The sequence below is a fragment of the Capricornis sumatraensis genome, chromosome 23 (genome assembly GCF_032405125.1).
Source record: "Capricornis sumatraensis isolate serow.1 chromosome 23, serow.2, whole genome shotgun sequence".
In the NCBI taxonomy this organism is placed as follows: domain Eukaryota; kingdom Metazoa; phylum Chordata; class Mammalia; order Artiodactyla; family Bovidae; genus Capricornis; species Capricornis sumatraensis.
In genome coordinates, this window is record NC_091091.1 from 30,901,174 (window position 1) to 31,189,531 (window position 288,358).

General features: G+C 44.1%; 2 protein-coding genes across 5 annotated transcripts; one reads left to right on the forward strand and one right to left on the reverse strand.

Annotated features, from left to right (window-relative positions):
* Positions 1-3,379: 3,379 nt before the first annotated feature.
* Positions 3,380-96,225, forward strand: MXI1 (MAX interactor 1, dimerization protein). 3 transcript variants are annotated; one of them, XM_068961352.1, is made up of 6 exons: positions 3,380-3,641; positions 21,259-21,391; positions 48,005-48,034; positions 87,455-87,569; positions 88,185-88,356; positions 93,988-96,225. In XM_068961352.1, the coding sequence occupies exons 1-6, from the start codon at positions 3,380-3,382 to the stop codon at positions 94,149-94,151; spliced, it is 876 nt and encodes a 291-aa protein (XP_068817453.1). In that variant the 3' UTR covers positions 94,152-96,225. The 3 variants fall into 3 exon arrangements, with proteins under 3 accessions (XP_068817453.1, XP_068817455.1, XP_068817454.1); XM_068961353.1 differs by lacking the exon at positions 3,380-3,641 and adding an exon at positions 19,819-19,891; XM_068961354.1 differs by lacking the exon at positions 48,005-48,034 and having other exon boundaries at positions 3,518-3,641.
* A 5,808-nt stretch (positions 96,226-102,033) lies between these two features.
* On the reverse strand, positions 102,034-113,192 carry SMNDC1 (survival motor neuron domain containing 1). Of its 2 annotated transcripts, XM_068961536.1 has the most exons (6): positions 113,061-113,192; positions 111,800-111,919; positions 106,670-106,812; positions 105,887-106,048; positions 103,652-103,805; positions 102,034-103,219 (listed from the first exon to the last, which is right to left on the reverse strand). In XM_068961536.1, the coding sequence occupies exons 2-6, from the start codon at positions 111,917-111,919 to the stop codon at positions 103,082-103,084; spliced, it is 717 nt and encodes a 238-aa protein (XP_068817637.1). In that variant the 5' UTR covers positions 113,061-113,192; the 3' UTR covers positions 102,034-103,081. The 2 variants fall into 2 exon arrangements, with proteins under 2 accessions (XP_068817637.1, XP_068817639.1); XM_068961538.1 differs by lacking the exons at positions 111,800-111,919; positions 113,061-113,192 and adding an exon at positions 108,916-108,976.
* Between the last annotated feature and the right edge of the window lie 175,166 nt (positions 113,193-288,358).

Here is a 288,358-nt window from a genome sequence, read left to right on the forward strand (position 1 = left end):
TTTTCTTTAACATAGTTCACATGTTCCTACAGGCTGATTGCCTTCTCATTCCCTCCCTGTTCTCTGCAGATATTCTCAGCAAGTTTCCAAAGAGGCCTGTTTATTTATGGATCAAGGCTCCAGAGAGGGACCTCCCTGGTGGTCCAGTGGTTAAGAATCTGCCTTCCAATGCAGAGGATGCAAGTTCGATCCCTGGTTGGGGAGCTAAGATCCCATATGCCATGGGGCAACTAAGCGCATGCGCTGCAACTAGAGAGGAGCCTGCGTGCCACAGCTACTGAGCCTGCACACTCTGGACCCCGTGCGCCACAATTAGGCCAGTGCTCTGCAATGAAGACTCGGCGCAGACGAAAACAAAAAGGCCCAAGAGAAAGAAAAAGGGTATGAACAGCTCCTCCTAGGAAGCAAAGGTAGTCAGGAATAGCACTGAGCTTGTGAGCCAGCTCAGTCTGCCCTGTGATATAACTTCTGAAACACCCCTTTTTACGTTTGGAGCCAACTTTCTTAGAGAAATCTATTGATTGGGGAATGGTTAGGGAGGAGGGATGCTCACATGATTTAACACTTGATGGGCTCTGAAAAAAATAAGGAAGAGCCTTTGAGCTTTAGCACATTCATCGTTCCAAAGACACATTACCAAAATGAATGTATGCAACTCTACTGTATGTGAGACTCTGGGGCACAATAGCCTAGATTCTGTGAAACAAAAAGGCATTTCTCCTGCCTCCACTGTGTCTCTTGTGGTGCCATTGTCTGACGCTAAGAACTCACATAATAACAAAAAACAATGCCCCTATGATGGGAGGGAAGACTTGATTTGGCACCAGCAGTGGTGTTTTCCATGGGAATGATGGTGGGGGCTGTGGCTGACTGTGGGAATAGTGCAAATCAGCACTTTTTTGTAGATTTTCTTCAAGCCATTGTTTATTTTGGCTTTGGTCAGATCCGTGGCCCAGCTTGAAGATTCCCACTGGGCTTTCTGAAGCTCACAGACCTATGAGAGATGAAACAGGGATAAATAAATAATGACAAAACACTCTACCCCTGCCCTGGCACTCATGTGTGGGGTGTGCCTATCTTGCTGGGTGTGTATACATGCAGATTGCAGTACAGTATATGTACACATTTGGCCCACACCTCCAAGAGGGAATCAGAAACCAAGGTTTTCTCTGGGCTTAGAAAGTTCTTTGTCTCACTTTCACCAGGGGCAAGGGAGATCAATTTTTGCAAAATGGCATTGGATAAAACTTGTTTATACTTCCTAAAGTCCTTAGATGTTTATAGATTTTAAAATATGAGTAACTCAGATTGTGGTTCCAACAGAACAAAAAGTAAATAGCTGTTGTGAAGATGGAAAAAAAGTGAAGTGAAACTGTTAGTTGCTCAGTCACGTCCAACTCTTCGTGACCCCATGGACTGTAGCCTGCCAGGCTCCTCTGTCCATGGAATTCTCCAGCCAAGAATACTGGAATGAGTTTCCGTTTCCTTCTCCAGGGAATCTTCCCAACCCAGGGATCGAACCCAGGTCTCCTGCACTGCAGGCAGATTCCTTACCAGGGAATGAGCCACCAGTGAAGGTGAACTTTTATCTCACACCTTTTAGGAGCTTCTTCTTTACCCTAGCTAAAGGATGCAGAGATCAATCAAGATGGAAAATGAGCAGGGAATATGTGTAGTATGATTATATTATGGTCCAAAATGTGAATATATCGGCTTTAAAATGCCAAATACTGATTCAGCAGCAGGTTATTGAAGTCTAAAAATACACAAGACTTCAATGAGGGTGCATGAATTTATTTTACATACATATATAGTGTTTTTTACAAAGAAACACACTTTCTCTCCTTTTTTCCAAAAGTTTCCGTTTCCAGGAAAAGTCTTCCTAACAAGTGTGTGTGAAGCTGTCTCTAAGCAGAGTGGCTGGGTTGCACAACTCCAGGGGGCAGCATTCACTGTGTCTTCTGTATAAATGGTTTCCCTGGAGGAAACCTCCAGGAGACCTTGCAAGGCAATAATATTTAGATAGGCTTATTGCACAGATGTTTTTCAACAAAGTGCAGAAGAGTCTTGTTTCCTATAACTTATTTCTCCTTTTAGCTGCCAAGTAGGGGACTCAGGTTCTTATCTGGGTCTGTATTGGAAGAAAAAGATCATACTATGAGCGTGCTGACTGCAGATATAATTTAATCAACTCATGAATCTTATCAGAGGTTTCATGGATGGGGAAACAGGCTGAGAGAGGTTAGGGGACTTGCCCAGGCACACTCACAGTCCAGTCTGTGTGCAGCAGAGCTGGGGCTTGAATGCCTCTCTATGGCATTCCCCAAGGGCCCTGACTGCCACCACACTTCCCAGGCCTGGAAAGCATCCATGGTTCCTGCAGACCCTGAATGGTCTGCACTGCCAATGGAACAGTGTCACCTAGGGTAGGGGTCTTCAGAACCAAAAGGTGGAATTCAGCCACGGTAGGGGTGGGAAGTTCCTGGGCTGCCATGTCCGCCTTTCTGCCAAATAAAATAAAAGAGAGCCAGGTGTGGAGGCTCCCTACTGTGAGCTTTGCACAGCTGGACTAAGGCTGGGAAGAGGAGTGTGGGGAGAGACGCTTCCATCTCCTCCCCCTTCCTGGAAAATAACTCTGCATTTGAAGGGAGAAAGAAAGAGTGAGTAAATTTGTAACTGGGATTTGGTGGCCTGGGGATTTCATTTGGCCCTGTGAAGGCAGATGCCTGTGCCTCTGTGTGTGTGCGTGTGCGTGTACGTGTGTGTGTGTAGGAGTGTGTCTATTGAGGGGAGAGAACTTGAGGTAACGTGTATGATTTTTTTGGACTGGACTTTTATTTTTTAAGTCATAGCAGCTACCGTTGGAATATAGTATGTGGTGCCAGGCATTGGTATTATTTTCACGTGAAGTAAAAGAACAACAGTTTAATAGTTTGTTTTTCTGTGGGTACGCTCAGAGCCCTCGAGTATTTTTTCCATTTGGGTTTAAATACTACGCTCTACAATGTGATAAGATTGGGGAGAGGCGGGGTAGCATGCCAGGACTGGCAGGGGGCGGTCCCTGCCTCGCTTGTCTCCGCCTTTCATTTTGACCAGTCCGATGGCGACAGGCTCGCACTAGGACCCAGGCGCCAGAGCGCCTCCGTCTGTCCTGTAGGTTCATTCAATCTCCCATACACACAGACCCACAGCAAGACCGACACACACTCACACACACTCAAACACACAACAGCACGCAGCGAGGCTCGGGAAGTCAGGTCGCCTTCTCGCCTCGGCGCCTTCTTCGCTCCAGCCAGCCGGCTTTCCCCCGGGGCCCGGAGCTTGGCCGGGCCGCGCAGCCCCGAAAGAGGACGAGCTCGGCGGACCCCGCGGTCCCTCCATGGGCAAACGCGGGCGGCCGCGCAAGGAGGCGCGCTGCGAGGGCGCGGGGCTGGCCCCCGCCGCGCCCCCGGCCGTGACCGCGCCCCAGCCCCCGGCCCAGCCGGAGGAGCCCGCGGGGGCCAAGCTCAGGTGCCCCTTCTCGGACATATTCAACACCAGCGAGAACTCGATGGAGAAGCACATCAACACTTTTCTGCAGAACGTGCAGATTCTGCTCGAGGCCGCCAGCTACCTGGAGCAGATCGAGAAAGAAAACAAAAGTAAGTTTGGGGGCCCTGTCTCCTCTTCGGCCCCGGGCTCTTTCTTCCTTGCCCACTTGGGCGACCCCTGACGCCTGCTTAGCCCCCCTCTCCCCAACACACTCACATCTAGCCCTCGGCAGTAAAGCCGATGACACCGGAGAAAGGACACGCACGCACAAAGCTGCTAAAGATGTAACAAAGACGAGCAGGGGGTAGGCGGGGGGGTGGGGGGTGCTGTCGGTGCGTCAGTCTGTCCGTCTCCGGGAGGGTGGGAGAACCGCTGGGCCGAGGAGCGGGGGAGTGTTGTTTGCTGACAACTGAGCCGAGAGCTCATCTCTTCGAGGTCGCGTTTCTTACTTTTTTTTTTTTTTTTTCCTCTCTCTCCTTTTTTTTTTTTCCCCCGGAGCCTTCTCGGGCAGACAAGTGTTGTTTTTCCGTCGCTCGTTCCTGGGTGGGGTGGGGATTACAAGACGAAAGTTGGAAACTGTAGGCAGAGCTCGGCGGTTCCAGAAAGAAAACACATAGACACACGACAACGATAACAACAAGCGAACAGCCCTCCACAGCGTGGGCTCCGGCTGGCTCGGCTCTGCTTCTTCCTCCTGTCTACTTTGCCTTTTCCTCTCTTCTCGCTGCAAGGCTGGGCTCAGGCCATCTCGTCCACGGAGACAGTGCCCCTGCGCCTCTGCTGCCCTAGGTGCCCCTGCCCCCGACTTCCCCCCCCTCCCCAAAGAAACAGGCCGGCAAAACCAAGCACCGCCAGCAGCTCGCCCGGGACCCGCGGTGCTGCGCCCGGGAAACTTGGCGAGGGGGACTCAGCGAGAAGGAAACTTTGGGATCTCGCAGGAAACAATAGTTGTGGAAGAAGGTGTGGGCTGTTATGTGCTGTTTCTTTATTTTCCGGGATACGGCTCCCGAGTGAGCGCGCTGGGCGAGGAAGGCAGATGCCTTCCTGGTGGCTTTCTACTGCTCCCCCAACCCCCACCCGATTCAGGTGGAGAGAGATGGTTGAGGGCGCGGGGGGGGGGGGGGCTGGGAGCCCCACCCCGGCCTGGCCTCCTTTTTTGTATTTGTTTGTTTCATTTTTGCCTGAGTCCCCCAATCCTCCCCACGCCGTCGCCTCAGCGCCCTAACGGGGGCACGCGAGTGCGGCGTCTCCAGCACGGTTCTCACAAATAATAGCTGCTAGGAGGAAGGGGCCGAGGCGGACAGGCCACAGACTAGAGAAAAGCTAGCTGTTTAATCTGTCCGAGCAAGTAGGAAGATCAATGAGATGAGAGAAAAAAAGGGGGGGGGGTGGGTGCTGAGAGAAAGAAAGGGAGAAAAATGGTCCGACTGCAACGTGTCAAGTCTTGCAACCTACCCCCCCCAAACACAACAACAACCCTCAAACACAAAAACACCCTAGCTGACCGACACCCCAGGCCTTCGGGGTTAAAGTAACCGCGTGATGGCAGCGAAATCGTGCAGTAGCTTAAGGCAAAAACAAGGATTTGTGTTGGGAGGTTGGTGGTGCGTTCTTTTCTTTTCTTCTGTCCCTGTTTTCTCGGGGTGCCTGGGTTACGAGAAAGGCGCATCGCCGGCGGTTGCAGCTGAATCAGTTTGCGATTATTCCGGGTGTGGGGTGGGGGGCAGTATGCCTTCGCCTGTAGGGTCAGAGCTGGTGGGGAGGTGGGTGAAGACATGGTTTTGTTTGGTGTGTTTGCTTTTGTTGGAGGGGGAGGGGCGTGATTTCTTACTCTAACCACCCTCCCCCCCGCCCGGGTCCCCCATTCCCCCGAGTCTGTCCCGTGGCGCCGGCTTTGGCGGGGGGGTGCACCCAAAAAGGGCACCTTGGCAGTGAGTGGCAAACCTGGTTTGCCCCCGCCCGGTCCCCTCTACAGAGGGGTGTACGAGAAGCTGCTGGAGCTTCCTCCGCGTCCCGCGCCCCCCGCCCCTCGCACTCGCAGACAATCGGAGACCTCTGTTCCCCACCTCGCCGCCCCCACCCTCGCTCCCCGACCGCCTCGGCCGCCGCCACCTCCTTGTTTACCCGGTGCCGGGGCTCCGGCGTGGCCACCAGTCACGTAAGCAAAGGGCCGGGCGCGCTGGGCCGGACTGCCCCGCACGGGGCGGGCCAGAGGTAGTGGAGCCGGGCTCCGGGGACCGTGCAAGCCAAGGGCTTCCTCCCGGTCCCCTTACCGAGGCGTCCGCGCTGCCACCCCCCGAGAGGGGCTCGGGAACCTGGGCGCCCTCAACTTCGTGTGCATAATCAGCCCCTCGGCCCGGTTGCCCTCCTCCTCCGGCCGGCTCCCCACTGGAGTATTTTTAGCTCTCTTGCCTCTTTTCGCAGCCGCTGTTTGGCTCAGCATGACGTGATGCCAGCGGCCCCCAGATTTCCCCGAGAGTGGGGACCCTGTTCTAGGCCCTAGCCCCCTCCCCACGAGCTCACGCAGGCGAGGGGGACCTGCAGCAAACTATGGGGCGACCGTCCACAGGGCCTTCTATTATCTCCTTTGCAAACTGGAGCGGCCCGCGGGGGCCACTTTATTTTCCCCACTCTCGCCTCCGCTCCGGCCCGGGTCTAGGTCTCCCCGTACGGAAAACAACGGGCCCTACATCTGCCTCATTTAATCGGGGGTGCTTCTTCGCGCTGGCGGCGCTCGCGGTTGTTTTCTGCTCGATGCACACAATGCCCGCGCGTCACGGCGGTCCGCGTGTGCACAGCAATAACGCGAGTGTGGGGGCGGGTCGTGCGTGCGCCGGGCTCGGGCACTGAGGGTTCCTCCGCGCGCGCGGGGCTTGTTTTGCTTCAGAGCCCCGAAACGCTTACATCATTCAGTCGTTAGGGGAGGGAGGGGAATCTAGGCGTTCCGATAGGATTCCAACATTTCTCAGGTCCCTCCCTGGTTTTTGGAAGGAAGCAAGGACCCTAGCTGTTTATTTTTATGATGGTGGCGGGACTCAAGGTTTGTTTGTTGGGTTTGTTTCTGGTTTTAGGTCACTACTGCAAACGACAATACTGGCCGGCTCAGGTGCACAACCTCCTCGCTTTCATTTCAGACAGTTCTTCTGTAATCACTTGATCTCAGTTTCTCCGCCTCCACCACTTCCCCCTCCCAGCGAGAGACACATGGTTTCCACATGGAGACAAACTTCTTTCCTCTGACTGGACTTGACCTAGCAGCATCTCTCAGCCAATCAGCAGCCTCAGCTTCCCCTGACGTCATGCGTTGCTGAGGCCAGAGACTGGGGGGTGGAGCCTGGAGGCAAGCCAGAAAATCTCTGGGAGCTGTAGTGTGGCCAGCTGGTTCAATCCCTCCTTAAAGGGACGCTCTTCACCCCGAGAAGGGTATTGAACCTCAGTTCTCCATTTCGGGTTCTGTGAGACATTCTCGAAATGCACCGATAGGCCCTGGTCACGAGTTCACACGTTCCGCTTTTACTGTGTGCAAAAAAGTACTTACTTGGCAGGAGCTTGCCTTATTTTCCATTGTCACCAGAACTGCTTTTCATTGCCTCGTTGAGGTTTCCGTACTAGGAGAGCTCACCAAGTGTGTCCACAGTGGTGAGTTATTCTCAGTATATATGATGAGTTTTCTTGGGGTGTTCAAATTGAGTCACTCAGCACTGACTGCTCTGTGCGAGGCAAGGATTCCGTAGAAGATGCAAGTACATTCTCCCAAACTTCCAACTTCCTCCCTAAGAACCTCAAATTAAAAGCCTCCAGAAATATTAATTATGGATACTGTGACCCTGTTATCACAAATTCAGAAATTATATGTAAATAACCTGACATAGGGTCCAGTGAAGGGGTAGCAATTTAGGACTGACCAGTTGAAAAAAAATTTACTTCCTGTTTTGGAAAAGGTGGAAAACGAAAGAGAAAAAGAAATTAATTCACAAAGGGGTGTTCTGTGCAAAGAAGTTGTTGAGCAGGCAAGCGGAATCTACAGGACACAAGAGGGCTTCCCAGTGTCTAGGGAAGGTGGCTTGGGGGCAATGCTTAAGATAGAAAAGAATGATTAAATGGGAGTAGAAGCCTTGGGTGGCTCTCTGGAGTGCATTACCTGGGTTGGAAGGTGAGGTGCTTTCCTAGGGGCATGGACAGGCCAAAGAACAGCCTCTGCCTGCTGACAGAGTAAGCTGTGGCTGTATGGTGTCATTTGGCCCCACCCTGCCTTCCCAACTTAATCTCCTCTACTCCCGTCCAGCAGGTCCACCAGCAAGCAGCCTTTACAGTCATCCCTCTGTGCTTGACTCAGACTTTTTCCTCTGTCTAGCATGCCCTCATTCTCTTACTCTCCTGGGATTATCTGTCTCTAACCTAGCTTCAAAGCCGAGGTCAGATCCCACCTCTTCCAGGAAGCCTCCCCTGGATATTTCTCAAGTCAGGGAATGAATGAGAGAATGAAAGCTTTACAGTCACCCAGAGCAGGGCCCAAGTTACTGCTTCACTGCTTACTGGCTGTGTGGCCTTGGGCACAAGTTGCCTAACCTGAGGTTTCATTTCTTTTTTTGTCAAATGAGGATAACCATAGCATCAGCCTCCTGCCACTGCTGAACAACTAACTGAGGCACTTCATTTAAAGTACCTGGAATATAGTAGGTGCTCAATATGTAGTCACTTCTCTGAGCTTTGATAATCAGCAATGCTCTACTTGCTTGCTGTACATTAGCTTTATCCTCACAGGGAGATGATTAGCATCTTAAGGGAAAAGATCACTCAACAGTATTTCAGTATATGTCACCACTGCATAACACTGGACATACACAAGACAATTAATATACATCCCTTGATTGCTTGGATTGTCATTTACTGGCTATGACACAGTGATCAGTTTTGAAGGCAGAAAGGACACATGATAGACTTTCTGAAGACTTGGGAGTTGGAAATAACTGATCTCTTCCAAGGAGGGAAGATGTCTCCCATAATCAATGCAGACTGCTCCTGGCTTTAAAGATCAGGGCCTATACAGAGACGGTAGGTCAGGCCCGGAGAGCTGAAACTGCATCAGCTGTGACCCTGCAGATGGATCAGTTATTTGTTGATAGAGCAAATTATGCTAAAAGTGAGGGCTTTGATAGCAACTAGTGTTTATGTAGATCACATTTCTGCATGGCAAGCATCTTACGATTCATTCATTCATTCATTCCCCAAATTATGTATTGAGCATTTACGATGTGCAATTGCTTTTTTCCCCCCTGAAAACTCTGTAAGTTGATTTATGATGGGAGTGGAGTGAGGTATTTGTTTTTGGTGAAGTTGTATAAAGAGCATTCTTAACTTAGCTTCTGTTTCCTCTATATTCTAAATTATGCTCCCCAGATTCAACTCTTCTTGATCTCTGCCCATTGCTAAATGCCAGAAGTGGACTTTTGGGGATACTGTTGTAGCTTTCAGAGTCCCAGAGCTCCCAGGGACTGGGTACCCTGTGGAGGGGACCCAGGAAAAGCATCTGGACCTTATGAAGTTAGAGAAGCTGAATTGAGTCATTCATGGTTTGGTGGGGGAAAAGAAGCTGTATCAGATCCAAGACAGAACAAGAGCTGCTCACCTACCTGCCCTCTTTGACCAAAACACTCTCCTATTTGGCACACTTAGAAATGGAGATTTTCATCTGAGAATGGCTGGCAAAATCTGGAGATAGAACTGAAGGAAGTGAAGAGGGTGTCAGCATTGCAGCCGCAGCAACTAATCACACTGCGTGATACCAACACTGGCAACCATTTACTGAGCACTGACTATACTTGGTAAAACATGGGGCTAAAGACGTGTTATCTCCTCCCAAACTTCACAACCACCACATAGCATGTGTACTTTAATTGCTCCCATTTTACAGAGAGGGTAACTGAGTAACTTGCCCAAAGATCACATAATAGTGGTGGAGTTGAGTTTTGAACCGAGGCCTCTGATTGGACTGAGCCTGCAGTTTTATATAACCATATATGCGTGTATGCATTTTCCAGTCAAGGAATGAAGTCCAGAGAGGTGAAATGACTGGCTTGAGGTCGCCCAACAACCGGAAGCAGAGCGGGTGTTTGTAACACCTTGTTGATTGTCTAAGGTCTTCCTACACACACCCTGCTTAGAAAAGGTTTAGAAACGAAGCTGGAGACAGAAGAGCCAACCAGAGAGGGTTTTGTTTTGTTTTTTTTTCTTTTTTGTCTTCGTTTTTCAGAGTTGTTCAACTCTCCTGGCCCTAACTCAAGTTTAGGCTCCTAGGAAACACCACCCCCTTCGCGCTGCTCTTCCAAGTCTGTCCTCTGGACATATTAGAGGACTTGGGGCTGTTGCTATGGTACTGGGGCCAACAGCAGGTTCATCAAAAGCTGAGTCTTTTGCCTTTTTAAAAAAAAGCCTGGCCCTGCAGAAACGAATTGGCCACAAAGATTTGCATCAGTCATTGTGGCTTGTTCTGTTTTAGATCCCCCTGCCTCCCCACCCCACCCCCTCTTCCCTACCACCACCACTTTCTATAAATACAGTTGGATAAATATTGATTTAAACTGGGTTTCTGGAGGAGAAGCACATGGTTGCACTGGGCTGGTCCTCACTTAGATACCACCAGTATGCCAGGCATGACACACCTAACCCCTGACGGCTCTGGCTTCCAGATGACCCCTTTTGGGAAGGTGAGTTATGGTTTCGTGACTTTTGAGTTAAAAAAGAGAGAGAGACAGAAAAAGAAGTATAAAAGGCAATAACCCAGCAAAAAATGGGAGTCTTCCTGCAGAATGAAGGAAGCCATTTTCAGCGGGCAGAAATGAGGGGAGGTTTATGGTAGCCTGGCCTTCTGAACCAGTAGTTCTCTTCCCTTTCCCATTCTTCCTTCCATTCCCTTTCAGTTGTGTTTTTGAAGGAGGCAAGGTGGTAAGACAGAACATCAATGCCAGAAAAAGCCCCAGAGGTCACAGAGCTTCCATCATCCTCACTATACAGATGTGGAAGCTGAGGCCCAGAAAAGGACAGTGGCTTGCCCAAGACGACACACCAGAGGCAGAACCAAGTCCTGCCTGATGTGAGAATGGGTCCCAGGCAGAGCCCCAAACTGGGCTTTTGTTTTACAGGTCAGGTGCTCATAAAGTCAGCAATTCTCAACCCTGGTTTACTGATCGCAGGGTGTGTCCGGTTATTGCAAAGGTCATTGCAACATTCTCAATAGTCTTTCAAAATGAAGATAATTTGAATTCACCATTTAGAAAAAATATTTTCTTATACATCTATGGTAGGAGTGGGTGGAACCCAAAGGTGATGACAGTGATTGGACGGCTCTCCAGCCTTAACTGAGGAGGAGGCATTCAGGTCTTCCCAGAGGGGCCTCCCTCTGGGGGTGGAGGGTGGAGTTCTGGCTCCACTGGCGAGAAAAAGCTTTGATTCCAACGGGAGCAACACCTGCTCTCTGACTGTTGTGCTAAACTAAAGGGAAGTCATTTTCTCTGATACTGTTGTCCCTGAGTGGCCTGGCTGGAGGTGTTAAAACTGTCAGCAGCTGACTTGATCTCTCTGGCCAAAACGAATGGGCATTTGCCACCACCCATCTGAGCTGGAGGTTCCTTCTTTGCTTCCTCATCTTGGCAGAATGCTCTGCTGGGCCCCTCGCTTGTGAAATATTTTGAAAGTTCAGGTGACCCTCATTTTGAGCAATACATCTCCAGGAAATATATGTAAATAGGATCTCTCTCTCTCTCTCTCTTTTTTAAATTTAGGTTAGTGACCCTCTCTTTTAAAAGGCCCGCATGGCAAATAATTTTATAAAATGTGAAATTATGGTGCATGCCCGGAATTCTCCCTAAATGTGTTCTGTGAGTCTGTTCATCCATCCATTCATCAAGCTGGTATTTAAGGTGTACACACTGCTTTATGTCAGGCTTTGTGCTAGGGCCCAGAGATACAGTCCCTGCCATCGTGGACTTAAACTCTATTCCAGTGCCAGATTTTAGAAGTTTCACTTGTCTTAAAGTAAACCTCAACGATGTGGATTGCATCTGACTTGGGCTTTGTGTCTTTGGTTCTAGCCATCATTACAGATAGAACAAAAATTTATACTGGGCTTCAAAAAAAAAGAGAATAGTCCCTCTCCTCCCTCCATGTACCCTGCCATCCCCCAGCCTGATGTTTAAAATCCTTTGCGTTTTGTGTTTATCCTTATAATTTTTACAGATCTGACTCTCCCCCATGCCCTTTTTTAAGCTGCCCAAGCCTAGGAAATCAAGTACTGGGTAAGCAACCTTTTAAAAAAAACAGCCCATTCTTAGTTCCTTACAGATTGGGGCACTCTGCACTTGGAGGATTGTCCATACCAATGTTTCTACCATGCCTGCTGTCCCATCGAACATGCCTTTGGCCTCATCTCTCTAATATCCAACTACAGTGTCTGCTGAGGAAATTTAAACAGCAAAATTAGAAAGATAAACACAGTGTCCTGAGGGAGAGAAAGATTGGGACGTTTAAAGCTAATAAAAGGGGATTTGGATTACCTGTTATTTGAGATATTTTACTCTGTATTTTTATTGCCATTAGCAAGTATACTTGAATAAAGATGATTTGGGACCGTTTTAATACCACTGTATTAAAATGGAGGGCATGCCCAGGGCCGCTCTGTTTCTGATCAAGAGTGGCAAGTGTGAGCCTTTGTTTTTATTTCTACAGGGGCCCAGAACTACTGTACAATCCTGTGTTATCTCCTTCTTACTTCAACCATACCTGACCATCTCTACTATATTTCTTGACTCCCAAGATTCTGAGTGCCTTGCATACAACTTTATTTGCTTTTTTCCACCAGCTGTAAAGTTTAGCTCAATACAACACGTAATTTCTAACACCTGTGAGGAGCTTGGTGCTTCCAAAGTGCAATGTGTATGATCTCCAGGTCGAGTTCTATATTCCAGTGCAAGTGACAGACAAATAGAAATCAATAAATAATACTTGCCTGTTTCCTGGGAGTCTGATATCCTGTCCCCCAGGGTGGGGGCGGGTTGCTGCTGACAAGTGTATTGTTGTCTCTGTTTTCCAAAGGAACAGTGATAATGGTGCCTTTTTAATGAGCAGTTACTATGCACTAGCACAATGCTAAGTGCTTTATATTAAATCCTGACATTCATGTAATAGGAGGGTGCTATCATTATCCTCATTTTACAGATGAGGAAAGCCTTAGCCTTAGCAAGGCAAGCTAACTTTCCCAAGGCTACCTGCTAACAAAAAGTGGGGCTGAGACTCAAAACCAGCTTCTTCCTAGGAGACTTCAGGGCTCTTAGAGAAGTGTCAGAGAGCAAGAGGCAAGACATGGAAAGTGGAATGTTTGAAGATGAGGCTGAGGGTCCCCTTGGGGAAGCCTCCCTGGAGTGACTCCCTTTACTTCCCATGCATCCTAGAACAGAGAGAGGACAGCCAGAGCCTCTGGGGTTCTTCAGGCATCGACACCAAAGCAGACAGGGCCCTTGTTCTGCAAGGCACTGGCTGAGGGTGTTCTGCTTGCCCTTGCAGTACCACCTGGCCTAGCACCCCCTGGGGAACTCACCCAACCAGTAGGGCTCCTGAGGCTCTGCATGCTCGGGTGTTGGGGTGTGAATCCACACCCTGTCAGACTCTACTAGGTTTCCCAAAGGCGCCTGAGCTTGTAGGGAAACTGGTCTGGCCCGTGCCTGGCAAGTGTGAGCCACACAGATGAGCTTTAGGCCCTGGCTGCCACCTTACTAGCGAGGGCCAGCTGGTTCTGGTCGAACGGCGTTGGTCCAACCTCTTCCTCTCCTCCGTCGAGATCTAGGAAGCCAGGGTGATCGTAAATAGCACTGGGTTCATATCATTTACTTGGTTAAAGCCCTTCAATAGTTTCCTTCCTGTCTCACTGAGAATAAAATCCCAAATCCCTGCATGCCCATCACCCCTACAGTTTGCAATGAGTGTGGTCTGAAGATGGATAGCTTCGGTGTCTCCTAGGACCTTGTCAGAAATGGGTCTCCCAGGTCCCACCCCAGAACTGCTGAACCCAAAACTCCATTTTAGCATGATTCTCAGGTGACCTATGTGCTTATGAAAGTCTGAGGAGCTGGCCAAACACCCTTGTGATTGCCCTGATCCCTCCATCCACCTAAACCATCCTCCCCCTCATTTATTATTTATCCCTTATTTCTACTTATCACAATTTACAATGCTTTTACTTGCTTTATCATCGGTCTGTCAGGCTAGAATGCAAGCACTTTGAGGACAGAGAGCACAAGTAGTTTTATCCTTTGTTCTCTTTGGCATCTAGGTTAGTGTGCAGCAGGTAACAGAGGCTTAAGAAATATTTGTTGAACAAACGATGAGTTCTCTGCCTTTAACCCTCTGATCTAGTGCTTATCAACAATGGTACTATTGATGAGACAGTTCCTCTTGAGCAGATTAATCTGGAATACTGCTGGATTTAACATCCTTGGTTCCTACTCACTAAATGTCAGTAGAACTCCCAAGTCATGGTGACACTCAAGAAAGACACTTCTACACATTTCCAAAGCCTCCAGGTGGATGGTATTATCCTGATTGAGGCCATTGCCTTAACCAACTTTGTTTGACCTTGTCTGACAAAACATACCCCGATGTACTCTATGGGGTCCAAGAGTTAGGAAATCCAGGTTTGAATCTGTTTGCTACCTGTATGACTTTGGGCAAATCACTTAACCTTTCTGGGCCTCAAATGGGAAACAGGAATCTCAGAATATGTTGAGGATTAAATGAATTGACTGTACGAGTGGCACCACACACATAGTTGGCTCTTATTATGCAGGAGCTATAGGCAAAAGGAGGCATGTTATTCTTGGATCTCTGGAGAATCCCAGAATCCTGGAATCAGCATGCTGGCGTTGGAAGAGATGGTGAGATCACACACGTCCTTGGGCAAGCAAGGGCCTGGTGTTTTATTCTAACTATTGTACCTGAAGCTGAAAACAGCCACAAGATAGCAAGGCTGGATGTATCCAGGGTCTGGCTGGGCCCTAAGAGTGACTGCCACAAGTTTCTGCTGCTTGGAAGGGAGTGGTGATGTCAAGGGGTGGAGGCAGGGCTACTGTAGGCAGGCTTCTGCCAGGGAGGGAGGGTTACCCAGGGCTGTGTAAGAATGTGGGCCATCCTCTTAACAGCAGGGGAAGGCCTCTGGTAATCTTTTTTTCTTTTCTTTTCTTTTTTTTAAGGCTTTAAAATCAAGTTGCATCTAACTTTGAAAGACTAGGTCATTACCTCCAAAACCTGACAAGTGCAACAAAAAATTACTGTGCATTCTGGCTTTTGAATGTGGATGCAAACATTCTGAATAAAATATTTACTCATGGAATGAGCAGTCTTTTAAAGAACAACATACAATGGTTGACCAGGATATATATGCCAGAGATGGCTGAAAGTCACAAAATCTATCAGTATAAAGGATTGTAATCAGAAATTAAGGAGAATAATACATGACCACAGCAACACAAGATGAAATGTCGTTTGAAAAAAGTATTCAGGAGACATTCCTAATGAAGGAAGCTACTTCCATACAACAGAGATTTTACCTGTGCTGGTCTTCTAATTAAAATGAGGTAGTGTGGCTGGGCCCATGGTCTGTGGTCATCACCAGCAGAGGAGTTGATTTTTCCTTTTCCTAAGACCTTTGAACAAAAAACAAAACAGAACAGGCTTTCGATCCCCTTGGAATATAACTCGATCTTGATATTGAGAGGATTAATCCTTGGGGCTCCATAAAACTTAAAAGACCATATAATGTATTCTACTTTATTTATCTGTTTATTCCTAAAACCACAGATCAACTAGAAAAAGAATTAGGGAGATGGGTAGACAGCACTGGATGAGAGTCTGGAGGACTGAGTCTTAACCCTTGCTCTATCAGTTTGATAGATAGCTGTGTGGCCTTGGTATGTTACCATACCTCTCTGAACCTCAGTTTTTTCATCTGAAAAATGGAGGCTGGATTGCAGAATAAGCTTAATGATACAAACTTCTATGAAAAAAAAACCATGAAATGTTATTTGGAGGAATATTCATTTGGGATGGCCGAAGCAAGATCTTCCATCAGTTGCAGCCTCAAGCGAAGTGCTCCAGGGTAACCAAGAATTTTGTGTGTGCATATTAATTAAGTCCTGCAATGCAGATCTCTTCTTGGACCCACGTTAATGCAAAAAAAGAAGGAAAAGGACATTCCAGAGATTAACACATTCATTATAATCCCCTAAATAGGCTGCTGTAATAAGGGCCATTTAATAAAATGTAAGAAGCCCTTCTAAGAGAGAAGACATAGGCCAGGATGGAAGTCAAGTGCAGCTGTTTGAGCCTCTGCCAGTGTCCTGATCTCACCAGAAAACCAAAGTTAAAAAACAACAAACTTCCAGATTCAGCGATCTCAGAGTATCGCTGCCTCCCCCTGCCATTTCCTCCCACCCCCATGTCCTTTCTTTCCCTTTCTCCCCAGCTCAGGCACCTGGGTCGTGGTGCTTTTCCGTGTGGTTGGGATGTCAGCCGGCAGCCCTGGCGACTGGAGCCCTGGGAGGCGGCAGCCACCTCTCGGATTTAGCATTACGTCATCCCTTCTAGACCCAAATTTATCTCGGCTGCACACAGACCCGCAGCTCTGAGCTGCCGCTGACTCGAGGAGAGCTTACGCATGAAGTTAGGCAAGGCTGACTCACTCGGCAGAAGAAAAGGTTTTCTGCTGCTCTTCACGTTTCTGGGCTCCGAGGGGAGAGGCCAGGAGGACGCTGCGGTTGCCACTCTGGGGTAGGGGATAGAAAGATGTATAACTCTTATGATTCTTATTTAGGAGCTCAGGACTCACCCTGTTCCCAACCTTGTTTATTTGAAGACCGCCCCCCCCACCGCCCCCCCACCACCCTTAAGGATAATTTTGAGAAAAAGTGCCCTGCACAGTAAACACTGCAGTTTCAAGGAAGTTCACTTAAGCACCAGGTGTCACTAATAGTGACTTTGCACTAATAGTGACTTGTACCTTAACCTCAGGGCCCCTTCCCCTCTTTTCCTCTTTTCTGTCTGTAGAAGTGATGTAACACAGATTAGGCTCCTCCTCTGTTCATGAATCTGCAATAAGGCTCTGAAAATTTACCTTGAGTAAACCGTTCAGGGAAAGGACCCCTAAGAATGGAGACTTTGCCTGCTTCCTCCAGAAGGCAGACTGTCCCCATCCAGGCTGCGTTTGTTATAGGGCTGGGGGACTCTGGAGGACTTTTTCCACCATCAAATGAGACTCCCTGAGTGAGATACTTCCTTGAGGGAGAGGACAGAAGAACCAGAGACTATGAGTAAGATTCCAGGTTCTTTTGTCAGTAGACTTTAGAAGCCCTGCTTTTCCTCAGTTTCCCCATTTGCATTTGTAGTGCAATTTGGATTTATCTGCAAAAGAGAAGCCATGGCTGCCTCTGGGTTCCCACAGGCTGGGCTGGTGCTTAGGATGGTTTGTGAGTGACATCCTTTTCTAGGCTAGAGCCCCAAGCTTTGTGCTGTAGGAGGCCCTTGTGGCCACTATCCACTCAAGAACTCTGGGAGTCAGCTGGAGCAGGACGAAGGAAGTGGCACCTTCAACTGTTGTTAGAAGAGGCTGGATATTTTTGTACAGAAACCAGTGCTTAACACTGCCCACCATCACCATCATCTCATCTCTTTTTCAGCATATGCAGGTAGCATTTTGGTGATTCTCACACTACTTTCCATCTCCTCCACTCTGTCTTGGCCATAGCTTTAAAAGAAAGGTTGGTTAACTCATCTGGAGGTCAACTGTGAAAGGTCAGTCATGTGCACCAAGCATCCTGCTTTCTCTTAATAACCTGCTAGGGCTTATGATGTGTGGATTTAAACCCATCTTGAACCCATGTGTATTTTCAGTCTGTACTTTTTTCCTTGATTGCATGTCACAAGGTTTACCTCCCATAGGGTAGAATTTTATTTGTTATAAAACTACCTCTTTTAAGTTCCTGTGGTAGCCCTTAGCAATTTAGGATCTAAAGCTTAAAGTGGTTTTGCAAGTGGTAGAAACTTTCCACCTAATAATTTCTACCCTCAACTTACAGATGTTCTGAGTGAATAGGTATTTTCTTTTAAATAATCCCTTTCTCCCCCTATCCAACATGTCCCTTGTTGAATTAAGGGTGGTTGTTACCGACACCCAATGGGAAAGCCCAGATCTGAAGCAACCTAGCTAACAGCTGAAAAAGAACAGTTCCTGTTTCAACGCCTTTAAAAAAAATTATCTTGTAGCTTGTGAACATCTCTCATTTTGGGTCTCCATGTATTTGATCGAACATCTATTTGGTTCTTAAATGTGGTGCCAAGTGTAATATTTTGAAAGGTTGGCAGAATTTTGCAGCTTTTGACCTCACTGGAAATCTTGTTCACTTTGGGGGGAAAAAAGGGGGAGAGAATATTAGAATGCAGCATGAAGCCCATGACATTTTTGAGAATAACATTTTCATTCTGAGATGGTATTTTCTGCAGTAGCCACTGGAATGACCACAGGGAAGGGGAAATTCTCCCCTCACCAAGAGCTTCCTGTTACTCTGGATGTCCATGGGCAGGATAAAATAATGAGGGTGGGGAAAGTTATGGATGTTTACACAATTCCTAGGTTGCTTCTAGAGCTTTCAACAGTTAGGATCTTCTTGCCTTTCTTTGCCCTAGACCAGAGATTATCAATCAGAGGTGATCTGTGCCCCAAGAGGCTTTTGGCAATGTCTGGAGACATTTTTGATTGTCATACCTGAGTTGGTGGTGTGCTGCTGGCATCTAGTGGGTAGAGGCCAGGGATGCCGCTGAATATCCTTCAATGCACAGGTCTCCACCAACCCCATCCCTCCCCCAATTAGGAATTACTCACCCCAAATATCGGTAATGCTGAGGTTGAGAAACTCTGGTCTAGACTTTGAGGACTCAGAAAGACGATGTGTGGGGGTGGGGCTAGGGTTGGTGGGCAGTCATTGGCAGTCTTTTAATGTGGTCCTGCAATTTTAAGCCTCTGCTTTCAGTTCCCTCTCTGTGGAGGAGAACATGAGAGAAACGATCATCATAGCTTCCATTTATTGAGCGCCACGTACTAACTTCTGGTATTATTTCCTTTAATTGTCACAATAAGCCCTGCTGACTATACGCTCCTTGAGAGCAAGGCCCATGTCTATTTCATCTGTTACTGTACATGTTATGCCTAGTACAGTGCCTGGTACATGTCAGGCCCTCAGTGTTTGGATAAACGGAGTCATTACATCTGATATAGACGCGAGGCACATGAGGTCTGAAAAGTCCACAGAGTTAGTGTAAGTAGAAGGGCCAGGATTTTAACTGAGCCCTGTGTGACTCCAGCACCAAATCACTTAGCGACCGAACTGTATCTCTCAGTTGCAGCACCAGGGAGGTTTGCCAGTCTCCAAAATCACGATTGAGGGGCTGAGGGAGGGGAAAGGAATTTTTAAAAATAAGGTTAAAAAACAAAACACTACCTCTTTGTGAACTATGAAGTGCAGAAGGGCCTATGGGAGCTCTCTCTGCCTCTGATGGGATCATCTCGTGTTCCTCAGCTGGGATTTTTGGCTTTTCAAGTATCTATTCTGCAGATAGGGTAACCAAGGCGCGGAAGTTCCAGGAGAAAGTGGTAGTAGATGGAGAACTGGAGCGAGGCACTGTGGAACTACATGCTTCAGCTCCTGGGCACCTTCCAGGAGTCACTGAGAAAAGGGTTCCCCGGGAGTAGACTCACAGTCCTTCAAATCCTTCCCTCCAAGAAGCAAAGCCCAGAAAACCTCTTGGTCTTTCCACCTGGGAGGCAGAAAATCAAACGGACTACGTTTCCCGGCGGCCATTGCGGAATTTGGTAAGGCGCAGGCGCACTAAAGCGTCGTGCGTACTACGAGTCCCGGCGAGCAGTGGGCAGGGCGGGACTACATTTCCCAGGAGACAGAGGAAGGGGCGGGAGGGGGCGGGTCGCGGTACTGCCCCCGCCCCTCCCCCGTGCTCGCGCAGAGAAGTAAACAAACCCCGCGCGGGTTGCCAGAGGAGCTGCGGGTGCGGCGGGGTGGCCGGGCAGCTGGGGTGGTGGGGGCGGCGGAGAGCGCGCCGAGCCGCGGCGGGGCTGGCCCGCCAGCCCGCCGCACATGTCCCGGGGCGGCGCCGGACTGTAGCCGCTTGCGGCGCCTCCTGTTGGCTGGGGAAGGGAGCGCGGAGAGGCCCGGGTTGCCGCCCGCGGTGCCCATGGAGCAGGTGCGGATGATCAACGTGCAGCGCCTGCTGGAGGCTGCCGAGTTTTTGGAGCGCCGGGACCGAGGTAACGGCTGGACGCCACCACCTCTGCCACTGCCTGAACCCGCGCACTCCTCTTCCGCGCGGGGAGTGCGGTGCGGCTGGTGTGAGGGGTGTGTGTGTAAGAAGTGTCTGTGAGGAGGGGGTGCTTGTGTGAGACGGGGGTGCGTTGCAAGGAGGGGGGGTGCGTGTGTGAGGAGGGACTGTGTGTGAGGGGATTGCGTGTTTGAGAAAGGGACCCGTGTGAGGAGGGGATGCGTGTGAAGAGGGGTGTGCGTGTGTGAGAAGGGTGCGTGTGTGAGGAGGGGTGTGTGTGTGAGGGAAGTGCGTGTGAGGAGGAGTTACATGTGAGGGAAGTGCGTGTGTGAGGAGGGGTGCGTGTGTGAGGAGGGTGGGGTAAGGGAGGTGCGTGTGTCAGGAGAATTGTGACTGTGTGAGGGGGGGAGCATGTGAGAGGGAGTGAACATGTGAATGAAGGGGTACATGGGGCAGTTCGTGTGCATGTGTGTGAGGGGCACCTGTGGGTGTGTGTATGTTCAGGATGGGGAGCAGGGGAGGACACTGTATCCTGGGGAGACTGAGGAGGCGTCAGGCTGGAACCTGAGGCTGCCCTGAGTGGAGGTGGACGGGAGGGGAGGAAAGGGGAGGAGTGTTGAGAGGGGAGGTGATTTGAGGACCCGGGAGGAAAGAGAACACGAAGAACCGGAGGAGGGGACGGGAGGAATGCGTGTCGGGGTCGGGGAGACCGGACCCAGAGCCCGGACTGGGGATGCCTGCTGAAGAGCAGGGAGGTGGACAGGTACTTGTGAGGAAGTGACCTCTGCACATCCAAATAGGATGCACTGGGATTCCCTTAGGAACAGAGATTAAGGGCGATGTAAAGAAATTGGGGTGCTGAGTGCAACCCCTGAAAATTGTGGTGTGGTGAGAAAATGCCTTCCTAGAACGAGGTGATTGAATTGTTTGAAGTACACAAAAATGTAGGGCTTAGAAAGACACCTTGAAGGGGTACAGTTATACCAAAAGGGATTTTGAAACAAATGAAATAATTTAGGTGAATGGTAATTGGTCTCAGAAATGAAGGTGTTTAAGTCAAGAATTCTTGGAGAAAAGGATTTTGAAGAGGAGGGAGAAGTTCCTTGGTTTAGAGGAGGTGTTAGTACACCTTCCAAGCGTGAGTTGGGTCTGTATATAATGTCACAAGATTGATGACCAGGCAAGGACTGGGAATCTTATATTCCAATCAGAAAGAATGGAAAAAATTTACCTCTTTTTCTTGTCTGTTTTCAGCAACCTGTTACTGAAAGGACTAGAGATCTGTAGATCCAGGAATTTAGGTATATTCCTCTTACCCTCTTACCTCTTCCTCTTTTTTTCTTGCCATTTGTTTAGAGTGTGAACATGGCTATGCCTCAACGTTCCCCTCCATGCCAAGCCCCCGGCTGCAGCATTCAAAGCCCCCACGGAGGTTGAGCCGGGCGCAGAAACACAGCAGCGGGAGCAGCAACACCAGCACTGCCAACAGGTATTGAGCTGCAGAGGTTGGAAAGGGCAGCTGAAGGGAGGGAGCACAGACTCAGGCAGAAGCGCTGACCCAACTGACTTCTAATATCAAGTCTAGAGCAACGCTATCAGCCAAGCAGGTGCCTTTATCACCATCCCTCAGAATTTGGCCCTTTTAAAATAATTAAGTCTAGGAATCCTAACCCGACTTTGTGTAGAAGGGAAAGAATAGAATCTGGCAAAACAACCAAATAAGTTCTGGCTGGGGATTATCAAGCGGAGATGTCTGTGACTGAGAGGGAAAGTAAGTTTAGAGATTTGGCCGCATGTGTCCATGCATGCAGCCATATGCTAAAGGTAATCTTGGGCCAGCTTTAAACTAGAGAGAGGCAAGAATTTTTAAAAATCAGAAATAAGGAGGATATAAAGCAGAATCAAGGGTTTTGGTAAAGAAATAAAAATATTTAGATGCAGTCAGAAGTTGGTCACGGTCTATTTTTTTTAAGGATGATAAGAGTTAATTCGTAAGGGAGCTCTTAAAGCAAAAAAAAAAAAAAGGAAAGATGTTTATCCTTCAATCAAAACAGATACTAGAAAATGCTTACTTGGATATATACTCAGACATAGTTGACTTCTATGTTTTTGAAAAATTTTGGTAGTGTCTGGCTGTCTTTTCAGTGTTTTTGTTCTAGAGGGCCTATGTATTCTAAAGATTCATCTCATGAAATTTTCAAAAAGCCTGTCTTAAAACCAGCTGGTGCTTGCCTTTTCCATGATGAAAGGATTTAAATGAGATGTTTTTTCCAAAGTTTTTTTCTAGAGAATGTAAGTGTTGATTTTGGAGGGGCATAGAACATTCTCTGAGTAACTAAGTTTGCTGGGAGACTTTGGAGAACTCTAGACAGGAAGTTGGGTAGCACTTGAAGATGTGGGTTGGAGGGAGCAGGAGTAGGGGCTCTTACTCATTGATGCAGAAAACCTGAGGTTCCTGTAGATAACAGTGCTCAGAACGTTGGATCTTTCCACTCTGACTTTCTAACATTACTGTGGCAAGTCACTAATATCTTTAAATCTGTGTCTTCTTTTTTGGCTTCTTTTCTTCACTAAGACTATTCTGTACATTTTAAATAAGTTTTAGACATGTAAAATTATTTAGCCATAAGTGTATTATGCCGTATTTATGTTTATGTGTGTGTCTACAGTGTTTGTTGTGGTTTGGCAGGTTTGGGATGAAAATATGTAGGCATATTAAACAAAATAGGCAGCATTAAACAAGAATTACTTATAAATTTTTCTGCCCTTCACAGTTTCTCTGGTTAAGGTATCAGCAATTAACACCTATATTCAGGAGTTTATGAGTTTTCCAATCCATGGATAGACTAAAAAATTTTTTTTCTTACTTTGAGGCATGGGAAGAGTACTAAATAGGAAATCAAGCCTGGGTTCTGCCATGGTATAAGTATATATTGATTGTTTCCTATTTTCTAGAAATCAAGTATATGATGTCATTACATTTTTTTCTCTGTCCTTAACTGTTGTCATAGTTTGAGGGGACTAACTACATCCTCACCAAGGTCTCTTCTTCCCCTGAAGCTCTGTAACACTGATTTATTGACAGTTTTAGAGATCAGTTTCTGGAGAAAGAAATGGCAACCCACTCCAGTACTCTTGCCTGGAAAATCCCATGGATGGAGGAGCATGGTAGGCTATAGTCCATGGGGTCTCAAAGAGTCGGACACGACTGAACGATTTCACTTTTACTTTACTATAGTGGTTATTCAATACACCATCCCATCATTGCAGATGTGACATTTTTACTGACAACTCAAGAATTACAAAGGCATAAATTAGATGTGTATTTCTAGATTTTACCAGTTATGTTACAGGTTAGTAATGTGTTTGTCATCTTTTGACTTACACTTTGCTTAGCTTGGAATTTCTCTTTCGTGCTAGTGTTCTTTTTAGGAGTCTACTATTGTGTGTCAGACCACATTGGTAATTACTGTGTATTTTAGCACAGCATGTCAGAAAATTTATAAGACTACAAGTATGCCACTTTATTCTTAGTAGTACTCAAGAGAAAATAATTACATGTACATTGGACGACCTAAGACTTATTTTTCATGGAAATATAAATAGTAAGAAAGACAAAAAGAGAGAAAGAAAAAAGATTTTAGGATATATTATCTAAAGGTCTACCCTTTAGATGAGAGGGAGAAGGCAATGGTACCCCACTCCAGTACTGTTGCCTGGAGAATCCCAGGGACGGAGGAGCCTGGTGGGCCGCTGTCTATGGAGCTGCACAGAGTCGGACATGATTGAAGTGACTTTGCAGCAGCAGCAGCAGCAGCTTTAGATGAGAACTAGTATGTTAAAGGGGAACACTAGAAATTATTTCTCTTTACATTTTAAGATTTGTGCTTCATAGAGTAGGGAGCAAAAGGATCAAATTCTAGTACTGGGGTATTGGGGAGGTAGTGTTGTTGTTTCATTTGTAAGGGAACACTATAGACTCCCTGTTATTATTACATTTAATAAAGATTTTATTATACTGGTTACATAAAACAAATAAAACTGGTAAAATTTTTCATATCGTAGTCATCTGAAACAAGGAAAGGAATAGAGTTGATAAATGTATGTGTCTTGTTTTCCTATCAAATATGTACCTATATGGAAGTTGCTGCTCCTATTAAGCATCTTGAAGGTATGTCATAAAGTAACATTTGTTTCCCTGACATTGTAGCATACTTAAGATACAATGTTGATTTACTCCCCCACTAATATTCTCAGGTATAATATGATATTCCTGATATAAAATGTTACTTTATAAACTTGTGCTGAGAGTTGACTCATAATATTATAAATTCCTATTCTTTCTTTCTCCAAAGTCTTGAAACCTTGCTTTCATAGAAGTATAAAGGAAAGAAAATGAGTGATACAATGTGACATTAAAACAATGTACCATGAAAATTTAATTTTATCATTTGGGATCCTTTTGAATTAGGGTGTGGGATATATAGTACATAATAATTTTTTAAATTCATGGTTGACTTTACTGTAGTCTTGGTTCATGGCCTTCTGGCACACTTCCTAAAATCACCCTTGCTAAGGTGTTACTGCTATTAGAGAACTGGCAACAATTGCTCTCTGGCTTAATGAGTAGTATCAGATAAATTCCCAGCTTCTTTACTGTTTGGTTTCACAACTGAAAAATACCAAGATCTCTCATCTTTAAAACTCTACTAATACAGCTCTACATGGCTTCGGTGTAACACCAATTTTCTCCTAAATATCTCTTGAACCTGCCTTTTCTCTTAGCTTCGTTACTACCCTCCTAATCCAAGATACAATTACTTCTACTTGAACAGCTCTTGTGACCTCCTAACTGGTATCCCTGCAACCACTCTCGTCCCAGATGCAATTCTGATGAATTAAATTGGCTAGCCTTCCTTCAGTTCCTTTAATACACCACGTTTCCTCCTACCTCAGGGTCTTTGCACATACTCTGTTCTCTTCTGAGAATTGTTTTTCTTCCCCTTTTGCCAAGTTATCGCTAATTACATGCTTGTTTCAGCTCAGTAATAACTTGTTCAGGAAAGCATTTTCTCATCTGCCAAAGTGGATCAGGTGGTCAGATACCTCATGGCATCCATACTTTTCCTTCAATGTTTATCACAGTTTGTAGGAAATATAGTTATATGATTGATAAATTCATGTCTCCTTTATTGCACTAAAAACCCCGTGGGAGCAAGGATTGAATCTCTTCTGCTTAAAGATTTATCCTCAGTAACTATCACAGTGCTCTTTAAACAGTAGGTTTTTGAAGAATTAAAGGTTTTTCAAACTCCAAGTAGACTATCTGAAATTGGAACTGAGTTTTTCTTTTGTGCCAAGTATTATATTAGACTCTGAATAGAAATAATGTAAGAATGTGCAACTTCTGCTTTGGCAAACTCTGATTGCTTTATATTAGGAAGGATATTACTGACAATACATTTGGAAAGGAAAACAATGTACAGTATTTGAAGAATAAAAATCTTCAATCTGCCACTTCTTTTAAACACATATGTTAGACTACACGTATAAAATACTGCAGTTAATATTATACTACATGTATAAAATACTACAATTAATATTAAAGAATATTGTTATCATCCTGTGTCATGAGAGTAAAATGATACCAAAAGTTGTCTATGCAAAGAAGCAGAAATCTGTCAAATATTGGCAGTAAATACTGGTATGAGATTGTGACACATATACAGTAATTTTCTTTATTTTAAGATGATCTATAAAGTAGAAAATACAGGCATACCTTGTCTCATTGTACTTCTCTCTATTGTTCATCACAAATACTGTTCTGTTTTTTTTTTAACAAATTGAAGTTTTGTGGCAACCCTGCACTGTCAGGCGATGGTAAGCATTTTTAAATAATAAAATATTCTTGAGTTAAGGTATGCACATTGTTTTTTTTAGACATAATACTGTCACACATTTAATAGACTATAATGTAGTATAAACCTGAGTTTTATGTATACTGAGAAACCAAAAAAATTGTGAGTCACTTTATTGCAGTGGTCTGGAATCAAACCCACAGTATCTCCGAGGTATACCTTTACCAGTTTATTGTTGAATTTCATTATTTCTTTAGTATTCTTTGGATACTAAAGAATCTTACAACAGCAACAGTATTTCAGTACTGTCTGCTAAGATTGAGGACATAAAAAACAAAACAACTTTTCTTTTGCTTTTAAGACTAACTTTTTTAAACTACAAAATAATCAAATGTTCTAGTCTTATTTTTGAGGGAATGATATATTGTTACATTTTCAGCTTTATATGCTTTTTGTCTGTCATCTTCATAGATTTTTAGGGTTTTTGTTTTTGTTTTTCAGGAGTAGGGTGAATTCTTTTTCTAGGATAGTTGTAGAGGATTTTTTTTCTAGGGGAAGTAGTTTGACGTATATCTTCTATTTTTATTCTTAAACATGTACCTGTTTGTTCACAGGATAATTGAATGAAGGCTTATTTTTTATTTTTTGAGAAATTTATTACTAGTCTTTATTTTTCAGTTATTCTGTCTTAAAGAACTGGATCTTTGTCCAATAGAGAACTCTCAAAGTTTCAAGGCCAAAAGTAGAAATTAGTAGTAGTTAAACTCTTAATGATATTAGTATTGTTCTTCAAGTACTTTCTGTATGTTGAATGATGTGATCTGATGTGTTCTGTGATATTTTGCCTTCCACTAAAACCAAGTTTAAATGAAAACTTCTGAAGAATTATTTATATACTTTAACAAACTCAGATGTATTGAAGCATAAGTTTGTGGTTGCTGGATTGCTAAGAAATATATTCCTCTGTAGAAGTATAATTGAAGGAGACTTTCATGATCATGGCTTGTAAGTTGGTGGAACAACTGCTGTTCCTATTTGATAAAAGGCTTTTTGGTGGAATAGTTGTTTGATGCTAAAGTGTAAAAGATCACAAACCACAGAAAGGGAGTTCTGGATTTCATCTGGTATAGCTCTCTGCCTTATGAAGGTAAGATATTATCGTTTATTTTATGGTTAAAACTCATACTAGGGATGGTTAAGTGATTTGTCCAAGCCTTATAGCTCTAAGTGACTGAGTTTAATATCAAGCCTGATTTTAAGCAGTATATGCATAATTCTAACCAGGCAGGACTTTTGGCCTGAAGAAAGGTTTCTCTTCTGGATTTCTCCTTACAAATGAAACAGCATTGCCTCCTTTTGGATATATTGTAGCATGATTCTTTGTTTTTCCTTAAGTGAAGACAGTTTCCCAAATACTAATCTAATCAAAGAGGTTTTGTGGTGTGGTTTTGACAAAACACGTATCCAGATCCCATTTCTATTTGATAGTGCTAATGTAATTTAAGCTTGTATATTTTTATTTTCAATTTGACTTCTGACATTTTAAAATATTGGCAGACTTTTTTCCCCCTCGTCTGTGTGTATATGTATGTATCTTTATACACATATATATTAATATACCTTCTTCATTATCATCTAACACATGTTATTCAAGTAAACATATAAATATATTATTTAAAATTATGATGAGCTTAATAGAAAGCTGGAGGATCCTATGAAGGTCATAATAGAGGACCTGATCAAGTTTGAAAGATGAAAGAAGGCATCTTGGGATTGTGAACCTTTGCAATCCTGTTTTCACTTATCCTGAACATTTTTTCAAGTTCATACATGTCTATTAAATCATTTTTGATTATAGCATAATACTCTACTTCATGTGTGTACCATAATTTGTTAAGCCAATTATCTGTTAATAACATTTAAAATGTTAATTTTTCATTCCATACAGGGCATTTAATATACTAGTTGTATACAGATTCCTTTAATGTACATTATTATTTCTTTTGAATTTCAGAACATTTCTGTGAGGTAAAGTGGAATTTATTTATTTATTTATTAATAAGGAAACTGGACTGATGTGCAAAGTAACTTTTATAGGTACAACTAGAAGATGAGTGAAATCCCTGGGATTTGTTTCTCTGGAATTAGCAAACAGTCCATAGTGATAATCTGCCTAAAAACTAAGACTCAGTGACTACAACCTGAATTATATGTGTTTTAGTGTTCTCCTTGTCTACTCTAGGAAATGCCTGAAGTGTGTGGTCTGTACCTCCTGCTTTAATGTTTTCCCACTAGAGCTCTTTTTTACCCTTTGCAATTTGCTTCCTTATTTGCTAGCTATTGAAACTGTTCCCTTAAAGTAATTTGTAACCAAATTTATTGAACTTATACATAGAATTGTTATGTGTGTTTGTGATATATTTGGAAAGAGTGTATATAGTAAAAATGATAAATAATACAAGTCAGTAAGATATTATAGACAGGGCAGTTTTTATTTATGTCAGATGCTGGCACAGAGAATAAGTAAATAGCTTAAATTTGTTTACAATTTTTTTTTTTTTGCTTGTGAACAACAGAAATTTATTTCTCACAGTTTTGGAGGCTACAGGTACCAGATCAAGGTAGCAGTATGGCCAGATGAGGGCCCTTTTCTGAGTTGCAGACTTCTCTCCTATAGGAAGTCTCCTGCATATAAACGAGTTCCATTCTGAGAGTGCACTTGTTGTTTAGTTTTTTACAGTAGGTTACTGTGAAAATGCTATAGATTCACAGTACATACTTGTTCACTGATTAAACTTAACGTGCATTCAAGGAGATATAGGGATTCCATAACATAGTGTTAGGATGAAATTTCTTATGTTTTGTTTTCAAGAAAATTAGAGATACCAAGGGAACATTTCATGCAAAGATGGGTTCAATAAAGGACAGAAATGGTATGGACCTAACAGAAGCAGAAGATATTAAGAAGAGGTAGCAAGAATACACAGAAGAACTGTACAAAAAAGATCTTCATGACCAAGATAATCACAATGGTGTGACCACTCACCTAGAGCCAGACATCCTGGAATGTGAAGTCAAGTGGGCCTTAGAAAGCATCGCTATGAACCAAGCTAGTGGAGATGATGGAATTCCAGTTGATCTATTTCAAATCTTGAAAGATGATGCTGTGAAAGTGCTGCACTCAGTATGCCAGGAAATTTGGAAAACTCAGCAGTGGCCACAGGACTGGAAAAGGTCAGTTTTCATTCCAATCTCAAAGAAAGACAATGCCAAAGAATGCTCAAACTACCGCACAATTGCACTCATCTCGCATACTAGTAAAGTAATGCTCAAAATTCTCCAAGCCAGGCTTCAGCAATACATGAACCGTGAACTTCCTGATGTTCAAGCTGGTTTTAGAAAAGGCAGAGGAACCGGAGATCAAATTCACTGGATCATGGAAAAAGGAAGAGAGTTCCAGAAAAACATATGCTGCTGCTGCTGCTGCTAAGTTGCTTGAGTTGTGTCTGACTCTGTACGACCCCATAAGATGGCAGCCCACCAGGCTCCCCCACCCCTGGGATTCTCCAGGCAAGAACGCTGGAGTGGGTTGCCATTTCCTTCTCCAGTGCATGAAAGTGAAAAGTGAAAGTGAAGTCACTTAGTCGTGTCCAACTCTTAGTGACCCCATCGACTGCAGCCCACCAGGCTCCTCCGTCCATGGGATTTTCCAGGCAAGAGTACTGGAGTGGGGTGCCATTGCCTTCTCCGAGAAAAACATATACTTCTGCTTTATTGACTATGCCAAAGCCTTTGACTGTGTGGATCATAATAAACTGTGGAAAATTCTGAAAGAGATGGGAATACCAGACTACCTGACCTGCCTCTTGAGAAACCTATATGCAGGTCAGGAAGCAACAGTTAGAACTGAACATGGAACAACAGACTGGTTCCAAATAGTAAAAGGAGTATGTCAAGGCTGTATATTGTCACCCTGCTTATTTAACTTATATTCAGAGTACATCATGAGAAATTCTGGGCTGGAAGAAGCACAAGCTGGAATCACGATTGCTGGGAGAAATATCAGTAACCTCAGGTATGCAGATGACACCACCCTTATGGCAGAAAGTGAAGAGGAGATGATGAAAGTGAAAGAGGAGAGTGAAAAAGTTGGCTTAAAGCTCAACATTGAGAAAACAGATCATGGCATCTGTTCCCACGGCATCACTTCATGGGAAATAGATGGGGAAACAGTGTCAGACTTTATTTTTCTGGGCTCCAAAATCACTGCAGTTGGCGATTGGAGCCATGAAATTAAAAGACACTTACTCCTTGGAAGGAAAGTTATGACCAACCTAGATAGCATATTCAAAAGTAGAGACATTACTTTGCCAACAAAGCTCTGTCTAGTCAAGGCTGTGGTTTTTCTAGTGGTCATGTATGGATGTGAGAGTTGGGACTGTGAAGAAAGCTAAGTCCCGAAGAATTGATGCTTTTGAACTGTGGTGTTGGAGAAGACTTTTGAGTCCTTTGGACAACAAAGAGATCCAAGCAGTCCATTCTAAACATCTAAAGTCCTTACCATCTTTCTAAATTCCATATATATGCGTTAGTATACTGTATTGGTATTTTTTTTTCTGGGTTACTTCACTCTGTATAATAGCCTCCAGTTTCATCCACCTCATTAGAACTGATTCTTTTTAATGGCTGAATAATACTCCATTGTGTACCACAGCTTTCTTATCCATTCATCTGCTGATGGACATCTAGATTGCTTCCATGTCCTGGCTATTATAAACAGTGCTGCGATGAACATTGGGGTACACGTGTCTATGCGAGACAGAAAAAGAGACACAGATGTATAGAACAGGCTTCTGGACCCTGTGGGAGAGGGAGAGAGTGGGATGATCTGGGAGAATGGCATTGAAACATGTATAATACCATATATGAAACGAATCACCAGTCCAGGTTCGATGGATGACACTGGATGCTTGGGGCTGGTGCACTGGGATGACCCAGAGGGAGGGTACAGATGGGGGAGGTGGGAGGGGGGTTCAGAATGGGGAACACATGTATACCTGTGGTGGATTCATGTTGATGTATGGCAAAATCAATACAATATTGTAAAGTAATTAACCTCCAATTAAAATAAATAAATTTATATTAAAAATAAATAAATTTTCTTAAATTAAAAACAATAATAAAGATCAGTCCTGGGTGTTCTTTGGAAGGACTGATGCTGAAGCTGAAACTCCAGTACTTTGGCCACCTCATGCAAAGAGTTGTGTCATTGGAAAAGACTCTGATGCTGGGAGGGATTAGGGGCAGGAGAAGGGGATGACAGAGGATGAGATGGCTGAATGGCATCACCGACTCGATGGACATGAGTTTGAGTGAACTCTGGGAGTTGGTGATGGACAGGGAGGCCCGGCGTGCTGCAATTCATGGGCTCGCAAAAAGTCGGACACGACTGAGCAACTGAACTGAACTGAATGAATTTATTATAAGAGAAATTATTTGGTTTAGTAGACAATTTTGTTAACATTACTGCATACTTTTCAGGGAAAAGTGTTACGGATTTTCTTTTTATTAGTTTTATGACATTGTATAAAAGGATTTCCATGTGGTATTTATTTCCTTGTCTTTGTTTATCATGGGAAATACTTTTGATAGTCTTTGAGAGCACTATGTAAACACCATTTGTGGAGGCCACATAATGAGAGCTTTGAAGCCATTTGAAATGAGCATTTTTAAATTATAGAAGAACATAATTTTAGTCTTTAGTCATATATTTTGATAAAGCAACTGATTTTCCTTTACTCTCATTTTGATTAATTAGGGGCAATTTAGGATTCTCTTTGAGGAACTTTAAGGAACTTTTCCTTTTATGTAATAAAAGAGACTGGAGAGTAAAATGTGGTAAGTTTGCCTTGGTATTAGAAGTAAATTTTTAGGTTTTTAATTTTGATCACCATAATTCTATGTCTTCTATGTGAATAACAGAACAAGTGATCTTCAGTCTTCACAAAAACTCTAGATAATATACTGTCATTAATACTTAGCCTGTTGGGTTGATTTTTATAGTCTTTGTTGGTAACAGTAAATGCATGTAAGTTACAATTTAAAATGTAGATTTTTAGGTCTGGCTCTAAAGGTTCAGTGTACTTCATTTTATCATTTTAACATGTTACCCACTCAGTTGTTCTTTGGAAGGCAGGTTATAGTCCTATAAATAGCACTATATGTCAAAAAGAAGTTTTTGAATTTCAATTTTCTATAGAACCATTGTTTATTGGGCAAGGGGGGAGGGTGTTTACCTAAAGCTCAGTCTGTATTTTAATGGAATTTACCAAACACTGTATTTAGTCCACTGACTGTTTAAAGAAACAGAATGATTTGTTTGTATAAAATTTAAACACTTAAAAAAATTTTTATTTTCTATTGAAATGTGGCCAGTTAACAATGTTGTGATAATTCCAGGTGGACAGCAAAAGGACAGCCATACATATGCACGTGGTTTAAAAGAGTTACATGGTGGTTATCTAACATTGTAAGAATATAGTGCCCCAGGTATGGTGTATAGGTGCAATTTTCTTAATAAATCCTGCCTTATTTATTTACTTTTAACAAAAAAAATAGATGATGGAATGTGAGCTACATGAGAGAAGAGACTGAAATTTTAGAGTACTTATATTTCCAGTGTAGGTACTCAATAAATACTAAGTAAATGAATGACTGAATACTTTGAGCATGATTGTGTAGACCTGAAGGTAACATTTAAACCAATGTTGACATAATTTTGAGAAGATTTTTAGAAAAACTTAGGCTTAATTGATTGCTTTGTATGAAATGGATCTAGGGATGTATAATAGCTTTATTCTCATTGTCAGTTTATTTGTAACACATATACTCACTGGAGACAAAATTTTTTTTTTAACATTTTAAGACCCATATTATCAGAAATAGCTGAGAAACATGTTTCTTTTATTCTTTTATTCTTTTAAATATCAGTAGGAATTTAATATTTATTAAGTATTGTTATGTGCTTCATATTGTTGACCATTTTACAAATGTGAAAAATAACTTGGATGTTAATGGTGAAGTGTAACAAGTGTAAGGCAACTGTTCTGTAAGATGAAGATCTCTTATTCTCCAGGAGTCCACAGAAAGACTTGAACATGCATGGTCACGGCATTAATTCATAATCAGCAAAAGTTGGAAACAGTTGAAATGTCCATCAGCTAGTGAGTGCATAAACAAAATATAGTGCATTATACAATGGAATACTACCCAGTAATGAAAAAAAAGTGTTCATACATATGACAAAATAGATGAAACACAAAAAAAGCTTATGTGAACAAAGTCAAATATATGAGTACATATTTGCATTACTCCATTATATGAAATTTGTATTTATAAGGCAGAACTATAGAGACAGGAAACAGATTAGTGGTAGATGAGGGGTGGAAATGGAGATTGTCTGCAAGTGGACATTAGGGCATTTTGGGGGTGATAAAAGTGTTCTAAAATGGACTTTGGTAATGGTTACACAATATGTAAGTTTACAAAAACTCATTGGATTTTTTACAAAAACTCTTAAAAATGGGTGAATTTTATAATATGTATCAGTATAACTTGAAAAAAAAGATTCAGTTCAGTTCAGTCGCTTAGTCGTGTCCGACTCTTTGCGACCCCATGAATCACAGCACGCCAGGCCTCCCTGTCCATCACCAACTCCCGGAGTTCACTCAAACTCATGTCCATCAAGTCGGTGATGCCATCCAGCCATCTCATCCTCTGTTGTCCCCTTTTCCTCCTGCCCCCAACCCCTCCTAGCATCAGGGTCTTTTCCAATGAGGCAACTTTTCGCATGAGGTGGCCAAAGTATTGGACTTTCAGCTTCAGCATCAGTCCTTCCAATGAACACCCAGGACTGATCTTTAGGATGGACTGGTTGGATCTCCTTACAGTCCAAGGGACTCTCAAGAGTCTTCTCCAACACCACAGTTCAAAAGCATCAATTCTTCAGTGCTCAGCTTTCTTCACATTCCAGCTCTCACATCCATACATGACCACAGGAAAAACCATAGCCTTGACTAGACGGACCTTAGTCGGCAAAGTAATGTCTCTGCTTTTGAATATGCTCTCTAGGTTGGTCATAACTTTTCTTCCAAGGAGTAAGCGTCTTTTAATTTTATGGCTGCAGTCACCATCTGCAGTGATTTGGGAGCCCAAAAAAATAGTCTGACACTGTTTCCCCATCTATTTCCCATGAAGTGATGGGACCAGATGCCATGATCTTAGTTTTCTGAATGTTGAGCTTTAAGCCAACTTTTTCACTCTTCTCTTTACCTGTCTTATTTATTGCAGTAAAATAGTGAAGGATCTTGAACATATGACAGATGCTAAGAAGAACTAAAGATGGAATGGATTAATGAATATTAAGCAATGATTCCTTTTTTATTTCTTCCAGTTTTATTAAGATATGATTGACCTGCAGCACTATATAGATTTAAGGTGTACAACTTAATTTGACTTAAATACATCATGAAGTAATTATCACAGTAAGTTTAGGGAACATTCATCTCATATAGATACAAAATGAAACAGAAAGAATTTTTGTTTTCTTGTGGTGAGAACTCTTAGAATTTACTGTCTTAACAATTTTCATGTATGTTGTACATTACCTCCCTGATACTTACCTTCTAACTGGAAATTTATACCTTTGACTTTCTTCATCTGATTATCCCTCCCCTCACCCCTGGCCTCTGGTAACCACAAATATGATCTCCTTTTCTATGAGCTTGATTGTTTTTTGAAGTATAATTGACTAACAATACTGTATTAATTCCTAGTGTACAAAATAGTGGTTTATTATTTCCATGCATTACGAAGAGCTCCCCAGTTGGCACAGTGGTAAAGAATCCCCCTGTTAATGAAGGAGATGCAGGAGTTCAATCCTTGGGTCAGGAAGATCCTCTGGGGTAGGAAATGGCAGCCCATTCCAGTATTCTTGCCTGGAAAATTCCATGGACAGAGAAGCCTGGCAGGCTACAGTCCACGGGGTCACAAAGAGTTGGATGCGACTGAGCACACAGGCACGCATACGTTACAAAATGATCTCCACAGCAGTGATTGCTTTAAAACTTGAAATAAACCAGTAAGGAGTGGGGAGTGTCACCTCCACTCCTGCTGCAACCAGAGCAAGAATTCAGCTCTCCTGCCAACCTCTCCTCCCTTACTCCCTTTGAGAACCACTTTTTTATGTGATATATTTCCTTTAGACAGTAAGGTTCTTTGAAATAGATACACGTATAACATCTATGTTTGCTTCTGGTACTATAGCAAAGAATGGAGTGTATTAACAATGGAAATTAGTATCTATGGGCTTTCTGTTATGAGTAGTGCTATTAATTATGGTACCACTTGGCTTTTTTTCCTTCAACAAGTATCTACCAAATGTTTATTTCATGCCTGAGTCCTTCCTAAAATACTGAATTACAATTTGGAAGTCAAATGATTTAGGAAATCACTGATATTTTTTCCATTTTTAAGGATTTTTAGAATGTTGAAACAGTCTAGATGATTAGTGGTTTGTCTTTTTAAGTGTCTTGTTTGAACTTTTGAAAATACATTTAAGAGTGTTATTTTTAATCTTCACAATCCTCTGTGGTTTCCATTATTGCTTTTTTTAACCTAAGAAATGATTATTTCACAAATATTATATAACTTTAGTATGTATTAGATGCATCTTAATTTCTGACACTAAGAATAGAGAGCTGTTATCTTTTATTTTACATTTATTTTTAATGTTTAAAAAAGAGTATATGTATATATTTTTAAAAGTTACTACTACTTGGATTATAAAGAAAAATAACATCCCCCTGCCTCATCTCTCATCCAATTTTTGCTTCCTAGAGGCTGCCACTTCCAATTGTTTAACAGTTTCTTCTGCTGTTTGCCTTCATATTTCTAAGTTATAAACTTATCCTGCCTGTTATCTGTTGACTTCCTGTTGTGAAGATGATTTGACTGTACTCTAAACTGACAGCAGATTAATCATATGCCAGAAATGAAAAAAAAAAATTAAGTAGATGAAAAGTCCAGATAGTCTCCAAATCACTTATGTTTTAAAAATATGCACTTTCTAGTATTTTTATTATTAGTTTTCTGGAATAAGAAAATAATGTCTTAGTCTCATTCTTGAGTACTTTGCGGTAGATTAGAGTATTGCCCCAATTGCAAGATGACATTTATAACTTAAAAAAAATGTTTTGTTGCAGTGTAATTTCTATACAATAAAATTCCTCAGTTTTTAGGTTATGATTCAGTGACTTGATGTGTATAAAGTCATACAACTCCCAAGACAGTTATGATACAGAACTTTTTTTTATCACCTCAAGCATTATTATCTCATGCTCTTATAGTCAGTTTCCTGTCTCCACTTTCTGATCTGTTTTCTGTCACTATAGTTTTTCCATTTCTAGAATTTAATATAAGTGGAATCATTTATATACTATTTTTGTGTCTGACTTTTTTCACTTGGTGTAATATTGTCTGAAATTCATTCATATTGTCCTGTGACTCAATAGTTAAGTCCTTTATATTGCTGAGTCCGTTGTATGAAACTACCACGGTTTAATCATTTACCAGTTGATAGACATTAGGTTGTGCATAGTTTTTAGCTATCATAAGACAAGATGCTATATAAATTTACAAACAGATCTTTCTGTGGAAGTGTGTTTTCATTTTTCTTAGCTACCTAGAATTCTGGGTCTCATAGTAACTGTGTGTGTAACTTTATAAAGAAACTACCAAACTATTCTCCAAAGTGGCTGGACCATGTTCCATTCTAACTAGCAGTGTAGGGTGCTTCCAGTAACTCCAAATCCTGGAAAGCACTTGGTATTTTCAGTCGTTTAAATTTTAGCCATTCTAGTAGGTGTGTCATAGTATCTCACTATTTTACTTTGCACTTTCCAAAGTAATTCTGACCATTTTGTTATGTGTTTATTTGCCACTGATATATCTTCTTTGGTGAGGTATCTGTGTATATCTTTTGCTTTATATTATTGAGTTGTTTGTTTTCTTATTGTAAGATTTCTTTGTAAATTCTGGATACAAGTTCTCTATTACATATGTGGTTTGCAGGTGTTTTCTTCTCAGTGGTTTGCCTTTGTCATTTTCTTAATAGTGTCTTTTGAAAAGCAAAAGTTGTATTTTTTGATGAAGTTCAGTTTACATGTTTACCTTCTAAAGTACATGCTTGTTATGTCCTAAAAAATCTTTGCATAATTCAAGATCATAAAATTTTTCTTTTAATGTTTTTATTCTAGCAGTTTTATAATATCAGTATTACATTTAGATCTAAGATTAACTTAGAGTTAAATTTTTATAGAAGGTGTAAGGTAAGAGTTGAAATTCATTTTTTGGCAAATGGCCATCCAGTTGTTTCAGTATCATTTATTGGAAAGGCATTTCTACACTTAATTGCCTCGGCATCTTCATAAAAAATGAATTGACCACATATATGTGAATCTATTTCTGGACTCTCTATTCTGTCCCATTGATCTAAATATTTATATTTACTACAATATCACACTATCTTAATTGCTGTAGTCTTTCTAATAAGTCATGAAATAAGGTAGTGTAAGTCTTCCAAATTGGTTCTTCTTTTTCAAAAGCTCCTTTTACTATTGTAGGTCTTTTCCATTTTCACATATATTATCAGATCTGCTTTTCAGTTTCTACCACAAAGCCTACTGGAGTTTTGATTGAGATTGCATTGAACTGATAGATTAATTTGGGGGGACTTGACATATCTGAACAACGTTGAATCTTTTGTTGTGTGGACATGGTATATCTCCCCATTTACTCAGTTATGTAGGGTGTTTTTTTTTTTAAATTCAACAGTATTTTGTAGTTTTTTATAGTATGTGTAATGCACATATTTTGTTGAGTTAATATTTGTTACAGTAGTTAATATTCTTTGATGCTGTTGTAAATAGCAATTGAATTTGGTATATGGCCTTTATAAACTGACTTTGCTGAACTCACTTATTATTTCTAGTAATTTGCATATTCCTTAGAATTTTCTAAATATACACTATATAATGTTGTTTACTCCAGTATTCTTCCATGGAGAATCCCATGGATAGAAGAGTCTGGATAGATATCCCATGGATAGATAGAGGGCTACAGTCCATAGGGTCACTAAGAGTTGTACATGACTGAAGTGACAGCACAGCACATTAAAGCCATTTTTACTTCCTTGCCATTCTGTATGATATTTATTTTTCTTGCCTTATTTCATTAGCTAGGACTTCTAGTACTGAATAGAAGCTGATGAGAGGAAACATCCTTGCCTTGCTTCTGATAATGGGAAAACATGTGTTCTTCCACCACTGAGTATAACTGTAGTTTTTTTGTAGATGCCTTTTAACAAGTTGAGGAAATTCCTTTCTTTCCTAATTTGCTGAAAGTTTTTTATCATGAATGGATGTATGAATTTTGTCAAATGCTTTTTCTTCATCTGTTAAGATTATACTATGGGTTTTCTTTTTTATTCTGTTAATATGGTTAACTACATTGAGTTTTTTTGAATCTTAAACTTCTTGCATTGCTAGAATAAACCCTACTTGATCATGGTATATTTTGCAATACTGCTGCTAACCATCTCTAGTTAGCAGACTCCACAAGTTTAAGGGTGCACTCCCCAACATGAGTGACCTCACTACAGATGCCAGACATGAGTTCAAGAGTTCCCAGCCACCCAAACTTCTGACCAATTGGCTACAAATTTAGGTGTTCCCACAGCCACCTCAGGTTCAGTAGTCTACTAGAACTACTCATGAAAGTACTATATTTATGATTTCAAGTTTTATTATAAATAATATGAATCAGGACCAGCCAAATGAAGAAATGCATAGAGTGAGGTCTGAGAGAGTCCTGGGCATGAAACTTTTGTGTCCTCTTCCTAGAGAATAAGAATGCCCTACCCTCCTGGCAGATTCATGTATTCCTCAACCAGTAAGCTCATCTGAACCTTGGATTTTAGAGGTTTGTTTTTGTTTTCCCCATATTATTATGCAGTCACAGTTGATTGAATCCTTAATCATGTGATTGAACTCCATCTCTCTGACCCTCTTCTCCCTGGAGGTTGGCTGCTATCAGTTGCTTAAAGCCCAAATACTCTAATTACATGATTGATCTTTCTGGCATAACTAACACCTGATTTAAAATCATTTCTTTAGCACAAACTCAGTTGTGGTCCAAGGGCTCTGAGGAAATTCCTATAACAGGAAATTTCAAGAGTTCAGAAGCTCTGTTCTTGAAAGTTGAGACAAAGACCAGGCAAGCTTTTTTTTTTTTTAATTGTAAAACTGGTAGTTTCTATAAATGTGCTAGTATTTTGTTAAGAATTTTTTGTGTCTGTGTTCACAAGGGAATGGTAATCTGTGGTTTTGTTTTTCAGTGTAATTTGTCAAGTTTTGATATCAGGGTAATATAATCCTGAAGATGATTTGGGAGATGTTACCATTTCCTTTATCTTTTGAAATATTTTCTGTAGAATTAGTATGATTTATTCCATAAATGCTTGGTAAAATTTGCCAATGAATACTTCTGGGCTTGGAGGGTTGTTTTTTGTGGGCAGGTTTTTTATTATAAATTCAATTTCTTTAATAGATGCAAGACTATTCATGGTTTCTGTCATGGTTTCTGTTTCTTCTTGAGTTAGTTTTGATAATTTTTATCTTTCAAGAAATTTGTCCATTTCATCTCAATGTGGAATTTATTGGCATAAAGCTGTTCATAATAGTATCTTATTATCCTTTATTGTGTGTTGGCTCTGTAGTGATGTGCTCTCTTTCATCCCTGATAATTGGTTTGTTTTGGGGTTTTTTGTATTGGTAATTTTTGCCTTTTTTCTTCATCAGTCTTTGAAGAGGTTCATCAGTTTTACTGTAGGTTTTTTTTTTTTTTAATCAACTCCTGGCTTTATTGATACTCTCTCTTGTTTCTTGTCTTTTATTTTGTTAATTCCTGTTCTTGGCTTTCTTATTTCTTCTTCTACTTGAGAGCTTTTCAACTCCAGTGCTATTGACATTATAGACCAAATAATTCTGTTCTGAGCATCATTGGATGTTTAGCAGCATCCCTGGCCTCTCCCCACAGAATACAGTAGTATCTCCCCAGTATGATAACCAAAAATACCTCTGTACGTGCATGCGTGCTAAGTCACTTCAGTTGTGTCTGACTCTTTGCAACCCTATGGACTGTAGCCCACTAGGCTCCTCAGTCCTTAGGATTCTCTAGGCAAGAATACTGGAGTGGATGTCCATGCCTTCCTCCAGGGGATCTTCCCAACCCAGGGAATGAACCTGCATCTCCTGCAACTCCTGCATTGCACACTGATTCTTTATCACTGAGCCACCAGGGAAGCCCAAAAATATCTCCAGACATGACCAGATATCTTCTGGTGGGAAAAATAGCCCCCAGTTGAGATCCATTGCTCACCTTCTGTAGGCTTAGTTTGGTTCTTTTCAGCATATTCAAAAGCAGAGACATTACTTTGCCAACAAAGGTCCATCTAGTCAAGGCTATTGTTTTTCCAGTAGTCATGTATGGATGTGAGAGTTGGACTGTGAAGAAAGCTGAGTGCCAAAGAATTAATGCTTTTGAACTGTGGTGTTGGAGAAGACTCTTGAGAGTCCCTTGGACTGCAAGGAGATCCAACCAGTCCATTCTAAAGGAGATCAGTCCTGGGTGTTCATTGGAAGGACTGATGCTGAAGCTCAAACTCCAATACTTTGGCCACCTCATGCGAAGAGTTGACTCATTGGAAAAGACCCTGATGCTGGGATGGATTGGGGGCAGGAGCAGAAGGGGACGACAGAGGATGAGATGGCTGGATGGCATCGACTGGATGGACATGAGTTTGAGTGAACTCCAGGAGTTGGTGATGGACAGGGAGGTCTGGCGTGCTGCGATTCATAGGGTTGAAAGAGTCGAACACGACTGAGCGACTGAACCGAACCAAACTGAACTGAAAGGTGGAAGAATTGATTTTGTAGTCCACCCCTGCCTCCTACCCCAAAGGATTTAAAGCTAGAAACATTTTTTTTCTAAACACTGCTTTAGCTGCACTCTGCAAATTTTGAAATATTGTATTTCTTTATCATCCAACTGAAGATACTTTGTTTTCTTTGTGATTTTTTTTTTAACCTGCAACTTATTTCCTTCCTGTATTTCATTGGGTTTAAGTTGCTCTTCTTTTTGTAGTTTCTTAAGGTTGAAGTTAGGCCATTGATTTTTAGCCTTTTTTTTTTTCACTAATAGAAGAATTTAATGCTAAATATTTAAAAGTACTGTTTTAGATACATCCAACAAATTTTAGTATGTTGTGTTTTCATTTTTCAGTTCAGAATATCTTCTAATTTCTCTGTCATTTGTTCTTTGTCGCTTATTTTCTAAGTATTGCTATTTTCCTAGTTATCTTATTGTTACTGATTTCTACTTAGAGAACTTACTCTGTATGATTTTAGTACTTACAGCTGATTTTTACTCAATTTGAATCGTGTTATTTTTGAAAATTTTTCATCTTTTTTTGAAAATGTACATAGAAAAGTATAAATCCTAAGTGTATAGCTTGATAAATTTTCACAAATGTGAAGAAATAAGATATTATAGACTCACTGTCAGCCCTACCCCAGGTAACCACCAATCTTCTTTTGATACCATTAGTTTTGCTAGTTTTTTACTTTATTTGAATGGAGTTAGGCAGTATGTATTTTTGTGTCTGCCTTTTTCCATTCAGCATTGTGTTGAAATTATGAAAGTCATCCATGTTATTCCATGATAGTTGTTCATTATCAGTGCTCTATAGTATTATATGAATGTCTCACAATTTATTCATCCATTCTGTTAGGTTGATGCAAAAGTAATTTCAGTTTTGCATTGTTGAAATTTGCCATTTGATATTAGAATACATTATTAAATAAATGTCATTATGTTATGCATCATTTTAATGTGCATTTCTCACTTCTTATATTTTGCTAATGACATTGCTGTTTATTTTATATTTATTTTAGACTATGGAAATTATGTTAGGCAAAAAGCAAATTTGAGTGATTTTCTTATTTGAGTTCAAAATGTGTTGTAAAGTAGAGGAGACAACTCACAATATCAACAACACATTTGGCACAGGAACTGCTAACGAACATCGAGTTCAGTGGTGGTTCAAGAAGTTTTGCCAAGGGAAAGAGAGCCTTGAAGATGAGGAGTGCAGTGGCTGGCCATCAAACGTAGAAATGACCAGTTGAGAGCCATCATTGAAGCTGATCCTCTTACAGCTACATGAGAAGTTGCCAAATAACTCAGCATCAATCATTCTACCGTCATTTGGCATTTGAAGCAAATTGGAAAGGTGGAAAAGCTCAATAAGTGGGTGTCTCATTAGCTGACTGCAAACCAAGAAAATTGTCATTTTGAAGTGTTGTCGTCTCTTACTCTACACAACAACGTTGAAGCATTTCTCAACCAGATTGTGATATGCAAAGAAAGGTGGATTTTATATGACAACTACCAAAGACCAACTCAGTGGTTGGACTGAGAAGCAGCTCTAAAGCACTTCCAAAAGCCAAACTTACACTAAAAAATGGTCATGGTCACTGTTTGGTGGTCTGCTGCCAGTCTGATCCACTGCAGCTTTCTGAGTTCCTGCGAAACCATTACATCTGAGAAGTATGCTCAGCAAATCCATGAGATGCACTGGAAACTAAAACGCCTCCACCTGGCATTAGTCAACTGAAAGGACCCGATTCTTCTCCACTGCAAGGCCTGACTGCAGGTTGCACAACCAACACTTTGAACATTGAACAAATTGAGCTACAAAGTTTTGCCTCATCCACCTTACTCACCTGAGCTCTCGCCAATCAACTACCACTTCTTCAAGCATCTCGACGACTTTTTGTAGGAAAACTGCTTTCATAACTAGAAGGATGCAGAAAATGCTTTCCAAGAGTTTGTCAAATCCTGAGGCATGATTTTGATGCTACAGGAATAAACAAACATTTCTCACTGGCAAAAATGTGTTGATGGTATTGGTTGTTGGTATTGGTAATAAAGATGTGTTTGAACCTAGTTATAATGATTTAAAATTTATGATCAGAAACCGTAATTACATTTGTACCAACCTAATACTCTTGATGGACATTTCCAGTTTTTGGCTAGTATGAAAAGAATGAGTATTCTCTTGTGTCCTTTAACAAACATATGTGTATATGTGTGTGTGTGTATATATATATATATTAGATTGGTATATGCTTGCAAGGGAAAATGCTGAGTCATAAGATATGCTTATATTCAACTTTGATATGTAAGTTATTAATTGGAGTTATTGCTATGCATCCTTTTTAGGCACTTGCTTTTTTATGGTCTTAGTTGTTGTGGTTGTTTTTGTTATTGTTATGAAAGAAGTAGTATATTTCTTATTTTCCCTATCTATAGTATTAAAGTTTTACTGTCTTTAATGGTTTTTTAAGAATATGTATTTAAAACATTTTTTTAAATGATAGAAACAAATGTATAAAACTCCTTCTTTGAAATAATTACTTTATTGGCAGTAAGCACGATTTTCTTCTAGTGTTCTTCAAACTTTATTAACCACTTATACACCACTAGCAGCAAAAAATATACCTAATATATTTGTATGTATTCACAATTTTATACATGTATTGCTGTACTAGTATTTTATAAATACCAGAGTATTAAGGTTATGTATAAAAGTGAAGAAGAAGAATAAACAGAAATAGAAGTTTTACTATTCAGCTAATTCTTTTTCAACCCCCTTCAGGTATATACTTTGGAGACCTCTGCTCTAACAGAGCTGAAGTACAAGCTTTAGGATACAGTTAGAAAATACTTACTTAGCTTCATAGAATGTGTTTTTTCCATTGTGTGGAGGACACCATCCCTTAGGCACTTCAGGGTTAGAAAGTAAGTGAAATGAGAATGTTAACAAATTAGGGCTTGGCTCATTAATCCAACAAAGATAGAGGTCTTTTCTTTTGTTGGAAGAGAATATTAATTCTGGGAATGGGGTCTTTTATTTTCCTTCTGTGGTAGTACTAGTCTCGAGCCAAACAGTACCATTTTGTGCAATTTCAATTCTATGCTTCGTTTCATTGACTGCCACCAAACTGCACCCTAAAGAATTAAAAGTTTATGTATTAGAGCAGTGTTGTAGTCAATGAAAAATCACAGATCTGATTGAGATAATGACTCCCATTCAAATAGGGAATGTGTTACCATGTCTCTTAAAGGGATGTTATTTGTGAAAAAGATTATCTGTGATTTGATGATAAATAATAGAAATGTCTTTATTCCTGTCCTTGGAAGTTGTTAAGCATTCAGAGGAATGATGTCTGAAAGGAAGACAGTTCATAGGGTTTACTCTCAGAGGTGCATTTTTGTTAGGAGAAGAAAAGTGTGCTAACCAGATGAATTATTCAGAACATTCCAGCTTTATAGGGAATTTATCATAATGGACTATTTTAATGGCATATTATTGGAAAGGCTTGGTTGGACACATAGGCTCAGGGAAGCAGCCTCAGGAAGGTTGCTTCTGCGTGTGCTGGGATGTGACACATTCAGCTACTCTGTTTGCCAGCATTGTTTGGATCATTATTTTCTCCATGTATGTATAGTTAGACACCTTCCTCTCTATCGTGCTTTCAGTCTTCTAGTGTCTTCACAGTCAACTAAATGATCAAAACACTTATATTTTCCTTTAGTTTCTTTTTAACTCATTATTGTTGTTTGTTTGTTTCCAGGCTAATTCCAAGTGTTACTGAGAACTGTCAATTTGTTGCCCCATGTAATATGTTTAACATTGTGTTAGGTAGTATATTTTCAGTCTTGTTAAAAATAATAAGAATATTTGCAGGGGCTAGCATTGACTGAATACTTACTATATGCTGATGCTTTTACATTACTCTCTAATTTTCAGAGTAACCCACCCAGTCAAGGCATGTGGTGTTACTCCACTTTTACAAATGAGAAAACTGTTAACTAGAAAAGTGAAATAATTTGTTCCAAGTTCTACACCTAATGTGAGTGATAGGGCTAATGTTTAAACTCAGAACTTTTTTTCCATTTTTATTCTGTGGCTTTGCTTTGGACTTCACAACTCAGCTTGTTTTGCTTCTGCTGTATCCTTTCCACACTTGAAATGTCTTCTCCCTACCAGGTCTAGTTTCTGGTAGTAGCAAAAGCCCCAGACGAAATGCTCCCTTTTCTAAAGCCCCATTTTCTGAGAGCCCCATTTGTAAGTAAACACTGCCTTCTTTAAACTCCCAGAATAGTTTGTGCCTTTCTTCGTATATTTATTTTGCCTAATTTATTTTACATAATTATTCCTGTATATATCTTAATCTACCAGCTAGAGACTATCTTTGATTCCTTGCAGCCTAAGATAGTTTTGAACATTGAAAACGTGCAGTATTTGTTGACCTGATGTTAGAGGCAAAAATGTCATCAAAATAGGAGTAAACACTACTGATGGATTTTTCTAAAAGTTGAGGGAACATGGCAATATGATAAAGATTAGTATATATGTGATCATTTTTGCTTCTTGGTATTTGGAAATCTTGTTAAATTTTACTAGTGGTATAACTAGATATGGCATGTGTTTTCTGGTTTTGTGAAAAAGTTCATATTCTTAGCTATCATTTAATATTTTTTAGGAAGAAGATAAATAATAAAAATCCGAGAGAGGTGGAAAGAACCTGCTGTTTTAATTTTGTTCACAGCAGTGATTCAGATAACGTTCTTTTGGTGCTAGCTTTGATAATAGGTTCAGTATAATACTGGAATTCAGCAGTTGGTTATCTTTGGGTATGTATCTTTTGCATTTAACACCATATGTGGGATGCCATACTGTTTGGAATAAGTATATGATAAATACCTCTCTCTAAATAGATTGTTTCATTTATTACTTTAGAATTTCATTGTTTTTGTTTTGCTTGTTCTGAGTTTTCTTTTCAGTAAAAGGCAATTAAACCAAAATTTACTCACCAAGTGGGGATGTCTTATTTTGGGAAATTTTTATTATTGATCACCCTTTCAAATTTTGAACAATGTTTTTTGTTTTAAATCTCTTTAAAATATACCTATTACCTCTTCTAACTTATTTAGTTTGACATTTCATTCAAACAAGAAAGAAGTTAAACCTGTTTATAAATACTTATATGTGGTAGAGATTTGGATATAATTTATTTATTGAGTTTTGAAGTCTGAGTTTGTGTTATACTAAGAAGCCTGTGTTTTTATAGCTTCTTCTAAATCGTACATATCCTTGCCATCAATTTGGCTGCACTCTTAAAGCATCCTGAGATTTTTTAAAATTTCTCTCTTTTGAGAGAGGTGTTTTCTTATTAAGATAATCTGTTGAAAATCAGTCATTTTCATCATGTGTCACTTGGACCTTATGGTAATGCTCAGAAAGCAAAAGGTGGACAGTAGACAGTAACTCAAAGAAGCCTTTTGGCTCTTGAACTAAGACAGTGAGTAAAATTTCCACAAATTATGAGACTGATAAAAATATTGTTGAAGTTTAGGAATTTGATTATTAAATATCCATTAGAATAATAAATCAGATTAAAGTAATCAGTAATGAAATATTCTGAAGGCTTTTGACATTAATCAGAATACACTAAATGATTGAAGTTTCAGTTTTGATGTTTTTGCTGCTGCTGCTGCGTCGCTTCAGTCGTGTCCGACTCTGTGTGACCCCATAGACCGCAGCCTACCAGGCTCCCTCGTCCCTGGGATTCTCCAGGCAAGAACACTGGAGTGGGTTGCCATTTCCTTCTCCAATGCATGAAAGTGAAAAGTGAAAGTGAAGTCGCTCAGTCGTGTCCGACTCAACAGCGACCCCATGGACTGCAGCCCACCAGGCTCCTCTGTCCATGGGATTTTCCAGGCAAGAGTACTGGAGTGGGTAGCCATTGCCTTCTCTGCAGTTTTGATGACAAGAACTTAAATTTTTCTTTATAAAATTTTGTTATTGTTAATGCTAAATTATTGTAAAAATGTTTGTTCAGGAGAATTTAGTATGACATTCTATTAGTTAACTTTAGATCAAGTTTATTTTGTTGTTCAGTGTAAACATGTATATTTCTCATTACAATCTTATGAAGCAAATACTGTTATTTTCCTATTTCATAGATGATAAAGCTGAGCACAGAGAAATGAAGAGATTTTTAAAAAGCCATACAATATTTGATCCAAGGCAGTCTGGCCTTAGAGTCCATGCTCTTAATCTTTGCTTGTCACTAAGTTAAGAAATTGGGGTTTGAAATAAATTAATTTTAAAAAAAAAGGAAGTTGGGATTTGGAGTAAGAAAGACATGGGCTTAAATCATGGCTGCAACTTAAAACTCCTAGGACAAGATCATGTCTTTTTACCTCTCAGAGTGTCAGCATTCTTGTTTATAAAACAAGGGGTGTTTGGAGGATAAATGAGATAATGTATGTTACTGTTGAGCAGACACTCAACTTGTTCAATAGATGGTAAGTAATATTATAACAAATAGTTGTAAGTAAAATGAAAAAAGTCACAAAGACAACCATTGTTAGCATTTTGAGGTATATCCTCCCAGTCTTTTAAAACTGTGTTTTTTATTTTAGTAATATATCTTTTCTGTTGATGTTGTTTTTTCCTTATATGATATTTTTGGTTTATGTTTCACACAGAAAGAGGCTTGAATTTGTCTGTATCGCTTAGCAATAAGGCAAGCCTGTTTCAGCTTCTGTGCTGGCCAAAACTTTTTCTCTCCCTGTTTATGAGTGGGTAAATAGAGATAGAAGACACGGAAGTACACACACTGTATTTTTTTAAAAAATGAAAGAATGGGATTATGTTTGAATTAAACTTTCTGATAGAATGTCTACAAACCACTAAAATGTAGAACCCTGGAAGTGGGCAAGAGAACATGTGCTCATATTAATTTTATTAAAAATAACAGTGAGATTCTAATTTCAAAATATTTAGTTGTTAACTGAAAACGCTCTATCTGAAGTCTTAATGAACATAGACTACTACCTCTTGATGAGTGAGATAGCTAGAAGTCTGTCCATATATTGCATTGTTAAATTCACTCAGTGAATTTATTTAGCAATACCTAAACTAACCCCCCTTTTTATAGCCTTAGCAACACAACATGGCTAACTCTCTTTTCCCCCCTTTTTTCCCTCTCTTTTAGGTCTACACACAATGAGCTGGAAAAGAATCGGTGAGTCAGTGATGAGGTGTAGCTTTCATATATGTTAAAAAGCAAACTCAGCACTTGACCTGTGAAAATATAATATTACATATGTAGTTAAAACTTTTTTACATGTGTAATATATCATAATTTTGATACATGTGTATTATCTCCCAAAAGTAGTAAGTTTATGCTGTCTAAACTGGAAGACATAAACACACTTGCAGTTCATTTGAATTTTGGGTTTATGTTGAGCCTCTTTTTATCTGTCTTTGGAAACAGGTTAATTGTGATAGGCTCATGGCTTAAATGCGGTCTTGCTAAAGGATTAGGTTTCTGCAGTGTTGCTAATAACTGTTATGGCAAGTTGTAGGACACTGAATTTCTCTTTCCTTGCAGTTTGTTCTTTCATTCATTCATTTATTCATGCATTCAACAAATCTTTTTCAGGAACCGTCTATATGTCAGTGCCAGGCAGGTATAATACTTTACATAAGGAAGACAAGAATGTGTAAGGCAGTTTCTGACTTTAAGGAATTTATAGCTTCCTGCAGGAGACAGATAAGTAGTTACAGTACTGTGTAGTGTGGTAAATATGATGATAGAGAAGCAGAGGATCTTGAAAGATCATTTTTGAAGGTCACCTGATTCTCTCTTGAAGGAATCTTGGAATGCTTTTCAGAGGATAGTGAGCTTTGTTTATTGAGGAAACTGCTTCCCAGGTGATGCTAGTGGTAAAGAGCCTGTCTACCAATCAATGCAGGAGATGTAAGAGACGTGGGTTTGATCCCTGGGTCGGGGAGATCCCCTGGAGGAGGGGATCCAGTATTCTTGCCTGGAGAATTCCTTGGACAGAGCAGCCTGGTGTGCTACAGTCCGTAGGGCTGCAAAAAGTTAGACACAACTGAAGCGACTTAGAAGCATGCGCACATGTTAGAAGTTCAATATGAGTATAAAAGACTATAGCATGAGGCAAGCCAAGCCAGATGTTGACAGTTTTACTGAAGAGTTTGGACTTTTCTGGGAACAATAGAATTGGTTGTATGATTTTAAGGTGAATTGAAATATGATCAGATTTATGTTTTGAAAGAATCACTTTGGCTACCATGTAAAGAATTGGTTGATTGGCAGAAGAGATCTCAGAGACAGGAAAACTCTTTTGGAGGCCATAGGAAGCCTCCGCTGTAAGGGATAGTGGTAGTGATTGGAAATAGACAGAATATAGAAATAGTAGGGAATATAATCAATAGAAATTGGTGATTAGTTGGCTATAGAAGCTTAAGTTTTAACTATTTACCAAGAAAAGGAATATAGTAAGAGGACAAGTTTGGGAGAGATGATGGGGATTGTACAAGTAAAATATTCTCTTTTGGATACAGAGGTTAAATTAATAAGCAACAAACTGGAATTATTTACATCAACTGTTTTTTAAATTATGTTAGTTTCAGGTGTATAGCACTATATTTTGAACCTGTACGCACTAAAAAGTGATCACCATATTGTTGACCCCCTTCATCCATTTCACCGTGTGCCACAACCTCCTTCCCCTCTGGTAACCACTAATCTGTTCTCTGTATCTGTAAGTTTGTTTTTGTTTTATTTTGTTTTTTTAGATTCCGCATGAGTGAAATCATAGGTATTTGTCTTTCTCTGGCTTATTTCACTTAGCATAATATGTTCAAGGTTCATTACTATTGTCACAGATGGCAGATTTCACTCTTTTTATGATTGAGAAGTTTTCCATCATGTGCACACATGTGCGTGCTCACACATACGTATGAATGTGTATGTATGTATGTATGTATGTATGTATGTATATATATATATACACACACACACACACTGTGCTGTGCTTAGTCGCTAAGTTGTGTCTGACTCTTTGTGACCCCTTGGACTGTAGCCTGCTAGGCTCCTCTGTCCATGGGGATTCTCCAGGCAATAATACTGGAGTGGGTTGCCATGCTGTCCTCCAGGGGATCTTCCCAACCCAGGGATCGAACCCAGGTCTCCCACATTGCAGGCAGATTCTTTACTGTCTGAGCCACCACGCACACATAGCATATCGTCCATCCATCCATCCATCCATGGGCACTTAGGTTGCTTCCATGTCTTTGCTGTTGTAGATGATGCTCCAGTGAACATAGGGGTGCATATATCTTCTCAAATTAGTGTTTTCCTGTCCTTCGGATGTGTGTGAGTGTGTGACTCTTTGTGACCCCACGGACTGTGACCCGCCAGGTTCTCTGTCTATGGGATTCTCCAGGCAAGAATACTGGAGTGGGTTGCCATTCCCTTCTCCAGAGGAACTTCCCAACCCAGGGTTCAAACCCTGGTCTCCTGCATCGCAGGCAGGTTGTTTACCATTTGAGCTACAGGGAAGTCCTTCGGATAAATACCCAGAAGTAGAATAGCTGGGTACACCAGCCCTTTTGACAAATAAGATCTCTATGACCTTCAGCTTTTTGTCCTGCCCTTTTTACAATAGAAGGGTCCTTACAGATTGACTAACCCAACTGCCTCACTGCAGATGAATTTAAATGTCAAATTCTCTTGAAAAGGCTTAGCATAGTCCTCCAGACTCATTTAGTGGCTTTTACTACTTTATTTGCACAATGCTCTGTTCACATCTCCTATTATGAAACTTAATCAGGTAGTCCTGTAATTATTTGTTTATATGTCTCTTTCTGTCAAATGATTCTGACTGCCTCAAAGGTAGGGGTTCTGTTTTGTTCAGTTTGTAACCTTGGTGTCTAGCATTTGACATATATCAGAAGGTGTTAGCTTTAATATTAAGTGAAGGATAAAACTGAAGCATAGTTCAGTGGTCTAGTCAAAGACATTTTGCTAGTTTGAGGCAAAGCAGTTTGGCAGGAAATGCTTTAAAGAATCTCTTTTCTGCCTTATATTTCTATCATATTAGAAGAAGTATCTGGCTAGCTTAAACATGGCAAAAAGACCAAGAAATGACAGCTTTGAAGAGTCTAAAAATAAAACCTTATTTTGACCTTTAGAGCACAGAGTGTATTTTGAGCCATGTTTTAAATACTAATAAACATGTGGCTTTTATAATTATTTCACCTACTTGAATGTGGTCCTTGGGAGACCCTCATTGGAAATCTAGCAAAAACTAAAAAACTAAAGAGACTCTTTAAGTAAACTATTTGGAATGGAACTTTTAAAATCTTTGCGTAAACTTTGTTTAATGCATTCTGTATATCAGTTATGGCTTATTGATAACCTTATCACCCATAGTATTACTTTGATATGCCTTGTAAATTGTTTAATCTAGTACTTGTTTCTCTGTAGTGCTGTGTAACATACATAGCTTTTATCGCCTTAACTGTACACAATCTCTGCTGTGTCCAGTGAAGGGTTTTTGTTTCCATTTTACTTACTTCGGTCTAAGGCTTTCTGGCTGGTTTCCTAGTCTACCTCTCTTAAGGCATGGTTCACTCATCCTTTTCTGTCCTCTTCTGGTAGTCCTAATGTCTTTTTGCCTCAGATTAGGTCTTCTTTCTCCCTTCTCTCCTGGTCTTTTTCCCTCCATCCTTCTATTCCTTGAGGTTGAAACATAATATAGAATTAACCATTTTCCCCCCCAAGATATATTTGTTTTTAAAAGGGGTATTTATCAATATGAATAAATCTCTAATTTAGTGGAATGTGTCAGAGGATGAGTACTAAAGGAAGAATTCAGTTTAATAACCTGTGCTCTGTTTCTGAAAAGTGGATCTAACAAAAAAAAAACAAAAATATTGGTAGACACAGGATGATTTAAAGGAGGGAGATGTTTTAGCCAAATAGCAGGAAAGTAGCATAAGAATATTGTTAATATTTAAGCCTGTATTGTTACTATACTTTTTAAGGCCCTACCAAGTTCTATTTAATAGCTCTTTTTTCCAAGGCGCTGTTTTTATTTGAAATTTTAAAAATATTTAACCTAGATTTGACATCTTTTAAAATAAATAGAATTTTGGCTTTACCTTTCATTTGCTTTTCAGTGTAATGAGGAGAGTAATTCACTGTCAAAAGAGTGATCCTGAAGCAGTTCATGTTTTTGAAATTTTGCCATTCTAGATATAATACTTTCATGTCAAAAGTTTGGGTGTTTTTGTGGGGGGCGGGGCTTAGTTCTAAAATCTTACATATAAAGCTTCTCTGAGTTACGTGTTTTTTACTGGAGCAATGCAGGGAGATTTAGAGTAGATGATTTTAAATTGTTAGTGAATGATAGAGTAATTCCAGATGGCTGTCTTAAACCAAGCCCTAACGCTGCTGAAGCCCTGGGTCTGGCCTTGAGGACACAATTGCCAGTGAATGCTGAGGTTCATACTTCCAGATTTCAGAGGGTCTGGAGCACAGAGAAGTTTGCTCTGGCCCGCAGTTACCCCGGGATGCCTGCAGCCTTTAGGTAGTTTCAGACCTGATAAAGAAATTCAGATTCTTTCTTGGATAGGTCCTGGAGGCTTATTTCTGCCCAAAAGCCCGAGCCTGGTCTAGGAGGTAGAGAGCGTTTGTCACTTGTGTGTTCGCCTTGTCTTCCTAGACCTGCAGTGGGTTGTAAAAGACTCAGGAGGTGGAAGTGAAATGCCTGTAGATGATTTGCATTCCTCGGGAGCCTATGGGAATCATCTCATGGTAAAACTAATTTTACCTTTGAGTCTTTGAGATTTGAGAATTAGGAATTTACATTGCCCCATTGGCTTATCTTAAAAGTTGGGTCCTTTGCCAGAGAAAAAATCATTCAGTACAGATTTTAGATTACTTCCTTGCTTTTTCATTTTCTTAATTCAAATTACTGAAGATGTTTTTGAAAGAGTCAACAACTTTAATAGAACTTTAATGGTCAAGTACCTTAGTGCTGACAGCAGGAGAGGCCATTCAACCTTAATAACTGTCATTCCATTGAAACAAAAGGCTTACTCTTATCCCAGCTTTGGCAAATCTAAAAGGACCACATGAGGACACTGGACTTACAGTGCCTTCCTAGGCAGCGCAAAAGTACCCGAGTATCTGTGATAAAAGAGAAGCATGCCTGATGAATGGTAGTAGGTGTCCTCCACATAGAGATTTTCTCATACCTCTGATGAAAAGGTGAAAATGAGTGTTTGTTGAATACTTATTGTGTTCTCTCACCTTACAAAACCATTATTTAATCCTGTAAGGTAGGAAAGCAGAAATAGATCAAAGTGTTGTTGAAAACTAACCATTTTGACCATCATAACTACAGTTTGAAACAAGATGATGGGAACACAAAACAGTCTTAATCATGATCCTGTCTGATTGCAAATAGTCTTTCTCTTCAGTAAGGATTAATAAATACTGTGTTTGGCATTGTGGTAGATAAAGTGATATATAAAATACCCTGTCCTACCATTAAGATTGGGCTTCCCAGGTAGCACTAGTGGTTAAAAAAAAAAAAAAACCCAGCTGCCAATGCAGGAGACATAAGAGATGCAGGTTTGATCCCTGGGTTGGGAAAAATCTCCTGGAGGAGGGCTTGGCAACTCACATCAGCATTCTTGCCTGGAGAATCCCATGGTCAGGGGAAACCAGGTGGGCTACAGTCCGTGGGGTCACACAGAGTTGGACATGACTGAAGTGACTTAGCATGCATGCACTTACCATTAAGATTAAGGCCATTGTAGTCTGATAGTTAGAAGTTTCCTCTTTCAATACCAGGATTTGGTTAAGTTACCAATGCGTGTCTAGAAAGATGCATTTAAAGTGTTTTTTAAACTGAAGATTGAAACCCGTTAAGTAGTCTGTGCAGTCATTTTAGTGAGTCATTTGAAAAAGAAATAGAGTAGGATAGGAAATACCAAAGAGCATTGCTTGAAGTAAAGGTAAATGTAGATTTGTGAAACTTGTATATTCTGGGTCATGATGTAAAATGCTATGGTTATAGTCAACAGCTACTGCCTGGATAGTCAAGGAGAATGTATCTTGAGCCATGAAGAAAAGAGAGACTTTGAGTTTAAGGAAAGATTAAGGAAAGGGATCAGAGCCATGGAAGCAGGAGGTTGTTAGCTCTGTCCAGGAAAAACTGAGTAGACCTTATAGAGTGAAAGAGTTGAGTAAGAGCAAATTTGGAAAACGCAATGGTGCCCATAGGACTGCAAAAAGTCAGTTTTCATTCCAGTTCCAAAGAAAGCCAATGCCAAAGAATGTTCAAACTACCTTACAATTGTGTTCATTTCACATGCTAACAAGATTAACATAGTCATAGTACTAAGTTGAATATCAACAACCTCAGATATGCAGATAATAGCACTCTAATGGCAGGAAGTGAAGAGGAACTAAAAACCTCTTGATGAGGGTGAAGAGGAAATTCATGAAAAAGCTGGCTTAAAACTCAACATTCAAAAAATGAAGATCATGGTATCTAGCCCCATCACTTCATGGCAAATAGATGGAAAAAAAGTGGAAACAGTGATATACTTTATTTTCTTGGGCTCCAAAATCACTGCAGATGGTGACTGCAGTCATGAATTAAAAGAGACTTGCTCCTTGGAAGAAAAGCTATGATAAACCTAGATAGCATATTAAAAAGCAGAGACATCACTTTGCCGACAAAGTCTGTATAGTCAGACTTATCAGTTTTCCAGTAGTTATGTGTGGATGTGAAAATTGGACCATAGAGAAGGCTGAGCACTGAAGAACTGATGCTTTTGAATCGTGGTGTTGGAGAAGACTCTTGACAGTCCCTTGGACTCCACAGAGATCAAACCAGTCAATCCTAAAGGAAATCAACCCTGAATATTCATTGGAAGGACTGATGCTGAAGCTGAAGTTCCAATATTTTGGCCACCTGATGCAAAGAGCCAACTCATTGGAAAAGATCCTGGTTCTGGGAAAGATTGAGGGCAGGAGGAGAAGAAAGTGACAAAGGATGAGGTGGTTGGATGGCATCACGGACTCAGTGGACGTGAGTTTGAGCAAGTTTCGGGAGATGGTGAAGGACAGGGAAGCCTGGCGTGCTGTAGTCATGGGGTAGCAAGGAGTCAGACACAACTGAACAACAACAACAACATAGTCTGTCACATTAGTGGTGGGAAGTGAGGCCAGATAGGTGGTTTGATATTAGGCTGCAATGTTACTGAATGTCAGGCAAGGAATTTGGATTTTATTTTGTTGGTAGTAGTGAGTTTTTGAGGCTTTTGATCAAAGCATATACATACATGCACACACGTGTGCACACACATGCATGCATGTACATGTATGCACACTTACACACACATATACTAGTTATGGAAGCAGGGAAACTAGTTTGGATATTTTTGAAATAGCCCAGGTAGGAGAAGGATATAAGAACCAGTATTCAGTTGATGGAATTGGGAATAGAAAGGGAGAGAGAAGACTAAGAAAGAATACAAAGAAAAAAGATTATTATTTTCTGTTAACTGGTACTATTCATTCCTCCTTACATTTTATTCTTTACATACCAGTAAGAGTGATCTTCTTAAAGTATATGTCAGGTCATGCCATTTCTGTTTACAGTCTTCCACTGGCTTCCTGTTGCAACTAGATAAAATCTATGGCAACAAAGTCCTCCCACTCCATCTCTCATCTCGTATGGTCTAGGATGACAGTTTTCTTTCTTTTCCTCAAATACACTGTGTTGTTTCTTTCCATCTTATTAGGGCTTTTGTACCTGCTGTTTCTTTTACTTGTAAAACCCTTGCTCTACTCCTTTATCATTATTTAGTTCCCAGTTTTCAGGTCATCTTCTTAGAGAACAGGATGTGCCCACCAGTCACTCTATCCCATTTTGCCTTTTCTGTCACCTTACATTTATTTATATCTGTGTAAATCATTTATTTGTTTGAGTTATTTGACTTCTTTTGCTGGAATATCAGTTTCAGGAAGACAGGGACTTGGTCTTTTTTACCCTTAGCACATAGCAGTCATTTGGTAAATGTTCATTGAATGAAAACATGACTATATGTGCTATATATTGAGCATACCTATAATCAATAATATTGCATACTGAATTATGATGACTCAGTCCTGAATATTCATTGAAAGGACTGATGCTGAAGCTGAAACTCCAATACTTTGGTCACCTGATGTGAAGAACTGACTCATTTGAAAAGACCCTGATGCTGAGAAAGATTGAAGGTGGGAAAGAGGGGATGACAGAGGATGAGATGGTTGGATGGCATTACCAACTCAATGGACATGAGTTTGAGTAAACTCCGGGAGTTGGTGATGGGCAGGGAGGCCTTGGCGTGCTGCAGTCCATAGGGTTGTAAAGAGTCAGACACGATTGAGCAACTGAACTGAACTGAACTGAAAAATGACAATATATAAAATACTCTTTTATTTAGCTCAAAAGATATATTATTATAATAAAACAGTGTCATAGGTAAATAAAAAACTTAATTCTTAAAGTGTAAATAAATTATATGAAAAAAAGTTGATACCTGGTGACATACTAAAGAATGTTTACTGTGCAGAACTTTATTTTGCTCATAAGAAGAGAATCAATGCTCTTTTTTTTAAAAGGCTAATTGACTCTTTAAGTTCATTAAGATATCATATTGCACACTAAGAAAAAGACAAGTAATTTTGTAAAGAGTAAACACTTGACAGAGTTCAAGCTCAACTTGTGAGGTTTTTATGCTTTTCTCACTCTAAGAGTTGAAAATCGTTAAGCATTTTTTGAAGTAAAGATTTATATATACTTGGAGACTAGAATATCGTAAATAATTTCAACTTTTTTGTTAGAAGTTTTGATGGATTATGTTTATCCTAGTGGTTTGGACATGACGATGAATACAGTATATTTTTTAGACTATGTACGTGTACTCTGGCATGGACATTTTGACAGAGTGATTGTTTTGGTCTACTTTATCTTGGAACAGGATATAAGAGTAAGCCTTTGACCATTGGATAGGCAATTGTTTCTTAGTACGTCACCTGACTGTTTAGGATTCTATGGTAGGAAGAGCATATCTGAACTGGTTTTAGCTGCATATCTGGGGTGCTTGAATGACACTTGTTTAAAAAGAACATATACTTCTTTGTACAGTGTATACATTCTAGAAAAAAATGTATATTTGTTAGGGAAAAAACAAGTTGCAAAATTGGTTTGTCATGACTTTCATTAAAACTTTTTTAAAATTTTATTTATTTTTAAAATAATTTATTTTTGGAGACTAATTATTTTACAAGATTGTATTGGTTTTGCCATCTATTGACATGAGTCCGCCACAGGTGTACATGTGTTCCCCATCCTGAATCCCCCCTCCCACCTCCCTCCCCATCCCATCCCTCTGGGTCATCTGGGCGATCTGGTTGCGACATCTGTCACCCCATTGATCGCTAGAGTTGATTCGGCTGATCTGGCTGGCTAGGCGGGTGTCCTCTTCCTCCCTCACCACTCCATGTGCGTCCCTCCCGAAGCTGTGTGCTCGGTCAAAGAGGACAACCATCCCCGATAGAGGAGGACCAGTCTTCAGTCGGTATACGAGTAGCTGCGCTCCCCTGCTAGAACCTCCAAACAAGCTCTAAAGGTCATTAAAACTCTTACCTCAACTAATAGTACCTAAAGAATATTTGCTTGTGCTAAAAATAAGTTATGGAGTTAAGGAAACTAAACCTGTACTGTCAGTTTGAAATATGTAACTGCAGCTGGATCAAACATCTACAGTTTTAGATTAGGTCCAATAATTCTGGAACCCTCAGTTTAAATTTTTTTTAGCCTTGATTTATTACTAAGATAGACATTTTATTATGAAAATACCTTATAATAACTTCCTTAGCCTGATAAAAGGCATTTATGAAAAACCCACAGCTAGCAAGGAGATCCAACCAGTGCATTCTAAAGGAGATCAGTCCTGGGTGTTCTTTGGAAGGAATGATGCTAAAGCTGAAACTCCAGTACTTTGGCCACCTCATGCAAAGAATTGACTCATTGGAAAAGACTGATGCTGGGAGGGGTTGGGTGCAGGAGGAAAAGGGAACGACCGAGGATGAGATGGCTGGATGGCATCACCAACTCGATGCACGTGAGTTTGAGTGAACTCTGTGAGTTGGTGATGGACAGGGAGGCCTGGCGTGCTGCAGTTCATTGGGTCTCAAGGAATCAGACATGACTGAGCGACTGCACTGAACTGAACATTGTACATAATGGTGAAAGACTAAATTTTTTCCCCTAAGATCAGGAGTAAGACAGGTGTGTCTGCTCTTTTGGCTTCTTCTCAACATTGTACTGGAGGTTCTACCCAAGACATGAAGGTGAGAGCATTCAGATAGGAGAGGAAGAAGTAAAACCATTTCTATTTGCAGATATCATAGTCTTATGTATAGAAAATACTAAGGAATACACATAAGAACTAGAGCTCATTAAAAAATTTAGCAAAGTTGCAGGGCAGGATTGACACACACATGCTAATTGAATTTCTATAGATAAGCAGTGAACAATCTGAAAATGTATTTAAGAAAACAGTTCTATTAACAATAGCATCTAAAAGAATAAAATACCTAAGAATAAACTTAACAAGGGAGGTGAAAGATTTGTACATGGAAAACTATAAAACACTGTTCAAAGAAATTAAAACCTAAATGGATGGTGAGAGACCCTGTGTTTATGGATTGGAAGACTTAATATTGTGGTACACCTTCTATTGATCTGCAGATTCAATGCAAGCCTTGTCAAAATCTCTGCTTCTTTTTCAGCAGGGATTTACAACTAATCCTAAAGTTCATACGGAAATGCATGGTACCCAGGGTGGCCAAAGCTATCTTGAAAAGAACAAAGTGGAAGGCTCATACTCCCAATTTCAAAACACAATAAAACTGTGAAACCAGGCAGTGTGGTATTGGCCTAAGTATGCTTATACTTGTAGATAAGCATATACTTATAGATAAGACTTATAGATCAATGGAATAGATTGTAGAAATAATCACTCATATTTATGGTCAATTAATTTTGAACAAGGGTGCCAAGACAATTCAGTGTCTTTTCAACAAATGGCGCTGACACAACTGGGTAGCTACATGTGGAATAATGAAGTTAGATCCCTGTCTCACACTATATACACAGGTGAACTCTGAATGGATCATAGGCCTGAGTCTAGGTCTAAAAGTATAACATTCTTAGAAGAAAACTTGAGAATAATCTTCGTGACTTTGACCTAGGCAGTATAGTTTCTTACATGAGACACCAGCAGTACAAGGAACACAAGAAAAACAGATACATTGGGCTTTATCAAAATTTAAAACATTTGTTCTTGAAAAGGCCCCACAAGCAAAATAAAGACAAATTACAGAATGGGAGAAAATACTTGCAAAACATATATCTGATAAGAGACTTATATCCAGAATATATAAAGAACTCTTTAAACAGTAAAAAGACAACCCAATATAAAAATTGGCAAAGGATTTGAACTGATATACAATGGTCAGTAAGTACATGAAAAGATGCTCAGCATCAAAATCACTAGGGAAATACAAATCAAAGCTATAAGATACCCCTTCACACTCACTAAAGTGGCTAATTGCTCACCAACTTTGTGGTCATCCATTCATCATACGAGTAACCATTGTCTGGGGGAAAGGTCTGAAAAAGTCCACTGACCTCACGATTTGGCACTTAAAAAGTGCTGATTTCATCACTGTCTGATGGCGTTGTACATATGACTTAACACTTAACAGTTACTTAAGACATGTTATTAACCATAGATAAGTTTCCAATATATTGTATGCTGCTACTACCTAATGTGCTTTGAGTACTTGGTAATGAGGAAAGATTGAGTTCTGCATATAAAAAGGGAATAAAGATTTTTAAGAGCCCCTAATTAACAATGAAGTCTAACAAAGTTAAAATCATAGGTTGAAAGAATATAATAATTGTTTGTTTCACTTAAGGATATTAAAATATAACTTGATTGTTTTTGTTAGACTTTGAACTACAAAATTTTAAAAGTGTAGCTGTGGAGGGAAGGAGAAACAGCATTGTCCAGAGACCAGGAAATAGCTACTGATCTAGTTTTCTGATAGGCAAATAAAATGATGACTATTTCCTCTTTTTAGTCTACAGATGGAAAACTGACACCCTTGTTTTCTAAATTCATGTGTAAGTCCTAAAGAAGTTAATTTTATTCTTTGTACTTTTTAGATGGTAGGAGCCCTGTTACAGTACTAAGTTAAAAAAAGTAGGGGACACATATTCAAATTTGACTGTTTATGAAACTATAGAACCAGATAAATATAGAAATTAACATCAAACAGTGTACAGAGTAACATCATTTTTCAGAAAGACATGTAATTGATTCCTTTATTGTTGTGTGCAAGAATATTTTTTAACTTTAGTTTTATAGGGGTAGGAATGCTGAAAACTAGAAAAACCAAAAATAGCTGTCAAAGTGCAGAGATAGGCACCTGTTAGAGTTAGAATTGAATGTTATATGAGATAGAGATGAAGTAATGGGTGGGTTTTTGAGATAAAATTTATGGTTAATAGAGGAAGCATATCCAGGATAAAATTACACACCTAAAATGCAGCCTATGCAGTGAAGTCATTGCAGCAGTGTCTAGATAGATTCGCAGTTTCTATATTGACCTTTGTCAGAAATAGCTCATTAAGGCTAAGCTGACCCAGGCTGCAAGGTGACAGAGGCTGACTCAGACAAGGATTGCATTCTAGAAACTAAGTGTTCTCAGAACTTCAGTTATCCAATTCCTAAAGTTTAAATGAATTCTACAGTGGATACCTGGGAAGGGATGAGATCATCTCTTGGTTTCAGAAATAACCAAGAAATATTTAACTTGAAACTCAGATTCTAAAATTATGTATAGAAATATCAGACTTTAGATAACTGACATGGTATTATAATGAAGGTGTAGTAGCTTTTTATCCAAGTGATTGCAGATTGTGTATCTCAGTGCAACTGTAACTTGTTTAGGAAAACACTTCCTCTAAAACTATGAATTGATCAGTTAAAAAGAATAGTTTAATAGATTTTCCTGATATATTTTAGGTGATACAGTATACAAAAATCTATTTTATATCAACTTTAAAGAATGTTTTTAATCCATAAAATTGACTATACCTTTTACACTGATGTTCATAGTAATTAAACAGCAGCAGAATTTCACTAGATTTAAAGCAGTGTGTTAGTTTGCTAAATTCTTTTGTTGTGTACAGTAATTAATGCTGTGTAAATGCTCTGATAAATATTGATTTAATAATTGCAATTCAAGTAGTTTTGTTGAACTGTTGTATTCTTTATGTAAAGAAATTTCAATTGTGGTACAAATTTTGGCACTTAAAGCATGCCAAGAGGTACATCAGTAAGAAATCTTTTGATTACTTCTTTTAGCATCTTCCATTCTAAAAATGAAGAGATTCAGACTATTTGATATGTTTCAGCTGTTGGAGAGAAGAGGATAGTTATTGTACATGCTTATCTTTTTCTGTGCTTAATTCTAGTGAATAATGCCATTTGCAAATCCCACGGGTCTTGGGATTGAAAAGCTACAGGTCTAAAGAAGAATTCAGTAATAAGAATAGAATTTTCTTATATGGTTACTTGCTAATCAGTTGGTGAAGACAAATTTGCTTGGAAAATAATTAATTCAGCCCTGGGACATTATTGCTTATATTCATAGCTTCTAAATCAAGAAAAGTTGAAACTTTATGAACTAATAAGTATAAATAATTTCCTTATTTTGTTTTATTTAGGGGAAAGCCAATAGAGGAAGGTAGATTTTAATACTAAATGTGATTTAGGAGCTAAATTGTCAAAAAGAATACCTGTAGTCTAACACAGATGACTTCTTTGGGAATATGTAATGCATTGGTGTGAAAATTGTACCAGAAGTTAGAAGATAATAATTTTTCTTCTCATCTCTACTACTGGTAGGTTGTAGACATTATGCAAGTTATCTAAATTCTTGTTTTCCTTAGCTGTAAAAAGGAGGAGACCTGGATGATCTCTGATTCCCTTCCTACATGAAAAGTTTTATAGTTCTGTGAATTTTTAAGTTCAGTAATTATAGGCCTATTAAAAACTTAAATATTATTCTGCTGTCTCCAAAGCATTTTCCTTGATATATATGCACATATATATGTATGTATGTAAATGTCCCCTCCCAACACACAGAATTAAAGAGCAGCTGGAAAAAAGAGCTTAGAACTGTGTCTTATTCAAACTTCGGTTTTGGCTCAGCTGGTAAAGAATCTGCCTGTAATGCAGGAGACCTAGGTTCAATCCCTGGGTTGGGAAGATCCCTCAGAGAAGGGAAAGGCTATCCACTTCAGTATTCTGGCCTGGAGAATTTCATGGATTGTATAGTCCACGGGGTGGCAAAGAGTTGGATACGACTGAGTGACTTTCACACACATACTTATTTTATATTGAAAAATGGTAGATATTTGTATAAAAGTAGAATTTTCCCTGTAGTAATTCTACATGTAAAAGTAGAATTTACATGTAGAAATTGAACGGTTCTAAGATCTACAAGACCTTCTAGAACTAACACCCAAAAAAGATGTCCTTTTCATCATAGAGGACTGGAATGCAAAAGTAAGAAGTCAAGAAATACCTGGAGTAACAGGCAAATTTGGCCTTGGAGTACAAAGTGAAGCAGGGCAAAGAATAACAGAGTTTTGCCAAGAGAAAGCACTGGTCATAGCAAACACCATCTTCCAGCAACACAAGAGAAGACTCTACACGTGGACATCACCAGATGGTCAGTACCAAAATCAGATTGATTATATTCTTTGCAGCCAAAGATGGAGAAGCTCTATGCAGTCAGCAAAAATAAGACTGAGAGCTGACTGTGGCTCAGATCATGAACTCCTTATTGCCAAATTCAGACTTAAATTGAAGAAAGTAGGGAAAACCACTAGGCCATTCAGGTATGACCTAAATCAAATCTCTTACGATGATACAGTGGAAGTGACAAATAGATTCAAGGGATTAGATCTGATAGAGTTCCTGAAGAACTATGGATGAAGGTTTGTGACATTCTACAGGAGGCAGTGATGAAGACCATCCCCAAGAAAAAGAAATGTAAAAAGGCAAACTGCTTGTCTAGGAGGCCTTGCAAATAGCTGAGAAAAGAAGAGAAGCTAAACGGAAAGGAGTAAAGGAAAGATATATCCATCTGAATATATCTTCTTTCCAAAGAATGGCAAAGAGAGCCTTCCTCAGTGATCAGTACAAAGAAATAGAGGAAAACAATAGAGTGGGAAAGACTAGAGATTTCTTCAAGAAAGTTAGAGATACCAAGGGAACATTTTATGCAAAGATGATCACAATAAAGAACAGAAATGGTATGGACCTAACAGAAGCAGAAGATATTAAGAAGAGGTAGCAAGAATACACAGAAGAACCATACAAAAAAGATCTTCATGACCCAGATAACCACAGTGGTGTGATCATTCACCTAGAGCCAGACATCCTGGAACGCGAAGTCAAGTACACCTTAGGAAGCATCACTACGAACAAAGCTAGTGGAGGTGATGAAATTCCAGTTGAGCTATTTCAAATCCTAAAAAATGATGCTGTGAAAGTGCTGCACTCAGTATGTCAGCAAATTTGGAAAACTCAGCAGCAGCCGCTGTACTGGAAAAGGTCAGTTTTCATTCCAGTCCCAAAGAAAGGCAATGCCAAAGAATATTCAAATTACCACACAATTACACTTCATCTCACACAGTAGCAAAGTAATGCTCAAAATTGTCCAAACCAGGCTTCAGCAATATGTGAACCGTGAACTTCCAGATATTCAAGCTGTATTTAGAAAAGGCAGAGGAACCAGAGATCAAATTGCCAACATCCGTTGGATTATCAAACGAGCAAGAGAGTTCCAGAAAAACATATACTTCTGCTTGATTGACTATGCCAAAGCCTTTGAGTATGTGGATCACAACAAACTGTGGAAGATTCTTAAAGAGGTGGGAATACAAGACCACCTGACCTGCTTCCTGAGAAATCAGTATACAGGTCAAGAATCAACAGTTAGAACCGGACATGGAATAACAGACTGGTTCTAAATTGGGAAAGGAATACGTCAAGGCTGTATACTGTCACCCTGCTTATCTAACTTCTATGCAGAGTGCATCATGCAAAACGCCACACCAGATGAAGCACAAGCTGGAGTCAAGATTGCTGGGAGAAATATCAATAACCTCAGACATGCAGGTGACACCACCCTTATGGCAGAAAGCGAAGAAGAACTAAAGAGCTCTTGATGAAAGTGAAAGAGGGGAGTGAAAACATTGGCTTAAAACTGAATATTTCAAAAACTAAGATCATGGCATCCAGTCCCATCACTTCATGGCAAATAGATGGGGAAACAATGGAAACAGTGAGAGACTTTATTTTGGGGGACTCCAGAATCACTGCGGATGGTGACTGCAGCCATGAAATTAAAAGATGCTTGCTGCTTGGAAGAAAAGCTATGACCAACCTAGACAGCATATTGAAAAGCAGACATTACTTTGCCTACAAAGGTCTGCCTAGTCAAAGCTATGGTTTTTCCAGTAGTCATGTATGGATGTGAGAGTTGGACCATAAAGAAGGCTGAGCACCAAAGAATTGATGCTTTTGAACTGTGGTGTTGGAGAACTCTTGAGAGTCTCCTGCACAGCAAGGAGATCCAGCTAGTCCATCCTAAAGGAAATCAGTCCTGAATATTCACTGGAAGGACTGATGCTGAAGCTGAAACTCCAATCCTTTGGCCATCTGATGCAAAAAAGTGACTCACTGAAGAAGACCCTGAGGCTGGGACAGATTGAAGGCAGGAGGAGAAGGGGACAACAGAGGATAAGATGGGTGGACGGCATCACCGACTTGATGGACAGGAGTTTGAGCAAGTTTCGGGTGGGAGTTGGTGATGGACAGGGAAGCCTGGCGTGCTGCAGTCCATGGGGTCACAGAGTCAGACACAACTGAGTGACTGAACTGAACTGAGAATTTTCCCTAAGAAGCATATGTGTTTTTTTATGTATAAATAATAGAAACACATTCCTCAAAGCGTTATACACAAATACTAATTAATATTATTGGAGAAAGAAAAGCAGCTCACTCCAGTATTCTTGCTCAGAGAATCCCATGGACAGAAGAGCCTGGCGGGCTATAGTCCATCGGGTTGCCAAGAGTCGGACTCGACTAAGCAACTAACACTACTACTACTAATGAATATTAAGACCTTGTCTCTTTTGAAAAAATACTTACCACTGACTCACTTAGGAAATGTAACAAGTTAATCCGTAAACATTGATATGCTAAATCCTGGTTATATGTATATTTTTATATTCTCTGATACATTTAAGTTTACATTTGCTCATGCTCCAGAAATCTGGTTTTATGATTATAACTGTATTGTATTGCTGTATCTAATCAGTCACTTTAATAGGCTCCAGTGATCATTAAATGAGGGTGCCGTACCAGGAGGAAAATGCACACTGTTGTTGGTAGACTCCAGAGGACAGCTTAGCTTATTTAAAAACATATATCTCTAAACAATCTGAAATAGGTTGGTATATTGGGATCCTTCTTCCTTACAATTTGGACAAAATAGGTTTTTAATAATGTCCTCACTGCTTTGATAGTCTGCCAAACCCACCCCTAATTTTGGGACATCTCCATAGTTTATTTTTTTCCTCTTCAGAGTTGATAAGGTTTGCTGGAAATTAGAGCTGTCCTGACTGAGTCCAATAGAAATATATGCTGTCTTTAAATGTAACATTCTCGCTTCTTATTGTGTCTCCATAGCATTTACCAGTGACTCTTCAAACCCTTTTTAAAAAATCCTTTCAGCAGAGTGTGAGGTAAAAACTCAAAGCTAGGGGTCATCAAAATCACATTCTAATTTTCAGATATGACTTTAGTTTCTCCAAAATGTGGTAATGTATGTGAATGATCTTGAAGATCCCTTCTAGTCCGAAAATACCCAGTTCTACTTTTTACTGTCAGATATAGTTTGTGAACCAAGGGGTAAGACCCATGTCTCTCAATCCTAGTCTAAAGATACTTCTAGTATATTTTGTGACTCCCATTTCCTCCTTTGCTGAAAATAAGAATGCCTGTTTTGAACTTCATCTTCCTCTATTTTCTACCTTTGTGTTTTTAGCTCAAATTCCTTACTCCACCACCCCACCCCGCCCTCACCCCCACACGCCTCTTTTGAACGTCTAATGCACAGTAAGGTATGAATAAGAATAACAAAAATGTTTATAACTCCAGGTTAGAAGTAGTGTGAAAAAAAAAAAGAAGTAACGTGAATTCTGATCAAAGGGGAAATGGCTAAATGATAAAACATTTGTACTTTGTATTGGGTGAAAAGAATGATATAGATTTCTATGTATATATATGGAGATTTCAAAGATATATTAAATGAAAAAAAGCAAATAGAAAAATTGTATTTCCAGTATCTCATTTATGTTCAGTTCAGTCACTCAGTCATGTCCAGCTCTTTGTGACCCCATGGACCACAGCATGCCAGGCCTCTCTGTCCATCACCAACTCCCAGAGTTTACTCAAACTCATGTCCATTGAGTCTGTGATGCCATCTAGCCATCTCATCCTCTGTCATCCCCTTCTCTTCCTGCCTTCAATCTTTCCCAGCATCAGGATCTTTTCAAATGAGTCAGTTCTTCACATCAGGTGGCTAAGTATTGGAGTTTCAGCTCCTGCATTAGTCCTTCCAGTGAATATTCAGGACTGATTTCCTTTAGGTTGGACTGATGTTAATAACAATTAAATGTATAAATACATAGGAAAGATACATGTCAAACTGAAACACTTGTTGCCTCTAGGGAAGGGAGTGACAGACAAGGAGAAGCTATCTTGTTGATTTTGTTAGAATTTTTATAGTAAGAGTTATTACTTATGAACTGAAAGATTTTTGTGAAAGGTGATAAATGTAATTCTGTCTGTACATTTCCATAGATATTAAAGCTGGAAGGATCCTTAAAAATCATCTAGTCTAGTATTCTCTTTTAATGGATAAGGAAAACTAAGTTCCTCCAAGTGTTATTAGCTCCACCAAGCTAATAACAAAGTCATGATGAGAGTCTAGATTTTCCAATTCCCAGAGCAGAACTTTTTCACATGCTTTCAAGGTACAGCTAAGTTACATTTTTCACAGAGTCTTTTCTGTTTGTCTAAAATGGTATCTCTTCGAAATTCCCATCTGTTCATTGTCACTTATGTGAACTTTAACCCATAAATACTGTAATGTCCTTCCTTTCTGGATCACATATAGCCCATGTGGAGACTCAAACTCGGTGTCTTTATATCTGATCAGGGTCTTGCATGTAACAGGTGCTTAGTGAATTAGTAATTTCCATTTTTGTTTGATTTTTATAGCTGGCTATGCACATTGTGTTAGATTAAGAGGAAAAAAAGTTAAATGCCAAGTCAAATAAATAGCTGGGTTTTTTTTGAAACCTGCCCCTTCAAGATAGAAAATATTTTAGGAAGGCACATAGTGAGATACTTGCTGCCCTGAAAATATCTTTCCTTTCCAAGGAAAATACTTTTGTTCTCCACTCCTGCTTCAGAGAGAACAGTTTGTCCTCATAGGATATTCTAGGTAATATGACCCACTTAGGAAATATGTGGTGATTGTGCTTCATAATGGGCCCTCTACTAAAGTTGTACCATGGGAAAATGCTTCTTGAGTGTGATGTTTTTACAGATGCACGTACATGTCTATATACCTGAATTGGGTATAGCAGACCAAAAAACTCAATTATGACTTAAAATTTTCCTGTAAGTAGCTAGAAGCCATGGGAGACTGTTCTTTTGTTGTTATTAGGAAAACATTTCCTCAAAATGTTTATACAAGTGTCTTGCGTAAAATTTTATACAAGTGTCTTGCCATTGATGTGTTGTTACCTTATTTTCTGTCTACATAGCTCTAAGATATTAACATCTTTTACATATTAGCTTGCTTTTTGTGATACACACTTGTCTCTATAATGTTTATTTACAGTTGTGTGAGTTTTTGGTAACTTGATTTATTCTGATAGCTGTTTAATTTGACATCATTAAAAGCCTGTAGAATTATCTAAAGAAATTACATGGAAGTTTCCATGATCTTTTAGAACACTGTTCTTGGGTGGCATCTTGGGAAGACATACTTTTTTTTTTTAATTTTATTGGAGTATAGTTGACTTACAATGTTGTATTAGTTTCAGGTGTACAGCAGAGTGATTCAGTTATACATATACATATATTCATTCTTTTTTTAGATTCTTTTCTCTTAAAGTTTATCACAGAATATTGAGTAGAGTTCCCTGTGACATATAGAAGGTCCTTGTTGGTTATCTGTCTTATTCTTAATATTATATTTATGTTCATTCCAAGCTCCTGGTTTATCCCTCCTCCCTCCACCCACATTTCCCCTTTGGTAACCGTAAGTTTGTTTTCAATATCTGTAAATCTGTTTCTGTTTGTAAATAAGTCCATTTGTATCCCTTTTTAAAAATTAGATATATGAGTGATATCATATGATATTTGTCTTTCTCTGTCTGACTTAGTATGTGAAGTATAATCTCTTAGGTCTGTCCATGTTCCTGTAAATGGCATTATTTCATTCTTTTTTATAATGGTTCATTGTATATAGGTACTACATCTTTATCCATTCCTCTGCTGAGGGACATTTAGGCTGCTTCCCTTCTTTTTTGGAAGGCTAATGTCTCTCTTAGTTTAGAATTATTAGCTTTAGAAAAACATCACAGAATGCTGAGAATTTCCATAAATGCTTCTAGCCAAGTATGGCCAGTTGGTATTGAATTGGCTAAGTCTCTTTGGTTGTGTCTGATTCTTTGCGACCCAATGGATTGTAGCCCCTCAGGCTTCTCTCTATGGGATTCTCCAGGCAAGAATACCGGAGTGGGTTGCCAGGGGATCTTCCCGACGCAGGGATCAAACCTGCATCTGTTCTGTTCTTCCAGGCAAGAATACTGGAGGGTATTCATCTAGAGCCATTTCTGTTATGTGAGAATTTAAAAGCGTATATGTATATGTGTGTCTGTATGTGTCGGAGAAGGCAATGGCAACCCACTCCAGTACTCTTGCCTGGAAAATCCCATGGATGGAGGAGCTTGGTAGGCTGCAGTCCATGGGGTCGCTAAGAGTCCGGCACGACTAAGCGACTTCACTTTCACTTTTCACTTTCATGCATTGGAGAAGGAAATGGCAACCCACTCCAGTGTTCTTGCCTGGAGAATCCCAGGGACGGGGGAGCCTGGTGGGCTGCTGTCTGTGGGGTTGCACAGAGTCAGACATGACTGAAGCAACTTAGCAGCAGTCTGTATGTGTAGATTTGTTTAAAAACTAGCTATGAGTTTGGCTCTTCTGAAAGCTGTGAAGTAATTAAAGTAGAGATAACAAGTTTATTAAATAGAAAGTGATCTGTAACTAGTGAATTTCAAATATGGTGTGTTAAAACTTGTTCTTGCTCTGTTGAGCATATTTTTTTTTAAAGAAATTTAAAAAATAATCAGGTTTATCACGCTTGGATCTGTTCTGCTTGGAAGGGAAGATATTAGGTGTTAGTTATCCCCTATTCTTGAGATCCTAGATTTTTTATTTTCATACAAAGATATGTAGGTTAATTTACTTATGATAAAGTTAGTAGATATCTGCTATTTTCTAAACTTTTAATTGGTCTTACAGTTTGCTACAATAAAATTCATTTTATTTTAAAATTATAGTCAACATACTTAGTTTAGTAATATTTGAATGGAATAGGAAAAATGGATTTTTAAACATTAACTTCAGGTTATTTTCTGGTTAGTACTTTAGAATTAATTTTTTTTCAGATAGTAGTCCTTTATGGAGAAATTTTTTTAGAAATAATATAAAGAACCATATTTTACTTCTATCTAGGATTTCTTGATTTAGAGTTAGCAAGCTGAAACTCAGATATGTGTTTAAACTTGGCAGTTTCGATGTGCAAAATGGCCTACCTCTGCTGAGAAAGTGAAAGTTAATTGGAGGTTTCCCAACATTTTTGGTAGAGCTTTGAGTACTTTGAAGAGTTGGATGGATGCTAGTACAGGTCCAACAAACAGTGGTTGGGGATAAACAGTTTTTGTCTTTTAGCAGCAGTTTTACTGTTTCCAACAAGATACAGTTTGACCTCTCTCTCCCCCCTCTTCTACCCTTTGCACTTTTAACTCAGAAGTACGTTGAAAATTTAGGTTTAGGATTTGTTTCAGACTTCCACGATCTTGATAATTTAGAATTTGTTTTGATCTTCCTTTGAATATCAATCTAGGATGACAGAAGTTATTGGTAATAGATGTCTATGATAATGTCTCTTTAACAGTCTTACATACTATTAACCCCAAGGTCATGTTTTCTAATTAAAAATATTTGTGTGGAAATGGGAGATCATTTGTGCAAGTGTGAAAGTGTTAGTTGCTCAGTCGTGTCCAACTCTTTGCAACCCCATGGACTGTAGCCTGCCAGGCTCCTCTGTCAATGGGATTCTCTAGGCTAGAATACTGGAGTGGGTAGACATTACCTGCTCCAGGGGATCTTCCCAACCCTGGGAATGAACCTGGGTCTCCTGCATGGCAGGTGGACACTTTGACCAAGTAAGCCACCAAAGAAGCCTGGGAGTTCATTTGAAGTGGCTTAATTCCTGGCACTGACAGTGGACTCTTAAAGATAATAAAGATAATTGCAAATCAGCTGACAAGCATTTATTAGTTTTTGACTGTGTGCTTGGTACTGGGGATAGGATAAGAGGAGAAATTCCAGGCCCTGCTTTTGAGGATTTTTAGTCCAATTAGGTAGAAGACAAAAGATTTTATAAAGCCCCTACAAATAATAAATATGTAATTAATCGCTAAGTTATGTGTGTCCCAGATGGGAGTTGAGGTAAACTCAAAGCAGGGGGTTATCATGGGCTGAAGTTGGTATGAACATCTTGAAAGTGAAGTCGCTCAGTCGTGTCCGACTCTTTGCGACCCCGTGGACTATAGCCCACCAGGCTCCTCCGTCCATGGGATTCTCCAGGCAAGGATACTGGAGTGGGTTGCCATTTCCTTCTCCAGGGGATCTTCCTGACCCAGGGATCGAACCCAGGTCTCCCGCACTGCAGGCAGATGCTTTAACCTCTGAGCCACCAGGGAAGCCCTGAACGTCTTAGGAGTGATTATTTTTGTGACTTGCATGATTCTCTGTAGGAGTTTGCCAGAATTAGTTTTAAAACATTGTCATTATGTTTGAAAGGGTTTTCAAGAGAAATGCTGCACCTGAAACTTTCTTGTTTTTTAGTCATTAAAGTATGATTTGTCACTTATTCTGGGGTGAAAGTAGACTTTTTTAGCTATTTAGCATGGATGAGATAGGTATGACCGTTTTGCTGCTGCTGCTAAGTCGCTTCAGTCGTGTCCGACTCTGTGCAACCCCATAGACAGCAGCCCACCAGGCTCCTCTGTCCCTGGGATTCTCCAGGCAAGAATACTGGAGTGGGTTGCCATTTCCTTCTCTGCAGATATGAGCCTGGGACCACATTTAGAGAATATGATAAGGCCTTCTTATTCTCTTAATCTACAGTTGCTTTCCTGGTATGTCTCTAATGACAGCTAAAGTACAGTGTCATTGTTAATGCTGCGTTCTCCCTATGAAGGGATGTCTACTTGGGCTCTCCCTCTTGTGTAGTGCAGTGTAGGCGAAGGCCCAAGTGTCTGTGAAAACAGCCAAGACCTTCAGCTGGAGACGATACATCTGCTATAGCTTCGGGGAAATAAGGATAACACCGAAGGCCTGTTTTCTTAGCTCTCTAGAATCTCTTAGATGTCGTTTTGTTTTGGAGTACTGTTGAAGTACTCATTTTATTCTAGTAAGCCCTTTATGATGAAGAGCCAAGTCACTTTTGCAATCCTGTATTTACCCTTGTAACTTATATTTCATCTGAATGCGTCTCAATTTATCCTTTACCAGAGAACCCGGAACAAGATATATCTGAGAAATCCTGTGCCTTTGTAAACTTTGTGCCTGCTCTAGTACATCAACTGCAGATCATTGACTTTTACAAATTTCAATATACAACCCTGTCGCTGTTAAGTATACCTGAAAACTGATTGGGAAGTTGATATAGGATTTTATGCCACTACCAAAAAATCTGATTTTGTAGACTCGTTTATCTTCTAGTACTTTTATCCCGAAATAAGAACAATGCTGAGCCTTCAAATAATCTAAAATTAGATGAGAGAAATTATCTTTTTAATCTGGAAATACAATACCTAAATTAGAACAAGGGAGAAATCTGGAAATTAAGGAGTACAGCTAAGGTTTTTTTCACCAAAAATCACAATAGAATAGAATTAGAAAGTATACTCCTTTGAAATTTTGAAACCTTAAAGGAAGAATTTTCAGATTAAAGAAAAACAAGGACAGGCCTGCTTTACCCAGTGAATGCTAACTATTTATTACCCTAATAAAAAATGAAAATAAAATCAAACCAATTTAGATCAGTTCTTTGAAAGAACATTGCTATTGGACTTTCGTAGGAAGATGTTAGGGATATGTCTCTGTAATATATAGGTATTGTCATGGAGGGCAACCATCATATTTAAGTTTTGCCAAGCCTGTTGGCATCACTGACAAAAACTTACTTTTTGGCATTTGAATCATTGGTGTGACCAATTATTGAATTTTTCTCTAGGGCTGTAATGTCTGTATGGTATTTCTGTCTTGATTCACTTTATTCCAAGCTGATTCACAATTATTTCTTTACAGAACAGCTTGTATTTGGCATAGCTGTAAAAAAAATTCAGGCTTTTCTAAGTAAGGTTCTTTTTCAATTGGAAATTCCATCTTTGCAGTTAAAACATTTGTAAACATAACACAATTTAGATAGAGCTGAACGACTTTGCAAAACTGCTATTTTTGAAATGGAGGAGGGTTTTCCTAAAGAACAAGTTGGTGATACTGGGCTCTTAGAACTCCCTTGAAAGCAGTTGGCATTTACTGCTGTGTGTATTGGGTCAGATGAAGGAAGAAACATGTATTTGTTGGCTTGCAATATTCAGGAAATATTGGTGTGTTTAGAAGAATGCTGAATAAAATTTGGGGTCTTATTCATTTCAAAGGATCCTTCATGTATCTTTTGTTTCCTGAGGTTAGAGATGTTGGTGATCCTGAAAGATGTTTCAGGACTTTCACCTTGTAATATTTCTAATACCTGAAAGGAATTATAACCAAACTTAACCTCCAAACTCTGCCACCTTCTTTGGCTGAATCAACAGTTTTTATGTTGTTGTTGGAGTATACTTAGGCGAGAGAGCCACACAGCCTCCCCTGATGAACAGTCAGGATTTTGATTGGCAGTGTTAACAAAATGGAACATGTTCGCTCAGCCTGACTTTTCCTTCTCAAATCCACTGAACAATATAGATTTTTCAGCTCTGTTCTCCAGAATCAAAGTGTAATGGCGCTTCTTGTAGTAGTTCTTCTTGAACAGAAAACTATAATGGTATTGTGGCTGGAATCATACAAAATAAATATTAGCTCTCTGATTCTTCTCTCATTTAATTGTTTTTTTCTGGGCTTATCCAGAGGAGAGTCAAACTAAGATTTAGACAAATAGAAGCAAGTCGCATAGTGTAGTGTTGCAACCCAGTCTTAATTTGAACCCAGTCTTTTACTGGTAAAAGTTTGTCTTTTAAGAGACTACTGTAATTGTTGTTAATTCTTTGGATACCTTTCCTTTTCAGAAGGGTTTTTAAAAGTAGTTTTTAAAGCATGTTCATTTTCTACCTGCTTAAAAATGCTCATCTGTCAGTGCCCTAATACAGCAATAAAAAAAATTTCTGTTTTATCAGAAGAGAGGCATGCCCAAGATTGGTGCCAGGTGTAATGTGAAGCTGCCTCCAAAAGCAACTCTCAAAAACTACTCGTCAGTTGGGCCCTTTGTGGTCAGAAAAGAAAATGTGATATAGTGTACTGAAAGAGAAAGATCAGAAGAGTTAAGTAACTTTGAAATAAAAACATTAATTCTGTGTCATTGTCATGACTGTGGCATGTTTAAAATTCTGTGTATCTTTATTCTTCTAGAGATTCCAAATGTCCTACAAATACTTTAGGATTAATATTTAAAAAATTATACACTGACCAACAATTGCTCTTTGTTACCCTTTTCCTGCCCCACATTTTGCCTCTCCAAAACAAAAACAAAATCAGAAACCCCTGCATTCTGATTTTGGGGAAATTTTGCTAAAATGGGTCTTTAAAAATAATCCCTAGCTGGATTGACTAAATTGGCAGATGTCCAGCAATATCAAACCATTGTGCCGTCTGCCAGTGGCAAGCCCGGTCACCAGTTTCAATCATTCAGCTCTCTATTTCAGGTTACTTATATTCAGTACAAATTGTGAATATTCATCTTCCAGGGATGCTGGAGTGTTCCTGTTCCATTTAAGAAAAGATGTCTTTCCTCCTAAGTGAATACACCTCCTTAAAGTGAACTGTTACACTAATCACATCTTAATAGTGGGGCTATTTTTAAGGTGTTATGCTGTTTTCATTTTCTGCTTCCGAGTGAACATTTACATAACAAAGCACTCTGGGAGCGTGCTGTTTGTGCTAAATAGGATCACCACTTTATTAGAGATGAGTAATAATATTTCTTCATTTCCCTCTTCCATCCTGGACTATGATTTGATAAATTGTACTGAGCAATGGGTATGAATGCAGCTGTGAGAGTTAGACTTCAGCTTTTGTAGAATAGTAGACTAATGCTGGTTGTATGCATTTTTGTATATAAAACTAGGGCAGTGTCTTAAAGAACGTTATCTTCGTGTCTCAAATCTGACTTACCAGCACGTAGGAAGTTTGTTTTGGTTTCAAAATGTACTTTTACCCCATGGTGGCTGGCAGGGTACAATGCTATTGACATCACTGTGTTTCAAATAGAAAATTAACAAGTAGCTACTGTTGTGATTGCAGATTGCCTTCTCAGTCCCTGTGAGAGAATGCTTTTTCTTTTGGACAGCAACACTTCTCAGCCCCTTGGTACCATTAAATCAGCCAATGGGGGCTGCCAGAATAGGGATGAACACCAACAAAAGACTGGAGAGTGGAAAAACCGTTAATAATGCAAAAATCTTTAATCAGTTTCCAAACTGATGTGAAAGATAAATAACTTTAAAAAATTTCTTTCCATCCACAGCCAAGTTTTGACATTAGGCCAGGTTCAGAGCCTGATCTCTCCAGAGAGAAGTATCCTTTCCCTCCACCCAAAACCCTGGAGAGTTGCCAAAGGAAAATAAGCTATTTTGTATTTAGAACAAATTGCCACTGTTTTCACCAGTGATGTAGCCCTATTTCCCAGACTTTGAAACTTGGAATACAGAAAGTTCTTGTGTGACCAAAGAAATATGGTGAATGAGTGATCGTTTTTTGTTGGTTTGTTTGTTTTAAAGGAAAAACCAAATCCTCTTAAACAGGTAAGAGAGGGAATGAGATGTATGCATGGAAGCTAAGTTGAGCATAGAATGGACATCAAGCAAATAAAATCTGTTAAATCACTTTGGAGATTAGGTTCCTTGTAGGAGTTTCAGTAGAGAACATATGCCTCTGGAGCCAGATTTTCATTTTTTTCAAAGGCTGTCAATAGTCATCTCCCTTAGAGATGAATGCAGGTCAGTAAAAGAAATTGATATGTTCTATGCTATCAGTTCAGTTCAGTTCAGTCGCTCAGTCATGTCCGACTCTTTGCGATCCCATGAATTGCAGCATGCCAGGCCTCCCTGTCCATCACCAACTCCCGGAGTTCACTCAGACTCACATCCATCAAGTCCGTGATGCCGTCCAGCCATCTCATCCTCTGTCGTCCCCTTCTCCTCCTGCCTCCAATCCCTCCCAGCACCAAAGTCTTTTCCAATGAGTCAACTCTTTGCATGAGGTGGCCAAAGTACTGGAGCTTCAGCTTTAGCATTATTCCTTCCAAAGAAATCCCAGGGCTGATCTCCTTCAGAGTGGACTGGTTGGATCTCCTTGCAGTCCAAGGGACTCTCGAGAGTCTTCTCCAACACCACAGTTCAAACACATGAATTCTTCGGTGCTCAGCCTTCTTCACAGCCCAGCTCTCACATCCGTACATGATCACAGGAAAAACCATGGCCTTGACTAGGCAGACCTTAGTCGGCAAAGTAATGTCTCTGCTTTTGAATATGCTATCTAGGTTGGTCATAACTTTTCTTCCAAGGAGTAAGCGTCTTTTAATTTCATGGCTGCAGTCACCATCTGCAGTGATTTTGGAGCCCAAAATAATAAAGTCTCACACTGTTTCCACTGTTTCCCCATCTACTTCCCATGAAGTGATTGGACCAGATGCCGTGATCTTCGTTTTCTGAATGTTGAGCTTTAAGCCAACTTTTTCACTCTCCACTTTCACTTTCATCAAGAGGCTTTTTAGTTCCTCTTCACTTTCTGCCATAAGGGTGGTGTCATCTGCATATCTGAGGTTATTGGTATTTCTCCTGGCAATCTTGATTCCAGCTTGTGTTTCTTCCAGTCCAGCATTTCTCATGATGTACTCTGCATAGAAGTTAAATAAGCAGGGTGACAATATACAGCCTTGACGTACTCCTTTTCCTATTTGGAACTAGTCTGTGGTTCCATGTCCAGTTCTAACTGTTGCTTCCTGACCTACATACAGATTTCTCTCGAGGCAGGTCAGGTGATCCGGTATTCCCATCTCTCTCAGAATTTTCCACAGTTTATTGTGATCCACACAGTCAAAGGCTTTGGCATAGTCAGTAAAGCAGAAATAGATGTTTTTCTGGAACTCTCTTGCTTTTTCCATGATCCAGTGGATGTTGGCAATTTGATCTCTGGTTCCTCTGCCTTTTCTAAAACCAGCTTGAACATCAGGAAGTTCACGGTTCACATATTGCTGAAGCCTGGCTTGGAGAATTTTGAGCATTACTTTACTAGCATGTGAGATGAGTGCAATTGTTTGGTAGTTTGAGCATTCTTTGGCATTGCCTTTCTTTGGGATTGGAATGAAAACTGACCTTTTCCAGTCCTGTGGCCACTGCTGAGTTTTCCAAATTTGCTGGCATATTGAGTGCTGCACTTTCACAGCATCATCTTTCAGGATTTGAAATAGCTCAACTGGAATGCCATCACCTCCACTAGCTTTGTTCGTAGTGATGCTTTCTAAGGCCCACTTGACTTCACATTCCAGGATGTCTGGCTCTAGGTGAGTGATCACACCATCGTGATTATCTGGGTCGTGAAGATCTTTTTTGTACAGTTCTTCCATGTATTCTTGCCACCTCTTCTTAATATCTTCTGCTTCTGTTAGGTAGGGTTCAAGTGATCAGCAGTCCTGGGATCTTGTAAAACTATGCAAACATGAGTTTCTCATGTTATCAAATGAGATTAAAAGACATTCATTTAGCTTTTTCCCCCTTTGCAGTGTGGAGTATTTCTTTTTAGACTTTTCCCTCTCATACTTGGGTTTTCTTACCTTTTTTTTTTCTTTTCTCTTTTTCCCTTAATAATTGCCTTCCTGTCATCATAGTTGTCATTACCACCATTTCTTGAACAACAGCTGTAACAGAAGCCAAACTTAAATCAGTCATATTATCTGCATGCTAGGAGGCCTGTCAGTAAGGTCAGAAAGTTGATATTGGTGACCAAAAAAATTAGATTTTGAAAAATCATCTGTGGATTTGACATTGTCCTAGTCCCCATCACTGTCAATACTGTAATAAGTTACTCTGTTGTAATGGCTGCGATTCCCAGCCCTCTGCTTCACTATTAAGAGAGATGTCAACCCTAAGCAAGAATTGGTTGGAGAGTTGTCAGTTACTCTACGTGTAGTTGTCTTTGGTGGTGACCTCAGCTGCACACCAAAGTATAGAGTTCCGACATCTGTAAGCAGGTCACTTGTGAATGTTGGCCTGCCATCTGATTATACTGTTTGGAGGCCCCTGTATTACTACATCTAACCTGCCTCTTGAGAAATCTGTATGCAGCTCAGGAAGCAACAGTTAGAACTGGACATGGAACAATAGACTAGTTCCAAATAAGAAAAGGAGTACGTCAAGGCTGTATATTGTCACCCTGCTTATTTAACTTCTATGCAGAGTACATCATGAGAAATGCTGGACTGGAAGAAACACAAGCTGGAATCAAGATTGCCAGGAGAAATATCAATAACCTCAGATATGCAGATGATGCCACCCTTATGGCAGAAAGTGAAGAGGAACTAAAAAGCCTCTTGATGAAAGTGAAAGTGGAGAGTGAAAAAGTTGGCTTAAAGCTCAACATTCAGAAAACAAAGATCATGGCATCTGGTCCCATCACTTCATGGGAAGGAGATGGGGAAATAGTGGAAACAGTGTCAGACTTTATTTTTGGGGGCTCCAAAATCACTGCAGATGGTGACTGCAGCCATGAAATTAAAAGACGCTTACTCCTTGGAAGAAAAGTTATGACCAACCTAGACAGTATATTCAAGAGCAGAGACATTACTTTGCCGACTAAGGTCTGCCTAGTCAAGGCTATGGTTTTTCCTGTGGTCATGTATGGATGTGAGAGTTGGACTGTGAAGAAGGCTGAGCGCTGAAGAATTGATGCGTTTGAACTGTGGTGTTGGAGAAGACTCTCGAGAGTCCCTTGGACTGCAAGGAGATCCAACCAGTCCATTCTGAAAGAGATCAGCCCTGGGGTTTCTTTGGAAGGAATGATGCTAAAGCTGAAGCTCCAGTACTTTGGCCACCTCATGCAAAGAGTTGACTCATTGGAAAAGACTCTGATGCTGGGAGAGTTTGGGGGCAGGAGGAGAAAGGGATGACCCAGGATGAGATGGCTGGACGGCATCACGGACTCAATGGACGTGAGTCTGAGTGAACTCCAGGAGATGGTGATGGACAGGGAGGCCTGGTGTGCTGCGATTCATGGGATCGCAAAGAGTCAGACAAGACTGAGCGACTGAACTGAACTGAACTGAGTGAGTTAGAGAGGCCCAGAAATATCCATTGGAAATTGTTACATCTCTTCTCCCCACCATGGGCCATTTTTCTGTTTGGTTATTGGAAGAACTGAAATGACTAAAAAGTATGGATTCATTCTAATCTGGAAGATAATTAGAATATAATGTGATTAGTGTAAAAATCAAGTGTTTATTATCTGAGAAAGGTGATAAGGCAAAGAAGCCTTCATGGAAGAAACAGTAGTTTGTGGGTTGATGAATGAGTTAGATGCCCAGTGAACAGTGGAGGAAAGGGCATTCCAGGTAGAGAAGTCAGAAAACAGGAACCTTTGGTTTGTGCAAGGGTTTTGCAAAAGGTAATGGATAATGACCAGTGGGGCTTGAAGGGTGGTAGGCAGGTCAGATTATAGCGTTTTCAGACAGATAAAGATTACTACTGTCATCTTAAAAAAAATTTTACAGTGTGTAATTCAGTGGCATAATAGGGTGTAGCTTGTTGTTTGCTGATGGTCATTGTTATTGACTGACTGGCAGTTCATTGTCTTCATATCTCTGAGTTGTGAAGAGTAAATGAAATTTTAGCCTATATAGAATCTGTGTAGCTTAAGAAAGAATATGCCACTATTTGTCATCATTAATTTATTGAGTACTCACATTTCTCCCCCATTCACTTGCCTCCCCCCCAACCTTTTCTCTATCTCTAAACCTTTGAAAAACACAATCCCAACAGTAATCCAGAATTGGTGTTCTGAAGTCCCAGGCTCTTATAGTGATCTGTGGTAATTTGCTTTAATAGTTTAACATAGATTCCTGGAGGTCCTAGGTTGTAGTGTGAAATAATGCGAGATTTGTTTGAAGTTTTTTATTTTAAAAATACACTTTACATTATCTCTGTTTGTTTCTCTGTAAAATAGTGTTCTTTTCCCAAATCTTTGAGGAAAACTATGACTTCTGGAAGGCATACTGTGTTTAACTTTCTGGCTTTAAATACTGTCTGGCTCCTTAACCCAGAGTAGAACTACTTTTATTTTACTGGGAGAAGGTGATTTAAAAAAAATCTTTGAAGAATGAGTAATGTGTATCTCAACCTTACTGATTTTATTCCTTATCTTGTATATAGATGAGCCTGTTAGTGGTGAGGTGGATAATGTGACTATAGAATAATTTATATTATAATAATATTATGTAGTTTATATATAATTTACAGTTTCATCATCACACTTGTTGATATTCCTATCTGGCTATTTTATAAGATACCAAATGAATTAAGGGGAATATTAATGAAAGCACCTTTTTTTTTTTTTTTTTGAAGAGTGAGAAGAGGGTCCTAGCTATTCTCCTAAATTTTAATTTTGTTTTCATTAAACCTCATGATACCACAGTCAATTCTGATGCTAGGGAAATGCCACTTACCATGTTACTCACTGGGAGTTAATAGTCTGTTTATTTTTTTATGAAGTAGATAATATATAAACTGTAAATGAAACATATAATTATCATGTGCCATTTTATGGGAATAGCATGTCTAAAGCTTATTTCACAAATAGGATAAGCTGAACAGCAGCATATGATATCAGTTTTCGTAAATAAAATTCATGAGTAGCATGATTGTGCTTAGATTCTGGATCTATAATATCTTTAATGTCATTTTTTAATAAGAAAAGGAAGCAGGCAGGTTTTTGGTTTTGTTTTTTTGGTAACTTTGAAGATTTTCAGAAAATTCTCAACATGTTACATTTTAGAGAAATGCTGGAATATAAAATGTGCAGGATAAGCAGCTAGCTGCTGTCGTGTACAAAAGTGTTGTGTAGTTGGGAAACCTGGCCACGAGCCACTGCAGCTTTGAAGAATGTGGCCCAAGGGAGGAGTCAGCCTGTTGCATAACGTTCAACAGAGAGGAAAATACAAGTACTGTCCCTATCACTTGACTTGTTTTCCATTTTTATTTAGTTACTTGGCAAAGTCTTGGTATCCCGTAGTGGAGGAATGAAAGACAAGCAAGTTCCAGTGAAGGACCGTGCCTCCAAGGGCATCAGCCAACGGATGGTTTGTGAGGCTGGGCAGGTGTTAAATTTCTTATTGTTGTTGGGCAGAGGGATAAGAGTTTCAAGAGACAACTTGAAAAACATCATCATATGATACTTGCAATTTTTTTCTGAAAGGGAATTCTTTCCTCTCTATTCCCTCAACGCTGTGTGTGCCTCTTCTGGTTGATATACCTATGCTTTAAAATATCATAGCTACTAGCAGGAGCCATTTTATAGCAAAATCATTTCCCCTCATGTTCTGTGATATTTCAGTTTGGCAGTAAAGTTTACAAGGTTTGAAATCAAAAGCAGCACTGGGTCCTTTAGGGAAAAATGATCCCAATCTACCAAAATAAAAGCCAAACAGACTCTAATTGTTCCTTTTCCCAGAAGGGGCTTGCCCTTTTGGAAGGTGTGGGTAATTTTGATAGGACCTTCTCTCTAACAGGGTTAGTCACTGGGAATTGCCTCTTCCCCTGGGAAAAACCCACTTTTATATCTCATTTTAAAACAGACCTCAAAGTGTCTTTGAAAATAAAATTACTTCGGTATCTTTTCATTGTCTGCTGCCTCACTCTCTGCAAGGAGATTCCAGTTTTCTCACAGGGCGTCTCCTGCTACAATCCTAATTTTGCTTTACAGTCTAATCCTAATTTTGCTTTATAGTCACACATGCTAAATTAGGAAAGATTTTAGTTGTATAGTTTTTATTGAGCTATCAATGTGTTGTGAAAAGTTAAGTAAACGCTAACCAGGGTGCTAAATTTTTTTCCATCAGGTTTAACCATGTAAATTTACAATGTTATGTTTTTCCTATTGGTTGTTAGTCTATTGTTCATCAGAATATTCAGAACAACAGCCTTAAGTTTCCCCAACTTTCTTATACTTTGACTATCGGTGCAGGACCATGCCTTTCATGAATTCTTCTTTATGTCGGTTCCTCCACTCCTTGATGACTTGAAAAACATCATGTTATGATACTTGCAAATTTCTTCTCAGTACATAAGGATTTTCAAATCAAACCAGGCTTTTATTCTTCTCTGTCTCTTGTCCTCTTCTCTTCTGCCAGCGTCTTACAGTTCATGATTTGGCAACTCCGTACAGGAGACTCCAGAGCCACCAGTCATATGAGAACGAAGGCGAGAAAAGAAAGGACCAGATGGCATCAAAAGATATGCCTTTCTAGGTCATTGGTGGTTAAGCTTGCAATCTGGTTACCAGCAGGGAGAATGGGGAAAAGGGTGAAGAGCAGCTCAGCACCATTGTAAGGGAAGAAGAATTTTGTCATACAATTCATTCCGTAATTTGCTGGACAGAAAAAACTTACATATGGAAGATAATGGATTTTCTGATTTAACTTTCCAGTTTACAGTCACAGGGAATCCATTGCATTTACTTAAAGGGGCATATAAGCACCTGGAAAAACTGTGTATAATATTTGAATGGCCACTTTGAAAAGTGTGGCTCCACCTTGTTCAACTTCCATTAACCCTTTGTTATTCTATTCTCCTAATGCCTGATTCACTTACAAGTATTAATACAAAAACTGGAGGAAATAACATTTGCCTCCCCCACATATACCTGTCCCCTTAGAAGAGCAGAGGACATCATTCACCACTCATCCTTCATGAGGACCCTACTTACAAAATATGGACAATGGCATCACTGGCCTTTGTGAGACATATCTCAGGGTATGTTTTCTTGGTATAAATTGTATCTTGGAACACACTTAAAACTACTTGACTGAAGAAATGTTCAGTAGTGGAACCCTGCTACCCTGTTCGTGGGAATGTAAATTGGTCCAGGGACTGTGGAGAACAGCATGCATGCGTGCTAAGTTGCTTCAGTCATATCTGACTTTGTGACTCTGTGGACTGTAGCCCACCAGTCTCCTCTGTTCATGGGATTCTCCAGGCAGTACTGGAGTGGGTTGTCATGCCCCCCTCCAGGGGATCTTTCTGACCTAGTGATCAAACCCACGTTTCTTAGATCTCCTGCATTGGCAGGCAGGTTGTTTACCACTAGCACCACCTGGGAAGCCTGGAGAACAGTATAGAGGGTCCTTAAAAAACTGAAAATAGAGTTACCATATAATCCTGCAATTCCACTCCTGGAGCATATATCCAGAGAAAACTCTAATTCAAAAAGATATGTACACCCCAATGTTTATTGCAGCACTATTTATAATAGCAAAGACATGGAAAAAACCTAAATGTTCACCAAGAGATGAATGATAAAGGAGATGTGGTGTGTATAGACACACACACACACACACATATATAATGGAATGTTCAGTTCAGTCGCTCAGTCGTGCCCAACTCTTTGCGACCCCATGAATCGCAGCACACCAGGCCTCCCTGTCCATCACCAACTCCCGGAGTTCACTCAGACTCACGTCCATCAAGTCCATGATGCCGTCCAGCCATCTCATCCTCTGTCATCCCCTTATCCTGCCCCCAATCCCTCCCAGCATCAGAGTCTTTTCCAATGAGTCAACTCTTCGCATGAGGTGGCCAAAGTACTGGAGTTTCAGCTTCAGCATCATTCCTTCCAAAGAAATCCCAGGGCTGATCTCCTTCAGAATGGACTGGTTGGATCTCCTTGCAGTCCAAGGGACTCGCAGGAGTCTTCTGCAACACCACAGTTCAGAGGCATCAATTCTTTGGCACTCAGCTTTCTTCACAGCTCAGCCATAAAAAAGAATGAAATGCCATTTGCAGCAACATGGATGAACCTAGAGATTATCAGATTAAGTGAAGTCAGTCAGATATAGAGAGAGACATCATATGATATCACTTATTTGTGGAACCTAAAAAAGTAATATAAGTGAATTTATTTATGAAACAGAAATAGATTCACAGACATAGAAAATAAAATTATGGTGGGGAGCGAAATTAGGAGTTTGGAATTAACATATACACACTTCTATATATAAAACAAACAAGGACCTACTGTATAGCACAGGGAATTATATTCAGTATTTTGTAGTAGCCTATAATGGAAAAGAATCTGAAAAAAAAGTGTGTGTGTGTATATATATATGTATATACACACACATATATATATAAAACCAAATCACTTTGCTGTACACCTGAAACTGATGCAGCATTGTAAATTACACTTCAATTTTAAAGAATGGTCTAAAAAATTGACTTGACTAAAGAAATGTTCAGTAGTGACAGTACTTTGGAGGGGAGTCTGCCTTCCTGGTTCACTTAGACATCGCTTGCATCGTGACTCCTTTGGCCTGGGCAATTCCTGATTGACAGTGCTGTTGCAGATCACCAGACTGCTGAACTTGGTTGATGTTTCCTTATAGAATTCCAACTCAGTTGTTTTGTTTTGAATGAAGAAATCTAAAGTATTTTTAATTTTAGGTTTAAACTTGCTCCCAATATTTGACTTTTAAATTCTTTACTGTTTTAATTACCATGTTTTTCATTAACAAATTCAGTATCCTTTAAGTTTCAACCTCTTTTATTAAGCTATCTTCTTCAATTATAATCTCTTCTTTCATTTAGATTCTGTCACCCTTGATACCTGTATGACTCATTTCATTGTGAACCAACTGAAACAAAATATATTTCATTCTGTAGTCTAGATTATAAACTGCTAAAATTTACCTTTTTTTACTTCTCCCACTCAAGCGTCAAGAACATTGCCGAGTACACAAAAGTCATGTAATAAATATACAACTGAATGATTTTTTAAAAGGAAAAAAACAATATTTTAATAGTTAATTGATTTCTGCCTAGTTTTATTTTTTCACAGTAAAGTGTAGTTCATTTTATTCATTTTTATCTTTATCATTTTTTATTTACCTAGTTGATTTACACTGATATGCCAATCTCTGCTGTACAGCAAAGTGACTGTTATACATACATATATATACACATTCTTTAAAATATTCTTTTCCATTATGGCTTATCCCAGGAGATTGGAAATAGTTCCCTGTACTATACCTGGGACTTTGTTACATCCATTCTAAATATAATATTTGCATCTACCAACCCCAGACTCCCAGTCCATCCCTCTCCCACCCCCCGACCACCCACCTTGGGAACCACAAGTCTGATCTCTGTGTCTGTGAGTCTGTTTTATATGTAGATACATTAACTTGTGATGTAAGTGATATCATGGTATTTGTCTTTCTCTTTCTGACTTCATTTAGTATGATAATCTCTACTTTTATCCATGCTGCTGTACATTCTGCTTATATTTTAATATGACTTTAACTTAGATTTTACAACACAGGAAATTGACCCACCCATTTTTCTCTGCGCCGCCCTCTGCCATTTTTTCTTGATATGCAACTGTAGTAAGGAGCCATCTGAAACTTCTTAAACTAAAAGTTGTATATATGTACTGAATATCTGGGGTTAAATATGACAAGTTATTCCTTTGGCAAAATACTTGTTAACTTTGCAATTTTTTTTTAGATGATTGAATTCAAAGGCCTCTTGGGAGCATCTAATTATTGTAAGAGAACCACCAGTCTCTGTCCACCCTCCAGTCATATCATATGAGTTCAGTTATTAGGCATATACCATAATAACCCTAATGAAGAGTTTAAAGGCCCTTTTTACTGTGGACCTTATTTTGTTTAGTTTTAGTCTGTGATTATGTGAGAGTCCTCACCTAAGAAATTTTACAATTAAAAATTAAAATTCTATGATTTTGGTTTGCACATTAGGGGAGGAAAGTGACTTTAAAATTGTTAAATCTCATTAACCAGGAATCCATGATAAACTTTTAAAGAAAATTAAACAGAATTATTTTTATCCACATCAGGTATGTCAGGTTTCAGCCTGGAGCCAATTACTAGATTTGAGTTATTGAACTCAATAGATTTGGAATGGAAATGCTAACAGACCTCTAACTATGCTGGCTAGTAGGTACTAGAAGAATCTTGACAATTCATCGGCCAAACCTCACTTCACTACCCTTAACATCCTTGCCTGTCAGTGACATAATTGGCTGCCTTCTGCTATCCCTCCTTGAACTTGCTAGCATTTGAGAATTTCTCTTGACATTATTTCTTATGTATTAAGACAGAGAAAGCATAGTTTGACGGGTGAGCTAGTAAACCATCTGACCGTCTTTGAGGAGAAAATGGAGTATGTTTTGTTCCTACGGCAGTTAACACAGTTGCTAAATGTTCAATTATAGTTCTTTAAGGAATAGGACTAATCTGTGAACACATTTGTGGGCTTTCTTTTCAGATATACTACTAACTTCTGGATTAAGTTATACATTATGAACCACAGAACCAGATATGTAAACTAATATTGTTTCAGGGTGAAATTATGTATCCAGAATTCTCATCATGGTGATCATAGTTCCTGTAGGGCACATGGTAGCTCACATGGTAGCACTCTGGTAGCTCAGCTAGTACAGAATCTGCTGTAATGGAAGAGACCTGCATTCGATCCCTGGGTTGGGAAGATCCCCTGGAGGAGAGCATGGCAACCCACTCCAGTACTCCTGCCTGGAGAATCCCCATGGGCAGAGGAGCCTGGCTGGCTACGATCCAGGGACTCACAAAGAGTCAGACACGACTGAGCAGCTTAAGCACAGCACAGCAGAACCCACAGGGTACATGGAATGTAAATTCATGAGGCTTTCTGCTAGCATATACAGGAAACATTTCGCTAACCTGCCCACAGGATGAGTGTTAAAGAACACAGTGACTTTTGGTGAAGAATTCTGTCACCTGGCTTTTTTCCAGGTGTAGAATATTGGAGGTGGGTAGTATGAGAGGGGAGAGGGAGACAGAGAAATAAAAAGGAAAAGCTAGTGACAGCTGATACACTTAGATAGTAGGAAGCAGGGGACTATTTTATAGGTCATTGACTCAGTGCCTGGAATTGACCGTAGAGCCATGGATTTTGTCTCACCCTGTGCTCACTGGCCACAGAATTTTGCTGTTTTTGTTGTGTTGGATCATATGAAGTTGTCATTTTTATGTGAGAAATGGCTTAGTATCAGAAATTTTATATGGTTTAAACTAATGCATAATAATATAAACTGTAGGATGGCTACAGTTGTGGAGTGTGTGTGTGTGTGTGTGTGTGTGTGTGTGTGTGTGTGAATGAAAGGTGGAAGGGAGGAAATGGAAATTCATGAGCCTTTTCGGGTAGTGAAGCTGAAAACCTCTAACCTAGCCTTTGGTTTTATACATTCAAAATCAAATACAGTTGCCCAGTGTTTTCCTACTTCTACATTAATACAGTTGAGAAAGTTTATGGGACTGGTTAAAATTAAATCACCTGTGACAGAGATTACCACTGGGGATAATAATCTGAAGTAACCGATGTCTGCAGCGTACAGCAAAAGTGGCAGAAAACTGAAAGCCAGTAGGCACGCCTGCACTTGCATGCAGATACTTTTTTGAAATTGAATAATGTGCAAGTTCTTATTTGTCTTAAAATAGGCTTTAAGGTGTTTTTAGTGGAATATTCAGACTGCTGATTTGACTTATCTTTGTCTTTCTTAGACGAGCTCATCTTCGCCTGTGTTTAGAACGCTTAAAAGTTCTTATTCCACTAGGACCAGATTGCACCAGGCACACAACACTTGGTTTGCTCAACAAAGCCAAAGCACACATCAAGGTAGGAATTTTTTTTTATATTTTCACGTGACTGTCTCAGTCCTGCTCTTTTTAGTAGTGATTTCTGTCCACATATATCAGCTAGCTCACAATACTCTCCTTTAATGACTGACCTCAAGAGAAATTTTCTGAAAATTTAATGCTAATCTGATAGGAGCAACATAACCTGATTACGCTAAATTGTTTTGACAGCATGGCCATTTGAAGAGCTGGGAATACTAGGAAAATAACAATTACTCTGCTGATACCCGAAGGCAGGCAGTTGTGCCCTCTGGTGGAGATGACTTCATTTGGCTGTGTGTCCCTCAGTGTTTTTCCATCAAACTATACTGCAGAGCTGGTTTCTCTTTTATGGCAATAACCTGACAGACTTTGAAAATTCCATATTGTTCTAGTAATGTAGCATTCATTATACACACACACACACAAAGTGAAGAAAAAACTATTTTTGATGTTTAAAAATACATATTCATGTGTTTTATACACACACATATACTTGTATAGTCATTCATGTTTTCTCTGTCAACAAATAAATCTTCTACCATGTTAGGGAGGAATTAATTTTACTGTTTGTACTGTACAACACACAAACTTAAATATCACTGTATCAATCCAGAAACTTGAAGAAGCTGAAAGGAAGAGCCAGCACCAGCTAGAGAACTTGGAACGAGAACAGAGATTTTTAAAGCGGCGACTGGAACAGCTGCAGGGTCCTCAAGAGATGGAACGAATACGAATGGACAGCATTGGATCAACTATTTCTTCAGATCGTTCTGATTCAGAGCGAGGTAGGCAGTGAGCTTCTTCCCTAATGAAACACAAAGCATCCCTGTCTCTGAATTTAGAGGGTAGGATGGGTGGCATTGTGTTTGCTTCCTTCTTCTACACCAACACTGTATGTGGCATTCTAGATTTTATGCAGTCACAACATTGTCTAGCAATGCCTGTGTGAACTACAGAACATTTTTTCTTGATTTATATATATATATATATACATATATATATATCTCAAATATTCCACTTTGAAAAAATTTTAAAGTTTTAAGTTTTCTGTAGAAAATTGTTGAGTTCTCATATACCCTTTACCCAGGTTCCTCTAATGTTAATATCTTATGTAACCATAATACAGCTATTGAAACCAAGAAATTAACATTCATACAATACTATTTATCTATTAACCTTATTCAGATTTCACTACTGTTCCTAATAATGTTCTGTGTCTGATCCAGGATCCAGTGTAAGATCTCCATTGCCTTAGAAATAATACTTCTTCAGTCTTTCTTTGGTGACCATGACACATTTGAAGAATATTGGTCAGTTATTTTAGTGTTCAACTTGGGTTTATCTGATGTTTTCTGTTAGACTGAGGTGTTACACATTTGAGGGAAGAAATACCACAGAAGTGATGTTGTGCCCTTCTTAGTTCATTGTATCAGGAAGATACATGATGTTGATATGTTTTATTACTGGTGATGTTAATTTTTGTATCTGTATTTTAAAGTAACACACCCTCCATTTCTCGTAACATCTGTCCCAGAACATTTGTCTTTGGCAGAATTAAAGATCAAAAAACAACCAGAAAAGAAATTGTAATTGTTTGGATTTTACTCATCTGTTCATCTATAGCTCCCACCACATCAGGCCTCACACCACAATAAAAGATCCCAGAGGTGAACTCTGGTCACTTCATATTTGGGAAACTAGAGCTCACAAGATTTTGAGAATTTTGAAACAAAAAAGAAAATTTTGTAAAATTTCTTTTTATTATGGAAATTTGAAATTTTTATTACTTCTGACTGCTGTGCAAGGACTTTCCTCTAGTTGTAGTCCAGAGGTTCCTCTAGGCTACTCTTCATTGCAGTGTATAAGCTTCTCATTGCAGTAACTGCTCTCACTGGGCTCTAGAGCCCAGGCTCACAGTTGCGGCATACGGGCCTAGTTGCCCTGAGGTATGTGGAATCTTTCTGAACCAGGAATTGAACCCATGTCCCTTGCACTGGCAGGTGGGTTCCTACCACTGGACTACCAGGGAAGTCCTATTATGGAAAATTTAGAATATATACTAAAGTAAATAGAATGATGAACTCTCATGTATCCATTATCCAGCTTGTACAGCTGTCAACATTTTGTCATTCTTTTTTCACCTGTTCTCTACCACCCATATGCCCTGACCATTTTTTCTGAAGTTTTTAAAATCAAATCTCAGGTAACATTTCATTTTGTTCCTAAATACTTCAGTATGTATCTTTAATAAATAGGACTTTAAAAAATACATAATACTGTTATAACGTCCCATAAAATTAATATTGAGTTGGCCAAAAGTTCATTTGATTTTTTCCATAAGATGGGTCTAATATTGCTTCAGGTCAGTTCAGTTGCTCAGTCCTGTCGACTCTTTGCGACCCCATGAATCACAGCACACCAGGCCTCCCTGTCCATCACCATCTCCCCGAGTTTACCCAAACTCATGTCCATCGAGTGGGTGATGCCATCCAGCCATCTCATCCTCTGTCGTCCCCTTCTCCTCCTGCCCCTAATCCCTCCCAGCATCAGGGTCTTTTCCAATGAATCAACTCTTCACATGAGGTGGCCAAAGTATTGGAGTTTCAGCTTCAGCATCAGTCCTTCCAATTCACAACAATTTTATTAGATTGTACTGTGATAGTTCTCCTATCCGTGTGCATATTTTAAAAACTTCAGTGAATTTTCACATAGCCATTTTAATATTGAAGATGGAAGAAAAAAACATTTTCAGAATATTATTTCAAGAAAGGTAAAAATACAACTGAAACACAAAGATTTGTGCAGTGTATGGAGAAGTTGCCGAGACTACTCAAACATGTCAAAAGTAGTTTGTGAAGTTTCGTGCTGGAGATTTCTTGCTGGACAATGCTTCACAGTCAGGTTGAAGTTGATAACAATCAGATTGAGGCATTAATTGAGAACAATAAACGTTATACCACATAGGAGACAGTTGACATACTCAGAATATCCAAATCAAGCACTGAAAATCATTTGCATCAACTTGATTATGTTAATTACTTTGTTTGGGTTCCACATAAGTGGGAAAAAAACCTTCTTGACTGTATTTCTGCATGGGATTCTCTGCTGAAACATAACAAAAGCAGTTTTTAAATCAAATTTTGACGCACAATGAAAAGTGGATACTGTACAATAATCTGGAATGGAAGACATCGCGGAGCAAGCAAAATGAACCACCACCAACCACATCATCCAAAGGTTATCTTGTGTATATGGTGGAACTGGAAGGAGTCCTCTATTATGAGCTCCTTCTGGAAAACCAAATTATTAATTACAGTATGTACTGCTCCCAGTTAAATCAAGTGAGAGCAGCACTCAATGAAAAGCCTCTGTAATTAGTCAACAGAAAATGCATTATCTTCCATCAGGGTACCACAAGACTGCTTGTTTCTTTGATGACCAGGCAAAAACTGTTAGTTTGACTGGGAAGTTCTGATTCATCTGCTATATCCACAAGACAGTCCACCTTCTGATTTCCATTTAGTTCACCCCTTACAAAATTTTAATGGAAAAAATCTTAGTTCTTTGGAAGACTGTAAAAGGTACCTGGAACAGTTCTTTACTGAAAAAGACCAAGTTTTAGGAAGATGGAATTATGAAGTCACCTGAAAAATGGCAGAAGGTAGTGGGACAAAACATAATTTGTTGTTCAGTAAACTGCTTGGTGAAAGGGAAAAATCTGTCTTGTATTTTTGCTTAAAAACCAAAGAAACTTTATGGCCAACCCAATAAAATCAGATAATCCTATTTAATGTCATCTAACACCCAGTCTCATCAATTTTTCTCAAAAAAGACATCTTACGATTGGTGTGTTTGAAAAAGAATCCAAAGTCTACATTACATTTGTTTGTACCTTTTAAGGTACAGTTAGCCCTTGAACAGCGCAAGTGTGAACTGCTTTTCATTAAATATGTGCTACAGTACTACATGATCCATGGTTGGCTGCATCTGCAGATAGGGAGGGCTGACTCTAACAGTTGACTCAGATTTTTGTCTGTGTGGAGAGTTGGTATCCTTAACCCCCATGCTGTTCAAGGGTCAACTATACTTCTGTAGTTTTCCCTTTCCCATTATTTTTTTAATGCCATTTATTTGTTGTAGAACCTGGGAAACTGGATTTTTCTTACCGTTTCCCACATTCTAGATGTGGCTGAATGAATCTTCATGGTGTCATTTAATATGTTCTGCCCTCATATTTCTTGTAAACTGGTTGATAGGTCTAGAGGTTTGATTATATTCAAGTTGTTTTTTTGGAGGCACGGATACTACGTAGGTGGTGCTGTGTACTTCCTGTGCATCAGTAGTATTTTTAATTGTCCCACGCTAGTGATAACACTGGTCACTGGGTTCAGATGATGTCATCAGATACATTAATGCAGAATGTATCAACCTTTTGCTTAATAGTTTAACAGTTATTGATGATTGTTGCCCTGATCATTATTTTATTAGGTGTTCCAAAATAGTGATTTTCTATCGTTGTTGTTTATTAACTTTTTCTTCTTTAAAGAACATTTTTTCATCAACTTTCTGGTTACCTTCAAATAAAGTCTTTATTGGAAAGATGGGATAAATGCTTGTTTTTGCTTTATCAATTTTCTGAGTAATGAATTGGCACCTTAGCAACCTCCAGAGGTAACTTTTTTGTTTAGCTCTTTGATTATCTTGTAAACTCATATTTTTTCATGTACTAAATATGTCCCAATCCACTATAGTCATTCTTGTTCTTTTTAAATACCCAAATCCCCCATATTCTGTGGGAACATTTCAAATAGGTTTTTAACACAACCCTAGTTTTTAACACAACCCTAGGAGTTCGTGGATTTGTTGTCATTATGTAAAAGCTTACTTTTTGTGTGTGGCACTTGGTTTTGAAGAATAGCAAGTTCACCAGCAGCAGCAGCAAAAGCCTCAAGGTCATAATGCATTTATAAGTGAGAGGCATAGCAGAAATAACCCTGCGTAAGGAAGTAGGCCTTGGTCCTCGTCTTTCTTTTGCTGGCTCCTAAGCTGTGTAATCTTGTTGAGTCTTCAGGCTTTAGCTGCCCTTGCTGCTATTGTCTCCTCCTCATACCCACCCCACCTCCAAATTTCAGAGGTAGAATGTCTTCATCATACCATCCCTGTTCTTACCTGGCAGCCCTCTTTCCCAATGTTAGGGACTTTTAAATTCAGCATGCTCTGGATAGGGTGTTTTGTTTCCCAAGTATAGGTCGGATGAGTGTTCTGTGATCTAGGAAACACTAAATAGCCTGTGAAGGATTAATGGATATGAAGAAAATAGTTATGCATTCATAGGATTATCTGTACAGTTTGTTTGGATAACTGAGTGCATTTTAAAAAAACTGCTAAAACTTTTTGAAGCAATAAGCCATCTTCAAAATTATATTCTTCAAAATAACTTGCTCTGTCTTCTTGTGCTCAGCTAGAATCCACTTTTCTAAAGCAACTGTGATCAGTGTGAACCGTTAAAATCAGTGCCAATATGAAACATAAGGCTTTTGAATTTAAGAGAATTGAAGGGAGAAAACAGTCTTTCAGCTCCGTTTAAAAAAAAAAAAGTATTGCTTTTTATGTATTATTGCTGATTGCACATGTAGTATTTAACAATTACAGTATGCATATATAGATATATGGGTCACATATTTATATTTTATCATGTTTTGTTTTTGAAGTAAAGTGAAATACCATCAGTATTTAAAGTAAAATGCCTTTACTATAATCTTTACTATAGATCTGACTATAATCCAGAGACTCTCAAGCCTCACACCCTCATTTCAAGCTATACTTGATAAAAGAAAATTAATTTGAAGACATATCTGTGTTCTTTGCACTTTATAATGATGGCTTATTTTGGTTACTGAATAGTCAGAGATCTTTATGATGAATCCTGGAAATCTATAGAACTATACCACCAAAGGCCTGGATGGAATCATATTCTAGTTCATCTATATTAAGTTTATGCTCCCCCTCCCCACCAACCCCCATGAAGGGAGTTCTGCTTAAACATCACTGAGAATTAGTTTCTAGTTTAAGGCAAAACAGATGTTAAACCACTCTGGATTGGGATCTTTCAATATTAAACACTTAATTCCCAAATAGGTCAAGTGCTTTTGGTGGGAGGTCTAGACAGACTGGTGTCAAAAGCTTTAGTAAACTTGCTGCATAAATTGAGACCACCACTGTATACCAGACATTTCTTTGCAAATATATTCATTTCTCATCTTTGGTTCCTTCTGTTCCTAAGAGAGCGCTGATAACAGTTTGTATAATAATTCCTTTATATTACAAAAAGTAATTACTTTTCCTCGTGCCCTGTTAGTTCTTGCAAGTGCACAAATACTAGATTACTAATGTTCCTCCTTTTTTCCCTTTGGCAGAGGAGATTGAAGTGGATGTTGAAAGCACAGAGTTCTCCCATGGAGAAGTGGACAATATCAGTACCACCAGCATCAGTGACATTGATGACCACAGCAGCCTGCAGAGTATTGGGAGTGACGAGGGTTACTCCAGTGCCAGTGTCAAACTTTCGTTCACTTCCTAGAACCCAGCATGACATGACAGTGCAGGGCAAAATATTCACTGGGCCAATTCAATCCAAACAATCTCTTAAATTGGGTTCATGATACCGTCTCCTCTTTAAAGCTAAGCAAAACTATACTTGAACAAAAGGGTCGAGAGACCTCTATTTAAGCAGATACTTAGCAAAAAGTGGGGCAGAGCCTCCCCTGCAGAACAAATATTCATAATATTCATATTTGAAAATCACAGTTTCTAATGGCAGCAGAAAATGTGTGTGAAATTTTCTCAATTTGATTTAGTGATTTGAAAGAGGACACTGGAGATTACATCCTCTTTTTCTTTTCTAGTTTGCTCCTCTCATACTGATTGAGTAGACACATTTAAGGATGGGATTATGAACCCTTCCCGAACTCTTTGGTCCTAAAAACAAGAATCAAACCTATAGTAAAGACAAGATAATCAGGCATTAATCTTGGATAGCTAAAAAGTAAAACAGCCTAGGACAGCTTACCATGAAGCCTGTGGATGATCAATTCTTTATAAAAAGGAAAAAAAAAAAAAAACTCATTTCATGCTCTGCAAAAGGAGAGACCCCCATGAAGCCTTTTGAAAGGGATCATCATGCAGCTCAGCTTTCTGTTGGATTCCATGCTAAGCAAGCTAACCTTATCCTGCCTTGTTAGCACTAGGGCACCCAATCGCCAGCTCGACAGTCAGCCGCCCTTAGGCCCTTGGGCACATGGGGCAGCCCCTGTGTGTGACAGCGTCTACCACGCAGGGCCTGATTTCGGATTGAGGGGCCAGAAGGAAACAGCTCCACGTGCCTCTCTGTCTGCGTGGGCCAGAAAGTTGTACACGCAGATTAGCAGGCCAAGGTCTGAGCCACGGCAGCATTTTTATTTCAGATTTTGATAACTGTTTGTATGTGTTGAAAACCAAAATGACATCTTTTTAAAGCTTGTCCATAAAGTACATAGACGTCTTTTATAGTGTAAAACACATGGGAAAAAAATCATCTATTTTGATGCAGCATTTGATAATGATAAAACACCTCACACCTCACTCTTTATAGTGCACAAAATGAATGAGGTCTGGGCTAAGTAGAAAAAAGGTCAGTGCTGTTTTTGTTTTTAGAATCATTACCTTTTATCATCTCTTAACCATCTGATTATCTATAGTAGACACACTATCATAGTTAACATAGTTAAGTTTGGCACTTGTCTCATTTTAATGTAAAGATTTGCTTCCGTTTTCCTACAGGCAGTCTCTCTCCTTCCTCACAGCCCCATTGTGCAGGTGCTATTGTTGCTCTTGTCAATATTTTCAGAAATGTTATTTTAAGTGAAATTTCTAGCCTGCACTTTGATGTCATGTGTTCCCTTTGTCTTTCAAGCTCCAAGGTTCTCCCCGGCCCTCTCCCTTATCCTGGGAAGCCTTGGAGACCTTACCCTGACTCTTTGGACTTTGTATACTTTAAATAATTTAACTACCCTTAATTACTTAAAAAAGGAAAAAAAAAGCTTTATGATTTTCATAACTTATTGCTGATTTTAATGGGTTAATTTCAGTCCTGTAGTTTTATTTTGTTTAGATAGGGCTGGGCAAGGAAAAAGACAATAAAGACAACCATATTTAGCAGTGCAGTTGAGTTGTGTGTATGTTAAACTATCCTTTGTAAGTAGCACTTTTAATAGCTCTCACTGCTTCTATATATGAAGTGAACCATCTTGGTCATACACAAGGCCTCATCATATACTTATTTGTTCTTGTGCTCTTCCTGTGCCTCCAGAAATATCTTATCCTTGATTGTGGTATGTCTGAGTGAAAGAAATTCTTTGAAGTAGATGTGTGAAAAACTGCATGCCTTTAGAAGCCCATTATTAGAACTTGCTACTTCAGGTGCTGGGGACTTAATGCAAAACATGGTCAAAGAAATTTGTTTCTGTGGCCCAAGTAAATTATTTCTGGTTTCATTTATAATTACTCCTGGCCAAGTCAAAATATTCCTCTACATGCTTACTTTTGACTTTCCCAAGGGAGACAGTTTGAAGACTGCTAACTACCATGGAAAGTAAATGGAAGCCCAGTGACAAAGTTTCTGTTTCGTTATTCCCATGGCATTCACTTGAATCACTTGCCTAGGGCTGGAATTTCAGACTTCATTTAGATGAACTTGAGGCGCTGCCATTTTGCTGTATACGTACAGGATGGTGGGCTGGGAAGCCTTTGTCACAAACCTATAGGACCTATTTCAACTGCCCCCTCAATTACTCCTTCCCTGAATTTGTTTTCTTTGGGGCAAGGGGATGGATTGTATGATGAGTATTAATTTTTTAAAAGACAAACTGACTTTGAAGATACAAAAAGTTAACCGCAAGAAATAAAAATTGTGAATGAAGAATACCCGAGTGCTTCTTGTACCACCCTTCACTATGAAGGGAAAAGATATGAATGAACATCCACACCTTGAGAGGCAAATCTCTTTCAGTGTCCATGTTGATACTACACTTCAGTGGTCAGAATTAATGGCAGTTTAAAATCATTGCCATTTCTTGTTCTATAGTTTTAGAACAGGTACCTTGACTGATAATGCCATGTAACCTAACTGCAGATGGTTTAATGTACCAAATTTCTTCGGGCAGGACACAAAGCCATTTATCATTATCTGTTCTCCAAATAACTTTTTAGGGAATCCCTTTGGCTATATACTATTATTCAAATTGAAAACCAGTCTGGAGGGTACCATTTAACCCTCACTAACCTGAGTTAACACTGCCCCCTATATAAAACACCTGCGTGCTGTGATGTGTGCTCACTCACTCAGTCATGGCTGACTCTCTGCAACCATAAGGACTGTGGCCTGCTAGGCTCCTCTGTCCACGGGATTTCCCAGGCAAGAATACCGGAGTAGGTTGCCATTTCCTCCTCCAGGGGATCTTCCTGACCCAGGGATTGAACCAGTTTCTCTTGCATCTCCCACATTTTCAGGTGGATTCTTTACCACTAGTGCCATCTGGGAAGCAACAACAGCTTTTAGTACTATGAAGGGATTTAAAAAGGCAGTGAGAATTACTGAGGCAAAGCTTCTAAACCTAAGGCCACACGGACGGTTTCCTGGGTCATTTCTCTTGACTGTTTACCCTCTAGGTAAAGGTTTACCAACTGTTTACCTTCTTGGTAAAGGTTTTTTCAAGGGTTTGTTTTCTTCCACTTAAGTCCTTTCTCTATTATCTATCCTTCCACCTCAAAATATTCTGTAGCCCTTCCAAAAATTGCATAATAGAACAAGGGTTTTGGCTACATTTAAGTAACAGTTCTAACATTTGCTAAGGATGCTGGAGAAGTTATTAAATTACTTCATGGAGACTGTTTCCTCCTGAAAAAGTTGTTAAAAATACTACCTCTATTTTGAAAGACTGTTAAGGATTAAAACTGATATAAGTAATTCAACCCCACCCCCACAATCTAGGGGCTTGTAGCACCTAGATTAAGAGGTATATACTCCTCTACTTTCTCTGATGAATGCAACCTTCTAATCTCTTCATCTTTAATCTTGAACTTTATAGTTATTCTGACTCTGGGTCTTCCCAAAAAAGGCTATTAAAAATGGTTCATTTTCACAAAATTCTGTGGCAGGTTATACATTGTAAGACGTAAATTTTGACATCCCATAGTAATTTTTAAATAAAAGCTTTGTAAGAGTCATGTTATCACTGGTTTTAGTGATTACCTGGTCTTCCTAAAAAAAAGGACCTGAGTTTGGGTATGTTATACACTGATAGTAACTGCTACATAATAAATTGAGTGCCCCAGTTAATATTTTTAGTGCTGGTCTCACCATGAAAAAGAATCTTATTGGCCTATGTACTACATCTAACAGGAAACTAGTTTTCTTATGGAATACATCTGATTCTTTTAAATAAGTGTAGATCAAAACAGAGTACTGGTTGGCAGCTTCAGTTTTTCCTTCTGTTTTACCTTTGTGCTCAGTAACCCAGTTGTGTCCGACTGTTTGCAGGCTCATGGACTGTAGCCTGCCAGGCTCCTCTGCCCATGGAATTTTCCACGCAAGAATGCTGGAGCAGGTTGCCATGTCCTTCTCCAGATAATCTGACCCAGGGGGTTGAACCAGAGTCTCTTTCGTCTCCTGCACTGGCAGGCGGATTCTTTACCACTAGTGCCACCTGGGAAGCCCTTTACCTTTTCATACAGTAATCAATTATTATGGGAAATGACTTAAAATGAAAATGAAATTCTTTTAAAGTTCTGCCAACTTCCTGTAATTTTGGAATTTTCTATTTTCTCAAGCTCTTAGCTATGGAGGATGCTTTTAAAAGTCTTTACCAGTAAGACAATAATTGGGATAGTCTAGATTTTCACACTAGGGCACAGAATAGCACTGTAAAAACACAAAAGCCATAACATACCTCTAAAATGTATATAATACAAATTTAAGAAGTCAATTGTTTCTAAATTAGCAGCTTCATCACACTCACTCTGAAAGCTAGGTCAACTAAACTTGACAGTGCTTTTGGAGGGAAACACTCTGAGCAAAAGAACCAAACGGCTATTTACTCCTCCTTCCCACATACTTCTGGGCAATGAACAACTGGACAATTACCATCTATTAAAGACTAGCCTAGCTGCGGATCTCAGACTTCAACACTAGTTTTCTAAAGTCAAGTGTTTGCTCCCGAGTCAAGTGTTTCCTCCAAGCCTGAATTGTTTCTGTTGTCAGAAATTCACTGCATCTTGCTAAAGTGAGCATAACCATGGCTTCTTTAGCTGTGCTCTTTAAAATTAACTGGGGAAACAAATTACAATTTTAATAATTCCAGCAACAAGTCTGTACTGGTTCTGTAAAAATGAACTGGTCAAGTGCTTGATGGAAGTAAACTGCCAGGTTTTTTTTTTTCCAGCAACTAAAAGATGACTTAAGTACCCAAACTTTGGTATTTTTAGTTAAGTTCAGCTGTCAACTACCAGAAGCCCAGCATTCTTCTCAGATCTGCTTTTCCCTGCTCAAGGCACACACAAAGAAACTTAGGTTGGTGCAGAAGTAATTGCGATTCTGCCTTGACTTTTTTTTGACATTGGAATATATTCTTATTCATTTTAACGTGCATTTCATGCTTTTATTTTTTTGCTAGTGACTCATTACTTGCTGTTTATATTTTAGACTATGGAAATAATACTAAGACAAAAAGCAATTTGAGCGATTTTCTTGAGTTCAAAATGGGTTGTAAAGCAACAGAGACAACTCACAACAGCACATTTGGCTCAGGAACTTCTAATGAACCTACAGCGCAATGATGGTTTAAGAAGGTTTGCAAAAAAATAAATTAATTAATTAATTTATTAAAAAAAAAAAAGGTTTGCAAAATAGGAGAGAGCCTTAAAGATGAGGAGCTTTAGTGGCCAGCCATCAGAAGTTGATAACGACCAACTGAGAACCAATGTTGAAACTGATCCTCTTACAAGTACACGAGAAATTGCCAAGGAACTCCACGTCGACCATCCTATGGTCATTTAACATTTGAAGCAAATTGGAAGGTGAGAAGGCTCAGCAAATGGGTGCCTCATGCACTGCCCACAAAATAAAAACTATTGTTTTGAAGTATTGCCTTCTCTTATTCTATGCAACAATGAACCATTTCTCAAGATTGTGACATGATGAAAAGTGGATTTTATATGATAACCAGTGATGATCAGCTCAGTGGTTACACTAAGACCCTCCAAAGCAGTTTCCAGAGCCAAACCTGCACCCAAAAAAGGTCATGGCCACTGTTCGGTGGCTTCTGCCAGTCTGATCCACTAGTTTTCTGAATCTGGCGAAACCATTACATTTGAGAAGTATGCTCAGCAAATTGATGAGATGCACCAAAAACTGCAACTCCTACAGCTAGCATTGGTCAACAGCCAATAACTGCCTAATAACTGTCAAGCTGCACAACCGCTTTAAAAGTTGAATGAATTGGGCTATGAAGTTTTGCCTCAGCCTCCTATTCACCCGACATCTTGCCAACCAGATACCACTTTGAGAATCTTGACGATTTTTTTTGCAGGGAAAATGCTTTCCAAGAACTCGTTGATTCCCAAGGCTTGGATTTTTATGCTAAGAATAAACTTATTTCTTGTTGGCAAAAATGTGTTCATTGTAATGGTTCCTATTTTCATTAATAAAGATGTGTTTGACCCTAGTTATGACTTAAAATTCAAGGTCCGAAACTGCAATTCCATTTGCACCAACTTAATATATACATAAGCTGAAAGGTAAGTGAAGACCCTCACAGAAATCCAACACCTTCATCTGTGTTGTTGTTTTTTTTAATACTTACTCTGGCTAGGCCAAAACAAATTCATAGAAAGTCAGTATTGGTTTCTGAACCTCTTGAGATGTTTCTTAAGAGTACATTTATACAGATATGATTTTAAAAAAAAAGATCACAGTATAAGGGGATTCAGTAACTTTGGTTTTGTTTAAACTATGGTATTACCTGTTATTTTACCTGCTATGCTCTTCCTCTCCACTGTAGTAAAAATTCAGTTTAACTTGCAACTCAAAAATCCTAGATATAAAGAATGTTTACATTTACTACTGAACTTGTAAATTATCATTTATACTACTTGGTGGTTTCATAGTATAATACAAATACTTAATACAATCCAGTGAATGTTTATTGAACTCTAAGTATTTTAACAAATACAAAACCTTAATGGTTTTAATAGATTTTCTTCCTTTTGTATTTTAGTTAATACCAAGTTGAAGCAAAAATTCAAAGCTTTAAAAATACTTGGCTCAATCTACAGACATCACACAACTTAAAAACTATGAATTTCCTTCATCACTTAAGTTTTCCTTTGCTATTTTAAAGGCAGACACAGCATTAAAACTGCACTGCAATGGAAAGCCACACACATATGCACACCTTTCACTGAAAAAAAGCATTTTAAAAAATGAGTTGTTACATTAAACGAATATTTCATTTTGGTTTGATGCCTAAGTCTTCATAATTGGGCTCAGAAAATTGCCACAACTAAAATTTAAAATTGTTTTTTGGCGGTTGTTAAGACTGTCCTTCCCTTGAAACAGTCAATAACAAAGTCAAATGCAAAGTCAAATGTTAAGTTCTGAGAAGACAAATGCAACCATAGCCACATGGGGGCCATTAAGTATGGTTCAGTCCATCAGTTTCAAAGTTTCAAGTCCTCTTTCTTGATAAGCAGGGAAACTCTACATTAAATTTTGTAACAACCCTTCATAAGACCAAGAATCATTTGATTTTAGAAAACTGAGAGGTTAACCACCTGCATTTGTAAAATACTATTGGTATCATGCTTCTCACTAAGCATTTCTCAACTTCAGCTTCCCACTATGAGACAGGTCTCCCCAGGATTCCTAATTTTTAAGTTTAGTCCAGAGATACTATCATCATCCTGCAAACTGGATTTCTCAAAGGGTCACATCTAGATCTTTGACAGAAGAGCTCTTGATTTCATGCCATATGCCTATTTGTAAAAGGAAGGCCCATAGGGCCAAAGGTGGCACAGGTCTACCAAAAAATTAAAATTCATGAAATAAAAAACTTTATTTTCTCCTTCTACCAAAAATTTATAAACATCTCTATTAAACACAGCCCTTAAAATAAAAAGAAAACTAGTTTGTCCTTTAGGATCCAATTTCTTATGTCCAATATAAGGAGTACATAAAGATTTACCGAAACCTTTATTACTTACTCAATATTCTTTTCTGTGGAAATGATGTATGCTTAAGCACTGTATCAATGCTGGCAGCTAAGACTTTACCTATTGGTTAACACACCCTGGAGATTTTAAAAACACTTTATTTAATAAAAGTTAAACATACAAAAACTGAAATTAACACACATCTTAAAAATCATCTTCTTCCACTAATAGGAGGACCCTTTTCTATGCATATATTTGGCTTAAACTCAACTCAGGATAATTGTGAAGTTCACTTACCAACAAATCCTGACAACTTGATCTAGTTAACAAAAATTATAAACTCAGCTACATGAACATAATATACAGGGAAATTATGGTCAGATTAATGCACAAGAAATACAGTAAATTTTTAATGATGAAACATTCAGTACTCTTGTTCATTAATTTAGCCTTGGTTTTTTACAAAAATAGTATCTACATTGTATACAGGGCTATACATCAGCTTTTTGTTTTCTCATATAAACATTACACATCCAAAAAATGTCACCACTACCGTTAAGTGAAAATCAACACAGGAGGAAAGCAAACATACAAAAAAAAAAAGAAAAAGAAGAACATTAGAAAAGGTAGCTGGTCCTAAACATGGTTTCTTACATAAAACTAAAATTCAATGAAAAGAATAAAGAGCTGGATCAATTTTAGAGATGGCCTAATAGGCTTAGGAAGCAAATTATTGAGAAAAACCTCAAAAGAGAAAACTTTGCCATTTACCAATTAATCTAGTTTTAGGTTAATTGGGCAACAGATAAATTTAAGCTGAAGATAAGAAAAACAATGAAGAGAAATTCTTTTTAGCACATTGGTATTTTGTGTTGATATTCCAGGGAATTGCTAGAGTATGTGGCAAGTTCAAAGCATCTGAAAATTCCCAGTTAGAACTTTACAAAAAGTATTTACCATCCATTAAGTGGGTACCTGATACTAGGAAGATGAATAATTCATTTAAGTGCTGTATTTATGCAGCATTTATCTAGAAAAGTTGCTTTATCCAATAAACTTTGAGGAAACTGGTAGTAGTAATGAAAAAAAAGTTTAAATGAGTAGCAGTTATTAAATGCAATTTCAAGTTTCATTCTATTGAAGTCAAACAATGACAACAATGGTATCTTCTTTACTCATCTAACAAATAATTTACCTTTAGAAAAATATAAGGATAAAAAGGTAAATGTAAAGCCCTGCAGAGATGAAATCCAACAGTTTTTTTGATTATTGAGGCATCAAATGCCTAACATTGTATTTAGAGGTATCTTGATACTGTGTCATAGGTTTATCAGCAATTCCACAAGTTCCTACTCCAACTTTGCCAGTTACACTCTCAGGTGAAGCAAAAATACTCCTCTTTACCTAGAGAGAGGAAAAAAAAAAGAATTCTTGATTGGTTTTGGAAAAAACTAAAATTTCAAAATACACCTTTAAGGAAAAGTACATCAAGAAAACTTGAGTGATCAAAAAATTTTCCAGTGATACCCAACGTAAGTAAGTGGTATGTAAGATAGCACACAGGTTTTCAAATTTTAGTTTGTAAAAGAAAATAACCTAGATCTTTTATAATTCCTAATATAAATTCATTCACAGTGCTTCCACTGCAGAGACAGTGGCTAATGGGGATATTTTATATTCAGTAAGTCAAAAAGAAGATTAAAGAGGATTCTGAATTCAAGATCCAGTTGTATTTTTTAAAATCTCATTGAACCTCCTTTTTCATTTTAAAGTTATTTTAATGACAGCCACGCTCTGCAAATTTACAAAGTATGTATGATGAAAGGATTTACTAACCTGGCCTTTTTTGTTTTTAGAATAGGCTCTGTTGTTGAACTGTTGCCATTTTACCTTCTGGTCCTCTCTTTCTTGTTCAAGTTCTTTTATTCTCTGTGCCTTTTTCAAAGCTTTCTTCTTTTTATATTCACGCTGCTGGGCAATCATTTCTTTTCTGTGTGGACAAAACAGGTAAATGTCAATTCAAAATGACCTCAACTAAAAGATGACTTCAGTGCAACCACTCTCCCGCCAAAGAAACCCCAAAATCGAGTAAGTTTACACACTTTTCCCTCCACAAATAAAAGCACTAACAATGCCAGCACTAACACCAATGCCAATCACTCAGGACTAGTAATAAATAAATGTTATTTGGAATATACAGTATCCTTGGAAGCTTTTAAACACAACTGTAGTAATCTATTACCCATTAAAACCCAATATTTCAACTGACTTTTAATTTGTCATTTACATAGCTTTTACAAGTTTTGTTTCCAGAAAAGATGAGTTTCAACATGAAAAGCTAACTAAACCTTTATCAATTTTTAAATGCGCAGTTAGCAAGTATGATATGCTGCATTTGGAAAATGCAAAGATTCCATGCAGATAAAACTATTTCATCTTGATTGGAAGAGCTCAGCAGCACAAAGGGAAATCATAGCTAGCAATTCTTAAAACAAAAACAACTAGGGTTTTCCAATCAGAGCCTGAAAGCTCTCTCAGTAATTCCTGCTAAGTTAACACTTATCACCAAAGGAATGAATACAGAGGTATTCAAAATGAGGTAATATGATTCAGACTTCTCTGTATCATATAATCACTTCCATGAAGTATGGTTTTTACACAATGTCAAAGACTAAAGTAGAAATCTCATGTTGTCCTACAATCTATTTTTCTTATTGGAATGCTTAAATCAAATGTTATTATTAATAGATGACATAATTTTCCCAAATTCAAATATATTTATGTAGCAAATTAAGTTCTGAAAACACCTAGACAAACCAAAAGACGGCAAACTGTGATAAATATGCAGAAGTTAACTGAAAACTGTTAATTCCATCTCCTAAACAACTCTCAAACCATGCACGGCTCCATCCTTACTGCTGCTCCCTTGGTTCAGGTCACCATCATCTTATACCTGGATGACAGCAGTAGCTGCCTTCTCTCTGCTGCCAGTAATCACTCAAAAGTTCAAATATGAACATATCAAATGCTCTCCACTTGAAATGCATCAGTGGCTTTGTAGCTCTTTATGATCTGGCCTCTACCTTTCTAACCTCTTTCTCTTGTTAAGCTACCCCCACCTCAAGCCCCAAGTTTTTAACCAAAGGATTTCTTTCTGTTACTTCTATGTTCCCCCCCATTTTTTGGTTTTAAATGTACTTCTTGTTTAACTTACTTGTTAAGTCATGTCTGACTCTCTGCAACCCCACAAACTACAGCCCGCCAGGCTCCTTTGTCCATGGAATTCCCCCAAGAATACTGGAGTGGGTGTCCATTTCCTTCTCCAGGGGATCTTCCTGACCCAAGGATCAAACCCACATCTCCTGCACTGGCAGGTGAGTCTTTATCACTGAACCACCAGGAAAGCCTATGTGTCAAGAACTGTGCCACATGTTTTACTCAAGCTATGAATGAATCCTTACAACCCCATAATGGAGATACTACTATCCCTGTTTTATAGATGAGGAATCAGAAGGTAAGCAGCTTGCTCAAGATCATACCTTCTAGTTCATTAACTGGCCAACATCTGTCCTTTTCAAATCTCAGTTTACATGTCATTTCCTCCAAGAAATTTGCCCTCACGACAAAAATGCAGCTTGTTACCTTTTCTTTGTTCTCTAAAAGTATCTGTTGTGTTCCCTCCATTACTTCTACATTAAACTTCTTCTTTAATTATGTGTCTATTCTTCAGATTGTAAACACAGTTAGGACAAGGCCTAATTTGGTCTTCTTTGCTGTGGTGGAACCCAGAACCTGGTTTAGTGAGATATACTTTTAATTTTACTCTTAATCTTAAGATATCCTCTTAATAAATAGGTATTAAATGCCTAAGCAGGAACCCCAAAATGTCTTCACTTTACCTAGGTATACGTATTAACAGACACTGTTAACCATACACTGCTAACCTTCAAAACAATTGTAAACAGTATTATAACTTTCTTACCCTAATATAGCCTGCACAGATTCTGCAGACAACCTCAAATACCCAAATGGGGAAATTACATTTAAAATGCTAAAGTCAAAATCACTTACTTTGACATGGGTTTGTTGCCACTGTCCTCCTTTGCCTTCCTTCCTTCTTCTACAGGTTTGAGGTTCAACAATGGAGTCACTTCAGCATTGCCATAGCCAGCAAAAGTGATTGCAGCGGTGCCGTTTTCTTCATCTATCTCCTCAATCTCCGCTTCATAACACCTGTAAAGATATCATGGCTGTAAGCAGGTGAGTAAAGGTTTAGTACTCAGCCTATAAGACTTATACTGCAGTGATTCAACTATTAAATGTGTCTAAAATGAAACTTATACAATCAAACGTCCCTCTGGCAAAGATAATACAAAAGAGCAGCTAGAGTTAGCCACTGGCTTTTAAGGAAGGAAGTCCCAACCAAAATATTGCCCAGAAGTCTCTGACACATCTACTAAATGTGTTTTAGTCAATTTCTGTGAGAAAACATACTTCTTATATGAATCATTTCAGTGTATGTGCATCACGGAAGTCTAAGAGAGCCAACCATTACTCAATTTGCAACCCAAAGAGAAAAGAACTTATAGACTGTATTAAAATAAAGAAAATCCATTCACTTTCCTCTATTTCATGTTTATTTCCTCTAGCATCCAAGCCATTCTTCTGCCCTAAAACTTACTCTAAAGCTGAAAACTAAACTATAGTAATGGTAACCACCCAAGAATCAAATCAGTTGTTTAAGTCATATCAGCCATATAAAGACTAAAATAGAGTAGTTCAAGCTGAATAAAAATCACCTTACCATTGTACTTTACTAGTTCATGTTAAGTTACAGTTTTTTTCTACACTTACTGTCCATCTTCACTCCAGATTGCCATACACTTGTCTCCTACTTTCCATGAATGAGTGGGCTGAGTAGAAGCAAAGTTGTCTGAACTTGCCAGAGTTTCAGAAGGCTGAGTTGACAGAAGGTCTTTGGTTAGTTCAATAACCTCCTAAAAAGGAAAAACAAAAACCATTATCTTTATAATTCACATTGTCACCTACTTTCAACAAACAACTTCTTTCAGTTTTTGATATCAGCTCTCATACCATGTAGCACTCATTAAACTACTCTACACATATTTATTTGCAGTTCATAACGATACTATGATATAGATACTGTGATTATCCCCATGTAGAAACTAAGATAAAACATTTTATACAGTGGTGGTGGGACTTAAACCTAGGCACTTGCCTTTCAATTTAATTAACCTCTAATACTAACAGAAATACAGTGAACTTGAATTTACACTGTACATTATTTTTAAGCACCTATTTTAGCTAAAGAGATCTCTCTAAAGGTGAGAAATAGTCAACTCTAAGGCACTGAACTAGATTCAAGATCCCTTTTATCTCATTATCACTGTCATGTATTTAATTCCAATGAACTTTTAATAGGGCATTGCTTGGCAGTAGTACTAACTGCGTAGCCAACAGGGATGCTCTCCCTGCAAAAAAAATAAGCCCCCAAAAACTTGAAGGAGCATTATTAGTAATAAAAATGATCCTGCTCATATGTATTTCTACTAAAATACTATAGGTATGTATAAAAAAACAGTAGTTTTTCTAGTCATTTATTATAATACTTACCCCATCTGGGTAAGCAAATTACCAAGTCAGATTTAAAATATCCCAATACTATAATGTTAAACACATTAGCACAGCTTCAACTAAAAGGAAAAAGTAAAATAAATATAACACACAGGTAGGCAAAGCCTTTCTGTGTGACAAATACATTTTCTAACTTAGGCTTACACTTACTGCTGCTGCTAAGTTGCTTCAGTCGTGTCCGACTCTGTGCGACCCCACAGACGGGCAGCCCACCAGGCTCCCCCGTCCCTGGGATTCTCCAGGCAAGAACACTGGAGTGGGTTGCCATTTCCTTCTCCAATGCATGAAAGTGAAAAGTGAAAATGAAGTGGCTCAGTCGTGTCTGACTCTTAGCGACCCATGGACTACAGCCTACCAAGCTCCTCCATCCATGGGATTTTCCAGGCAAGAGTACTGGAGTGGGTTGCCGTTGCCTTCTCCACTTACACTTACTGACTTCATTCAAAGGTGTTTGGTAGAGTTGGTTAAAAAACTTAAAAATAAATTGATAGATTCTGCTACCAATCTACTATATTTTTACTCTGATGAAGACTCATCCTTTGCTGTTGCATATAAAATACCTTAAACATCACACTGTATGTTCTGGGAGAAAAATGAGCGAAGTTACACTCTATTCAGTTTCTCCTGGCTCCCACTGAGGTTTAATAATACCCAAGCAAGTGAAACATTACTTCTCTCCTAAAAATTTTAAATTTTCCCAGCTGGTTCTTAAAAACTTTTATTTGAGCCTTAAGGACAAAAAAAAAAACTTATTAAAGCCCTTGGAGAAAGATCAGTTTTATGAATAAAAAAATTTTACAAATGAAAATACTAGAAGATTCAGATTTAAGTTAAAAATTCAGACTAATATCTTTAATGAAATTTTATTAGGTGCCAAATAGCCATTCAAATGCCTTTTAATTAGATAATCCTTTGCAAATAAGCAAGGGATGTCCAAATAAATAGATGATGTACTACACAAAGAAGGAGAAAAATTATCCAGTCTTGTTTTTAATTAACCACTTTTAGCACTAGGAATGTAATCCAGTAAGTCTGACTCAAAAGCCTATGCAATTCCTATCATTAAATCCATTTAAATAGGGATCATTGGACTACTAATGCACAAACATGAAGTCTGTGTTTTTAGATCTCAATATTTAGAACTCTACTTCTCTTAGAATAAAACATCTTTCCACTATGTTTTCATAAGAAAATAAATTTTCACCAAAGAGAAGGGTCCTGAAAAGCTGTGCAGTTATAATCTCCAAGGCCCTGCACTGAAAAGACACTTTAAAAAATCCAGAGCATTTATTTCTAGCTGTCTTTTCACTTTGCCATGTTGTACATTCCCCTCCCAACAATTACGAAGACCCTTCTAAATGTCTTTTTTTTTATTCACATGTGCATATGGACCAAAGTATTATAAATATGATTTCATGTATGAGGGAGTTCTTAAAGGTACATACCATTAATTACTTTTCCTCCCCCAAGTCTGAGTTCTGAAACTGCTCCTTCATTGACAGATGGGCAGCAGTTACAGTTATCGGCAATTCCAGGAAGCATCAGATGTTGTGATCTACATATCAGCAGGTCAAAGGGGGTGCACTCAAGCACTCTGCTTACTGAAGGAAGGCGTTTCGGGGATGCAGAGAGCCACTGTAATATATGAGACAAGTGACTTGACCCCTGCCTCCTTTAGAACCAGTTTATTCAGCAAAACAGCCTAATAAATTGATTATTTTTGTGATTATCACAGACTGCCTGGGGAGCTAGTCAACTAGCTAGCCTGGATTTTACTAAACTCACTTCTTTAAAGTGAAAAAAGAAAACAAATTAGGATTTCAGAAGACTGATTTGCTGCCTATTGAGTAACTTTATATGAAAGATAGTGTCTTAAGAGATAAACATAGAAGTCTTACTGGCAAAATGAAAGTCACTGGAAAAAATGCAGAAAAAGGATTCTGCATAAATGAAACTGCAAACAAATTATTAACCAGAGTAAGGATATTCCATAAAAGGAACACAAAAATATAAAGGAGACTACAAACTTGGTCATCAGTCTGTGAAGACTTTTCAGCAAATATAAAAGATACAATTAAATACCAATGGCACAAGGAATATCCCAGAAAGCAAGGAAGGAAAAGGATTTTTTAAAACACAAAAACCTATGACAAAATAGAAACTGTAGCTATAGTCAATGGAGGTAACAATTACTAGATGGAAGCAGATAGCAAAGTATTTTTCAGAATTTCATCTAATACTAAACGATGTGTTCCATCTTTGAGTAGTTTTCAGTTCAAAAACAAACCTGTATCTAGCAACCAAAATGACTGCTTTTTTTCCATGAAAGGAAAAGAATTTGAGGTCAAGATTGGTTGGGAAAAACATTCTCTGTTATTGCTAACTGAAGTGTTAGAAAGTGCACTTCTAAATCTGTGCCATCTGATATGATAGCCACATATGGTTACTTAAAATTAAAAATTCAGTTTTTCAGCCATCCTAGTCTTATTTCAAGTATTTGATAGCCCCACGTACCTAGCAGCTATAATATTAAATAGCAGATATAGAACACTTCCATCACCACAGAAAGTTCTATTGGACAATGTCTTTCAAAATGGTTATTTAAAAAAGAATATTTTACAGAACAACCTCCAGGTCATTATTAACTGAACCCTAAGTAAGCCATTTAGCTGGTTACTACAATGCCTACAGCAATGGTCTCCCTCCCTACAGTACTTCCACTATAGATCACGTCCTAACACAATTCTGCCCAGACTCTGAAATATATTCCAGAAATACTAAAATACCAAGACTCATAATAATGCTGTCTTCACTCCCAACTCCCTGCTCCACCAGTTCCACATATACCCCCCCCTTACTGCCAATTAAATATAGGAAGCAAGGTATACAACACTGACACAATGTTTCACTTTCTTTAAAGGAAAAAAGGACTGCTTTTAAGTTGGTTTTTAATGAGAGAAAGAGAGAGAGAAAGAGAGATGGGGGTAGGTCAGGCTCTCTAAGACAAGCAGAAAGTTGCCCTGAGATGGGAGAAACTGCTCCCAAAACATCTTTTTCTTACTGACTAGCTCCCTGAAATCCACTGACCTGACTGCTACATACTGAAGAGAGGCTTTGGTTTCTGTTTTTTTTTTGTTGTTGTTTTTTTAAAATAACATACTATTGCAACTTCACGCACATCTATCCTAAATCCAGAAATTGAACCTAAAAATATTCAGCTCATTTAAATTATGCCCAGGTAAGCTTTTAGAATTGTGAATCTGGACCCCATTTCAAATAAGTTTTGCTTGTTTGCAGTTCTACTATCCCTAAAATATTGATCATTTTAATTGGCAAGAGGCTGATATAAACAGAGAGAAATTTGATATGTAGTATGAAGATGATTCGAGTTGTTTTGAATCAGTGAAGATAAGTCATCTAATCAAAACATCTTTTAAAACTCTCCAAAAAATCAGATTCAGAATTAGATGAAAAGCCATAGATATTTACAAATATTATATATGGTGTTTTTATTAATCAACCTAGGGTTGTGAGAAATAATAGATATTTACTTCTATGGCTTTATGTTTGTCTTGAAACCCCAGAGGAAGTTTTAAAAAGCCAGTTTCATACTTACTGCTCTTCCAGGACAAAAGGAACACATTAAATTCAGGTCGCCTTTTTACATAGATTCGGTTTAATTTCAAGTTGCTAATAAGTGTCAATAATTACATATAAGACCTAGCCTTAAGTTCAAACATTACGTAACATTTATGCAGAAAACAAACATCTCTTTAGGTATTTTTATATGTTTTCAACACAGGCACTAGAGCTAGCTTTGTTACACTTACACACACGCACAGGATCTCTGGCATGGGTGCTCTATTTCATTTTCAAAGAAATCTTGTGGCACTGAAAAGAATCTGATATAATCTGATTAAGCTATATTTTCCTCCTTTAATTTTAGTTACCCTTTGAAGTAAAATTCCTTTTCCAAGTCTTTACAAACAGAAACGTTATCCACTGTCAAGTTATATGTACCTCTTTTTCTAGAGTGATAGTGACTTATTAGCTCTTACTTTTAAAAATTCTAAGAGCATATAAGGATGACACAACAAAGAACAATGTTTCAGCTGTTTTGATGTACACAAACTGAGGCAGCAACCCTTCTCTTAGAAGCCAAGTATGCCTCTGTGGGTGCACACATGTACACACAAGGGGTGTGAAGGGGAGAAACACTCCCTCCAAAGGTATTATGGGTACCCATAGACTCTAGGCAATAAGCCACTTTTAAGCCACAGAAATACTCTTTTCAAGCAATGAAGCTACTATGTATTGCCCCATACTTACTTGTAAATCTTTCTTTAATTTTAGTAAATCTTCATTTTCTCCATTTCCAGACAGCGCAGCCTCAACTTGCTGGAGTTGAGCTTTGTAGCTTGCCAGCTGCTTTGCTAGATCCTCTGACATCTGGTGAAAATAAAGAATAAAGTCATGAAAACAGAACCAAAAAGACAAAACATAAAAGAAACATTTTTTTCCTGTCGGCCTGAATTAACCCTTACCAATGTTGTTCCCAACTCCTTATAATTCACTGCAGCATAATTTATTACTACTACCTTTACTTTCAGTTCAGAGAAAAGCTGTCCGCCAAACCACAAACTTAAAGTATTCTGAAGATTATAAACATGTAAGATATATTCCATATAGAAACAGAAAACGAGATAAGAGGAAAAGGGAGAATAATTTCTAATTTTCTTTAAACTATTAACAGGGAAGAGACATTGTGTTAGGCTCAAGGAACAGGACTGTTATATCACATCACCAAAAATTAAAATAGAAGGCACTAAACTGTTGAAAGATTTGAGGCTTCCAATTTTTAAGGGCTAAAAAGTACTTCGAAAGCCAAATATAAATGGCTTTTGGATTAACTACACAAATGACTTTCTCCACAAGAGCTATAATGCGTGTGTTCAGAAACTTCTTCACAGTGCAAAAATCTTTTCACCCAGTCACTTAAATACTGCCAATGTATTTTTCTGCAGTAAAAGAAACATCACAGATGTTCTCCAATTTAGGCAATCTGAAGTACGGGCCTTTCACTAAATCCAGCTCGTACTTCTGAAAATAAGGCCGGAGAGAATTCTTTCTCGCTTTATTAGCAAACGTACAGGGTTTCCGAGACCGGTCTGTGTAACAAATCCCGGCCAACCGCAGCCCAGAACCTGGAAGTGTACTTCGAAAGGGTTGGTGCAAGCCAGGCTGCTCCCCTTCAGTCACCCTACACCTCAAAGCCCGCCACAACTAGCTCGACCATTTCAGACCTCGAAATTCCAACAACTTCCAAGGAAACCGAAAACAAGAACGGAGCCGAGGCCCCAGGAACCGGAGCCCCACCCGCAAACAGGCTCCCCACAGAAGGGCCGAGGGCGTCCTTAAGATGCCTCTCGCGCCCAGCCCAACCCCGTTCAGGGACGCTCGGGCTCAACTCTGCGTGGAAGAGGAGGCCGGCGCCCGCGCGTCTCCACTGCGGCCTCGGCCTCTGGCCTCCGGTTCAACTCGTGAGAGGTCGAGGCCCAGCGAGGCCTCACTGTCTCCCTCATCGCGTTACCTTGTGTGGGGTTGGGAGAGTGGCGGCGGGAAGGGGTAGGGGGCAAATGAGCCCAGCGGTGGCAGCAACAGCAACAGCAGCAGCAACAAAACAGTCCGCGTCGACAACTAGTTAACCCGGGCTAGAAATTCGGGTCTCAGTCGGGAGTGAACTGGAGAGGACTAAAGCCGGGGACTGGAAGGAGGTATAGAAGAGGCGGGTGAAGTCTCGCGAGAGGTTAAAAATCCTCGCGAGAAGTCTCTCGATTCACGTGATTCCTAGCGCCCTCTAAGCCGCCGGTCCTTAATCACGTCAGGGACGTGAAGTGGACCGCGCCGGGGTGGGGGACGGGAAGGGGGGAGGACGAGGGGGGAGGGGGGGAAAGGGCGGATAGGTAGGAAATGACGTACTGGGATGCGCCAGGCGCCGGATGTAGGTTCGTCTTCTCTTAGTTCCGGCTCGGACTGGGGAATCCGTTTGTTATTTTAGGTGTAGGCTCAATCCAGCGAATCCTGAGGTTCCCAGGGTGCTGGGTGGCGGAAAGAGCCAGGTTTAATACAGAATTCTTCCTAGAGGCTGGTTCTCAGAATTTAGTCCCAGCACCATCAGCATTGCCTGTTTATTTTTTACAGTAATTTATAATTTATTGCAAAAATAATGCACTATAAATACATACTTTCAACACCCACCGCAGACCTTTGAATCAGAAACGTTGAAGATGGGCGCAGCAGCCTATTTCAGTAAGCCTTGTAGGGGATACCAGTGTCCGCTCGAGTGTGAGAACCACTGCTTCATATTAATAGAATAGTAAAAGTCCTAATGGCAACAGAAAGCTGATTAGATTGTGGCAGAACCTATTGGACAGTAGATTAGATTATTTAAAACCTATTTTGACTTTTCGAGGGCGGTTACCCAGGCTGTGGACCGCCCCAGGAGCAGGAGCTGTGTATCCTCCCCTTTTCCATTTACCGTTGTAAACAAAGGCCTTTCCTACCACTAAAAAAAAAAAAAAAAAAAAAAAAAAACTAAAAAAAAACTTTTAGAAGCACTTACTGGTTTTAATTAAGTTATATAATGCCACCCGCAAGGAAACAGTCTCCAAGTTATAATCTTGAATATAAGCAGATTGTGTAAGCATTTAATGTTTAAAAAGAGATGTGTTTTAAGTGTAATAATATATACTATTTAGGGACGGATATACAAATCTATCTAGAGATTTGGAGTGGAACCCAAATGTTTTCACTGATTATCCTTCCTACTTTTAATCTTTCCCCCATACGCATGTAATTTTCTCCAATTAAAAAAAAAAAATTACAACAACTAAAACGACCTGAGACACGAAGAGGCTCTATGAGTGCCAGGAAAGAAAATTCCCTGTTTTGTTTTGTACAAACACACACATCCCTCATTGAGTCAGAGAACCTGTAGAGATGAAACCAGGTCAGGTTTGTGGCAGTCAACTTGTAAGAACTGAAACTGCTGCAGAGGGCAGCCACGTGTAGCTGGAATGAAGAGGGAAGACAAACCAGAGGGGATGCACTTTATTAAAAATATGTTAAAAACACGATGTAGTTTTTGACAGTTGCTCTTATTTTAATTGTATATTTTAAGAACTAATGCCAGGAGGATCTTCCTTGAAAATAAATTTTACAGCTGTGTAAGTTTGTCACATAAGAACTCTTCATGAACCCCTAGATCACAGAATAGGAAAATAGGTATAAGCTCCAGTAAAGTTTTTTGATAACTTTTTGTTTTTAGGATTGCTTTTAATCTCTCCTTCTGTGGTACATAGAATATATTTGGAAAGAAAAGTTATATTGAATGTTATTAGTTCTCACAAAGAGAGAACCGTTGTGTGTGCCAGGCAGCATTATAAACTCTACATGTATTCATTTATTTTTCACTGTGATTTGGTGTATTTTTAAAGACAAAACTGCAGCAAGTATAAGCTTTGACTAAGCCTGCTACTTCAAATAGGTGTTCTGACTTACCACCTCCTTTGAAGTGTCAAAATCCTCTTTCAGTGTCAGATTTTTCTTAAAACATTCTGACTAAATTCAAAAACAACAGTATCAAAAACCTTTAGTTCTTTAAACCTGGTATTTATTTTATTGAGCTCAGTAAGTAAATAAAATTTAAAGATGCCACAGCTATTTCCTTTCACTCCTAAAGAAAATTAAAGCATAGCCATGCCTTTGAAATGCACTAACTCTTTGCAGAGCGTAAAACTATGCACTAAATTCATATATTTATACATGTTGGTTAAATGGGAGGTTGCATTCTTTAGCTTAGCTTTTGTTATATCCCTTCACTGAAGTAGCCCCAATTTTTCCTACATTTTTGCTATCTATACAGATGCCTAATGTGATGAGAGATGTGCACATAGTAATAATAACTATACCCTTTGCCCTTTTTAATCATAAGATGTGTTCTGAATGTTTACATGGGGATTTGCTGCAGGGCAAGCTACTGGCTTTTTCTGCCTATTGAGTAGTTTGGGGGGTACAGTGCATTCAGAACATATTCAGGATATGTTCTGAGAGTAAAAAGAAGAGAACCAAAAATAGTCTCAAACATCACAGATTTATTGCTAATAGTAGTATTGGTAAGGTAATTTTAAAACTTTTATGTCTACTCTAGATAAAGTGAATAATTAGTAATTTTGTTAGTTAAAACTCTAATAAGAGGGAACAAATATTAAAGAAAATTTTTTTGTGAAAAGTCCTCTGGTGTTAAATTTGAATTTTGAATATATATATTTATATATCTTAGAGGTAATGTTACCCTAGTGGAGTGTGCCCATATGTTGATATCTAAATACCATTCCCCATGAAAGAAACAGTGTTTCTTGGAGAAATGATGGAGTTAGGGTCTCAGGCCAGAAAAGTACAACAGTACAAACGTGAGCCTGAAACATCTTGCCAGAAAACAAGAAAGTGCCCCAAAACTCTTAGGATCAAGTCAAAAACTAACAGAACCCAGCTTGAGGGAACTACATTGGCCAAAGATGAGTCAGTCTTGACATTAAAAGAATAATGACTATGATCAATTATCAAATCATTCAGTAAGTTCAGTTCAGTCACTAAGTTGTGTTGGACTCTTTGCAACCTCATGGACTGGAGCATGCCAGGCCTCCACGTGCATCACAAACTCCCGGAGTTTACTCAAACTCATTTCCATTGACTCGGTGATGCCATCTAACAATCTGATCCTCTGTCATCCCCTTCTTCCACCTTCAATCTTTCCCAGCATCAGGGTCTTTTTAAATGTGTCAGTTCTTTGCATCAGGTGGCTGAAGTTTTGGAGTTTCAGCTTCAGCATCAGTCCTTCCAGTGAATTTTCAGGACTAATATCCTTTAGGATGGACTAGTTGGATCTCCTTGCTGTCCAAGGGACTCTCAAGAGTCTTCTCCAACACCACAGTTCAAAAGCAGCAACTCTTCAGCGCTCAGCTTTCTTTATACTCCAACTCCACATCCATACGTGACTATTGGAAAAACCATAGTTTTGACTAGATGGACCTTTGTTGGCAAAATAATGTCTCTGCTTTTTAATATGCTGTCTAGGTTGGTCATAACTTTTCTTCTAAAGAGCAAGCGTCTTTTAATTTTATGGCTGCAGTGACCACCTGCAGTGACTTTGGAGCCCCAAAAAATAAAGTCTGCCACTGTTTCCACTGTTTCCCCATCTATTTGCCATGAAGTGATGGGACCAGATGCCATGATCTTGGTTTTCTGAATGTTGAATTTTAAGCCAACATTTTTACTCTCCTCATTCACTTTTATCATGAGGCTCTTTAGTTCCTCTTCACTTTCTGCCGTAAGTATGGTGTCATCTGCAAATCTGAGGTTATTGATATTTCTCCCAGCAATCTTGATCCCAGTTTGTGCTTCATGCAATCCAGCATTTCTCATGATGTACTCTGCATATAAGTTAAATAAGCAGGGTGACAATATACAGCCTTGACATACTCCTTTTCCTATTTGGAATCAGTCTGTTGTTCCATGTCTAGGTCTAACTGTTGCTTCTCAGGGGATTTCTCAGGAGGCCGGTCAGGTGGTCTGGTATTCTGATCTCTTGAAGAATTTTCCACAGTTTGTTGTGATCCACACAGTCAAAGGCTTTGGCATAGTCAACAAAGCAGAAGTAGATGTTTCTCTGGAACTCTCTTGCTTTTTCAATGAACCAGAGGGTGTTGGCAATCTGATCTCTGGTTCCTCTGCCTTTTCTAAATCCAGCTTGAATATCTGGAAGTTCTAGGTTCATGTGCTATTGAAGCCTGGCTTGGGGAATTTTGAGCATTACTTTGCTAGCATGTGAGATGAATCCAATTGTGTAGTAGTTTGAGCATTCTCTGGCATTGCCCTTCTTTGGGATTGGAATGAAAACTGACCTCTTCCAGTCCTGTGTCCAATGCTGAGTTGTCCAAATTTGCTGGCATATTGAGTATAGCACTTTCACAGCATCATCTTTTAGGATTTGAAATAGCTCAACTGGATTTCCATCACCTCCACTAACTTTGTTCATAGTGATGCTTCCTAAGGCCCATTTGACTTTGCACTCTAGGATGTCTGGCTCTAGGTGAGTGATCACCCCATCGTGGTCATCTGGGTCATGAAGATCTTTTCTTGTGTAGTTCTTCTGTAGTTATTCTTGTCACCTCTTCTTAATGTCTTCTGCTTCTATTAGGTCCAAGCCATTTCTGTCCTTTATTGTGCCCATCTTTGCTTGAAATGTTCCCTTGGTATCTCTAATTTTCTTGAAAAGATTTTCTTTCCCATTCCATGGTTTCTCCTCTATTTCTTTGCATTGATCACTGAGGAAAACTTTCATATCACTCCTTGCTATTCTTTGGAAAGAAGATATATTCAGATGGATATATCTTTCCTTTTCTTCTTTGCCTTCAGCATCTCTTCTTTTCTCAGCTATTTGTAAGGTCTCTTCAGACAACCATTTTGCCTTTTTGCATATATTTTTCTTGGGGATGGTCTTGATCACTGCCTCCTGTAAAATGTCACAAACCTCTGTCCATAGTTCTTCAGGCACTCTGTCTATCAGATCTAATCCCTTGAATCTGTTTGTCACTTCCACTGCATCATCGTAAGGGATTTGATTTAGGTCATACCTGAATGGTCTAGTGGTTTTCCCTAGTTTCTTCTATTTAAGTCTGAATTTGGCAATAAGGAGTTCATGATCTGGGCCACAGTCAGCTCCCAGTCTTGTTTTTACTGACTGTATAGAGCTTCTCCATCTTTGGCTGCAGAGAATATAATCACTCTGATTTCAGTATTGACTATTTGTTGATGTCTATGTGTAGAGTCTTCTCTTGTGCTGTCGGAAGAGGGTGTTTTCTATGACTAGTGCCTTCTCTTGGAAAAACTCTTGTTAGCCATTGCCCTGCTTCATTTTGTACTCCAGTGCCAAACTTGCCTGTTACTTCAAGTATCTCTTGACTTCCTACTTTTGCATTCCAGTCTGCTATGATGAAAAGGACATCGTTTTTTGGTGTTAGTTCTAGAAGGTCTTGTAGGTCATCATAGAACCATCAGCTTCTTTGGCATTAGTGTTCGGGGCACTGGAGAAGGGAATGGCCACTGAGAAGGGAATGGCAAACCACTTCAGTATTCTTGCCTTGAGAACCCCATGAACAGTATGGAAAAGTAAAAATATACGACACTGAAAGATGAACGGCCCAGGCCGGTAGGTGCCCAGTATGCTACTGGAGATCAGTGGAGGAATAACTCCAGAAAAATGAAGAATGAAGAGATGGAGCCAAAGTGAAAACAACACCCAGTTGTGGATGTGACGCTGTTGGAAGTAAACTCTGATGCTGTAAAGAACAATATTGCATAGGAACCTGGAATGTTAGGTCCATGAATCAAGGAAAATTGGAAGTGGTCAAACAGGAGATGGCAAGAGTGGACATTGACATTTTAGGAATCAATGAACTAAAATGGACTGGAATGGGCAAATTTAATTTAAATGACCATTATATCTACTACTGTGGGCAAGAATCCCTTAGAAGAAATGGAGTTGCCCTCATAGTCAATAAAAGAGTCCAAAATGCAGTATTTGAGTGCAGTCTCAAAAATGACAGAATGATCTCTGTTCGTTTCCAAGGCAAACCATTCAATATCACCGTAATCCAAGTCTATATCCCAACCACTTGAGCTATTTCAAGTCCTAAAAGATGATGCTATGAAAGTGCTATACTCAATATGCCAGCAAATTTGGACAACTTGGCATTGGACACAGGACTGGGAAAGGTCAGTTTTCATTCCAATCCCAAAGAAAGGCAATGCCAAAGAATGTTCAAACTACTGCACAATTGTATTCATCTCACCCACTAGCAAAGTAACGCTCAAAATTCTCAAAGCCAGGCTTCAATAGTTTGTGAACCGAGAACTTCCAGATATTCAAGCTGGATTTAGAAAAGGCAGAGGAGCCAGAGATCAAATTGTCAACATCTGTTGAATCATGGGAAAAGCAAGAGAGCTCAAGAAAAATATCTACTTCTGCTTTATTGACTGTGCCAAAGCCTTTGACTGTGTGGATCACAACAAACTGTGGAAAATTCTTCAAGAGATGGGGATACCAGACCACCCTAGCTGCCTCCTGAGAAATCTGTATGCAGGTCAAGAAGCAACAGTTCAAACCAGACATGGAACAATGGACTGGTTCCAAATTGGGAAGGGAGTACGTCAAGGCTGTATATTGTCACCCTGCTTATTGAACTTATGTGCAGAGTACATCATGCGAAATGCCAAGCTGGATGAAGCACAAGCTGGAATCAAGATTGCCAAGAGAATTATCAATAACCTCAGATATGCAGATGACACCACCCTTATGGGAGAAGGTGAAGAGGAACTGAAGAGCTCTTGATGAAAGTGAAAGAGGAGAGTGAAAAAGTTGGGCTAAAACTCAACATTCAGGACTTCCCTGGTAGTCCAGTGGTTGAGAATCTGCCTGCCAATGCACGGGACATGGGTTCCATCCCTGGTCCGGGAAGATCCCACATGCTGCAGGGCAACTAAGCTCGTGCACCACAACTACTGAGCCTGCACCTGGAGCCCATGATCTGCAGCAAGAGAAGCCCTCCCAACTGGAGAAGCCCTCTCCGCAACTGGAGAGTAGACCCCACTCCTACACCTAGAGAAAGCCCATGCGCAGCAGTGAAGACCCAGCTCAGCCAGAAATAAATAAATTAATACATTAAAAAAACACCCTCAACATTCAAAAAACCATGATCATGGCATCTGGTCTCATCACAGCAAATAGATGGGGAGATAATGGAAACAATGACAGACTTTTATTTTGGGGGGCTCCAGAATCACTGCAGATGGTCACTGCAGCCTTGAAATTAAAAGACGGTTGCTCCTTGAAAGAAAAGTTATGACCAACCTAGGTAGCATGTTAAAAAGCAGAGACATTACTTTGCCAACAAAGGTCCATCTAGTCAAAGCTATGGTTTTTCCAGTAGTCACGTATGGATGTGAGAGTTGGACCATAAAGAAAGCTGAGCACCAAAGAATTGCTGCTTTTGAACTGTGGTGTTGGAGAAGACTCCTGAGAGTCCCTTGGACTGCAAGGAGATCCAACCAGTCAATCATAAAGGAAATCAGTCCTGAATGTTCATTGGAAGGACTGATGCAGAAGTTGAAACTCCAATACTTTGGTCACCTGATGCGAAGAACTGACTCATTTGAAAAGACCCTGAGGCTGGGTGAGATTGACAGCATGAGGAGAAGGGGACAACAGAGGATGAGATGGTTAGATGGCATCACTGACTCAATGGACATGAGTCTGAGAAAGCTCCAGGAGTTGGTGATGGACAGGGAAGCCTGGCGTGCTGCAGTCCATGGAGTCGCAAAAAGTTGGACATGACTGAGCGACTGAACCAAACTGAAGTAAACAGCGTTACCTATGAAGGAACCTTGCCCAAGATGCTTAACTTAAATATAATGAAGCCTTTTGACCCAAATTCTAGTTTATAGGAAATACAGGGAGAGAAAAACAAGTAATGACCATGATGGTAGAATCAGATTCAGAATTTGTAACATACAAAAACTGGCCTAAATCCTTCAGAAAGTACTGTCATTAAGAAGAGTGGAGTACTGCTCTAGATGAGACAAAAGATGTAATAATTAAATGCAGTGAGTAAATCTTGATTGGGTTTTGGTGTGGAAAAATGAAGCTATTAAAAGAATATTTGAGGACGCTTTAGGAAATTTCTTTATAGACTGGATATCAGTTGATACTGAATTATGGTTCATTTTATTACTGTGGAATTAAGTTACTTAGGAGAATGTCCTATTCAGGTAATTAGGGACCAAGTACCATTACATCTATGACTTACCTTCAAATAGTTCCACCAAAAAATTATCTAAAATGTTGGGAAATTCATTTTGTGTATATACATACACATACACACATGGACAGATAAAGAATTAAAACATGGCAAAATACTGAACAGTCATTGTGGAGGATGTATGTTTCTGCTCATGGTACTAGTCTTTCAGATTTGGTTGAAGAATTGTGTTTCAAAATTTTCAAAAGATGGAAAACAGTGTTCATAGAGTAGTTAGAATAGCTTTGTTGTGTGTTGCGTGTGTTGAAGGGGGCTGGTGGGGAAAAGCAGCAGACAGGATAGGTGAGGGGAAATCTGGGAGCCAGCAGCAGTTTAGCAATCTCGGAGGTAATATACGAGATTTGAAAAGCTTATGTGATTGTCGGAAACAGAAGGTCACAGAAAGACGAATGGGTCAAAGCTTAGCAGAAAGGTGTGGGCAGTGGAGGCGGAAGCAGTCACCGGAGCCCTTTGAAGGTCAGGAAGGAAAACTTGAGAAAGAATTGCTTTGACTTCCCCACAGGCAGGAGAGAGTCCAATGGGCCTTGCCCTCTGATGTGGTGACAGGAGCTTTTTAAACTTTTTTGGTTCTGTTTGACTTTCTTATATATAGCCTCCATCAGTGGTCTTAAGATGTTCTTTTAAACCCAGAGTTAATGGGATTCATCTGCATCACAGCCCCTGAAGCTGCCCTTATTATCTGTGTGTTTCCCACTCCCAGATTCATGTTGCCTGCTTATTTATCTATCTTAGAAAAAGCTTATCGCAAAAAAGGCAGGAAAAAACCTGGTACAGTCCACATCACTTTAATCGCACAGTGGATAAGAAAACAATTTTTTTTTTTTTAAAAAAAAAGGATACTTACAGACAAACAACAATGGGCGGTAGGTAGGTATACATTCCCAGATGTAAAGAGGAAAAAGGAGACAGCATGACTTTTTCCAGAAGCCAGAATGAGCCCCAGAGTTTAGCCACAGCAAGGCTAGTGGTCTGTAGTTTGATATGGTCCCATTTAGCCGTTTTATTGGTATAGTGTCAGCAGTCAGAAAAAAAAAAAAAACCAACCCTACACAATGGAGATGGTAATACTCAGAGAACCATTAGGTGGCAGCAGGGACACACATATTTTTTTGTTTGGTTGGTTTTTCATTTTGGCCGAGGAACATGTGGAGCATGTAGGATCTTAGTCCCCAGACCAGGGATCAAATCCACGCCCCCTGCCTTGGAACCATAGTCTTAACCACTGGATTACCAGGGAAGTCTCAGATACAAGCATCTTTTGATATCCGATTTTCTCCCCTGCTCCCCCAATGATGGAGCCTTAGTGAAACAACATTGCCGAACTGCTTTGTCGGGGAAGAGAAAGGGAAAAATAAACAGCCAAAAAAAAAAAAACCCAGCAACTATGGTTTATAGCATCCAAGTGATGAAGGCCTGCTGGTCATCTGTACTCAACTTCCATTCTTGGTTTTAATATACACATTTTTATGTGTACTTGCTATAATTTTTTAATAAAATAGTTTATATCCAAAGTCCTTTAGATCACTTGTGTGCTGTTTACAGCATCTCTCTGTTGTCAGTTTTAGAATATAAGCTGGAATATAAGTAGGAAGTGTGGCTCATGTTGTTCAAAACTCAGAACATTTAATACATGCTTTTATAGGGACACCTTCATTCTCTGTGATTAGTGATCACGAAGGGCTTTTTGTGGTCCTCATAGGGGTCATTTGTTAGGGTCCCTGGGAAAAGAACTCAGATTTCTGTGCGGAAGGTTTACTGGAGTCTACCTGGGAGGGATTGGGGGCAGGAGGAAAAGGGGACGACAGAGGATGAGATGGCTGGATGGCATCGCAGACTCAATGGACGTGAGTTTGAGTGAACTCCGGGAGTTGGTGATGTACGGGAAGGCCTGGCGTGCTGCGATTCATGGGGTCGCAAAGAGTCGGACACGACTGAGCGACTGAACTGAAACTGAACCCTTGGGAACATCACCTGTGAGAGGTGACAGGAGCAGGATGGGGCAGAGGGAGAAAGGAGGAGCTGCAAAACAGTTGCAACAAAGGCATCAAACAATTCTGTAGGAGCTCTGGAGTTAGGGTGACCCTCCAGAGATGCTCCTCACCTTAAGTCAAGGGAGCCAGAACTTTATACCCACACAATCCCATATAATCAGCCACAGATATGGGCTGCCCTGTGAAGGGGGCTAAAAGCTGAAAGCTGTCAACCACTAACACTCCCTGCCTCTGGGAGGACGAGCCCCCTCCGTCCTGAAGAGGGAATCTGGGCAGCACACCACAGCACCCACATTAGAGAAGAAGGTATGCTCTCCCCATTGCACCCTTATTTTTGGCACCTCTGAGGCTGCCTCTCCTGCAGAAGCTACTCATTTTAGAAGCCATTAAACCACCTTCTCATTTTGTTTTCTTTGTGTTAAAAGCTCATGGAACAATACCTTAGCTCTTCCTGCAGATGATGTTTGTTTTGAATTGATTTCTAGTGTGTGTGCGTGTGTGTGTGCTCGTGCGCGCAATATAGGAGAGCTTGCTCATGCTTAAGCATCCCAGGTACAAAGATTAAGGATTTCCATTGTTGAAGGATGTTCCAAAAGTTTTTAGCACGACTGGTTATCATTTACTCTGGCACACCAAAAGCCAATAGGGCAAATTTTATAAAAAGAAAAGCCTTTAGGGTAAGTTTTTTTTTTTTTTAAGGAGGAATAAATGATATGTCCTGAAAATAGCCTTTTTGCAGGCAGAAAATACATGATCAACTATTTATGAAGAAGTTTTAAAATTTTTCTATTTTGTCTGACTTTGCCTTCTTTTGTATTCTGTGATACTGATGTCCTTATTTTTTTCCAGTTTCAGCAGAAGGAATCACTCTCCCCACCCTTATAGTAATTTGATTAATTCTACCCTCTCAGTGTCTTTTTGGGTGTATTTCTTCTTCTCCCTGCCAGTGCTGCAGACCAAGCTGTCATCCATCATTTCTCACCTAGGCTGAGGCAGTCGCCTAAGATTGGGAGTCCTTCCCCAAGATGCATCTTCCACACTTGGCTCCCAGACTGATCTTCCACATGCCCACCCTTCTGCATCTTCCAAACATACTCATACCTGCTTGTTAACATCCTATTTGTTAGCCTGGCATATAAGGCCATGGGCAATATGGTCACAGCATGCTTCTCAGCCTGAGCATGGACCATACTCGCCATGTAGGAACCTACCCTTTCCTTTCATGCGTTGCTGCTTTGCCCCTAGTGTCTGATTCGAATCACATGCCTTTCCCACTTTCCTGCCTGGAAAAATGCCTTTAATAACCCAGTTCTGATGGGACTTTGGTGACTGCTCATCAGCTTTCACAGAACTGCTTGTTTCCCACATCTGCTCCCTTAGTGTTTTGCATCCAGCAGCAAACATCCTGGGCTCTTGGTGTTTCTTCTTCTAAGTCACTTCAGTCGTGTCCAACTCTGTGCGACCCCAGAGACGGCAGCCCACCAGGCTCCCCCGTCCCTGGGATTCTCCAGGCAAGAACACTGGAGTGGGTTGCCATTCCTTCTCCAATGCATGAAAGTGAAAAGTGAAAGTGAAGTCGCTCAGTCTTGGTGTTTAGAATGGAGCAACTCTTGGGCCTCAGGCTTCCCAGATGGCGCTAGTGGTAAAGAAACTGCCTGCCAGTGTTGGAGTTGTAAGAGACATGGGTTCCATCCCTGGATCAGGAAGATCCCCTGGAGGAGGGCATGGCAACCCACTCCAGTATTCTTGCCTGGAGAATCCTATGGCCAGAGGAGCCTGTTGGGCCTCTATAGGGACATTAAAGAAGCAACTCACCATGCACACACACAGGACATCACGTCTAAGGGGCAGTGGTTAATCTTGTTCTTTGCATTGTCTACATTTGGCAAGGTGTGCCTGGGACTAGTAGAATTCGGTCTCCTTGAGAAACGTGGAGTTTGATATCAAAAGCAAACTTTTGATAGCAGTGAACATTATATTTGACTTTGGAGAACATCCTGAAGATTTCTTGTAATTAGCATTGTGGTATTTCTCTGACACATAGACCCATAATATCAGTTGCCACATATGGTTATTACTACAGTAAGATAAAAGGAATTAATATTTTGAGGCATTTTCTTGATGGAGAGAAACTTCTGATTGATCCTAATTAATGATGTGTCTCTTTGCAGGGAGTTGAAAGTGATTTTTAGTTTTGTGTTTGCTGCTAAGTATCTAGGTAGGAAAAACCTGACTGTAATTGCTTGATTATGAGCAATCAAAGTATCTCTCTTTTTTGTTGTTGTTTTCAGTGTTACTGAGTTGGTGCCTAATTTGATGCTTGCTCCACAGGCGGAGTGAATAGAACCAATTAACCTGAGTGTGGAAGAGCAAAACTCCTGTAACTGATACAAGAAAGTGACTACAGTTTACAGATATATGTGGCCATTTGTTTTATGGTTTATGAAGAGAAAAATATTGAACACAGAGCACACGTTTATTTACTCTCATTTTTGCTGTGACTTGTAAAGTGGCCCAGGTTAAGCCACTTTACTTTTTTCTGTCCCATCTAAAAAAGAAAAAAAGATAACATATTTGCTGTATCCTCATAAGACAATCATTTGATGTGAATATAACAGCTGCTTCTAGCAGTTTGCGAGCCCAGAGTAAATGGCCGTGGGCTTGTTTTGGTTGTAATTGATGTCCTGTCTTGTTTGACTTGGTTTTTCTTTGGCATTGCTCTCGGATCTCTGTTTTATGATCAAAGGAAAACATGACAGCTCGCTTCACTGGCAGGTAAAACAGCACCCTGGACCTAGGATCTGTAGTTCTAGTGTGGATCCTGCCTCTCACTAGCTGTGAGGCCTTCGGCAGGAAGACCTTAACTTTGTCCAGCCTCCATTTCCATTTTTCCTTTCAGTTCTGAGATTCTGCGATTCTTAGTTTATGGAGAAGGAAATGACAACCCACTCCAGTATTCATGCCTGGAGAATTCCATGGACAGAGGAGCCTGGTGGGCTACAGTCCATGGGGTCACAAAGAGTCAGACATGACTGAACGACTAAACCACCACCACCATCAGGAAGTCAAGAAAGCTGACATATGATGTTCCCTGATAGATCCAGTCCATATACAATCACTCAGTCTTATCGACATTTCTCCTTCCTCTGAGGTTCTACTGAAGTATATCAAAGCTACACAATCTAACACACATTAGTCCTCTGATGATAAGCTCTAGTAAGGCAGGGTTCCATGTATGAAATCCCATCTCATCCCCTGCCTCCATGCCCCCAACCTGACCAACTCCCAGGTCTAGGCATCTGTTGTAGACTCAGTTCATATGTGCTGGCTGAAGGAGGAAGCTTAAGGACTCTGCAGCTATCTATTAAGAGTTGATTCTATTTATTTTACAGAGAAAAGAAAGGTCATTTGTCAAGAATTTTCTTTGATAACTTCCTCCTCCAGCACATACACCTAAAAATAATCTGTTAATTCATTCTCGAAAAGATTGAAAAAGTATGACTGTATTAAAATTTAAATCATGCGTACAACCAAAAGTAGCATTACAAAGTTAAAGACAAGCCGCAGGCCACAAGAAAATATTTGCAGAATATTTTTAAAAAAATCCTGTGTATCGCTTCCTTTGTGGCTCAGCTGTTAAGAATCTGCCTTCTGTGTGGGAGACCTGGGTTCAATCCCTAGGTTGGGAGTATCCCCTGGAGAAGGGAAAGGCTACCCACTCAAGTATTCTGGCCTAAAAATTCCATGGACTATACAGTCCATGGGGTCACGAAGAGTCAGAAGTGACTTAAAAAAAAATCCTGTGTATCATTAAGAAAACAGATAAATAACCCAACAGAAACATGAAAACACTGGGGAAGAGGAGGAAGAAGGATATTCATGCCCATCATTCATATTTCCTGGGTCTTTTCGTCTAACCTAGATTTAGTAGACCCCCTTATGGGTCTGGAGAAGGCAATGGCTCCCCACTCCAGTACTCTTGCCTAGAAAATCCCATGGGCAGAGGAGCCTGGTAGGCTGCAGTCCATGGGGTCACTAAGAGTCGGACACGACCGAGTGACTTCACTTTCAATTTTCATTTCATGCATTGGAGAAGGAAATGGCAACCCACTCCAGTGTTCTTGCCTGGAGAATCCCAGGGATGGGGGGAGCCTGGTGGGCTGCCGTCTATGAAGTCGCACAGAGTCGGACACGACTGAAGCGACTTAGCAGTAGCAGTAGCAGCATATGGGTCTATCTAGAATGGGTTGGGTTTAAGCAACTCATCTGCCTAAACAAGGTCCAAATGTCTTCCAAACATTGTGTTTTGCTTGCAGTCATTTCCAGCTCATCAGCATTATTGATTTCAGATTCACCATGAAGAGAAAACTGTAAAACTGACACTAAGAAAGTGATTCTCTGAACTTAGAGACCAACTTGAACCAGGAAAGATGGAACCTGTGGAAAGATTTGGCTCACCACGCTGAACAGGTGTGAGTCGTGATTAATTTTGAACAGATGCCTCTGTGCCACCCCCGCCTGAGTTGTCCTCTCGAACATCCCTGCTCTTACTGCCACTCCACCTTCTATCTTCCAGAGCTGGGTGGGTACAGAGCTGGAGTCAGGTGAGCCAGCTCTTACACTGCCCTCACTGGCTTATGCCACTCCTGCCCTCTGTGGCCTGGCATTCTCTTCCTGGGAGCTCCCAGACAATAACCATTCTCTTACAAAGTTTATAGTATGACCCCTACTTGAAAAGTGTACACATATTCTGTTTTTCGCATTGCTGAAGCTAATCACCACATTAAGATTACCCTATAAATACCTCTTGACCTACTCTGAGTTCTCACGCTGAATCCATTTAATAATAACATAGAAAGAGCCCTTGAACCCTGGGAGAGTCAATATTCCTCAAGAGCATCCAGCCCAAGACACATATGGCAAGTCTGTTGCCAAGTCTCTGTTTCTGAGAAACTCCTTTAGTACGAGGGAGACTCCTGTAGGCTTCACTAAAGCACAATTTAGATGCAGCAGAAGTAGAGACAGTGAAGGTGTACCAAAGTAGGAAAATAAGTTGTTAAAAGCAGTGAGTAATGATAGCGTGTTGTTGTTTTTTTAATCAATATCTGTCCTCATGTTTCTATGCACAAGGTGCCTCCATCAAAGTGAGTGGGTGATGCTTGTCCGAGTCCTGCTGAGCGAGCCAGTGCTGTGTGACTCACCTTCCGTGATATCAGTAAAGCTCCAAGCCTCTTGCCTGGGAATTGACAAAGGAAACTCTGTTCTGAGTATGTCACTATTTGAATCTTTAAATGTAATCCAATTACCAGTCAACTGGCAAACGTTCTCCATATTCTTCAGGTTGTTTCTAACCTAGCCTGGCTGGATTTTATTGGGTTTATGTGTGTTAGCTTTGAGAAGGAATGGAAATGCCTGCTTCTCTGAGATGATCATTAAGTACCACCCCCTCCCTCGTCCCCCACCATAGCTCGGGTAGAGCAGAAAGGTGATCTCATAGGGTTTTTCCACACAATTATTCTGATTTTTAAAACACAAGTATGTGAAAGCCCCAATCATTGCCTCTTAAAATCCCCTTTGTGTTCAAAGAGGAAGCTTGGGGAATAGTTTCAGCAAAGTATCAGGAGTATCAGATAGCACTGATTCACCCAGTTCTGGAAACAAACCTCAGTTTCTTCAATCATTGGTTCAAGACGAGAAAACTCGAAAAATGTGAAAACTTCCTTTTGTCGTGTACTAATTTGGCAACAAACCAGAGATCAGCCTGTCCTCTGACAAATGTGACACATGAATTTGACAAGTGTTCCATCTTGTTCTACCCCAGTTCATGCTGCTCCCTTCTGGCTACATTGCTCCCTGGGGTCTCTATTCAAGTCTTACTCATCTTTGGAGGTCCCACGCTCTCCTAGTAACCTTCCCCAACTTACTGGCTTAGAGGGAGCTTTTCCTCCCCTGAACTCCTCTGGCACTTATATCAGAATCTCTCAATTGACATTTAGTCAATTTCCAGGGTAGAGATTTCACTGAATTCTTATTCCCACACCTATGGGGGTGCTGGTGCTTTGCCTACAGTGCTGATGTGCAGTGTTGGCTGGGTCTCAGGATTACCTGTGCAGCTTTCAGGAATTACACATGTCCCAGTCTCACACCACACCTTCTGAATCAGGCTCACTACTTGGGTGATTCTGATTTACCCCTGGAGTGAGAACTACCACTTTGCCATTATTGTAGGGATTACATGAGCTAATATGTTGAAGTGAAGTGAAGTGTTAGTCACTCAAAGGTGTCCAACTCTTTGCAACCCCATGAACTGGGGCTCTCCAGGCTCTTCTGTCCATTGGATTCTCCAGAGAAGGATACTGAAGTGGGTTGCCATTTCCTTCTCTAGGAGGTCTTCCCAACTCAGGGATCGAACCCCGGTCTCCTGCATTGCAGGCAGACTCTTTACTGTGTGAGCCACCAGTGAAGCTCTCTATAGAGATATGTTGACAGGCACCTTTGTTTTTTTTATTAAACTCTAGACTTTCATTATAAATTACAGCTTGAATGCTATGGCTGCTTCCTAGCTCCACCTTCAGCCCCTAGCTCCTACTCCCTTGCTTCTCAACAGAACCTCTGTATGTTAGAGGGCTGCCCCTCCTCAACACAGTCCGCTTGCTTCAGGGGAAGTCCTCCCCACCCTCAGTGTGAGGTGAGGGGCTGAACAGTCCATGAGGTTAAGTCCATGGTTCAGGAACAGGTGTGTGACCCAGTTACGGCCACTGAGAAGCAGGAAGAGTGCTGAAGGCTTCTGGGAAGGGTCTTCCTCTTTACTCTTTCTCCTGTTATTATCTTTGTTACTGGCCACCACCCTGCGGTCTTTCTCTCTCTCCCTCCCCTTTCCCCCTTTTCCAGAAGAGGGGAAGAAGGTTTAGGATGAATCTGTGAAAAATCTTGGATCGTTAATGTTGAGCAAAACAAACCTGAGTTGATCTCAATGTGGACTTCCGCATATGTGCACCAATAAATGCCTAATTGTTTAAAACAGTTCTGTTATTGTGGCTGAATTATCCTCCTAGACATGCTTGTGTTTATTCCTTTGATCCCAAGTATCACCTGGCATAATGCCCTGTTTAGTAAATTGTCAATAAGCATTTGTTGAATGAATGCATATGAGTGCCTATATGTACAAGTACTGGAGACATAATAGCCTAACAAAACCTCAGTCTTCATGGATTTTGTATTCTAGTGGGAGTAAAACTGCATTTGTGGACCAGGTTAGCAGCTTCTCTACAGAAGCAAGTTTTATGTTTCCACTTCTTTAAGTAGTTGGGTTCAACACTCTGAGTTAGAAGAGGAACACTTGTCCCGAAGAGTCACTGCTCAGGAATTCACCTGACCACCAGAGTGACTTTTTGATGCTAAAGAAAAAGGAAATGACAAGTGACATCAAGAAGAATACTTTGTTCCCAAGTCTGTGACTCAGAGGAAAAACTACAGTGCTCTTACTACTATACCTCGGCTCCAGAGCATAAGACAGGAAATTGCAGAGGACCAAATGGGGAGTAACCATCTGAAAGGGCTGGGAAATCATGATTTTAATAAATGAATGGAATTTAAGGAAGGGAAAACCAATGACTTACTGAGTGTCAATCTGTGAGTGTGTGAAAGGTAACCACAAGAGGTAGTGATCAGTTCATCTCCAGGTCTTCCCTCTGTGTACCGCAGGCAAAGGGAGGATGTCCTCCCCTTAGAGATTGCCCTTCAGGCTCATGCTCAGTTGCTAACTCATGCCCAACCCTTTGGTGACCCCATGGACTGTAACCCACCAGGCTCCTCTGACCATGGGACTTTCTCAGGCAAGAATACTGGAGTGGGTTGTCTCCTCCAGGGCATCTTCCCAACCCAGGGATTGAACTGACATCTCCTGTATGGGCAGGCAGAGTCTTTACCACTGAGCCACCAGGGCAGCCCCAGTGCCATGATAAACTGGGGACTGGCCTTCATTAGAGATAGTTCAGTATGGGACAGACCAGTTTAGATGTATTATTTGTGTATGCGATAGGATGATCTCATTCCTTTTCTGGGATAGCAAACGCTGGTGAGGGTGAGTGCAGCCATCCCTGAAGACTGGAAAGGGCAGACTTTGTGAGCAGCAGGCCTAGTGACCCAGCTGGCTGATCAGAAAACTCAGACTTCTCTGATGATGGCCTAGTGGCTAAGACTCCACGGTCCCAGTGCAGGAGGCCCGGGTTTGATCCCTGTTCAGGTCACTAGATCTCACATGCTGCAACTAAAAGTTCGCATGCCACAGCTGAAAGAACCATAGGCTGCAACAAAGACAGGAGATCATATGTGCCACAGCTAAAACCTGGCACAGCTAAACAGAAAAATAATAACTATTAAAAAAGATAAATGCCACCTCCAATCCACTGCCTCCAACTCCCCTCCCATCAAATATATTCTGGGGAAAAAAAAAGAAAGCAAATTCAGACGAGTAGGAAGGAGAAGTCTAGCATAAGGCACAAAATCATTACTGGGCTTCACTGGTGGCTCATTCAGTAAAGAACATGCCTCCAATACAGGAGACCACCTGCAGCACAGGAGCCCCGGGCTTGATCCCTGGGTCCGGAAGATTGCCTGGAGAAGGAAATGGCAACCCACTCCAGTATTCTTGCCTGGGAAACTCCATGGACAGAGAAGCCTGGCACGCTACAGTCCATGAAGTAGCTAGGATCAGACAGGACTTAGCGACTAAATCATCAAAGCAAAGGTAAACACTCTAGACCTAGGAAGATGAGGGCTTCAGGGAGCAGGTGTCATTGAACGCTGACACTGGATGAATAAGTCAAGGGCATTGACTAAGGTCCTGAGATCAGGTCTTAGTAATTAAACTCAGCACCAGCTCACAGACAGGAGACAGACAAAGCATGACCCACACCAGGATAGGAGGTGTCACAGACCTGGTGATAAGCTAATGGTCGTGTGAATGTTCAGTGGGTCAATGAGCTCCTCAAGCTGTCCTGTGAGATGGCAGCAGTCAGTCAGTTTTATATCTTTAAGCTCTAAATGGGCTTCCTTGATGGCTCAGACAAGAATCTGCCTGCAATGTGGGAGAACTGGGTTTGATCCCTGGGTCAGGAAGATCCTCTCAAGAAGGACATGGCAACCCACTCCAATATTCTTGCCTAGAGAATCCCATGGACAGAGGAGCCTGGCAGGCTACAGTCTATGGGGTTGCTAAGAGTTATACACAGGACACAACTAAGTGACTAACACTCTCACTTTTAAGCTCTAAACATACAGGTTCTTATTGTAAAGTAAAATAAAGTAAAAATAAAAATTAAAAAAAAAACATACAGGTTCTTATGGAACTGGCAAAAATGTCAGTTCTGTGAAACAGAAAGGCAATTGTAATGGAAAGTCTGTTGTTCCATGTCCAGTTCTAACTGTTGCTTCCTGACCTGCATACAGACTTCTCAAAAGGCAGGTTAGGTGGTCTGGTATTCCCATCTGTTTCAGAGTTTTCCACAGTTTATTGTGATCGACACAGTCAAAGGCTTTGGCATAGTCAATAAAGCAGAAATAGATGTTTTTCTGGAACTCTCTTGCTTTTTCCATGATCCAGCAGATGTTGGATATTTGATCTCTGGTTCCTCTGGCTTTTCTAAAACCAGCTTGAACATCAGGAAGTTCATGGTTCACGTATTGCTGAAGCCTGGCTTGGAGAATTTTGAGCATTACTTTACTAGCATGTGAGATGAGTGCAATTGTGTGGTAGTTTGAGCATTCTTTGGCATTGCCTTTCTTTGGAATTGGAATGAAAACTGACCTTTTCCAGTCCTGTAGCCATTGCTGAGTTTTCCAAATTTGCTGGCATATTGAGTGCTGCACTTTCACAGAATCATCTTCCAGGATTTGAAACAGCTCAACTGGAATTCCATCACTTCCACTAGCTTTGTTCATAGTGATGCTTTCTAAGGCCCACTTGACTTCACATTCCAGGATGTCTGGCTCTACATGAGTGATCACACCATCGTGATTATCCGGGTCGTGAAGATCTTTTTTGTGTAGTTCTTCTGTGTATTCTTGCCATCTTTTCTTAATATCTTCTACTTCTGTTAGGTCCATACAATTTCTGTCCTTTATCGAGCCCATCTTTGCATGAAATGTCCCCTTGGTATCTCTAATTTTCTTGAAGAGATCTCTAGTCTTTCCCATTCTGTTGTTTTCCTCTATTTCTTTGCAATGATGGCTGAAGAAGGCTTTCTTATCTCTTCTTGCTATTCTTTGGAACTCTGCATTCAGATGCTAATATCTTTCCTTTTCTCCTTTGCTTTTCGCCTCTCCTTTTCACAGCTATTTTTAAGGCCTCCCCAGACAGCCATTTTGCTTTTTCGCATTTCTTTTCCATGTGGATGATCTTGATCCCTGTCTCCTGTACAATGTCACGAACCTCATTTCATAGTTCATCAGGCACTCTATCTATCAGATCTAGGCCCTTAAATCTATAAGAAAAGTTTAGGTATAGATAGAGTTATCAAGAAGATTGCATAGGATCGGGGCAGGAGAGGCTGTTTCTAGTGAGGATAGCCTGGGAAGGTCTCTTGGAGGAGAAGATAACATTTGAATTGAGGCTATAGTGTTAAGAAGACGCTGCTATTCAAAGACTAGGGAAGAATGCTCCCAGCGGAAAGAAGAGTAAATATAGAGGCCCTCATACAGGAATAAGACTGACCTATTCAGGGAACGGAGAGAAGGTGAGGGTGGCTGGAGTGTCCCTAGCAATGGGACAAATGGAGGGAGATAAGACTAGAAAGGGACTAGTTGGGCCACACCCGTTGACCTTGGAGAGTTTGGGTTTTATTTTGGAAGCAATGAGAACTCATGGGAGTGTTACTAGGACTTGACTAACCTTTAAAAATCATTATTCTTATTGCTGGGTGAAGGTGGAACTAAAGGAAGGCAAAAGGGAAGTAAGAAAGACCTACCTACAAGGAGATCATGCAGTGATCTGGACTGGAGGGGCTGTGAGCAGGGGTTGGAACAACAGAGATGGAAATGGAGAAAGGTCATTGTATTTAGGATACATTTTGGAGGCACAGGCAATAGGGTATACAAATGGATTAGAAGTGAGTTTTGAGGAAAAGAGATGATTCAACATGATGACTAAGTTTTACCCTGAGCAGCTAGGTAGATGATGGTGCCATTTACAAAAATGAGCCAGCCACCCTGGGGAGCAGATTTGGGATAGGAAAGGATCCATAGTTCTGTCTCAGCTGTGTGAGACATCCAAGTGGAGGCATCAAGTGAGCAATTGGTTCGCCGTATCTGGAGTTCAGGGGAGATGTTTAGTTTAGGCTGAAGATACTTATTTGTAAGTCATAGACATAGATGTGTTTACCATCTGTGCCTAAGAAGAGAAGTGAGATGTTCAAACACAGAACCCTGGGATCTGCACCATTCAGAGGAGGAGATAAGAGCAAAGGAGAAGGAAGAAAGGCCAGTGAGGTAAAAAGAAAACCAGGCAAACACAATGTTACAGAAGCCTAGATAACAAGTGTTTCGAGAAGAAGACAGGTGTCATCTAAATCTAATGCTGCCCAGAGGTTGAGTAAAATGAGGAAGGAGAACCAGCTACTGGATTTGGCAAGTCAACCCTGATAAGGGACCTTTCAGGGGAGGATTAAGGGCGAAAGCAATGAGAAGAGAGTTAGAGGAAGACACCCAGGTGCTGCTTTCAGGCTTGCTGGCCAGTTCTAGATGTGTGGGATTTATTGACAAGCCCTTGATAGGGATATGCCATCTTATTTTTTCAAGAGTCTAACGTTTTCACAATTTATTTTTAAAGTTATATACAATGAAGGATGCATAGCTTAAATGCTAAGTTTCTATTACTGAGATAAGGTTCACATAACATCAAGTGAACCATTTTAGAGTGAACCATTCAGTAGCACTTAGTACATCACAATGTTGGGAAACCATTACCTCTATCTAATTCCCTAACACTTTTCTTATTCCCAAGGGAGACCCCATACTCCTTAATGGGTATACGGGTGTCCTTTTGGGGTATGCTTTCTTAATACACTTCATTTAATGCACTCCAAGAAAACAGATTTTTCTCTTTCTAGCTCTGAACAACTAGAATCCACTTAAGACAGTTCTTTATTGAACGAACACAGGTCAAGCCAAAATAAGCTGTTGTGTAAGAAATCAGGTTCGTGGTTACACTTGAGGAGGAGTTTGTAGTGAATGGTGGGAGAGCTTCAGGGAGCTTGTGTGGCGCTAAAGACAGTCTGTTTCTTGACTGTCCAGGAGCCCTGTAGGCTTCTGGGTATGGAAGCCTTTCTGTGTCCCCTGTTCCTTGTCAGTAAGGAACAGACTCCAGCCTCCATGACCTTCCCAGAGTTCCAAAGGGAAGATTTGAACAGTTGCTTGCTGTCTGGGGAGGCCTTACAAATAGCTGTGAAAAGAAGAGAAGCGAAAAGCAAAGGAGAAAAGGAAAGATATAAGCATCTGAATGCAGAGTTCCAAAGAATAGCAAGAAGAGATAAGAAAGCCTTCTTCAGCCATCAATGCAAAGGAATAGAGGAAAACAACAGAATGGGAAAGACTAGAGATTTCTTCAAGAAAATTAGAGATACCAAGGGGACATTTCATGCAAAGATGGGCTCGATAAAGGACAGAAATTGTATGGACCTAACAGAAGCAGAAGATATTAAGAAAAGATGGCAAGAATACACAGAAGAACTACACAAAAAAGATCTTCACGACCCGGATAATCACGATGGTGTGATCACTCACCTAGAGCCAGACATCCTGGAATGTGAAGTCAAGTGGGTCTTAGAAAGCATCACTACGAACAAAGCTAGTGGAGGTGATGGCATTCCAGTTGAGCTGTTTCAAATCCTGAAAGATGATGCTGTGAAAGTGCAGCACTCAATATGCCAGCAAATTTGGAAAACTCAGCAGTGGCCACAGGACTGGAAAAGGTCAGTTTTCATTCCAATCCCAAAGAAAGGCAATGCCAAAGAATGCTCAAACTACCACACAATTGCACTCATCTCACATGCTAGTAAAGTAATGCTCAAAATTCTCCAAGCCAGGCTTCAGCAATACGTGAACCGTGAACTCCCTGATGTTCAAGCTGGTTTTAGAAAAGGCAGAGGAACCAGAGATCAAATTGCCAACGTCTGCTGGATTATGGAAAAAGCAAGAGAGTTCCAGAAAAACATCTATTTCTGCTTTATTGACTATGCCAAAGGCTTTGACTGTGTGGATCACAATAAACTGTGGATTCTGAAACAGATGGGAATACCAGACCACCTGACCTGCCTCTTGAGAAGTCTGTATGCAGGTCAGGAAGCAACAGTTAGAACTGGACATGGAACAACAGACTGGTTCCAAATAGGAAAAGGAGTATGTCAAGGCTGTATATTGTCACCCTGCTTATTTAACTTCTATGCAGAGTACCTCATGAGAAATGCTGGACTGGAAGAAACACAAGCTGGAATCAAGATTGCCGGGAGAAATATCAATAACCTCAGATATGCAGATGACACCACCCTTATGGCAGAAAGTGAAGAGGAGCTAAAAAGCCTCTTGATGAAAGTGAAAGTGGAGAGCGAAAAAGTTGGCTTAAAACACAACATTCAGAAAACTTAGATCATGGCATCCGGTTCCATCCCTTCATGGGAAATAGATGGGGAAACAGTGGAAAGAGTATGAGACTTTATTATTTTGGGCTCCAAAATCACTGCAGATGGTGACTGCAGCCATGAAATTAAAAGACGCTTACTCCTTAGAAGAAAAGTTATGAGCAACCTAGATAGCATATTCAAAAGCAGAGACATTACTTTGCCGACTTATGTCCGTCTAGTCAAGGTTATGGTTTTTCCAGTAGTCATGTATGGATGTGAGAGTTGGACTGTGAAGAAGGCTGAGTGCTGAAGAATTGATGCTTTTGAACTGTGTTGTTGGAGAAGACTCCTGAGAGTCCCTTGGACTGCAAGGAGATCCAACCAGTCCACTCTGAAGGAGATAAGCCCTGTGATTTCTTTGGAAGGAATGATGCTAAAGCTGAAGCTCCAGTACTTTGGCCACCTCACGTGAAGAGTTGACTCATTGGAAAAGACTTTGATGCTGGGAGGGATTGGGGACAGGAGGAGAAGGGGACGACAGAGGATGAGATGGCTGGATGGCATCACGGACTCGATGGACGTGAGTTTGAGTGAACTCCGGGAGTTGGTGATGGACAGGGAGGCCTGGTGTGCTGCGATTCATGGGGTCGCAAAGAGTCGGACACGACTGAGCGACTGAACTGAACTGAACTAATCAGGGAAAGGAGAGGATGCAGGGACAAGGCAGAAACAGCCAAGGAACAACAGTGCAGGCCTGGGGCAGCATCCCGATTCCTCCCTAAAGGATACACGTATCTTTAAGTTACTTATAGAACGAAACCCCCAACAAAGGTAAGATGCCAGCATTGTTCAGAAGACCACCTAAGGCCAGATTAAAGGAAACAGAGAAGCTCATCAAAAGGTTATCTAAGACCAGATTAAAGGAGTGCAGGCCCTGCACACACTTTAACTTATCAGCAACCGTACCCTTGGCATCAGCAACCCTACCCTTGGCATCACTGACTCAATGGATGTACATTTGAGCCAGCTCCAGGAGATGGTGAAACCTGGTGTGATGCAGTCCATGGGGTTGCAAAGAGTTGGGCGTGACTGAGCAACTGAACAACAACAACTCTTGAACTATTGCTGTGAAACCAAATCCTTCGGGTTGGGACACAGTCTTAGAGGGCAGAAGCCCACTGGCTTCCCTTTTGCCGGGCAAAGTAATAAAGCTATTCTTTTCTACTTCACCCCAAATTCTGTCTCCGGATTCAATTCAGCACCGGTGCCCGGAGACGGAGTTGTCAGCATCAGTCGCATGGATGTATTCACTTAACAAAAATTATTCAAGCTGTATAGTTATGATATGTACACTTTGCTGTATGTTTGCTTCAAGTTAATTTTTTTTTTTTTTAATAGCTAAAGAATCAGGAGGCCTGGGCTTCAGTTCCAGCCTGGAGGTGACTAGCTTTGTAATCCTAGATAAGTCACTTAACCTCTCTGGACCTTGCGTCACCTCACCTGTAAATGAAGAGGGTTGAGCTAGATGCCCTCCAAGGTCCCTTCCACCCAACGTGGTTCCAAATGTGGTTCCTCCTGTTTGAAGTCAGGCTCCTGCACTGCTGAAATCAGCCTAAAGCCCTTGCTGACCTTGGCCTGGGGCAGGGTGGGGGCAGGCCTTTTTCATCTTCCTCCTTTCAGAAGCTAACAGTTGCTGCTGACGTCTCTGTGGTACCACTTGTCACTGGGCAAGGCAGCTGTGAAGTTAATGATAGTACAAATAAAAAGCTGCTAGTAATTAGGCGGCTGGATGTTCAAGCATTATTGTTATTTTAAAAAAATCAATTAGCTGAATAAGAAAATGCCATTGAGACAAACATTTATTTTTCTCCCTAGCGTGATTCCAGCTGGCTAGGAGGATAATGTGGTCAGTTCCAGAAGGGGAAAATATGTTTCTGATGTATTGGAACTAATGTATTTTTAAAAACTGCATAGGGAAAGATGGAAGCTTTTAAACTTTTTTTTTTTAATCGTGTAGGGGAAGAAGAGTCACATAATTACTTGTGATTTGTACCCGGTACTGCCTCATTAGCAACCCACTGGCTCTGGCAATGACCACATCCTCATTTCCGCCTTTTATTTGTTTATTTAGGTCACACTGTATGGCATGTAGGATCTTAACTCCTTGACCAGGGATTGAACCCATACCCCTTGCATTGCAAGGCCAAGTCTTAACCACTGGACCACCAGGGAAGTTCTCACATTGTCTCCTTTCAGAAAAACTTCAATTAAAAAAAAAAAAATGCTTCTAGGACATCTGGAATGTTATCCATCAGGATTCCTATCTCTGGGTTTAGACTTAGAGAGTCTATGAAGCAAATTAAATGAAATAACAACAGCATTTTTCCCCCTATACTCCTCTTGTTCATTATTCAAATAACTGCACTTAGCCAAGCAGATAATACAACTGGGCTTGTTTAAAGCTTTCTCCTAAAGATTACTTGAGTCTGTGCCCTGGATTAACCATTCACTCTGCACCAGTTATTGAAATTTCCTCAGCCTTAGTCTTCTTACCTGTGAAAAGGAGATACTGTTAGTACCCACCTCAGGGTGTGTGTGTGTGTGTGTACACATGTGTGTATGTATGCGTGCATGTGCATATTCACACAGACAAATTAGTTTGCATGATCCACAGCAAATGCTTTGCTGAGTGCCTGACATGTAACAGGCACTCAGTAAATATTAGGTCTTTTTACTCTGGGGAAGAAGAGGATGTTCTTATGCCTATGGGGAAAGAGGATGGCAGGGTCAGGCAGCAGAAAGTGGATTTGTTTTCCTTTTTTGCGGACCTGGGGACGTCACCATCCATGGGCTCTTGACCACTGAGGCTCTCACAAGACCCCGGCAGGGCTTCTAGACTTCTCTGTGCCTGTCAGTTTGTGGTCCCTGCTTGTTGCACTTTAGAACCACAAATAGCCCTGGAGAGAGGGAGTCAGAGGTTCTGACTCTTCCCCATGATGGATGGTGACCACACCCCCTGCCGCCACAGCTGGTGACACAGGCTTTAGCATAATGGAAGGCATTTGGGGATCTATTTTTCTCTCCCTGCACACAGCATTACTCACCTCACTCCTCTGTGTCACAAGGAAGGAGGGGGACATAAGAAACTGTCAAGAATGAGTCAAGTTTCAGTGGAGCATCTCTGCTCAGAAGGCAGCGACTGCTGTTTCTTTTGCATTCCTGAGATTCAAATTACAAAGCAAGCCCCAAACTCATTTCTTTCTTCTTTTTTTTACCCCCCAGGGAAGGGCGGCAACTGGAACTGTAAACATTTTGGTGGTGTTTTTTCTAGGTTAGAGATTGAAGGAAAATATTAGCCTCAGAGTGGGCCTCCTTAGGGCCTCTGTGATTCTTTTTTTCTTGGGGGAAGAGAGCACTGTGCTGGGTCTTCCCTGTGGTGGGCGGGCTTCTCTAGTTGTGCCCTGTGGGCTTAGTTGCTCTACAGCATGTGGGGTCTAAGTTCCCCCACCAGGGATGGAACTCAAGTATCCTGCATTGGAAGGCAGATTCTTAATCACTGGACAACCAGGACGTCCCAGAGGCTCTGTGATTCTTGATCATGAATGTAGCCTGGTTCCTTGCTGTCTCAGCCTCTCACCTTCTCCTAAGACATCAACCCCCACCTGAGCTATTCTGCCCTTCCTTTCCCTCCTAGGAGAGGCCACAGTTACCCAGTGGTTTCTCAACTGGCTCTAGATTAGAGATGAGTGTGGACAGCTTCTCTTTTGTGACCACTGTGGGGTCTTCTCTGCAGGTATACCCCCTAATCTTTGCTACATTCATGTCAGTTAAGAGGTTGGCCAGATCCTACATGGCTGTATCTCTCCCTGTGACTCTGATGTCCCTGTAAAGCCCTCTTCTCAGGGTAGCATGAGGTCTTCCCCAGGAGGTGTCAATAGAGAGGAATACCAAAGGAAAAAAGATATTCAACCAGTTTTATGATTATTTGGTGTTTAAGTGAAAGTATTTTTATTATATGTTTGTATTTGCATATATTTTCTTATTTCTGTCAAGTTGGTTTCTCTCTCATCCTCAGTTCATGTCTCATTGCAACGAAAATTTGGAACGACAGACCAAAGAGGTTAAAACAACAGAGAAGTTATAACTCATTACAGATCTTTTATGAAACAGACACTCCCAACACATGGAAGCAAGCCAAACCCAAAGACATCATCTTCCTCATCCATCTTGGCTACCTCCCTTTTATACTTCCTATCTCCTTCTTTTGGTTGTACTTTGTGCAAAATAGGGCTTGTGCCCACCACCAGTCAATGAAAGAGAATGCAAATGGGCATATGTTCAAGGCCAGTTGACAATTGCAAGTTATATAACAGTAGGCTCTGCTATGTATGTCTTCCCATAATTCAGTCTGTTATAATCAGATGTATACACGTGTAGAATATTTATGGATCCTTAATGGGCTCCTAGCTGCCTAAGGTTACTTGCAGAAGCTGCTGTGGTTAGTTTGTATCCACTGTGTGCCTAGGGCACAGGTGCAGGAGTTGGACAAGTCTCTGGGTTATGCGGTAGCATACCTGTGAGCTCTCCTCAGTGTGTCTGGGATGGGGTTTAGAGATCAGCTTGCATCCCTTTCAGCGAGGCCACTCCTCCTTACTCATGCCTAACTTCCCACTTAACATTTCCATGGTAGAAAGCAATGGAAGATGAGAAAGGAAGGTTAAGGACAGGGTCAAGTTCAGGGTGTTGGGCAGGAAAGGGAAGGTTTAGCATTGTTGAATTAATCAGCCTTCTGTCTGGCATAAGACATATTTTGAGCATCTCCAAAGGCCACAGGAAACAACACTGAAGAAAACATTAACTGAACTTGCGTACTTGAAGCCTGCGGTTCCCAAACTTGGCTGAGTGTTAGAGTCATGGGGAGCTTACTGATGATATAAGCTCTGGGCCCTGTGCCCAGAAATTCTGAGCCCCTCTGGTCTAGGGTGAGAATCATTATTTTAGAAGCTTCCCCAGGTGGTTCTGATGGCAAGTCGGGTTTGGGAACTACTAAGCTGGGTCACACTTTCAGGGGAGTTGGTCACATAGCATCTACCATTAACAAGGCAGTTCAGGTTTATTTTTAAACGTTTGTTGTTCAGAAAATCACACAAATAGGAAATGTGGCTCAGAGCAAACACCCCAGTGCTCACTTCTCAGTCAAGAAACAGATTTTTGCCAACATATACATTTTTGGGCAACTCAAAATCTGGAACATTTTTCTATTGATAAATGATTGGAGCTATTCCATTTCTCTAGCACCTGAATTGTGAGCCTTGGTTTTTAGGTGTGTGTCTCTGATATGCCCAGGCTTTTCTATGATTCAAGGAGCTAAGTTTTCATCCTTCATAATCTTGCACTTGAAGTATTAGCTGCTCAGTCGTGTCCGACTCTTTGGAACCTCAGGGATTGTAGCCCACCAGACTTCTCTGCCCGTGGAATTCTCCAGGCAAGGGAGGAGTGGGTAGCCACTCCCTTCTCCAGGGGATTTTCCCAACCCAGGGATCAAACCCAGGTCTCCTGCATTGCAGGCAGATTCTTTACCATCTGAGCCACCAGGAAAGCTGATCCAGTAATTAATCAGGAGTCCGAATTTTGCTTCAAACTCCGATTCCTCTGCTAGCCTGCAGTATGATTTTGGGCAAGTTACTTTACATCACTGGCCCTTGGACTCCTCACCTATAAAATAAGAAGAATAACAATATATACCTCCCAGGATTTTGCGAGCATTAAATTTACTGAGCAAACTCAATATTACCCAGCAATCTACAATTTTTCTTTCAGAACCTGTTTTCACTTTGCTCCTCTCCAAAGCATCTCTTCCCAGAAATTTCCTCCCCTCTCCCCTGCATCTGGGCCCTATGCCAGAGGCTTGTGTCATCTCAGTCTATATAGAGACCGGCTCTCTTCTATCCTGACTTAAAAGGAAACAAGCAAACAAACAAAAAATCCTCCTTGACTCTCATCTTTGTCTCCTGACACCACCTTATTCTTCTGCTTCCCTTCATGGCAAAGGTTTTGTGATTACCATTACTGCTTCTTCACTCTGTGTTGCCTCCTTTAGGCTTGAATTTGAGCTTCTGTCATCCCTAAGCCACTGAGAACCACACTGGTCCAGATGACCTGTATTGTCTGCATTGCCCCGGTCCAGTGACAACAGCTGTGTTCTGAACTCAGCTGGCCTTTCTGCAGCATCTGACAGAGTTGATCCTGCTGAGAGATGGAGGCAGAACATTTTAGGCAAGGGAAACTGCAAGTGCAAAGGCCCTGAAATAGGGACAAGCTTTAGTGGGTTCAAGAAACAGTTTTTTTGTTTGTTTTTTAAAAAGGCTGATGTGGCTGGAGCATAGAGAGGGAAGGGTGGGAGCTGAGAAGGCAGAGGTGTGCAGGGGCCCAATCACGTGTCAGCGAAAGTGAAGCTTCAGCCCCCAGCCTAACACAGAACAGGTGCCCCATGTTTATCATTGTTTATCATTAAGAGCTTAATAGTGCGGGAACGTCTCTGGTGGTCTAGTGGTTAAGAATCCACCTCGCAATGCAGGGGACTCAGGTTCGATCCCCGGTCAGGGAACTATCAAGATCCCTCATGCCGAGGAGCAACTAAGCCCTCAAACCTCAACTAGAGAGTCTGAGCCAAAATGAAAGAGCCCACCTGCCACAACTAAGACCCGAGGCAGCCAGATAAATTTAAAATAAAAGTAAAAAAGAGATTAACAGTGCCAAGTGAGGAGTGGGAAGGGTGCTTGGTAGGGAAATGAAAAGAAAGTCCCAGGCCTTGAAGAGCATTCCACCAAGCTGACGGTCTTGACTATACTTGTCACATCGGTAATGGGACAAGCGAGCCCGTGAGCTAACTTCTTGCAAGTCAATCTGTTGACATTGCACTTCCTCCAGTCCCCACCCCTCACACACTTTCTTGGTGAACTGTGTCCCATCCAGCGTTTCTCTCTGGATAATGAAGTTTTAGTCTTTCACTTGAAAGGGAACAAAAGTGAGCTAGGTATGAGTCCCAGTGAAGAAAGAGATGACTAAGAAGATACCAGCCGTGAGACCACAGTGTGGACTGCAGACAGAGACCAGCCCTGTGGTCCTCTCTGCTTTCGCCGACTACTCAAAGTCATCCCCTCCCCATGACTACTCAAAGTCGTGGTAAATAATAGTTGGTCTCTGCTGTTTCATTTGGGCCCAGTTTCAGATTACACAAAAGGGATCAGCCTCTGCAAGCAGCTGTTTGGATTCCAGACACAGCACATGTGACCTAAACTCGGTGTGTCTTTATATTTCTGGTGTCCTTGCCACATGCATCCCTACCACAGGCACATCTGCAAGCGCACACATACACTCACATACGTATACACTTACACACAGAATCCACACACCTATACCCTCAACACCCAGACATCTAATACACACAGACACTCAACATACACAACACACAAACACAACACACATACTCAGTATGCACTCAATAGATGCACACACTTGATATAATGCACATACTCAACAGATTTCTGTTGCTGTTTACTAGCTAAGTCATGTCCAACTCTTTTGCGACACCACCAGGCTCCTCTGCCCATGGGATTTCCCAGGGAAGAATACTGGAGGAGATTGCCATTTCCTTCTCCAGGGCATCTTCCTGGCCCAGGGATCCAACCTGCATCTCCTGCGTTGGCAGGTGGATTCTTGACTGCTGAGCTACGAGGACAGCCCTGCTCAACAGATACACACAGGTAACACACACACACACATTTAAATACTCGTGCAGACATTCATGCACTATTGGAACATTCATGATCCTAATGGACTATGAAATAATTCCTACTTCTATACCTTTCTTTTTGCCAGCAACTGAAAGTGAGCCAGTGTGGAAAATTAAAGGGAGTTAGGAAAGATTTTCAATTATGATTTTATGCCACCTGTCTGCCAGATCAGACTCTGGTGGAAAGGAGATCAAGAAAGATGAGCAGGTAATTCTTGCACGTGAAGACACAGCTGACACAGCGCACTCTCTTTGTCTCTGCCTCTCTGTCTCTTTCTCTGTCTCTGATCATGGAAAAGTTGGCCCAGGAGAATAATCCATTTAGAAATTAGCTCAGCAAAAGTGTATGGGTACCATGGTTTTTAAAGGGGATGTGTTTGAAAGAGGCCACCTGAGTTTACTCCCACAAAGCTTGTAGGTTTAGAGAATATTCCAAATAGTGTACAGGCAAATTAATTGACATTGGATGATGTGAAACCAAAACTTTAGCAAAGAATCCTATGAACAAGTGGAATAGATGATTTTGCCTTATCTAACATGAATTTGCTTTCATTTCCACACTCTGATGCTAGCAGAATGCTTCCTCAAAACGATAAGCCTATAGAGCATTATTGCGTGTGAATGAGTCAGATCGCTGTGTTCCCTGGTTTTGATTCTGGTAGATCACTCATATGGCAAGAAGTATGCTAGGGAAGAAAGAATTCCACTCTTAATCAGATTGTTTTCAGACTTTTCTGCCTGAGGACATTTTGTCATTACACTAGCTTTCTAGTGTTCCTCTTTTTCATGTCTGATAGCTCTTTTTTTTTTTTTAATTTATCATGCTTGATTTTCAGCATTCCAGGACAGTGTGATATCTTTATCTTCTCTATTTCTGACTCTAAAGCATCTGTCAAGTGCCTTAATGTGTCTGGCTTAGCACAGGTGCTTTACTGAGGAAAATCTAACAGAGTATTAAAAGTCAAAGTGACAAAGAAGGACTCAGCAAGATTTCCCTGACAATTGTCTTAGTACTTTTAAAGCCTAAATTTTTTTAAAAATTATATTCATCTTATTTTACTTTAGAGCTTATCATATCTATCTGCCACTGATGGAAAACAACACAAAACTGTTTCATCACTGATAGGTAGTCTGAGAAGCAATGAAATAGGCAACATTAAAACCAAGACATTCAGTTCAGGAAAAGACATATAGGGAGAAACAAGTCCCAGCATGCAAAAAAAATGTCTGCAGCACATTAACGGTTAAGGCAGTTATAAGACTCAATTGAAATAAAAATGGGCTGAACATGTGAACAGGTATTTACAGGTATTTAGGATGAGAAGTCCAAATGCCCAGTGAGCACGTGAGGAGTGGTCAACCTCACTGTCACCAAGGAAGAGAATATTAAAACGACAACATAAGCCACAGAGCCACCAGCTCAACAGAAACAAAGCCTCATAATTCCAAATGTTGGTGAGGATGCTGAGCAGCAGGAGCTCGCTGGCAGCAAAAGTAAACCAGCTAAAGCCTTCGGAACACTCCTTGGCAGCGTTCATCAAAGCTAAGCATAAAAAGCTGGATTTGAGAGCCCCAGTTCCACTCCAAGTTCTAGTCCTAGGAACTAATGATGTGTGCACAAACTCGATGACGAAAGCAGCATAATCTACAGTGATTACAAAGTGGAAAGAAGCCCAGTGACCACCAACAGTGGACCGGATAAAGAGATGCTGCGCTGTTCACAGCGTGAAACCGTAAACGGCAGCAAAGCCCATCAAGCCGCAGATTCAGACAATGACGTCACAAAGCTCATAGGAGGCACCACCCTCCATCTGGACGTATCAGGATATTTCAGGGTCAGACGATCCTATCCATTCAGTAACATCCTCATGTGGAGACATTCCTGTCTTCAGAGCACCTGCTTGGTACCCAGACACCGTGGGGCTGAGAAAGTGTCCTTGAAAGGGTCTTGCGTGAGGAGAGTCCACTGCTGTGGTGATTGTGTCACTCCTGGTGAGGTATTTGACCTGCTGGTTCTTGAACCATAGGGGCGGGTTCAGATTGAGTCATTAGCCCTCTTGCTCCTCACAGACTGGCTCTCTACCCTTCTCAGAGTGTTTTCCCCAGCTCCTGCTGCAGTTCTCGGCCGAGGGCCCTGAGTTATTGGGGCCGCCTGCTCTGGGGCCTGCTGATGGTGAGAGGCCCATGAGACTCTTAAGTTCTTATAGCCTTCATTCCTCTGTTTACTCCCTTTGAGCTTAGCACATTTTATTTTGAATTTAGTACATTTTAAAATGATTTTCCCAATTGTATCTCAAGCCATATACTTGTACAGAATAAGGTCACCCGGAAGCATTAGAGAGTGAAGCAGTCATGGCCCCAAGCTCTGCAGACAGAGCCCAGGTAGATGCTGGGGCAGAAGGCACACAGGGCTTCCCAGGGGGCTCAGCGGTAAAAAAATCCGCCTGCCAATGCAGGAGAGGCAAGAGAAGCCCTTTCGATCCCTGGGTCAGGGCGTTTTCCTCCTCCCTGGAGGAGGAAATGGCAACTAACTCCAGTATTATTGCTTGGGAAATCCCATGGACAGAGGAGTCTAGAGGGCTGTGTTCACGGGGTTGCAAAGAGTTGGACACGACTGAGCATGCACGGGAAAGACACACAAGGAGATGCTAAGACCCTGCACAGAGGACTCAGGACTTACCCATTCCTCTTCTCTCCTTCCCAGCTGCAGGTCTCTGTGGATCCACTCCTTAATCTCAACTGTCAGCCTCACTCCAAAGATCTCATTTTAATTTTGCCCAATTACTCCAGTAGCTCTGGTGGGTTTTTTTTTTTTTTCCTTCAAGAGCTCTCAAAACTGACTCCTACCGATACTCCTCACCCCTAATCATCATCCCAGTAGAGCAAGCCTCAGCCTCAGCTTTTGGAAGGAACCAAGCCTCAGATCAGCTCGGAACCCTATGGTGACTTCATATTGAAGTGGGTGTGTGTTTATGTGTTTAAATGTTGTATTGCTTTTTTTTCCCTCAAGTTAGTTGATCTACTTAAAAAATAGAGAAAAAGTAAAGCATGTATGTTGTACAAAATTCAAAAAGTAGAAAGGGGGGTGCAAAGTGAGAGAAAAGTCTATCCCTTCCATTCCTGTCTCCAGCCTCTCCAGCCCTCTCTTTAGGTCCAATACTGTCTCTGGTTTCTGCCAAAGACAGCCTCTGTAAGCAAGATCACAGGTGTATATAGCCTTTGTCATTGCTGTTCAGTCACTCAGTTGTGTCTGACTCTGTGACCCCATGGACTGTAGCACCCCAGACTTCCCTGTCCTTCATAATCTCCCAGAGTTTGCTCAAACTCATGTCTTGAGTCACTGATGCCATCCAACCATCTCATCCTCTCCCGCCCTCTTCTCCTCCTGCCTTCAATCTTTCCCAGCATCAGGGTCTTTTCCAATGAGTTGGCTCTTCACATAAGGTGGCCAAAGTAAAGGAGCTTCAGCTCCAGCCTCAGCCCTTCCAATGAATATTCAGAGTTGATTTCCTTTAGGATTAACTGGTTTGATCTCCTTGCCGTCCAATGTATAGTCTTGGTCTTTTTCAAAACCTCAAACAATAGCATACTACCTTTTTACTTGAGAGTTCTTGGCAATTGGACATTTAGCTTAGCCTTGTTAAAGGTGTCATACTCCTCCACTGTCTAGAGATTCTGATTGTTAGACACTAGGGGTTTTTCTGACTTTTGTCTATTATGAGCTGCAGTGAATAACAACCTCTCTGTTTCAACCGTCCTTCTCTGGACTGTTTCCTTGGGTAGTTATTAACATGCTTAACTTTCCTTGAAAGAGAGAGGATGTAGGAAGGAAGGGATCTTCTTCAGGCCTGCTGGGAAGGCATGTCTATCACCATATCCCCTTGAGAGGGCTGCTTGTCACATGGGAGTTATGAGGGAAAACTCCCATAAGGATCTGGATGCAATGCACATAACACATTGGTCAAAGTATATTTTGAGACCAAAAACATTGAAAGGATTTTTTTAATTTAAAAAATAAGTTTAAAAAAATTTTAAATAAACATTAAGGCCTTCCTTGGTGGTCTAGTGGTTGAGAGTCCACTGGTTAAGACCCCCAAAATGCAGGGGTCTGAGTTCAGTCTCTAGTTGGGGAACTAAGATCCCACATGCTGCACACCATGGCCTAAAACAATTTTTTTTCATAAAATAAATAATTAAAATAAAAAAAATTGAAAACACCATGCAGATATAATATGGTGTGACTACCATATCTGGGTCAGATTCTACTGGAATCATAGACTGGAACCAGCCACATTGCTTTATGCTTGGATAGGTGATACGCAGATTGAGAACACCTAATTCAGAATGGCTCAGGGGAAACCTGGAAATATATCGTCTCACGTACCAGTCCATAGTACAGGCTTGGCTTTGGGAACCACTAGGCTTCAGTACTCGGATGATGTCACAGGACTCAATTTCTTGACCTTGGCTCTGTCTTCTGGTGTGTAGTCTCCAGTCTCAGAGGTCTCCCCCTTGTGGGGACAAGGTGGCCACAGCAGCACAAGCCTCAGGTCCCTTCCAGCTCTCACCCTACAGGAAAGAATCTTCTCTCCTTGCAGCTGAACTTGAGTCTCCTTGACCCTGACTGGCCAGTCTTTGGTCAGGTGGCTGCCCCTGAGCCAACCAGAGAATGTCCTCCAACTGCCCCTTCCCAGATGGAAGGCCTTTTCCGAGACTCAGGGCAATGTCAACTCCACCGGAATCCTTTGGACTAACAGGAAAAGAGTGGATATCTGAGCATAAACCCTGTGCTGTTTTGGCGTTTTACTGTCCATGAGCCTATCCTTTCAAACTTCTGGCTCAGAAAGCTGAGTTCCCTTCAAGGGTTATCTTCGCATTTTGTTTTTGGTGGTGGTAGAAACAGCAATGGGCTTCCCTGAAGTCTTAGAAGGTAAAGAATCTGCCTGCAGATTCAGTCCCTGGGTCAGAAAGAAACCCCCACCCTCCCCTGGAGAAAGGCAGGGTAACCCACTCCAGTATTCTTGCCTGGAAAATCCCATGGACAGAGGAGACTGGTGGCCTTACAATTCATGAGGTCGCACAGAGTCAGACGTGACCAAGCAACTGACACTTTAACTTCCAGAAACAGCAATTAGATGCATGTATGGGGCAAGAGGAGGTTTACATATTGAAATGACCTTTAAAAATGTTTCTTCCCTTATGAGACACAAGAAAAATTCTTCTTCCTGTCAAGTGAAGAGGTTTGCCCCATAAAAAATGAATTTAATTCTTAATCAGAGTTGCAGGGAGAGCAAACACACATGACTGAGATCAGATGCAGAAAGCCCTGCCATACATGGAAGGACATTTAAATCAAAGGAAAAAAAAGAGCAAAAATTGTTCTCTGTACAGCTGCATTTAAGCAGAACTCAGGCATGCGTTTACTGTCACAAAGAGAAAATGAAGGAGATCCCCAAACCAGCTCCCCTACCTTCAAGCTTCGAAAGAACAAATAATGGGATGCAAATCACCCAAAATTGTGCTAAGAAGTTAATGCTGAAATAACCAGTGAATGGGGACTCTCTGGTGGCTCAGACAGTAAAGAATCCACCTGCAATACAGGAGACCCAGGTTTGATCCCTGGGTCAGGAAGATCCTCTGCAGGAGGCCGCAGCAACTCACTCAGTATCCTTGCCTGGAGAATCCATGGACAGAGGAGCCTGGCAGGCTACAGTCTATGGGGTTGCAAAGAGCCAGACATGACACAGTGACTAAACAACAACAAGCAAATGAGTGTGTCAGTTCTCTCCTCTTATTTCCTTGGCTTAGGCATTGATTTTAATTCCTTTCTACATCTTCCTTCTGCTCGTTTACCCAGCTCTGTCCTACCCTCGTGTCTTCACATCATGGGAGCTCGACAGACTCCCTGAGCACAGTGGTGTTTGCCACCTGTGGACAGGTTGAGCTAAGGATGGCTGCTCAGGGTCTCACCTTTCATGCAAGTCGGCAGTTACCATCCTGCCCTCTCTTCTGTTTTTAGGGAGAGTGTAGTGACTCTGGGGGCAGGTGAGCGCCACTAGGCAAGCAGGCGGGGGCCACAAGGAGTGCAGGTGTAGAGCAGGCAATCCGACAGCCACAGGGAGGAACCAGGTCCAGAGGGGCGGGTGCCCTTGGCTCTTTTTCTGGCTCTGTGCCCAAGCGGCTCCCAGCTCCCTCCCCCACATTCAGTGCTCCCCTACAGTCAAGTACCCCAAGCTGTGCTGACTCTCAGATTTTACTTTGCCCAGTAACAGGTTGTAACATTTTAAATTTAAATGCCTTTGGGTAGGATAGGTATATGTGTGTATCTCCTGTAGTTTTTCATGCCCCCCCCCCCGCCCCCAGCTCCCTGTGCCTTTCACAGTCCCGCTCCATTATACTTTATCTGACTCTGACCTTCAGCTTGTGGGTGTCACATTAACTTTTCATTTTTTATCACCTGAATCCTCTTGCTCCCTTCTGTTTCTGAAGTAAACAGCCTCAAGAAGTGACTCTCAAACTTGAGCTCATGCTCCCTCCCACGCCTCCACTGCTTCTCTGGGCCCCACCGGCCCCCGCTCTCCACGTGTACCTTTGTGTCCTCAAACAAGCCGCCCCCTCGGATCTGCACGCATTCTGGCCCCACTTCCTCCCGTGCCCTCAGCCTCCTCCTAATTAATTCACACTCAGTCTCCAGGGCTGCACCCACATGTCATTTCCCCAGGAAAGCCCTTCCTGACCGCCCCAGGCTGGATCCCATCACATGCTGGGTGCCCTGCACTTCTGCTTCATTGCCCCTACCTCGATTGACCTGTAATCATTGCCCGTGCAATTAGCTATTAACTGAGGTCTGCCTTCTTCCTTCCCTTCCCCCACCCTGACCTCTACCATCTCCCAAACAGGAGCTACCAGAGGGCGTTGACTCTGTTTGTCTCACAGTTGTGTCTCCAGCTCCTGGCACAATCTGAATGCTCATTGATTAGTGAAGGAGGAAGGGAGTGAATGAATGAAAGGATGGTTAGGACGTCATCAGGCTGAGATGGCATCTCAGGGGAAAGACAGCATGAACAAAGGGCCCACAGTAGTGCAGCCTGGGGCCCTGTGGGGTCTAGTTTATTCATAAATTCCAGCCAATGTGAATGAGCTGAACTTCCCAGAGGCCCCTCAGGGAACGGGTTCCTTTGTATCATCATTCTTTCCTCCACCTGAAGAAGTGGGTTAAGGATTCCACGTGTCCACCAGGTGTAGGCAAAAGAGGATTTCTCAACTTCCGTGGGCTCTCTCACTTGTCCTCACTCAGTCCCCTCGGCAGCCCCTCTGGCAAGCTTTCCTCTTCTCCCCCTCTCTGTGTAAACTCCTTATTCTGTTTCCTTTTAAGACAAAGTCCAGTCGGTAAGATGGTCCTTGGTTTCTTTATCTTCCATCTCAACTCTGACCCTTGACAGGAACACTCTTCCCAGGAAAAGTTTTTCTAAACATTTGTGGTTTTACCTGAATTGTTTTTGTTTGAAGTTTTTAAGTGGATCCATTGATTTTTCTGACCCATTCAAGTACTTCGCTATTTTTAAATAAAAGAGAGATGTGCTAAGTGAAAGCAAGCCGAAACCATCACCATTGGTGAAAATCACCTTCAAGAAGGACAGACCACCTCTCAGAGGCCTGGTCAAACAGTGGAGGGGCTCCAATCTGGGTGTGGGAGATGGCAGCGGAGCACCCTGCCGGTGGTCCTACTCATCACCTGTCCTCTCTACTTTGCTGGTCAGGGGATGGATCTCAAGCCCCCTCTGACTCTCATGACTCACCTGGGTCCCTGAGCTCAGGGTCAGTGATGTCCCTCTTTCCCCTTCACTGAAGCCCAGGAAAGCCCCAGAGCATGGGTCACTGGGTGGCAGCCTTGGTGGCTTTGCCTGTATCCTTGGACAATCATCTTACCCATCAGGGTAAGCAGTACATTATGAGGTCCAATTTATAGGAGAGGATTCTTGCCTGGAGAATCCTATGGACAGAGGAGCCTGTCGGGCTACAGTCCATGGGGTCTCAAAGAATAGGACCCGACTGAGTGACTGAGCGTAAGGAGATTTGAAAAGTGGCTCTTGGGACTTTTCTGGCAGTCCAGTGGTTAGACTCTATCTTCTAATGCAAGGGGTGCAGGTTCAATCCATGGTTGGGGAACTAAGATCCCACATGCCACTTGGTGTGGCTTTAAAAAAAAGAAAGAAAAATGGCTCTTTCTGAGTTCTGTGAAGACTCTAAATGAACCAGCCTCTCACTTCCACCTAATGGGCCTGTGACTCAGAAATGGGCCACGTGATTGATGTTATGGATTGCAGTGGATTGTATGTTAATGACCTCTCTAGCAGCCATATGTTGCAGTCCTAACCCCATAGTGTCATGGTCTGGGGGAGGTGGAGCTTTGGGGTAGTAATCAGGCCATGAGAGTGGGCCTCTCCTGGATGAGACCAGTGCCCTTATGAGACCCCAGAGAGCTGACCCCCTCTCTTTCCATTGTGGAAGGACACACAAGAAGTTGGCAATCTGCAGCCCAAAGGAGGGTCCTCACCAGAACCACACCAGGTAGGCACCCCCGATCTCGAGCTGTTGGCCTCCAGAACTGTAAGAAATAAATGTGTGTTGTTTACACCTCCCAGTCTCCAGTAATGTGCTATAGCAGCCTGAGCCAAGTTCAGTCGGAACAGGGATTCTCTGCATCCATGGGGTCTCCCCATAGTCCCTTCAGGGCTCCCCACATCTTATCCCTCCTCCAGCTCTGGAACATGCTCATCTGGTCAGGTGGAGAGTGAAGGAGGCCTCTTCTTCCTCTGCACCCCTATTCTAACCAGAAAGGCATAATAATCACCAAAAAGGTCACAGGCCTGGTCAGTCATTAGGTGTTCATTCTTCCCTGGGGAACACATTGTAGTGAAACAGAAGAAATTCCTGGAAAAATCAGTGGCTCAGGAACACATGGCCTGGACGTATTGATAATAAAATACTAGGTTAATGCACCCCAGGACCAGAGCCGCTAGGATCCGTTTACCCCAAGGGCCCAAGAAGCAATGGCACCTGCTCAAAAAATCTGGTGGGTCATATTAGAACTTGCTGAGCTTGCTGAGGGGGTCAGTGTTGAGCAGCAGGAGGAGAAAGTGGATGGAGGAGGGCATGGAGGAGCTCTGGATCCACGTGCCAGGTAGCATAAGCCCTGTCACCAAGTCAGGCTGCCATGCCTCGTCTGTGAAATGTGATGAGATTTACAGCTCCAAGCATGGCTGGCCTTCTGGCTGCAGGTGTGATGCATCTAGAATCTTCTGCTCTTCTTAAGTGACTTTCATTGGCCTTTCCTTGCTCATAAAATTTTATGAGTCTTGGGTTTTCCAAAGCAAAACAAATACGACCTCCTCTGTCAGGTTAGCACTCAAGGCCGTCCTAATCTTTCATGATGGAGCCCGCCAGCCCTTTCACTTCTGCCCTCCATAAGGCTTCCCCTGCGGGTCAATGGCAGAGTCCACCTGCAATGCAAGAGTCGTGGGTTCAATCCCAGGTTGGAAGATCCCCTGGAGAAGGGCATGAAAATCCACTCCAGTATTCTTGCTGGGAAAATTCCATGGACAGAAGAGCCTGGAGGGCTGTAGTCCATAGGGTCTCAGAGAGTCAGCCATGCCCAAGCATTCTGTAAGACAGCTGCCTGCAGTGAGACACAAGTCTCCATGCCCCGCTCATTTCCCTCTAGCCCTCGCTCCTTTGCAAGGTCCATTTCCAGGTTATCTTCCTTCTTGAAGACCCTTTTGAAGCTGGTCTCTGTGGGCCTCTTCTCTCTCTGAACTTCATTGTAGAAAGAAAATGCTGCATCTAGTTCTGATATGACCCACCAGGTTATAAGCTGCACAACAGCAAGGTCTTCTGTGTTGTCCACCAGTGTATAATTTCCACCGTTTAGGACAGTGGCTGGCACATAATAGGTGCTCAATAAACTTTTGCTGATTTAATAATTTCCATTTTTTAATGTTTGTTTTGTTTTGTGGATACAATTTGGTTGCCCCAAGTGTACTGCAGGCTCTTCAAAGCTTACCCCTTGTTCCATAACAGATATCTGGAATATTCTTGACCATTGATGAAAGCCACCATTGGAGCCCAGAGAGAGTAGTTAGCACGTAGGATTGGGTAAGGCTGGCATCTTTGCCAATGCTTTTTCTGCAACGCAATTTGAAATATGAATCAAGAGCCTTAAAACTATCCTCATCCCTGGATTTGGGAATAGTACTTCTAGAAATTCACCCTAAGAAAATTAACTGCAGTGTAATCCATATTAATAAAAACAAGAGTGACTGTAACTTATTAAGTACTTTCACGTGCAGAACAGTCCTCTGCTCACCAGTTTTTACCTATCCTTTTATCTGATCCTATGAGTCACTTTATGAGATAAGTATTATGATTCTCACTTTATAAATGAGAAAACTGAGGCTCAGAAAAGTTTATGAAACTTGACTGTGGTCACACTTGGTAAATGGAAAAGCCAGAATTTGATCTGGGGATATCTGACCCCCAATATCCACGCATTACATCCTTATCACAATAGTAGAAAATCATGAGCAATCTAAATGCCTAGCAAGAGGAAACAAATTGAATTAATTACAGTATATCTACAATATGTAAAGTTAATAGCCATCAAAATAGTTCTTGGGGGACTTCTTTGGTGGTCCAGTGGCTAAGACTACATGCCCCCAATGCAAGGAGCCCTGGTTTCGATCTCTGGTCGGGGAACTAGATTTCACATGCTGCAACTAAAGATCCTACATGCCTCAACTAAGATTCAGAGCAGCCAAATAAATAAATAAGGGAGGAAGGGACAGTTAGGGAGTTTGTGATGGACATGTACACACTGCTATATTTAAAACAGGTAACCAACAAGGACCTACTGCATAGCACGTGGAACTCTGCTCAATGTTATGTGCCAGGATGGGATGGGAGTCTGGGGGAGAATGGATGCATGTATATGGCTGAGTCCCTTCACTGTTCACATGAAGCTATCACAACATTGTTAATTGGCTATACCCCAATACAAAATTAAAAGTTTAAAATAAAGACAGTATAGGTATATAAATGTTTTTTAAAAGTTCTTGGAAGACTATTCAATGCATAGGAAATACTTTAGATAAAAAGTTAAGTGACATTAGTATACTATGGTGGGTGGAATGGTGGTCCCTAAAAGATACGTCCATATCTAAATCCTTGGAGCCTGTGATGGTGACCTTAGTTCAGAAGTCTTTTCAGGTGTAATTAAGGATCTTAAGATCATGCTAGATTAACCAAGCAGGTCCTAAATCAAAGGACAAGCATCATTGTATGAGACAGAAGAGGCAAAGACACAAAGGAATGTAGACTGTGATGTGCAAGAAGATGGAGCAAAGATTGGAGTAATGTGGCCATAAGCCAAGGAATGCCAACGATCAGAAGAAAGTAGAAGAGGCAAGGAAAAAAGTCATTCCCCACAAACTTCGTATGGAGGGCGGCCCTGCTGACACCCTGATTTCAGACTTCTTGCCTTCAGGACTGAGAGAATACATTTCTGTTGCTTTAAGCCACCAAATTGGTGGTGACTTTTTGTATCAGCCCCAGGAAACTAATACAGATTCCAATCCATATGTGCCTTTGGAAGCCTTCCTCTCTGTCATGACAATCCAGACCTGTTAACACTGTGACTCTCACCTAGATCTCAAGTCGACAAGCATTCTGTTGATTCTGTCCCAGGAAATGCTGTCCTTTCTCTCCTGGGCCTGTATCCTTTGACACAGGGACATCTGGCCACAGAGATCAGCACACATATAGACACGTACCATACACCCGACGTAAAAATCTGTACTGAATATCACCACTGGGGTTTGGTGCAGTCAACACTGAACAAGCGCTGAGCACTGAGTTGAGCATCAGGGACACCGCAAAGACCCTTTTCCATTGTGTAGTGCTTTGGAGTTCGCAGGTCACATCCCTGTGCATTGGGCTATTTGATCTTCGCATCACCCTAAAGGCAAAACATTTTATACCTGTTTTGCAGATGAGTAAACGGAGGCTACAGAGATATTAAATGCCTTGCTCAAAGTTATGTAGCAAGGCAGAGCTTAAACCCAGATTGCCTGCCTATCCTTTCTAGGATACTAATCTCCCCTACAAACTCAGGGTTTTGGAAGTCCAGGGAGAGAAAAGGGAAATATCATAGTAGAGAGACAGGAAGGGTTCTTAGAAGAAGTAGAATCAGAGGAGAGTCTTATAAGATGGTAGAATCCCAATAGATCAGGGGCAGGCAAATTATGGCCAGCAGGCTAAATACACCCAACCTCCTGTTTTTATAAAGTCTTATTAGAACACAGTTTAATTCACTTGTTTACATAACTGTCTATACTACAATAGCAGATGTGAGTATTTGTAACAAAGACTGTGTGACTAGCAGTCACTAAAATATTTACTATTTGGCTCTTAATAGAAAAATCATTCTGACCTCTGCAATAAATGGTTCCATGTGTGTGAGACGAGCCTGTAGGGGTGGAGGTGAATGCCTCCAAGATAAGAAAACCCACACTTTCTGGTTAAAAGAGATTTTAATTCCTTGGAGTAACTATCTTTCAGGCTGTAATTAGACACTGGTGGTGCCTATTATGTTCCAGGCAGTATTTTACCTGCTTTACACATAGCAACTCTTCACTATTATGAGTTCTTGTTGTTCAGTTGTTCAGTTCTGTCCGACTCTTTGCCACCCTATGGACTGCAGATCCCCAGGCTTCCCTTCCTTCACTATCTCCCAGAGGTTGCTCAAACTCATGTTCATCGAGTCAGTGATGTCATCCAACCATCTCACCCTCTGTCGTCTCCTTCTCCTCCTGCCTTCAATCTTTCCCAGCATCAGGGTCTTTTCCAGTGAGTCTTCACATCAGGTGGCCAAAGTATTGGAGCTTCAGCTTCAGCCTCAGTCCCTCCAGTGAAGATTCAGGGTTGATTTCCTTTAGGATTGACCGGTTTGATCATTATTATTATGCCCATTTTATAGATGAGGAAACAGACCAAAGGATCAAGCAGCAGGCCCCAGCTTGCACAGCTAGCAAGTGGCAGAGCCTTTGTTCAAAGCTGGGCAGTACCTGCCAGAGGCTGTGTGCAGAAGCACCTGTATATTACTTCTCACACCCTTAGGAATCCTGGGCATTCATTAATTCACCCAGCAAGAATGTACAGGGTCCTGCTGGGGTGCAGGCCCGATACTCAACGCTAAAAGGAGAGTCAGCTGTTTGTTTCTGCTCAGGTATTTCTTACCATTTTCCTGACAGCCCCCCCGCACCCTGCCGCTCACTTGGGAGCAGACACACCATTCCCAAGATGGTGACTCCGGTTTGATGCACTGGCCTTGGGAGGTCAGGAAAGCTATGACAGAGTGGGTGCAGAGGCTTTTCTGGAACAGAGACAAAGTACAAAAGCCATGATGCTGTGATCAAAGACGGAGTCACCGACTGAGTAAGGGAGGAGGGAAGCTGTGGCGAGGGGAGGGAGGGTGGCTGTCATGACGCCCAGAGCCTAGTCACCTGGCCTCAAGGGTGTCTTACATCCACTTGAGACTTCGGGACTCTGCCAAAAGCTGCACTGTGGTTGGCTGGAGAGGATAAGGATGAGGAGCGAGTCAGCAGCTCCAGCCCTGTCGCACCCATCATCTTTGTTTGTCTTTGTTTGTCTGCCTAAATAGCCTATCATGGTTTATTTCTCATCCCTCTGCAAAGGTGATTGGTGCAAGAAAATGAAGTATCTGGCATCTTGTCCAGAGACACACAGCTTCATACTGATTATTGCATCTGAGGTTGCGGGAGGGAGGGGGAAGGAGGAGGCTGCTCTGTGGGAGCGTGTTTAAGGGGAAACGAGAAGAGTGCAGCAGGTACACACCTGCGGAGGTGAATTCACCTGTCCCTGGCCTCCTGCCATTCCACCCCAGGCTGCTAGGGAGACAGGAGGGGGAAGAGAAGCTGATGGCTGAGGGGAATTCATCTCCAGTCTTAATCAGCCCTCTCCACCCACACCCTTGCTCCCTAGGCAGAGAGCCTGGCAGGAGAAAAACAGGCTGTACTTCGAGCTTCTCCGTCACATACGCCTTTCCCCTACCCACCTCACTGGCCCAACACTGAGAAGAAGAAAGAAGAATTGATCAAGGCTCCCCGGCCCTTGGGAGGCATCACACACAGCATCAGTCATGCAGTCGTGGGTGTTAAGTTGAAAAAAAAAAAAAAGAATACTCTCCACCCCAAACTAAATGGAATGAAAGAAGAAATACTTGCGTATGAATAGCAGGCTGCCCTCTCAGGATAGCTCCACCATCTGGAGGCAAGCCCAGGAGGCAGGAGAGGGAACTGTTCCTGAGTTTCTTAATCACAGCTCTCAGGGGGCATCTGCTGCAGCCAGCTGCCCATGACCTCAGCACACAGCTCTTGGCACAACTGCTGGTAATCAAGGGCTCAGAGCCTGCTTAAACAGAGCTTAATGTCTGCTGGGGGGTAGGGGAACATAGAGCTGAAACAAGTACAGAACCATAAACGACGCTGTGCTCCTAAAGAGAAGAGCCAGGTGCCAAGAGTGGGGAGGCAGCCGAGACCTAAGTTACTTGGGGGTTCAGAGGAAGCGTGGAGGCCACTTTGCAGTGGGTGGGATGCAGCTGAGGCTGGGGGTGGGGTGAGGGGACAAGCTGTGTGGGCAGAAGAAACCACACCTGCCAAGCCCACAGCTTTAGGCCAAGCAACAACCCAAGCTGGGTCCAAGGGGAGAGGGTGGCATGAGAGGAAAATCAGGGGCTTGGGTAGGCCTTGATCAGATGTGACTTTTACTGGGATTTCCCCGGGACTAGGGTCTCTAGGTACCAAACACCACGGTCCCTAGTTCTTTCTCGGAAGATTTGCATGTTGGTTGCTTGGTATCCCTCAACTTTGCATTTTTCATTGTTTTAACCCCAAACCCTGCAGCCTTTTTCCCCCTGTCTTTGTTCATGTTTCAGTGCCATCATTTCTTCTTTGAGTTATATTAGGCAGAAAAATATGTCTAGGGAGGAAGCCAGAAGACACGAGAAAGACCCTCAGAGGGACCCTAACTTGGAGTCTCCTTCACTGGAGACCCCATTCTCTGTCCAGTGCCAAAGGACACATTCCCAGCTCTGCTCCCAACTGACTGTGTGACCTTGAACAAGTCACTCACCCCCCTGGGTATCTGCTGCCTTATCTGTAAAATGAATGCACCACCGTAGGTCACAGGTACCCCACCTGGGATGCACAGGTAGGCTTTAAGAGGGTCCAAGACTCCTTAAAATTGTATGTAAAATTTAGTGGACAAAAGAGTTGTGCCCTTTTCCTGTAGAGAGTCCAAGCTGCTCTCACTCAATTCTCAGTTAGGATCAGGAACCCACCCCCACCCCAAAATTAAGAATCCCTGCCCTGAGTGATGTCTGTGCAACCGCAGCTTTCACGATCGTTCAGTTGTCAACTCTGAAGTCTCTTTAGACGTGGACTTACTGTAAAGCCCATGAGATGTGAGCTTCTGGGGCCCCATGAGAGCAGGGAGATGCTGAGCATGGCCTAGGCAGAGAGGGAAGCCCATTACAAACAGGAAACATTTCTACATGTGCATTTCTGATAAACCACCTAAGAAGATCACTGAAGAAAAAGGACCCGAATCTGCAGGGTGTCAGCAATTTACTATGAGCTCTGTCCCCCACCCCCAAGCTAAAGAAATATTCACTTGGTACTTAACTTTGTTCTCAGGTTTGTATTCTTTTTATTGAGGAGTGCTCCTGAATTATTAAGTCTGTGGACATCATACAACCTGAATTCACTCCTGGGTCTGGAATGCAACCAAGGCTGTGATGACCCAGTGGGCTCAAGCACTGGCCAGGCCGGTGGCAGTCAGACACGCAGGGTGGGAGTGGGGATCCCACACCACATGCTGCTCCAACTGGCCAGCTCTCCTCTTACTTGGGAGCTTAGCCATCCTGGTTTCTGCTTCTTTTTCTTTCCTTTCCTTTTCCCTTTAATATGGATTCCAGGGAGTGGGTTGGAAATGACCTGAGCGAGGGGCCAACCTCCCTGGGACAAAGGCCCGGTATTTTTGACGTGGGAGTGGCGTCGGCTGTGACTCAACCCCATACTGGCCCAGGGACAACACCTCCTTCAGAGTAGCCGCTGCGTTTCGTTTCAGGCAGCCCAGCTGTGTTCTGCATGACTGAATCGGACACCTCTCACTTCCTCTGTGAACGGAACTTGGTGTTTGGGTGACGTGCGGGCAAGTCGTTTGTGCAAAATAGCACATCTCTATCGTAGGTCTCCCACCCCAACCCCCAGGCCTAAAAAAAGGCAAGAAACAGAAAAAAAGCAACACCTGAGAGGAACCCGGCTTCCAGCGAGTACAGACATTCTTAGCCCTGAGCGTTGCCTGCAGGACTGGAGAGTGACCGTGATCACTCCTGATTGCTGCTCAAATCTCAGGTCAAAGTCTTCCAGGCTGTGCAACCCAGGGCAGAAGGTCAGTGAAATAACACTGGGCTTAACTGACCCAGAAAGGAGCACTTCATCTTCTCCATCTTCTCGGGACAAGACGAGGCATACTGACTGGGGTGGGCAGGTGGCGTCCAGCACCCAGAGGGTGCCTCCTCCAGGGAAACACGAAGAGCTGGCTCTGCTGGAGGGTGAGATGCTAAAGCACCTCCCCCCTTGACAGTCCGTCCTACCCACCCCTTCTTCCACCCTGCGTGCAGGGAGGACACCACAGTCTAGGCTTTGAGCCATTCGAGGGGTGGCCCCACCCTCTAAGTTGGAGGGAAGCCTGGTCTCCACATGGGTTACAGGCGTCCCAGTGCCCCAGCCTGACACAACACACCTGGGACAGATGTGTGATCTCTGAACCTGCCCATTTCCTTCCTCCTTGTAGGCTCAGTGGCTGGACTGTGACCCACACTGATGAACGAATCCTCCAGGAATGAGACTCCTTTGGAGTTATTGGCTGGTGAAAATAAGCAAAGGACTGCAAAGATCCATGGGTCATGTGAGGCAGTCTGGTCTGCGGCAGCTGACAGCAGAGACTCCAGGAGGCCGAGGAAGGCACCCGCTCTCCTCCCACGGGTCTGGTGGGTCTAATTTGCCTGAATCCAGTGGAAGATAAACAGGCAGCAGGTATGGTGTGTGAAGCCAGAGGCCCACATCCTGAGAATTGGGGCCTCACTGACGCTCTCTGGGCCTCCCTTCCTGTTTGGGGGCGACTTTAACACCCACCTCAGAGTGATGTTTGGAGGATTAAAGGAACATGACTTAGCACAGTGCCTGGCACACAGTGGGTGCTCAGGGCATGTTCATTCCCCCTCTTCCCCTTCCCTCTCCCTTACCCTTCCTCTGTTTGCACTGCCTCCAGGATGAGGCTGTCACCTCAGGGACTCTCCAGCACTTGAGGCCTCGCTCTCCCTCCCCACCTTCCTGAGCAGTCACAGAGTGCTGCAGATCCTCCTGCCCTTGCATCTGGCTTCCCTGCTTCTTCCGCAAGCATGCTGCTGTGCCAGGTCTCTTGTTTCTGGTCTGGATTCCAGCAGCCGCTGCTTGCCTGCCTTAGGGTGGTCCTGTGCTCTCAGGCAAGATGCTCTTCTGCCAGCTCATGGGCTTTGTCTCCTTTGGATATATGTCTGCCCCCCTCCCTCCCACTCGGACCTTACCTGGGGTCCTTCCCAGCTCAGGACTACAGACCTTTCAAAGGATCAGGTCCACGTGACAGCGGCCACCAAGAGTCCCCAGCTGAAGGATCCAGCCTCTGCCCACCTGCCCATCAAACGTGGAGGCTCCAGGAATTGTCATCACAGGAAAGGCCAAGAGTCGGAAAGATCAGCTGAGCCACCCCCCCACCCCAGGCAGCTTCCTCATAAGGAAGAAGAGGAGGAGCAGGAGGACAAAGTCATGGCTTCTAGAGGCCCATCCCTAAGATGTCCTAGTGGAAGAAGCCAGAGTTCTGTCTCCAGGGATGGAGTGGGGTCACTACCAGCCCCCATCCTCGGCCCCTCCCTCTCGCCCTAACCCTCTCTGCCTTGAGGTGGCCAGGAGCACAGTCTGTCAGTCTCGTGACACTCCATATTATCCTCAGGTTGAGTTTGAAACATAAGCCTCAGGTTTGCTGTTCTGGAATGCCTTCTGAATCTGCCTGAGTAATGTCTTCCTCTGGTTTTGATGTTTCTTCCAAGGAGGAATGTCACTGGAATGCATCTTCTACTGACACCCAGGCTATTGGTCCTCAGCCGTGAGGCTGACCGCACTGGCTTACCCATTGGATAATGCAGTTTGCCAGGTATGGGCCAGGTTGAGCATGTCTCCAAGACAAGCAGCACAGTTAGGGACACAGTCTGTGGCCAGAATGATTACAATAGAAATGAACAAGTAGCTAGTTTCTTAAAGCATGTCCTATATACTCAGCTCTGAGCCAATGGAAACCCATGCAAGATCTGATCTCATCATCTCAGGCAAACTGATTAGTTACCAATATTCCCATTTTACAGAGGAGAAAATGATAGCTCTAAAACTGAGAAAACTTGAAGGAGAACAAGATGGTAGAGGAGTAAGTGGATGTGGAGTACATCTCTCTCCATGGATACATCAGGAAAACACCTTCAGACACAGAAGTGCATGCAGAACACCAGCTGAGAGCAGACAGGAGTACCTGACCAGAGGAAAAGAATATATAGAACCTCTCCAAACTTGAGATCAAGCCCTGAGCCTTCGGAGTGGGAGCACTGACTCCAAGACCCTAGACTACCAGAGAACTAATCCTAGGGAGTATCAGATAGTGAGAACTCACACAAAGGAAACCACTTGAATACAAGACCCGGCATCACCCAACCACCAGTAGCAGCCTGTGCAGGATGCCTCATCTAAACAACAAACAAAGCAAAAATACAAATCCAGTCATCAGCAGACAGGATTACCACTTCATTCAGCCTTGCCCATCAGAGAAAAACAAACAAACAAACAAAAACTCAGCACAAATCTCACCATATACAAGCTTACACAAACCACTGGACCAAACTTAGGAGGGCAGAAATCAAAAAGGAGAATGAATTCAACCTTGAAGCCTGGGAAAAGGAGACCTCAAACACAATAAGTTAAAAAAGAATTAAAAAAAAAAAAAAGAATAATGAAAAGGCAGATAAATACTACAAAAATGAAGGAACAAACTGGAAACACAGAAGTCCAAATAAATGAAGAGGAAATAGGCAGACTACCTGAAAAAGAATTCAGAATAATGGTAGTAAAGATGATCAGAAACCTTGAAAACAAAATGGAGAAAATGTAAGAATCAATTAACAAAGACCTAGAAGAATTAAAAAATAAACATACAGAGACAAACAACACAATTACTGAAATTTAAAATACTCTAGAAGAAATCAATCGCAGAATATTTGAAGCAGAAGAACAAATCAGTGAGTTGGAAGATAAAATGCTGGAAATAATTTCTGAAGAGCAAAATAAAGTAAAAAGAATAGAAAAAACTGAGGAGAGTCTCAGAGACCTCTGGGACAAAAATCAAATGCACCAATATTTGAATTATAGGGATCCCAGAAGAAGAAGAGGAAAAGAAAGGGTATGAAAAAATTTTTGAAGAGATTATAGTTGAAAATTTCCCCAACATGGAAAAGAAAATAGTTAATCAAGTCTAAGAAGAGCAAAGAGTCCCATACAGGATAAACCCAAGGAGAGACATGACAAGACACATACTAATCAAACTAACAAAGACTTAATACAAAGAAAAAACATTAAAAGCAGCAAGGGAGAAGCAACAAGTAACATACAAGGGAAACCCCATATGCTTAACAGCTGATCTTTCAGCAGGAACTCTGCAGGCCAGAAGGGAATGGCAGGATATATTTAAAGTACTGAAAGGGGAAAATCTACAACCAAGATGACTGTACCCAGGAAGGATCTCATTCAAAATTGATGGAGAAATAAAAAGCTTTTCAGACAAGCAAAAGTTAAGAAAATTCAGTACCACCAAACCAGCTTTACAACAAATGTTAAACAGACTCACATAGTCAAGAAATATAAGAGAAGAAAAAAGATCTACAAAATCAACCCCAAACAATTAAGAAAATGGCAATAGGAACATATATATCAATAATTACTTTAAATGTAAATGGATTAAATTCTCCAACCAAAAGACACAGACTGGCTGAATGGTTACAAAAACAAGACCCGTATATATGCTGTCTACAGGAAACCCACTTCAGACCTCAAGACACATATAGACTGAAAGTGACAGGATAGAAAAATATATTCCATGCAAATGGGAAGCAAAAGAAAGCTGGAGTAGCAATCCTCAGACAAAATAGACCTTAAAATAAAGATTACAGGAGATAAGGAAGGACACTACATAATGATCAAAGGATCAATCCAAGAGGAAGACATAACAATTGTAAATATCTATGCACCCAACATAGGAGCACCTCAATACGTAAGACTAACACTAACTGACGTAAAAGGAGAAATTGGCAGTAACACAATAATAGTAGGAGACTTTAACACCCCACTCACACCAATGGGCAGATCATCAAAACAGAAAATTAATAAGGACACACAAGTCTTAAATGATACATTAGATGAGATGGATCTCATTGATATCTTCAGAACATTCCATCCAAATGCAGAAGAATACACCTTCCCAAGTGCACATGGAACATTCTCCAGGATAGACCACATCTTGGATCACAAGTCAAACTTCAGTAAATCTAATAAATTTGAAATCATATCAAGCATCTTCTGTGACAACAATGCTATGAAACTAGATATCAACTACAATTTAAAAAAAAACTGTAAGAAACACAAACTCATGGTGATTAAACAACACATTTCTAAATAACCAACAGGTTACTGAAGAAATCTAAAGGGAAACAAGAAACAAGAAAAACATCAAAAAGACAACCTAACTTTACACCTAAGACAACTGGAAAAAGAAGAACAAAAACACCCCAAAATTAGTAGAAGGAAAGAAATGATAAAGATCTGAGAAGAAATAAATGAAAAAGAAAAGAAAGAAACAATAGTAAAGATTAATAAAACTAAAAACTGGTTCTTTGAGAAGATAAACAAAATTGACAAGCCTTTAGCCAGATTCATCAAGAAAAAAAGAGAGAAGAATCAAATCAATGAAATTAGAAATGAAAAAGGAGGGGCTACAACAGACAATGCAAAAATACAAAGGGTTATAAGAGACTATTATGAACAACTCTATGGCAATAAAATGGATAACCTGGAAGAAATGGACAGATTCTTAGAAAAGTTCAATCTTCCCAGACTGAATCAAGAAGAAATATAAATTATGAACAATCCAATTACAAGCACTGAAATTGAAGCTGTGATTTTAAAAATTGCCCAAAAAACAAAAGCCCAGGACACAGATGGCTTCACAGGAGAATTCTATCAAACATTTAGAGAAGCTCTAATGCCTATCCTTCTAAAATTCTTTCAAAAAATTGCAGAGGAAGAAACACTCCCAAACTCATTCTACGAGGCCACCATCACCCTGATACCTAAACCAAACAAAGACAACACAAAAAAAGAAAACCACAGGCCAATATCACTGATGAACATAGATGCAAAAATCCTCAACAAAATTTTATCACACAGAATTCAGCAACACACATCAAAAAGCTCATACACCATGATCAAGTTGGGTATATTCCAGGAATGCAAGGATTCTTCGATACATGCAAATCAATCAATATAATACACCATATTAACAAACTGAAAGAAAAAACCATATGATAATCTCAACAGATGCAGAAAAGGCCTTTGACAAAATTCAGCACCCATTTATGTTTAAAACTTTTCAAAAAATGGTCATAAAAGAAACCTGCCTCAACATAGTAAAAGCCATATATGAGAAGCCTACAACAAACATTATTCTCAATGGTGAAAAACTGAAAGCATTCCCCCTAAGATTAGAAATAAGACAAGGGTATTCGCTTTCACCACTATTATTAAACATAGTTCTGGAAGTCCTAGCTACAGCAATCAAAGAAGAAAAAGAAATAAAAGGAATCAAGATCAGAAAAGAAGAAGTAAAGCTCTCACTGTTTGCAGATGACATGATACTGCACATAGAAAACCCTAAAGATAGTATCAGAAAATTACTAGAGCTAATCAGTGAATTTAGCAAAGTTGCAGGATAAAAAATCAATATACAGAAATCACTTGCATTTCTATATACTAACCAAAATCAGAAAGAGAAATTAAGGAATCAATCCCATTCACCATTGCAACAAAAAGAATTAAATATCTAGGAATAAACTTACCTAAGGAAACAAAAGAACTGTACACAGAAAATTATAAGACACTAATGAAAGAAATCAAAGATGACATAAACAGATGAAGATATATTCCATGTTCCTGGGTAGGAAGAATCAATATTGTGAAAATGACTATACTACCAAATGCAATCTACAGATTCAATGCGATCCTTATCAAATTACCAATGGAATTTTTCACAGAACTAGAACAAAAAATTTCACAATTCATATGGAAACACAAAAGACCCCGAATAGACAAAGTATTCTTGAGAAAGAAATATGGAGCTGGAGGAATCAATTTTCCTGACTTTAGATTATATTATAAAGCTACAGTCATCAAGACAGTATGGTACTGGCACAAAAACAGAAATATAGACAGTGGAACAAGATAGCCCAGAAATAAACCCATGCACCTATGGGTAACTTATTTTTGACAAAGGAGGCAAGAAAATACAATGGGGCAAAGATAGCCTCTTCAATAAATGGTGCTGGACAGCTATGTGTAAAATAATGAAATTAGAACGCTTACTAACACCATACACAAAGATAAACTCAAAATGGATTAAAGACCTAAATGTACGACCAGGAGCTATAAACCTCTTAGAGAAAAGCATAGGCAGAACACTCAAGGACATAAATCAAAGCAAGATCCTCCATGACCCACCTCCTAGAGTAACAAATAAAAACAAAAGTAAACAAGTGGGACCCGATTAAACTTAAAAGCTTTTGCACAACAAAGGAAACTATAAGCAAGGTAAAATGAAACAACTGACAAAGGATTAATTTCCAAAATATACAAGCAGCTCAAACAACCCACTGCCAGAAAAACAAACAACCTACTGCCAGAAAAACAAACAACCCAATCAAAAAGTGGGAAAAAGACCTAAACAGACATTTCTCCAAAGAAGACATACAGATGGCTAACAAACACATGAAAAGATGCTCGACATTTCTCATTATTAGAGAAATGCAAATCAAAACCACAATGAGATATCACCTCACATCAGTTAAAATGGCCATCCATCAAAAAGTCTATAAACAATAAATGCTGGAGAGGGTATGGACAAAAGGGAAAGTTCTTGCACTGTTGGTGGGAATATAAATTGATACAGCCGCTATGGAAGACAGTATGGAGATTCCTTAAAAAACTAGGAATAAAACCACCATATGACCCAGAAATCCCATTCCGAGGCATATACCCTGAGGAAACCAAATTTGAAAAAGACACATGTATCCCTTTGTTCATTGCAGCACTATTTACAGTAGCTAGAACATGGAAGCAGCCTAGATGTCCATTGACAGATGAAAGGACAGACAAGTTGTGGTACATATGCACAATGGAATGTTACTCAGCCACAGAAGGGAACTCACCTGAGTCAGTTCTGATGAGGTGGATGAACCTAGAACCTATTTTGCAGAGTGAAAAAAAGAGTCAGAAAGAGAAAGATAGTGTATTCAATGCATATATATGGAATCTAGAAACATGGTACTGAAGAATTTATTTACAGGACAGCAGTGGAGAAACAGACATAGAGACTAGACTTATGGACATGGGGAGAGGGGAGGAGAGGGTGAGATGTATGGAAAGAGTAACATGGAAACTTATATTACCATATGTAAAAGAGATAGCCAATGGGAATTTGCTGTATGGCTCAGGAAACTCAAACAGGGGCTCTGTATCAATCTAGAGGGATGGAATGGGGTGGGAGATGGGGGGGAGGTTCGAAAGGGAGAGGATAAGTGTATACTCATGGCTGATTCATGTTGAGGTTTGACAGAAAACAACCAAATTCTGTAAAGCAATTCTCCTTCAATAAAAAATAAATTAATTCATTAAAAAGAAAAAAAACAACATTAAAAGGCGAGGGGAAAGCACTTAGGAAAAAACCAAATAAAATAAAATTGGGAAAACTTGTCTAAGGCCACGCTTGTGTGCCAGGCAGTCCAGAGCCTGTTCTAACCACTTTGCTTTGATGCCTCATGGAAATGGAGTTTCTTGCTGATTCTGAGCCCACACAGAGGTTTAGGACAGCAAGTTTAATCAGGAACAAATGACTGAATGTGTTTGAGCAAGGCTGCCAACAACCAGCCGAGGGATTCCCCTTCACCAGGGAGCCAGGTGGAAAAACAAAACGGGGAAGGACTGGACCACTCCTTGCCTGCCCCTCCCGGCCTCTCCATTCCAGCCCACTTTCCTCTCCCACATTTTCCAATCGCCCACCAATCTTCCAAAATCTACCAGGAAGAAGGGAGAGCTATCTGAACACCTATAGTGAGCATGTCAGTTTCTCTTAATCGTATGTTTAGCCCTTATCCAGCTCTTTGAGATTGGGTATCATTTCTGCTCATTTTATAAATGGAGAAACTGAATCTTTGAGAAGGCAAGAGACTTGCTCAAGATCATTTTGTTGGCAGAACTGGGCTTGAGACAGAGCTAATCTGATCTAGAGCCTATGCTTTGTTGGCCACACCAAGAAAAAAGAGACTCCTTCTGAAGTAGCAGAAATGACTTCAGAAGTTTGGAGAGCAGAGCTAAGCCTAACTAGGAAGGAGGGGATGGCCAAGGAGAGACGTGACCCTCCCCTGCTCATTCTAGCTCATCCACTCCCTGCCAAAGAGGAAGATGCTGACTTCCCAGCACCAGATATCTGCAGGTAAGCCACCTGTCATTACCTCCCCTGTGATACACTTAGCACAAGGCATCAGTTCAGTTCAGTCATTCAGTTGTGTCTGACTGTTTGCGATCCAATGGACTGCAGCATGCCAGGCTTCCCTGTCCATCACCAACTCCCTGAGCCTACTCAAACTCATGTCCATTGCATCAGTGATGCCATCCAACCATCTCATCCTCTGTCATCCCCTTCTCTCCCACCTTCAATCTTTCCCAGCATCAGGGTCTTTTCAAATGAGTCAGTTCTTCACATCAAAATTGAAAGAATTGGAGTTTCAACTTCAGCATCAGTTCTTCCAATGAATATTCAGGACTGATTTCCTTTAGGATTGACTGGTTGGATCCTTACAGTCCAAGGGACTCAAGAGTCTTCTCCAACACCACAGTTCAAAAGCATCAATTCTTTGGCACTCAACTGTTTTATGGTCCAACTCTCACATCCATACATGACTACCGGAAAAGCCATAGCTTTGACTAGATGGACCTTTGTTGGCAAAGTAATGTCTCTGCTTTTTAATGTGCTGTCTAGGTTGGTCATAGCTTTTCTTCCAAGGAGTAAGTGTCTTAATTTCACGGCTGCAGTCACTACCATCTGCAGTGATTTTGGAGCCCCCAAAAATAGTTTGTCACTGTTTCCACTGTTTCCCCATCTATTTGCCATGAAGTGATGGGACCAGATGCCATGATCTAAGTTTTCTGAATGTTGAGTTTTAAGCCAAGTTTTTCACTCTCCTCTTTCACTTTCATCAGGAGGCTCTTCAGTTCTTCTTCACTTTCTGCCATAAGGGTGGTGGTGTCATCTGCATATCTGAGGTTATTGATATTTCTCCCAGAAATCTTGATTTCAGCTTGTGCCTCATCCAGCCCAGCATTTCTCATGATGTATTCTGCATATAAGTTAAATAAGCAGGGTGACAATATACAGCCTTGACATACTGTTTTCCCGATTTGGAACTAGTCTGTTGTTCCATGTCCAGTTCTAACTGCTGCTTCTTGACCTGTATACAGATTTCTCAGGGGGCAGGTCAGGTGGTCTGATATTCCCACCTCTTTAAGATATTTTCCCCAGTTGAGTTGCATAGACCAAAGGGCTAGACTTTTGGGTGCTTATTAAGCCAGGGAGCGCTGAACATTCTATGACCTTGGATTGTACACTGCCATCCACCTGACTCTCTGGCAGCTCAGCCAGTTGGCCAGAGTTTCCATGCCAGGGAGCTGGGTTGGGCTCTGTGACTTCTCTACAGGGAGACACCTTACTTGGAGCCACCCAGACCACAGGCACCAATACACTGGCCTGCTGCTGCCTCTCACTGCACAGAGGTAGGCAGGGGCAGGCCTATTGCACAGGGTTTGAGAAACTCCAAGGAGGTGCACGTAGCCGTGGATCAAGGGGGTAGCTTAAATTCCATATTTCTCATCCCTCGGGTGACCTTTGGTAAGCTTCCAGGCCTTGCTAAGCCTCAATGTTCACGTTGGAAAAAGACATCAACAATACCTATCCACAGTTTTGGTTGAATCAGGAAATTTATATAAGCATCTATCCCAATGCCTGGCACATAGTAGGTGCTCTTTAAGTTAAAGCTTTTAACTTTTTTATTATTAAATGTCTCCAAGATTCATGTCATCAGAAAGAAGAGTTTCAGGGTAATCCCAAATGATGAAGCATAAAAGGCCGCAGACTGAAATGTCCTCTGTGACTAAGAATGAAGGATGGTCATTTAGTCTGGAAGTAAGAGGATGGTGATGAACAGGCACATTTCAGGTACTGTGCTTAAACTACTCAGTTTGTGTGTGTGTGTGTGTGTGTCTGTATGTGTGTGTGTGTGTGTGTGAGAGAGAGAGAGAGAGAGAGAGAGAGACTGAGCCAGAAGGGGAGGGGACACACTTGCAACAGGCTAAAACTTAGTCCCCACTCTCAAGCCGTTTGCACAGAACTGGAATACAAAGAAGAGAAAAAAATGCTGAAACTGACATTTGTAAGATACGAAGTGCTGCAGGATTACAGAGATGGGAGAGTTCACATCCCACTCAGGTGGGGGTCCTGAGTGATTTACCATGCTTCCTGGAGAAGGCGCACTTTGGAGGGGTTTTGAAGACTGGATAGGATTTCAACAGGTGGCAAGGCAGGTGAGGGAAGGGATAAAGAATGGAACGGGGGAAAGCAGAGTGTGCTCAAAGCACCTGTGATAAGGAAAAATACCAAATATAAAAATATTCTTACTAGTTAGCTCCATGTGGTGGAGTTTTTATTTTTTATTTTTGTAGCTTTCTGAATATTTAAAGTCTTTAAAGTAAGCATGGATGATTTCTATGTTCAAGAAAAAAATCATTTTAGACTTCAGCATCAATAACAAAATTAGCAGAAGACATCGTTTCAGAATACAGGTAAAGAACTGAGAAGTTCTGAAATTCCATGAAAGATGACAGTAGAGAAGGGCTGGTGTCTGACTGGGATCCCCAACCTCAGCAGTACTGACATTTCAGCCCACCTCACTGGGTCCTGTACTTGTGGCATCCTGGCCTCTACCCACTGCATGCCCTCTGCCTTTCCTTCTGCCCCAGATACAACGATCAAAAATGTCTCCAGACATTTGCCCAATGTCCTCAAGGGGCAACATGGCCCTGGGTGAGAGCCCCCACTCTAAGCCCTGGGATCTTGCATGTCAAGGACGAGTCATTCTTCCAGCATTCCCCACGGTCACAGGGAGTGGACTTTCCTTCACCGTGTGCTTCTCTCCGGAAATGCTTCCTTCTTTCATCAATCCCACTCCAGACCAGGAGGCAGAAAGCCTAAACTGAGGTCTCAAGTCTTAACACCACCTAGCTACATCGATTTGGGTGAGTTGAGTGGCCCCTGTGTGCCTCAGCTTATCTGTGAAATGGGAAGACTCGATGAGCTCTAAGATTTCAGGAACCTGTGTGTCAATGCCAACTCCCTTATTTTGTAAGTAAATAAAATGGCATTCATATGTGTTGTTTTGCTCAAGGTCACACACCTAACCATGAGCAGAGCTGTTACTAAAATGCAGCTCTCCTGATTTCTACACGTGCTGTCTTCCACCCCATACTCCTCCTTCCGTGCCATCTATGGATTAGAAGCATGGCTTCCTTGTGCTGAAGAAGAAAACTGCAGAGTGAATGGGCCAGCTAACATGCATGTGCCATTCAGTGCACAAGGCCGCAGAGAAACCTCCTTACTGTAAATAACAACAGCGCCAGCGATGTGACTTTCCGAATGAGCCAGTGCCACATGCAGAAACACAGGGCTAATTGGCCCTTGCGAGGCGGTGGAGAATCTGGGGGCGAGGCATTGCGTGCTATTCAACGGCGGGTTGCTGTGACAGAGGGCTGCAAATGCCACTCTGGGGATGTGTTAATGAAGGCTCAGCATGCACAACACGAGAGGCAATTATTCTGTTCTCCCTGGCGCTGGCTCCTCCTGGCAGGAGGGCTGCCGACCGGGTTGGAAGGAGTTCAGCGGAAAGTTCACCAAGAAAGCCAGATGGAGAAGGAACAGGACTTGCCGTCTGGACCAGGCATTGCCAAACAGATGGAGCGCTTGTCCATCTGTGTTGCCCTTCTCTTGGAGGACATGAGGAGGAGGTGGCTTTGTGGGGGGAAGGCAAGAGACTCAGCTGGTGGAAAGAAACAGCTCCAGGCTGCTTCCGGCTGTGTAGAAGCCTCCATCCCTGATAATTCTACAGCCTCTGGGGCTGGCCTTCTATCTTGGCCTGAGATGCTATCCAGATGGGGTGCTGGGAGCCATCCCAAGAGAAAACATAGCCAGGCAGGTGAGTCAGGAGAAGAGGGGGTGAACACAGATCAATCTGCTGGTGGGTTCATTGACACTCAACTGCAGAGCAGACTCTGCCCCTTTCTCCCACCCTCATGCAGGGGAAGCCTGTCCAGCGAAGGGGCTCTCTGAGGTGCTAGAAGGGGGAGTTTGTCACCTTCCTCTCCTGCTTGGGACCCGAGCCCTGTTAGTGGAATTGTCTGGGCAAATGTGGTCCCCACTCCGCGTGGGTGAAGTCAATTTAAAAATAACATTGAGGGCAGATGTGAAGGTCAGTTGAGCCACCAGGGCTTAGAGTAAGGGAGTCCCACACCTTTTCCGGGGTGACGTTGGGGGCAGGAGCAGGTTTTGGAGTCTGTAGGGGTGCAGATGAGCCCCAGGTCTTAGCAACAACCTCTCCCTACCCTGTGTGTGCATATTCAGTCTTGTCCAACTCTTTGCAACCCCAAGGACGGTAGCCCACCAGATTTCTCTGTCCATGAGATTCTCTAGGCAAGAATACTGGAGTGGATTGCTGTGGATTCCACCAGGGGATCTTCCTGACCCTATGTGCTGGCGTTTCTAGGCTTGGAGGGATCATTCTGCTCCACTACGTCCCAAAGTCCACCTGCCTCTGCCTTACAGAGTCAGGAAGGCCTGCCTGCCTTGTCCTGTGTCGCTTGGCATCAGACACATGCTTCCCTTCTCTACTTCTAAATGTCCTTCAGAAGATGGCTATACCATCTAGCAGCTCCACCCAGGAAATCACCATCACTAACTATAGGGAAGAATCATCTCAGGCTACTGACCTGACTGGAGGGGCAGTGCAGAGGGTATGGACAGGTCAAGATGAGGTTCACAGAAAGGGAGAGAAAGGAACCTTCTGGGGACAGCGTCTCAGTGATGGAAGGATTGGGGAAGTTGGGGCTGAGGGGTCCTTGGGATGAGCTAGCCACTGTGCTGGCAAGAACTTGAGCTGAAATAATAGAAACACCAGCCCAGGCCTCCTAGGACTCTCCTATGGACCTAGATAGCTCAGGCATGGGGCTGAGAGCTAACTGACTGGGCTGTAGCTAACAGGCAGAGAGAGAGAGGACAGCTGGCAGGGGCTGAGGAGCCTCCAAGGGATGCCCCTGCTCCCTGAAGCAACCGCAAACCTCCTGCAAATCATACACTGCCACCCCAGGTCTCCTCAATTCATGTCTCATGCACCCCAGCTCTCACCCTGCTCTCCACTCCCCATGAGGTGAAGCATGATGCCGGTGTTTCACTCTACATGCATCAGAGCCACCTGAAGAGATGGTCAAAATCATAGCTTCTAGGCCCCTTTATTCCCCAAGGTTCTGATCCTGCGAGCCTGGGCAGGACCCAAGACTGCATTTCCATCAGGTGTCCTGGGAAGTCTCCAGGCAGGTGGTTTCTGGGCTCCACAGTGAGAACCCTGTTCTCAAGGCTTAAGAGCTCAGATTCTGAGGCCAGACCAGAATTCAAAGTCGCTCACCAGCTGTAAGACCCCTGAGCCTTGGTGTCCTCACCTGTGTAATGGGAATGATAACATTATTGTCCTCTTGCTATGAGGATTAAATGAGGTGATTGATATAATTCCTGGTGGATCTCAGCTCTTCCCTGCTACCCCCGCCCTCAACACCCACAGCCCCCCGACCAAAGGTACTCAACACACAATGACAGATGTCTGTGGCTCTGACTCAAAGCTGTCCTGTTCTTTATGGAAAGTGATGCCAGGGCTTTGGGGGGTGACTTGTTCCCCATTTGGAGAGCTAAGCCTCTACCATTCCTAAGGGTGGACCCCATTTTCTCACTTCAAAGGTGAATTAAATCCTAAGTTTGGCCATTTCCACATGGGAAAGTGAAAGTGTTAGTCGCTCAGTTGTGTCCAACTTCTTGTGACCCCATGGACTGTAGCCCGCCAGGCTCCTCTATCCATGGAATTCTCCAGGCAAGTTTACTGGAGTGGGTTGCCATTCGCTTACCCAGGGAATCTTCCCAACTCCGGATCGAACCCGAGTCTCTTGCATTACAGGCAGATTCTTTACCATCTGAGGCACCAGGGAAGGCCTGGTGGAACAAGAACAAGAGAAAAAAGGCTCTCTCTTAGCACCTCCTCCCAGCAGGAGCCGTGTTGGCAAAGTCTCTTTGACAGCTTGATGACTTTTTTGGCTTTGAAAAGAAAACAGAAGTCAGCTTGTGAGTGGTCCGACCACTGCCCTCGGCAGAGCCTTCGGGAGTGGGCAGGGCCAGGCAGGAGTGGGCAGGGCCAGGCAGGAAATGAGAGGGGACTAAGGTTCTCCATGCAGAGGCTGTTGGCAGCTGAGCCCTCTCCAAGCCCTGGCCTTTCAGACTGGGGTCCCTTCAGATGAATGCTCCCCTCTCTCTAGGGCATAGCCCAGGCCTCGATCCACAGGGCTCTGCTCTCCTGGCTGTGCTCACCTCCTCTCCAGCTGCTCCTTGCCTCCATACTTCAAAAGCCTGTGTTCTGGACTTTTCTTTTCCTTTAAAACCACTCACTCGTTGATAATCATGAACCTGGGTCCAGAAGCAGCATCTCATCCACACCCCAGGGCTCCCTGACCCTCTCCAGGGGCCAGGCCTGGCAGAAGTCTGCAGACCAAGGCCCCCAGAGCTGGAAACCCTAGAAGTGGACCATTCCTTCAAAGACCAGAACATCAGGAAAGGCCACTGGACAGGGCAGGGGCCAAAGCAACCCAGGAAGTGGGGGTCAGCTTACAAAGCTGCTCAGAATTGTCGTTTGGCAGCCAGACCTGCCAGTTTAGTTCTGTTCAGTTCAGTCACTCAGTCATGTCCAACTCTTGGCTACCCCATGGACTGCATCATGCCAGGCTTCCCTGTCCATCACCAACTCCCAGAGTTTACTCAAACTCATGTCCATTGGGAGAAGGCAATGGCAACCCACTCCAGTACTCTTGCCTGGAAAATCCCATGGACGGAGGAGCCTGGTAGGCTGCAGTCCATGGGGTCGCTAAGAGTCGGACACGACTGAGCAACTTCACTTTCACTTTTTACTTTCATGCATTGGAGAAGGAAATGGCAACCCACTCCAGTGTTCTTGCCTGGAGAATCCCAGGGACGGGGAAGCCTGGTGGGCTGCCATCTACGGGGTCGCACAGAGTTGGACACAACTGAAGCGACTTAGCAGCAGCAGCAGCAGCATGTCCATTGAGTCACTGATGCCATTCAACCATCTCATCCTCTGTCGTCCCCTTCTCCTCCCACCTTCAATCTTTCCCAGCATCAGGGTCTTTTCAAATGAGTCAGTTCTTCACATCAGGTGTCCAGACCTGCCAAGTTTTCTCAAAAGCCTCCCCCAGATTTCTCCCCTGGATCCATCCAGTTGAGTCTGAACTGTAAGACCTAGACACAGTTACAGAAAGTGGCAACCCCAAGGCTTAAAAGCAGCCATCCCATCTGATGCCTGAAACCGTATGGCTGGAGCTCTTCACATCTCAGAGGCTTTGGACATCATTTACCTCCACATAATAACACTGTAAACACTTACTAGTGTGTGTGCTGACACCTGTATGCCTTGCATACAATAAGCACTTAATAGTTGATAGTTAATGGCAGAAGCAGTGAGAGGTAGTTATCACAATGGTCTTTAACCCTTTAGTATCACCGAATTTCCGTTTTATATACACACACATAATGGCGAGGGGGGGGTTGATGCTCGAAACTTCTGTTGGTGTGAGAACCCTGATTCTGTCATGGTCTCCACAGCCCACGGACCCTGAGGAATGCTGTGCATGAACACCAGCTGAACTCCAGCTACACATACGGGGCAGGGAGGTTCTGTCCTGATTCTATGTCCTGCTTACAAGTCCCAGCTCCTGCCAGGAGCTGATGTCACACTCCACCTGCAAAACTGGAAGAGAAACCACAGAGTGGGGCCTCCCATGGGCAGTGTGGTGGGTGGTTAAGAGCGCAGGCCCTGGGGTCAGGTTTCAACTCCACCACTTAGCTGTGGTGTGACCTTGGGCAAGTTCCTTACCATCTCAGAGCCTCAGCTTCCTCCTCTGTCAGCTGGGCACTCGGGCTGGGCTGTGTTGGAATTCAGCCCAGGCCTGCCTATTGGAAGTGCTTTGCTCAGACCTGATATGATGGAAGGAAAAACCACATAGTTCGGAACTTCTCCATCTGCCTCCTGTCTCCAGTTCAACGTTCATTCAAGATATTTTACTTATTCCTTTATGAGAAGAGAGGGGAGAATGCTTTTAAAAGATATTTGGGAAAAGAGACTCAATTTCTCAGCATTTCATGGAGACACTGAGAAGCTCCTGGGGGCAGGAAGAGCTGGCCTTTGCCCTGCAGGAAGCATGAGAGTGTTTCTCCTTTGAAGGCTGCCCATGGTGTTTGCTTGTCCCCGAGGGCCCCAGGGAAGTGGCCTGAAGCAGTTCCCGGGAGAATCCAAGCCCATGTCATCAACGGTCCTGTCAGGCTGCAAGCTCCTCCTGACCCTGGGCTGACTCACGTCCCCAGCAGGAGATATGCCCCGGAGATTGCTGTCCTTTCAGAGAAAATCCCTCCTGGGGCTGGGAAAGGGGAAACAGAAACCCCCTGACCTTTACCTAGAAACTCCCTGTCTACTGCGTCTCTAGTTATTTAAGGTCTCTCTTCCCTCTGGGCTCCTGAGGTTCCCCTTGCTCAGCCCTTAGTGCTTAGGACAGTGGGCCTTGCAGTAAGTACATGTTGAAAAAAAGTAGATGAACTGATGGATCCATACCTGAATGGATGAAGGAAGAATTACGGTGCTGCCCTTGCCCTGAGCAGCTCACAGGCCAGGTGACAGGTCAAGATACACCCCAAACAATTTGCAAGTGCAGAAAACCATCTTTGCTTAGGCGTCAAATGGAGGGTGTCATTAGAGTTCAGTGCTTTGGGGAGGCCAGTGAGAATGAGCCTCGCAGGCCTCCGGCTACAGGGGGTATATTTAGCTGCGGGCTTCAGCGCCTGTGTGCTGAAATGCATGGCTCCTGTTGAGAGGGTAACAGGCAGGAAGGCCAGGGGTCTCCAAACGGAGGAAATATCAGACATCAGAGGCTGCAAATGTCAGACATTTTTTATCCCTCCCTTAAACGGCAGGAGGAAACAACCACAAGTGTTAGATTTTTTTTCCTTCTCCATACAAAATTAAAAGGAGGTTTCTCTATGGAAATGTTTTTCTTAAGCTATGTTAATAAAACTATGTATTTGCTTTGGAATTTGCCTTTCTTCAAAATGGTTCCACCTAAGACTACCTATTTTCTTTTCTCAAACCTTGGGCTGGTAATAACTCAACAAACTAGTATTCATATCAATTGCTTTATGGCTGGGGATAACAAACCTCATGCCATCCTATCTCAAAAATGCATATTGTGGGAAAGGGGCCTGGTGAAACTCCGTCAGCCTTGAGGTGTCTCTCTCATCTGATTAATAGCTTTCTAACAGACATAAAACAGCTTGCTACAGACTAGCAAGAGGACACTGGCCCCCTTCTGATGTCTATGTCAGAAGCTTTCTCTGTCCCTTTTTATATTTTAATAAAACTCTGCTATACAAAAGCTTTTGAGTGATCAAGGCTGGTCCCTGGTCCCGAAATTAAATCTTCTTCAGAGAGCACGAATCTGACACCGTTCACCGAAAGCTATCACTGTGGGCTGCACTCAGCCAGTGACGGGGCATCAGGGATGCTGTGCAGACCGTTCCTGGGAGACAACAGACTCCTGTGCCTGCTGCTTTTGGCTGAGCACCCCCGACAGCCTTGCCAGGCTTTCCTTAAACAGTCGGAGTTGCTTTCACCCCATCTCCCTTCCCTCTATCCTTCACTTGGAGTAAAACTTGCATTGAGGTTGGACTGACTTCTATTCAAACAGAAGAAAGCGCAGACCCCTCCCTCCTTCATAGCACCAGAATGCCTTGCCTGTGTTCTTGAAGCCATCGCATTTCACTGCTACAGAAATAGTTACTTGTTTATCTCCGCTGCTTGCTTCTTGAAGGCAAGGAGGTCTTATTCTGGAGCCCCAAAGACCTGGTTAATAGTTGGTGTGTCTAGGGGTGGGCTGAGGGGTGGGGTGAGAGGGAGGCTCAAAGGGGAGGGGTATATGTACACTTACAGCTGATGCACCTTGTTGTACAGCAGAAACTAACACAACATTGTAAAACAATTATCCTCCAGTTAAATATTTAAAAAATAAAATCATTAATCCCCTAAACGATAGTTGGTATTCAAAGAAGAAATTGATAGAATGAACACTCATGGCTGAGGAAGAGGCAGGTCACGAGGCAACGACTCGATTAGTTACAACAGTTGAGAGGCAGTTCCTGGTTAAGGGTGGGGACAAGGATTTGCAGCTTGTAAAGTGCTCAGAGGAAGATCTGGCTGCATCTGGGCACCATGGCCAGCTCCTTTCTTACCAGCTAACATTTTATGGACTCACTAGAAACTTCTATCTGAGGGTATCTCATAAGTTTCTAAGTCCCACCACATACATGATTTTGTGGGTGTCTGTCAAGTCCATGGCATAAAGATGTTAGTGATTTTTTCCCAATTTTATGGCCTGTGGTTTTAGGCTGCCCTCATCCACCTACACTTCCGGTGGTGATGGCATCTTGGTTTTGTTTTGAGAAATACCCCCTCTCCATGGGATTGTCTTCTAGGACTGTTCACCAAAGTGCCTCACCCTTTCCTGGACAAACAATGTTCATATAATTTGAAAAGGCCATCCTGACACTCTTCCTAACATTTGACTCTTGCATGAAGAGACACCATAATTTAAAACAGGTGGAGCTAACTATAGGACCCAGAAATTCCACTGCCCCCTTGTGTCTGATCCCTGGAGATCACACAGGGATCTTCTGTCCCTTTAGCCAGTAGAACCTAGTTTCGGAAGATGCTCTAAGCTAAGGGTAGGTAGTGGGGTGGACAATAGGGAGGAGACCCCTTAGCCCCATAGAGGGACAGTCAGGAGACTAGCGCTCTCAGCTATAGACCCCAGCCCTGGCAGGGTCACTTGGTTTCTGCAGCCTTAATGTCTGGGTCATTCCACATTTACTCATCACTTGCCAAGAACAGTAAGACGAGCAGAACATGGCTCCACCCTCCCGAGGGTCTGCAGGGGCCCATCCCACACCCCCTGAGCCCTCTTTGCTTTCAGCCATGGCTGCATTGGGCAGTACCCAGCAAACCCAACCACATCCCAGCTTACCTCCCTGGTGCCTGCGCCAGGGCTCTCTGCCACTTGCAGGCACCTGCCGGGTCTGCAAGAGGGTGTAGGCTTGCAGCGTGCAGGGGGTCATTCCCCCAGAGCAACTAACTGCCAGTGGGGGGGCAAAGCCAGTGGGTGAACACAGGGCCTCCTTCCCTAGGACAGACAGGCCTTCTGAAGACTTCTTGGGTGCTTCTAGGGAGCTGACCACCAGTTCCCACAGAGGACCATCTTGATCACTCACCCTTCCCTTGTTGCCTGCAGCATCACGTTTGGCATAAATTACCTGTGCCCAAGTCCTTATTCAGGCCCCATTTGGGGGGAATCTAAGGTAGTCTCCTCATGCATTATCCAAGTGATAAGTCCTGAAATCAAGATAGAAATAGGGTGCAGGGGAGCGCGAGGAGGAAGCACCAGCCACCAAGGGATAGGAGAGGCCCCCAGAGGTAGTGATGTCTGGTCTGAGTCTTGAGGAAGTGTTGGTCAGCAGACAATGGCTAGAAGGCTTTATTCTAGCAGCCCACACAGAGACCCAGCAGTGAGAGAGAACCTGAGGAACCTTGGAAAATGTCAACCTGCTGGAGTCCAAGGTGCCAGTGAGGGTGGGGATGGAACCAAGAGGGACCACAGTGGTAATGGACCAGCAGCGCTCATGCAGTGGCCATGGGTATGTGAGGGCCTGCAGCCAGGTCCTTCCAGTCCACCGGGGCCCTGGAGCTGGCAGGAGGAGGTGTTTCTTCGATGTGTTTAGAAGGACAAGGAGGAGAAGCTGACACCAATGAAATGGGGCTGGCAGTTGGCCATACCCTGAATCCTGTAGTCGAGACACAGGGCAGCCTTCCTGACTTCCACTAGCAATGAGGAGGGCATGACTTGAACCCCCAGGCCAGCTTCATTCTGCAAAGCTCTCCTGGGTAATCATCACAAGGTTCCCTTGTCCAGCAACCCTCAGTGGCCCAGCTCTCTTCCTTCACTCCCTCCCCAGCCAGATGGGCCCAGCTGGCCACCCTCCCCGACCTGCACCTGCCAACTCACCACTGCAGAAGGTTTCTTGGAAAGCACCCCTTCCCTTAAAGAAAACAGTCTCCAGTGCCCTTCTTTCTCAAAGGACATCTGGCTTGATGCATAGCCCCATTTCACGGATGTTTGTTTTTAAGATAGCACCCATCTTTCTATCTAAAACAGTGTAGGGTTTTAGATGGCCTTTTTGTATTTTTATAAGAAACTGCTTAAAAGATGCTCAACATCCGATGATTATCAGGGAAATGCAAATCAAAACCGCAGTGAGATATCACCTCACACCTCTCAGGATGTCTGTCATTAAGAAGAACACAAGTGCCAAATGCTGGAGAGGATGTGGAGAAAAGGAAACCAATGTTAGTGGGGATGTAAATTGATGCAGTCACTGTAGAAAACCATATGGAGGATTCTCAGAAGACTAAAAATAGAACTACCATATGACCCAGCAAGTTAACTCCTGGTTACATATTTTAAAAAAGAAACAATGCTGATTCGAAAAGATACATGCACCTCAGTGTTCATAGCATCATTATTTATAATTGCCAGGATATGGAAACAACTTAAGCGCCCATGAACAGATGAATGAATAAAGATGTGGTGTGTGTATACCATGGAATACTACTCCACCATAAAAAAATAAAATTGCCATTGACAGCAACATGGATGGATTTGGAGGGCATTATGCTAATTTGAAACAAGTCAGAGAAAGACAAATGTATGATATCACTGACATGTGGAGTCTAAAAAAGACAACAAACTGACTTCACTTTCACGCATTGGAGAAGGAAATGGCAACCCACTCGTATTCTTGCCTGAGAATCCCAGGGACGGGGGAGCCTGGTGGGCTGCCGTCTGCGGGGTCGCACAGAGTTGGACACGACTGAAGTGACTTAGCAGCAGCAGTGAATATAACAAAAAAGATGCACGCTCACAAATATAGAGGACAAGCTAGTGATAACCAGTGGTGGGGGAGGGGCAACAGAGGATTAAAAATAGGGACGGGCCAATAAGAGGTACAAACTATTAGGTATAAAATAATCTACAAGCATGGATTTTCCAGCAATCCAGTGGTTAGCACTCATGCTTCCACAGCAGGGAGCATGAATTCCATCCCTGGTTGGGGAACTAAGATCCCACAAGCCAAGAGGCAGGGCTAAAAAAAAAAAAAAGAAATCTACAATGATATATTGTACACAGGGAATATAGCCAATATTTTAAAATAACTGTAAATGGAGTACAACCTTTAAGAAGTGGGACCCACTATATTGTACGCCTGTAACTTATGTAATATTGTATAGCAGTTGTAGTTCAATTAAGAAAAAGAAACTGTTTTATGGGGCAGGAAGCATGGCCAGGGGCTTTGCTGTCTGAAGAGGTCACCTGGCTTGACCTTTCATGGACAGATAGGGATCTGCTATGGAGTTCAGGAAGGTCTGAAAGAGCTCCAGGCCTGTGCTTCCCACCACGTCAACCCAGAGCTGGGACGCAGGATCTTCACTTGTGGGGAGTGGTCACGTAGGCCCGCCTCCAAGTTCCCTGGGAGCTGGTGTTACCTCCACTCTAGACCCCACAGGCTGCCTGTGGCTCGAGGGGCCCCACCTGACAGATCTGCGAACGTCTCCTTGGAGCAAAAGCACAAATACCCCCAATGAAGCAGCTCCAACCTTCACTGGGCTTCCCTGGTGACTCACATGGTGAAGAATCTGCCTGCAGTGCAGGAGACCTGGGTCCCTAGGTCAGGAAGATCCCCTGAAAAAGAGAATGGCTACCCTCTCCAGTATTCTTGCCTGGAGAATTCCATGGACAGAGGAGCCTGGCAGGCTACAGTCCATGGGGTCATAAAGAGTCGGACACGACCAAGCCCTAACACCTTCACTTTCCTTCTCCTTTCTAGGCCAGGCCCTGCACTAAGCATTCTACATGTGTTAGATCGTTTCATCCTTATAACACTGTTACCAATATTATCCTCCTTTTGAAATGAGGAAGCTGAGGCACAAAGAGGTTAAGTAGGGAGTTCAAGATCACACAGCTAGCAAGTGGTGGAAAGGGATCCCTGGGTCCCATGAACCCAGAACAGCAAGGTGGATGTTCCAATAATTGGTGGTTCTACAACCTGTGTGGAGGGGGGAAAGGAAGGGTGGGGGGATGGAGGGAGGAGGCACACGTGAGTGAACCTGGGCGAGGAAAAATGGAGAGGGTAGCCATTCCCTTCTCCAGGGGATCTTCCTGATCCAGGGCTGGAACATGGGTCTTCTGCATTGCAGGCAGATTCTTTGCCATCGGAGTCACCAGGGAGGCCCATAGTCTGACAATGCCAGGGGCCTCCACTGAGCATTCAGTGTGTCTTGGGCCAGGGGCTTTACCTGTACTTTCTCACCAACACCTTGATGAGGTGGGGACCACTGATGCCATCGTTAGGAGAGATTCTTCCTCTTTCCTTCCTTTCTTCCTTCATCACTCCTTGAGTTCTCACAGGGCAGTAGTCCCCAGACTGTGGTCCAGATTCCCAGCAAGAATGACCCTGCTCTGTCCTGAGTCTACTCTAAAGAGATTTCTTGCCAGCTGCACTCCAGGGAGACCTCAGGTGCTGAGCAGCCCCTCCTCCATACACACGCCTCCCTCTTTCTGGACCAGCTGCCCTCCCAGCCCCCACAGCACCTGGCGGCTTCCCTGGTTCCTCCCAGGCCAGTGCTCAAGCCTGTGCACTGCTCACCTATCACCCCTATCAGCTCGTACTCCACCTGCCAGGCCTGCCTACCAGCTGGGGCAGACCCACACCCCTCCCTTCCCCAAGCTAGCTAAACAGAGTTGAGAGCAGCTGGGAAGTTACTGAGTGACAGCTCAGCCTCACCTCCAGCACATATCGTTTGGGGCGCATGCTCTGTTCAGGCTTTGTTCAAGGTCTTGGCCAAGAGAGCCCACTGTCTTAACAACACTACAGACCCCATCTCTTCCCTCCTCCCCAGGGCTCGGTACCCGGGTGCCCATCCAGGAAGTTTGCGCTTCCTTTCTGAGCAACCTGGCCTTGGCCAGGGAGCATCCCACAGTGTGATTTCCGTCCAGCTTTGTCCCATGACTGCTGCGCCATGGCAACGCTCCCCGCTGCACCCCTCCTGGCCCTGGCGCCACCTCAAGGCCACTTCCTTTGTGACCTTCCTACTCCTGGGATCAGTCATTCTCACTCTGTCTGGGGCCTGGCCAGCCCCATTCTGTCCCTTCCTCCCTCTCTGCTCTGTCCCTCCCACTCTCCGGAAGGGAAGAAGGTCTGTCACCAAGCCCCACAGCTGATTAATAGTGCAGCTTTCACTGATAACTCTACCCCTGAGGGCTGCAGCCCAAAGCTTTGAGTAAACAGAGTGATTTTCCTTAAATAAACATCCTCCCCACAAAGCAAAGTTGGTGACCAGGTCAGCTGACCCCACCACTATTTTCACCTCTGCGTCCTGATTGCGTCTGTTTTCCCCCACCGGCCATCACCCGCCTGTGGGAACGCCTCGGGGATGCATTCCCAGTGGACCCCGGGCCCACCCTCGGCTTCAGCTACAGCCTGCTAGACCCTCTTTTGCACCTGAGGAAGCTCCCCCTCCCCAAGTCCGCACCCCCACCTGCTGCCTGCAAATCCTAGCTGTCGGTTCCATAGGCCGACAGCTCCTGTCCCTGCAAATGCTGACCCTTTAAATGGCTCCCAACCATCCAACCCATCAAGGGACAGCGGAACCCAGACCAGCCTCCTGCTCCGTGTGCTTCCACTTTGCTCCGCTCTTCCTGGCTGTCCTCTTAGCTCTCCTGGCCGTGGGAGGCCAAACAGTCCTGCTTCTCCTCTCCTTCCGCTCTGTCCCACCCTTACCTGGTCCTAGGACGAGTCTGGACCCGCCTTCCTGCCTCCACCTCCATGGCCCTGGTTTTGCAACCTCGCCTTCAAATTCATGCCCTGCTTCAGGGCTGGGTGGAAGCCTGGGCCCCTCACCCCCCTCCCCGCACACTCTGCAGAGTTGAAGGCCTCGGGGGCAGGGACTTGCAGAGCACAGGGTGCGGGGGGCGGGGAGGGGAGGGGAGGGGTATGGGGCCTGTGCCAACTAGTGAAAGACCTGTGATTGAGGGTCACACAGTGAAGGGTGGAGCGGCCTCAGGCTGAGCTCCTCACAGGGACTCCTCTCCCCGTGGCCTTACTGAGCCCATCTCATCAGATGCTGTGGTCGCTTAAAAAGCTACATATTTTGAAACATATATACCTTTTTCCTGTATGTAGTATCTCCTTTTCCTTTCTCTTATTCAAGGGGGATAGTTTGACAGGAATGCTGGATCTTTGTTCAAAATCCGAGGGCTGTTTAGGAAGTTTGCAGAGGAGATAAATGGAGAAGACTGATGAGAATGGACAGAGGTCCTAGGGGAGCAGGCAAGAGCAGGTTTCCTTACACCACCTGCTCCGGGGCCTGGAAAACAATTCTTCTTGTGGGAGACAGGGAGGCCGCCAGCAGCAGGAGGCCCACCTGCTCTGCTTCCTGGCAGGGGGTATGGAAACAGCAAGACCCTGGAGAGGAGTCCCCTGATGCTCAGCCCCTCTTCCCAGTGCAGCAGGCTTGTGGAACCATCTGCTCTGGGTTTCTGACCTTGACCAAGACCCCTGTTTAGCATGGAGGCAGGGAAGTCAAAGACAGGGACAGTGGCATCTTCAGGCTAAGCCATGGAGACTGGTGGCTGATCCCATGTCTTGGCACAGAATAGGATCTTGAACATCTCACAAACCTAGAAACACTGAAAATGATGGGGATGAAATTTTCTGCAGTCTGGAGGAATGGGGCTCGGAGTCAGAAATGAATTCCTCTTCTAAAAAAAATGACTTCTGAGTTTGTACACCAAGGTTTATGCCCATAATGACTAGAGGATTTGTAGGGAGCAGAGTAACCCACACTGTTTACTGTTTTCATGCTGGGCCTTTGCACGTGCTGTTCTCTGCCTGAAAAGACCTTCCTTCCCACTTAGTCTGTTTGATGAACCTCAGTGGTCCTTTGAAACCAGGCTTAGATGGTACTTTTACCCTGGGAAACCTCGCCACAAAGCTGTAACTATTCAGGGTGTGTGTGTGTGTGTGTGTGTGTGTGTGTGTGTGTGTGTGTGCACTCAGTTGCTCAGTCATGTCTGACTCTTTTCAAACTCCATGAACTGTAGCCCACCAGGCTTCCCTGTCCATAGATTTTCCAGGCAAACATACTGGAGCAGATTGCCACTCCCTCCTACAGGGGATCTTCCTGACCCAGGGACTGAACCCATATCTCCTGCGATTCTTGCACTGGCAGGCGGATTCTTTACCACTAAGCCACCTGAAGTGAAATCACTCAGTTGTGTCTGACTCTTTGCAACTCCATGGACTGTAGCCTACCAGGCTCCTCTGTCCGTGGAAGTTTCCAGGCAAGAGTACTGGAGTGGGTTGCCATTTCCTTCTCCAGGGAATCTTCCTGACCCAGGGATTGAACTCGAGTCTCCCGCATTGCAGGCAGACACGTTACTATCTGAGCCACCTGGGAAGCCCTTATAACTATCCTTATCCTTATCCTTTCTGTGGGTTGCTTACCTTCATCCTGTTGTATATTTCTCTTTATTTCTTTTTATTGAGATATAATTCACATACCGTAACAGTCATTCTTTTAAAATGTACAATTTAGTGTTTTTAGCATATTTGCAAAACTGTACAACCATCACTATTGAGTCTAGAACATTTTCATCATCCCCCCAATAAACTCCACACCCACTAGCAATCGCTCTCCTTTCCCTTCTAACCCCAGTCCCTGGCAATCATTAATCTACTTTCTCTCCCTGTGGACTCACCTATTCTGGACATTTCATACAAATGGAATCATACAGTACGTGGCCTTTTGTGTCTAGCTTCTTTCACTTAGCATAATGTTTTCAAGATTTGTCCACGTTGTAGCATATATCCAGTACTTCATTTTTTTAAGCTAACGATTTATTTTATTGTTTGACCAAGCTATTTTCCTGAATAACATAGTTATTACACAATAGGAAAACAGTAGCTTCTTATTGAAAATGAATTACTCTAGATTTATTTAGCAAGTCACATGTATATACTGAACAAATTAAGTATTAAGTTTAAATAAAATTTCTACCCATCTCACACTTTTTCATCCATTCTTACTGAGCTGATTCCATCAGTTTCCATACAGTTTTTTGCACTGCATGTAAAGACTGGTAAAAGTATAATTAAGTATCACACTTTTAATTCACAGAAAATATTTATAATGTCTATAATAAGAGACCAGAATCTGTTTCAAATATGTGCTCTTGTTTTTGTAAATATTAGTTCACCATCACATTTCCCCATGTGTTTCTGGGCTCACCTTTTCTTAGTAGAGCAGGAGATGATAGAAGAAGGCAGGACAAAAACACTTTTCAGATTTTTTTTTTTTTTTAAAGACTGCATTTCTTGGACTAATAAAATGGATGACTTAAATGGTCATAAGAGAAATAGGACGAATAATAAATTCTCAGCATACTTATCAACCTCACCTAACACCATCAGGATGAAGGGTCTATACGAAAGATTCAGTTAAAAAAAATAAAACGTCATCTTCCTAGATAATCCTCTAGTAGACGCAGTGCCCTTATTTCTTTACCTGTGTGGGTTATTTTTTCTTTTAAATTAACTGGAAGTATATAAAAAAGAATCCAATGGAAACGTGATATGTGTTGAAAATGGATATGTGTTAAAAATTGGATAAACAGAAATTCCTTGGCAGTTCTGCTGTTCGGACTCTGTGCTTCCAGTACAGGAGGCGTGAGTTCCATCCCTGGTTGGGGAACTAGGGTCCTGAATGCCCCACAGTGTGGCTGAAAACAAGAACTCAAAACAAACAAAAATTAAATTGGATAAACAGATTTTAAAATTAATTAAAAACAGATTAAAAATTAAATATTAAATCCCATTTTTATGGAGGAAAAGAGAAAACATGTTAAATTTAAAATCTTGGGATTTGTTTCTTTTCAGAAATTTCCCTTGTTCTTAATGTTCATTTCAAACTTTTATAATTTTCATTTTTAAGATATTAATTGCTTTACATTCCCTCACATGGAAAAAGATGAAAACTTACTACACTGAAATAGCTTCACTCCTATCAGTTGAGTGTACTCCATTCGTTTTTATGGATATATTTATTGTATGAATATACCATGTTTTACTTACTCATGTATCATTCAATCAATGTTTGGGTTGTTTTCAGTTTGGAGCTATTCTAGACAATGCTGCTAAGAGCATTTGTATACAAGGTTTTGTGTGAACATATGTTTTCAATTCTTTGGGGTATATACTTAGGAGTGGAATTGCTGGATTATATAATTCTATGCTTAACATTTTGAGAAGCTGCCAAACTCTTCCAAAGTGCATTTTGCATTCCCACCAACAGTGTACGAGGGTTCTAATTTCTTTACACCTTTCCAGCACTTGTTATTATCTGCCTTTTAGATTACAGTCATCCCAGTGGGTGTGAAATGGTATCTCATTGTGGTTTTGATTTGCATTTCTCTAATGACTAATGGTGTTGAACATGTTTTTCTGTGTTTATAGGCCATTTATACATCTTTGGAGAAATGTCTATTCAAGTCCTTTGCTTATTTTTTTTTTTTTAGTTTATTGTCTTTTTATTTTTGAGTTGTACATGTACACACTTCTACCAGTACATTTACCATGATGTTCTCTAATTTATGTTTTATGTGTCTGAGTTTCCTACTAGACTGTGCCAAACGTGGGCAGGGCCTGGGTCTGATTCAAATGTATGCCCTCCTCACGGGTACGGTGCAGAACATATGCGATGCTTTCTCAGTAAAGGCTTCAGAACTGGTGACCTGAGCTCTTTAGGGAGCTGTAGTGGTCTCATCCAAGGTTCTTCCTTCACAAAGTACTTACATTTCCAGGTGGAGGCTCATGGTGGGTCTGGGGTCCTTTTTTGGAAAGGAAGGTAGAACTGAGTGGTCTGCGTTCTGGGGTACACTGCCACCCTGCCTAGGAAGGGCCCACCCAACATTTAGCCTTCCATCTGCCTGTTTCCTCTGGTAGAGGTGATGGGGAGGAGAAACGTTTGCTTTTAAGACACGGTTAATGCAAATGAGGTTGAATTTTAAATAAAGGAAAAAAATCTCCATCTCTGTTTGTGACACATAGATCCCAAGATATACTGGTCTTTCAGCCACAACTTCTGAGTCTGTAAATCCTGCCAGATTGGTCAGTGTGCTGGGGACCTTCTGACTACTGCCCTCCCCTCCCCATCCACTTTCTAACCCTCCTCTGTGCCCTGAAGCTGACCTTTGTGAATCATATCAGGGGCTCTCTTGCTCCCTGGCTTCCGGATAGATTTCTTCAGTGGGACGCTGACTGGAGATTGGATGGAAGGAGGAAAAGAGACATGAGTAAGTTGGGAATATTTATTCCCTCCTTGGAGGGTCGCTGCCTATGTCCCTTCATTGAAGACCACAACCCCTGCCAAGGGGTGCCCCTCTACATAGCCTCTGGGCTCAGGTGCCCATAACCATCCCCTCCAATTTGTGCTAGCTCCAGCCAGGGGTACCGTGATCTTGTTTGTGGCTCTCCTGACTCTGCTCACACCTTTGCATAGGGTCCCTTTATTCATCCTCCTTAATAACCCAACTTGAGTGTGCCATTTCCTCCTGGGGCCTGGCTGAGACAGCTGGAGAATATCAAGTGTGACGGCCATGAGGCAAGGTTTTGATCTCAGGCTGTCATACCTTAGCTGTATTACTGTGGGTAAGTTACTTCAGATCCTCCACTTTCTGTCCCTTCTTCTTGGAGTTGATGTGAGCAGGAAGTGAGGCAATGGCTACGCAGACAATGCCCAGTGCAGACAAAGGCCCCCAGCAACGGAAGATGCTGTTGTTGGGAAGACCAGAACTGTGGGTATTACACAGGGAACTGATGATTTTCCTTGCCTGCTTGACCCCATTTGATTTGGGATCAACACCTGAAGAACAAGTGACCGAAACAGGAGTAAAAGAAATGTTTAATCAGCATCTATTCAGGTCAGGAGCTAGCAGGAGGACCCAGAAGTCCAAGAGAAGGCCTCGCTCTTAGGGAGCTGACTGTAGAGAGAAGAAGTCGAGTCAGAGCCCCAGGGAACCAGGAGACAAGAGGTCCACTGAATGGCGACAGTCTCGGCCCCTCGGGCACTTGGACCGTCTGCCACATGTCCGGGGCTGGGATGAATTCCGTGCAGTTCTGGGGGCAGAGCTGGTATCAGGAAGCAAATGTTTCTTCCAGCTCTAGATCCTGTGCAACTCCCATTTGATAAGAAGGGAGCCTCGTTCAGGTTTATCTCGGAAGCTGCCGGAGCGCGACAGGAAGGGCACTGACCGTGGAGGCCGCCAAGACCAGGGTCTGCTGCCTGCTGCCATCCGCTGCCCTCCGCCCAGGATGCTGGGCAGGGCACGTGGCCTCTTTTTACCTCAGCTTCTTCATCTGTATGGGACACACCGAGAAGCATCCTCAAAGGGGATAATGGCCATTCTAACTTTAAACAAGAAAGCATCTAAGGGCAGGAGGATAAGCGCTCTGGGAGCCCCTGAGGGATCAGAGCCTGGGCTGGGCTGAGTGTTGAAGGCCCAGTGGCTCTGGTCAGGTGACTGGGGATGGTGACTGTATCGGAGGAGGGGGTTCAGGGCACCCGGTCAATAATTCACCCTTTGGTGAATGGAGTTGAGGGAAGTGCTATGGGGCAGCTGAGAGTGAGACTGAGAGACGGGTGGTGTCTGAGCCAGGTTTCCTGATGGGGCCAGGGGCCAGGACAGTGGGCAGAATGAGTGGACAGACAGGGCTGTGAACAAACACTGACCACAGACTGCCCCCAGCTGCAGGAGGGCTCCATACACCCAGCCACCACTTCATTTGCTCAGCCATATTCAAGGAGTATTTGTTGGTGCCCATGACATTCCAGACCAACCACAGATTCGGGGACACAGCAGGAAAGAGCCCCAAGGCCTTGTCTTTAGGAGATCACAGACTGAGGGGCCTTTCACGGTTGGCCCAGGGTCCTTTTGTGAGCTCTGTGATCCGGGCAAATGACTCACGTTTTCCGGACTTATACCTTATCGGTGGCGACAGTGATTGGACTTCCTCATGGGGTTAACTGGAGGAGTAATGATATGTGAGATTATGATGGAAAATATTTAGCCATCCCTGAGCACTAATAAATGGCAACTTTTTACTGACATTCATTCATGTAAGCTTGTAACCTTAATAAGTAAATCGACGTTTTCTTAAAGAAACTCTTCTGCATGCCCAAAAAGAGGAACTTATGCTGAATTGTAATTCAGTAATGCTGAAGAAGCTGAAGTTGAACGGTTTTATGAAGACCTACAAGACCTTTTAGAACTCACCCCCAAAAAAGATGTCCTTTTCATTATAGGGGACTGGAATGCAAAAGTAGGGAGTCAAGACACACCTGGAGTAACAGGCAAATTTGGCCTTGGAATGGGGAATGAAGCAGGGCAAAGACTAATAGAGTTTTGCCAAGAAAACGCACTGGTCATAGCAAACACCCTCTTCCAACAATGCAAGAGAAGACTCTACACATGGACATCACCAGATGGCCAACACTGAAATCAGATTGATTATATTCTCTGCAGCCAAAGATGGAGAAGCTGTATACAGTCAACAAAAACAAGACCAGGAGCTGACTGTGGCTCAGATAATGAACTCCTTATTACCAAATTCAGACTCAAATTGAAGAAAGTAGGGAAAACCGCTAGACCATTCAGGTATGACCTAAATCAAATCCCTTATGATTATACAGTGGAAGTGACATAGATTTAAGGGACTAGATCTGATAGACAGAGTACCTGATGAACTATGGAATGAGGTTCATGACATTGTACAGGAGACAGGGATCAAGACCATCCCCATGGAAAAGAAATGCAAAAAAGCAAAATGGCTGTCTGGGGAGGCCTTACAAATAGCTGTGAAAAGGAGAGAGGCAAAAAGCAAAGGAGAAAAGGAAAGATATAAGCATCTGAATGCAGAGTTCCAAAGAATAGCAAGAAGAGATAAGAAAGCCTTCTTCAGTGATCAATGCAAAGAAATAGAGGAAAACAATAAAATGGGAAAGACTAGAGATCTCTTCAAGAAAATTAGAGATACCAAGGGGACATTTCATGCAAAGATGGGCTCGATAAAGGACAGAAATGGTATGGATCTAACAGAAGCAGAAGATATTAAGAAGAGGTGGCAAGAATACATGGAAGAACTATACCAAAAAAGATCTTCACGACCCAGATAATCATGATGTTTTGATCACTCATCTAGAGCCAGACATCCTGGAATGTAAAGTCAAGTGGGCCTTAGAAAGCATCACTACAAACAAAGCTAGGGGAGGTGATGGAATTCCAGTTGAGCTATTTCAAATCCTGAAAGATGATGCTGTGAAAGTGCTTCACTGAATATGCCAACAAATTTGGAAAACTCAGCAGTGGCCACAGGACTGGAAAAGGTCAGTTTTCATTCCAATCCCAAAGAAAGGCAATGCCAAAGAATGCTCAAACTACCACACAATTGCACTCATCTCACATGCTAGTAAAGTAATGCTCAAAATTCTCCAAGCCAGGCTTCAGCAATACATGAACTGTGAACCCCTTGATGTTCAAGCTGGTTTTAGAAAAGGCAGAAGAACCAGAGATCAAATTGCCAACATCCGCTGGATCATGGAAAAAGCAAGAGAGTTCCAGAAAAACATCTATTTCTGCTTTATTGACTATGCCAAAGCCTTTGACTGTGTGGATCACAATAAACTGTGGAAAATTCTGAAAGAGATGGGAACACCAGACCATCTAACCTGCCTCTTGAGAAATCTGTATGCAGGTCAGGAAGCAACAGTTAGAACTGGACATGGAACAACAGACTGGTTCCAAATAGGAAAAGGAGTATGTCAAGGCTGTATATTGTCATCCTGCTTATTTAACTTCTATGCAGAGTACATCATGAGAAATGCTGGACTGGACGAGGCACAAGCTGGAATCAAGATTGCCGGGAGAAATATTAATAACCGCAGATATGCAGATGACACCACCCTTATGGCAGAAATTGAAGAGAAGCTAAAAAGCCTCTTGATGAAAGTGAAAGAGGAGAGTGAAAAAGTTGCCTTAAAACTCAACATTCAGAAAACTTAGATCATGGCATCCGGTTCCATCACTTCACGGGAAATAGATGGGAAAACAGTGGAAACAGTGTCAGACTTTATTTTTTGGGGCTCCAAAATCACTGCAGATGGTGACTGCAGCCATGAAATTAAAAGGCGCTTACTCCTTGGAAGAAAGGTTATGACCAACCTAGATAGCATATTCAAAAGCAGAGACATTACTTTGCCGACTAAGGTCCGTCTAGTCAAGGCTATGGTTTTCCCAGTAGTCATGTATGGATGTGAGATTTGGACTGTGAAGAAGGCTGAGCACCGAAGAATTGATGCTTTTGAACTGTGTTGTTGGAGAAGACTCTTGAGAGTCCCTTGGACTGCAAGGAGATCCAACCAGTCCATTCTGAAGGAGATCAACCCTGGGATTTCTTTGGAGGGAATAATGCTAAAGCTGAAGCTCCAGTACTTTGGCCACCTCATGTGAAGAGTTGACTCATTGGAAAAGACTCTGATGCTGGGAGAGATTGGGGGCAGTAGGAGACAGGGACGACCGAGGATGAGATGGCTGGATGGCATCACGGACTCGATGGACGTGAGTCTGAGTGAACTCTGGGAGTTGGTGATGGACAGGGAGGCCTGGCGTGCTGTGATTCATGGGGTCGCAAAGAGTCGGACACGACTGAGCCACTGAACTGAACTGAACTGAACTGAACTGATGCTGAATTGTCTGTTATAGCCAAATACTGAGAATAGCCCAAGTGTCCAACAGTAGGGGAACATTCAACTGTTCAGCATGCATTCTCTGACACACGATGCAGCAATGTAGACGAATGGGTTGGCCCATGTGAACTGACCGGGAAAGAGCTCCAAGAAATGGCACCAAGTATAAAGGGCAAGTTGCAAAATAAGTACAAAATGGTTCCATTTCTGTACACCTACCAAAATAGATCTAGAAGAATTCACACAAAGTGATTTCACTATTGTTACCCCCTGGGGAGGGGATGTGGCTAAGAAGGGTGGCCCAAAGCGGTTTCATGTTATCTGTATTGTTTAAATTCAAGAATACTTGTTACACTTCAGGTATCAAAAATGATGTTAAAGGAATGACTCTTTTCCCACTTCTCCGAGCCTCAATCTATTTCTCTGTAGAATGAGCAAGTATTCTCTACACTCAGAGATATTTAGTGGTCCTTGCATTAGATTTTTCTTATTATGGCAGAGTATATGTAAAACTTACCATTTTAACCATTTTTAATTGCACGGTTCAGTGACATTAGTACATCTTCACAATTTTCCATCACCTCAAACTGAAACGCCATACCCATTAGACAGTAACTCCAGTTTCCCATCTCCCCCAGCTCCTGATAACAGCTATTCTACTTTCTGCCTCCAAAAGTTTGTCTATTCCAGGTATCCTTTATAAATAGAATCCCTTATAAAGGAATCATATTTGTCCTTTTCTTGCCTGACTTATTTCACTTAGTGTGTCTTTGAGGTTTATATTGTAGCATCTGCTAGAATTTCTTAGGATAGTAGGTTGGCCCCAAAGTTCATTTGGTTAGCAAAGTAAAGTGAAGTGAAAGTCGTTCAGTCGAATACACTGTTTAATAAAATTCTTCGCGAAAATCGAAGATGTGTGTCTTTTATTTTTTTAAAGTGAAAGTCGTTTAGTTGTGTCCAATTCTTTGAGACTTCATGGGCTGTAGCTTGCCAGGCTCTTCTGTCCATGGATTTTACAGGCAAGAATACTGGAGTGGGTTGCCATTTCCTTCTCCAGGGAAACTTCCCGACCCAGGGATCAAACCTAGGTCTACCTGAATTGCAGATGGATCCTTTACTGTCTAGGGGCTTCCCTGGTAGCTCAGCTGGTGAAGAATCCACTTCCAATGCAGAAGACCCTGGTTCAATTCCTGGCTTGGCAAGATCCACTGGAGAGGGAATAGGTTACCCACTTCAGTATTCTTAGGCTTCCCTGGTGGCTCACCTAGTAAAGAATTTGCCTGCAATGCAGGAGACCTGGGTTTGATCCCTGGGTTGGAAAGATCCCCTGGAGAAGGAAATGGACAACCCACAACAGTATTCTGGCCTGGAGAATTCCATGGACACGACGGGGCCACTTTTACTTTTCTTTACCATCTGAGCCATCAGGAAAGCCTTAAAACCAAAAAAGACTTTTTGGCCAGCCCAATAGCATATTGGGGTCTTCCCTAGTGGTCCAGTGGGTTAAGACTCCGTTCTTCCAATGCAAGGAGCACAGGTTCAATCCCTGGTCAAGAGACTAAGATCCTACATGCCACGCAGTCAAAAAGGAAGGAAAGAAAGAATACCATTCCATTGTTTGTATACAGCACCTTTGCTTATCTATTCATCTGTCAGTTAACATTTGAGTTGTTTCCAGTTTGACTACTGTGAAGAGTGCTGCTGTGACTGATGGTGTACAGACATTTATTTGAGTCTGTGCTTTCATTTCTTTTGTATATATACTCAGAAGTGAAGTGGAATTTCTGGATACATAATTCTATGATGAATTTTTTCAGGAACCTCCATGCTCTTTTCCATAGAGGCTGCACACTTCCCGTTCCCACCAGCAATGCATACGTCTCCAGTTTCTCCACATCCCTGCCAAACACTTGTCTTCTGCTTTTGTGATGATAGCTACCATATGTGAAGTGATATCTCCTTGTGGTTTTGACTTACATTTTCCTAACGATTTGTGATGGTGAACATCTTTTCATGTGCTCACTGGCCATTTCTTTATCATCTTAGGGAAAATGTCTCTTCAAGTTCTTTTCTCATCTTTGAATTGGGTTGTTTTATTGTTAAGTTTTAGGAATTCTTTCTATATTCTGGATATTAATCCCTTCTCAGATATGTATTTGTAAATATTCCATCCCATTCTGTGGGTTGCCTTTTTACCCTGTCAGTTGTGTCCTTGATGCACAGAGTTTTGAATTTTGATGAAGCCCAGTTTACCTAAGGGCTTTCCTGGTGGCTCAGTGGTAAAGAATCCACCTGTAATGCAAGAGACGCAGGAGACTCAGGTTCAGTCCCTGGGTTGGGAAGATCCACAGGAGGAAATGGCAACTCACTCCGTTATTCTTACCTAGAGAATCCCTTGGACAGAGGAGCCTGGTGGGCTATAGTTCATAGGGTCTCAAAGAGTCGAACACAACTGAAGTCATTTAGCACGGGATTTACCTAAAAGAAAGACCTTAAAATATTTATGGTAAAAAAGAAGACAATACCGTTAAGCAACTATACTCAAATAAAAATTAATTTTAAATAATATTGTAATAAATAAAAAAAGACACAAAGTACAGGAAAGTGAGGCAGAGCCATGTGGAACAAAACATAGCTGCTGTGGTCCCTGGTCTTTGGTCCTTACCTGACATCACCCGAACGTCAGACACCCCAGCCCAAGGGCTCAGGGTGAGGGCAGCGGGTGGAGGACGAGGTGGGGTGGGCTCTGGTAAACCCCAACCCCAGCCCTGTCGGCCTGCCTGCTGGGAGTGGGCGTACGTGCAGAAGGGCTTGTTAGCCTGGGGTTTCCCTGAGATATGTACACTGGGGACTGGTGGGTGGGCTCAAAGGCAGGAAATTCTTAATAAGGAAACCCGTGGGTTCGCCCACCTGACTCTCTCTGAACCTTGTTAACTGCAGGTTAAATTCCAGGCCCAGAGCCACAGTTTCTAAAGAGCATCTGTCTCTCTGCCCTTTGCTCCCTTATATCACTCATCACCTATCACTCTTCACCTTTCCTTTGTTTCGTGAGGTTTTCTCTTTTCTATTCTTTTCTTTTTTTTTTCTTTTTTTTTTTTTGATTCTAAAAATAAGACATCTAACAAACTGACCAGAATATAAAAGGAAAAAACTAACCACAAGGTCACCATCCTGCAGCGATAAGAGTCACCAGTCGTTGAGTGCAAACTCTGCCGGGAACCACACTTCAAGGACGCCCCCCACCCCACCACTCTCCACACCAGCCCCTGCCCCCTGCCCCTTCACATTGATATGAGCCCCGTTTTATGACCATAGAAACCGAGCCCTAATGAAGAGCTGCTGTGAGTAGAACAGGGCTCAACTCAGGTTTGTCTGGTTCTAAAACCCATTTCTATCTTAGCCTCTATCTTGCTACTGTTAATATTTGGACTTATTTTTCCTAGCCTTAAAAATAATCATTTTACATTTCAAAACATTTCTTAGAAATGTAGAGTTGTTTGGTTATTTTAGGAATAATAAGATAAGCTATTTATAACATGAAATGATCATGTTGGGTGTTGTTTAAACTTGTTTTAAAAAGAATCAGGCTTATCACTGCTGAGCTGCTTGCTGTCCATTCCCACCCCAATCCCTGCCCTGCTGGGGCCACCTGGATAGCCTTCTCCCCATAACACATCTCAAGCAGCAGCTCTGCCAGGGTGAAGTCTTACTAATTCTTTAGGTGCTAATCACTCGATGAAGTGTCCTTGACCCACCACCTTCCGAAAAGGGGCAAAGGGTATGGATTTCCCAGAGGCTGCTGGGAAAGTGCTCCACTGGCCTCTGGTGGGATCTCTTCTCACCTCCATTCGCTGTTGGTGAATCAGTAAATCACTATGGTTGGCAACATGTCAAACAATTATAAAGGCTTGTACTGTTTGATTTGTTAATTCTGCTTCTAGGAATTTATCCTACAGACAAAAGTGTAATGCTTATCATGGCAGATGACAAATTAACTGTCCCCTAAGGCATGAAAAAGTAAAAATGTTTGTCGCTCAGTTGTGTCTGACTCTTTGCAACCCTATGGACTGTAACCTGCCAGGCTCCTCTGTCCATGGAATTCTCTAGGCAAGAATACTGGAATGGGTTGCTATTTCCTTCTCTAGGAGAACTTCCTGACCCAGGGATCAAACCCAGGTCTCCTGCATTGCAAGTGGATTCTTTACCATCTGAGCCACCAGGGAAGCCCCCACTAAAATAGGATTGGCTAGTAAATTATGAAATGTCCACAGACAGAATACTATGCTGCTGGGAAAAAGTTCAGGAGGCTCTCTGTGTACTAATGAGGCAGAATCTCAAGATACCAAGAGAAAAAATGGTGCTGGAGTCTTTTCCACCATCATCCATGGGGCTGGCCAGCTCTTCCTCCAAAGACCCATTTTGGAGATTACAGTTCCCCTGAGGTCTTCCATCCCCAGCGTGCTCTCCAGCCCAGCTCAGACTCCAGAATTGACTAGAACACTGGTTTTGCCTACTGAGCCAGGGATACCTGGTGCATCAGAGACAGGGGCGGGGGGCTGCTCCAGGGTCTCACTTTCTGGCCAGCCACAGGCCCTGAACCCTCACTGCTCAGGACTACTGGTCCTGCCTTGTTCTCTATCCTGACTTGTACCCACAGGCCAGGCCAAGCCAATCCTTCAGTCCTTCCCTCCAGGTGTATGCCGGCTGTGTCCAGCTTTTCCCACTGTTTCAAGGAGCCAACTCCGGGGCTGGGCTCCTTTCCAGAAATACTCACCCTGTGACTCAGCTTCCCTGTAATGATCCACCTCTGTCCCCGCACCCCTCTCCTCCCCTCAGGCTGCATATGACAAATCCGCCTTCTCTTAAGAATCACAGTAGCCTGGTGGGTACATACAAGGGCTCCGATGGTCAACTCCTGGGCTTCAGTCTTGGCTCTGGATTTGCTGTATATGTGAGCTTGGCAGAGTCACCTGCTGTCTCTCTTTTAAGGAACAGAACTGCTCATAGCTTCTCCCTTCAAGATCTACTTAAAAGCCCTTGCCATGAAGTACACAATAAATGTTGCTAACATTTTCTGTGCCACAGGGAAGCTAGCTGGAACCAATCCACAGAATACTGGGAAGAAATTTATTTCCTCACAATTTCCCTCAACGAAGCTCGAGGAGGAGAAAGTCATATGGCAATTCTCTGCCCAACAGCCCTGTCTGCCAGGGCTCTGTTTGTGTTTTAAGAGGTGGGGCTGGAATCAAGATAAGGCCCCAGGGTACACACCTTCCCCAGTGTCAGCCAGCGACCCTCCCTGGATGAGCAGCAGTGGGAGACCTTTCTCTGCTGGAGCCCACTTTTGGCTGAGGATGAAGGTAACTCAGATGGTAAAGAATCTGCCTGCAATGCAGGAGACCCGGGTTAGGTCCCTGGGTCAGGAAGACCCCCTGGAGAAGGGAATGGTAACCCACTGCAGGATTCTTGCCTGGAGAATCCCATGGACAGAGGAGCCTGGGGTATACGGGGTCACAAAGAATCAGACAGGACTGAGCAACTAAGCCCAGCAAGCACAAGAAGCAATCAGGAGCGGGTGGAGCTGAAGGGCTGAAGCAGCTTATGTCATGCAGTATGACCTTTCTTTTAACAAATAAGGAATGAATTTATTTATAACTGTGAAGTCTTTGGAGGAGGTGGGTTACGGGATCTGAGGGATAGTACGAGAAGAGGGGGAGGGAAGGAATGTTTTTCCTGTGAAGTCACTGAGACGACAGTTGGTGGGCCTTTTAATTCCAGTCTTAACGATTGCCACACAGGTGAGAGGACCTAGAATCATAAGGGACGTGGGTGCAAGACGCCCCCTCCCCTCCTTGTCCCCCAGGTCCAGAGCATATCCCTGCAGGTGCTACTGTCAGACCTGCCCTGGAGCCTCAGAAGCCGGCCAGGTTTCACCCTGTTTCTGGGCAGGAAGCCCCTCTCAGAGGGCCCCACACAGTCTCCAGCCTCCCCCACCCACTGCCCCCTGCTGCCTCACTTCCTCTCTGCCTCACACAAAGGCCCAGGCATTTCCCCCACCCGGCCCCCCACCTTGCACAATGGGGTGCATGGCTCTATTATACTAACGGCCCCCGGATTCCTGACAGCACGGATAAGGGAGAATCGTCAGGTGCTCCTCATCGCCAGCCTAGCATGATGACACAGCTGCGCCAAAAGCCACTTGCTGGAAGGGGGCCAGAAGCGTCACCAGCAATTTTCCTTCAAAGGTGTGACCTAGAGGCTTTGTGCCGCCAACCAGTTTGTAGCTTCCTCATCTTTTCCAGTAGTCATGTATGGTTGTAAGAGTTGGACCATAAAGAAAGCTGAGCGCCAAAGGATTGATGCTTTCGAACTGTGGTGTTGGAGAAGACTCTTGAGAATCCCTTGGATAGCAGGATCAAACCAGTCCATCCTAAAGGAAATCAGTCCTGAATATTCATTGGGAGGACTGAGGCTGAAGCTCCAATCCTTTGGCCACCTGATGGGAAGAGCCGACTCCTTGGGAAAGACCCTGATGCTGGGAAAGATTGAAAGCAGGAGAAAGGGATGACAGAGGATGAGATAGTTGGATGGCATCACTGACTCAATGGATATGAGTTTGAGCAAACTCCGGGAGATGGTGAAGGACAGGAAAACTTGGCGTGCTGCCATCCATGGGGTTGCAAAGAGTCGGACATGACTTAGCAACTGAACAACAACAGCTAAGCTCTGAGAAGGCTGATGGGATTAGGGAGAGAGACCCAAAGGGCTGGGGTATTAGCCAGGCATCAACCGGCAATTAATCAAGGGCAATCTGAGCCCTGGGATGAGAACTCCTGCCCTTGGATCAGTAATGGGCGCTGGCTAAATACACAGCCTGACCCTAGATGGACACACTTTGCCCATCCAGTCAGTGGGTTCACACTCTCTCACATCACCATGGGGACTCGCCTGTCCCACTGGAGGGATATTGACACACGTGTGGACTCACACATCCGGCAGATAGCTCATGCCCACATCCATCCATGACACACCAAGCAGACTTGCCCAGACAGCCTTGCTCCCCACCGGCAGGCCCCACAACGGACGGAGCCGCATAAAATTTACACGCAAAACGGCTCCTATACTCACACCTCCCACCTCTTTCACCTCCACCCACGATATGCACACAGCGCAGGTTCACAGACACTGAGAGAACTCCCAGTTCTGACCAGGTAGGGAGCAGACCATTCTCACAGCTCTCACTTGTCCCTAGGCAGCCCGGAGTCCCACCTTCCCTCCTCTCAGCATGGCCGGGTACACGTGCTGCAGGGTGAGGATGCTCTGGGCTTCTAAGAAAGCAGTCTGGCAAGCAGCCTCCACCCTCTGTGGAGGCAGGGAGATCCTGGTTGAGGTCTTGCCCCACACTACCACCCCCACCACCCCTGACAGCTCCATGTGAGCTCTTAGGGAAACCTAGGGAGTTTCAGACCTACTCAGACTGAACCCCTTCAATCCTGAGTAACCCCACCCCCACATATTGATCACTACCTCAAGGAGGTGGGGGCCTGGCTGGGTAAAAGAAACCCCTGCCTCAGCCTGGAGGCAACTCATTTCCCCTGAGTTTGCTCTCGGTTTACAAGTCCACAGAATGGAGAGTGACTTTTCCTCAGCAAGTGGTCTTGGGCGGATGGTCTCCACCCCTGGCCACTGTCCTCTCTTTCCCAAGGCTTCCACCCTGCAGGTAGGGATGTGCTCAGGCAATCTGATGCATGAACATGCCCTGGTTAATGGCCCCAGAGTTCCAGCAGGAAGCCCGGAGGCAAAGCAGGGAAAATTGTACAGGCACGCCTGATTCTAGGAGTAAATACTGCTCCACAGGTATGCTTTGGAGGGGAGGGTTCAGGTTGGATCCCCTGCCCAAAGTGTCACTCACCACCCATCCTTCCACCATTAAAGCTCCAGTCCTTAGGGTTTTGAGGCATCGTCTGTCACCTGCCTGGTCAGACATTCCCCCTACCTACCTCCCTCAGAGGACATCCATCCCCGGGGTGCCTCCATCCTGTTCGTCAGGTCCAAGGAGTGTGAAATGTGTGTCTGTGTGTCAGGGGGAGGTGGGGGAGCGGGGTCAGGGACAGGAGGGGCAGGGGAAGCCAAAGAGTCAACCCTCCCTCCGCTGTGTATTGCTGAAGGTGGAGCATCCCCACAGGCTGCCCTGTGTGTGGCTTGGAGGACAGAGCCAGGCTTTCAAGGAGACCTACCCAGCTCTCCATCCTGTCTTACCACTTGGTACCTGTGAGACTCCAGGCAAGTATCTTTACCTTTCTGAGCCATTCTTTACCCTTGAAATGGGTTTGCTATAGGATGGAGAATGAATTGGGGGAATATTTATCAGTTAGCACAAGTCATTGTTCAGTCTGGTGGCTGGTTCACACAGGAAGTGCTCCGTAGGTGGCACCTGTGGTTCTAAGCTTTGGGTCCCGGAGTGGGAAGCCCCTGAGGTTTTCTTCTCCCAGAGTTTCGGGGATGCTGATTTTCCACCCAGGGCCCAGGCTGGGAGTGCCTGTGGACGGCACTATCTCATAATCACAAGCCTGAGGACAGCACTGTTGGAATTAGCCATATAGGGCCAGGTGGAGGCTTGGAGCAAGACCCCTGGAATGGCCCCTCTGATGGAGACAGGATGCTCATGAGTGGGGGCAGGAAGGTGCAGAAGTTATGGGTCAGCAGAGAGGGAACTTCCTGTACACTCCTCTCGGGGACTTGGCCTACAGTCTCCTCCCTTCCCCTTTCTAGACTGTAGGCTGGCTTGCTTTGTGGATTTAAACTATTTATTTTTTTAAAAATCATGTGTGTGTGCTAGGTTGCTTCAGTTGTGTCTGACTCTTTGTGACCCTGTGGACTGTAGCCTGCCAGGCTCCTCTGTCCATGGGATACTCCAGGCAAGAGTACTGGAGTGCGTTGCCATGCCCTCCTCCAGAGGATCTTCCTGACCCAGGGATTGAATCTCTGCCTCTTGTGTCTCCTGCATTGTTGCAGGTATGTTCACTTACTCCCGCAGGCGTGCTCTTTACCACTAGCACCACCTGGGAAGTCCTTTTAAATCATAATCTCAGCAAGTTCTCACTGTTGCCCTTTAGAGGCAGGAATTCTGAATTTCCATTTTTACGAGATGAGAACCAGAAAAGTGAAGGAACGCACAGAGCTCATACAACTCTTAGTGGCAGAACTGAGAGTTCAAGCTGGATCTTCCGACTGTGATGCCAACTCCCCGCCCATGGCACCAGGGGGCCCCTCAGGCTTCCAAGGGCAGGTGTGATTTGTTCCTCAGGAACGGCAGCCTTGAGTGTCAACTTTATTCGGTAGTGAGACCCTCCTCCTCCTGACGTCCCCCTCCCCATCCCCGCCACCATCAGTTTCTTGGGCACACCCCAGGAGGTGACCATAGAAAGAGTCCCAGCTCCATAGCACTGCAGCCCACCAAGTTCTGGCCTCTCTTCCTGACCTGGCTTCTCCCTGTGTCTCAGGGCCACCCTGAGAACTGTAGGACCCTGAGCGCCTCATGCTGCCTCCTGTCTCCATGCCCTGGTTCACACACAGCTCCCTCTTCCTGGAATGCTCTCGCCTGCATTGCTGACCCGGCTAACTCCACTTGCCTTCACAGTCAGCTCAGGTGCCATGTTCTCTGGGGAACCCCCCTGACCCTTCTCCCTGAGAAGCTTGGCTACATGCTCACCTTTGTACTGTTCTCTATCTGGGCACTGGAGAAGACTCTTAAGAGTCCCTTGGACAGGAAGGAGATCCTAAAGGAAATCAACCCTGAATATTCATTGGAAGGACTGATGTTGAAGCTGAAGCTCCAATACTTAGGCCACCTGATGGGACGAGCCAACTCCCTGGGAAAGATCCTGATGAAAGCTTGAGGGCAGAAGGAGGAGCGAGTGACAGAGGATGAGATGGTTGGATGGCATCATCGACTCAATGGACATGAGTTTGAGCAAACTCCAGGAGACAGTTAAGGACAGGGAAGCCTGGTGTGTTGCAGTCCATGGGGTCACAAACAGTTGGACACAAGTTAGTGACTGAACAATAACTATCTGGGCACCACACATTCATCACCGTAAAGACCCTTTCTTGTCTTCCCCTGGAGTAGCCAGTGTTGAACTCTGCAGGGACGAAAACCTTGCCTTACTCTCTTGGGTCAGCAGCATGGTGGAGAGGAGGTTCTTTCTCTGCAAGTGTAAGAAATCCATCTCACACTGGCTTAGGTAAAGTGAATTGGTTGGCTTATATGGACTGAAAAACCAAAAGTCTATTTGACTTTAGACAAAGGGGGAAGCTGAAAAGATGTGATCAGGAATCTACCTCTCTCTGTCTCTTACACACACACACACACACACACACACACACATTGCTGATCCAGGCTTCCATCCTGCAGCTGCATACAGAGAGCTCCTCTTACCCAACTCTTCCAGCCAAAGTTCCAGGCCTGATTCCAATTGGCCAGGACCAGCTTTCATGCCCCCTTGGGGATCTGCAGAGAAGATAAACCCCACAGAAACACATCAAACTAGAGTAGGGGTAGGGGCATGATTCTTGCAAAGAAAAACCACTTGAACCAGAAGAAGGGGGAATAGACCCGGGGCAAACAAAAGCTATGCCCATGAAAGTAACCCTGTTCAAATTTCAGTGAGCACACAGATCTCTCAGGGATCTTGTTAAGATGCAGATTCTCACACAGCAGGTCTGGGGTGGGGCCTGGGGGTCTGCATTTCTGACAAGCTCCCAGATGATGTTATTGCTGCTCTCCTGGGAACAAGGCTTTGAATGGTGAGGGTCCTACTGCACTTAACACCTGGCCCCAAATGGATTTAATGCACAACAAGAGAGGGGATCAAGATGCTGATGAAACTGGGTGCCTACTTTGGTTTTTCCTGAATCCCTGGGCCCAGCTGTGCCTCTTAGATTGCTCCTTACTGTAACTGGTGAGGGAGGCAGGGCAAGCCTTCTTATTTCTATCTTGTAGATCAGAAAATAGCAGCTCCAATAGACTCGGTGACTTTCCTAAGTCATGCCAATGCAAGGAGTGTAGCTGGTCCTGGGTACCTACCTTCTCTAAAGGAATGCAGAGCTCTCTCAAGGCAACCCCCTCCTCTTACAGGAACAGAGCTCCCCACCCCAGCCTCTCCTATTCTTAGGAAAGGGATGAAGGGCTGCCAGGACAAACAGAAAGAGAAGTGGTCCACCTTGTTATGGTCATATTTCCCCAGGATTGGAAATTCCCAGACCACTGAACAAAAAGCTGTGTCAGCTGATGAGGTGATGAGGTTTTTACAGTTCAGGTGACCTCCCGGCAGAGCTATTTGTAAATCAAAGTTGTAAAGGGCTAAGGTCACCCTGGCAGCCTCTGCTCCCTGGGTTATTTTTAACCTTGTCTCTGTTACCAGTTTTCTCTCTCCAGCTCTCCAGTTATCTGTTATCTTTAACAGAGGTAGGCTCACCATGGGTGGGGCCAGTCACACCTGGGCTTCCAGGAACAAAATGTGGGTGTCTCCAGCCCCTGACCCCACCTTGCAGGGGTGCCATGGGCACCTGCAAGTGATTTGAAGAAGGAATCCTTAGCGGATCTATAGGCTAGCACAAGAGGAAGATTGTTGTTGCTAAAATTGCTATTTAGTCGTTAAGTCGTGTCGCACTCTTTGCGACCCCATGGATTGTAGCCCTCCAGGCTCCTCTGTCCATGGGATTTTCCAGGCAAGAATACTGGAGTGGGTTGCCATTTCCTTCTCCAGGGGATCTTCCCATCCTAGGATTGAACCTGCATCTCCTACACTGGCAAGTGGATTCTTTAAAATTGAGACACCTGGAAATATAAATATGGAATGAGCTCCTGGAGAGGGAGGGAGTTCCCCATCTCTTATGAGTGGAATTGTGTGCCCCCAAAATTCATATTTTGAGGAACAATCCCATGTGAGGAGCAACCCCACATCCAAGAAGCAGTGGCTGAGTGGGCACAGGAGGGCCGAGAGGAGCTACTCCACGTTCAAGGTCAGGAGGGGCAGCCAGTGAGGAGATACCCCTCGTCCAAGGTAAGGAGCAGCGGCTGTGCTTTGCTGGAGCAGCCTTGAAGAGATACCCTACATCCAAGGTAAGAGAAACCCAAGGAAGACGGTAGGTGTTGCGAGAGGGCATCAGAGGGCAGACACACTGAAACCATAATCACAGAAAACTAGTCAATCTAATCACACAAACCACAGCCTTGTCTAACTCAATGAAACTAAGCCATGCCGTGTGGGGCCACCCAAGACAGGTGGGTCATGGTGGAGAAGTCTGAGAGAATGTGGTCCACTGGAGAGGGCATGGCAAACCACTTCAGTATTCTTGCCTTGAGAACCCCATGAACCATATGAAAATTCGTATATTGAAGCCCTAATCCCCAGTGCCTCAGAATGTGGCCTTATTTGGAAATAGGGCCTGTGGGGTCACTAAGAGTCGGACCCGACTGAGCGACTTCACTTTCACTTTTCACTTTCCTGCATTGGAGAAGGAAATGGCAACCCAGTCCAGTGTTCTTGCCTGGAGAATCCCAAGGACGGGTGGGCTGCCATCTCTGGGGTCGCACAGAGTCGGACAGGACTGAGGCAACTTAGCAGCAGCAGCAGCAGATGTACTTAGTTAAAATGAAGTCATCCTGGAGTAGGGTGAGCCCCTAATCCAGTATGAATAGTGTCCTTATACAGAGGGTAAATTTGGACACTGAGAAACACACAAGGAGGTCAGATGCCGTGTAAAGATGAGCAGGGACTGGGCTGATGCATCAGAAGGCAAAGAGCAGAAGGGACTGCCAGCAAAGCTCAGGACAGGGGTGTGAAGGAGTCTCCCTCCGTCTCAGAAGGAACCAGCCCTGCTGCCACTCTGATTTCAAACTTCCAGCCTCCAGAACTTGGAGATGAGGACTTTCTCTTGATTAAGCCACCAAGTTTGTGGCATTTTGTTATGGCAGCCCTAGGAAACAAACACATCGACATCATGTTGAGGCTGACAGCCACTTGGAAGGATGTCATCCAGCAGAAATATGATGCGAGCCACCCACGTTGTGTGTGATTTTCTAGTAGCTTCATGAAAAAAAGTTAAAAGAAACAGATGAAATTAATTTTAAAATAATATATTTTGTTTCACCCAGTAAATCCAAATTATCATTTCAGCATGTAGTAAATACCAAAAAGAGTTTTATTTGATGTGGACCATTTTTAAAGTCTTTATTAAATTTGTTGCAATTTGCTTCTGCTATGTTTTGGGGGGTCGTTTTTTTTTTTTGGCCCGGAGGCATGTGAGATCTTAGCCCCCTGGTCGAACCTGCACCCCCTGTATTGGAAAGCAAAGGCTTAACCATGACTGCCAGAGAAATCTCCTAAAAAGAGCCTTTAATGAGATGTTTTATATTCTTTTGTTTGTTTCATAGTAAGTCTTTGAAACCTTGTGTGTGATTTTCCACAACAGCACAGCTCGTTAAGGATTAGCCACTTTTCAAGAGTTCATTAGTCATACAGAGCTAGTGGCCACCGTACTGGACAAGGTAGGTCCAGTTCCTGTTTAGGCAATTTACTGAGCACAGAGCCTCAGTTTGTTCACCTGCAAAATGGGGACAATAATAATACCTCCACCACAGGGTTGGCATGAAAACTAAGTAAAAAGGATGTGCCTGGCCTGAGAGTGTCCCTGGCACAGAGTGAACCTTTATAATCAAGAACTGTTACTACGATAAGGCCATCAGACTGGATATTTAAGGACCTTCCCATTCCAAAGGCGCGTGCAACACCACATTTCTCACTAGACTCATCTCTACACTCCTCCACACTCAGACCCACCTCCAGGCTCCCTACTCATACCAACTTGACTACATTTCCTTCAGGAAGCTTGCTGAAGGGCCCCAGTCCCCATTTTAAATCCTCAGAGCACCTTGAGAGAGCCTCATAATTTAACACTTAACTGTTAATTGTGTTATTACTGGGGAGTGAGGTTTTAAATCCCTGGAGGGCTGGGGTGTGCCTCTTCTGTTTTCTCCTCTAGCCTCTGAGCTCTGAGCTCTTCAATCACATAGTTGGGCAATAAACCTCTATTGAGCACCCAACCTGAGTCAGCCATTGGGTCCTGCAGGACTTAGAGTAGGTATCAGCTGACAACATGTGGGTCACCTCACCCATGACATCACTCAGAAGCCCCCACACAGATGGTGTGTGAGCACCAAGGCCCAGAGCTCAGGATAGAGGAGCCATAGCCTGGACCAGCCCAGGGCAGCAGACATCCTGGAACCTTCTAGGAAAAAGAGGTCAGAAGTGATGCTGCACCCGAGGCAGGGAAAGGTTTCCTGTATGGCCTGTGGACCTCATGCAGGAGCTCCGAATGCCAGGCCCCAGATGCCCCACCTGGATGAGACTTGGGTCCGGCAGAGACCCTGTGAGCCACTCCCTACCCTCCCATTTTCCCCCAGCTTGGATGGCATCTAGGAGCTTGTTTACTATAAGTTGCACCTTAATAGAGGCCCAAATGGCTGTGAAAGGTATTAATACATAGATCCCCAGCACCTCCATGAGAGTCTTAATCATGCCAGCCTGGCCCGGCCTCTTCTGGTCCACTGACCTCCACCCCTACCCAACACACAGTATTTATACGGGTGTTGTCACTAGGGTTGAGCCTGGCACAGGACAGAGAAAGGCCAGCTGAAAAGATAAGTCCTGTGGGCAGACAAGGTCTCACCCACCCCTGCTTCTGCACCCATCTCTTCCCTGTCAGCACTCTAACTCGACCATCCTCCATACAAGTTACCTGGTGAGCATTTGCCCCCCGCCCCCCAAAGCCAGTCCTGTAGTCTAGAGGTCTCCAACCACTTTGGCACCAGGGACCAGTTTGGTGGAGGGCTTCCCAGGTGGCTCAGAGGTAAAGAATCTGCCTGCCAGTGCAGGAATCTGCCCACCAATCCCTGGGTGGGGAAGATCCCCCTGGAGAAGGAAATGGCAACCCACTCCAGTATTCTTGCCCAGAAAACCCCATGGACAGAAGATCCTGGTAGGCTACAGTCCGTGGAGTCTCAAAGTTGGACACGACTGAGCAACTGAGCACCCACACAGCAGTTTCATGGAAGACAATTTTCCCGTGGACCAGGAGGCAAGGATGGTTCTGGAATGACTCAAGTGCATTACATGTATTGTGAACTTTATTTCTATTATTATTACATCAGCTCTACCTCAGAGCATCAGGCATTAGATCCTAGGGACCCCTGCTGTAGACCCATCCCAGTCTTCCTGTCACCTCCTTTGTTATTCCCTAAAGACAAAACACCTAGGTGTGTATCACCCTATGCCCCCTTCTAGCTGTGTGACCTTAATAAAATTGTCTAACCTCTTTGAGCCTGATTCCTCAACCACAAAATGAGGAGAGCAATAACATCCACCTTGTAAGGTTGCCATGACGTTTAAATGAGACACTTCCCATCACGGGCTTGTTGTGGTGAGTGGCATGTGAACAAGTGTGCATGTTAACTGTCCTTTTATGAGCACAGCGATGACTATCATTTGCTTGTAAAGCATGACAGGAGGCTTATTCTGCTACCCAAACACACATTCCGTGCCACTGCAAAGCTAGGAAACGTGACGTCAACTTTACCTGCTGTTTTTTGGATTCTGTAGCCTGTGACTTTTTGTTGAGGAATTTGTACTGACACAAGGCAACTCATTCATTCCACAAATATGTACAGAGCACCTGCTAAGGAGATGACGTATTCTTGGCGGTCCTAGAGCAGAACTGGCCGATGTAGACAAGAGGTTTTCCTGGCAGATGCCCAGACCCACATCTTGAAAGTTCCTTTCATGCTTTGCTGAGGTGATGGCAGGATCTTTGCCTGTGTCCTTATACCAGAGCTAGCGTGGCCTGGAGGTAATAACCAAGGAGAGGGGCACAAGGGGCCTGTGCCCAGGAATTTGGACCAGGTTTGGGGCTTGGGTTCCAGCTTCTATCTCTTGTGACTCTGGGAGAGTCAGTTAGTCTTACAGAGCTTCAGTTTTCTTCTCTTCAATAGGCACAATAACACCTAGCCAGTAACCTCACAGGCTTGCTGTCAGCGTGTGTGTGAAAGCCTTTTAGTAACTGTATTTTTCCTTCCTTCCTCTCTCTCTTCCTCACTCATCCATCCACTCAGCCATTCAACACTTTTTTCATTACCTACTCTTTCAGCTAGAAGTAGAAGGGACCTAGACGGAAGGAAGCAGTCCCCACCAGGATTCTCAGCCCTTCTCCCCATCCCTGGATGTCCTTGTTGGGGCAGGATGACAGGAACCATCAGACACATTCTAGGAGGGGCTGATCCTGCCTCAGTCCAGCCAGGTGACTGGTGGCCCCTCTGAGCCAACCTGGTCTGCGTGAGGAGCAGTTCAGGTTTCCAGGCAGATGCCCAGCGTGGAACTCCCCTCTTCTTGGACCCCAGCCAGCCCTTTAACTGGACTTTTGACCTTGTGTTTTCCCATCCTTGGCAGGAAATGAACCCTAAAGGAAAAAGACGGAAGCGTCAGACATACCCATGCTTCAGGCAGGAAGTAGGAAGAAAGGGAGATTCTGGCCATATCTGTCCCCTTCTCTCAGAAAAGCAATGCTTTTAGACAAATACCCACAACAGACTTAGTTGTCTTTGGAAAGGACTGGAACCGGTATCTGCTGCAAGAAAGGCTGGGGGAAAGGGAGCAGGGTGATTATGACTGGCTCACACCAAGGTCGGCAAACTTCTTTGAACGATTCTGTTCTTGTTTAGTCACTAAGTCGTGTCCGATTCTCTTGTGCCCCCACGGACTGTAGCCCACCAGGCTCATCTGTCCATGGGATTTCCCAGGCAAGAATGCTGGAGTAGATTGCCATTTCCCTCTCCAGGGAATCTTCCCAACCCAGGGACGGAACCCGTGTCTCCTGCTTTGGCAGGCAGATTCTTTATCACTGAGCCATCAGGGAAGCCCCCGTGAAGGACCAGGGGTAAATATTTTAGGCTTCGTGGACCAGATCCATCCCTTTCGCAACCACTCAACTCAGCCTTTGTAGAGTGAAATCAGCCTTAACTGCTACATAAACAGATGGGTGTGGCATGCACCAACAAAACTCTTTTTATGAACACAAAGTTGAATTTTGTATAATTTTAATGGGTCACAGAATATTACTTTTCTTTTGATTTTTTTTCAACCATTTTGAAAGTGTTTAAAAGAAAAAAAAGCTTGAGTTTGTGGGACATACAAAAGCAGGGGCAGTAAGATTTGGCCTCGGGCCATGGTATGCCAACCCTGGGCTTGAACCAATCACATGCCGTTCCTTGGGGCTGAGCACACTGGAACTCCAAGGAAAAGTGTGTGTGTGTGTGTGTGTGTGTGTTTACTAACAGACACTGGGGGCAGGGGTGATGTGGTGGGTACATCATGTGAGTAACTATCAGCCTTCGCCATAGGCTGTGCTGCTACACAGTAAAGACTGCGGGAGTTGAACACAAACCATCCAAATTCCCGAGTTCGTAGCCTCCATGCTAACATTCTCTTCTCAGCTGTGACGGGTGTATGTGGCGGGGGGCTAGGGGGTGGAGCAGGCATATGAGAACGCAGGGATACAGGCCTATGTACTCCTGAGACCCTCCAGTAGCCCCTTCTCTGGTAAGGACCTGGAAGGGAGATCACAAAATCGGCTGTGGGCGGGGCAGAGGAGGGGAAGCTCCGCCTCCCTCCCTTCTCGTGTCCAACTGGGCAATACCATGGATTGTAGTCTGCCAGGTTCCTCTGTCCATGGGATTTTCCAGGCAAGAATAGTGGAATGGGTTGCCATTTCCTACTTCAAGAGCTCTTCCCATTTTTCCCAGCCAGGGATTGAACCCGCGTCTCCAGTGTCTCCTGCATTAGCAGACAGATTCTTTACCACTGAGCCACTGGGGAAGCCCTCCCCTCCCTCCCAGTGCATATGCCGAGGCTGGGGGGTAGGGTGGGGGCTTCCCTCCAGCCCTGAAGCAGGATTTCCTTTTCCGTTGACATTAATAGACGGGAAATTGGGTCTCATTCTCATGGGTGAGGAGAAGCCCTCCGTCCCCCCCGACTCCCCTCTTTCTCCTGCCCTTCTCTTCCTGCCCAACCCCACCCCACCCCACGCCACTCCCTACCCCTCTGCATGAAGGAGATTCAGGGAAGTATTTTACAGCTGAGGGAGCCTGAGAGAATTTGAAAACCCAGAGATGTCACACTTCCAGCCATTATCAAATCTTTTCTTTAGCTCCTCTTCTATGATTTATTATTTTTAAAGTTCATTCGGTTCCCACTGAGCTCAAGCTAGGTGTTACTTCAGGGACTTTTACATTCTGTGATTCATGTACTCCTCCCCAAACTCCTGCGAGGTAGGTGCCCTTTGACCCGTCTCACAAAGGTGAAACTGAAACCCAGAGATTTTACAAAATCAAGGGCAGAGTCTAGATTTAACCCTGGCCCATACGGTTCCGCTGGTGAGTCTGCTGCTGCCCGAAGGGATGCCCTGGGAGGAAGGGGTCCATGACGTATCTGAGTCCAGAGCTCAGGCACTGGAGTCAAAGAGACTTGAGTTTAGATCCTTGGTACAGATGTACACTAGCTGCTTCCTTGGGGAAGGTCATTTAATATTGCCGAACCTCAGTTTCGCCCTCTATTAAAAAAAAAAAATTGATTCTCTCTTCCTCCAGCCTTTGATTTCTTCGTGGGAAACCACTAGTCCCCAAATCTTCTTTCCTATGGTTTTCCTGGCAATGACCCCCTTGCCGACAGTAAGAGTCAACATGTGCCCTGCTGCTGCTGCTGCTGCTCTCTTCAGTCGTGTCCGACTCTGTGCGACCCCATAGACGGTAGCCCACCAGGCTCCGCCGTCCCTGGGATTCTCCAGGCAAGAACACTGGAGTGGGTTGCCATTTCCTTCTCCAATGCGTGAAAGTGAAAAGTGAAAGTGAAGTCGCTCAGTCCTGTCCGACTAGTAGTGACCCCATGGACTGGAGCCCACCAAGCTCCTCCGTCCATGAGATTTTCTAGACAAGAGTACTGGAGTGACTTGCCGTTGCCTTCTCCGAACATATGCCTACGCCCAGCCAATCAGAGCATCTTGTTCTCTCAGACTAAGTGATGCATTTGGGGATAAGTACATATGACTAAATCCAGCCAATGAGAATTAGGTTTGGGATTTTTGCTGGACCCATTAAGAATGGAAGGCTCTCTTTTGGCTTATTTGAACGTGAGCCTAGAGCTTTGAGTGGCTGTGTTGTCATTGCACAGAAAGAGCCTGCCTGAGAGTAAAGCAAAGGAAGAAAACAAAAGAGGCAGAACTAAGAAAGTCTAAGAGGAAGAAGAGTCCCAGTGAGATGACTTAACCTGAGCTTTGGCTCCCAGCGTGCCTAAGACATATCCTCTGTTTCCTTAGTTATAGAAGGCTCCATGTGTCCTCTCTCGGCCAGTCTGAGCTGTTTCTCTGACACGTGCAATCAATCAATAGAGTAAAAGCCCCTCAAGGCCAAGGATTTTTGTCTGCTAAATTAATGCATCATCTCCAGTGGCTGGAACACTGCCTGTCACAAAGAAGGTCGTCAATCAATATTTGTTAAACAAATTTAACACTGCATCTCATAAGATGTTGTGATGATAAAGTGGACAGATGAATGAATGTCTAAGTTGTCCCTGATGCATGGCCTGGTGAACCTCGATAACCATGGCCCTGAGCCAGAAGCCCTGCCCTCTGCAGTTTCTAGTCTGGTGGACTGTCCTCTCCACTGGCCCTAGGCAGGTCAGGGCAGGAGTGGCCTTTTTTTTTTTTTTAAGTTTATTTATTTATTTGTCCATGCCAGGTGTTAGCTGCGGCTGGCTGGATCTCTAGTGTAGGCATACAAACACTCTGTGCAATATGAGGGATCTAGTTCCCTGACCAGGGTTGGAACCTGGGTGCTCTGCATTGGGAGCAAGGAGTCTTATCCAGTAGACCACTAGAGAAGTCCCAGGGCAGGAGCAGTTTAAGTAAGGAGCAGTGACCAAAGACCATGAGTGAAAAATGCATTAATCAAAGCTGTAGGAACATAGATGGTGCTGCGGATCTGGTCCCTTCCCTCCTGGACTCCACTTGGCACCCTTCAGTCTCTGTGGCCCCCTCACAACTCTTTGGCTGGGATGGCATCACCTACCCAAATTCCACCTGTCTCTAGTAAGAGCAATCGGCCCATGGCATTTCCACGTGGCAGAGGGAAGAATACCCATCTCCAGTCAGGAAGGGGGAATGTCATGGGGGGCAGCCTTGTCTCCTTCCAGCTGGCATAAGAAAGTGCAAAAAAAAAAAGAGTGACTTTTGGATTTGAACAGATAGGATGTGTAGCAAAATAGAGCGCTGGGTTGAGTGAATTGAAGGGCAGATTTCACTCCACTATTAAGGACCTGGGGCCAGAAGGTCTTATGTTGGGTCCTAGCTCTGTTTTCTCTGCGTGGGGGAGACTCTCTCCAAACCAAGCTCGGGTTTCTCAAGGGACCATATGTTCTACTTCCTCTCGCCTCCAGCCCTGCCTACTGCAGAGCCGGATGTGCAGCGCGCTCACAAATAGACAGCTCTAGCTGAAGAGTCAGGATATCTGTCCTCACCTTCCCTGGTGGCTCAGAAGGTAAAGAATCTGCCCGATATGCAAGAGGCCCGGGTTTGATCCCTTGGTCAGGAAGATCCTCTGAAGAAGGGAATGGCAACCCACTCCGGCATTTTTGCCTGGAGAATTCCATGGACAGAGAAACTTGGCAGGCTGCAGTCCACGGGGTCACAGAGTTGGACATGAATGAGTGACTAACACTTGGGAATTGTACTCCCCACCTTCAGCCTTCTGGAAACAAACCTGTTCCTGTTCCCGAGAAGCAACCCCCAAAATTCTTGTTGCTCTCAGTCTGGGTAATTAAACGCAATACCTCCAGGGTGATTAAAAATTAATTCAGTGTTCAACAGGCCCGGAAATGAAATGCAGTGGGAAACACACTTGGCATGCCCGGTTAGATGTAATTAGAAAATCGTCCTGCTGGGGAAAGTAACTGAGGGGATGTTGCAGCCACAGAAGTGCCGGTTGGTGGGGAAGGCAATGCCCTGCTTACACGGTACCAGGCCACTTCTCAGGCTCTATTTTCCCTTACTTAACTGTTGCTGACAGTTATATCGCACAGGCAGGTGGTTTATGATAAGGGTTTTCACTTCTAAGTCGGTGAGGGTTCACGGGCACTGCCTCTGCCCAGGCCTGTTTGAGTCTCCACTCCTTGGTCTGTGCGTCCTTCCCTCACCTCCCCCTGCTGATGGCCACTGCCATCCCTTCCCTCCCCCTCAACCACACCATCTGCAGGGCTCTTTACTGGCCCTTCCACATCCTGGCTCCATCCCAACATCTCCTCACCTTCTCCCCCTGATGCCCTCTCCCTGCCCAATTTGGGACTCTCCTTGCCCTTCCCTTTGCTTCCAGCTACTGTCCTCCAGGAGTGGGCCCAGCTGGAGGCTAGCTGCCTCCTGGGAGATCTTCAATATTCCTTATTTGCCAGGCAGCAGCCTCATTGCTGAGGATGCCAGTCCAGAGGCTGGTATTCTAGGATGCTGCAGGAAGACATTTCATATTCCCATCTAAGAAGCCATCAGGGGCCTTCGCACCTCCCAAACCATCCAACTTTCCCATCTGGTACTTCTGAATACCATGCGCAGCAGGGAATGCCTTGTTAACTCTTGAGGGCTAGAATGCCTTACTATTTTGAGTTGCTCTAGGGGCCTGTAACAGCAACTGTTGTGCTCAAGATGATTCCTGTTCCTTCAGTTCAGTTCAGTCACTCAGTCATGTCCAACTCTTTGCGACCCCATAAATTGCAGCACGCCAGGCCCCCCTGTCTATCACCAACTCCCAGAGTTCACTCAAACTCATGTCCATCGAGTTGGTGATGCCATCCAGCCATCTTATCCTCTGTCGTCCCCTTCTTCTGCCCCCAATCCCTCCCAGCATCAGAATCTTTTCCAATGAATCAACTTTTTGCATGAGGTGGCCAAAGTATTGGAGTTTCAGCTTTAGCATCAGTCCTTCCAATGAACACCCAGGACTGATCTCCTTTAGGATGGACTGGTTGGACCTCCTTGCAGTCTAAAGACTCTCAAGAGTCTTCTCCAGGACCACAGTTCAAAAGCATCAATTCTTTGGTGCTCAGCTTTCTTCACAGTCCAACTCTCACAACCATACATGACCACTGGAAAAACCACGGCCTTGACTAGCTGGATCTTTGTTGGCAAAGTAATGTCTCTGCTTTGAATATGCTATCTAGGTTGGCCAAAACTTTCCCTCCAAGGAGTAAGCGTCTTTTAACTTCATGGCTGCAATCACCATCTGCAGTGATTTTGGAGCCCAAAATAATAAAGTATGACACTGTTTACACTGTTTCCCCATCTACTTCCCATGAAGTGATGGGACTGGATGCCATGATCTTCATTTTCTGAATGTTGAGCTTAAGCCAACTTTTTCACTCTCCTCTTTCACTTTCATCAAGAGGCTTTTCAGTTCCTCTTCACTTTCTGCCATAAGGGTGCTGTCATCTGCATATCTGAGGTTATTGATATTTCTCCTGGCAATCTTCATTATAGCTTGTGCTTCTTCCAGCCCAGCGTTTCTCATGATGTACTCTGCATAGAAGTTAAATAAGCAGGGTGACAATATACAGCCTTGACGTACTCCTTTTCCTATTTGGAACTAGTCTGTTGTTCCATGTCCAGTTCTAACTGCTGCTTCCTGACCTGCATACAGATTTCTCAAGAGGCAGGTCAGGTGGTCTGTTATTCCCATCTCTTTCAGAATTTTCCACAGTTTATTGTGATCCACACAGTCAAAGGCTTTGGCATAGTCAATAAAGCAGAAATAGATGTTTTTCTGGAACTCTCTTGCTTTTTCCATGATCCAGCGGATGTTGGCAATTTGATCTCTGGTTCTTCTGCCTTTTCTAAAACCAGCTTGAACATCAGGAAGTTCACGGTTCACATATTGCTGAAGCCTGGCTTGGAGAATTTTGAGCATTACTTTACTAGCATGTGAGATGAGTGCAATTGTGCGGTAGTTTGAACATTCTTTGGCATTGCCTTTCTTTGGGATTGGAATGAAAATGGACCTTTTCCAGTCCTGTGGCCACTGCTGAGTTTTCCAAATTTACTGTGAAGCAAATAACTGCAACAAGGCAAGAGAGGAAGTACTAGGTATTTCCTGGGCCTCCTGGAAAATCTAGGACAGCGCTGTCCAATACAGTAGCCACTAGCCTCATATGGCCATTAAATTCAATTGAAATTGGATAAAATTAAAATTCAGTTCCTCAGCTATTCTTGCGGTTAGTGGCTACCATATAGACTGCAGATATAGCATTCCATCATCAGAAAGTTCTGTTGGATGGCACAGCCCTAGAACGTAAACTTTAATAGCACAGGCTCAAAGTTGGGAAGCCCCTCTACTATTTGCTCTATGACTCACCTGACTTCCTGAAGCCTTACTCCATTTCTTCATCTATAATAACAGCTATCTTGGAGAGTCCTGACATCCAGTGAGGGAATCCAGATAGACACTCAGCAGTGTTTGATAACAGGAAGAGCTGATAAATGGAAGCAATTGGTTTTTGGAGTAGAGTCAGTGACTCCCAATCTAAGGCTCCCAGAGAATTCCAAAGGGGAACAGATATTTTAAATGGAGAAATCTGGTGGATGCAAAGGATGCAAATTTAGCAGCATCAGTAATGGAACAAACTGGCATCATGAGCTTCCTGATATGATGCAATGATTCTTGCCCCCCAAAATGTCTAAATCTAACTACAAGGAGACAATCAGTCAGATCCGAATTATATGATATTCCACAGAACAACTGGCAGTGACTCCTTAAAAATGTCACAAGCATAAAAGAAAGAAAAGGCAGAGGATGACTAATCACCTGCATGACCCTTGTTAAGAGCCTCGATTAAAAAGGACATGACTGGCGCACTTGGAGAGAATTTAATATGGAGCATATGCCAGATAACATTATCGCCTCAATTTAAATTGACTGAATATGATAATACTGATGGAGAATATCCTTGTTCTCCAGGAGATAATAGCTGATGTATCAAGAAGTAGATGGTCATCATGCTTGCAACTTACCTCCTAAAGGAGAGAGAAAGCTAACATGGCAAAATGTCAATGACTTACAAATTCAGGTGGAAAGCAGAGAGATGCTCATTGTACTGATCTTTCATCTTTTCTGTAGGTTGAGATTTTCCAAAATAAAAAGTCAGGAGGGGAAAAGGCTTAACAGAAATCCTATCTGTGATAAGGCTGCTTTGAGGTAGTCACTAAGAATTAGAGCAGAAACACACACCAGACACTGTCAAGAGCTTTATGTGAATACTTTTTCTTAATCCTTACACCAGTCTTATGAGGTGGATCTGTTAATACAAAAGAGCCTCAGGCACGCAGAGGTGAAGTAACTTACTCAGGCTCACATGTAAGCATCTGAGCCTGGATACTGTGGGTCCAAACCTGTTCCCTTAGCTATTTCATCTCAGATTAAGTCTTTCAAAACGGGGATTTTCTGAGGTGAAAATAATATCCAGTCATAAATCACTCCTCTTTGGAACAGCTAGAGTGTTTCTATTCTAGGTTGGATGAACTGAGTTCAGAATGGTTACTTTAGTTGATTGAAAAGCATGTCACTGGCACCCATTCTTTTCCAGGTGCTTTACAAAGACCTCAAGGTCACACAAAGAGTCCTTACCTTCAAGGAGTTTACTGCCTAGCAGAGACGCCCACCAGAACAGCAGGAATGCAGGAATTCACAAAAGGGGGAAAGTATCAGTAGCTTATGGATTTGTTTCACTATCCATATCCAGGTGCCCGCCCCCTGTTAAGTTACCTCAATTTCCCTCTAGAGGCAAGTGAAGCTTACCCCTCTGCACCTCTGAAGGTACAGGTGATTCAGGTCTAAGCTAACCCAGAGACTCCAGCCCCTGGAACATATTGACTGATCTCAAAATGGGCTCTTGACCCATGTCATACTGATCAGAGACAACATGTCTCAATTTCAGACGAAGTTTGAGGTATGGAGAAATTGACTCACTCTTCCCACTATGTCTGAAACTCGTAAGAATGTAAAAGCTAGACTGCTGTGCCTTTTTGCTACCATATGGAGCCTGAAACTTCAGCCTTCAGAAAAGAAGGCAAAACCGAGATTTAGGCAGAAAGAAGGTGAGGAAAATACTGATGGCATTATTTGAGCTCTAAATCCAACCTCACTTACTGGACTTTTGGGTTACTTGTGCCCCAAACTTCCATTTCTTTGCTTAAGCCTCTTTGGAATGGAATTTTCTATCACTTGCAATAAAAGGTGTCCTCAGTGATTAAGAAGGTATCCTGGAGGAGATGGAGGGAATGAGACCTTGAATGACAAATAGAATCCAGAAAGGAAAGGAGGTGGAAGGATATTCTAGGCAGAGAAATTGTTCATGGAAACCAGCAGACTAGGGTTCCCATAGTTCTTAAAGACCTGGCATCAAATCCTGGCTCTACTGCCTAGTAGCCTTCTAGCTCTTAACCTCTCTCTGAGCCATAATAGCCTCTTAAACAAGCTTAATGTCATCACCTCCCAGAGCTGTGGAGATGAAAATGATAGTAACTTGTTCATGCTTGCTGAGCAAACAAGCCAGTCATTTTGACTGGAGAGGAGAATGGGATACAAAAGTGATACCTGGTAATAAGATGAGGAAAGATAATGGATACGGAAGGATGGGAAGGTTCACCTACCAAATCCTATCGAGCTCTGTAGCAATTCTCTCCAGTCCTCACAATGGCCCTGTAGACATTGCCATCTTGTTTCCAGATAAGTAAATTGAGGCTCAGAGAAGTGGAGCAACCAAAGTCACACAGCTGACCACAGGAGTTATGATCCAAACCATATCTAGCTGACGCCACACACAACGCCTTTCTCACCATAATGACCATTCCCTGTGGGTAGGGGCTGAGACCCCTGGGGGCCTCCAGTGCTGGCCAAAGAGAATGATCTTTCCCTTGTAAGTAAGAGCAAGCCTCCCTGCCTGGGGCAAACAGTCAAAGAAATGTTTCCACTGAAAGGCTAATTGGTTAACAGGTGGACTAGATCAAGAACCGCAGAAAGACCAGTCAGCTTTCTGGGCCAGACCCTGGGAGTGAGAAAGGATGGTGTGGGATGAGCGCAGAGAAAACCCAGCATTTGGGGAGTGGCTGGTCTGAGCTCCTCAAGCCTCAGGAACGTGGGTCCCTGCGACCAGCTTCACTCCCAGAAACATGCAATCTCCACCCAGAGGGCCCTGCTATTTGGGCCTTGGGGAGAGGCTGGAAGGAAGGGCAGACGGAGCCTGGGAACACTCCCCCAGCTCTCAGGAGGAAGATTTACATCTGGGTTGTAGGAGGAGGTTGTTTGTGGAGGGATAGGCCTGTTGGTTGTTTGCGTCTGTTCCTACTGATGGTGGCCTTCTTTCCCTGTTGATAACTGGTAGAACCTGCAGGGCTGATGCCCAGCCTGGGGCCCTTCCTCTGACTCAGTGGGAGGGAAGGGGAGTGTCCCAGAGAGCAGCCCACATCCCTGACCAATGGCCTCGCCCCAGGGCCTCTTTGTCCACCAACTTCCACCTGGTACAAGTGGGGCTTGTTCCTCTTTCCACTTTTCCTTCTGCGTGAAGGCCTCCGGGCACCAGCAATCAAGATAAAGAGGGTAACAGGGCCTGACTCCCAGGCAGCCCTTTAGCCTTTTCCCAGTTCATCTGCTGTCTGCCTCACCTGATCCCTGCATCAACTTTTGCGGTGAGAGGCATCAGTCCCATTTTAGAGGAGTAAACTAAGGCCAAGAACAGGAAAGAGTCTTGCCCAAATGGCTAAGAAGTGGTCTAGCAATGGCCAGATCCAAATCTTAGACTCTAAGCCTGAAGTTATTTCCATCACAGACATCTAAGGCACCCACACCAGGGGTGCTATCCCTTGGTCCACCGCGAGACCTTGGTGGGCTTACCCCCAAGTCATCTCTGGAGGCTCCTTGAGTGTCCCATAGATGTCCAGGGCCAGTTTCTTCTGCTCCACCTCCTTGCTGAGGCCCACAAGGTCCCTGCTTCTCAGGCTGAGGCTGTGACCCTGGCACTCTCCCAGGGGGCAGGTCCTCAGTCACCAAAGCGAACTGCTCTGTGCTCTGAGCCCAAATAGGTAGATGGCTCCTCTCTCTAACTTGTGTCCCAAACTGCAGCCTAGGTAAGAAGCCTCTCAGCTTTTCCCTGCAGCCCTCTCTCTAAAGGGAGTGAGGGGGTCCCTGTTTCTTGGCAGCCTGTCCCCATCTACTCACTTGCAGCAACAGCCTCAGCTAAGTTCATGTGATTACAGTGAAACTTCCCCCATCACCACAGTGACCAAACCCCCTTATTTGTCTTTGTTCCCTACTCAGATCCAAGTGGAGAGTGTCGAATTACCTCTCCTCCCACTAGGATCCTTCATCCCCCGGCCACACTCATTGTTTAAAGTCAGGCCTATCATAGCCAGTGAAACTCAGTTCTAGAACATTGAGCTGTCGGAGAAGTGGTCTGGTTCTCAGTCCTGGCACAAAGGTGTGAAGCTCAGAGCTTCTGCAGCCACTTTGTGCCAATGGTATGGAAACTGTCTGTGCTTCAGCTGCTACCCAGAGAAGAGCTGAGTCAAAAGACCACAGGTTTTTTGAGCACCAGGTCACAATGTCACACTGTTTAGAGTCCCTGATCAAGCTTCATCTAAACCAACCACACCCTTGGACTTCAGTTCCCAGGCCCACGCATTCTGGTTTCACATTAAGCAAAAAGTTGGGTTTTCTTTCGTGTGCAACCAAAATTACGGGGACACAAAAGGTCACATCTGGGCCCCTTGTTTTTCTCCCTGCCCCACCCCTACTGCCTCATCAAGTTCCTTCTCAGAGGCCTACCTCCCCCCATGCAAATTGACTCATACAAATAGATACCCAGGGTCACCCGCTACCAGCCCATAAGTATACCATTTAGAACCCTTTGTGCTACATAGAAAAAGTGGTCCCAGACACTCTCCCTTCTTGGCTTGGTGAGGTGGGGGTGGGTGGGGAGTGGAGACGCCAGCAGAGAGCACAAGGCAGGGTGGCAAACACAGGCCCTGCCCAATGGATGCAGGATGCCAAGTCTGTCCTGTCTCCTGAGGGCTGGGTCCCCAGCTGCACTGTTAGCCCAGGGCTCAGGTAAGTCTGCCGGCCTCATGCGGCCTTTGGGGTCTCCTACGATAGCTTCCAGTGAGAAGGATGGATCAGAAGAAAGAATAGACCACTAATGGATTATTATTATTAGTTTTTAAACCAGCCCCTTCCCAGGATGATTTAACCCTGAGCAAGAGGCCTCACTTCTTATTTCTCACTGTACCCTCTGGCCTGGCTTGCTCCCAGCCACACCCCCAAACATGTCCTTTCCTTCTTAGAGCAGGAGCTTGAGGGTGAGTCAGTGCCTCATTCTTTCCATTCCTTCCACACAGGTCAGGCCTCACCCCTTCGCCCTGCCGGCCCCTCCTCTGGGCAGCCGTCTGCACCGCGTACAGGGCAGGCTGTACCCACTGAGCTGCTCACGGGTCTCTGCAGTGAGGAGAGGCAGGCGGGGCCGACCTCTTAGCTCCTAAGGTTTTCAGAGAGATCTGCTCCAGGGATGGACCACAGCGACCTGGGTCTGTCCCAGGCCCTAAAGAACGACTTTCTCTGGGGTCTCTCCCAACAGGCCTTGACTTCCTCCACAGTGTCAAGCCTATTTCTGTGTCTGTCCCAAAGAAGGGGGATGGAAATGCCTTTAGAGAGTGCCTACAGAGTCCCAGGCCCTGCCTTGAACTTTGGGTTCTTGTCACAACCCTCAGTGTGGTGGCATGACCGACCGTGCGGCAGAACTTAGCTCTGGGTGGCAGAGTTCACCCCAGCTGCCAGCACACCACCCCTGCCTGCCAGGACCTGGTGGTACCACTCCCCTGGGGCCACTGCTCTCCTGGGTCTGGCCGTTCTCTCTCTGCCCTCACCTCCAGCAAACTTTCTTCCGGCCCAAGGCTGGCAGGCCCCATGCCAAGAACAGATTCTTTCATCCTCTCTGGTCTAAATCAAGATGCATCGGGAACAATCCCCAGGGGCCCTCCTGCCTTATTTGGAAGAAGAGCAGGAAACCAGACAAGAAATCGTCTACACACAAGCACACCTCTCATCATGACCACAGGGCCAACGCTGCCATTCTTCAGAGTGCAGGGAATCTGTGCCCCAGAGGGCCCTGAGCTGGGGTGTCAGAGGGGCTGCCTTGTACGGCCCTAGAGGAAGGCAGATGTTTGTGGGTAGTAGTCATGAAAGGAGAGCTTGACTCTAAAGCAAATAAAAGTTAAAGGTGACTTGGAAGCCATGGGGAGCCCCCCGGGGCCCGTGGCAGGGTTATCTGGTTGGGGGTGGCCTGTGAGGAGGGGTCGGTTCAATCAGAGGGAAGTCTCTGAACAAGGGTTTACCTCAGGCTCCACCCTGGGCCTGCTTCCACAGTATTGCATCACTAAAAGGATGGTTTAATCAGCACCAGGTAACCCTGGTATCTCAAAAGAGATCAAGAAAAGCATGCTGGGACCCTGAAGAATCTTCTAGAATCAGTTCTCAGCCCAGGTGACACTGTAGAATCACCTGAAGAGCTTTTTAAAATATCGATTCCTGGCCTCACCCCCAGACACATTGGATCAAAATCTCAGAATGAGGGCTGGGCAGCCGTAATTTTCAGTCCCCTCAGGGACACTACTAAGCTGTGTTTCTCAATTTTTCCCGATAATAAAAATCACCCAGAGGGCACATTAAAAAAAAAAAAAAGATGCCCAGGCTCCCAACTTCCTAATCAATCAGACCCACCAAATCAGAATCTCTGGGAACTGAGGCCCAGGAATCTGCATTTCTTACAGTCAGCTTGGCTGACTGAAGCTAGGAAATCTGGTTTCCAGTGCAAACGCCTGAGGTGGCCCAGCCTCACTCAGTCCCTCCCCACCCATCACAGAGGACTTCCCTGTGAGTAGACACAACACCCATTTCCTTCATAGCACATATCACTGTTTGAACACGATGTGTATTTACCTCCATCTTTGCTTCACACCCATCCCCCCACTAGCCTGTAAACTCCATGAGGGCAAGAAGGTCTGTGGTTCCACCGAGCGAGCTCTGAAGTTTGGCCTCAAACCCCAGCTCCCTGACTCACCTGTTCTTTGCTTTGGGTCAAGTTACTTCTCTGTCGGGTGGCCCAGTGCTCTCATCTGTAACATGGAAATTAGAATAACAACCCTTGCCTCAGATGGGCGATGTGAGGAATAAATGATACATGTAAAACACTCAGCATGGTTCCTGGCACAGCGGCAGTGGTCAATAAACGCTCATGGTGTTGTGCTGTGCTGTACTCAGCTGCTTCAGTCGTGTCCGACTCCCCGCAACCCTATGGACTCCTCTGCCTATGGGAGTCCCCAGGCAATAATATTGGAATGGGTAGCCGTGCCTGCCTCCAGGAGATCTTTCCCACCCAGGGACTGAACCCTCCTCTCTTGAATCTCCTACATCGTAGGTGCGTTCTTTACAGCTGAGCAGCCGGGGAAGCTCAAATGTTTCTTATACTGATTACCTTTTGCTACATAACAAACCACTCCAAAACAATGGCTTAAAACTGGAACCGTTTTGGGACTTCCCCAGCATTGGAGAAGGAAATGGCAACCCACTCCAGTGTTCTTGCCTGGAGAATCCCAGGGACGGGGGAACCTAGTGGGTTGCCGTCTCTGGGGTCTCACAGAGTCGGACACGACTAAAGCGACTTAGCTGCAGCAGTCCAGTGGTTAAGACTCTGTCTTCCAGTGCATGGGGCCACAGGTTCGATCCCTGGTTGGGGAACTAAGATCTCACATGCAAGGGGCAGTAGGGCCAAAAAAGTCACACATAAAAACTACAACCATTTCATGCCTTACAATTCTCTCTGTTGGGCTGGCTTGTCTCTACTCGGAGGGGTCTTGACTGAGCTCCCGCTGTCAAGGGTCTGCTGAGGGTTAGGGGCTCCACATGGGCTAACTCACAGGACTGGCATTGGTGAGGCCACCTCACTTCTCCTCTGGGTGACCTCTCCAATGGACTAGCTTGGGCTTCCTCACATGGCAGCTGGGTTCCAGGAAGATGAGAATGAGAGTCATGTGTCACTTTCTTGACATTCTGTTAGCCAAAGCAAGTTACAAAGTCAGCCCTGAGTCAAGGAATGGAGAAATAGTGCCAGTTTTCCATGGGGTGGGGGGGGGGAGGGGGGCGGTTCAAAGACTTCCTGGGCATTTTTCATCCTCCATAGATGTCATTTTCCTGTATCTAGCATGCTATGCACAGCTGCCTGGGCCAGTAGGCATTTACTATGCATTGTTGAAAAAATAAATAAATGGATAAACAGAAAAGAAACTTGAGGCCAGAGAGGAAAATGAATTTGCTTAAAGTCACACAGTAAGTGAATGGCAGAACCAGGACTCCCATGTGCCTGGTCCCTCCTCTTCCTGACAGCAGCCTGAGGTGGGGCAGAATTCATCAGATAATTGCCTCACTCCTCAGCTTCTGCTGAGCCTCTAGAGATATAGATAGAAGCCCAGGACTTTGCTGGCTTCCTGAAGAGTCTGGAATGGGAAAAAAGGAGCACTTTTCATTTCCCTGGGCACAGACCATACCAGAGAATGGTCAGGAAATCAGCAGTCCTCCTCCAATGCCACCATGTGTGTGTAAGGGCCAGGGGGAGTCAGAGGCAAAGGCAGACCACAGTGTAGTCCTTTTGTGACCTGTTTATCCTCCCACCAACCAGGTGTGGATGGATGCATGCATGCGCGTGCATGCACAGACCACACACACACACACACACACACCCTTCTCTCTCCTCTGCCTTCAGGTCCTGGGAGAAAACTACCATAATCTGGGGGTCTGGCCTCTAATTTGGCTTGGTCCAGCAACTGATGGCTTTGAGCAGTGAGTTTGGGGGAGGGAAACAGAGAGAGAAGAGTTGCAAAACGTAGACTCCGTTCCTGTCCCTGTCCGTCAGCCCCTTGCTATCACCTGGGGGAAATCAGGGCCCCTGGGTGCCACCTTTCCTCCAGCAGGAGTGTTCCTTGCACTTGCTTAGTCACCCACCTGCTGCAAGAGAGACACCTATTTTTAGCCTTCAGTAAATGAGCTCTGCAGTCACCCAGACCACGTTCCCTTGTGTCTCTTTGTCACGGCTGGTGTGACTAGATGGGAATCACGTCATCAGGGACCCCTCCGCCCCCATCCCCAACCAACTGACCTCCATCTCCTTCCTCCGAGACGGCTCACTGCCTGCCATCACCCACATAACCGAGGCGGCAGAGCAGCGGTGGGTAACACCAACGCGCCTGCCGTGAGAGCAACCCAGCTCTCAGGAGTATTTTAACCACTGACGTCGTTGAGCATTCCTGTGCATCACTCTCGGTCAGTGTTGTTTTTGTTTTTAGCTTCTCTATAGACGGCACACCCCACCTCCTTGTGCTCGCGTGGACCACTCTCACGGCCCCAGCTTTGACGATGCCGCAGCTTGGAAGCTGAGGCACTGTGGCCCTGGAAACCAACAGACTAGTGAAGCCAAGCTCCACTGATCACTCGCTGTCTGACTTGAGCCAGACCCTTTGCCATTCCAACCACAGACCCCTCGCAGGTCACCCAGGCTGCTGATGAGTTTTCAGGATGTTGGCACAAGAAGGGCACCTAGGTGCCATGAAGTCCACTCCCACTTTATTGACAGGGACATGGAAACAAAGGAAAAAGCAGGGGCCTGCCTGTTGCAGGTGCCAGAGACCTCTCTGTGACATCATTCCGTCAGGGCCACCTCGTGGATAAAAAGCCAGTAAGAAATGGTGCTGATGAGGCCTCTCTGCTGGACAGAACCATCTACTCTTCAGCCCAGTATCCCCATACTTGGTACCCAGCACAAGGTAGGGCTTCCTTGGTGGCTCAGTGATAAAGAATCTGCCTGCCAATGCAGGAGCTGCCTCTGGGTTGGGAAGATTCCCCTGGAGAAGGAAATGGCAACCCTCTCCAGTATTCTTGCCTGGGAAATCCCATGGACAGGGGAGCCTGGTGGGCTACAGTCCATGGGCTCACAAAAGAGTCAGACAGGGATTTAGCAACTAAACAACAGCAAGGTAGTGAAGAACTCCTCTACAGACCACTTGCATCAGAAGCCTGAGTCACCTGGGGTTTATCAAAAGTTCGGGTCGCTGGGCTCTACTGTGGCTTGAGATCTGACCCCCAGCAGTACATTCCTGTCCTGCAGGACTTGAGGGGTGTCGCACCATCTCTGCCTCAGGCTCCTCGCCTTTAAAATGAGACTGAACCTCCCTGTGTAAATGCGAGGAACAATGCAGTCACGTGGGGGCCGTATCAGCACGGTGCCTGGCACAGCGGAACCTTACAGCACGTGCCTAGACCGAGTGTTGGTTTCTGGTCCCAGGCAGCTCCTAGGAGGCTCAGCTCCCTCTGCCAGGCTGCTTGAAAGCAGACACTCCCTCCTTCAGATCAGTCTGGAACTATCACGTGCTGGTGACCTCCAGAAGTGACCCTGCAAACCTCTGCCAGGCAGTGGAACTCTTCAGACTAGGGCTCAGATCTCAAGATGTTCGCCACCCCCATCCCCCATCACAGCTGCTGGCCACAGTCGTCCCTTGGCAGAAAAGCACTGTCCTATCCCTCTCCTGGTCTCTCCATCTGGTGACTGAGCCCAACCCCTGTCACACCTTTAGAAAGGCAAGTGAAGTGAAGTGAAAGTCTCTCAGTCGTGTCTGACTCTTTGTGACCCCATGGACTATACAGTCCATGGCATTCTCCAGGCCAGAATATTGGAGCGGGTAGCCTTTCCCTTCTCCAGGGGATTTTCCCAACCCAGGGATCGAACCCAGGTCTCCCGCATTGTGGGCGGATTCTTTACCAGCTGAGCCACCAGGGAAGCCCAAGAATACTGAAGTGGGTAGCCTATCCCTTCTCCAGCGGATCTTCCCAACCCAGGAATCGAACCGGGGTCTTCTGAATTGCAGGCAGATTCTTTACAAACTGAGCTATCAGAGAAGCCCCTTTAGAAGACAAACCCTCCTCCAAACAAAATTTGACAGAGCATGAGCCCCCCCATGTATACAATTAGTGGAGCTGTATTAGTTTGAATTTCTTCTCTACGTCAAATTGCCAACATGTTACTATGTCACTTATAAAATCTCTGTGAACACAAGTGGGATCCAACGTGTGAAAATCACATATTCCTTCTAAATGTGCATGTTGATGCTTATTACAAATTTTCATGTAGCATCAAGTATGTGTTGGAAACTGTCTTCGCACAGAGCATTGGCAAAAGCCATGGAGCTCTGAAAATTGCCAGGATTTTGTTTAGCATGGTTTGCAAGCCCTGGAGAAGTCTAAAGCCCTTTTAATGGCTGAGGAGACTGAGGCTAGGATGGGAGAAGGGACCCGCCCTTCAAGTGGCCACAGCCACGAGAATCTTCACCCACATTCCCAACCTCACCAGCAGGGTGGGCTGCTCCAAGGAATGAGGTCAGCACAGGTGGTTCTGGCCAATGGCTGAATTAATCTAAAGTGGCAAAGACTGTCTATGTCTCTCAGTGCACCAATCAGCAGATGGCAGAGACAGAGCCACCCCCCAAAGCCTGGGGGTGAGGAAGGCAGTAGGCATGTGGGCCCCTATTTGAGAGCAGGAAGGGATGGTGCTGAAACGGTTTAGATAGCTTTACCTTTGGCACCTAAGCTCTTGAAAGTGAAAAGTGAAAGTGAAAGTTAGTCACTCAGTCATGTCCGACTCTTTGTGATCCCATGGACTGTAACCTACCAGGCTCCACTGTCCATAGAATTCTCCAGGCAAGAATTCTGGAGTGGGTTTCCATTTCCTTCTCCAACCAACCTAAGCTCTTGATTCTGCCAAATTCCTACTCTACAAACATCTGAGTTGTTGAGATGTTGTACTTTGACATCGCTAGACAAAAGGCTCCAAAGAAATGCAAATTACCGTCATCACTGATGACAGTTCTCTCCCTGGCCAGCAGCTTGCTAGGCTGTACCCAGTCTGGTCCCTGACCGGCCCCCTCTCCCAGAGGATCCCTGTGTGGTAGAAGATAAATGAACAGAGCCCTTGCCTCGGGACCAAGTCCAGGGCACCCTAACCAAAGGAGAAACCAGGTCTTTCCCACCACACCCAGCACAGGACACCGTTTCGTCCTGTGGGAGAGCAGCCGCCAAGGTGCCGAGTCATCACCTGCTTGTCGGGCGATGCTCTGCCCCATGCCCTGCGTTGCCCCGAGAGGGTGTGGCGAAGCATCCTGGGCAAACAGGCGCAGGATGACCTGCCTGCTCCTGGGATGGGGTGGGGGGCCAGCAGGCGGATCCCTCCCCAGCTCTCAGCCTTAGCTCCCTGCGGGGGACCATCTCGTGGGGCCTCAAGTGGGCCCTCAGAACACAGTAGGAGTCCGGCTCCATCAGCAGGGATGGTGGGGGTGGGAGGTCTTGTCTCTCTCTACCCTCTCCTCACCAAGGCTCAGCCCTGCCTGGCGGTCCTCCCCCTTACCTGATGGCTATGGGCTCCTTGTTCTGTTTGTCAGTTTTCTTTTTTAAAGGTATACGCAAACAATTTTTTTAAGCTGAACAGAGATAATACTCATGCCTCCTCTGATCCCTTTAATACAATTCCCCTGTCCCCTCTTAACCCTGAAACCCCTGCTGTTACCAGCTTGGGAGAATCCTTCCAAAAATATTCTATGGATATATACGTATACATACATATATGTGAGTCTATCCTTTCTGAATGTAAATGTGAACAAAGAACATATATTTTTCTGGAAGCCTTTTTTTTTTCAAGATTTTTATTTTTTGATGTGGACCATTTTTAAAGTCTTTATTGAATTTTTTTTATAACAGTGCTTCTGTTTCGGTTTTTTGGCCTCGAGGTATGTGGGATCTTAGCTCCTAGATCAGGGATTGAACCCGAACCCCCTGCATTGGAAGGTGAAGTCTTAACCACTGGACTGCCGGGGAAATCCCTGGAAGTTTTATCTTACTTTTTATTTAATGACATATTTTGGAAATTGGTTCCTATTGGCAGCTGGAATCTCCTCCTTTCTAGTGGCTGTAGGCAAGCCCCAAAACTACCTACCAAGAAGTTTATAACCAGGCCCCTGTTGATAGATGTTTAATGCATCTCCAGTTTTTTGCTCCCCTGATGAACACTTTTATGAATGAGTCTATCTATACTCTGTTCCTCCTGTGTTTCTGGGGTGCCCCTGCACACCAGGGAACTGGGAGGGGGCGGAAAGGACAAGGAGGATCACACTATGTGAGAGAATGCACAGCTCTCAGGGGGGGAGGCAGACCTGCCCGTGAGCTTTAGGGAGGCCTCAGGTGAACAAAGTTGCAGAAAAGCCTTAAGGAGGAAATGTACATTGTGAGCAAACCAAGATTTTTTTTAAAAAATTATTTGAAGAAGTTCCTTACTGGTCATAAAGTAAAACATGCCCCTCATTGGAAATTTGGAGGACAACGAGCAAATGGGAAAATGAGGGCCACCTGGAGTCCCACTCATCTGGAGGTACCACTCGATGTTTGGTGCATTTCTTGCCGTCCTATTTTCTAGATAGAAAGGATTTCTGGAGGTCAGGCATGGGGGAGGCATGATGGAAGGAACTCTCCGAGCAGAGAGCACAGCAGGGAGCGTTAGACTCTTTCAGAGACAGAGTCAGAAGCAGGAGGAGGTAGAAGAGGATGGAGGCAGGGATGGGGGTCCAGATCAAAGGAGAGCCTGAGAGCAGAGGGGAGAGCTTTCCCCTAGATGGATGGGCAGTGGGGGCCACTGCAGGCATTTGAGCGCAGGACTGGTAAGATCACCTGGCAAGAGATGTGAGAAGTCTGGATTTGCGATTTTGGAAGGACATCTAAGAAAAAACAATTTCATCAGATCTTTAGAAGAGCGGGTCTGGAGTTCCAGAGGGAGGTCACTTCGAAAATATTAACTCGGGTGTCGTAAGGTCTGAGTGTGAGTGAGACAACAGAGAAGTATGGCTTCAGGGGTGAGAGCATAGACTCAGAAATAGGAAGACCGCAGTTGAGTCCCAAAGACACCACTTATCCAGTGGGTAGCATTGGGCGATTTACTGGTCCTCACTGGATCTCCACCATCTGCCAAGTGCAGATGAAACTAATATACCCACATCAGAAGGTGGATGAGAGGATTACAAGGAACGATGCAACCAAGAGCCTAGTATGGTGCTGGGTACACAGAGAGAACCCGATAATTGGTGGGAGACCACAAAATGAGAGCAAAGAAAGGGCTGAGGTTAAATCTGTGATAGGAGGAGCTGGGAGAAAGACATGCCCCTCAGGGTTCCAATTTTCTGGACAGAAAGAGAATGGTCCCCAGAATAAACCAAGGATTTAGGGTTTCAAGAGGAAGAGCTGATGACAATGCCAAGCACTACCTGAGGCACAGGAAGGGCTCAGAGCCCAGAAGGTCCCTGGTAAGTGGTGTCTTCACAGCAGTTGCCATGGAGATGTGGATAGCAGGCCAAGGCTGAGAGGTTAAAGGGTGATGGAAGGTGAAGAAGTCCAGGGGTAAGTTGACAAGTCTTCCAAGAAGTTAGGCAGTTAAAGGAAAGAGGAGGGCCCAAGGTCAGGGGAAAGATCATAGGGAAGAGAGGGTAGAGCTGCTTTGTTTTGTTTGGGTTAGGGGCCATTTCAAGATATTTATAGGCTAAAGAGAGGAAATCAACAGAGTTCTCGAAGAGGGGAAGTGATGAAAGACGTATTCCACATCTCTAGACTTCAGTTCCTCATTTTAGCAATCAATGTGGGCTAGGGATCCCTGAGGTTCTGCTGGCTTTTTTTAGTTCTTTGGTTCATTCTTCCATCGATGCATCTTTCCATTCGTCCAGCTGCCCATCTGTCATCCATCCAGCTGTCCATCCATCAGATGGATATCCCATCTGCGCATCCATCATCCAGCCAGCCAGCCAGTCAGCCATTGTCCTTTAAACATAAATTGTCTGTAGACCTCAGCCATGAGCTAAGAGGGAGAAGGGATCTGGGGGAGGGATGGAGGGAAGAAGTGAAGAGAAGGGGAAGCAAAGATTCCTCTTGTGTGTAAAGGGAAGAGCAGAGAAGACAATCAGACAATGACTCAACCATATTGCAGATGGACTCAAAACCCCCACCCTGGAAGCCCTTTGAAATGAAATTCTAGCATTTATCCAAACCTCTTCCCCTTCACCCTGATGTGTACCCCTCCTCAGCCCTTGAAACCCTGCCTTGGTCTTTATTCTACAGAATATCCACCATCCCCACCATTGTGCTGGGCCCACATATGCAATTGGCAAGTTAGTACTTGACTTGTCCATTTATTCAATAAAGGTTCATTGACTATGTGCAAAGTGCCATACACTGGGAGATAAGTAGTGAACAAAAGAGATCCCTACCCTCCTTGAGGGGGCTTCCCAGGTTGTGCTAGTGGTAGAGAACTCGCCTGCCAATTCAGGAGACAGAAGGGATGAGGGTTCGATTCCTGGGTCAGGAAGATACCCTGGAAAAGAAAATGGCAACCCATTCCAGTTTTCTTGCCTGGAGAATCCTGTGGACAGAGGAGCCTGGTGGGCTACAGTCCCTAGGGTCACGGAAGATTCGGACATGACTTAGCAACTAAACAATAACAACTAGTTGGGGAGTAAGACCATCAAATAGTTACATATAAATCTTTAATTTTTGTAGCTGTGATGGGAGAGAGTAGGGCTTTTGCATGGCTGGAGAGAACAGGAAAGGCTTCTCTGAAGAAGAAACTTGGGACCCGAAAGAAGAAGTATTCACCAGGTGCATTAGCATGCCAGGTGGGGACACAGATGGGCCAGGCCTGTGTGAAGGCAGGTGACAGAGGGAGGGACAGAGGGCCTGAAAGAGAGGCAGCGTGGCCGGGAGGTGGGAGATGCTGGACCAGACAGGGGAGGCAGGCAGGGCCTCGTAGCCCAGGAGAGCAGCGAGGAGCCTCAGGAGTGGGTGAAGCATGAAGATGACATGATGGGTTTCGGTTTCAAAGACCTCTCCTCGAAGAAGCAAGTTGCAGATGCATGCACACAGCGTGAGCCTACCATACAATCTATTGGGGCTGGGATGGCTTTCACCCTCCACTTTAGATATATCTGTAATATTTTTTAATAATCAGCCAGTCCTGCTTTTGTTATCAGGAAAAAAAAAGTACTGAAGATGATGAAACTACAGAACAGGCCTGGGGAAGGAGCGGAGAGGATGCCTTAGGGCTGCTGAGGAGCCCCTGCCTGTCTGAGATGGTGTGGGTTGTACCCCAATCAGACAGACAGAGGGGCGAGCAGCTGGGCTTTGGAGCTGGGGGCCGCTGGACCCTCCCTGCCCTTTGGAGGGCTCCTGTGGGGTGCTTGAGCAAACTGGTTCAGAGGGGGCCTTATTCCATCTGAGTGCCCTTCTGAAAGCCTGAGAGAAGGACAGCGGCAGGCAGGCCCGAGGAAGAGACCACATTTTCTGACAATTGCTCCAAACACCAAGGCAGCGAGAGCCACCTGCTAACTTCTCCCTCTGAGCCAGGCTTGGGAAATGGGGCCTCTCCCTGGGAGGCCATTGTTCTCAATCCCCAGCGAGGGCTGGGCCTGTGGGGAGTGTTTTGTTGACAGTGCCCAGCAACCTGGCGCTGCTGTTTTATCAGGAGGTTGGAGGCCCAGGGAGGAAGGCCCTGCCCCAGGAGCCCCAGCTTCCATGGAGCAGAGGGCAAGTTCAGGGAGCCCAGGTGGACGTTCCCAAGGCTCCCTGCCCTCCAGGCAGGTTCCCCAAGAGGAGCTGGACAACCTGCGGCCAAGGGAGGGGCAGGGAGGAAATGGGGCTCTTCCCACCACTCGAATCCTACTCGAGACGTCACCAGGTCACCACCAAGGAGTGAAGAGGCTGGGGATCCCCAATTCTGATCCTGTTGGGGTGTAGAGGGGTGTGCAGGGGAGACAAGGCCTCCAGCAGCCAGCCTGGAGCACCTTGGGTTTGGGCTCACCTGGGAATGGAGTCGGTGTCATCATTGGAAACATATTCTGCAGGACAGAAACACCTGGAAGAAGGGCTGTTAGCTACCTGAGTCCTCAAACCTGAGCAATGTAGTCCAGAGCTCAGATTTGAAGTCTGAGAGAAGAGGCAGGGCAGAGGAGGTTTGAAGGTGTGAGAGCTCTAGTTTCACGCCCAGCTCTGTCTCGGTCTCCTCGCCTGGGAAACGGGAACCACGCTGTCCCCACTCAGGGGCCCCCCACTGGCACTGAGTGGGGTGACCTGGGGAAGAGCTGGTGTAGAGCTCCCCTCCCTACCTCCACAACCCATTTCCACCTCCCACTCCCCCTGCCCCCACCCCTGCAACCTCTGCTGTGTCCAGAGGCCTAGATTCTGACCCAGAGGCCAGGGGAAGGGCCAGGGCCAGGGAAAGAGGGCCACTTCCTCGGTGGGGTTCAGTTTCTTTATCTTATGAAACAAGTTGCTCTGTGGGAAAGACAAAAGGTGGGAAAAATAGTCATTTCTGATCTGCAAGCAGTTTTTTAAATTTATTATTCATTTATTTTCAGTTGCCCTGGGTCTTCATTGCTGTGCACGGGCTTTCCCTAGCTTTGGCGAGCAGGGGCTACTCTTCGTTATGGCGCACAGGCTTCTTGCAGTGACATCTCTTGTTGTGGATCACAGGCTCTAGGGTACTCAGGCTTCTTACTGCAGGGGTTTCTCTTGTTGCAGAGCATGGTCTCTAGGCACACGGGCTTCAGTAGCTGCAGCAGGCTCAGTAGCTGTGGCCCATGGTCTTAGTTGCTCCGAGGCAGGTGGAATCTCCCCGGACCAGGGATCGAACCTGTGTCCCCTGCATTAGCAGTTGGATCCTTCACCACTGGACCACTGGGGAAGCCCTGCAAGCAGTTTTGCAAGTGGTGGAGGCACCATACAGGCTCAGGCAGAAGGTGAAGCAAGGTCGAGCTCCTACATTCCAAACGGTTGAAGCTGTTCTGTTTTCCATGAGAACAGATAGCAAAGGAGGTGACATGTTTTCAGCCACACACAGGAGACACTCCAGTTGCCTCAGCCTGGCCCAGATGAGACCTCTTCTGGGAGGAGAGGTGGGTTGGTGGAGGGAAGTAGGGCAGGAGGAAGGGGAGCTGGAGAGTGTGGTCTTCCAAGGAGCTAAGGGGCCAGAGAGCTCTCGGATGAGTCACTCCTGAACCACTTTCACCTTCACTTTGTAGAAACCTACTTTTTAGGACTCTGCTGTGTAGAACACCAGCACAAAGACGCACAGGTATACCCAAGAGCATGCTCATCACAAAACCGCTTGTCTGGGTAAAAATGGGAAGCGACCCCCCAAAACATCCACAGTATGCTGTGAATCGTACCTAGATCAACCTGGAAAGTGCCTCATGAAACATTATCACTTAAAAAAGCAAGTAGCAGAATTGAATGTGTGGCATGATCTCATTTTATTACTATATATGCCTGTAATACATAACTGAATATAGTAAATCAACCAAGTCTCCACACCCACACACATTTTGAAGCACAGAAAATAAAATCCTGGAGGAGTACACGACAAACTGCTAACAGCAGTTACCTCTAGGAGGGAAAAAAGATATTTTTCTCTTCTATGCTTCTATGTGTGAATGTCTTAAAATTAGCACAAGCTAGAGCTAATTTAACATACCACCCCCAATAAACACGAAAGGAGCTGGAGGGGGTCAAACAGTCATCCTTCTCCTAGGAACAACCAGAGGGAGGGGTACTAACATGACAAGTCGCTGTTGCTGGCAATGCCCCAACTACCACCGAAGAGAGTGAAGTGGGGGTCATGAAAATGAGAGCAGGAAAAGACCATTTTATTTTCCCCGTGACCCAGGATCCTACCTGCATCTTCCAGCACCTGGCTGGGGTCCCACACAGCACTCAGGCCTGTGCTCCTCAGAGAAGGTGGTACGGGAAAGCTGACTCTTCTGGAAACGAGGCACATGACCATTTATCACTCTGCTAGTGCTGGGTATTTTTGAAGCATGCCGTTTCTTTCTTTCTTTATTTTTTTGGCTGTGCCATGTGGGATCCTTGTTCCCCAACCAAGGATCAAACCCATGTCCCTTGCATTGGAAGCATGGGGTCCTAACCACTGGATTGCCAGGGAAGTCCCTGAATCATGCTATTTTTTTATTCTGGGATTCCCACTAACAATTAACCCAGTGGCAATATTAATGCTCACCATTTATAATGCTTTTCTTGTATAAAGTACATTACAGGTTGTTTATTCGCTAAGTTGTGCCCAACTCTTTCGTGAGCCCATAGACTGAAGCCCACCAGGCCTTCCTGTCCATGGGATTTTCCAGGCAAGAATACTGGTGTGAGTTGCCACTTTCTCTTCCAGGGGATTTTCCTGACCCAGGGACCCAACCCGAGTTTCTTGCATTGCAGGTGGATTTTTTACCACTGAGCCACTAGAGAAGCCTTGGTTACAGGTATCCTCTTATTTTATCCTAGAATCCTATGAAGTAGGTGGTTTCACTTTTTAATTTCATTTTACAAGAAGAGAAACTGAAGCTCAGAGAGACTATGTAATTTGTTGAAAGGTCTCATAGCCACAGAGGGCAGATACTGAATCCAAACCTACACACTCTTGACTCTGGAATCGACCTCATTCAGTGGTCTTTTAGTGACACATAAAGCAAATAGACACCAGTGATTTTTTTTTGAACATGTCTTACTAGTAAACTCACTATTTAGCCTGACTACAGATGTTTCACAAAAAGAAACTGAGGGTTTGGATTCATAATGTCAGTGACTAGGGTCAGTTGAGCCAAATGATGACTAAGCTGTGATGCCTAAAACAGCCCATGAGCTAGTAATGACCCAAATTTCAAGGAAATGTGGAAAAAAGTCATCTAACCCAACATGTGGTTCCACTGGGCATAGTGTTTACACAGTTATACAAGTGCAACAGTACATAATGAAATAACCAAAATCATCATCTATTAGTGTATTGGAAAGATAGTGGCAAGGGAGAGAATATGATGCATGCAGGAGGAGATAGAATTCCTCATCTCCCAGGGCAAGAAATCAACAAATTATTCCTAAAGCTGCGAGCAAAGATGGTGAGGAATGCGTGTGAGATGCTACTTAGAGACATGAAAGTAAATGTTCCAGAGAATCAATTTCAGGAGTTAAAGTGGTTACCCTTGGAGATGGATCAGGGCTGCAGTTGTTCATGATGAACTCTGTAGAGATCTCTGATGCTCCGATAATGGTGTTCATGTACGAACATAAAATAGATAAATAAAATCCAAAGCAAAAGTGAGAAGGAGAGTTCTCATCCCAGATGGGGTTGTGATAACCACGAATAGGCTGTGATGAAGGGGAGACTGTGATGAAGGGGAGACTGGGATTGTTTGCTCAGTCACAGAAAAGTTGATGGGGCCTGAACTAAGACTGTGGTTTTTGAGGAGAGGTCATTAGAATGGCTGCGTCACTTGAAACTGATGAGGTTATGAGAAGGTAGGAGAGTTCAAAAAAAGAAGAACCAAAGGAGAACAAGAAAAGAAAGTGTGGTTATTACACAGGCAAGGTCATGCTCCTCTGAGATCTTTAGCCCTTTGTTGGGGGAAATGACTGAGTGGGCCCTTGGGTTACATAAATATAATATAAAGGTGTGATCTCTCCACCCACTGAGAAAGTTTCCACCATGAAGCCAGTGTGTCATTGAATGATGGGAATCGCTGAACTCAACACTCCCTGGGGAATTAGGCCCACACACTGGATACCCCGGATGTTGTGGCCCAAGAGTATCCAGGACATGACTGTGGCAACAGTCTGTATGTAGACATCAAAGGTCTGAAGATCGTGCGTGCTCTTCCAGGCTCCTGAAGATCAAACGCCCACAAACCCAGAAGGAATTCCAGGCCTGGCTCAGGGCTGTGTCTCTCTGGAAAGACAGCCCTCTGCCTCCAAAGGAACTGAGTAAGCTCAGAGTTTGGGCCCAGAGAGGCCAAGGCCTCCAGACCTTGTTCCCTCCTCCAGAATTACAAGGCCTCCTCCAGGAAGATCTTCCAATGAGCTTACCTACTCCCACCTTGCCCTTCTATCACTAGCTTGTTACGGTTTGACTACCAGATATTTAGTCTGTAAAGGAAACCTCGGCTCCTGTCTGAGAGATATGTGGTGTAGTAGGGAGAAGCCCAGTCCTTAGCATCCCAGTCCTGGGTTTGAATTTCTCAGCTTTTCTGCATGCTAGCTGTGTAGACTCCTTGAGGCTCACTTTCCTCGTCAGAAACTTTAGGACTGAAAGGCTCAGTTCTAAGAGCTATGAGGCTTAACAGTGCTAACCTGGGCTAAGTGCTAGTCCCCGCGGAGATGGGCTGGAAGAGTGACTGAAGCTGCGGGGGTGAAGTGGGGTAGGGGGTGAGGTGAGTGGTGGTGGTTCTCAGGGGAGCAGAAGACATTCCTGCTCAGTCAGCAAGGCCAGCTGCCCTTCCTCAGAGGCCCCTCTGGACTGGGCCACACTCACATCCCTCGCACAGGGGCCAGAGCCCTTCTGGCTGCAGTGTCTCCCACGATTTTCTACACACTAGAGAAGAGGCAGCTGGTCAAAACCTCCATGAGATGCTGGCTAAGGGCAGCCCCTCTCGAAGTTCTCCAGGAAACCAAAATCTGTCCTCTGGGCCCCGTTCACAAGGAAAAACGAGTCAGTTCACTGTTCTGCTCCAGATTAGGCTTTGATCTTGCTCCCTGTCCCTCTCCATTCCCAAATATGGGTTCAGGTGGCACCTGCCACCTCCAGCGCTTCTCCTGTACGTTCTCTGGGTGTCCCAGTGTCTGTAACCACGCCACTGGGGCCTCCGGCCAAGGTACATCAATGCACACCCGGTCCCCAAATTCCGATTCTGATTCTCCCTCTGTCCCCATGGGTCTCACCAACACCCTTTCCCACCTTTTGTTTTCTTCTTTCGTCACAATAACCCTGGGACAGATGTCCGGGAGGGCAATCCTCTCCACTTTAGAGCTGGACAAGGACCAGAGAAGCAAAGCATCTCACCACTTCCACCCAGCCCGCGGGCCCCAGAGTTATCTTCCTAAAGCCAGGTGGGCCTTGTAAGTTCCCTTCTCATACCTTTCTGGCCGTTTCCCAGGGCCCAGCAAGTGAAAAGCCTGGGCTGACCTGCCCGGTGCCATCACTCCCATGTCCCTTCCAGCACCCTACACTGCATTGATCACCTGCTGTTTTTACTATCTATTTTCCCACCTCTCTGACTTCTCTTGTGCTATATCCTCAGCCTGGTACTCTTTCCCCTCCTCTGAATGTCAAAACTGAATTAATCTACTAAGGTCCAGCTCAAATGCCACCACCTCCTTCGGAGGCCCCCTCCGCCATTCCCCAGGAGATGACCGTTGCTCCTTTCTTGGCACTTGCTGAGAGCTCTGCGCTTACCTCCCTGGGTCCATCCATTTCACTCTGCCCAGGGCTGCCGGTGGTTTGCACAAACTAGTCTCTCCCAGGGCCAATGAGCAACTTGAAAGACAGCACCCCAGCACAGTCACTTGGCTCTATGACCTTAGGAAGTAACTTTCTGGTCTATTAACGGGAATAACACCAGCTTTTCCTGGTTGGGGTGAGGACTAAGCAAATCGCGTAGCTCAGTGCCTTTACTACCTGTTTGGAGAAGAGTGGGGAGCGATGACCGTGAACCAAGTCAGTTACAGCTTGGGGTGGCCGGGGCCCTGGAGCCCAGGAACCACTGTGCTGTTCCTGCACCGCCTTCCTCCCAGGATGTCTAAATCCACCTGGGGAACCGAGATGGTTGTGGTTCTTAAAGGCAGCTACATATTGGAATCGCCAGTGACCTGTTGCATTGGAATCCCCCAGGGAGACTGCTGGAAATGCAGAGTACTAGGCCTCACCCCAGACTGTCTGAATCACCCCTCACCCTGGGTGAGGTCCAGGAACCTGTGTTTTTAACAAGCTTCCCAGGGGATTCTGATGCAAGAGCTCTGGTCACACTGGGTCACAGTAAACGTGGAGGCCAGCTGGGGTGGGGGCATGATATCCACACCTCCCCCTTTGCTTAGGTGACAATGGAGGTGGATCTGGGGGTTAATGATGCCGATGGCCAGTGCCACTCCCACTCCCCAACCCAGCCCAGAGCTGGATACAGGGCTGATCAGCAGCCAAACTCGGTAACTGTCTCCCAGCCATCAGCAAGGTACCTGGCCAAGCATGGGTGCTCAGCAAATATTTGTTAAGCCAACTGAACTCTGGGGCCATTCCAGGGGAAGACCAAGGACCCAGCCTCTGGGCTAGACCCCAGCCCCTGTCCTTACTCTGAACCTGGCTGTCTCCCCCACAGAGCCAGTGGGGACGGCCAGACGGGTATCTTGGGAGGGTGTGCAGAGTGATGGTAGAGTGGGCAGAGGGGAAAGTCATTCTCCAAGGAAGGGAAGCTGGGGACAGGAGTAAATATCTGTTCCCCTCCCCATTTAGAAATAGAAGCAGACACTAGTCAGCAAGAATTTAGAGCTGAGACCATGAGCTCTGACTTAGAGCTTACCCGGGCCTCTCAATCCAGCTGCACAGCAGACCATCTGAGGAGGTTTGAAAAATACCCAGGCTTGGGCCCATATTATATCAAAAAAAAAAATCAGAGCCTCTAGGATGGTACCCAAGCATTGATATTTCTGTAAAGCAACCCACGTAGTTCTGTTGCGTGGCTAGAATTGAAAAACTGCTGGACTGGGCCCTCCTTTCCTCTCCTTTCTCCTCCTAATTTTTACAGCCGCACATTACCCAGACACTTATAATAATGACTGCAAACCTTAGTGAACCCTTTCTGTGTGCCCAGCATCACACTGGTTACTGTAGGTGCAGTAGGGACTAGGCTAGGCTTGGCTCCTCCCTTCACAGGGCCCATGGGCTAGTGGTGTAGACAGACTAGTAATAATTCCTAATTATTGTAATACAGGGTGTTAGGGGGGTGCCCCAGAGAAGCCCCTGCCTCAACTGCTGAAGTCTGACAAGGATGACGGAGGTCTTCTGGGGAAGGTACAACTTATGTGGAGGTCTGATGGATAGCAGGACAGTTGGGGTTGGCCAGTGGGAGGCAGAGAGAGATGAGTCAGTCAGCCACACGTTCGGGTGCGTGCTCAGTTGTGTCCGACTCTTTTCGACCATATGGGTGATAATCCAACAGGTTCCTCTGCCCATGGGGATTCTCTAGGCATTTCTTATGTTCCCGAATTGGCAGGCGGTTCTTTACCACTAGAGCCACCAGGGCAGCTCCAAGTCAGACATGTGCAAAGCCTCAAAGTGAGACAGAGCTTGGTTCCAGGAAGGCATGAGGGAAGTTCAAGTCCACTGCGTTATGCATGGAGGGATACCCATGGGAGAGGGGAAGACAGACAGGGCTAGATCACACTGAAGTTTGTAAACCATGTTAAGCAAGCCGCTTAAAAAAAAATTTTTTTTCTTGACTGGACCGTGTGGTTTGTGGGATCTTAGTTCCCTGACCAGGATTGAACCCAGACCCTCAGCAGTGAAAGCTTGGAGTCCTAACCACTGGACCCCCCTGTGAATTCCCAAGGAAGCCAATTTGATCCTAAAAGTAGTAAGAAGCCAATGATGGATTTGTGAGAGGGACAAGTAGAGATTGACGTGGACAGATTTGTGTTTCACCTGCTGCGAGGCACAGAATGAATTGTAGATGGGGGCGTGGAGGCAGGGAGACCAGTCACGAGACGATGTGACAGTCTGGGTGGAAGATGACGGCTGCCTGGACACAGGTGGTAGCAGCAGTGAAAGTAGGTAGGTGAATTCAAGAGCTCCAGAGGAACTGGCGTGAACAGGGCTCAGTGGTTACAGGAAACGGGAAGAGGGAGGGTGCCCAGGGTGATGCTTGAGTTTCTAGTTTGCAAAGCCAAGTGGGTGGGGTGCCATGTACTGAGATGTGGTGCCAGGTCAAGCAACGGGTTGGAAAGCGAAATAAGGGTCTAGTTTGAGGCCTGTTGAGCTTGAAGATCAAAATTGTTCTGGCTATCACTGTTTCCCTTCTGACAGGTGCAGAGTAGTAGCCACATAGTCATGGAGGAATGGAAATGAGATGTCCAGGGACCAGCTTCTAGGTTTACGACTCCCCATGTGACACCGGACAAGCCCCTGACCGTGTTGGGGGCCCTCTGGTAACAGGGTCGATGGGCCTTCCAGGCCCTGCACCGCTTGGGCCTTGGAGGCCTACCCCCACCAGCAGAGCTCCTGGGACTGGGCCTCAATACCTCTCAGGGGACAAACGCTGTTGTTCTTGGTCCTCCCAGCCAGGATGTTAACCAGGAAGGGGGCCTGTGCCCCAGGGAGCTAAGGAAGTGCAAACAACTCGGAGTTGGCAGCAGCGCCCTGCTCCTCCTGCTGAGGCTTCCTCTGGGAGGTGAGCTCCAGTAGGTCCCCAGGCAACCTTGCCTCGGACCCAGGAGGCCTGGTGCCAGAGCTGTGGAAGGCTGAGCCCCAGCAAATTCTGCTTCTGCTCCTTCAAACACCAGGGCCTTCTCTCCTCCTCATCTCACTCTCCTGCTTGCCCCAGAGCTAAGATTGCCAGATTCAGGAGAAAAAAAGGATACCCATTTAATCTCAGTTTCAGATAAACATTAAAATATTGTTTAATATAAAGTCCCAGGCAATATATGGAACTTACTTACACTCGGAAATAAACTTGGCACTTATCTGAATTTCAAATTGAGCTGGACATCCTGTACTTTTATCTGGCAGTCCTACCCAGAGAAGATGTAGGAGCCAGCCAAAAACCAAATGAGAGGAAAGGGCTGGTTCTCCAAACCCTCCCCCCCACCCCGCTCCACTGGCTCCAACAGAAGGCTGGTGAGAACTTGTCATTCCCCAATCCTTGGCAAGCTGCATGCTTCACCAGATGTTAGGGCTGGCTTTGGAGCCAGGGTATCTTTGGAAAGGTGTCACGTCTAATTAACCTAATAAGTAGGTTGTAAGCTCAGACCGGAACCAGCAGAGGATTCACCCTGACAGATGGGGAGGAGTGGGTCACACCTGCTGTGGGCGCCTGCCAAGAAGCCACTGGTATGGCCTGTGAAAGAACTAATAGGAGGCCCTGACTCCCCATCAGATACGAGGCAAGCAGAAGTTACACCAACATCATATTAACAGTGATAATAACCGCCATTTATGGAGCCCTTACTATGTGCCAAGCACTGAGCAAGCATTATCTCATTTAATTCTCACAACAACTCTAGAAGGCAAAGGCTATTATTATGCCCATTTAACAGATGATGAAACTGAGGCCACAAGAGTTTGAGCAACTTGCCCAGAGTCACATACCTAGAAAGGGGTAGAAATGGAGATTCCAACAGCCATTTGGACTCTAGAGTCTGTGCTTTTAGCTGCTGACTCCTTGGTTCCTTCCTCCACCTCTTCTCCTCACCCCCAATCATTTCCAAAACATCTGGTGAAATGAAAATATAGTGAGATGAAAAGAAACTCCATTTATCCCTTCCATCAACTTTTTAAAATATTTATTTATTTATTTATTTGGCTGTACCAGATCTTCGTTGCACCATGCAGGATCTTTAGTTGTGGCATGTGAGCACTTAGTTATGGCATGTGGGATCTAGTTCCCTGACCAGGGAACAAACCTGGGGCCCCTACACTGAGGAGCTCAGAGTCCCAGCCATTGGACCACCAGGGAAGCCCGTTCCACTAACTTCTGAATCATTGTCTGTATTTAAGACATGTGGTAGTCTAGTGGGAGAGACAGGTATCAATAATTATTATTAAAGAAATGAAACAAAAATGCTTAATGGGGCTTTCCTGGTGGCTTAGTGGTAAAGAATCTGCCTGCTGTTGCAGGAGATACATGTTCGTTCCCTGGTCTGGGAAGATCCCACATACCGTGGAGCAGCTAAGCCTCTGCGTTACAACTAATGAGCCTGGGCTCTAGAGCGCATCCCAAGAGCTGCAACTGCTGAGCCCAAGTGCCACAACAACTGAAGCCCTCCCACCCTAGAGTCTGGGCTCTGCAGTAAGAGAAGCCATCACTATGCGAAGCCCGCACACTGCAACAAAGAGGAGTCCCGGCTTGCTGCAACTAGAGAAAGCCCACGAAACAGTGAAGACCCAGCACAGCCAAAAATAAAAACAGTTTAAAAAATGTTTAATGAAAGAGCATAAGTGCTATAACCCACATTGCTATCAAGAGAAGCAGACATGGTGGTCAAAGGGTAACTTAGTTTGTTTCTTTGCACCTCACTTTCCCTGTCTGCAAAATGGGAGTAATACTACCCACTTTACCACATTGTAAGGGTTAAATGAACTAATGCTTGAAAAGCACTTGGATAGGGCCTGACGTGTAGTAAGGACTCATTCAACAAGTACTTTCTGAATGGCTGCAAAGTTCCAAACACTAGTCTCAGCTATTGGGACACATCAGCAAACAAAACAGATTAAAAAACCCTGCCTTTGTAGAATTTGTGCTATTGCTTACCTTCTCTTGACAGCTATTAATTATTATTTTTATGTGAACTATTATTACATAAATAATATTAACTTAGCATTTTTAAATTGCTATTTTAGGTGATCTGTTATTTAATAAATCACGCTCTGTTGATCTTCAGAGGGCACAAAGCAGAGAAATATTGAATCCTCTGAGTTGGCCCAAGGACATTTCCTGTGGTTTCAGAGATGGGCGGGTGACTTCATTTTAAACCCCTATTGGGTCTGGAGATGGGGCTTGAGGCAGTTGATAACCTACCAACCTCAAGTCACATCAGTTGAAAAGCTGAGGAGTAACAGGTCCTGCAGGATTAGGGTTTGGGGGAGCCCAGGAGTCAGCAGCGGGTGGACAGAGAAAACTTGGGCGTGGAGAGTGAGGGTGGTTTGCCTGCAGAGGCGGAGAGGGTGGGTGCTGGTCTTTTCCTGAGAATCCTTGTGCAATGCTGGTCTCAGGAAAAAGCCTGGCCCGAAGTAGGTGGCTAAAGTCCATAAAGGCTAAGGGGGGCAAATGAACTTGGCTTTGCGAGAAAGGAGGAAATCTGCCACCGCTTCCGGCAGCCCGGATGAACTGCTAAAAACAGGGTTCCAGCCACGGGCCTCTCCACCTTCCAGGGCCCCAAGACTTCTAGGCCTTCAGCCTTGGCCCCCCGGCCCTGCCCCCCAGCTCTGATACACACCTGTTCAGCAGAGAATGACTTTTGATTTGTCACCTGTCATGCTGCCAGCCTGCTCCAGAGGGTGGGGAGGGCCCCGGAAGCTCTGTGGGAAAACCGAAGCTGTTGTGTAGATTAGAAGGGGGAGAAGGGGGAGGCAGGTGTGTCTGGGAGAGCCCCGGGGACCAGGTGCCCTGTTCTCACGCTCTCATTGTTTAGAGACAGAAGGAGCCTCTGGCTGAGAGCAGGGATGTCACATGTCCAGCTGGGTGGCCCCCTCCCCCAGCCTGTGTGCCAGATATGGGGCTTGCATTCCTGCAGGGTGTTTAATTCATAGTCAATGAGGGCCCAGGAGGCCTCTGGGACTGTTTTTGTTTAGAAGCACACACTTGAAACTTCTGGTTAGCGGGAAGTATCTTTGGCCCTGGGGATGTGGGGGAACTCTGGCCCACTGGTAGCTGGAAGTGCACCTGTGTAAACGCAGCCGTGTGCTTGCGTCCAGGAGGGCATGTCTGCTTTGCATCCTGCACTCATCTCTGGATAAATCTGTGCGTACATGACTGTGAGTCTGTGTGCATGCATGAGTATGGTCTGTATGTTGGTTTGGGGTGAGCAGGAAGGACTCTACAGAGCAAGTCTGAAAATGTCAGTTCCGTGGGTCTCCTCCCAGCTGGTCCTCTCATGGGATGAGCCTTTGGGGGTCTTGCTCTGCAGACCTCCCCTGCCACAGAGCCTGTTACTCAAGCTCCACCAGCTTGCGCTGGTGACCCTGAGGATGCTGGGTTCTAAGTGCAGTGGCCTGGACCGGGGAAATGATCTGGGGCCCAGGAAGCCTCCATGGATGGGCACAGGGTCACAGGATGCAGCCCTGACTGCCTAATTGGTCCCTTAGCATGGGGCCCAGGCGCCAATGTCCTGGCACTGCCGCCCCTGTTCCCAGCCACACCCTTTCAAACAGGCTGCTCTGGGGATAGAAAGAGAAGCTCAGCCAGCCTACAGCCCCACCCAACCAGCAGCCAGGCCAGGAAATAAATCACTGTTCAATGCTCAACCCAACCTCCTGGTCCTAGCCTGCTCTGTCCACTTTCTGTTGGAGGCAGAGCCTTTAGGGCTCCGGACCTCATGTTGAGAAAGTGACATTTTTGGAGAAGCTGCCCAGCGTGGATGTTGGCAGGGAGGGGGTTGAGGCTGGTAGCCATCCCCGAGTCTCCAGAAACAAACCAGGGACTCTCCTGGCAGTCCAGTGGTTAAAAACGCTGTGCCCCCAATGCAAGGGGCACAAGTTCAGTCCCTGGTTGGAGAAGTAAGATCCACATGTCACATGGTTTGGCCTAAAATGAACAAACCAACGAACCAAAAAATTCCATGCCATCCACCCATTTCTGCTCAGACTTCCTCTGTCTCCATCTCTTCTCGTTTCCACACTGATTGTCCTATTGGAGAAATTGTAGCACAAGTGCTCTCCAGAGGAACTTTCTGCAATGACGGAAATACTCTCTATCTGTGCTGTCCAATGTGGTAGCTATCAGCCACATACATGGCTACTGAGGACCTGAACTGTGGCTAGCATGATTGAGGAACTGGGTTTTTAATTTCATTTCATTTTGGAAAGCACAGCTCTAGTAAGCCATTTCCTGCAGAAGGAACGAAAAATGGAGTCACCTCCAAGATGCATGTTTGATGCTGTATCAGTTCCAAGTTCTTCCATGTCCATCTTCTTTGGAGCCTCCCAGCAACACTGCCAGGCCAGGGCAGGAACTACTAACCCCCCTGTCCAGAGGGCCAGATGACTTGCCCAAGGTCTCCCTATCAGAGACAGGGAGGTAGGGCTGCCCAGGTCTTCTAGTTCCAGAAGTAGGACTCTCTCCATCACTAGCCTCTTCCTAGCAGACCTGCAGTTGGGCACTGAGAACAAAAAACAATGCCTGATGCTAGAAGTTCAGTCCAGGTTTGACCTGTAGAGAAGAGGTTTCAGGGGTGGTATTGGAACTTCAGCCTCTCACCCTTCGTAGATGAAGAGAGGGAAATATAGATATGTCTAGGGGTACTTGTATGCCAGACACTGTGTTAGGCTCTTTACAAAGCTTAGCTCTTAACCTTCGCAAGGTCAGATGTTCTCCCTATTTTACAGATAGGGAAATAGAGACTCAGAGAGATGACTCAAGTTGTCCAAAGCCATACAGCAAACAAGTGGTGGAGCTGGGCTTTGAACTGGGCACTTTGGCTCCACAGGTTTCTCTTCCACTCAGCTGGTAAAGAACCCACCTGCCAATGCAGGAGAAGCAAAAGATGCTGATTCAATCCCTGGGTCAGGAAGATCCCCTGGAGGAGGGCATGGCAACCCACTCCAGTATTCTTGCCTGGAAAAATCTTGCCTGGACAGAAGAGCCTGGCGTGCTAATAAAGCCCATGGGGTCACAAAGAGTCGGACACGGCTGGGCTACTGACACACACCATCTGGTTTGGGATGTAGGCCTGATTTAGGGAAAACTGATTGTGAGTCAGATGGCACTCTGAACCAGGCTCCCACTGCATGCATATCTGTAGCTTAGGCTCCTTGGGGATGGGGGGAAGAACAAGGCCCCCTGGACCCCAGCCCTGGAAACCTACTGTCTCTGCTCAATAAACTGACACAAGTGAGCCAAGTATTGTCCCATAAACAAAGAAAAGGGGCTGAAATGGTCTGGGTGAGCCAGGCTGGTTCTGATCTGCCTGGAAAGACTTCTCCATGGAAGAGAGAAGCATCTTAGTCAGTGATTCACCTGCCTGGCTCACCCAGGCCACTCCAGTCCCATTCAGCATCTCCAAAGGCAGCTTCCTGACCCATTTGTTTCAAGTATGAGTTGTAAGTAACAAAGTATTTGAAACTTAGTGGCTTAAAAGGACAACAGTTCATGTTTGGGGGGCCCAGGCAGGGCTTGGCAGGGACAACTCACTCTACTCACAGGGCATCAGCTGGAACTGTTCTGCTTGTCTTTCTGGGGGGAGAGGGGTCATGTGTGTGGCTGCATCAGGCTGGCTTAGGGGCTGACTGAAGCTCGGGCTCAGCGGGAACACTGGGATGGCTGGGTTTCTCTCCTTCAGCATCAGGTCAGCCCCACTGCACTTAACCCCTCCAGCGAAGAGCTGGACTTACCCAGAAGCTGAGGGCCCTGAAGAAGCTGCAAGGCCTTAAACATTGAGGCCCAGAAAGAAAGAACACCAGACCCTATCTCCCGGGGTCATTCTGAGGTTGCAGGATGGGACGTATGTACAGACCTATCCTGGGGTCTGGTGCTATATGTCTAAAGCACCAGTCTCGGCCTCCCTGACCTGGGTACGTGATGAAGCCCTACTGAGCCTTCTAGTTTTGTCTTCAAAGCTCCTCCTCTTTAAGCCCCTCACTAACTGAATGGCACCTCACCAAATACACCTGTACCTTGGGACCTCTGCACGCTCTGCTCCCTGCCCTGCATGCCTGTCCTCCAGTCACCCCTCCAGCCCATTCTCCATCAGCTCCTTTCCTCCCAGGACCCTTCCTGACCCCCTGCCCCAGAGCTGGCTTCCTCCTCTCTTCCCCACTCATTCACGGGTCACAGTGGCTCACCTGGACAGTGGAGGCAGGCAGGGCCCGAAGCTTGTAGAGTCCTTCTCAGCAGCCCTGCGGGAAAGACTGCAAGGAGGTCTGGCCTTGATAATGACAGTGGACCCCAGTGATCATACACAAGGGTTCTAGAGCCAGGCTCTGTGGTTCAGATCCCACATTCAACCTAACTGTTCAGGATTGTCTCATCTGTACAGTAGTGATAGAACAGTACCCGGCTCCTCAGGTTTGTTGCAAGAGCTCAATGAGAAAATGACACGGAAGTCACCTGTGTTCTGTGTGAAATGAATGAATGCTCCATAGTCATTGCTCTTACTTTATTGATGAGTGCTGCTCTTAGGCCTGGCTGGGAATGTCTGACCTCCTGAGAACAAGGGAACCGAGGCTGACCCTGCTGTGACCTTCAGTCAGCTCCTCCCTCCCGCAGCCCCTAGAGTCCAGCTGGAGCCGCTGTGGCAGGTGACTCGAGGCGCCCTGTGACTTAGCTCCCAGTCCCCAACCCTCTCGTCAGTGCCTCCCTGCCTAGACCTGCCCAGCCACTGACCCCAGGCCATCTGAGAGGTGTGAGCAGGAGGCCACGGTCCTCCAGCAGCCCAGGCTCCACGTGTCACAGGAAAGAGAGCTCTGACACGTCCCCTCTCCTGGCTGGACACTGCTATTTCCCCTCTCCAGGTAGGTCTGGCAAGGTGGGCTGTGGAGCAGAGCGAGGTCTGGGCCCCTTTCCCAAATCTGGCTGGTGACTCAGTGTTAAGCTCATACCATTTGTCCCTGGGCCCTGAGACAAGTTTAGGGAGTGTCAGCCTCAGAGTATGAGGTGGGCCTGCCTAGTTAGCTAGTCAGCTAGTCAGTCAGTCACTTTTGTTGTTCTTTCTTTTCTTCATTCCGCAGAGACTCCCTAAGCACCTACTCTGTACAGATACTCTTCTGGATACTGAGGATAGAGACAGAGCAGGACTGATCAAAGTGGAGCCTGGGAGAAGTGTGCCAGGCCTGTGAGTGAGCAGCCACTTTGTGGCCTTGAGTTCTGCAGGCCCTGTTTGGTCCCTGCTCTCACATCTACCCATGCCAGGCACAGGAGCAGAATATAATCTTTGGACTCCACAGAATCCAGTCCTGGCTGTGCCTCTTACTCACCGAGTAACAACTTGGCTCAACTCTCGAATCCTCAGTGTCCTCATCTGCAAAGTGGGTGTACCATTAAGAGGGCCAAAGAAGCGACACCTGCCAAGAATTCAACACTGCGGCAGAAGCTTCTTATGACACACCAAATGGCCTTCGTCCACCCACTGCCATCGTCTGCCACCATCTCCCACCTTGCTGGGCTGGAATCTTGCCCTTCCTTCTGACTTCCTGGGCAGGATGCAGCTTTGCTGACAGTAGCCAAGCTGCCTTCTGGACCCCGGAGGATGCCAGAGACCTTTCCTGTGAGCCATTTGCCCCCTGATGCCGGGGTCACAGAGGTCTTCAAACCTGAGATCAGAGAAGGATGAGGAGGAAGGTGACAGAGGCCGTATTTTAGGGGCTTGTCCCAGCTGTTAGCAGGGATTCCTTCTCCATCAAGGACAGATGGGACCAGCCCTCCAGAGTCGGGATGGATTGGGCACCTGGTGGAAGCTGACACCAAGGGTGAGAAATTCATGTAACCCTGTCATCTCCCGTCAGGAGACTCCCACACTCTTCTTCCTGCAGCTAAGAAATGAAGTGACAGGTCACTCTGAGGGGCAACTGGTGACAAGTCCCCTCCGTAACATTTATTTAGAACTGGCAGCCCTGTCTCCTTCCAAAAGGGGCTAAGGGACTGCCCTGACATTTGCAGGAGGACTTTTGGCTAACCAGGCCTTTCTGCATTCACACCATCGTCAAATTTCCACAAGAACTTCCCTTTCAGTGATGAAGAAACTGATGCTCAGAAAAGTAAAGAAACTTGCTAATGTTACCCAGCTAGTCCAAGGCAGAGAAGCCTAAGGAATCCAGTTCCTCTGATTGTTAATTTTTAAATGCAGATATGGCAGGACGACAACAAACTGAAACCATACATCTATCAAAGGACAGAGAGAGCAGTGTTCTTAACTTCCAAGAGAACCTTCTGAGAAGGGGATGTACATAATGCATTTATAATGCTGATAAATGAGGTCAATAGTTTCTGTAGGGATATATAAGAAGCCATGAATAGCACAGACCTTTAGGAGGAGAAACTGGTATAGGGGGAGGGATAATGAGAGCATTTTGCATCTCATTCTGTCTTCCTATAGCACTGGAACGATTTTCCATGAGCATTTAATAAGCAGAAGTAAGGGGTCATTGACTAGTAGGAGTATGGATCATTTTTCATTGTCATCTTGATTTTTTTCTGAGATAGAAAAAGAAAGGGAATTTCCTGACAGTCCAGTGATTAGGATTCCAAGCTTCCAATGCAGAGGGCCATGGGTTTGATTCCTGGTTTGGGAACTAAGATCCTGCATACCACAGACGTGGCCAAAAAAACAAAACCAAAAACAGAATTATATTTGTTTAAAAAAATAAAAAGACATTGAGAAGCTAATAAAAACGGAATCCCAAGAAAATTTCACAAATACATTTATTCGTACAACTGAGAGCTCTTTGGGACTTCCCTGGCAGTCCAGGGGTTAAGAGTTCACCTTCCAGTGCATCGAGTATGGGCTTGACCCCTGGCTGGAGAGCTAAGATCCTACATGCTTTGGGGCCAAAAAGCCAAAACATAAAACTGAATCAATACTGTAACAAATTCAATAAAGACTTTAAAAATGGTCCACATAAGAAGAAAAAAACAAAACAAAACAAATATTTGTTAAAAAAAAAAAAAAAGAACTCTTTATGGGGAAGATCAGAGGGAATAAATTATACTTAAAAGCCAAGCTATACCAAGATTTTCATGACTAAAGGCAGGATACAGTTCTCTGATATCTGCATTGAAACTGCTGTCATCAATAATTAAACATGGAAAAACTAAAACGTACACTAATGCAGTTTTTGGAATAAAATGTTTCATTTTACTTTGAGCTCCATGCCTTAAATGGAACCTGGAACACAATAGATACCCCCCAAAATCCATTGATGAATGCATAATTGACTTGTGCTCACTGGATCCTGAAGCAGGTACCCAGTCAATATCTGCTAATGGAAATCAATAATAAAATGCTGTCCTTCTCAACCACTATCCCTGGATCCCAGCTTTGACCCTAATCCAGGGTGAGTGTCATCATCCTTGGGCAAGGTTGGGAGACTCTGAGCTCCCCTCCCTAACAAAAGGAAAGGGCAACCAGAGGGACTGGCCCCATCACTGTCCAGTGCCTGGGAGTAGTAAGCACAGGCAGGTCTTCCCTTCCTGATTGCCCTGTCAATACAGTGCACAGAGGATGTGCGGGCTAGCCTCATTCAATATTTACTGCCCTCTCCCAGCCTACCCTGCCTCCTGCTAACACAGGCAGGTGTGCAGAGGACCAGACTGAAATCCCCACTCTCACATCTCTCTAGGAGCCAGAATCCAGCCCCACAGGATTCCTCTCCTCCGACCCAGGGGATGAGCTAGCATCGTGGGCCTGCCATGGCCTTGAAAACAACACAGCTCCACCTGAGTGCACCATCTTCCTCCAAACCAGTCTTTTCCAGCTCCGCTCTCTGACCACAGTCTCACATTCCCCTCATCAGCCCGTCCCACAGCCTCCATCTGCAGCCCACTCCTCAATTCTCCAGTCTCTGGGTGTTAAGAGCGCTTCCTCTGCAAGGCCCACATTTTCACCCCCTCCAGTCTCACTGACAGCCCTTTCACCAGTCATCTCATGCCCAGACCACAGCAGCGGACCCCTAACTTGTCTTCCTGCTCCCAGGCCCTCTGTCTCCAAGCCAGCCTGCAAAGAGATGCAGTTGAAACAAAGTAGAGAACCCTTTTCATCCATGCACTATCCGACCCAGAAATAGCTAAAAGCTTCCAGTTGCCTTTAGAGCTGGGTCTTACTTGCTCACCAGCATCCATTCAACTTGACCAACATCTATATATCACACTCACCTGGGACCAGGTACTATTTGGTCCAAGTGCTTGCAAACGTGAATTTGGTTAAGCCTCATAAAATGAGGTCAGTACTGTTATGATCACTGATTTACAGATGGGGAAACAGGCATGAAGACGTAAAGTAACCTAAGGTCACATTGTTAGTAAATGACGGAAAGCAAATTTGAATCCAACTAGTCTAAATCTTGGAGAAGGCAATGGCAACCCACTCCAGTATTCTTGCCTGGAAAATCCCACGGGCGGAGGAGCCTGGTAAGCTGTAGTCCCTGGGGAGTCCATGAAGAGTCGGACACCACTGAGCAACTTCACTTTCATTTTTCACTTTCATGCGTTGGAGAAGGAAATGGCAACCCACTCCAGTGTTCTTGCCTGGAGAATCCCAGGGACGAGGGAGCCTGATGGGCTGCCGTCTATGGGGTCGCACAGAATCGGACACAACTGAAGCGACTTAGCAGCAGCAGCAGCAGCAGCAGTCTAGCTCTAGGGGCTTCCCAGGTGGCACTTGTTGTAAAGAACCCATCTGCCAATGCAGGAGACATAAGAGACACAGGTTCAATTCCTGGGCGGGGAAGACGCCCCTGGAGGAGGACATGGCAACCTACTCCAGTATTCTTGCCTGGAGAATCCCATGTAGCTCTCCAGGCTCCGGTCCGTTGGGTCATAAGGAGTTAGACATGACTGAAGCAACTTAGAATGCACACATGCAGCCTGTCTAGCTCCGGAGTCCTCGTTCCTGGCCTTGGGCATCTGTGGCGAGGATGCGTGGACCACGTCCCCCTTGCTTTCCCGACCTTCCTTGCCAGCCCCTGGGATTTGTGAGCTGATGAGCATGGGTGTCCTCTGCTCCTTTTCTTCCCATGGGGATGCCTTTGCTCTGCTTCCCTCCTCCTCACTCCCCACCCCCGCTGCTCTGTCCAACTTTTCGCCCTCTCAAGGCTATGTTCAGCCCACTTCCCTGACTCCTCCGCCCTCCAGCCTCACTCACCCATGTCTCCTGTGACTTTCCTTCAGGCCTCTTCGGGTGTTCTTGCCCACAGTCTGCACTGTCTTCCCTCTGTGGGGTCCAAGTAGAATCTATCTCCCCCATTCCGCGAAGACAAAAGGAGAGCATGTTGCAATCTCCCTCACTCATCTCCCATCACAACCCATCGCCAGAGGGAGCAGGGAGAACAGAGGGAGCTGGTGAAACTACACCAACAGGAAGAGCCACAGGAGAGGAGGGTGAGGGCTTCTAGGAGGAGGTGGACCTGCACGAACGCAGCAGGCCCTGCAAGGAGTGAAGGGAAGGTGCTGGGGACTGGCCTGCTGCTGCTGCTCTATCACCGCTCCCCATCAAACTCCTGGCACCCTTCTCCTCATTCCTGTCCTGGGGCATTTGTGGCAGAAATGCTTTTCCCAAGGTGCTGGCGAGACCGATCATTCAGGAGTAACCTCTTCAAGCCTTTCCCTGACTGCTCTCCCTCATGTTGCTAGTTGCTTCTTTTTTTCCCTCTCTCTCTCCATTGCCCTGTTTTATTTTTCTTTCTGATATTTCTCAGTTCCCAACGGTCTTTACTTTTTTTCCTTGCTGTTATTTGTGGCTCCCACCAGATCTTCCTTCTTCACCTCTGAATTCCAGCAGTTTGGGCAGCCCTGGCACATAGTAAGTCATTAATAAATATTTATTGAATGAAGAATAAATGAAAAGCCGAATGAGAGCATCTTGTTTGCTGTGGACCAACACAATAGGCCTGTGGTTCTCCCACCCTCTTTGGTTGGAAAAGAGCACTTGGGCCCACACGTGGCTGCAACACAAGACCTCCCCCAGAAGAATGCCTTTGCCAAGACCCCAGTGAGGCACTAGGGGCCAATGGGGGCAGTCAGGATACAGGGGCTGGGGATAAGGGTTGTCTTGGTCCCCAGAGTTTCTAGTGAAATGAGTGTCTTTGGTTTCAGTCCTGAGGCAAATCTTTCATACGTGTAGGTCATTTTGACCGTTGTGGTAGGCAGGATTAGTGTAAAGTAGGTATAACTTTCTTAACCAACCATTTTCTTACTGGACTCTTATACAAGGCCCAAAAGGTCAGTAGGAATCTGTTTTAAAGGAAGATGAAGTAGAGGTTCAAAAATATTAAACTCCTCATCAAAAACTACTCAGTTCTATGTTCCTGTCTTAGATCAGAGTATCATTGAATGCTGTCTGATCATTTAATTTTTACTGGGGGTAAAGGGGGTATTTGTGTAGAAGAGATCCTAAGAATAGGAGGTATCAATACTGTTTAACCCTCAGTGCTATCTAACCCTCATCAAGCTATTTATTCTATGTGCCAGACACTTTTCTGAGATAGTTACATGTAGAAACTGATTGAATCCTGACACTGCCTTGTGAGAAAGGACCAATTGTAATTCTTAATTAACAGATGGAGAAATTGAGACACAGAGAGAGTATGCAACTCACCTATGGACATGCAGCTAAGTAGCGGATGTGATAGCAATAGTATGTGTCTGCAAATACACCATTTGTTTCCCACCCTCTTCCAATGAGGCTGAGGCTTGTTCTAGCCAATGAAATATGAGCAGAAGAGACATCTGTCATGCCCAAAGGGAGGCCAGTGAAAAGCCCAGGCATGAGTCTCCAGTCTTTCCTTTTCCCTGACATGAAACAGTGGCGATGTGCCGATGGCACCTTCAACCACTTGGATCCCTAAGTCACTGTGTGAAGCAGAGTACCCCACTGCCCTACATGGAACATGCAGCTTGGGAAGAAATAAATTTGCATTACGTCAACCACAGAAATCTGGGGGGTTGTCTATCACCATGCATCTCCTAGTCAGTCAGTAGCGGATCAAGGCTCAACCAGTTCAGTCTCAACTGTGAATTCTAAGGCTCAACCCTTAAAGTATCTTGGTATGAATATTACCTAGTAACGGCCACCAAAATCCCCAGAACAAATCCGTCACTTCTCTCCTTCCCCTGCACACCACAAATCTGAAGAGGACATAGCTCATGGAACCACTTTGTGTATTAAAACCCTTATTAGTAACACCACTGTGTTCATTTGGTCCAGTGGAGCCCAGGACCAGCCTGGCCAGTGAGAGCACTGAATTCTCCTACCCTCAGTGACTGTGCACAAACTCTGGTTGGTGCAGAGAGGACAAAACCCAGGGTTTGTGTAGGATTTACCAGGGCAAGAAGCACTCTCTCTTCTGCTCATCCTTAGTGGGTGGAGGCCTGAGCTGATGGCCATTTTTCCACCCCATGGGACCTAGGTGTGAAACCAAGCCCCATGCTGAGTACTGAGCTGAAAGGTAAGACCCAATGGTGCCATCTGAAGCACTGGACTCAGCTGGGTCTGAGACCAGCTCTACTCAAATGTCTGTGGTTGACCAAAGCAGTTTGAATGGAAATTTTCTGTCACTTGCAACCAAAAGGTTCTGAGTGGGATGTCACTACCCTCTGTGGCTCTGTCGTGCTGAAGAGCACTGTGCGTTCTGGATGGAGGCAGGAGAGATGCCTTGGGACCCGGGAGCAGGGGGCACCGTTAATGGTCAGATTTCTGGAAGAGATGGTGGGCTCGGGCAGAGCAGGGCTAGGTGCTGGCAGGATGCCTGTGTAGAGGTGCCTGGCAGGTGGGGAAGGAAGAGTGGATGCCAGTCTGAAGTGTGCCAGAGCCTCTGATGCAGATGAGGGAGGCAGCCGCTGAGTGTGTGGGAGGATGTGACCATGGGTGGGGTCAGAAAGAAAGCAGAAAGGAGAATGGAGTCCAGACCTCAGGGAGTGGGACCCTCACCACAACAGAGAAAGAGCTCAGTGCAAGATGTGTGTGTGGCCTGGGGCTAGCTTCTGAGCTACTCTCACCCTCAGTCTCCTTTTCCAGTTAAATGAGTTCACGGACTCCCTGTGCCATGCTGCGGTGAGGATGGAGGTGGCAGGGCCGGCCCATCTCTGAGTGCCAGAGCTCAGCCCGCCTGCACTGGTATTAATCAAGTGGGAGAAGAGAGGTAGAGGATACAGCGTGGATGTGAAAGGAGAGGCCTGTCCAGGAAGGGTTGCTTTCTTCCTGGTGTACCCCAAACACGGCTCTCACGGCCTGTTCTGAGACTGCCTGTTGCTACCCGAGTTCCTCAGGTAAGAAGCAAGACCTATTCTCTTTGCATCCCAGAGGCCAGCTGGTACAGGGCTGCCACAGGGTAGGCCCTGGGGGAGTGTCGATGGCAGGGGGTGGTAGGGGAATGGAAGGAGGACTAGCTCTCCCACTGACCTCTACAGAGGAGGAGGAGGAGAGGCCCAAGGAGAGGCCACGCAATTTGCCTCCTGAGAAGCCACTGGTGGGATTTCCCTGGCCATCCAGCAGTTAAGAGTCTGCCTTCCAATGCAGGGGACATGGGTTCGATCCCTGGTCAGGGAAGTAAGATTCCACATTCTGGGGGCAACTAAGTCCACAGGCTGCAACTACTGAGCCTGAGAGTGTCACACCACAACAAAAGCAAGCAAACAAAAACTTAAAAAAAAAAGAACTCACTGGTGGCTGTTGCAGTGTTGACCTAGGATCTGCAGCCCTTCCACGTGTCCCTGTCCTTCCAAAAGTCACTGCCCGCCAGCAGCAAGTGAAAGGAACTGGGGGACAGGGGAGCCTGTGCCTCTCACTGAGTTTCCCAGGGGCAGCCCAGACTAGTCACCAGCTGGTGGGTACCCAAGACTGCTGCCCCCTCAATGTGGTGGGGGCTCTAATCTCAGCCACTGGAGGAATCTGACACCTTGGATCCCCTTTCATCTCTTCTGGGGCAGTCCAGCAGGCAAAGATGCTCCAAACAGCAGCTGGGTTGGTCCCCAGGAGGGCCATGCTTGTATCAGTGATAGTGGTACCAAGGCCAGCCCCCAGGAAACCTGGATCTTGATTTCTTGAGTGATGTGGGAGGGTTAATCTGATGTGGGCTGGGGCAGAGATGCCTAAGAGAACCCTCTGCTCCTAGGAGAACCCTCCGCTCCTCAGTCCCTACGTTGCAAAACTTCGCTGGCCTTGCAGCCCTGCATTCCACCCTTGGAGTTGCTGTGAGTCCTCCTTTAAGATGAAAACACCTCCCAGGGTGGAACACATTGACTATAGAGAATAAAAAATAGCCCCACAGTTGTGGCCTTGAGACATAGGCAGAACAGAACCGGCTGGAAAGGAAGATGCAGAAGAAGTGGAAACAGACCTCAGCATACCTTTCCCTCCTTCACAGTGCTGCCTCCTCACAGTGGGGTGGGGCTGAGCTTCCTGCTGCCTTTCTTCCCTTCCCGACTCCATGCCAGTTTCTGGGTCAGGTGACAGGGACACCTGGTTCACTCAATCGAGTCCCTTGAGATGAGAGTGAGGCAAGATCCGCAGAGCCTGGAAGAGAGCCCCTACCTTGCACCCCTCTTGCCTTCCCCCTTGTAGCCCAATCCTGTCTCAGTGCAGAGGGGAGGCACAGGCCCAGGGACAGGGCTCAGAGGACAGTGAGGGACTTGGGAAAAGCCACCCTCACCTCTGGATCCTCCATCCCTGACTGGGGTGGGATGATCCTCCAGGGTCTTTTCCAGCTGAGACCATCACAGTCTTCAGTGCCACCCATCTTATCACCCTGACTCTTAAGAGGAGATGATTTCCCATTCTCCCCAATCCCAAGTGATTCCCAGGGGTACTGGAGAGGGGATGAGCATTGTTTCAGGGTGAATCCCATCTCTGGATCTAGGTGAAGTCCAAAAGGCACAGTGAATGCTCTTTGTCTGGAGCAGTGGCTCAAAGAATAACAGGAGGTGATTCTGATGCCTCTAGTTAGAGAAACAGTGACCCCAAGAAGAGTCAGTCTAGAATTTGTGGGGGGACTGGGTAAGAAGTAGGGTTTTCCAGGTGGCTTCTGTGGTAAAGAACACACTTGCCAATGCAGGAGACATAAAGAGATGCTGGTTTGATCCCTGGGTCAGGAAGATCCCCTGGAGGAGGGCATGGCAACCCACTCCAGTACTCTTGCCTAGAGAATCCCATGGACAGAGGAGCCTAGCAGGCTACAGTCCATAGGGTTGCAAAGAGTCGAACACGACTGAAGCGACTTAACATGCATGCACACGTGCAGGTAAGGAGTGGGGACAGGGGAGAGGACATCCCAGTGGCCCGGCTGGTGGCGGCAGGTGGGCTTTTACACGGGAAGGAGCTGGGTCAGCTCCAGGGTCAGGAGTCTGGTCCTCCCTCCGAGCTGGGGATGCACATGGTGGGCAGGATGGGGGAGAACCAGCCCATAGTTTTCATAAGCTGTTCAAAGGGATCTGAAACCCCAGAATACCAGAGCCTTTCTTTGAAAAACTTTTATTTCATACAAAATTAATATTTAGATACATTCTCACCAGAAAAGGTCACATCATACCAAAATACAGGGAGCAACAAGGAAAATCCTCCCCTGAGGCCCCCAGTGCTACAGCCCTCCCCAGAAGAAGCCACTGTTATCTGCTCAGGGTTTGTCCTTGGTGAACTCAGGCTCTGAGTCTCCTCTCAACAGCGTCCTGGTGTGGTGGCTATTGAAGCAAGAGAAAAAAACAGCAAACAAACAAATAAAAAAACATGTTCACATCACATGAAAGCATCCTCTTTTTCTTGAGCCCTCCACACCCCTACCTCAGTCATGCCTACCCTACCTGACATACACACACTGACAACAGTCTGAACTGAGGAAACTCTCCCCAGATCCTTGACCTGGGTGGCAACCCCTAAGCTCCCAAGTGCTGGGATGCCAAGGAGCTGCCACCTCCTTCGACTCCAGGGCAGGCATTCTTTGGCTCCCAGAAAGCCTTCCCTGGAACCCAAGAAAAGGAGGATGGGTATTGGAAGGCAGGTGTGTACATTTTTACCTTTATCCTGAGTGGGCGTCCAAAGTCTTCGCTCTGTCCCAAAGGCCTCCAAATCCCTGAAAAGGATTAAAACCACAGTTGTAAATTGATTGCCTCTTAATGGGGAAGAGTATCTTAGCAAAAACAATTCAATTCTTTCTGGAGTTCTTTCTAATTCACAGTTGCAGGCTCCAGAGTCCTGCCTGGGAATAAGGCAGCCTTCCCCTCCCCTTGAGCTTGGGGCTGGGGGCAGCAGGGAAGAGGGAGGAAAGGAGAGGGAGGAAGAATTAGAGATGAGACGAGTGAGCAAGCCAAGCATCGCCCCCGGAAAATCCATGTCCTTCCTAGAACCTCAGAATGTGACCTTATTAGACAAGGCTTTGTAGCGATCTACTATTTATTACTGGAGTGTTGCAGTCATTAAACTAAGATGACATCATGCCAGAGTGGGTAGGCCCTTAATCCAATATGACTGGTGTCCTTATATGAAGAGAAGAGACAGTGAGGTCACAGAGGGGACAACACCACGTGATGGTGGAGGCAGAGACTGGAGTGATGCGTCCATGGGCGGCGTCCATGGGACTGCTGGCAACCACCGGAAGCTCGAAGAGAAAGGCAGGAACAGTCTCAGGAACCAACCTTGCTGGCACCTTGATTTGGGAATTCTAGCTTCCAGAACTGTAGGAGAGCACATTGCTGTGGTTTAAACCACCTAGTTTAAAAAAAAAAAAAAAAAAAAACCACCTAGTTTTCACTTGTAATGATCGTCCTAGGACCCTAACATGCCAAGATAGCGGTGACAAAAAGCAGAGCTCAACAGAGACCCAGAGTCCTCGGCTCTCAGTAACTAAAAGGGCCTCTTGGGGTCAGAGAGTCTGCGCCGTGTGCCCCCTCGCTGGGGCTGTGCTCACTCAGGTGTGCAGGCAGCTCTCAGCCTGGAGACATTTCTCCTAATAAGCAGCAAAACCAAACACATGTTCCCGTCCAGGCCCCCGAGTCACCTGCCACTTGGCATTAAGAGGATGTCAGCCCAGTTCCTGGCTGGCAGCGCTGACAGGCGCCCATCTGCTCCGGAAGTGCCTGGCCTGGGTAAACACAGCCACGCTCTGCCTCCCACGGCCAGACCAGCGGGGCCAGGCAGGCTGTGCGGAAGCCCTGGGCCTCAGGCCCCCTCAGGGTCACTCTCTACCCCAACCTGGCCACGGCTGCCTGCCCCTACTGGAATGGCATCCCTGGAAACCGAGAAAGGAAAGAGCAGGGGCTGGGGGTAGGGGCTCGACACAGGACCCGGCCCACCTCCCAGGTCACTTCCTCGAATCCCTCCCTGCTGGGCCCAGGGTCACTGCCCCTTCCCACAGGCCCTTCCCTCCCCACTCTCACCCACGTCAAGCCATCTGCCACCCTCGCCCCCCTGGCGGGCACCACAGCCTGTGACTCAGCGCCCAGCCCTGAGGCTGCTCTGTGGGTGGCAGCTCCGGAAACCTTGGTGGGGAGGGAGCCTGGGCTGGAGGGCTGGGGGGAGAAGACATGTGCGGACCCCAGGTGGCCTTTCCCTGAGCACCAACCCCTGACCACACTGCCTTCATCCGGTTCTTAAAGCAGGAACTCTCTAGCAGAGGTGTTTCCTAAAATATAATGGTCTCATTAAAATGCACCTAATTCAGTTTATGTTTGTCCCTCGGGGATCCACCACCTGTTCTTCAAGCCCTGATCCCGGGGCCAAGTTGAGACCTGCTTCTCTAGCGTACTCCACCCTCATCTCATGTGACACCCCCAACCCCTTGCAGCCCCCCGGAATAGAATATTCACCCCACACTCGCCCTTGTGTGGATAAATTCCCACGAAGGTGTTAGAGACTTCATGTCACCTCCCTGCAGACTCGAGCAAAGGGCTTGACCCCAGTGTGTGTCCCAAAGGAACAGTGGTAATGGTGAGACTGGAGGTGTCATTCTGGGGGGTAAGGATGAGGGGCTGGACCTCGCCCAGCGCATCTTGGGAGGGGTCTGCTTCTGAGTCAGGAGCTCTTTACGTGTATGTTGTCTCCCCTCAAAGGGGCTTGGCCCCTGGAACTTGCCTCTGGAGGAAAAACCTGCAGGCTGGGCTTGTTCCACAGCTTGAAGATTGGGATTTGAGGGCCCCGCCCCAACCCCCAGGAGGTGAAGATAGGCCTTGGTCTCCAGCCCCAGGAGACCCGAGTGCCCAGTACACAAGAGCCTGCTTCGGGGATCTGTCTCCACCCACTTCTGCTGAGCCCCCTTCCAGCGGGTCCAGCCTCCTTCAGGGCCTCTTAGAGATTTAGCCGCCTTGCCTCAAAGCTGAAAGGAGGTCTCGGGATTCGGCCCTTCCCCTCCTGACTTGGCGGCCTTCTGGCATCCATCTCGGATTCTCCTACAGAACCAGGGAGTGGTGCCCCATCTTCTCTTCCCAGCCCTGTTCCCTCCCGAACAAACCCACAGCCTCCTTTCATTTCATAGTGGCCGTTTTACTGCTGATAACCACAAGGAAACAGATCAGGCCGAGCAAAAGTAAAGAATCCTGGAAAACTCCAAGAAACCTCAGACTTGTAGCAGGAAGAGTCTGAATGTATTTAATTCCTGGTGCTGTAGCCACCTGTGAACTTGAACAAGACACCCTGTCTGCACCTTGGTGGCTTCAACTCCAAATGGGGGGATAACATGAGTGTCTGCCCCACAGGGTGGCTGTGAAGGTTAAATGAGGCAGAGGACTGTGAAAATACACAATCTGAGATTGTCGGTCTGGTTCTTCCAAAGTGTACACAGTCTACTAATAGTAAAAATTAATCCCAGTCACATGCATTATTCATTTAGCACTTTCTGTGCTGACACAATGAGTGTCAGACATTGTCTGAGGATGTGCCTCCCATAAGTCTATGTTCTTTTACCCCAGTCTTTCTTCCCACACTTTTTCAAGAGACAGTTCAATGCCTCTAGGGGGGCCCCTCCCTGCCCCTGGGTACTGGGATATTTTCCAGGCTAACCCTCTCTGGAGGAGTCTCCTGGGCACATATGCTGCTTCCCAGAGCAGGAAGGTGGGCAGAAAACGGCCCCAGCTGGAAAATCAGAGTTTGTGTTTCTGCACAACTTCTTCAGAATAATAGACTTGTAGGAAAAAACAAAAAACAAAAACACAGAAAGCTTCACTCAGAGAACAGCAACCTGTTTTGCCCAGGGTTCTCCTGGCCTGTCCCACTTCACAGCTGCAGAAGTTGTGATATTTCTTGAGGCCACACAGCAAGTAAGCAGCAGAGATTCCACCAACATTGAGTACCTGCGACATCACGGCAGGGATTGTATCCAACACGGCAGGTACTGTATCCATCCACTTGGTAAACACCCACGGCTCCCATGCCAGGCTCCAGGGAGGCAGGGACGGGAATGGCATTGACATTCTATGGAGAGGGATCAGACCCACACAAGTCAAAAAGGTCATTGCTGAGACGGATAAATTCTGTGAAGCAAATAAATCTGGGTGCCAGATGGAGTGGTGGGTGGATTTAGGGGAGAAGTCGCTCTCTATCTATTTGTAGTCAAGGAGGCCTCTGAAAAATGACATTTTTTGACATTTTGAAAAGATGAGACACAGGTATGTGAAAAGCGGGAGGAAGAGGCATTCAGCTGAAAAGAATGGCAGGTGCAAAGGCCCTGGGGCAGGAACGTGCTTGGGCTCTTCCAGGAACACAAAGGCCAGAGTGGCTGAAGCAGTGAGAGAGAGGGGGCAGTCAGGGAGGTGAGGAGGAGAGGGAGTCAAGAGGCCCCACAGCCGTGGAAATGAGCCTGAATTTTATTCTGATGGAAACAGAAAGCCATAGGAAGCTTTCTAAGCGGAACAATGACAGTTGTAATGTGTCATTTACAAAGTTCACTCAGGAAGCTGTGTGAAGGATGGAGGGAAGGGTGGCAAGGAGTTGTGAGGACGCTCCAGTGGCCTGGACAACCATGCGAGCTGTGGGCGTGGAGCGAAGAGGAAAGCAGATCAATACCTGATACCAACACCTGTGAAGCACTGAGCGCTGGCCGGGCATGCATCAAGGGATATTCAACACAGAGCTGGGGGCCTCAGAAGAAGCGGTGCTGGTGGCTATATATGTGGCCAGGGTTAGGAGACTGGGCTTAAGGCCACAGGAGACCAGCAGCCCTAGGTGGGAGCCTGCAGGAACAAATTTTGGGGATCTCACATCCTCCTTTCAGTTCCCTAACATATATGATGTCTTTCTCTTCTTAAAAGGCCATTGTCAGAGGCACTACTTGTGACAGATCAGTGTTTCAGAAATAAGAGCCTGGAAGCAATTAGAACAGAAGACAGCTTACTATATTTGTTTTTCTATTTCAAAATTGTGTTTAAGTTGCACAGACACATGATAAAAACCTTCAGAGTACAGAGCACATAGCAAGAGATAACTCTCCTTCCACTCTATCTCTATCCCTAGAACATATTCTCTGTTATCTATTCATTTTTAATTTTTCAGAAACATTCTCAGCATATACATACGTATACATCACACATCCTATTTTTAAACATGGAAATCAATTCAGTTCAGTCGCTCAGTTGTGTCCAACTCTTTGCAGCCCCACAGACAACAGCATGCCAAGCTTCCCTGTCCATCACCAACTCCTGAAGCTTGCTCAAACATGGAAATAGCATAGTAAATTGTTTTGTATCTTTTTTTTTCCCCCAAGCCATATGGCTCAGAGGTAAAGAATCTGCCTACAATACAGGAGACCTGAGTTCGATCCCTGGGTTGGGAAGATCCCTGGAGAAGGAAATGGCAACCCACTTCAATATTCTTGCCTGGGAAATCCCATGGACAGAGGAGATTCAGTCCATGGTCTCACAAAGAGTTGGATAAAACTGAGCACAGAACACATGAATCACTATTTCATTCTTTTTTAGTGGCTACATGTTACACCATCACAAAGCTGTATCATATAGGAAAGTGGGTATTTAGATGGTTTCTAGATTTTGGCTAATACCAACAGTATAGCATCAAACACCTTCATGTGTGGGTCTTCAGTATTTCTACTGGATAAATTCATAGAAATGGAATTTATAGCTCAAGGGATAATTACATATTTCCAGTTTGAATAAGTACTAGCAAATCACTGTTTAGAATAGATGGAGCAATTCACTCCCCTTAGCTCCTGCTGACCCTAACAGCAACGCCCTCACAAAGTCAATATAAGGCATCATCCAAATGTTTCTTTTTTGCCAATTTCATGACACCTGACAACTTGCATGTGTCAAGTGTGAGTCCACCTTCATTGGTGTGGTGGGTGTTATCACCCCCATTCTGCAGATCAGAGAGCATAGTTCACTCACCCCAGGACAGAGCCAGGGTCCCAGGACTGCTGTGAACCATAGAGATGACAGAAAGCCCAGCTGGGAACAAGATAGGCAAGACCAGGAGTGAGGATGCTAAGACCAGGCAAGGTTGTGGTTGCCTACGCAGACACTCCGGCTCTGGCAATCAAGATGGGGAAGGGAACTTGCAGGTCAGAAGCCAAGGGATCAGGTCTTGGCTTCAATGATCAGGTCTATAAACCCGTTCTTCCAGGACCTGGGACAAAATGCTCCCTCTTCTGTGCGCATGCCTGGGCCAGCCTGAGCCCTGGATGTGGGTGTCAGAGAGCCATATCAAGGCTATGGGAAGTAGGTCAGCCACTCTCTGAAGGAGTATGGAATTTAGGAGCAGAGATAACAGTGGATGTTGACATCTGGGACTAAAGCCCCAAGTTTCCTCTCTTCCCACAATGAAGGTTGGCGGTTGCAAAGCAGGAAGATGCAGGCTCCATTAAAATTGAGAAAGGTCCCTGTCAATAAACCACAGTAGCCAAACGAACCTAAGTTTAGCATCACACTCTAAGCCTGTTTGGGAGCCTCTTGACTTTTCTAATGGGCTCCATTTCCGTGAACTCAAAGGTAATGGAATCAGCTTCAGAGAAAACAATGTTCTAAATAAAGAAATGCAATCAGAGCTGCCGACCTTCGACAAAAACTCTTCTCATAGGCCTTGGATTTGAAGTAAGGAATGTGCACTTTGAGAGGGTGTGTGTGTGTGTGTGTGTGTATGTGTGTGTGTGTGTGTGAAGACTGAATTTCAGGTGTGACTGAAACTAGAGAGAAAGTCCCAACATGTTACTAAGATTGTCTCTTTTAAAAAACAAAACAAAAACATCTTTAATTCTTACATGTGTTCCCAAACATGAACCCCCCTCCCACCTCCCTCCCCATAACATCTCAGTGGGTCATCCCCATGCACCAACCCCAAGCATGCTGTATCCTGTGTCAGACATAGACTGGCGATTCAATTCTTACATGATAGTATACATGATAGAATGCCATTCTCCAAAATCATCCCACCCTCTCCCTCTCCCTCTGAGTCCAAAAGTCCGTTATACACAGCTGTGTCTTTTTTCCTGTCTTGCATACAGGGTCATCATTGCCATCTTTCTAGATTCCATATATATGTGTTAGTATACTGTATTGGTGTTTTTCTTTCTGGCTTACTTCACTCTGTATAATCGGCTCCAGTGTCATCCATCTCATCAGAACTGATTCAAATGAATTCTTTTTAACGGCTGAGTAATACTCCATTGTGTATATGTACCACAGCTTTCTTATCCATTCATCTGCTGATGGACATCTAGGTTGTTTCCATGTCCTGGCTATTATAAACAGTGCTGCGATGAACATTGGGGTACATGTTTCTCTTTCAATTCTGGTTTCCTTGGTGTGTATGCCCAGCAGTGGGATTGCTGGGTCATAAGGTAGTTCTATTTGCAATTTTTTAAGGAATCTCCACACTGTTCTCCATAGTGACTGTACTAGTCACTATGGAGTCAAGATTTTAAAATTAAATTAAAAAATAAAAAATAAATAAAATTTTGTTTATAAGATAAAAAACAAAACAAAACAAAACAAAAACAAACAACAATGACAAAGAAAACAAAAAACTTTAAAGAAAAAATTAGAGTAAGAGGGCAGGGAAGTGTGACTGTTTTGAAACTGACATTAGGGCCCATCCAAGTGTAGTGGGTATTAGACAGAGATAGGTTGCCCAAAGGAGTGGATTTCCAAAGATCACCCTCTCAGACTCACTGTGCAGCAATTTGAAAACATGGAATATTCCAAGATGGGAAGGGCCAGGCTCTCAAAGCAGGCTCATCCTTGAAGCTTGTGTGCATAAGGAGAGGGTTTTCTGAGCCATGAAGGTCAGACTCAGGCAACCATGAAGGTCTTCAAGGGAGTCCTAGGGCATCAACCCAGATAAGCCCAGAGTGTGGTCTGTATCTGGAACTGACTCTCTGAGATACTAGAGTTTCCAGTTCATCTTTCTGGGTGAAGATGGTCTCTACTCCTCCAGTTTTCTGGAAATTTCTCCCATTTTCCATACCATCTACCCATCCAGCCCATCCATTCCTCTGTCTCAAGCAGTCAGTAAATAAACCATTTTTTGAGCCCATGACAAATCAAAGACCACACTAGGCACCATGTGAGAATCAGAGTAGGGCTACTGGGTGCTGTTGGGACACTGGCAGTGGCAGGTCTTATACCGGTCATGGGGAGTAGAAGTAAGTGTGATCATCTTGGAAAATAATTGGGCACCATTTGCAAAAGTTGAACTTGCACACTAAGTTCCTCTCTTAGCTATATACCCCCCAAATTCTTGCACCTGTGTGAAAGATGTGGATAATGATGTTTAAAGAAGCAATGTTCATAATAGTAAAGCTATGAAAAACTCAGATATCCACTACCAGAGAAGGAACACTTTGTGAATTACGGTTTATTCCCACAATGTAATATTATGCAGTGTGAAAATGAATGAACTATAGTTATATGCAATAAGATGGATGAATCTTAGAAACAGCTGATGAGTTTTTAAATAGTTTCAAATTAACAAAACTATAAACCAGATATACTTTAATAAATTTTTTAAAACGCAAGGTTCAGAAGACTACATGTATCATTTTTTTCTAAAGCTTAAAAATAAACAAAGCTAAGTAACATTTTTTTAAGGAAACAAAAAAATACGTCTTAAAATTTTTTTAGAGTCAGGAATACTGACCATAAAATTTAGGATCGTTGTTACCACTGGGGGCAGACAGTTTACAAAACAGGGGAGGAGCCCACCGGTAGGGCCAGTGATCTCGGTCATGTTTTAGCTCTTGGACCTCATAGCAGTTATCAAGTGTTTGTTTTGTTATTATATTTTATTCACTGCATATCAAGGCATATTCTTTGATATCGAAAACATTTTAAGGCAATAACTCCTGGTCTGAAGGAGATTGCCAATCATATGATAAAACAGAGGTACAGACCCCTGAAAAGGTATTTTGTATGTCATAGCACAAGAAAAAACCTTATGAATGAATGACTGTTTGAACTCGTTGCAAGTGACCAAAACCAAATGCAAACTAGTTCAAGCAAAAGTAAGTAGTAAGTAAATAATAGGTAAGTAAATCTGGCTCATTAATCCAGGTGAGGCCAGAACCAGAAACTCTAAAACCTCAAATAATGAGCAACTCATTTCCTCACTCTCCCTGCCTCTTTCTGTGTGTTGGCCTCTTTCTTGTGGTGCTTCCATTTTGTAAGAGGAAGAGAAGAAGGGGCGTGGACCGTGCCAGCCTGGCTTGCATCATGTCAGTTTGGCAAACTCAAAGGCAACAGAGGGGGATTTTCTTCTCCCTATACTCCAGTCACAAGGTCCCAGGCAAGGATTCCAATTGGCCTGTTTTGGGTCATATGTCCATCCCTGGGCCAATCACAGTGGCCAGGAGAAAGGGTATTAACGTGATTGGAGAAAATCGCAGGGGTGGGGGGATGGGAGGGTTACCCAAAAAAAGGAAGTCATATCAAGAGGAAGCGGAAGAAGGGATGACAGTACAGACAGCCGTGACAGGTGTCCACTCCCAAGGCTCAGACAGCAAAGGGAATAACAGTTGGGGTGTGGGGAACACAGTGAGGCTCTTTGGCAGAGAAAGTCCTAACCTGGAGGCTGCACAGGGGCAGAACTTGAAGCCTTAGGGAGGGAGGGAGGCTCCTGCCAGACCCTGGAGGGATGAGGCTGACTGTGTAAGGCAGGAATGGCTCCGGGGGATCCTGGGGGAGCCATTTTAATTGTTCTGTGGGCTGGTCGGCTCCAGGGTGTAAAAACAAACCCTGATGGGAGGGATTCCCTGGGAATGGAAAAAAAGGTACATAGAAGGCAGAACACAGGATGTTGCGGAAGCCCAGCGGACGCCCCCACACAGGGCTCAGGCTGAGTCAAGCGGACGTCTGGGGCTGTGGAGGGGGCAGGCTGGCGGCCGCTGGGACAGAGTGCAGCGTGGGCCCAGGAGCTCTTCCCTCTAAGGAGTTGCCTAGAAGGACGTTTCCAGCCCAGCTGATCTGGCTCACCGTCCCCAAGTCGTAGCTCTCAGGAATCCCACGCTAGTTACATGGCAGAGGGGCGACCCTCAGTGTGAGGAGGGTCTAGCAGGCCCGGCGGCCATGTTAGTGGCCTAAGATGAGCGGGGCCTGCAGGCCCAAGAGTCCGTGCCTCAGAGAGAAGTAGGAACCGGGGCAGGGGTGTCTAGTCACATCAACTCAACAGCCGCCACTTATCCATTATGAGTCCGGGGCTCTGGCGTTTGCCCAGGATACAAATCCTCATTCTGACATTTGACAAATTCGGGACCTGGGCCATGTGCTTCACTCTCTGAGTTCCCAGAGTCCCAGTCAGGAAAATGCCCGTAACACAGTGTCATACCTACCTGAGAGGCACCTACCTGAGGGGCGAGTGTGAGGCCCATGTGAGAAAAGGTTATGGTTGGCAGGAGGTTCTGCATCGGTGTTCGTCATAGTTACAGTCAGGGTTAGTCGGCTTGTCGTTTCTGACTTTTTGCGATCCTCATAGCCTATAGCCCTCCAGGCTCCTTTACCCATGTGATTCTCCAGGCAAGAATACTGGAGTGGGTTGCCAGTTCCTTCTCCAGAGGATAATGACATGATTTCATAACCTAGAGTCCCTGAGGTGAAAGGTGTGAGCCCCTGACAGTGCAGACAGTCACACAGAGGCTAAATGACCCCATGCTGTAGAAGGCACAGGGCCCTATATTTGAAGCAGTTTCCCACCTCGCAGCCTTTGCTTGTAAAATGCTTCCCTTGGCTCCAACATGGCTCACGCCTCTTTATCCAGGTTTAGGATAAATGGCGTCTCCTCAAAAAAACCTTCTCTGATCACCCTACTAAAAATGTAACCTCCCTATTCTCCATCCAAATACTCTCATTTATGATCGTCCTTTCATTATTGTTGTTGTTCAGTTGCTGAATCATGTCTGACTCTTTGCGACTCCACGGACTGCAGCATGCCAGGCTTTTCTGTCCTCCACAAACTTCCGGAGTTTACTCAAATTCATGTCCATTGAGTCAGTGATGCTATCCAACCTTCTGTTCCTCTGCTACCCTCTTCTCCATTTGCCTTCATTATTACCCTTTTATATTAATTTATATTTTTATTTGCTTATATTAATAATCCAATTCCCTTCTGGAACATAAGGTTACTGAATACAGATACCTGTTTCGCCACTGTATGCCTACCCTAGCGTGGCACATTGACAGGTGGTTAAATATTTGTGGAATGAATAGATGAAGAATGCCCTTATAAAACTCAGGCCATGCGTTTCAATGAAGGCTCAGAGAGGTTCGCTCACATCTCTCATGGCCTTATTTATATCCAGCTTCTCAGAGTTCCTGGGCATGAGGTCCTGGTTCAAGTCAAGCCATGGAGTCACCAGAACTGGGTACCACCTCTTGTACCCCCATACCAACCTGGTCTTCCCTAGGGTTCTGTGGTTCACCCAGAACCTATATGGGGAACTGGGGTTAGCCAGTTGGAGTTTAGCTAGATAGACCACTGATAGACCATCATGGATAGGTCTATTGATAGACCATCAATAAACATTTGCAGAGTCCCTTGCTACCCACCTTTGGGGAATATCCTGGGCTGGCTTAGGGAGACAAAGCCTGTTGGATATCCTCCTTGGCTGCTGTCCTGAAGCCCTCTCCATGGCATCTACTGGGTGGTATCATGTTTAACTGTCTAACTTCGAATGACAATTCATGATTTCATACTGAAAAATGTCACTGAGATACAAGTCTGACACTCCAGTTTGCTCATTGGCATGATCTCTGCCTGCAAGCCAGTGCTTTTTAAGACATGGTCTGTGGCCCGTCTATAATGAATCACGAGATGCTTGGGAAAACAAACAAACAACAAAAAAACTACACAGGCTCCTAGCCAGCCTGGACTTGCTAGATCAGAATCTCTGCAGCAGGTTTTGAAGTCAGCACTTTTCTTTAGAGTAAATAACTCAGGCAAGATCACATAACTAGTGAGTAGTGGAGGACCAAACCCAGGCAGTGGGGCTCCAGAGCCTGTGTGTGCCTGACTTTTGTCTGATGGTAGCTCTCTATTCCCCACAGGCCCACGTCTGCCTGTCGCACCAGGGACTCAGCAACAACTGTCTCTCTAAACTCCATTTGCACCCTTCCAACAAGCAGGTCCAGCCCCCCTGCTGATGGCCACCTCCTTTGTTTGATGAAGTCTGTGGTGAGCATGCAGGTCTGTCTGTCCCCCCCCCCCCCCCCATAAGTTTAGAGGGTAAACAGTTATTTAGATCATTTCTGTATCCCTGGAAGCCAGGACAAGGCCTCACCCAGACCAACTTCAGTCTCTGTGGGTTGCAAATAGGATATATTCACCCACCTAATCCTTCTGTGCCTACCCTGTGCCAGGCCTTTTGTGGGCACTCGGGATCCAGCAATGTAAAACCAAACAAAACCCCTTTCCCCCCAAGGAGTTTATAGTCTATGTACAAGTGAAGTGATAATGACCTCTGCAAGGCCTGCCTGGAAGTAAATGAAATAAACTGCAAGTTGGAAAGAAAAGTAAGAACTCTGGGGACTAAAGCAATCAAAGGGGACTTCCTGTGAGAGGTTTCACTAGCATCACCTTCCTTATGATTGAAATCACCTAAGATAATTCTGTTGAAGACTTAAATGTCCTCTGTAGAGCCTCACTCCCAGTGGCCAATGCTAAGGATGTGGTGTATCAGGCACAATTCCCACAGTTCAAAGCACCTTGATCAGGGTCTGCAGGGAAGGTGTGGGAGTAGGGGAAATGAGGATGGAGGGGCAGAGGGACATTTATTAATAGTAATGTTATTTTGAGTGAAATCTTTGTTCTGGAATCCAAACCCAACTGCTTCTCTTGGGTTGCTGTGAGGATTAAATGCTGAACTCAAAGGAGGAGAGGTCAGTTAATGGATGGCATTGTTGCTGTTTTGGGTAGAAAACACTCTCAAGTAGTCCTAGCTCATCTACCTGAGTGGGCAAGAGGGAAAAACAAGAGATGGTCTGGAAGGCTCCCAGATAATGTGGGGCCTTGCAGACCAAGGTGATTTAATTCTGAGATGAAAGCTTCTGCAGGCTTTTAAGCAGGTGAAAGACCACCAGCTACTTAGAGAAAGGACTACTGGCTGGCTAGAGTGGAGACAGAGACCAGTTAGGAAGCTACTGCCAAGGTCCAAGTGAGGGACAAAAGGGGCTTGGGTGAGGGAGGTAGAACAGGAAACGTTTCTGCGAAAGTGAAAGTGTTAGTCACTCAGTCGTGTCCAACTCTTTGCAACCCTATGGACTGTAGCCCACTAGGTTCCTTTGTCCATGGGATTCTCCAGGCAAGAATATTGAAGTGGGTAGCCATTCTCTTCTCCAGGGGATCTTCCCAAATCAGGGATAGAACCCAGATCTCTTGTATGGTAGAAGAGGAAATGTTCCTGTGAAAAGACATCTATTTTGGATGTGTAAATATGGCAGGGGTCGGGCACAAGAGAAAGAGGAATCAAGGAGGACCTCAGGTTTTGAGTTGGTAAATCGGGGTATCATATTCTTAGATGAGGAAAGTAGAGGAAGAGCAGGTTTAGGAGACAAAATCAAGTGTTGCTCGTGTTGGTGGGGATAGCTGAGGAATGCCCCCCTCATGACAGAACCTGTGAAAGTATAACCTTCTGTGGCAAAGGAACTTTGCAGATAGGATTAAGCTGAGAATTTTGAGGTGGGCAGATTGAATTTTTGCTGTATGTATACATGCTCAGTTACTCAGTCATGTCCAACTCAGTGCAAGCCCATGGACTGCAGCACCCAGGCTTCCCTCTCCTTCACCGTCTCCTGGAGCTTGCACACACTCATGTCCATCGAGTTGGTGATGCCATCCAACCATGCTCATCCTCTGTCATCCCCTTCTCCTCCTGCCCTCAATCTTTCCCAGGATCTGGGTCTTTTCCAATGAGGTGGCTCTTCACATCAGGTGGCCAAAGTACTGGAGCTTCAGTTTCTGTTTTTCCAGGGACTATTCAGGGTTGATTTCCTGCAACTAATATAACATTGTAAATCAACTATACTTTAATTTTAAAATAAATAAATAAAAATGAAAAATGAATGAGATTTAGGAAAGCAAAAAAAAAAAAGACAGTTCTTGGTATATGGCCACAGAAATCTAGAGTCTGAATGCTATCAACCAGCTCCCCTTGAATTCACTAAGTCTACTATGTACTATTTCATTGGAGGCAGATGGGGAGAAGCCAGCCAGGAGCTAGCTCACAGCCCAGGAGGAACTCATCGAAGGGAAGGGAAGAGAAGGCTGAAAACTCAAATACAGGCCCCAAGCAGAAAGAGCTGAGTCCCAGGAGCTCAGGGAGGATGGGCTCTGCTTAGACAGAGGGAGGAAGAGGAGACACTATTACAGGGGCTAGGGGTTCAATAACTGGGGAGAAAGGTCTAGAAGATGCTCTTTTAGCTCCTTCTGAGAAGGAAAGCATGGTTAATTCAAGAAAATTCTGTCTGAGGAGTGCAGGCAGCCTAAGAGCCAACTTTTGCCCCAAGCAGTTTGCAATCTAGCTCTCAAGAGGAGCTCCAGAAGTGACCAGCAGAGCCTCGGAGCGATGCAGTGCAGGGAACAACTTCCGGACTCAGTTTAGCGTCAGGTGAGCCTAGGTCTCTGGCCCATTTCTGCCACTAACCAGTACACCTGCGCTTCAGTGTCCTTATGGGAATTTTACCTCCTTCACCAGGTTGTTGTGAGACTTAAAGGAAAATAATAAATCTGAAGTGCTCAGCAGAGAGCCCTGCACACAGTGAGCGCTCAATAAAATAAAGCCATTATTATTAAAATAAGTAGGTGGTTCACTGGGTGGGAATCTCAGTATTTTTGAGATTCCAGACTTCTGCCTGGGTCATAGATAATTCACCCACCTGTGTTTCTCCAGGTGGGGTCCCCAGCAGACCACCCCAGAGACTGTGGTAGGATCCAAACTCCACAGTTTAATAACCCTCGCCATGCCCACCCTCTTCACCCCATGACGTTCAGGCCACTCAAGGCCAAGAAACACTGCTTCAGTGTGACCATACTCAAGCCCGACTCCCCTGGTTTTTGCCTTTCAAAGCAGCGCGTGGATGGCTTTCTCCTGGGAGCATCACAGAGGCAGAGTGCCTCACCTAGCCTTCAGTTTTCCCCAAGCCAGGGCCTTCCACATACAATCAGAGACACACCTGGTTTGCGATCTCCGATGGCTGGGACTCAAGGAAGCTCTGAATAAGGATGGGGTTCAGAAATCTGCAGAGTTTAGCTCCCAAGAACACCAACTTACTCACTCCCCATAATTTACCTCCTGGGTAACTCTCCCAGTAACCCCTAACACCTTTCCTTGTTCAATTTTTCTCTGTGGCGTTTACAGCGACTCCGCAGGCTACAAGTCTTACTCATTTCGTTTAGTGTCTATCTACCTCCATTACAAGGTAAGCTCTCTGCTTATGAGCTTTTGTTTGTTTATTTGGTGTTTTGTTCTGCTTTGGTCTTCTCTGTCCAGGCTGTATCCTTGGGCTTAGAACTACTAGCTAGCATACACCAGCCCTCAGTAAATATTCACCGAGTGAGCAAATGAGTTGGACAGCTTTAATTCCTTCCTGCCCCAGAAGCTCCCGGTACAGGAGACAGGACAAACCTGTGTCGCTTCTCCAGCTCTGTCACCAGCTCATCCCTGCGGCAGTGTTGGGGGTGGGATGGCCTGTAAACGTTTTGCTGGACTCTTATTAAATATTTCCCCCTTTCCCGTGCCAGTGTTTTCTTTAACTGCTCCTCTTGTGAGAATAGAATACATTGCGTGAGGCGGGGGGGGGGGGGTGGCTTTCAGAGCTGGCCAGTTAACAGGCAGTCATTCCCTATTCTTTCTTCCTCTCTCACATTCCCTTTTATGGGGCCGAGTGTATTATAGAAAGACAGGGGCTGCCTCAAAATACCTCTGTCCTATGTTTACATATATAAACATTTACATACATATTGTTTTTGGTTATACAAGTAACCATAACAGCTGACCTTCCCTGAGTGTTTACTGAATGCCAGGCCTGGTGCTAAGCACATGCATCTCCTTGCTTAATCCTCTCAACAACCCTGTGACATGGGTTGTATTATTGCTGTCGCCCCACCTTTACATATGTGCTGCAAGAGCTTCTGTGTAGTCCACAGACACACACCTGAGTTTGAAGGCGAACCAGACGCCCTGATTTCAACATAGCCCTCATTCCTAACTGCTGCGATAACTGCCTTTCTCAAAAGATGTGTTCCTTTTCAGGAAGTCAAACAATAAAGTGGTTAAGACTACATGGTTCCACGGCAGGGGGCATGGGTTCGATTGCTGGTCAGGGAACTAAGACCCAGCATGCAGTGCAGCACAGCCAAATCAAATTTTTAAATAAATTAAAAAAAAAAAGTAAACAAGGAGAGCTTCTGCCAAACCCCTCAAAGAGGCTGCTGTTAGCTGATAATGCTTTTATACTAGGGAAATTCTTATACAGTAGTATGTACCTGGGCTTTTTCTTTTCCTACAATAGTTGTCCCAGACCTTTTGTTTCACTTAATTTTTTCACTCTCTAATATTATAATACATTTTGGACCAGATCTTCACTAAGTGATGCCTCCACTCTTAGAAGCTTTAGGTTGATGTTCTGGCTGCAGGGGCTAAGGATGGAGTGATGTGGTGAAGACAACCCTATGGATATAGTAAGGAGGTATATAGCATGCTGGCTAGACAACAGCTGGATGAATTTGGGCTCTTACGGGTTTAGGAGGTGCCTTTAGAAGTGGGAGCTTATTTGTTATGTTCTTGCTTTTTAGCTTAGTTAGTTCAGGGTACCATCCCATTGACTGAGAAATGAATAGGCTTCCCTCCCATTCCTTGGTAGCTCAGACAGCAAAGAATCTGATTGCAATGCAGGGGAGTGGGGTTCAATCCATGGGTCAGAAAGATCCCCTGGAGAAGGAAATAGCACCCCCCCCTTCAGTATTCTTGCCTGGGAAATCCCATGGACAGGGGAGCCTGGCAGGCTACAGTCCATGGGGTCACAAAAGAGTCGGACACAACTTAGCAACTAAACCACCACCCCTGAATCAGAGGATCTCAAAGACAAGCTCTCCTGGACAGTCCTAGGTAATCTCAATGCAGGCTAGGCTAAAGGGAGCCAAAAGGCTTGCCTTCTTAGGCTCCTTAAGGACTATGCCCATAACTCATTGCTCAGCTTCCAGGCATAGTCACTGGGCTAGATGCCAAGCTCATGACAGTGGTTCATTTAATCTGCACAACACTATGGCGCAGGCCTCACTGCCCCCACCTGACCAGTGAGAAACTGATACTCAGAGAAGTCGTTAACTTACCCAGGATCACACAGCTAGCCAGTCAGCCCTGTGTTTTTCTCCCTAAGGCCTCAGAGAGTCCCAGAGAAGGCTGGAGCCGATTCCGGCCCCTGATTGCATGTAAATGAAGCACACAGCCCAGAGCCCTAACCCAGCTGGCTGCCGGCCGCACAGCAGGTGTAAGGAATTGGCTGAGGTTCTGGTTTTTTGAACTCTTATTTGTTATAAAAGACCTCCAGGGAAGTTGGTAGAAGTGAATGGAGTGGAGTCAGTCCTACATCCTGATAGCCCAGAGGCACTGGAATAACTGACTTCCTGAAGAGGATTTGCCCACAGCCAAACAGAATTAAGCTACATGTCAATATGAATCCAGGGCAGGAGGAATCCTAATCTATAACTTCCTCCAGAGAGACTAGCCTTACTCCTGCCAAGAGGGGTCAGCTGATAGAACTGCCCCGAGGGTACGTGTAGGGATGTTATTACTAGAAACTAAAGACTGCAGAGAAACTTATCCTTCAGATAGACCTGCTTGCTCCAGCCAGTCATTTTTACCAACAGGGATTGTCCTCGAGTCTGGAGCCCCTAATTAAATCCCTTCAACTTCAATCTGCCGGAGCCACCTAGAAGTACTTTCCCCCCTAGTTTATTCTTTTCTGCGAAAAACAAACAAACAAAACACCCTCTGTCCAAAAGGGTCTAGGTTAGGATGGCCCTCAATAGGAAATACAGATAAAAAAAGTATGCCAAATCTGTACCATGGAATGTTCTGAGCCCCTTCCCCTCCCCACAAAAGAATAAACGGCATCTGAAAGATGTTAAGATCACTGAGACTTACTGGTAAATGGAAAAAAAAAAAAAAAGTTGAAAGTTCTGATAAGCAGAACTGTAGCCAAGTCGTGTCTGACTCTTTTGCCAGTCCCCTGGACTGTAGCTCACCAGACTCCTCTGTCCATGGGATTTCCCAGGCGAGAATACCGGAGTGGGTTGCCATTTCCTGTTCCAGGGTATCTTCCCGACCCAGAGTCTCCTGCACTGCAGGTGAGTTGTTTACCGCTGAGCCACTGGGGAAGCCCTGATAAGCAAAATGAGTAACTGAAAATATGGAAAAGATACAAAAAGCGTATCACACCTACATAAGGAAAAATTTTGAAAACACAGAAAAGTAGGGGGGAATCAACCCCCCAGGCCTCCCACCCCCCAAAAAGAACCATTGTTAATATTTGATATATTGCTGTCAGGTCTAGAAGCGGTCACATTACATCAGGTGGTGGTCAGCACATACTTGAGTGTGACCAGAGCTCCAATCCCAGCTCTTCCACCTCTCCCTGAGAGAGCCTCACTCCGCAAATCTGTTCCCTGGAAGTCATTCCGCCCTCCTGGAGTGGTTGTATTGATTAAATGAGGCCAAATACGGAAAGCTTGAGTGCCTAGGAAACAGCACTCAATAAGCAGCCACTGTTATTATTTGTAACGGGCCATTTCCCTCAACATTGTAACATAATTGATTTTGAATGTTGCTCAGAATCTTTGAAAACATCCCATGTAATGGCTTGTTGGATAAGCCAATTTCTTCACTAGTCTCTTGATTTCTTCACTATTCTCAATTTCTTCACTAGTCTCTTGATTTCTTCACTATTCTCTTATGAGAAATGTTTTGGCTGCTTCCATTTTTACCTTCGTATAAATAGCTCTGTGATGAACACTGTTGTGAATATAGCTTTACTTCCCCCGTATTTTGGAGATTTTAGTTAAGATCGTTTCCCAGAAGTGGAATCACTAGGTCAAAGGGTAATCACCATTTTTAGACTTTATAGGCACAGGACCTGATTGCACAAAGCAGGCGTTAGTTCCTAGACCTAACCTCCTGATCGTCCCCAACGTCTTCATGCCCCCCACCGGGATGGCCTCCTCCCTGGAGAGGACACCTGGCTGCCTCCACCACCCATTCCTGCCTCCTCCTCTCTTGTTCCTCCTGCACTGGCGGAGCCTTTTCACCTCTGCCTGTGCAAATCCTCCCTGGTTTCAGTTCTTACTTCTCCCTTCTCCCTGACCCACCTGATGGCTGGCCCTCTGGTTTTACCAGCCCCTTGAATCTGTAATCAAACCCAGTCTGATTCAAGGACCCTCTTTCCCTTTCAAGATTTGAATTTGGGTCCATTACAACCAGACAATAAGCCCCCGAGGTCAGGAATAAAGTCCTGGGCTCTTCTTCCTTCCCCTCTCAGCCCCAGAATGAGCCCTACAGTGCCAGGACCTGAGCTCCCATTTCAAGTATTCACTGAGAAAAAAATGTCTTCCTAGGGTCAGCTGTGGGCCAGGCTGGGCACCATGGCTACAGGGTCCTTAAGAGCTGGCTCGTCGATCAAGGGGAGAAAAGAAAATGTCAATAATCAAGAGTAACCATGAAGGTCGGGGCTTTTGATACAAGTTCATAACAGAGGGAGGGTGTCAGGTTAACCTGGGCTCTGCCCAAGGTGTGAAACTTGTTGGATGTCTTGCTGTGTGGTCCTGACCGAGTCACTTAACCTCTCTGAACCTGGATGCCCCCATCTGCATCAGGCTCTCTTCACTGGGATACAATGAGGTTAAATTGGTTATTCAGGTGAATAAACATGCTTAGCAGGTATTCAATAAATGTTTGCTCATGGTGAGGGCTCAATGTGGACTCATGGGTTAATAAAGGGGCTGCACTGGCAGGCTGCTTACAGCCTTGGAACTCAAGCATCCCTGTTCTCGTTTAGGAACTAGGTTGCTGGTTGCCCATTTCTTCCACTGAGGGGCAAGTTTCTTGCAGGTTCTGGCTCCCTGGTTTCCAGCCTGGAGTCTGGAGGGATACGAAGAAAGGCTGGAGTCTGCTGTACGTGGTGTATGCTTGCAAGGAGCTTGCTCGTGAATCACCTTCACCTCCAGCGCAGTGAAGCAGTGGGATGGAATGTTGAAATGCCTCCTTTTACATCCATTTTCTGAGCACGCAGCAAGCCTGCTCCCGTTCAGGCTGCAGATCATCGCACACACACACACACACACACCCGCCCCCCCTGCCAAGCAGGCAACACCTTGCATGAGACCCAAGGAACACAGGCTTCCAGGGGTGATGTCACTCAGAGTTCAAGGAATGCCAAGCTAGGCACTCCAGTTATCCATCCTCCCTGCAATCAAGGCAGGCTCAGAGCAGACCCATCCCTGCGACAGATGTGGCTCAAGGTTATGGCCAAGGTCAAGCCTGTTATGTGTCCTTTAGTGGTGGGGGTGTGCAGAGATTACTGCACAAGTTTGGACTTAAGCTGAGAGAATTCTTAGACACCATCTAATTCAGTCACCCTTCCTTTTGCAGAGGGGTATTTGGAGGCTCAGAAAAGTCAAGAGATATGGCCAAACTCACCTCACACAGCTATGGCATGGGTCATAAAACTAGGGCTTGCTTTTTCCAAACCCACAGTTAAAAGAACTCTCATCATCCTCTGCTTTATCTGGGCTTCTCTTTTGGCTCAGACGGTAAAGAATCTGCCTGCGATGACAGAGGCACGGGCTCGATCCCTGAGTCAAGAAGATCCTCTGGAGAAGGGAATGATTAACCACTCCAATATTTTTGCCTGGAGAATTCCATAGACAGAGGAGCCTGGAGGGCTACAGTCCATGGGGTCGCAAAGCGTCAGACACGACTTTCACTTTCATTTTTTTCCTGCTCTATCTGGGGTTACCTCTCAACACACTCCCCGCCATATACGCCAATCACTATAATATTGACATCTAACTCTGATGCTGGGAGGGATTGGGGGCAGGAGGAGAAGGGAACGACAGAGGATGAGACGGCTGGATGGCATCACTGACTCAATGGATGTGAGTCTGAGTGAACTCTGGGAGCTGGTGATGGACAGGGAGGTCTGGCGTGCTGCAATTCATGGGGTCGCAAAGAGTCAGACACGACTGAGTGACTGAACTGAACTGATTGCATAAGTCCCTAAATGTTTAGGGTGTATTGTCTAATTTAAGCCTTTCACAACCTCTAGGAGTTAAGTACAGTAACTCCTTGATACTCCAAGTGTGGTCTGTGGCTGGCAGCATCAGTATCACCTGAGAGTTGGTTGGAAATGAAGAATCTCCAGTCCTAGGAGGAGAATTTGCATTTCAATAGGCTCCCAGGAGACCGAACAACAGATGATCTTATGCACAATCAAGTTTGAGAAGCACTGCCTTAACTCTTCCCACTTTTAACAGGAAACAGAGCTTTGGGGCAGGGAAGGTGTGTGTGTGTCAGGATGGGGTGGGGGTGGGGTTAGGAGTGACTCCCACAAAGTCCCACAGCAGGTCAGGTGTGGAGCGCTGGTGGAACCTTGGGCACTGCTCTTGCTCTGAAGTCTGTAGGTTTTAGGAATGTTTTTCCACTAGTTCTAGCCCAGAGGAGGTAGGATTCCAGGCCCCACCTTCCCCAGGAGCAAGGAAGTTACTGATAAAAGGAATAGCCCAAGCAGCAGCATTTTACAAGGTACTTTACCCTTCTATTATTTTGTTTCTGCTTTACAACTTCTAAACTATCCCAACTTTACTCAACAAGCAACTGTAACTTGGAAGAGTTTAAGGCATTTGTACAAGGCTACACTGCTGGCCACTTCCAGAGTCTGGGCTCGACACCGGTCTTCTTTATTCCAGAACCCAATCACTGTTTCTCCACGTACAAGTTGGCATCCTGGTGGCAGGAGAGGAGACTGTAGGTGGTATACAGATGAGAGTCTCCCATCTGAATTGTCACAGATTTTAATTTCTACTACAAAAAAATAGAATTAGGTTATTAAACCTCAAAGACTACAATTTAAGACAAAATGTGGGTTGGTTTTTTTTGCTTATTGTTTTTAATGAGTCTCTGTAAAGTCAATCTCAGAAACGATAGAGGAGGTGTCACAATACTCAGGTATTGTGAAGTCCATGAAGGTGGTAAAAGACTGGAGTCTGGAAATCATCTTCAGGAACCACATTGGGAGGGAAGGGGGAGAAACCAGCAGCCGGAGATCTCTACCCAGAGGCTGTGGACTTTTCACTTATAGGTGGTTTTCTCTCCACAGCTTTCCCATCTTCTTGCCCCCAGGGTCTTAGTATAGAGCATTTATGATGCTCACCTAAGGGTATACACACCCCGTTAAAAATAATAATAATAGTAAGTTTTACCAGTTATTTATCTTTCCGGCCAGAATCTCCATGGAAAAGCTGGAGAGAGCACAAACTTCCTCCTTCTAACATCCTCCCACCTCCAGCCCACTTCCTGTAATTTCAAGAATGGCCCCCTTCCCCACTCATTTAGACCACACTTGAAATGCTGCAAGGGGGAGGCTGGGGGTGGGGAGTAAAAAATGCCCCTCCCATTCCTTCAGATGGGAAGACAGAGGGTGAGATGGTTGGATGGCATCACTGACTCCATGGATATGAGTTTGAGCAAGCTTCGGGAATTGGTGATGGACTGGGAAGCCTGATGTGCTGCAGTCCATTGGGTCGCAAAGAGTCAGACACGACTGAGCAACTGAACTGAACTGAACTGATTGCTTCAGAAATAGTCTGTGGCTCCCCAGTGGAGAGGACGAGCTGCATCTTTGCTTTCAAGTGTTGGCACTCTTCCATCTCTTCCTTTCTGTACCTATGTCTAGGGACCTTAATGGCCACTCTTTTTCAGCTGGACCTTTGAATTTTGAGTAAATGGACATTCTCTGTTGCACCCCAGTTTCAGGGATCACAAGTAAAGAGTTCTGGCAAATAAATGAAAAGTCTTCCAGGAATCTGGAAAACAGTTATGTAAGGAACAAAGACTGTTATCTTAGAAAAGATAAGGCAGGGAAGGAACAAGATGACCATCTTCCACTATTTGAGAGAGTCTAGATTTACACAATATTTTTCCAGACCTAGAAGCAAAGAGTAGGAGATACAGGAAAGTTGGCTTCAGTTCTTTGACCTTAGAAAGTGAAGTCGCTCAGTCGTGTCCAGTTCTTTGCTACCCCATGGACTGTAGCTACCAGGCTCCTTCATCCATGGGATTTTCCAGGCAAGAGTACTGGAGTGGGTTGCCATTTCCTTCTCCAGGGGATCTTCCCAACCCAGGGATCAAACCTGGGTCTCCCGCATTGCAGGCAATCGCTTTACCATCTGAGCCACCAGAAAAGCCCTCTCTTTGTCCTTGGCCCTCTCCCTTTGTCCTTGACCAACTGTAAAATTGGGGCAATAGTACTTCATCATAGGGTGGTTGTGAGGATTTAGTGAAGTGCTCAGCACATACCTGGCATCTCATAAAAACCCCAAGATATGCTTGTTTCCTTTTTTGGTCTCATTCAAAAATGCCTCATGAGGCAGTAAGCTCCCTCTCTGGAAAATTTCAAAATAGAATTACAATTCCTTACTGCCAAGATTCTGTGCTTCCGTGCTGCCCGTGACTTTTCATAAAGAAAAATACTGGCTCACACGGAGCCCCCACCATGCTACAGGCACGCAGAGAAGAGCTTTTCATAGGTACTCCATTTAATCTTCTCATCAGCCCTCAGAGGTAGGTACTATTATTATCTCCCCCCAGTCCACTTTTTTTTTTTTCAGATGAGAGAACTGTGGCTTAGAGAAGTGAAGTAACTTGTCCAAGGTCACACAATCAGTAAGCAGCTGACCAGAGGCTTAAATGTCACACTCCAAAGTCCTTGCTCTTAGAACTGGAAGAGTTATTTATCAGACCTAAACCCCTCTCCCAGACTCACCTGCTCTAATGCTCCTGGCTTTATCGATCTCTGTTCTACAAAGTTTCTTCGGCTCTCAATATCAAACCATCCAACTTAGCACTTATTATTATCTGAATGGCTTCTTGTCACTTCTAGTTTACTGTAAGTTGGTCTGGGGATTTTTACTCTTTAAATATCCCCCTGAACTCAGTAATCCTTGAGAACAAGTTCAAGGGCTTCCAATAATTCTTTCACTGCCAGCTGAATTAAACAGCAAGTACCCCTCTTCCTCCCTGCTATGCTTATTCCCATCTTATTTTTCCTGAGCCATTAAAAAGTCTTTTCTTGGCTGGAACAAATACTACAGTCTGTTCAACTAGTTAACGCTTACTGAGTTCTTAATATGCACCAGGCATTCTAAGTAGCTGTCCCATCGAAGTAACTTAACCCACTGAATCCTGATAGTAACTTATGAGCTAAGTCCTATTTTCATTCCCATTTTATAGAGGAGGAAACAATGTACCAGTGTATCAGGATTTGACTGAGTAAATGCTTTGCTGGTGGATATTATTATTATTAGCAACAACAACCATACAAATACCTTATGCTTACATCATGCTATAGCTTCATGTACATTATGTCATTGTCACTCACGGTGTACAGATAGACGCTAATGCCCCTACTTTATAGAAGAGGAAACCGTGACAGCAAACAAAGGGTGAGTGATTCTCAACAGTCACACAGCAAGTGCCTGCATCCTGAAGTGAACTTTGTATTCACTCCACTCTAAGGTCCTGGGGGTGAGGGAGACGGGAGGGCCATGGGGAGAAAAACACCTACACACACAGAAGGCACTCTACAAATATTCATGAAACAGCAAAAGCTGGTCATAGCAGAGGCTGAACAAAAATCCAGCTCTTTGACTCCTAGTCCAGTGCTCTTTCCTTTTTACCAAGATGGTGTGAAGCAAGTCTTGGGTCCAGACCCAATAGCAGTCTTGAAGAAACCAGAGAAAGCAGTGCTCTTAAAGAAAAAAAAAAACCATCATTTTCACATCTCTGCTTTTTCCACATTTTCAATATTGAGCATGTGCTACTTTCATGATGAGAAACAAAAAAGCCAATGAAATGAGCTGGCAAAAATGCACCCACTGGAGGGCTGGGGCTGCTAGTGGACCCTTGGGTTGTCTTCAGAATGGCTCTGGGCCCCTTCCCTGGCATTCTGGGGTACCCTCTGATCCACCCCCACAGGCCACCTGGCCCCACTTTACAGGCAGATGAAGGCAGCAGGGGCAGACATAGGCATTCCAGGTCTGTGCAGCTTCCCGATACTGGAAGCTGAAAACTGCGTGTGCACTTTTCCAAGGAACAGGCCTACACTTTTTAGAAAGGGGCACTATGACCCTCTACCAGGTAAGAACATCAGATCACAATAATGAATCAGGGCCTGAGGGCTAAGATGACCGGTCAAAGGAGGGACAAGAAACACAAAAATCTTCTTGCCCAGCTCTGAGGAACTGGCATCGGAGAGAGAATGACAAATAGAGCAAGGTCTTGCCTCATATACTCACGCTAATTTAAACTCTGCTTTTATTCTTGAACCACACCTCCCCTCCCCTTACTCCCATTTCCAAGCAGTGGCGGGGCTGGGGGTGGGGAGGAGTCAGACATCCTCCTCTTCCGAATTTTACTTCCTGATCCTAGGGCCTCTGGGTCCACACCTTCCTGTCTTGTCTTCTGACCCAGGGTGTAAGGCCCTTATTTATGTTGTGGCCAACTTTTTCCCCTGCATGCCTACTAAGAGGCCTGCTGCTTTCAAGTCTCAGCAAGCACCAAATTTCATTCCGCCAAAACTGCGTGAGCTCCTGCCATGTGCTGGGTGTTATGATGGGGTCACCGATAGTGGGAAAAGTCCTGAGTGTGGCCTGGGAGCCTTTAGACTAACAGCAGGATAGATAACACTCCTGTGACGGGCTGGGGGAGGGGCAAACGGCAAGAGCGTGAGAACCCCCAGGAGGGCAACTGATAAACACTTGGGCGGACCAAGGGGTCACTTCTTGGAGGTGAAACCATAGCTCTGGAGCTGGTGTGTGAAGGTGGAAAAGGATTCCTAACAAAGGAGTGAGGGAGGCACTCAAGTCCTGTAGAAAAGAGTGGAGGCAGCAAAATGTTGGGCAGGTTTAGGAAATGGGCAGTTCTGTGTGACTGGAGGCTGGAGTTGGGAAAGGGGGACGGAAGGAGAGAAACAAGGCTGGAGGTGGGTAATGGCCAGTTGGTTAGAACAAGGATCTTGGTGTTCCACCAATGAATCTAGATTTTTATCAGACAGTGCGTAGGTGTCACTGAAGGTTTCTGAGCAGAGAAGGTGGGCTCTGTGCTCTGATCTAAGCTTTGAAAGATCACATTGCAGAGGGCAAGAGAGCAAGGAGAGGACCTCAAGACTGGGAAACAGGATGCTACTGTAGGGCCCAGTGGCAGGGCTAAAGGGCCCCTTTAACTAATATTGTGGATGGCATCACCGACTCAGTGGACACGAGTTTGAACAAACTCCAGGAGATGGTGAAGGACCGGGAAGCCTGGCATGCTGCAGTCCACGGGGTTACAAAGAGTCAGACACGACTTAGAGCCTGAACAACAACAAATGGGTGGCACCGACTACATAATTTGTGGGGCCTGGTACCAAAGGAAAAGTCAGCGTTCCTTGTCCGAAAATTATTAAGAATGTCAATAGAGTGACAGCAAGCATTAAAGCAAGCACTGTGCCCTTCTAAGTATGGCCTTGTGCAGCTACACAGGTCACACGCTCAGGAAGCTGGCCCTAGCCATGGGACTAGTAAGGGTAGCTGAGGAAGGAGATCTGAAAGGCAGAGTCCTGGGACTTGGTGAACTGTTGGGCATGGGAAGTGACAGACAAATCCCGTTGACAGATCACCTTCCTGCACTGCTTGCCAGGCCACCCTACCACTATCCCCTTGGGTTGCCCATGATCAACTTCTACTTATTAATAATCTAAACTGCACCCCCAACTCCTCCTCCTGCTATGCACCCAGACTTGCTCCTGCAGGGTCCCTATCTAAAGGTGTCACCATTCACTCAGTCACCTTCTACCCCTCTCTCCCTCATCCCAGCCCTTCCGGCAACTTACTTCCTAACTCTCTCCCATCTGTCTGGCCTCTTCAATTGCTGCTATCACTGCCAAGTTCCGGCTGGGGCCTTATCAGCTCAGGCCTGGATTACCCACAAAAGCCTCCTATCTGTCTCCCGGAGCCCAGTCTGGACCCTACCCCTACCCTCAAATAAAACATCCTTCCTCCACAGGACGACCTAAATGAGGTCCCCAAATGCTCACCTGACCAGGTCCCTGAGTAACATCCTCATCTGGGGCTGCTCCAGCCAAAGGCTAAGATTAAAGGCCTCACACGACACACAAGTCCTTCTGCCACCTGACCTGCTTAATCTTCTAATAAATACCAGAAATGCCTTAGTCTCCTACATACCGCCAGCACACACCATGCTAGGTTCTTATCGGTTTTTTTTTTTTTTTTTTTTTTCCCTTTACCTTTCCTGGTGGCTCAGATGGTAAAGAGTGTGCCTTCAATGTGAGAGATCTGGGTTTGATTCCTGGGTTGGGAAGATTCTCTGGAGGAGGGAATGGTTACTCACTCCCGGATTCTTGCCTGGAGAATCCCATGGACAGAGGAGCCTGGTAGGCTACAGTCCATGGGGTCACGAAGAGTCAGACACAACTGAGCGACTAACACTAAGCACTAAGCAACTAAGCAAGGGGTTACCTGTGCCTGGAATGCTTTCCACTCTCTCCCTCGACAGCCTGGCTCTCCTCGATTCATTCTTGTAAGCTCGCCTCAGCTCTCCTCTGCTCTAGGTGGCCTTCTCCAGAGCTCCATCCTACCCCACCTCATACACATGGATGCTCTGTTACACTGACTATAGGTCTGTGGCTGGGCCAAGTCTCTTCTCTGACCTGGGGGCAGTTGGAGCAGTCCTGATCACATTAGTGTCCATAGACCAGTACTGAGCCTGGCCATGTGGGTGCTCCATACATGTGTGGTCGTAGGTTGAAATGTCTGGAGGTAGAAGGTTCTAGTGACACTAGAGGAGGAGATTGCAGGGAAGGCTGGCACAGATAACCACAAAGAGAAAGAAAACCTTCCTTCCACACTTTCATTAAGACTCCACTGGCAAGGCGAGGACAGTCCCCCTGACTGAAGGCAGCTGAGACCCAGAGGCAATGGCCAGCTAGCTGGTGTCTGGTGTGATTGCATTTGATTTCAGAATTCAATTTCTGCTTCCTTCTAAAAAACGTCATTCCCCTTTATAGCAAACAAGCCCCTCCCTAGTGGAGGCAGCCTATTTTCCATCAGGCAGTCCCCTCTCCTCTCAGGCTCACAATAAAACGGTTAGTCCTGAGATAGAGGGAGAAGCCTGTTTCCCTAAGAGTGTCTCTGCAGCTATCAGGGCACAGAGCTGCCCCTCAATAAATACTTGCTGAATGGGTGAGTGTGACCAGTTCCCCAAGACTGGGGATGGGA

Excerpts from the sequence above, each read along its gene's own strand:
- MXI1 (XM_068961352.1), top strand. The coding sequence starts at position 3,380 with ATGGGCAAACGCGGGCGGCCGCGCAAGGAGGCGCGCTGCGAGGGCGCG. Across the intron at positions 48,035-87,454 it reads AATGAGCTGGAAAAGAATCG|ACGAGCTCATCTTCGCCTGT; the intron begins GTGAGTCAGTGA and ends TGTCTTTCTTAG. Across the intron at positions 88,357-93,987 it reads TCGTTCTGATTCAGAGCGAG|AGGAGATTGAAGTGGATGTT; the intron begins GTAGGCAGTGAG and ends TCCCTTTGGCAG.
- SMNDC1 (XM_068961536.1), bottom strand. The coding sequence starts at position 111,919 with ATGTCAGAGGATCTAGCAAAGCAGCTGGCAAGCTACAAAGCTCAACTC. Across the intron at positions 106,813-111,799 it reads AATTAAAGAAAGATTTACAA|GAGGTTATTGAACTAACCAA; the intron begins GTAAGTATGGGG and ends TTTCCTTTTTAG. Across the intron at positions 103,220-103,651 it reads CTAAAAACAAAAAAGGCCAG|GTAAAGAGGAGTATTTTTGC; the intron begins GTTAGTAAATCC and ends TCCTCTCTCTAG.